The sequence below is a fragment of the Cupressus sempervirens genome, chromosome 7 (assembly GCF_028749045.1).
Source record: "Cupressus sempervirens isolate cs-2001-9-10 chromosome 7, ASM2874904v1, whole genome shotgun sequence".
Taxonomy (NCBI): domain Eukaryota; kingdom Viridiplantae; phylum Streptophyta; class Pinopsida; order Cupressales; family Cupressaceae; genus Cupressus; species Cupressus sempervirens.
In genome coordinates, this window is record NC_143124.1 from 411,826,574 (window position 1) to 412,114,931 (window position 288,358).

A 288,358-nucleotide genomic window follows, 5' to 3' on the forward strand; every position below is an offset into this window, starting at 1 on the left:
ATCATGGAAACTATGACTCAAGCTTTATGTCAAACAGTTTGCGAGTAACTGTGCGCAAAAGCTTTAATGAGAAACCCAAACTTGATTTGGAAAAATAAACATATTTAGGTGTGGAGAAACAAACCTTCAATTTGGATTTGAGATATTGGATCTTAACAACACATATAAGTTTTTGATTAGCGAGAAAAGCATACAGTGTATCGAACTATCTTTTGGAATCTAAAACACAGACAAGGTTTTGAATCATTATTGGAAAATCATAGCAACGTCGTAAGTTTTTAAATATGTCAATGAATTTGAAGAGAATTTCATATAAAAATAGATGACATCTGCTATTATTTAATATGGTTCAATCAATCTTTAATTGTATAGGTATTTCTTAGGATATGTGGAAATTCAATTTGTTGTTGTTATTCGATACCAATGACATTTTGTTAATCAGTTTGCATAAAACTATTATCAAAGTTATAATAACTAACATCAACTGATTCCCTATTTGTATTGAATACTCTTATAACTTCAAAGGGGATATTTAGATTGACGAGTTTAGAGTTATCATATGCTGTGATGGAAAAGAACTATAGTATTCTATCAACAGTTTCTTGTGATAGCAAAATTAAGATGCCAGCTATTACAGTATGAAACATTAAAGTATTGGTGAGTTAAATAATGGTGTTTTCTTTAGTTAAAATGGGTTATTCATCTTAATGCTAAGACATGATTTCATTTGTTTGTGATCAAGTATTTGAATTATGATTGAAAGGTTTTAAATAGGCTGAAACTTGACTATGGGTAGAGATTAGAATTTTGCAAAATTAAAATAAGTAGATAGTATCATTGTAAATGATCTTCTGTTAAATCGTTGATTGAACATGGAAATAGGGAAATCTTTCAATTATGTTTTATTTTGCTATGATTATTTCACTAGCATTTTAATTATGATTTTGAAATAAAAATAACATGATATAGAATTCTTTTATTATTAAGATGTATTTTGTTATTTTTATCAATTCAAAATTATTTCAAATGGAAAAGAGGTACTTATGATATATGAATGATGAAACTTCATTCTAGGCAAATATATCATAGGCATTTGAATTTTGTAATCTTAGTCATTCTAAAAGATAAATTTGGTTGATTATGGTAGCCGAAATATATTTTATCATATTAAGATATGTAAGTATTATTAAGCTAATATAACAGTTTAATTATATTTATGTAATCTTAATATTATCGATTCTGTTCCTATTGTTATAATGACCTAAAATTTACCTTTGAAATTGGCAGAATAAGATGAGTTACAATTAGATGAAGAATATAGTATCATATTGTTAACTGATTTGATATCCATTGCATTTACATTCTTAGAATATCTATTTGATGTGAACTATAAGAATAGTTGTGATGAACATATATCAGGGTGGTTGAATTTGGTTAATCCTATTTAGTTATTTAATACAGTGAAAACATTAAAATGAACTAGGTGGGTTAAATACATAAGTAAAGATAAATGGCCTTACCTATGACTTGAACCTTAACAGTTGAGTACGAAGAATAGGGAAAAACTCTATTACATTGTTTGATGAGTATATAGAGAATTCCGCTATGAGCTAACTATGAGCATACCATTCATGGATGCAGAACCTTAGCACCATAGTGATGACATCTCGTTATATATATGAATCATTTATAGGTTATTCTTAGTGCGAGTTTAATTATGTATTGTTAAGTAAATGTTTACTTCTTGTATATTAGTTTTAGAGTTGCACTATGTTAAATGAAATAGACATCTGCATTATGGTTATGTATATGTTTATCCTAACATTTATGAAGGTGGATTATGCTTTTTAACTCAGTGTGTATTGATCCCTCTTTATGTTGTGTTGCAACATTGTGTGTTTTCAGGTGCTTCAAGGTGATTAACAAGTAGCTAAAGGATTACTATTGAAGTTGTATCTTGAAATAGAATTTGTTCTTATAAGGTCCATATATTGGACATAGGCATTAAGAATGATATCATTTTTCATTATTGTATTATACTCAATATGTATAAAAGTTATGGTAGAAATTTATATGGATGATATCATCTTCTATTTTGAGGTTTACGAATTGAGAGTGGCTCATTCATTGTTCTTGTACTTGGATTATGTGGCATTATATTAAAAAAAAAATTACTTGTTCTTTGTTGCTTAATTTATTTCTTGTGTTTAGTGTGGTATTACACGGAGGAAGCTATCTCTTTTCCCTACAAGGTTCCTAGTGCATTTAAAATTATTTCTTTGGATTCTAGAAAGTCCAATGTTGAACATAGCATGGTAACCTCTCTGATTAAGATGGGCACACTAGATAGCCAAGCCTTGGTGGAAAGCATAGGGGGTGAATAGGAGGATAGTGATGAGCATGGGGGTGATCAAACTTAGTAAAAAGACAACATTTCCAAAAATGAGAGCACTAATCAAGGAAACTAGCTAGTGGAGAAAACTAAAATATCAATTCTGGAGTTAGTTAAAAGAAATGAGGATCTTGAGGAGAAGGTTGATAGGGTAGAAAATTTCTCGGCTCCTGTCATGCACTAGGTAGCCACCATGCTCCATCTAATGCAAACTATAAAAGACTAAGGTACCAATGATAAGGAGGTGGACACAAATTGTGCCCTCTATGGCTTTTTGGCTGATGACTAGCTTTGATTTCTGCTAGAAAATCCAAGGAATCGCCGATGGTTCCACTGTTACTTTGGTTAGTTTTTTGTTTTTATTTTATGATGCTCATTTATACTCTATGCCCTCAAGTCACTTTTAGTTTTTATCTCTCGATAGATAGTAAGAACAATATTTATCTGATGGCCATGATTTTCTATATTGATAAGACTCTCAATGCTTATGGTAGTATTTACTTTTCAGCTATGAGTATGAGAAGTTTTTTGAAATTTTGAAAGGGGGTGGAGTAATCTTGCAATAATTATTTAATTTTCTTTTTTATCTGATTTCTTCTAAAGTCCCTCTATGCTTCATCAAATTTTTTTATACAAAGGATTAGAATTCTCTCCCAACTATACCAAATTAAAACACAAAAAAATAAAATGGATATGATGTAAGGAAACTTGGGTGTGGAAATGGCTTCCTACACTACTCCCTTAAGGAAAGTATTGTGAAAATTATTTAAAATTCTTACATTTTCAAATTTAATATAATGTAAATAATAATATTCCACTGAATCATGAATATAGAAAATAGATAGAGAAATAATAACACATAAATATAAAGATATGCAAGTGGTGAAAAATCTTTTAGTAAACCAACCGCACCCCTCCAAAACCTACACAATGTATTATCTTCAACTCAAAGGTTACAACATGCTTGTAGTGTAAGCTCTATGAGGACATAGAAGACATATCTAGTAGCAACCAACAATTCAGTTTTCAGACACACTCTAGTATCTGCAGCCCTCAAAGTGCTAATATAATGTGTTTCCCATTTTTTAAGGGCATCTTCCAAAGATAGTTCTTACATGTCATAGGAATCTATCATAACCATTTTAGTTATGATTTCCTTACACATAATTAAATCCTCCAAAGATAGCTCTTAGGCATCATAGAAATATATCATAACCATTTTAGTCATGATTTCCTTGCACACAATTAAATATTGCAAAGATTGCTCTTACGCGTCATAGGAATCCATCATAGGAATTTGTCATAGGAATCCATCATAGGATTCATACATAGGATTCATTCATAGGAATTAGTCATACAAATCCTTCATAGGAATCCATCATAATTCAAGATGCCAACACATACAAGTGGAGTGACACATCAACATGCAAACTAGACATGTACACTCACACTCAATTACATTATTTACAAAAAATACATTTACAAAAGAAATAATAAGAATAGGAATTATCCAAGGTTGAAACACCTTATTCCTAACATTCTCTAACTTTTCAAACACCTTGTAAGAGCAGCAAGAACATAACTATAGCTAACCGCTATAGGTCAAAAAACCCAGACTCTAAACACCATCTCAAGTTCTCTGTGCCCAAACTTCTTTGTGCCCACTAGTTTCGTCAATGCATCTAAAAAATTCTTTATAGTATCTACCTTCTCCAAATCTACCTTTCCATCTTCCACCATATCTCTCATAAAGTGAAACTACACATCAATGTGCCTTGTTCTGGCATGGAAAGTTGGATTCTTTGGAAGGAAAATAGTACTCTAACTATCACAACAAATAGTAATTTTTCCTACATCAACACCAATATCAAAACACAATCTCCTAAGCCAAATTAATTCCTTACAAGAATGAGTAGCAGCTAGGTACTCAACTTCTATAGTGGAGTAAGCAACCACAGGTTATTGCTTATTCATCTAACTGATGGCACTACCAAACATAGTGAACACATAAGCACCGATCGATCTCCTACTATCAATAGCACTTGCCCAATCTGAATCTGCAAACCATTAATTACAAACTAAATGTAGAGCTCTAAAAGAGTTACCATGATAAAAAATGGAGTAATCTGATGTACCCCTCAAATATCTGAATACTTGCTAAACTACATCCCAATGTACTTGAGCAAGAATAGCCATAAATTGACTCAGAACTCCCACTACTTGGGAAATTTTTGGTCTAATACAAACCATAGCATACATAAGATTGCCAACTACACTAGCATAGGGTACTCTACTCATGTCCTCTACTTCACTAGGAGATTTTCGACAATCATCTATAGATAACTTTATTCCCATAGAAACAAGAACACACAATGGTCTACAATTTGCCATGTTCAACCTTTCCAACATAAAATTAACATACTTACTCTTACTCAACCAAATTTTTTTATTAGACCTATCTCTACTAATTTCCATACCCAAGATGTACCTTGCTACCCCAAGATCTTTCATCTCAAACTGTACTGACAACTGAGATTTAAAATTAGAAATCATACCCTTACCCTTCCCAAATAACAACATAACATCAACATATAATGCAACAGTAAGAAGGAAATCATTTTCAAATTTGAAATAAACACAATGATCTAATTTTGATCTTACAAATACAATTAATGGCATAGAGGCATCAAACTTAAGGTACCACATCCTAGGATATTGTTTCAAACCATACAGAGAAATCTTTAATCGGCAAACCAAAGATACTTTTCCTTTAACAATGTAGTGCTCAGGCTGCAAGATATAAATCTCTTGCTCCAAATCACCATGGAAGAAAGTTATCTTCACATCCATTTGTTCTATCTCTAGATCATATGATGCAGCAAGAGATAATAAAAATCTAATGGGTGTCAACATTGCAATAAAAGAGAATATTTAACCATAATCTATTTCCTCTTCTTGTGAGTACCCCTTCACAACCAATCTATCTTTGTACCTTTCAAGATTGCTATTTGAATAGAATTTCTTCTTGAACAACCATTTGCTACCAATAGGTTTTCGTCCTTTAGGCAAAGGTAAAAGGTCCCAAGTTTCTTTTTATCCAATGAAGCCATCTCATCATTCATGGCCTCAATCTAGGAATCTGCATCTTCTATATCCAAAGCCTCTTTCATAGATCTAGGCTCATCTATATTAGTAATCAAAGTAAAGGCACAACTAGAATCTAACATAGAATAGCCAAATATTTCTCATTTCTTTATTACTCTCATGAATCTCCTCAAGGCATAAGGTTGATGTTTTTCTTCCTCTTCTTTTGAACTATTAGAGCTACTATATCTCTCCTCATCATTAGACCCAACATGGTCTTTCTATTTAGTCTTCTTAAGGGTAGAAGGCAACTGAACAATATCTTCCTTCTTTTCTTTTTCATAGATAGTTGTAGAACAATAGGAGAAGATATTAGCTCTCTAAAAATAACATTTTTTCTATACAACACATTACTAGTCACAAGGTCCCAAAGCTTGTATCCTTTCATACCAACACTATATCTAATAAAAATACATTTGACAGCTTTGTTTTCCAACTTAGATATTTTCTCCTTTGGAACATGTACATAAGATTTAAAACCAAAAACATGAAGATTTCTAATTGAAGGATTCTTATGAGACCATACCTCCATGGGTTTCATACCAAAAATACTTGATGTGGGAGATCTATTAACTAGAGAGCGAGTAGTGGCCATAGCTTCAGCTCAAAACCTTTGTTCAAGACCAACTCCACTAAGAAAACTCCTAGCCTTCTCCATTAGTGTCCTATTCATTCTTTCTACAACTCCATTTCTCTCATGGGTATAAGGAGTTTTCTTATGCCTCTGGATACCTCATTCTTTATAGAACTATTCAAACTCTACTAAGAAAAACTCACCATCATTTTTAGTTCTCACACAATTAATATTCTTACTAGTCAAATTCTCTACAAGTGCTTTAAATTCCTTGAACTAACTAAATACTTGTGTCTTACTTTTTAGGAAATAAATCCATGTCCTTCTACTATAATCATCTATGAAAGATACAAGAAATACATACTTGGAGATTGAAGAAACTCTTATAGGACCAAATATATTAGAATGAATAAGATCGAAAACATCAGAAGATTTATGAGAACTAGAGTAAAACTAAACATGATTTTTTTTACTATAGACACAATGTTCATAGAATTCAAACTCAATATTACAATCATTTAATCCCTCAACGAGGTTCTTGTTCTTTAGGGTTCTGAGACCCTTCTCACCAATGTGGCTAAATCTCATATGCCATAACATTGTCTTTTCTATATGAATCTTTCCTTACAATGTTTTTGCACACTTAAGTACACATGTTGCACTATAATCAAAACCAATAACCATAGTCTTCTTTACTACTTTTTTAGATGGTAGGGATGAAATGATAGTTTCTATCTTTTTTGAAATAGAAGAACTATTGGACTAAGAAATACATGCATCAAGTTAAAATAGAGTACCTCTCCTAGTACCCTTAGCAAGCACCATAGCTCCTCTCGTCATCTTTCATCCATCTTCTGAGAAAAAAATTTTGCACACCTACATCATTTAGCATACTTATAGATAATAAGTTTCATGCCAAACTAGGGATGTACATTACCTCATTAATCCCCCTTACTTGTCCATTAGGGAATATGATGGTGACCCATCCTCATCCAACTATCTTTAGGTGAGAATCATCACCCAAATACATCTTTCCACCACCAAAAACTTCATACTTTGAGAACTAGATTTGATGAGAGTTCATGTGGAAAGAAGCACTCATGTCTATCAACCATGCATCATCAGATGCATGCATTGCCAAGGCTTTAATGAAAGCATCATCATCTTCTTGAGATTTTTCTCAACCTAAATCTGAGGCTTTCTTCTTCTTTGTTGGCCCTTATATTCTTTACGAAAGTGCCCAATCTTATCATAGTTCCAACATTTTTCCTTGAACTTTCTAGGAGTCTTTGATTTTCCATGGCATTTGGATGTACACTTTCTAGACATGTTGTCATTTTTATTTCCTCTATCATTGGATCTGTTGTGAACAACAAGAGCTTCTTTAGTCAAAACTGATGACTTTGTCCTCATCACCTAAGATAATAATGAAGACACCACATCATCCATTCTAAAAGTGACTAAAGTAGATGAGCCATCACAAGATGGTCCCATGAATTTGACAAGGACCATAATAGGGTCATACATCAATCCTCCTCCTCTGCCTTGACTCTCGATGATGTCAACTATACAATCAAAAAATTAAAATAATTTAGATGATCTATAATAGATCTTCCTTCCTCCATTATTATAGAATATAACTTGTTCCTCAAGAAAAAAAGTTTCACTAGAGATTTGGCCTGATAAATAGACCGAATCTATTGTTGGTCAAATAAAAAGTATTGACAAATGAGTGTCAAAACACTTAGCCATTTTCATCATACATGCTGAGTACACAATAGATGTCGAGCTAGAATTTTAATTTGTGTCAAGTCATAGTTAGTACCAAGTAGATTATAGTATAGTATGTGTCGAGTGATCTAGGAATTATTCATGTGTCGATTAATAGAATCATTCAGATGCCAAGAAACTTAGAACAATATAAGCCTAGTAATACAGGTTATAATAGGTGCCAAGGAAACCAAGAAACATACTTGATCCACCAATCCAAAAATAGTGTGTGCCGAGCATCAGTAATACTTCATGTGTTGAGCAATGTAGAATCAGCATAAGAGTTTGTACTTGCACAAGCTAAGATGTAAACTATTTTTGGAGCTAACTTAGAGAAATTTTGAAGGAGAAAAAGGATAAGGATGAGTCATTTGCATTCCCTATGAAACCTGCATGCAACCAATTATAAAAATGGTGAAGGCATGCAACCAATAAGAAAAATGTAAAGTATGAGTGGGAATTTGAGATTCAATTTGTATCATAGATCCATACCTAATCCTAAGTCTTCACATTCTTTATAAGGAGAATGAATGCACCATTGTAATCATGGAAGAAAAGTAACAAAATGGGAGACTATAGTGAAATTTCAATGTGAAGAGAAAAGACTTAGTGAAAGGGATAGCATTTATGTATCTAGTTGATTAGAATAGAAAAGGGGACATATTTAGAGATCAAAATCTAGTAGATATCACAAGAGAAAGAGCAGATCAAGTGCCTAAACCCAACAATTCAAGATTTCATTCAATTAGGTCAAATGTTCTAATACTCTTTCACAATTGTATTATAGGATGAAATCCTATGGTGATAGGTTGGCTTAACAGCTAGGTAGGAGAGGCTTTGGAGAAGGTCAAGAAAATTATATGTATTAGGTGGGTTTAACAACCTTTATGTAAATCCTTTAACAAGGTGAGACTACTTGTAAAGTGTTTGTAAATCTTGTCAACAGGTCACTATTAACATAGTGTAAAGCCTTTCACAGGGCAGGTCTTTAATAGGGAAAACCATCAGAAGTGGTTGAACTCATTGCTACAATAAATTTTTTTGGGTGTTATCCCCACCCCCATTTTACCTTCTTATTCATGGAGGGCTTTTGGGTCACCAAAATCTCTTGTGTTATGTGTTGATGCATGCTTTCATTTTATGCTTGTTTACTTGCATGCATGTTAATTTTAGTTAAATTTTATTAAGGGTTTGAAAAAATAAATTGGTTACTTCTAATTCACCCCCCCCCCCCCCCCCCCCCCACCCTCTCAGAAGTACTCTTCCCATTTTAGCATTCCAACAATTGGTATTAGAGCCTTCAGCTCTCACAAGGAGAAGCCTAAAAACTTGGAGAAAATGGTCAGAAGATGGAAGTTTTCAAACTTGGGAAGATCATTGACAATTAGGTGATTGATTTGCAACTAGCTCTACACAAAGTAGAGGAAGCCAGGGAGGAAGTGAGAAAATATTTGAAAAGAAGAAAGGAGATAGCCATAACTAAAAATGACATACACTACAAGGAGATTGACACCACACATCTATTTTCCAAAGGAGATTCCAAGGAATTTGATGTAGCAATATTAGAATTAATGGAGAAAAATAGAGCACAAGCTGAAGAAATTATATTACTCAAGCTTGAATAAGAATCACAAGCCATATTGCTTTGTGAAGTGACTGAACAAAAGAAAAGAGCTATTGAAGACAAGGCCATGGTAGAAGATGGAAAGAAAAATCTCATCAATAATCTAGAAGAGAAGACAATTGAATTTGAAAAGATTTCAAACATGTAGTTAGACACCTTAATGATGAATGCTCATCATGAGCTAAACATGATAGATATTGAGATATCCACCTTGAAGATACAAAATTAACAATTGCAAAATGAATTGAATAGAGAAAAGGAAATAGCAAAAAGTTACAACAAACCCAATGAGGCCATCAGGTACTTTGAGCAATTTCTGAAATCACCAAGGGCTAGTAATGACACTATAGGACTTGGCTACATCAGCATTGAACAAGGAGAATCATCCAAGGCTGCAGAAGAAAGAAGTAACAAAGGGAAGAACACTAAATCTACTTGTCATTTCTATGGTAAAAGGGACATACCTCTAATGTTTGTAGAAGCAGGAGTAGTCATAAGCATGATAAGCCTATAGATGCAAATTTCTATCACAAGGCTATAGAACCAAGACCATGAGAACACAAAGATTTGAGGGTCACTACTACAACTGCAAAAATTATGGACATAGAGCATGTAAATGTAGATCAAGGACTATGTAGACACCTAATCAGCCTACAAGGAAAAACAACTATGCACATCACTACAATTAGGACTATAATACAAGGAAAAGTTGCCACTACTATTAGCAATATGGTCATGTACCTCAAAATTACATAATAACACACTTCAAGGGGAACTATAGCAGATGGTTGAGTCAAATTACTTGTTTTAGTTACTTAAAGACTAGAAATGTTAGTAGGAACTATCCAATGAATGCCAAGGCACCCAAGATTGAAGTTAACAAGGGCAAAGAAAAAGTTGATGCAGAACACATTAAGAAAGATATGAAGAAGACATGGTAGAAGAAAGGTGAATGCAGCATATCAAATGGAGAGATCACTTCACCCAAGAGGTCAAATGATCACACCTCAACAAATTCAGCACTAGAAAGGCACATAGGGATGATACATATAAAGATGTATCATACATCAGCCCAAAAGGAACATAGGAACATTGCAAAGAATAGGTTTGCATAAGTTAAGATGTCAGGATAAAAGTTGAAAGATGATGTTGAGTTACCTTTGGTTTCCTCGTAAAACTATAGTACATGCTGAGTTGAACAGTCTAGTAGCTACCAACTAAGACTTGCTAGTGGCTACTGAGAAATTAACAAAATTAGTAGATGCCAAGTGAAACAATATAGTAGCTTCTAAATGAATGAAATATAGTTGATGCCGAGTTGGAAAATCCTATAGAAGTTGAGTGATAGCTATAAGCACAAAAGCAATAAATGTTAGGTTTTAAGCCTAGTAAAAAGTAAAAATCATTTATTTTTTATGATACGAACAAAGAGAAAAGAAAAATAGAGTGATTAAGTGATTTCCCAATGATCAAAAGGTGATTTATAACAATTCAATAGCAACCCAACTCAGTTTCATCGATTTACCAGGTATTTCATTCTAGAGCTGAGTTACACAGTTTGAAAAGTTAGTTTAAATTGTAAACCCTAGTTTGGTTAAAGATGGCATCTAGTTCTAAATCTACAAAGTAAAATGAAGGATTGGAAATTCAACTAGTTAGTAATGAAGTTAAACAACCAGAGTTCAGACCCATCCCTGAATTTTCTTACAAAAATGATCCCACTAGTGCCCTATCTATGATTCTTGATAAAGTAGTAATGGTTCAGGATGTACGCAAATGCTATAACTATAAGATAGGTGCAATAGGAGATTTGGAGATTTTCAATGCATTGATAATCTTTGTGAAAATGGGATACTTAAAGACAAATTCTCCATAGTTGAGAAGAAGGGCCTGACCAAAACCCTAGTTTTCGCCATTGTCTTTAAAACAAAATGGGCATGCATTGTGCTAAGCAGAATCTATGATGGAGATTTTTGGTTAGAAACTAGGCTAGTAAAGTTCACAAGGAAGACTATACTTAGGGTTATTGGTATTTTGACCCTAGATCGGCCCAAAACCCTAAGGAGTGATAAGAGGGAGGCAATTGAGAAAAACACTAGTGCCAAGTTGAACAACAGGGGCATGACAATTGACACCCTCAAAAACCCCCTACTAGATTTTTCTCCAAGGATTACATCTCACAAATTTTATCAATTCAATAGGTTAAACATTGTACCCTGAATAGTTGTAGATGTTTCCTACAAGCTAGTGAAAAAGGATCACACTTATGATCTTGCAGAATTGATGATGCAACAAATAAATGAGAACTTGGGAGCCATAAGGAAATCCAAGGGGGCTCAATTCAAATTTGGGGCAATATTGATTTGCATATTTTTCTACATTATGAAAAAATTCCCCTCTACAGGGAAGGTGAGATGGGATCCAAATAAGATAATTTTTGATCAGATAAATGGATTCATTAATCAAATGGCTGAAAATTTTGAAGCCCAAATGAATAGTTATTTTGAGGATTTCAAACAATCCATGAAATAGAGAACAAGAATTCCAATCTCATTAGTGGAGCAACATAAAAAGGACATTTATTTTCTAGTAGATATTGACTATACTTACATACAAGTAGTGATCCCTAGAGTAAGATGGCTTAGACCACTGGGCTATGAACTTGATGTGGATTAGGCATCAATAGCTATTACAACATTGCTTGCAAAGGAAATTGATAAAACTGCAAAGCACTTTGGAACCCATGATGTTGTCAAATCAAGGGTGGTAATAGACCTCAAAATAGCCACAGTAGTAAAGAAGTTAAATAAATTGGTTAAGAAGATCAAAAAAAAATTGGGGCAATGATTGGAGAGATAGGTACTACAAAAGAAGCAAAAGAAATAAGTGATGATAAAGAAGAAGATGACAATGAAGAGATGAGCTTGAACAAGAGTCTCTACAACTGACTCGAGGCTTAGGAGAAGATGAATATGAAGATGCAAAGAAAGAAGAAGCCGAGGAAACATCCATCAAACCCAAGGCCACCAAGAGAAAGGAAAAAGCACCACCTGCTCCTTACCCTAAGCCAAAGAAAGTGACAAAGCTTGCACCCAAAAAGCCTACAACTAGAGCTACTACAAGGGCTACTACACAAAAGGGAAATAAAGAGGCAACCAAGAGGAAGGAATTCACTAAGAAGACTGAAGAAGAGCCAAAGAAAAGAAGAAAATTTGTGGCTCAACTTGATTTAGGGGAAGGAAAGATAGAATTAGAAGATCACAATCAATTTAAAGTGGTAAGTCATTTGCCAAAGTCTTCTATTGATAAATTATGTGCTAAGATTAGGAATGGAGACTTAAATGATTTGAAGAATGTAAATTTTAATAAGATCACAAAAGATGATCAAAATAAAATAGAGATATCTGTCTATAATATGATGGCAGAAAATAAACATACACCTCTTCAACTGAATACTTCATTGCCAAAGGAATTATATAAGATTGTAGAGGGAAAATGACATTTTTGTCTACAAATTGAGAAAGAAATAAGGGAGTCTACCTTAGCAAGGATGTTGCCTGATTTGACTAAAAGGAAAATAAAAAATAAAGTCAAAAAGCACAATAGTAGATTTACTCCAAAATACAGGGCATTTAGTATTTTATAAAATAAAATTGAAGAGGTTGTGAGAAAAACCACAAAAGTATGGAAAATTATTTACGAAAAAATTGATGATGTGTTTGATGAAGAATACAAGACAGAAGAAAGTTCCAAAGAAAAGGAAATAAAAGAAGCAAGAAGAAAGAAGGTAGAGGAGAAGGAAGTGGAGGAAGAAAAGAAGGATGAAGAAGAAAAGGAGAAAATTGGTAAAGAAGAAGAAAAGGGGATAGGTGAGCAACAAGAATAGAGTGTGCAGGACACACAACTGCCACCTACTAGCCCTCCTTATTCTAACATCACACCTACAAAGACAATCAAGATAAAAGATGTCATTGACACTTCTGGTCAAAACATCAATCCTTTATCTATAGAGGATCTAGAAAAGATCCTTGACCAATCAACACAAGTAGCTAGGTTATGTTTAAGCCCAATATTGGTTAGTGTTGATGAACTCCAAAAGGCAGTAGCAAAATTAAAAGAAAACAAGGTATAAACACAAGAACCACCTATGACCATACAATCTACTGGACTTCGACTTCTTCCACCACTGTCTACACCAAAAGAAGACGTAGTTGCACTTCAAGAGCTGAGTGTAGTAGTAGGGGATGACAAAGAAAAATTAGTACAGTTAACAGCTACACCCCCAACTAGAATGATAGAAGAAGAGAAACAAACTGAAGATAAGAAGAAATAAGAGATAAGGGGGAATTTTCAATACAAACTTTGGTTTAATTACCAAAAATAGGTACTCCAACAAAAAATCTTTAGCAGCCAAGCACTGGAACACTAGAACTACAAATTAGAACACCAAGCTCGAGCTCCACTAGTGTAGCTAGGACAATTCATTATGGAATTCTTGAGCTTGATGAAGAAATAAAGATACCCTATTATGAATCCAGTACTCTCACGGAGGAAAAGATGAATGAAAATTAGAGTGCATTGGATAGAAGAAGGAGACAAGAGGCACTTTGAAAGGACTACAAATACAAGTAAGAATTGAATTAAATCAAGGATATCTTCATGGATGCCTTCAGCCTATAGTCTCTAGATGAATCAAGACCAATTATAGAGAAACTATCAAATATAGTTGATCAGCTAACAAATGAGGACCATGACACCAATGCCAAACTAATGGAATGGTCAGAGAAGAAATTCCAAGGAAAGGTCAATGAGAAGATAGTAAATACTATCATCTTGGGACAAGTTGACCTGGGTATGAAAATAGATAGAGTTAAAATTGTATTAGAGAATATATTCTCCCTTTACAATAAACTGTGTGATTTTTCAAACTTCACACATGAGACTAGCTAGAAAATAATGAGCTTGAAGAGAAATCTAAATATTTCTAGTACTCTTCTCCCAATCAATCTAGCTCAGAGTGAGAAGCATTTTCCTCAGACACTTCATACTCAAAGGGAACTAGCTTTATTATTAGTAGAAGAGGCTAATATAAAAGCTAAGTTAATGCAAATTCAATCCTCCATCACCCGTCACCTAGAAGTACTTCACAAGGAGCAAATGTATGTAGACATAGTCCTGAAGAAAGATCCCAATCTTTCTACACATGAAGGATTTGTAGACCTAGTAGCAGAGCTTGCAATCCAACACAAGTCATTGGATATTACATTAAATAACTAGGATGCAACTCTAAAGATACTCCTTGAAGTCGAAAGCTCATTTTTGGCAAAACATGGTATTAATCCATAAAACTCTTTGACATTAGTGTAAAAAATGGGGAGAATGAACAAAGAGGGAGATATATATTATAGGGGGAGTAATAAGAAAAGGAGGAGATATGTAAATACTATGGGTAATTACCAAATTTTGACAAATTTTGATCATTCTTTCATTTTGAGAATAAAGTGGAATGATTGTAAATAGCCAAAAAAGGGGAGACAAGGAATAAAGAAGTGAAGAAGAAATGTAAAATTTTGGTAATCACATGGAATATAGGCACATCACATAGATCAAATATAGTATACAGGGTTAGAAAAGAGAAACAGGTCAAAGGACAAAGAAGATCAAGCACATTGGCACAAAATTTCAATTTCAAAGGCATAATCAACTAAGGGGAGTTATAAGGTATATTGCTACTCACAATTTTTCAAATTTTACATGTAAGGCAAGCAAGTAAAGAATGTACAAGGCTAAGTTAATAAATTCTTAGTTAAGTGTTTTTGACACTCATGTCAAAGGAGGAGATTTTTAGTCAAATAAAAAGTATTGACAAATGAGTGTCAACACACTTAACCATTTTCATCATACATGTCGAGTACACAATAGATGTTGAGCTAGAATTTTATTAGGTGTCAAGTCATAGTTAGTGCCAAGAAGATTATAGTATAGTATGTGCTGAGTAATCCAAGAATTATTCATGTGTCAAGTAATAGAATCATTCAGATGCCGAGCAACTCAGAACAACATATGCCGAGTAATATAGGTTATAATAGGTGTCGAGCAAACCAAAAAACATAGTTGATGTTGAGCAATCCAAAAATAATGTGTGACAAGCATTAGTAATACTTCATGTGCTGAGCAACACAAAATTAGCATAAGAGTTTGTACTTGCACAAACTAAGATGTAAACCATTTTTGGAGCTGACTTAGAGAAATTTTGAGTTAGAAAAAGGATAAGGATAAGTCATTTGCATTCCCTATGAAATCTACATGCAACCAATTAGAAAAATGGTGAAGGCATCCAACCAATAAGAAAAATGCAAAGTATGAGTGGGAATTTGAGATTCAATTTGGATCATAGATCCATACCGAATCCTAAGTCTTCACATTCTTTATAAGGAGAATGAATGCACCATTGTAATCATAGAAGAAAAGCAACAAAATGGGAAACTATAATGAAATTTTAGTGTGAAGAGAAAAGACTTAGTGAAAGGGATAGCACTTATGTATCTAGTTGATTAGAATAGATCAAGGGACATATTCAGAGATCAGAAGAGAAAGAGTAGATCAAGTGTCTGAACCCAACAATTCAAGATTGCATTTGTTTAGGTAAAATGTTCTAATACTCTTTCACAATTGTATTAGAGGATGAAATCCTATGGTGATAGGTTAGCTTAAGAGTTATGTAGGAGAGCCTTTGGAGAAGGTCAAAAAAATCCTATGTATTAGGTGGGTTTAATAGCCTCAATGTAAATCCTTTAATAGGGTGATAGTTCTTGTCAAGTGTTTTTAAATCCTTTCAATAGGTCATATTAACATAGTGTAAAGCCTTTCACAAGGTAGGCCTTTAATAGAGAAAACAATCAAAAGTGGCTAAACTCATTGCTACAATAAATTTGTGTGGTGTCATTCCCACCCTAGTTTTACTTTCTTATGCTTGGAGGGTTTCTGGGTCACCAAATTCTCTTGTGTTATGTGTTGATACATGCTCTCATTTTATGCTTGTTTACTTGCATGCATGTTGATTTAAGTTAAATTTTATTAAGGGTTTGAAAATATAAATTGGTTACTTCTAATTCACCCACACCCCCCCCACCCCCCCCCCCCCTCCCCCCCCCCTCCCTCTCAAAAGTACTCTTCCCATTTGAACATTCCAATAGCCATGTCCACAAACTTTTTGTTGTCTTGTCATCAAGAATTTTTAAGAGAACATAATCGACTAGACAGAGTCTAATGAGACCCTTAGCTTTATAATCCTTGAGATCCCAATCTTCTTGAGATATTGTGGTGGGTCTCACATCAAATGAAGTCACTTCACATAGATCATAATCTTCAAGAAAGTCTTCTATATTGAGTTTCAACAACTCAAAATTACTATCATTAATTTTTTCCACCTCCATTTTTTTGTATGATGAACTAGCCATCTCAATCCACAAATAAGATTCAGAATGCTCTACACAAAACTCCCACTCAACTTGAGATTAGCAAAAAATACCAACCCAACAACTAGGATCAAAAGTTGATCAAGCTCTGATACCACTTGTAAGGAAACTTAGGTGTAGAAACAACCTCCTACAATAATCTGTTTAGGAAAGTATTGTGAAAATTCTTTCAAATCCTTACAATTTTAGTGTCAATATTATGTGAATAATAATATAGCTGTCAATCATGAATATAGAAAATAGATAGAGAAATAATAACACATAAATACAAAGATATGCCAGTGGTGAAAATCCTTTTGGCAAAATAACCCCACCCCTTCAAAACCTGCACAATGTATTATCTTCAACTTAAAGGTTACAACACACTTGTAGTGCAACCTCTTTTAGGACATGGAAGGCTTATCCAGTAACAACCAATAGTACACTAGTCACACACACTCTGCTATCTATAGCCCTCAAAGTGCTTATATTATGTGCTTTCCATTTTTTAGGGCATCTTCCAAAGATAGCTCTTACACATCATATGAATCTGTCATAATCATTTAAGTTATGATTTCCTTACACATAATTAAATCCTCCAAAGATAGCTCTTATGCATCATAGGAATTTTTCATAACCTTTTGAGTTATGATTTCCTTACACATAATTATATCTTCCAAAGATAGTTGTTACGTCTCATAGGAATCTATCATAATTTGTTTAGTCATGATTTCCTTACACATAATTAAATATTCCAAAGATAGATCTTACATGTCATAGGAATCCATCATATTCATAGGAATCCATCATAGGAATAGTCATAGGAATCCATCATAATTCAAGATCTTAACACATGCAAGTGGAATGAGAAATAAACATGCCAACTAGACATGCACACTCACATTTAATTACATTATTTGCAAAAAATACATTTATAGAACAAATGGTAAGAATAGAAATTATCCAAGGTTGAGACACCTTATTCCTAACATATGTATACAAATTGTATTGAAGAAAAATAGTACAAACATTGAATATACACATATATTATTTCTCTTAAAGAGATGATCTTAAATTTTTTTAATGAATCAATGTTTTAAGGTATAAATATTTATGAAAGTTTCTATTTTAAATATATACAAACTTTAGATCTTCTATTCATTTTCTAAGACTAGTGTATATATATAATAGTCTTAAAAATCACAGTAGTCAAAAATTAGGTGGTGATAAACATAATATTAGGCCTAATGAGAATATTATATATTATTTGATCAAAATATTCTTATCTATCCTTGATAGGTGTTAGTGAACAGATTGTCCTTCAAGAGAATATGTGGAAATTTGACCCTAAATGCCCAAGTGAAAGGACAAACTAGCACCAACAGTTGGATAGGTTATCATGGATTGATAACCTTCCTCTAAATTTTTATCAAGTACAGCTCACCGTGCAAGATTTAAAGTGAATTAAATGTGAGTGCTTTTACCAAAAAGCATGAAAGGATATCTAACATCTACCTATAAACACAGAGTAGATGCAAAACCTAAGAACCGAAAAAAAAAGAAAGGAGACAGAATAAAATAGATTACACAAAGTTAACCTATTGTATACTATATTTTAAAGGATAAAAGTTAAAGAACAATTTCCATTCTCCTGAGGAAAAACAAATCAAAGCTTCCAGAAGATTTTGATATCAAATGCATATAGAAAATAGCAAATCTGATGCACTTAAAGAAAATTGAAAGTTACAGCAACATAACCATCAGTGGAAAGAAGAACTACATGGACTCAAAGTTCCAATTTGCAGATATCTTTTAGACCTCCCTTCTTTAAGATGTAAAAGACTACAAAGATCCTATTACACATGCATCAAAAAATGAAAACCATCTCCCCTACATTACATTTCAAAATCAAAATCCTCTTTAATCACTAACACAAAGTCTAGCAAATAAAACTCTATTCTGCTACAACTTCAAAGTCTATATTCCTTTCCCCAGAACTAAAAAATATCCCTCTGCTAATAGCACACAGTCTGTAGCTACTGGAAGAAATAATGGAATCTTCCTAACACTGTATTCACAGCCTCTTTCCTACTATAGCCCAAAGTCTCCCAGCCAGAATTCAGAAAACTAGAACCCCCTGCACTCCTTTGTTGTCACCTTTTATCCTTTCTGATGTCGGTTCTCATTCTGTTTCGAGTAATTGATTCTTGGGAGAAAAAATCCTCCTTTTAACTTCCCTTAGGTTTTCATCAGCCTTCTCTATCTTCATATGATATTTAAATATCATTTCCCACTAATGATTATATAATATTGAATGAAACATTATAATGTAATTTGCTTCCTTCCAAGTCTCTATCCACAACACCTGTTATTATGCATCATTAGGTAACTTTGAATGGGAATTGTTAATTTAATTATATGAATTGCTTGATGGGAACACTTAGATGACCGAAACATCCTTTAATTTGCACATAGTATTCTTTTTAGAATTCTCTAAATTGATATGTAATCCCATCTAACAGGTTCTCATGCAACAAATTCTTTGTATAACAATGATGGCTTCCCCAATTCTTTATCCCTTTGGCTATCAATAAACCCGTGAGCATTAGGCAGAGATGTATAAGATATAGTATCTGGCTGGCTCATATCTAACCTATCAACTTTGACGATGTGGCTTCTATTCTCAATATGCACAGACCATAGGCTATATCGATCCTGCATGAATTCTTTTGGAATTGCGGGTCTTCATATCTTTACTACGGGTTCCTTGGGGAAACTTGAGATTTTTTTTTGACAACTTAAACATTAAAAAGTATTTCCATAACCAAAATCCACGTATTTAAATCTAAATGCTACGGTTTCATGAGAACTCCCATAATAGATTGGAGTAGCTAGTCGAGCGTTATGGTGTCTAATAACTCATAAAAGTTCCCCAAAGAATTACTTTCTTGATGCAAAGATATTCCTCCATATGTCGGGTGTTCACAAAGCAAGACACCATAATCATTAAAGCTTATTTCTCTAGATTTATTTCAACCAAATAACTCACTCGGTCTGAGGATCATAAGTAAACCATTCCAACCACAAGGATCCCGATCTCTTTTTTTATTTAACAAGAACGTGGTCAAAATTAGTGACTTACAACTTGAAAAGCAAGTAGAACTTCACCATACAGATTTATTGTGTGCCTACTGCTTGTAAAAGCTAAGCACATTAAAGCAAAAATGATAATCAACTGCATCTACTTGTCATCAGCGCAGATGTCCATTGAAGATTTGTATTCATTATGTCATAAATTCCATTACTACAACCAAGGGAGGTCATTCTTAGTTCAAACATTGGAGACTAGTAAGCCTTGATCTATCAGGGAGGTGTATCTATCAATATTTGAAATGAGATTAAATGAGATAGAGCCACAATCATCATCAAATCACTATTTCTTGTATCTGCACGGGCTGTCGGTGAGAGTCTGGTTTAATAATATGGTTTTTTGTGATGAATTCCAGCTCAAAGACTGATGTGCACAACCATTGAGCTTATGTTTACAAATAAGTCAACTCCTTTAATTAAAGAACATGCTTATGCCAATTTGTCCATCATGTTCATCTTTAGCTGGGAAGGATAAAGGATTTTATAGTTGATAGCAATAGTTGTAACCAATTAATGGTGTCCTCAACCTTAAGTCTCAAAAACAGTGAAATAATCACTCCTTGTGAGTTGTTTAATGGTGTTACCAAATGTCACTTGTGCATAACCGATCATCATATTCCTTCAAAAGTTTATTCCCTACTCATAATCTTTACAAATTTTGTGCAGCCTCCCAAATTATGACCTCTAAACCTCTGTACTAGCCTTGAATCGTGGACTAGGGTCGAGCTTTGAACTTTTCTGAATTATGAATCTGCATCTTGAACCTAGAGTCTTAACTTCGATTGTATTGAGCCTAAAGGATTGGTTATCTGAACCATTGAACTGCTTTGAACCACTTTGAACTACTGCACTTGAACTTCATCTTAATCTGCACCTCTACACTTTCTTGAAGTCATGGAACTAACAAACTAAACCTCATGAATGCATTGGGATAGAAGTCTGAACTTTCTAACCAATCTACATTTTGAACCCATTTGAACTGCTTTGAGGCACTTTGAACTACTTCGAACTTCAGCTTGAAGTGGTTCAAGAACTATGAACTTGAAGTTTTGAAATTGTAACCATATCAGGTACTAACAGGGGCTTTGACTGCGGGACTGATTTTGATGCAAAATTAGAGAACTCCAGCAATCTCTGTGACATAATAGTGCCTTATCCATTGGGCAAATAGAGTCAGCAAAAGAAGATTGGGAGCTACTTGTAGAGAGGGTGGAGAGGAGCAGGGAAAAATGAGCAAACAAAACCAAAAACTAATGGCTAAACTATCAGCAAGCACGAGGCTTGCACATTATTTCAACTACTGCTACACACACCAAAAACTTATTTACAATATTTACAAAGGTAGGTAAAGAACCTACCAAGAGAACTAGAAGAAAGAATAAATTATGCAAATTCATTTACCGATTGGGAGAAGTAGGAGCCCTTCCGTATCAGCAAATCATACCTTAAGGCAACAACTTCAAACCATCACTTGTTGATGACCCTTTCAATGCCAAACTTTGAACTGGCAATGTACATACACATGCTGATCGAACATTCCTTTCCAAGTAGCCATAGCTCATCATAATATTCTCTTTCATTCAAGAAATGATACTCAACATGCATTCGGCTGGGTTTACTTCAGACTAAAATTTTTGAAAAGAAGAAACCTTTTCAAGAAAAGACACACAAAATTTGGAAATGCTATCATAAAAACTCACCATTTGTGTATGGCATTGGATATTATTGTTAACTTGTAAGCAAAGAGAAGCTTTTTCCAGCATAGGAACTTCTATTCTATACTTCTCATAGAATGCTGAAGCTTATTTCCCAACTCATCAATCAGCATATTATGACCAACTTTAAGATCAAATAAGCAGATATCTACATTATTAGTTGCAGAAATCACAGCTACCAGGTTGGAACTATGTTTTACCTTAGCCAAACTGATATGGTTTTCATCATGTATCTTTATAGTCTCTTGGAAACCACTAACCATCCTTTCTTCAATCTCCTTGGATAGCCAAGAGTCATTTATGAGGAAAGATTTTGATGGACTATCATTATTTGAACATAGTTCCTTGCTGAAACCTTCCACATTTTCTGTAGGTGAGCATAATATACTTTCTCTATCCTACATACCTCCATCATTTACATCTTTTAACTGATTCCCTACCACTACAATGATGTCCACATTTTCATTTTGGCACATAAGAAGGAAATCAGATCTTTACTCACTTCTTGGGCATCAAGAGATGAACTATCCTCATGACATGAAATCATAGGCAAAGACTTGATAAAACTATCCATAGCCAATGAAGCCAAATGAAAAGAAGCATCATCCTTTTTTTGAATACACTCAAAATTTTCATCAGCTGAAAATGGTGATGGGCAATCTAAAGTCTTTACCTCAACTTCTGGACTTACTAGAGATGATGTGGAGATGGGAATCACATGCAACTGAAAAGCATTAAGATCTTCATCATCTTGTCAACTTCTTATTCCTTTTTTACTAGGATCTTCTTCTTGCTTGTCTTCCACTTCAACTATTTCTTCTTTCTCACATGCATGTCTTTCTTTTTCTAGATCTTGCACTTGGGGTTTCTTCTTTATGAGGATGGCACCGTAAAAGGATTTTAGCCAGTCTACTTGTTTTGCAACCTCTTCAGTTAGCTCTCTGATAGGATTATCTTTGAAAGATGGGATAAAGATGAAGATGTTTGAGGTATCTTCATTTCTTGCTGGAACCCAATCCTTTAAGATTTTATCATGTATAATGAAGGTTACTGGGTATTCTTCTTCCATAAAGCCACCAATCTCCCGCATATAGAGATAACCATAAAACTAAGGAAACAATATTAGGCAATGATCTTTGTTTCCTCCCCAATGGAGTCACCAAAAATCTGTTAGTGAACAGATTGTCCTTCAAGAGAATATGTGGAAATCCAACCCTGAATGCCCAAGTGAAAGGACAAACCAGCACCAACAGTTGGATAGGTTATCATGGATTGATAACCTTCCTCTAAATTTTTATTGGGTACAGCCCCCCGTGTAAGATTTACAGTGAATTAAATGTGAGTGCTTTTACCAGAAAGCACGAAAGGATATCTAACATCTACCTGTAAACATAGAGTAGATGCGGAACCTAAGAACCAAAAAAAAAGAAACGAGACAGAATAAAACAGATTACACAAAGTTAACCTACTATATACTACATTTCAAAGGATAAAAGTTAAAGAACAATTTCCATTCTCCTGAGAAAAATTGAATCAAAGCTTCCAGAAGATCTTGATATCAAATGCATATAGAAAATAGCAAATCTGATGCACTTAAAGAAAACTGAAAGTTACAGCAACATAACCATCAGTGGAAAGAAGAACTACATCGACTCAAAGTTCCAATTTGCAGATATCTTTCAGACCTCCCTTCTTTAAGATGTAAAAGACTAAAAAGATCCTATTACAGATGCATCAGAAAATAAAAACCATCTCCCCTACATTACATTTCAAAATCAAAATCTTCTTTAATCACTAACACAAAGTCTAGCAAATAAAACTCTATTATGCTACAGCTTCAAAGTCTGTATTCCTTCCCCCAGAACTAAAAAATCTCCCTCTGCTGACAACACATAGTCTATAGCTGCTGGAAGAAATAGTGGAATCTTCCTAACACTGTATTCATAGCTTCTATCCTACTGTAGCCCAAAGTCCCCCAGCTAGAATTCAGAAAACTAGAACCCCCTGCACTCCTTTGTTGTCACCTTTTATCCTTTCTGATGTTGGTTCTCACTTTGTTTCGAGTAACTAATTCTTGGGAGAAAAACTCCTCCTTTTAACTTCCCTCAGGTTTTCATCAGCCTTTTCTATGTTCATATGATATTTAAATATCATTTCCCACTAATGATTATATAATATTGAATGAAACATTATAATGTAATTTGCTTCCTTCCAAGTCTCTATCCATGACACCTGTCCTTATGCATCATTAGGTAACTTTGAATGGGAATTTTTAATTTAATTATATGAATTTCTTGATGGGAACACTTAGATGATCGACACATCCTTTAATTTGCACATAGTATTCGTTTTAGAATTCTCTAAACTGATATGTAATCCCATCTAACAGGTTCTCATGCAGCAAATTCTTTGTGTAACAGTGATGGCTTCCCCAATCCTTTATCCCTTTCGCTGTCAATAAACCCATGAGTATTAGGTAGAGATGTATAAGATATAGTATCTGGCTGGCTCATATCTAACTTATCAACTTTGACGCTGGCTTCTATTCTCAATATGCACAGACCATAGGCTATATCGATCCTGCATGAATTCTTTTGGAATCACGGGTCATCATATCTTTACTACAGGTTCCTTGGGGAAACTTGAGATTTTGTTTTGACAAATTAAACATTAAAAATTATTTCAATAAATGAAAACTGTGTATTTAAATTCAAATGCTACGGTTTCATGAGAACTCCCATAACAGATTGGAGTAGCTAGTCGAGTGTTATGGTGTCTGATAACTCATAAAAGTTCCCCAAAGAATTACTTGCAAAGATATTCCTCCATATGTCAGGTGTTCACAAAGCAAGACACCATAATCATTAAAGCTTATTTCTCTGGATTTGTTTCAACCAAATAACTCACTCGGTCTAAGGATCAAAAGTAAACCATTCCAACCACAAGGACCCCGATCTCTTTTTTTATTTAACAAGAACGTGGTCAGAACCAATGACTTACAACTTGAAAAGCAAGTAGAACTTCACCATCCAAATTTATTGTGTGGCTACTGCTTGTAAAAGCTAATCACATTAAAGTAAAAATGATAATCAACTGCGTCTACTTGTCATTAGCGCAGATGTCCATTGAAGATTTGTATTCATTATGTCATAAATTCCATTACTGCAACCAAGGGAGGTTGTTCTTAGTTCAAACATTGGAGACTAGTAAGCCTTGATCTATCAGGGAGGTGTATCTATCAATATTTGAAAGGAGATTAAATGAGATAGAGCCACAATCATCATCAAATCACTATTTCTTGTATCTGCACGGGCTGTCGGTAGGAGTCTGGTTTAATAATATGGTTTTGTGTGATGAATTCCAGCTCAAAGACTGATGTGCACAACCATTGAGCTTATGTTTACAAATAAGTCAACTCCTTTAATTAAACAACATGCTTATTGCAATTTGTCCATCATGTTCATCATTAGCTGGGAATGATAAAGGATTTTATAGTTGATAGCAATAGTTGTAACCAATTAATGGTGTCCTCAACCTTAAGTCTCAAAAACAGTGAAATAATCACTCCTTGTGAGTTGTTTAATGATGTTACCAAATGTCACTTGTGCATAACCGATCATCATATTCCTTCAAAAGTTTGTCCCCTACTCACAATCTTTACAACTTTTGTGCAGCCTCCCAAATTATGACCTCTAAACCTCTGTACTAGCCTTGAATCGTGGACTGGGGTTGGGCTTTGAACTTTTTTGAATTATGAATCTGCATCTTGAACCTAGAGTCTTAACTTTGATTGTATTGAGCCTAAAGGATTGGTTATCTGAACCATTGAACTGCTTTGAACCACTTTGAACTACTACACTTGAACTTCATCTTAATCTGCAGCTCTACACTTTCTTGAAGTCATGGAACTAACAAACTAAACCTCATGAATACATTGGGATAGAATTCTAAACTTTCTAAGCAATCTACATTTTGAACCCATTTGAACTACTTTGAAGCACTTTGAACTACTTCGAACTTCAGCTCAAAGTGGTTCAAGAACTATGAACTTGAAGTTTTGAAATTGTAACCATATCAGGTACTAACAATAGGTTTACTCTTATTCATATGTATTGAATTAATGGTTTTTCCTTCTATTAAGAAAGGGATGTAAGAAAGCATATTTTATCTCACTTCCATACATATTATTTTATTAATATTTATCTATGATAAGATTTGATTAGAAAAGAAAATATAAAGCTTTTTATTTTTAAACTAAAAAGTATAACAATTATATTAATTAGACAAAGAAGATACGATGGCACACACACTTACAGGTGTAGGTGCAAGTGCAAGTGCAAAATTCTTAGGTGCAATTAGAGTTTGCACAAATTCAATTTCAGGCATACAAATAGGTCTAGTTCTTCAACCAAGATTTAAAGTTTAAAACCAACCTAGAGTTTTGTATCTTGATGCCCTTTCTAGCATTTTTTCTTCAAATCCTGCTATGTAGCCAGCTACAAAGGAACACGATTCTTTACAATTCCAACGCTATCATTTTTGGGAAACTCACTTATTTTGAGGGAAAGCAATGGTCCAGCTAGCTAAACCCTTTTGTGTGAACCCTCGATTTCATGATGATCGTTAGCAAGAATATAGGGAAATACTCCATTTAGGGCATGGGTCGAGCCTTGGAAAAGGAGAAACTTCAATGTAGGCCTCAAAATGAATCTAGCAATAATTAGCACTAGATAGATCCAAGAACAAGTAGGCTTCAAGAAGTATCCAACTTCAATCAGCACCAAATGGATTCAAGACCAAGCCCTCAAAGTAGGCCACAAAACAAGCTCAGTAATAGTTGTCACAATATGGGCACATGACTAAGAAGTAATCAAAGAAAAACCAAAAGAATAGATCTAATCACAAATAACTGATTTTTGATATTTTCTAGGGGTTTTCCTCATAATCAACATTTCAATCATGGCCAGATACAACCCAAGACATGGATTCAGGTTAGGAACCACTACTAAGCCACCCCATATATTTCTAGATGTATCTCATGGTATTGAAGGCTCTATGTCCACTCAAGTTGATATGGTCCACAAAGATATGTAGGATCCTCCTAGGGATGCCTTCATACCAACCAAGAAATGCAAAACTTGTAGAAAGAAGTGAGTGGTGGCCGAACCCATCTCAATAGACACACATGTTGATGCTAGGTTGATGATCACACTGCCTAGCCATATGTTTCAAAACTCTATTGGGATGCTTTAGAAAATTGCTCTAATTCATAAATTTTCATCTAATTCTTTTTCATTTCTGACTATTAAAAGTTGGGCTCATGTGTCATGGCCAGAGTGAAGGGATATCTTCTATATTGATTTAGAATCAAAAAAATTTATAGCCATTTTTGAATCAAAAGTTGCTAGAGATTTGGTGCATAAATAGAAAGGTTTGTTTTGATGTGGTCCTAGTTTATATACTTTCATTTGGATTCCAAATTTCAAACCACAACCTTTACAAATTCCTTTTGTGCCCTATAGGATATCCTTCCCCTCTTTACCTCTTGAGTATAAGGATCCTCAAATCATTCAAATCCTTGCAAACAAATTGGGAATTTTCCTATTTCATGATCTTATTCCATATGATCATCCACATTTGGATGCTAGATTTTTTTTACTACTAGATATGTTGTAGCCTCTCCCCTCTCATTTGGTTATAAATTCTCAATGGGGTTCATGGGACCAATCAATCGTAATCCAAAATGAGCAAATAGTTCAAAATTTTCAAGACAAACTGGGTCATTTCAATACTCAATGTTAAGATTCAACCAATGAGGTTCAAGAAGTATGTCTAGATTATAGTACTAATCCCAATTTATGTGCCCATAATACCCCCTCATGTCCAATCAATGATAAGGCACCTATTGCTTCTTCTCAGTGTGCCTACACTCTAGCAGGTAACCAAAGCTTGGTCCATTCTTCTACATCCAAACTATCTACACTTTTACAGTTGCTTTTGCCATATATATAAGTTTTGATAGCTAAAAAGAAAAATTCCCATGATCTACTAGCATTAAAGTCTTCTAGGCATATTCTGGATCTGGATAAGAGCCACCCACTTTTATATCTTCCATTAGTTTATTTCAAAGCTAAGGATCTCATCAAAAGCCAATATGTAGAGTGGAAATCTCTTTAAATTAGAGATCAAATTGCTTTTATAATTGCTAACAATATAGTATTTGGTATTGCTCAGGAAGAAGTATTTAATAGTATAAACTAGGAAAATAGTGACCTAGATGTATTACTCAAAGAATTTCAATATTGGAATAGTCGAATCGTCTAGAAGAAAGTGTCTACATGCATGAATGTTGATGCTATTGAAACTCCAAACCAAGAAAACAAAATGGATTCGATATTAGATTCATGCTTTGACCTAGATCCATTAGGTGTGGGGAAGAGTATTTTTCAACATATGGCAAATAACTCAAATCTTCATTCTGAAGAGACAAATTTGAGGGAACTTGAGATTGACAAGGATCAAATTGAGTGTAATTCTCAAAACATCCCAAGCAATGTGGAGGACACTAACTTTCCATAGCTAGGTGATCAATTGGAATTTCAATTTCAAGAGGTCACTTTGAAGGAGCCTGAGGTTTGTAAGGATCAACCTAAACCTAGTCTTCAAAGTAGCTTTTAAGGATCAACAGACTTTCTCCATTGTTTAGTCTCCTTCTCTTTGTCCTCAAACCTCCAAGGCACCCAAATCTAGAGGGCAGCCAAAGGTTTCTAAGACCAAGAATGAGATTGCCTCAAGTATTCAAACTGCACTAGATGACAACTTTATTTTTAAGAGAATGATGAGGAGAACAACCAGTTCTCCTTATCAGCAATTAAAATTGTATCATGGAATCTTAGAGGCTTAAATGCCTCTGACAAGAGAGGTAGGATTCATAAGTTTTTAGAATCCTCAAAAGCTAACATTGTGTTGCTACAAGAGACAAAATTATCACAAGAAACATTTCAGAAATCCTTGTCCAAATGGCCAAGGTGGTCTTCAATACATTCTCCTAGCATGGGTGCCTCTAGGGGCCTAGCTATCCTTTGGAACCCATTAACAATTAAGGGTCACCTTATTCAACAACAAGCTAATTGGCAAATGCTACATATGCTTGACTTTGATCTCTCTTTTACTTTGTTTAATGTGTATGGTCCTACTTCCTCTCAAGAAAAGTTGAAAACATGGGATCAAATAGCAACATTAATTCAATCTCAAAACTCTCACCAAGTCATCCTTGGGGGTGATTTTAATGTGATCTTGAATTGAAATGAAAAAGTTGGTTGTATTTTATGACCCATTAAAATCATTCAAAATTTTGCTCAATTTGTTAAGAATAATGATTTAATGGATATTCAACCATCTAATGTAAATTTTACATGGAAAAATAGGCAATATGGTTTTGCTCAAGTTGTAGTTAGATTGGATAGAATTTTTCTTTCTCATGATTGGAAATTAGGTAACTTTTGCCTTCACTCAAAGATTTTTTCTGTACCAAAATCTGATCATTTTCTAATCTCCATAGACATTGATCAATCAGCATCTATAGATCATAATCAACATGATTCATCATTTAAATTTGAAATTATGTGGTTTTACCACCCACATTTTCTTACACTACTAAAACAATGGTGGATCACTACTCCTTTTGCTCCAAGATCTAGAATACATCAATTTGCTAGTAAATTGAAACAGGTCAAGAAGCAGATCAAAATTTGGAACATATAAGTTTTAAAGAAAGTTTTTAAATAGAAAGAGATTGTTAAGCTACAACTAGAGGAGATTCATTGCTCAATTATCAAGTTTAGGATGGATAGTGACACTGATGTAAAGCAAAAAGAGTTACAGGCTAAATGGGAGGAACTATGTAATAAGGAGGAAGATTACTAGAGACAAAAGTCTAAGGAAGTTTGGTTACAACAAGGAGATAGAAACACAAATTTTTTCATATCTCTGCCCAACAAAAATGTGTGGCTAATTCAAATTTTCAAATTTTGGATGTAAAAATAGGTAATATTCTAACCAATGATCTTCAAATCAGAGATGAGGGTGTCAAGCTCTTTTAGAATCTTCTTTCACCTACAGAGAATCCCTCACCTCTACCTTCACAAGTTGAGGATTTCATTTAGCATATCCCTATAATGATCTCTCCCATAGAGAATTCCAAGCTCTTGGTCCCTTCTACCATTCAAGAAATTAGAGGAGTAGTATTCTCCTTCCCACCAAATAAAGCTCCTAGCTATGATGGCTTTACAAAAATATTCCTATAGATTTGTTGGGAGTTTATTGGGTGGGTTCTTCTAGCACCTATGCAAGAATCCAAAAAGTTCAAATCTATGTTTAAATATTTCATTTCTACAAATATGGCAATTATTCCAAAAAACAAGGAGCCCAAAAAATTTACAGATTTTTGTCCAATTTCACTCTACAACCTGACTTACAAAATTATTACTAAAGCCATTTATTTGGGACTTCAAAAGCTTCTTCCATTCATAATTTCTCCTGAACAAGGTGGTTTTGTTCCTGGTAGAGAAACAATGGAAGGTGCAATGGTATCTCATGAAGTACATCACTCCATCAATAGTAATCAATCTTCTAATTTTGTTATCAAGTTAGATATGCAAAAGACATATGAAAGAATTTTTTGGAACTTCCTTTTTCAAGTCCTTCAAAAAATGGGTTTTGATAAGAAATGGTGTAAGTGGATTAAAACTTGCATTTAAGGGCTTGGTAATTAGTCATTATTAATGGGTCAGCATCTAGTTTCTTTTCTTCCATGCACGGCCTCCGACAAGGTGATCCTATTTCACCAACTTTATTTATCATCATGGTTGAAGCCCCTAGTAGGAATATCAAACACCATCATCTATCTGATAAGTGGAAATGAGCAAAAATTTAGGGTACATCAATTTTAGTCATGCACTCTGTATTTTCTAATGACACATTACTATTTGGTGCCTCAACAGTCTTTGAGGCTAAACAGATTAAGAAATTTTATTGCTATATTCAGAAGTTTTAGGGTAGAAAATCAATCCTCAAAAGTCAAAAATCTTCTTATTTTACACAAACAAAATCATCTCAAACAAGATTGTGAATATCTTGGGGTTTTCTAAGGATTTTCTACCCTTCACTTATTCTTGGGATCCATTTTTTTATTGTATCAAATAAGAAAAGTTTTTGGGAGAGTGTCTTTCAAAGAATTAAGAGTGAAATTGCCTCCTAGAAAGTTAGATGGTTGTCACTATCTAGTAGAATATTTCTTATTAAGTTTGTCCTTTCTTCAATACCAAATTATTATATGGATATAATGCAAGCACCATCTCCTATTGTTTCACAAATTTAGAAAATTATTAAGGGTTTTCTATGGTCTGTAAATTTGACTAATGAAAAGAAACTTCAACTTAATTCTCTCCAAAATATGGCATATCATCCTACTTTAGGTGGAGCAAGAATTCATGATTTTTCAACAAGGAACAAAGTATTTGGTGGTAAGTTGGCTTGGAAGATGTATACTAAATCACAATCAATTTGGTGTCAAATAATGCAAGAGAAATATCTAGACAAAAACAAGCCACACAAAATATTCTCTATGTTGGATCCTATTAAGGGATCAGTCATTTGGGACTTCATGATTGCATCCAGAGATATTATTCTTAAGTAAATTTCTTAGGAATTAAATTTTGGGTACAAGATCGACTTCTGGGGTGACTCATGGAATGGACATCCTCCATTAAACACAATGCCAAATATACAAAATATCATCTCAGTTATAGAAGCAGAATGGGGTAACCATGTTGTTCACTTTATGGATGCAATTTTCATTTTATCAAGGAAAGTAATATGGAAAGATCCAAATCAACTCCCTTTAGATTCTCAATGAAAATTGCAACTTCAATCTATCTTCTTAGATAGACAAGCTTTTGTGTCAAAGGTTGAGGATCGATTACTATGGATTCCAACTAAAAATGGAAACTACTCAATCAAGGAAGGTTACAAACTTATCCAACAATTAAAGTAAAAAAAACACCTTCTCGAGCATTCATGTTCTACTAGAATAAAGTAGTGTTACCCAAGGTTGGGTGCTTCAATCAAGCATAGAACTCCAAAAAGTGATAGATTGGCTAGGTTGAGTATTACCTCTCCTTTCAAGTGTGTTTTATGTGGTGAGGAAGATGAATCAATTGATTATTTGTTTTTAAGTTGTCAATTTTCATACCAATGCTCGATGTTTTTATTAAACAAATTAAATTTTTATACTTCACTACAAAATAATATCTAAGACATAATTTAGGATTGGCCAATTCTTTACCCCAATGCTTTTTTTGTAGGAATTTGGAAATGTACACCTATATTATAAATTTGGGCTATCTGGTGGGAAAGAAATAAGAGGATCTTTAGTAAAGAAGTTTCATCCTTAGAGAAAGTGTTCCAAATCATTGGATGATTGATCTCAGAAGTTACTAATGCAAGTGTCAATAGATGCAAATCTAATCCAGTGATCACTTCCTAGGATGGAAGTATCATTCAAGAGTGGAACAATTTTTATTCCATTTGGAACTTGCACTTCTTCAAAGCTGCATACTCCTACAGATAGATCTATAGTCAAATGGTAACCACCTATGCCTAGATTTGTCAAACTCAACTTTGATGGAGCTTCTAGAGGTAATCCAGTGCAATCAGGCTTGGGCACTTGCATTAGAGACTAAATTGGTAATGTCTTGGCAATTACAATGACACCCTTTCCTATAGGAACTAACAGTATGGCTAAAGCTCAATCATTGTTCTTAGGACTAATTCTAGCAAAGATAGGAAACTTCCATCAGGTGTAGATTGAAAGTGACTCTCAGGTTATCATCTCAGCTTATATTAGGAGACAATCGTCATCTTGGAAACTCAAATATGTGCTCCAACAAATTTGGAATATCATTGATCAATTTCAAGAGGTTAGAATTTCACATACATATAGAGAGGGTAATAGAATGGCAGATTATCTCTCCAACTTAGGTTGTAATGGGATTACAACTTTTGACATTAAATCCTTCTACATTCATTGAGCATTATAAAGATTTGCAAAAATGAATGGCTAATGACCTATAGAAGCCGAATACAATGTATACGTCAAGCCTGAATTCTTATAGGTGCCATGTGATTTTAGGTGTCGAGATTTTTATAGGTGCCAAGTTACTCATATGTGCCAAGTCATTGTTGGTACCAAGAAAACATGTGACTCTAGGTGTCGAGTGTGTTACATGTGCCAAGTGATCTATATATGTTGACTCATAGTTGATGCCTTGTATGCTAGAATACAACATGTGCCAAGAAATTTTGAGCTAGCCAGTGACTTTAGGTGTTGAGTCATAGTTGATGTTGAGTATGCCAAAATGCCACATGTGCCAATCAATGCCAAGATAGCTAGTGACTTCAAGTGCTGAGTCATACTTGATGCTGAGTGTGCCAGAATACCACATGTACCAAGGAATGTTGAGCTAGCTAGTGACTTCAGGTGCCAAGTGTGATACATGTGTCAAGTGATCTATATACCAAGCAAGCCAATGACTTTAGGTGCCAAATGTGTTACATTTGCTGAGTGATTTATATATGTTGAGTCTTAGTTGATGTCGTGCAAGCTAAAATGCCTTATGTGTTGAGCAATGTCAAGCTAACTACTAACTATAGGTGCCAAGTTTGTTTCATGTCTTGAGTGGTCTATATATGTTGAGTCATAGAAAGAAGATATTTGTGTTGAGCTACTCAGCAATAGTTATTATTGAGTACTCATAGGTATACTGACCAATTCATCTGAGTGATTACCTACTTAAGTACAAATAGACTCATGCTGAGCTACATGACCATAGTTATAACTAAGCACTCATGGGCATTATGACATCACTCAATCATCACTAAGCATTATCCAAATTGGGTACTAAACATTAAATGGTGTCTTTAGAAATTAGACTACCATGTGTGAGATTATGGTGAAATTGTGCTAAATCTTCTTCATTAAGAAGAATCTTGTTGGCTGACATCATTTGAAGTATAATTTTGCTTCAATTTGGATGTGTGGTACTTTGTACATGACAAGATTAAATTCAAAATACATATAGCAATAGAAAAATTTACTTATTCATCAATTTTTCAGACATCATTTTTGTAATTTTCCCTTCACAAATTGCAATTGGATTCTAATTTAATGATAGGACCTCTCTTCAAGTCTTCATCTTCCTAGTTTCTATTCTTGCCATCTAAATTGCTTCCAAAATGTCACTTCCACATGAAGCTTGCGTGAAATGTGATTCTTGTCACCAATTTCTTCACTGCATGCTCCCTAAGAATTTTAGAATCAAACTTCAACTGGCATTGGATGAAGATGCAATTTCTCACCCTCTAGACGATGCAGCCCTAGACACTATGTTTATTTTGCACTCCTATAACATTCATCGAGCAATTCGAATCATAATTGGGGAGGATCTCTTTTTTGCATCTGCAAGAAATGTGTGATCTCCTTCAACTTTGGTTTCTATATTCCTATCTAATGTCATGGATCTCCTACAGTTAATGTCAAGATTGGAAATTATTTCTATCAAGGTGGTCTGATTGGAATACTACACTGTAAACAAGTTGAAAAGGGCGATGCAGAGCTATGATCTGTGGTCCAAAAATGTCCTAGTAGGTGGATTATTTTCAATAACCATGCTTGTGAATAATCATGAGGCTATGATGGCATTTGAGTGCTGCAAAAATCCTTTGAAAATCATAATCCTCAATTCTTGACTAAGATCCTGCAATTCATGGCACATGCTCTGGGTTATCAGCTAATAGACGAGGTGAAGAAAGTAGGATTCTCTTTGATTGATATTTTGGGTATCCCAATTTTTGAAACATGAGTAGAATTAGTGAAGACACCTTTGGCTTCCCCAACTAAGTCAGTTATTGAACCAGGTGGTTGGTCAACACCAACTCTTAATGTTCCTAGTTTTGTCCACCATGTCTCACAAGAAACTTCTTGGCTACCTCACTCAGATGTCACCAAAGAAAATCTCTAGGGCGTTTCATCTTTCACTGGTATTTCCACTAGCATTTCAGATGCTACTACTAAGGGCTCGAGCTCAAGATGGGAGGTCACTCCTTTAACATGCTCAAATGTTGGACGGGGCTTCTTTGTAAATCCTAGTTTGGCATCCACTCCTGCTATGGGCACCTCAAGTGAGGATATGGTAGAAAGATAGCATAAAGGTTTCATTTTGTTTTCTTTTGGGTTATTTTCCATATTTTACACATGTTATACAAATTTTTTAATTCCTAATTAAATTTGAGTCCTTCATGCCTACTGTGTGATGAAAATGTAAAATTTGACAAATTTTAAATTTTTGTTGGTATTAGTTTTGTTCATTGATATAATAAGGTTGTATATATTGATGCTAGTTTCCTAGTTGAGCTCTTGAACTAGTTTTATTTCATATATATATATATATATATATATATATATATATATCTACTTCCTTGTCCACTTTTGTCAAAAAAAACAATTATATTAATTAGAGTTATAGTCAATTTTAGTGTGTATTGAGTAGTATATAAGTTTAAATTGTTGGTCCTTAATTTTATTACAAGAATATATTAAATCTTAATAAATTACAAAGATAATCATTCTTTAATTGTATAATAGAAAAGATAGATATGCATATCAATATATATATATATATATATATATATATCCACATATTTTATGTTGACATTATAGTCGAGTTTTTTTATTAGTGACATAGACACATAATTAGATAGTTAGCAACTAGCAAGCTTATCTTGTAGTCTACAGTATTAACCAAGTAATTTAGGCTATACTGAGTTCTATAGTTGCTACCATGTTTTAGGCACAATATTCAATTTTCACTAAGCAGTATCTACCAAGTTGATGATTATCAGTGTAAACCAAGTTTCATAGTGTTTACTGAATTTCTTAGTGCAAACTAAGTTTTCTAGTGCTTACCAAGTTCACAGCTTCAACAATGTCAATCTAGTGTTGACCGAGATATATAGTGTTAACCAAGTAATTTAATTTATACCAAGCTATATAGTGTCAACCAAGTGATTCATTTTATACTAAGATCACAATGATAGTGTTGATCAAGCTATACAGTGCAACCAAGTTATTTAGCTTATAAGTTGAGTTTTATAGTGTTCATTGAGTCACCAATGCAAACTGATTTTAGATACTTGGAAGTGATTAGTATGAGTTGAGTTTCTATGTCTACCAAGTCCATGGTGATGCCAACCATTGAAAATGGTTGTTAAGTGTCAAAACCTCATCGAGTTTATCTTTAGAACTCAAGTACCTGCAATTGGGCTGACTTTGTGTATTTTACTGAAACTCATATTGTAGCTGACATAGATGAATTATAATTTGGATTATATATATTTAATGTATTATATCATATCCAAATTATGAATAATGGAATAAAAAATATATGAGAGACACTAAGAATAAAAGTACAAATCAAGCAAGTTACAAGTAGTATAAAGAGTAGCAAAGATTTATCTATCACATTAAGGTGATCATTACACTCCAAAAGAATCTCATTTAGAAAATCAAAGTTGTAGATCAGAGATTAGCCACTAGTTCATCCTAAAGGGTGGAATAGTTAAATCCTTTCTCAAGGTAGAATTAATAGTCTTTTGTAAATCTCTTTACCAATTTCATACTTCATTGTATGTTTGTAAATCCTTTTACAAGGTGGACCTAGTAGTCCGTATTGCTCCTAATAGGGTAGATCATTAGAAGTGATCATTGTAAGCCTTAATAGGCCAAATTTATACTACAGTACTAAAGCCTTTTGGTATCATCCCCACCCTAGTTTTACTTTCTATCTGAAAGGTTTCTGGGTTACCATATTGTTTGTCAAAGTGTTATGAATGTTTTAATGCTTTCATTTTTTCATGCATGCAACTAGATTAGAATACATATGAAGGATTGATTGGTGAATTAAGATTAATTTTTATTAGTTACTGATTCACCCCTCACCTCTCTGTAACTTAAGCTATCTTATAATTTAAACAATTGGTATCAGAGCTTTGTGGTTCTCAATGAAGAAGTTTAATAGCTTGAGCAAAGATCATAGGAAATGGTAGTATTTAGACATGATAATTTTATTGATTTGAAAAGATGGATTTGGAATTGGCAATTTGGAAACTTAAGAAAGAAAAAGGGCAATTCTTTCAATCCCTAAAAAGAGGAAAAGATCTTGCAATATAGATGAATGAAAAACTCTACACTAAAGAAATAATTGAAGATATCCATTCATAAAGTAATTCAGATGAAGCTAATGAAGCAATCAGAGAACTATTAGAAAAGAATGGTATACTTCAAGAAGAAGTAAGGAAGTTGAAAAGAGAATAAGAAATTTAGTCAATAATATTGTGTGAAGTCATTGAAGAGAAAAACAAGATAAAAGAAGAATTAGAAGGAAAGAATAACATGAAATTCAACATCTATCCCTTCAATAGGTAGACTTCATTGATCAACTTATGAATGCAAATTAAGAAATCATGAATCTAAGATCAAAAAATAAAATATTACAAAATGATCTAAACACTGAAAAGAAACCAATGAGAGGATAATTAAATCTCAAGCAGACATAGATCAATTAAATGAGAAAATCCAATACATATAGAAAGGAAAACCAAGAATTGGATATACAAAAGAAGGTGAATCATCAAAGAAAGGAGTTCAAAAGAATCAAATACCTACTTGTAATCACTATGGTAAGCTAGGTCATACATCAAACAAATGTTGAAGTAATGGTCAAACTAAATTCAATATAAAATGCTACAACTACAATAAGCATGGTCATAGAACTAATGAATGGAAAGAGAAACCTAAATCAGAAGGAAAATGTCACAAGTGCAAGGAGGATGGGCATAAATATTCTAAATGAAAATTTAAGATATTGAACCTACCAAAAAAGATTGTAAATTCTATATTTGGTTGTGACTACAACATATTATGTAGATATCATTGCTGTAGAGAATTTGGACACATTGGAATAATTTTGTAAAACGTCACATGAGGACAAGAGACTAAACTACAAGATGTTTCATTTTACCAAACTTGGACAAGTCACCAAGAACTGTATGAACACTAGAAGAATTGAAGATGAAGAGAAAGCCAAGGCTGATAACATTAGAAAGTAGATGAGACAATAGTGGATTCTAAAATATTCTAAAAATAAAAGTCCAAGCAATGAAGTACATGTCACTCAAGAATTGGGTGACTCAAACATTTGTACTTGATCTCCCACAAGGATAACTAGAACTAAGATTCTAAAGCACACATCTCACATTAGTTCTAGTCAACAAAAAAAAAAGATCCATATCGGCATTCAAGATGCAAAGGGATCACCAAGTGGCTAAGGAAATTTTGGACCTTACTAAGCTAGGTTGGGTTGTAAGACCCTACCAAGCAAGGTTGGAAGTAACTAGGTCATTGTGTGTACATCAAGTCATGAAGAGCTCCACTAAGAAATTAGTTCAAACTATGCAGAAAAGAGTTTATCATGGAGCAAGTGAACATACTAAGCATTTATGGTGATTGGAAAGTGGAATTTATTAAAAAGGGTAAAATTGAATTCATTTATTGTTGAAGTTTTTCATGTTTCCATAAGCCCTACCAAGCATGCCATCCTCCAGCAATAATACCAAGAATGGATCTAAAATGTTAGTTCAAGGAGTTGAATGGAAAGTACTTGACTTCAAGTTGAGTCTGCCAACTATGAGAAAACTTGATCTTACTAGAGCTTAGTCACAGATTCCACCTAAGGTATTATTAGTTAATGATATTCACTTGCATTTTCATTGTTCAATTAAAGACATAAGAACCCTAGAAATGGATTAAACTTTGGAAAAATTGTGTTTGAATGGTGAGTTGAAACCCAGGCATCATTACTTGGAAACCAATGGTTTAACCCACATTCCACATATGCCCTAAGAATTTTAGATAAAATGGATAAGGTTTATTGTTATCCATGTGCACAATGAGTAGTTATGGTTGGAGCAGCCTATTCTTATAATAAATAAAATGATTTATCAGATTATAGGGCTCTCAATGTTGACCAAGGTAAAGACCACCAAAACCTTAAGTTGAGTAGAACTAGAAAAGAAAACCCTTGTTGAATGGGATGGAAGAGGTATGAAGATTAGTTGTGTAGTTGATGTGGAGCTAAAGCTTGTAATCCATGTAATATAAGATAAAATATATAACTCCAATCATCTCAACAGCATGTCATGTGAGGCACTTGATCTCACTTTCAAAGTGGTGAAGAAAAACATGTCCTCTGATCTTGCTGAGTTGATGTTGAACCAACTCAACAAAAACATTCAAAGCATTAGAACTTCAAAGAGTAACCTGTGTAAGTTTAGTTCACTTTTAACCTATAATTTCTTCTTTATACAAATTTTTCTCCCTTCAAGAGTTACAATTCTATGAAGAAAGGATGTAGTTGCACTCTATCAAATCAACGATTATATAGCAAAGATGGGTGAAAATTATGTTAGTATCACGAAAAATTATTTTGATTCATTCAAGGATAAGATGAATAATAGATTTAGAATTCCAAAGAAACTTGTAGAATATTGCAAGGTTGATGCTTGTTTTATTGTAGATTGTGAAAAAATGTAAATACAAGCAATCAAACCTAGAGTGGTATGGGATAAGCCTCTAGGCTATGAGGTTAATATTGATGAAACCAAGGATATCATTGAGGAATTTTTGAACAAAGTTTTAGATCCCAAGGCCACATATCTTGGTACATATGATGAAGCCAAATCCATAATTAAACTAGAGATAAAGCTTCCTCGGGCTATTAGTCAAGGAAAGAAAATAATAGAAAAAATGAGAAAAATTGGTTCTACTCTCTTATTAATAGAAGGTAAAGCAGAAGATGTGATTGAAGATGATGTAAAGGATGAGGAAAATGAAAAAAAATAAAAAGAAGAATGGCTAATCAAGAAGAAAAGTAAGGTTATCATAACCAAACCTATCGATTCATCCATTATAGTATTTACAAGAAGAAAATCTAGAAAGAAATTGAAATTAGGTGAAGTAGTTTAGGATGTAATTTTCAAATGACCTCCACCTACATTTCAAGAGAAACTAAAAGAGGTTGATTCTAGAACCTACATGGAAAATTTCAAATTATTAAGATATGAAACCAAAAATGCAGAAGAGAAGAAGCAAGTTTAAGAAAATATTATGTCTAAGCTAGGTAAATTGAAATATTCACCTAATCAACTTATACAGTAGATTCCCAAGGAACTAATCGAGAGAATCAAGCCAAGATGGGAACATGCCATGAAAATTGCAAAGGAAATATATGAGTAGACACTGAGGCAACACATGTTGAGCTTTAATGAAAGAGAAATAAAATAGTAGATGAAGCAAAATGAAGAAAAAATCACCTTGAAATTTAACACTTGCTTAATACAGATCAATCGAATTGAACATGTGGTGAGGAATGTCACTAATACATAGAAGAATATTTTCAATCTTCATCAATAGAGAAATTTTCTTGTTCATGTCAAAGATGATGGTGAAGATGATAAGGAAGAAGAGGAAAATGATTATGATAAAGATGATGAGGAGAATGAACAAGGATACATAGAGGAGAATCTCCATGAGATTCAGAGAATTGAGGAAATAAACCATGAAAATATTGTTGCATTGGTTATGGCCTCATTTCCTTCCTCTCCAAGTAAAACTTTAATACCATCAAGCTCAAAGAAAGCTATTGCCAAATTGGTTGTGACAAACACTACAAATCCAAGCACTCAACCAATCTTTGCACCTGTTCAACTTAATACTTCATTAATTGAAGTGATCAGCACTTCATCTACCAATCAATCAACACTTCCACCTTCATCAATTTTGGCTACTCAGTAATAAGGTATTTCTTCAATCATTGTAATATCTAATTTTGTTACTAGTTCTTCCATTTTCACCATTTTTACTATTCAAAGTATGAAAATAATTAGTACAAAGATAGTTAAGAGAAAGCCTATATTGAGTACTAAATTTTTTAGCAAAGAAAAAGAAAAAGAAGAAGACATTGATCTTGATGAGGATATAGTTATTCTAAATTGGTATATCTCTACTCTAAATCTCAATCAAATGCATATAGTAGGTGATCTTTTACAAAAGAAAGCTAAGAAATGGAGGCTTAAAGAGGAGATAAATAGAGAAAATCAAGTGCTCAAAGATGCAAAGGACATTATTGTAGATGCACTCAACACCAAGGTTGATAATTCTCAACATATTTTGGCTCAATTAGTAGAAGTGGTTTAGAAATTTAATGAAGGACTAAATGGGAAAGAGAAATTTTTGTAATGAGTAGAGAAGAAATTTTAAAATAAAGTACTAGAGCTAGTTGCACAAAATATTGCACTATACCAAGTAGACTTGTCTACTATTGTCAGCTCATTGGAAACCTCTGCCAACAATGTCACTTCTCTATTTAGTAAGCTATGCGATACACCTATCTTTATAGGGGAAATCAAAGATAAACTCTCCAAGATACATGAAGATCTAAAGGTGAGTGCCCACTAGTTATCACTTGACTTGAGTTACAGTTTTACTCATTATAGAAAGATCAGTTGTATGATTGATATGCAAGCATAATTACTAAGGGAAGAAGCTAGGATAAGGGCCACACTTGTAGATATAAAAGGAATGATTCTTACTAACATGGATGCATTGCACAAACACATTGCACATGCCAAAACTTTCATCCATGATAACAACTTCCCAATAGCTGATCACATGATGGAATTATTAGAAGAAGTTTAGATTGCATTGCATGCAAGAAAGGTGTTCCAAGAAAATTAGGACAAGAAAATGTCACTAATTTTAGAGATACATTCTAAATTCTTGTCACATTTTGGAATAATCATATAGCATACACCTTTTGCATTTATGTCAAAAGGGGACAGAATATTTAAAAAGGGGAAAATATGCGATGATGCAATAAAAGGGGAGAAGATGACAAGATGTATAACATGTAAAGTATGTTCAATATATATGTACGGGGGAGCATCATAATACTATGCATATACATGTAAAAATATTTAGATAAACATCTATTACAAAAGCAAGTTTGAAAAATTTCAAAAAAAAATAGAGTATGTTATCAAGTTGAAGACACAAGATGGACACTTAAATTATTTTTTAACTTTTGAATTCAGTTTTGATTGATAAGTGCTTTTGTCGCTAATGCCAAAGGGGAGATTGTTGACATTACAACCAAGTTTGTTTATTAGTGTCACACACACTTAATCAGATAGTTAGCAGCTACCAAGCTTATCTTCTAGTCTATAGTGTTAACCAAGTAATTCAGGATATACCAAGTTCTATGAACAATATTTAGTTCACACTAAGTAGTATCTACCAAGTTGTTGATTATTAGTGTAAACCATGTTTCATACTATCTACTAATTTTATTAGTGAAAACTAAGTTTTGTAGTGCCTATTGAGTTCACAGGTCCAACAATGTGAATCTAGTGTTGACCAAGCTATACAGTGCCAACTGCTTGATATAAGTTATATCAAGCTCACAGTGATAGTGTTGATTGAGATATATAGTTTCAACTAAGTGATTTAATTTATATTGAGCTCACTATGATAGTGTTGACTAAACTATATAGTGTCAACCAAGTGATTTAGTTTATATGTAGAGTTTCATAGTGTTCACCAAGTCACTAGTGTAGACCAAGTTCAAAGTACTTGGAAGTGATTAGTATGAGATGATCTTCTACATTTACCAAGTTCATGATGATGCCAAGCATTGACAATGGTTGCCGAGTGTGAGAACCTCATCGAGTTTGTCTTAAGAACCCAAGTACTTGTAATGGGGCTAACTTTATGTATTTTGGTGAAACTCATATTGTAGGTAACTTAGATGAATTGTAATTTGGATTGGTATATATGTAATGTATTAAATCACATCCAAAGTATGAATAATGGAATTAAAAAAATGAGACACACTAAGAGTAGAAGTGCAAGGTAAGGAGGCTACAGGTAGTATAAGGAGAAACAAAGATTTCTCTATCATAGCAAGGTCATCATTACACTACAAAAGAATCTCATTTACCAAATAAAAATTATAGATTAGAGATTAGCCACTAGTTCATCTTAATAGGCGGAATAGTTAAATCCTTTTACAAGATCAACTTAAAAGTCTTTTGTAAATCTATTTAACAAGTTCATACTTCATTGTATGTTTGTAAATTCTTTCCTTATTTATCCTAATAAGGCTGATCATCAAAAGTGATTTTTGTAAACCTTAATAGCCCAACCTTATATTGCAATACTAAAGCTTGTGGGTATCATCCCCACCCCAATTTTACTTTATGTTTGGAAGGTTTCTAGGTTACCATATTGTGTGTCAAAGTGCTATGAATATTTTAATGATTTTATTTTTCATATATGCAAATAGATTAGAATACATATGAAGGATTAATTAATGAGTTAACATTAAGTTTTATTTGTTACTATTTCACCTTTCCCCTCTCACTAGCTTAGGCTATCTTATATTTCCAACAATTTTATAAACATGATTTTCATATATATGTGATTATCAATAGTTGAATAGTGAATATATGGAAAAAGAACTTAGAATAATCAACCTTATCAATAAAGATAAATATTGATAAATTGAAATGCTATTTTCTTTATTGTAATCAATCCATGATATAGTTATCATTTACATATTTAATTATTTCTATATTCTGAAATTAAATGACAAATGGTAATGTACTCTTAGAAGGTATTGTATAACATATTACTTTAATAAATTATAATTGTAGTATTTTTTTCATTTTGAACATGTTCTTTGACGATGTTAATTCCCATGTATCTACATATGGTGCCACAAAAATAAAATTACATCATTTTAGAGAAATTACTAATGTTTGTATAAACAAATAATTTATAATACAAGTGATAAGGAAACTACCTTCCAAGCATCATAGTACTTGCTTGTGGATTTGTCCTTGGACTATCCTTGATTATAAAATTTTCAATGTAGCTATTAGAGTATCCTCCCATTTCATGAGATACCTTTTATCATTAAAATTTTCAATATGACATCCTTCATAAGAGTGTTGTAGTGATGCTAGTGTATCCTTGAAAAACTTGACTAGGACAAAATTGTCTTATGGATTTTGTTGGAATGTTCATCTATTATATTGCAAATTCTTGGATAGATGATGTCATTCAAATATAAGATAATTTCTTTACACAAATAATACGTTCTTCTAGATAGAGAGGATGCGAAAAATAGTTATATCTCATAGAAGTATTGTCTAGAGGGTTCTTTCTCTTAAGACACTTTCTTGTTGATAAGGAATAGGCTAGATTACTAAATATTAGTTACATGTGGAATTTTTTTCCATGGCATACCTCATAGGGTCATTATAAATGTTTAAATTATCTATTATACCTCAAACCTGTATGTTTGTATACTTGAGTGATTTTTGGGATTCAATGACAATGGTTTATCAGGGTCGATCTTGAACCTCTTTTCCTACTAGTTTTGAATCTAACAAGAGTGTAATATTCAAATTTTGTAATTATTCTAATGGGGCTTATATAATTAATAGAAGAATTTGAGGGCTACATATGCTTCCCTCTAACAAAATAATCTCACTCAAATATGATGATTCATTGGTTGATACTTGATATGACCTGTCATTGCTACTACTAATGAATTCCACATTTCTAGCCTTCAATTTTCCTACAATATTATTCAAAATCTAACAATTCGATAGACTCTCTAGAGGAAGACTTATAAAATGGTTAAAATGGGATGACCCTTGGAACCACATTAAACTTGATTCAACTTGGTTTCATAAATTCATTAAAAATAACTTTTATTTAAAATATTTTGAGGATTGGGAAAGTAGAACTAAAGAAGCTAAAAAAAATAGGAAAACTAAATGGGGAGAATTTTTTTTTAATATGGTAGATAAAATAAATTCAAAATATGCTGCCTAATTAAAATAATAAAATTTAGTTGACCTAGGACCCACAAGGAGGGACTCTATTTGAATCCATCTTAGGGGAGCCACCCTTGAGCATCATTCAATAATTTGGAGGGAAATTGCAGCAATGCAATATGCCTAAATCTAACCTAAAAGTTTGATAATCAATTAGGCCCCATATAATAATAATAGTTAATAATGGTTGCTAGGGATGTGTACTTTGGTCCATGATATTCCTCAATACTGAAATATTCACTAGGATTTCATAGAATTTTCATACGATTGAAAAAAAAATTATGACTAAAATTAAATCTTTTTTGTTGAAATTATGTAGGATTTGCAAAAATTTGACACCATTTTCTAAAGGGTATTTTTTAAAAGATAGCATTCATGTACCTCTTGTTGATAGAAAATCTAGGTGCCTAGTTTGTAGTACGATATTATTGTCATTAAATACAAACATAAAAAAACATGTCTAGTATCATGGGCTATAAAAAGGTGCTTTCCTTTCCTTTCTCATAAAAAATTAAATAAATTTTAATAATGTTCTCTCAATATAAGAAGGCCACAACATATAATTTCTTCTTAATAATTGAACTTTTTCTCTCTTTTTTTCCTCCATGATTGTGTCTAGGTTTGACTCTCTTTTCTCTTCTTTCAAATTTAGTTACAATTGTTAGCCAGTTTACATGTCTTGGTTATGGATATTTCTTAGTCTCTTTTTTGGATAATTTGAGCTTTATCTAAGGAGTCTATGCAAATATATGTCTCTTGTTCAATTCTATATTGTTATTTTAAGGTTGTATCATGTTACATATGATCTATTCCTATGCTCATATTAGTTATTTGAGTTCCCTTACAAGGATAACTTTAAGAAACCCCTTTTTAGGGTAAAAAAAAAAAGTATAAAATTTTGGTGAATTTAACATTAGTTCAAGGGGGAAAAAAAAATCTATTGGCAAATTTTTATTTTTAAGTGGCAAAGAATTTAATTTTATTGGCAATTTTTTTCAATAGTATGAATATTCTATAAAATCTTGGTGAATATTTCATTATTGATGAAAATTGTAGATATAAGTACACATACCTATAAACTATGATTTTATTATTAGTAGAAGTATTATACATGGGACCTAATTAATTATCAAAGTTTAAGGTTAAATTTAACCCACTCTTATTGTTAGAATTCCACTCCAAATTATTGATATCACTAAGGGGGCAATACCCTTCTTATTTATAGCCAATAGAACATCCTAAAAAAATGGTGTGTATCCTATTTCAAGCTGAACTTTTAAAAGGATACCAAATTTTAAAGAAAGACCACAACATAAAGATATGTATCCCAAATCAAATCTATTGTGGAGTAAACCGATAAACAATAAAATGATTCATGAAAAGTCTTTGAAATTGTGATACTCGTTAAATCTATAGACTTGATCTTTAAGCAAACTTAAAGTTTTACCAAATATTGGTGAGTGTGACCATTGATTAAGACAATAAAGATGGACATAGATAAACCAAAATGCTAATTTTTTATTGTGATGAATCCATGATATAGTTATAAATTGCATCATCAATTATTTATGTAATCTAAAATTAAATGGAAAATGTTAGTGTACTTCTCAAAGATATTATTTAACATATTATTAAATAATAAATTTCAATTGTAGTATTTTTTATATTTTTGCACATGTTATTTGAGGGTGTGAATTCCCATGTACCTACATATGGTGCCACAAAAATAAAAGTACATGATTTTATAGAAGCAGATTAATGTTTATATAAACAAATAACTTATAATATAAGTGGGAAGAAAACTAAATACCAAGCATCATAGTAGTTGGTTGTAGATTTGTCCCTAGACTATCCTTGAATAGAGAATTGTAACAGCCCTTACACTATCAACCCGTTTCATGAGATACCATTTATCAATAACAAGGTCAACCTAACATCCTTCATAATAGTGTTGTGTTAATGCTAGTGTATCCTTGAAAAAATTGGCTAGAGAATAATTATCAGATAGATTTTGTAGCAATATCAATCCATTACAATGTAAACTCTTGGATAGATGATGCCATGATGATATAAGATAATATCTTCATGCGAGGAATACATTCTTCTAGATTGAGAGGATGATAAAAATAGTTACATCCTAAGCCACAACTCACTTGTTGGTAACGGATAGGCCACCTTGTTGGAATCACTGCTACCATAACACCAAATGCTTGAGTTGTCAGTGAAAATTACATCAACCATCGACAAGGATATTGAGAGAGTTGCCCCTTTTCTTATTTTTAGGGATTGATAGAGGCAATTAAGAACATGTCACAAATTTTTTTATAGAAGCACCACCCTAGAGGGGGTGGAGGTACTGACCTCCCAGAAATTCCCCTCTTTGCATGAACCATCAGATTTGAACCCATAATCTAGTGCTCTGTTGCCACTTTTTGGAATCATTATTGTCATTACACCAAAAGCTCAAGTTGTCAATGAATGCTACAACAACTAGAGACAAGGATCCACAAGAGGTGGTTAAGAACATGTTGAAAAAATCCATCAATCTACACTTTGCAAAAGCACCAAGCTAGAGGGGATGGAGACACTGACCTCCCAAAACACCTTACTAAATGTTGCACCTAAATATTGGTTAAATGTGGTATTTGTTTCCTTGATATAGCTCATAGGTTCAATGTAAATTTTTGAATTATCTATTATGTACCTAAGACCTATATGTTTTAATACTCTAGTGGTTTTTAGGATTCAATGACAATGATTGAACAAGCTATATCTTTAACCTCCTTTCCTACTAGTTTTGAATCTAACGAGAGTGTAATATTCAACTTTTCTTATTATTCTAATGGGCCTATTACAATTAATAGAAGAAGTTGAGAACTATGTATGTTTCCTTCTAATAAAATAACCTCACTCAAATATGATGATTTATTTATTGATACATGATATTACTTTTCACTATTGCAACTAATTATTTCCACATTCCTAGCTTTCAATTTTCTTGCAACATTATTCACAATCTAAAAATTTGATAGATGTTCTAGAGGAGGACATAGAAAATAGTTAAATTGGGATGCACATTTGAACCACATTGAACCACATTAAACTCGGTTCAACGTAGTTGAACAAACTCAATAAAAATAACTTTTACTTAGAACATTTAGAGGATTGGTAAAGTATAAGGGTTCCAAGGAAGTTGAAAAAAATAGGGAAAGTAAATATGGGTCAATGAGTTATTGATCTCATATTGATTTTGAATAGTGAGTGTCAACACACTTAAGTTATTTACTTAGTTCATGTCGAACAATTAACATATGCCAAGCAAATCATAGACCAAGCCAAGTCACAGTGAGCATCAAGCCACTCATATGTACATCCACACAATTGATTAGTAGATAGTATATGTCAAGTGACACATGAGCTGAGTAAATAGTGGAAGTCGAGAAATGCAAGTGTTGAGTCATAGAGAAATATTAGTGCATGCTGAGCACCAGAAACTTCAAATGCCAAGTGATAATGTTTTGACATACTTGTTTGTAATCACACAAATCACTATGTAAATCATTTTTGAGCCGACTTAAGATTGAATTTTGATATTTTGGAGATAAGGAAAATCTCTAGTTGGATTCCCTATGCAATTACATGTAACCAAATAAAAAATGGGAAGGATTAAGTAGTAAAATGGATGAATCTCAGCAATAGGTTCATACCTAACCCTAAGTCACTAAGTCTTCTTAAGGAGAAAAAAACCCTAACCTATCAATGAATGTGTAAGGGAATTGAAGGAGTGAAGAGAGAAGTTTGCATGTGCAAACAGAACATTCATGGTGGCTTAGAAGTTATGAAGTGAGATTGAATTGCAAAATCAGTTAGAGTAGAACATAGGATAGAAAAGAGTATACAACATAGTGACATCTGATTGAGAAGGATCAAAAAGAAAAATGTTTAGAGGTGATATGTTATCAAGAAAGCAAGTGCTAACTAGAGGATCAAAGCTAAGACATTCTAATAGGTGATTTCAGTCAAAATCTCTTAATAGAGTAGTCCTAATAGGTTGTATGAAATCCTTTAATAGGGTGCTTAGTTAATTGTGAGTTAAAGTCCTTTAACAAGGCATATGTATAATAGGGTGTTAAAATTCTCTAAAAAGGTGAGACCTAATAGTCTTGATAAGCCTTCAACAGGAAAAATCTTTCACATTGTAGATCAAGACTTATGATCAAAACATTGTAACCTTTATTGCATACACATTATTACTAAAATAGTGAGGATTTGTGGGTGTCATCCCCACCCTATTTTTACCTTTTGACTTGGAGGGTTTCTAGGTAATCATATCTAGTGTTATGTGTGTGAATGCTTACATGTTTACATGATTTAGATGTATATGCTTTGCATATTATTTTAGTTTACTTATTGAATGCATGAGATGGATGTGTGGTGAAAATTTTATGGGTCCAAGTTTAAAGTACCAATTCACACCTCCCCTACTCAGTAGTTTACATTTCTTATTGTAATTCCAAAAATTAGTATCCAAGCCTTGTTCTCTCAAAGAAAAGATTTAAAACTTTGAGTAAAGATCTTGAAATAGAAGTCTAGAAGTTGGGAAAGACTGTTGAGAACCAAGAGGTTGAAATACATCTCATACTACATCAATTGAATCAAGAAAGAGAAGACCTAAAGAATTCTTTGAAGAGAAGGAAAGAAACTACCATTGAGGAGAATGACAAACAATACAAAGAGATAGACACTACTAAGATATTTTTAGATGGACACTCAAGTGAATTTGATGTAGTAGTTGAAAATCTAATGGAAAATAATAGACTACAAGTAGAGGAATAGAAATCTCAGATTAGAGAAAGAATCACAAGCTATCCTGCTATGTGAAGTGGTTGAACAAAAGAAGAAAGCCTTAGAAGAAAAAGCCATGATTGAAGAAGACAAAAGGGTTTTGGAAAATAGACTGGAAGAGATCATCATCAAAACTAACCAAGATTTCCAACATGCAATTGGATACTATAAGGAAAATTATGAATGCCAACTATGAATTGAATGACAAGGAGATTGAGATAACTACATTGAAGTTGAAGAATGAATAATTGTAAAGTGACCAAAAGAGGGAAAATGAATTTTCTAAAAGTTTCAACAAACCAAACGAAGCCACCTAATAGTTTGATAAATTATTGAGATACCCTAGATCCAATTATGCTACATTAGGACTAGGTTATACAAGCACTGAAGAAGGAGAATCATCAAAAAGTGTAGAAGAAAGGAGCAACAAAGTTAAGAACTCCAAACCTACTTGTCATAATTGTGGTAAGAAAGGACATACTACTAATGTGTGCAAGAGCAAGATTACAAATCAAAATGTCAATCATAAGAGCATTACTCACTACCATAAGTGCAACAAGAAAGGTCATCAAGTACATGAAAGTAGAACTAAGACCATGCATAGACAAGGATTTGAAGGATATTTCTACAGCTATAAGAATTATGGACATAGAGATTTTGAATGCAGATCAAAATCCATGCGGTAATCAAATAAGAAAACAAAGGTAAGGAACAATGACAACTCTTTAAATTGGGATTATAATACAAGATATAGTAGTCATTATTATCAAGAATATGGACATGTTCCTAAGAATTGTATTAGGACACTTCAGTGGTAACTATCAAAGGCGATTAAGTCTAACTACATGTTTTAGCTATTTAAGACTAGTCACATTAGTAGATATTGTCCAACTAGGTCAAAAGCGCCAAGTTGTGAATTTGATAAAGGAAAAGGAAAGGTAGATGTTGAACACATTAGAAATTAGATGAATAAGACATGGGAAAAAAAATATGATTATAGCACATCAAATGGAGAAGGGATCACTTCACCTCATGGGTCAAGTGATCACACCTCATCAAACTAGGTAGTCAAAAGGTATGTGGGAATGATATTTAAAAGAAATGCCATAAATCAGCTCCAAAGGAAGCTAGTAATGAAAGGACTACATTAGCATGAATAAAGATCTAGGACGTTGTTAGGAATTCAAGATAAATCTTTAAGTTTTTCATGTTCTTGTTGAGCATGAAATATTTCATGTGTGCCAAGTGAAATACTAGAAGATGTCAAGCTAGTAGTCTGGCTAGTTGATGTGAAGCTCATAGTGGTTTCCAAGTGATGCAAATATTAATCAATGCTAAGTGAGTCTAAAATTGGTTGATGCCAAGCTTACAGTTGTGTAAGCACTCAACATTAATTGTAGGGTTTTTAAAAGGTATTTGATCAATTTTAACTCATTTATCATCATTTCAATTTTGAGAAAGAATGACTATATTAGAAGGCAATCTAAAAATACATCCAAGTAGTTGCAAAAAGATCTAAGCAGTGATTCTATGCTAGTTGTCACATTTCACAAGGTATTTATTAAGAGTCGAGCTACGCAGTTTAAAATTTTGTAAATCCTAGTTTCTCATTATGGCATCTAGTTCAAAGAATTTATAAGGGAAGTTTTGAATGTTTAGTTAGTAAGAAATTAGGTCAAGCAACCTATTTTCAAAGGTATTTTTGATATTGTGTATAAGCAAGACCCTTCTAGTAAATTATCAATGATTCTGCCAAATGTAATAATGGTGCAAGGTGTAAGAAAATGCTATAACTACAAGACTAGTAGCATTGGTGACATGGAGATTAGGGAGGCATATAAAAAAAAAACTAACAATGGTCTTTTGAAGGAAGAGTTCAAGATTGTTCAGAGAAAGGTATTAACATGAGACCTAGATTTTCCCAAATGTATTGAAAATAGAGTGGATTAGGATAGTTATTAGCCAAATCCTTGATAGTTCATTATGGTTAGAGAATGGACCTATTAAAATAAGTAAGAAAATAATCCATAGGGTTATTGATTACCCAACCCTAGATCAGTCTAAGACACTAAGAAGTGATTCTAAGGAAGTGATTGAGAAGAAGATTGGGGCAATGTGGAACAAAAGAGGCATGACAATAGATACAATCACTAATCCTCTTATTAACTTTATTTTAACCATAATTTCACACAAGTTCTATCAATATAGTATATTAAAAAATTGTATAGATTAAGTTGAACATTAGTTCAAGAAAACATAATAAAAATCTATTGACTACTTTTTATTTCTAAGTAGCAAAAAACTTAATTTTATTGGCAATTTTGTTTTCAATAGTATGAAAATTCTATCAAATCTTGGTGAATCTTTCATTATTGATGAAAATTATAGATATAAGTTCACATACCTAGAAAATATAATTTTATTATTATTAGTAGCATTATATGGATCCTAATTAATTATCAAACTTTAAGATTGAATTTAGCACACTTTTATTCTTATATTTTCAATCCAAATTATTTATATTACTAGGAGGGAACATCCTTCTCATTTATAGGCATTAGATGATCCTAAATCAATGGCCTATATCCTATTTCAAGCTTGATTTTTAAAAGGATAACAAATTTTAAAGAAAGATCCCAAAATAAAGATGTGTATCCCCAATCAAATCCATAATGGACTAAACTATCAAAAAATAAAATGCTTGATGAAAAGTATTTGAAATTTAGACATTTGTTAAATCTATACATTTGAACTCTAAGATAACTTAAATTTTTAGCAAATATTGGAAAATATGACCATTGGTTAAGATAATCTTTTGAAATTGTAGGTGGAAAATTTTAATTACCACACTGAGAAATTAGATTCTATTGGTGAAGTCATCACTAAATTATAGATAGTTGTATAATATTATTCATGATTTTCATAACCATAGGACCCAATTTTTGTAAACCATAGGTGATAGAGACATTCCAAAAGTGTGAAAAAAATAGCTAAATTTGGTGTCCTTAATCAGTGAGATTAGCTAATTCATAAATATTAGCCACTAAATTTATCCTTGTTCCCTTGTCATCTCATTCCATGAGAGATCCCTATATGCTACATTTAGAATTTATATGTAAAAGGTTATAACCTTCTCCCAACTTTACCAAATCAAAATAAAAAATAAAAAATAAAGAAATAGAGGTATATACACAATGAATTAAACAAAAAACTACGAATAATGAATACATGCATATATAGCTTTATTTTTGAAGTATTAGATAGTAAGCAATAAAGATGGGGGGTTGAACCCAAAGAGAAAAAAGGTTGAACAATTAGTCAGAGGTTACCTCCCAGTTATCTACCCTATGCCATCTTCAAACTTCAAAATCAAGATATGTCCATAGCATAATTAATAGTACTATCAATCCTTAAGCTAATATGTAGAAAAGACTATAAAATAGACCACCATCACCTAAAAAAAATATTTCTATTAATCAACATAAGCATAAAAATAAAACCTTGTAGGGTACCAAGTTCATAGTTATGAATATAAAAATAACACACAAAAATAATAGAACTAGGGCTAGCTACCCTCTTCCTGCCCATATTTATCCTCCTTCTTTTCCTTAGGAACATCCTTTTCTACATCCTCCCCCTCCACCTTTATCGTTTGTCCAAGATGGTCTTTAGCCAGTCCTCCACCAAAAACCCATAGATTGATTAGGTTATCTTGGTAGCTTTTTCCAAGTCCTTCTCCTCATTGACCTACAAGAAGTATAGGGTTATTGCTACAGAGTGCACAACCTATTGGAAAACTCAACCAAATTTTTAAATCTCTAGTAGATACGAGTTTAGTTGTCATCCAGGTCCTTCATAGACTACTCTAGACTTTCTGATTGAGCCTTACTATGGTTGTGCTTGCCTTTCTTCCCAACATATTTGGTGGTATCTTTCCTTGAGGATGTGATATCATCCCCTCCCCCTCACTTCTATTCTAGGTCACCTCTAGAGTGTTAGATATATGGGAAGTGCTAAAAGCATTAGGGGAAGGCTTGGTGTCTTAAGGAATTCTCTTCTTTCTTGCAAGCTTGACATCACTATCAGAAGAATTAGAGGTGGAATCATGGTTGGAAGGGGGACTTAATTTTTTCTAGCTAGAGATGTTTACTAGTTCCCCTAGTACTTTGCATACCCTTCCTAGTATCCAAATCTAACTCTATGAGTCTGATTTAACCCTCTGGATCAATTTTGACTTATGGGCCAAGGATTTTCTTGAATTTCTTGTGGCTAGGGCTAGGGCCTAGGTCCAAGGAGACTTAAGGGGTGATAGAGGCTAGAGGATTAACTAGGAGAGGTAGCTTTTGGGTTAGATATTGGATAAATAGTTTGTTAATAAGCTCTTAATGGATAAGGTTGAAATTTTTACCCTCCTCATGCTTCCTTTAGGCCTTATAAATACAATCTTCAAGTAAATGCAATAATAGAAATGGGAAGGAAATGTGGTCAAGATTCCTAAAGTTATTCAATATATGGAAGTGGTGATAATAGATTACCTAAAAGCTGTCCTCCAAGGTGATATACCACATAATTTCATAGTAGGTGACACCCCAAGGCTTAGGAAGGGCTTAACATGAAAACTCTCCATGCATTTGTGCCAATTCCTCCTTGAGTTTGAAATATTTTGGAAATGTAGCTTCCTCATCAACCTTAGCCTAGCTGAACTAGTTCTTTCCTTCCATACTAAATTCTTTGACCCTTGCAATGGTTTCCTCATAGATTTCAAACCCCACACCATTGATAGTAACCTTTATATCCTTTCAAGTCTAGAATAAATACATGTCAATCTTATTGCGCTTCACCGTACCCTCCATATATGGTAAGATATCACCCTCCTACAAGTAAACCATCACTGCCTCATTGGTATGGATTAATTCCTCCACACCCACTAGTTTGATGTGATCACTAGTGTCCATGCCTTCTGCCAATTCAACCACCAACTCTTTAGACAACATAGCCTTGTTGTAGGTTTGGAAGTTAACAATATAAAATGAAGAGGTAGCCCATAATCATCATAACTCTGCAAGGTTTCCCAAAAACAAAAATTCACCCTCTGTGGCATGTGTGAGTGATCTCTTTCCATCCATAAATGACTAACACCAACTATAGTTTGTGCAACAATTTATAAACCTATCATTTTGATCATTAGTCAATCATTCTCTATATCTCGCTAAATCCGCCTTCTATGTCCTTTTTTGACAGTAGTCAATAATGACAATAGTTGAAACATTAATGCATATCATCATACAATATTTCCAAAAAAAGCCTTTATGGAGTGCCTTGTCATCACACCCACATGAAAAAATGAATGCTTGCCACCTATTTTTCTTATTCATGTGGCATTATTGAAAGTATGCTCCCTTTCCATCATCACTTGCATTGATGATGCAAACAATCTGATGTCCTCTTATTCAACTAATCTCATGATATCTTGGCCAAATTTGGCTAGCTCATTTGTCATGTTATTCCCTTCCTGATATATGTAAGCTACTTAGATCTCATCGTAATCTTCCATCAACCTTCAAATTTCATCAATTATGACTTTAATTGATCAGTTTCTTTAGCCCTCACCCTTAGCATCTTTAATGATAAGCATGGATTCCCCCTCAATGGCTAGCTTTTTTATTTTCTGAGCTCTCATAATTCTCAACCTTCGTAGGAGCACCAGAACTTTAGCTTCATTATTAGAGCCTCTTCCACAGTTTCTAGCATATGTGAGCATCATATTTCCCATAGTGTTACAATGGACACCTCCTGTCAAGGTGCTACCCTTCATGGTTGAACCAATGAAATTTATTTTGAACCAAGACACAAGGGGTGGGTAACACACCATCTTATTTCTAGCCAAGACTTCTGAATTGTCAAATTGTGCCATGATTGAGTAAACATTACAATCCAAAGCCCATTTCATATCTAGTCCTCTTAGGGGGTTGTGAAGGGTGTTTCCAATTCCATATCTTACTATATTATTTTAGGAGCCTAATAATCTATTGAGCAGTCCCCACACTAGTAGTGGCTTGTTGCTTGAAAATCCTATTGTTCCTTTCCTTCTAGATATGCCAAGTAGCATATGGGGGAATAATTGACCATAATTTTCTGAGATATGGATGACTAGTTAGACTATTCTGATGAATAAATTGCTTCAATTCACTCTTCGTTCACCACTAGACCTCCGATAGTGAAAGAACTTCCCTCCACACATTCAATGAAAAAGGTCAATGGATAAGCAAGTGTGGAATAGATTTCACATCTTGGAGACATAAAATACTACATTTAGTAAGTTAACACCCTCTACTATAGAGGTTATCAATAGTGAGGATTAACCCATGCAAATTTGTCCACTGAAGGAAATTTATCTTTGGTGGGATCCCAGGGTGTCAGAGTTTTCTCCAATCATCCTTAGCCACCTTCCCCTGCATACAACAAAGATAAGAAGAATTGACTATAAAATCCCTCAGGGCTATGAGCTCCCAAAATAAGGAGTCCTTAACCAGAGTGAGGGGGATCTTATGGGTGTGGAGAACGTCCTTTAGCCCTTGAGAAATCCCCAACTCCATTGGCTTAGGCTTCTATAAAGTAATATATTATCTTTAAGGGGTAATAATCTTTCCAGTCTGAGGGCCATACAATCTAGTACACATCTCACACAAAGGTAACAATTTAGTATGCACGAGGTGGTTATCATCAATCCATTGATCCTCCCAGAAGTCAATAGAATTATCATTCTCCATAATCTAGTAACACCACTTTTTCAGGATCTTTAAGGTGTTAACCACATTGTTCTAGATCTTGGAGCCCTGGGGGAGATCATGTGCCAAAGGAAATTGGTGAGGGGGGCAATCTTCTAAGCCATTGATAGTGCTAAACCAGCTATCTTGGGAGCTTACTAATTTCCAACTAATTTTGGTTAATATAGCCTTATTCAAGTGTCTTATTCTTCTTGAATTTAGACCTCTAAGAGCTTTCAATTGATGAACTTTCTTCCATATCAGCAAGTTCATTCTTAACTTCTCTTCAGTGCTAGGCCATAAGAAGTTCCACTAGATTTTTTCAATAATGTCTCTGAACCTTCTTGAGATTTTGAAAATGGAGAGAAAATACACCAAGATGCCCCATAGGGGGGCAGAGAAAAGTTGGAGTTTCCTAGCATTACTTGAGAATTTTCCTTTCTAGCCCACCAACTTCTTTTGGAAGCATTCAACCAAACAATGTAAAAAATGACTAGGGAATTTCTTTATTATAAGTGGTGGTCCAAGATAGGTATCTAGGAGGGATGCCTCCTAGAATCTAAGAATTCATACATCACACTTTCTCTCAAATTGTTAATGGTGTTAAAGAAAAAGTCTTTTCTTTTCTAGTAATTTATGCATTGACTAGAGACTAACACATATTGATTCAAGGTGTGTTTCCATTCTCTGGCTTCATGGATGGAACAAATGTCAAATACGAAGGTATCATCCACAAACTACTATATGATTTGTGGGTGGCACCAAGAGGTAGGTTTAATACCCTTAATTCTTTTAGAGTTAGTGAAAGAAACTAATTTTTTTTTAGCACTTCCACTAAAATAATAAAAAAGTAGGGATGTAGAGGGTCACCTTGGTGAAGACCTTGGGAGGAAGAGAAGAAATTGGTTGGGGCTCCATTAATGATCACTGAGAAAGTAACATTATTCTTTATAATATTATTATCCTTATTATTAAATCCATGTTTGGCAAGAATAACGAAGAGGAATTCATTCCTAACTTTATCATAAGCTTTGAAAATATCTAGTTTAAGTTCCATACCTAGGTTCCTAGACCTTTCCTTAAGAGTGTATTACCTCATAGGTGGTTATAATTGTGTCAACAATCTACCTCCTAGGCACAAAGCCATTTTGAAAGGGGCCAGTGAATTTTTCTAGGAGGGGCTTGATACAATTCACCATAACCTTAGCAAGAACCTTATAAATTATGTTACAAAGGTTATTGGATCTAAATTCTTCCAATATCTAAGGTTCCCCCATCTTAGGAATGAGAACAATGAAGGTTTGGTTAATCTCCTTCAATAGCTTTCATATTTTAACAAAGTCATGAGTACCATGGATGATGTCATACTTAACAATGTCCTATAATTCCTTGAAGAAAGTAGGAGGAACCCATCGAGACTAGGGTGCTTTATACTAATCCATACTAAAGACAACCATTCTGACTTCCTCTTCTTTGACCGTGCACATCATCTTCTCATTCATCTAGTCTTTAATCACCAATTGAAATGACCTCAGGATATCACTTTGTAAGTTGCTACTAACCTAGGTAGTTGGGGGTTGTACATTTCCTAGAAATAGGAATTGACTTTATCTTCTATCTATTCCATCTAAATGACCTCAGGGTCATTATCATCCATCAACTTGTTGATAGGGTTCCTCTTTTTCCTTCTCCAAGTCAAACTATGAAGAAATTGTATGTTTCTATCTCCCTCTTTCAACCATTAGACCCTACATCTCTATTTTTAGCTTATTTTCAATAACCTTCTTTTCCTTGGATAAAATCACAAATGAGGATTTTCTCCATTCTCTCACCTCCTTTCTAATTTTTTCAATCTTTCTAGCAATACAAAACATGGCCAAGCCTTCCATCAAATCCTTCCATCGCCATGCAATATAGTCTTTGAATTCATTATGCAAGTCCCACATAATCTCATACTTAAAATACTTTCGTCTAGTAGCCCTTTGTGTCCAATAGAGAAGTACCATAGAATGATCTATGATGGCCCTCCAATACACGTTTAGAGATGTGTGTTGGAGAATGTCCCATCTAGAAGAGGTTAGAGCCATGCCAAGCCTAACTTGAAATCAATTTTTTTTCTAGTCTCTTATTAGACTAGGTAAAAGAAGAACCCTAGAGATCAATATGTATCAAATTGTTTCTTCTCAAAAAATTGTCTAAGTCCTACATGCTATCTAAAAAATCTTCCAATCCCCTCAATCTCTCAAAAAGGTAGAATGGGGTGTTAAAGTCACCCATACACAAAAAATTTCCTTGTCTCATAGAATCAGCCATAGTGGTAGCCTCATTCTAGACAACAAGCCTACCATTATGAGTGCTAGGGGCATAGAAATTTAAAATGGTAGAGCTGCAAGTTTGGGTGCTGAAATTTTTGGCAATAAAATGTGTATTGATATAAATATCCTTTCCCACATCCTTGTTGGGATCCTGTATCATAGCAATGCCACCAGAAGATCTATTAGCATCACTATAGGTATATTTAGCACCTAGCCAAATACAATTAGCCACTCTCTAAAATAATTGCGTAGTCATTTTTACTTCTTGCAAAAGAATCATATTAGTTTTAAGTTCATTGATCTTCTATTTGATTTTGTATTGCTTGTTGCGGCTATTGAGCCCTCTCACATTCCAAGATTTGATCTTCATCTTTTATGCCTCTAGGTTTCCTTCAGGATATGATATAGTTTTGTTAGATATGATGTTAAAATATATAAATGAATTCATATATTAAGATGGAGAAATTCATATAATTTATACTTTAAATATATGAAAACATTAGATGTTCTATTCATTTCCTAAGTGTAGTGAAAATATTATATGTTTGGAAAATAGAGACTTGGTGAAAATTACGTGGTGATAAACTTAAATAATAGTGTCAATAACATGATTATATAGTATTTATATACATTCATTTGTATTCTTGATAGATTTCCTATTATCTATCTCTATTGAGTTAATATTTATTGTTTCAATTGCAATAAGGATGAAAAATGCCTATTTAATTTAGTTTCTTTATATATTTTTAATTAATATTTATCTATGATAAGAGTTAATTATTAAAGACAAGATTGAGATAGTTTTTGTTTTAAACTAGAAAACTATAATAATTAAATTAATTAGAATCAATGTCAACTTTAGTTTACATTGTGCAATATATGATTTTAAATATGTGATCTTTTTTTTTTTTTGGAAGATTACAAATTAATTAATATTGATATCTATCCACATATTTGGGATACATGAATTTCTTATATATGTGAATCACGATAATTAAATATTGAATATGACAAAAGAAATTGAAAATGATCAAACTTATCACTAAAGATGGACATTGATAATTATTCATAGAGCTAAAAATATTATTATCATGAATCCTTGATATAGTTATCAATTATATCATCATTTATTTATGTAATCTAAGATTACATGACAAATGAAATATATTCTAAATAATATACACAATAAAATCTAAAATATAACACATTATTTTGTAGAAATTTTAATTTGTAGTAATTTTAGTTTGCATGCATTCCTTGATGAGTTGAATTCCTATGTACCTACATACATGACAAAATACAATTACATCATTAAAAAAAGAAAAAAAAAACTTTAAATATTGTAGAAAAAAAATTATATTGAATGAAGGTTGAAAACTACCTTCCCGACATCATAATAGTTGCTTGTGGATTTGTCCCTTGGCTATCCTTGAAAATGGAGATGTCAACAACCCTTAGACAATCAACCCCTTTTACATAGTACCATTGATCAATAACAAGGTCAAGTTGAAATCCTCCATGATAGTGCCATATTGTTGTAAGTGTATCCTTGAAAAAACCCAGAAGTGTAGCGTTGTCTGATGGGTTTTATGGCAATGGCAATCCACTGAATTTGAGTGTCTTTGATTTTCAACTAACATTAAATGTAAATTCTTTGATAGATGATGTCATGCTGATATAAGATGATGTCTTCACACCAAGCATACACTTTTCTACATCTGAAGGATTAGAAAAATAGTTATATTTTACAGATTGAATCTCTAAAATGTCTTTTCTATTAAGCCACAACTCACCTCTTCATAAGGGAATGGCCACATTACTAACTGTTACACATAAATATTGGTTATGTGTGGCATTTATTTCATTCCTAGGTTTTTGACATGTTTAAAATTGTTACTATAGAATTTGGAAAGTCTAAGACTGTGAGCATGGCACACTAACCACTCTGGTTAAGATGGGAACACTAGATAGCCAAGCCTATTTAGAAGGAACAGGGGGAAAACATGAGGTGAGGGATTAGCATCAAGTAGATCACATTTAGTAGAAAGGTGCCACTACCAAAAATGAGAGCACTAATCAAGACAACTAGGTGGTGGAGAAACTTGAAAAATCAATTGTGGGGTTATTTAAAAGGAATGACAACCTTGAGGAGAAGTTTGATAGGGTGGAAAATTTATTGGTTTGAGTCATGCACTTGGTGGCCACCATGCTCTATCTAATGCAAACTAATCAAGACTAGAGGATCCATGATAAGAGGGTAGAGATAAATTGTAGCCTATATGGCTTTCAAGTTGACAACTAGCTCCAATTGCTACTTGAAAATTTGAGGAACCACTAATGGTTTCCAATGGCAAATTTATTGGTGGCCAAGCTACTGTATGTGTTGAGCCAGAATTCCAATAGGTGCAGAGTGACTTCAGTTGTTGAGCATGATACAGGTGCTTAGTGACTTCAGGTGCCGAGTGAAGAGCCCAGTAATAAATAGGTGTCGAGTCATAGTTGATGTCAAGAAAGCCAGAATATAATAGGTTTTGAGCAAACCAAAATCATGTATATGTCGAGGACCAGTAATCTAATATGTGTTGAGTAACATAGAATCAACATTTGAGTTTGTGCCTTCACAAACTTAGATGTAAACCATTTTTTGGGTAGACATAGAAAGATCTTGAGGGATATTAAAGATAAGAATGAACCTTATATATTTCCTATGCAATCAACATGTAGCTAATAAGAAAAATGGAGAAGGCATGCAGCCAATAAGAAAAGTGCAAGGAATGAGTAGGAAATAAGGATTTAATATGGATCATAGATCCATACCTAACCCTAAGACTTCATATGGGTAAACTATACTGAAATTCAAAGGGAAGTGTGAAAAGACTTAGAGGAATAGAGTAGCATTGCAGTATTCAGTTGATTAGAACAAAGCAAGGGCATCAAAATAGACATCAGATCTCAGAGGATCAAGAATAGAGAGTGTAGATCAAGTGTCTGAATTTAGCAATCAAGGATTGTAAGCTATCAGGTCTATTAGTCTAATACTCTCTAGCAATTATATTAGAAGAAAAATCCTATGTTAATAGGTTAGCTTAATAGCTAGGTTGTAGATCCGTTAAAAAGGTGATAAAATCCTTTAATAGGGTGACACCTCAAGTAAAGTGTTTGTAAATCCTTTAAATAGGTCACTATTGGTACATTGTAAAGCCTTTAATAGGGTAGGCCTTTCATAGGGCAAAGCATTAGAAGTGGTCAAACATTATTGTTGCAGTCATTTTGTGGGTATCATCCCTACCCCAGTTTTACCCTCTCATTTTGGAGGATTTATGGGTTACCAAATTTGGTGTTATGTGTTGTGATGCATGTGTTTATTATATGATTTTTTGATATGTTTACATGCATGAATTTTACTTTCAGTTAAAATTTTTTAAGGTTAAAGTGTGATAGTTCTAATTCACACCCACCCTCTCTCAAAAGTATTCTTCCCATTTGATTATTCTAACAATTGGTATCAGAGCTAGTTCTCACAAGGAGAAGCCTAAAAAATTAGAGAAAATATATAAAGATGGAAGTCTTCAAACTTGGGAAGATTGTAGAGAATTAGGTGATTGATGGGAACCTTGCTCTACACAACTTGGAGGAAGCCAAAGAAGAATTGAGAAAATCCTTGATAAGAAGGAAGGATATAGCCATAGCTGAAAATGACACACACACTACAAGGAGATTGATACCATAAAAGTTTTTTCCAATGGAGATTCCAAATATTTTGATGCAGCAATAGTAGAATTGATGGAGAAGAATAGAGCTCAAGCATAACAAATTAGAATACTCAAGCTTGAACAAGAATCACAAACCATGATGCTTTGTGAGGTAACTAAACAAAAGAAGAACCATTGAAGACAAGGAAATGATAGAAGATGACAAGAGAAGTCTTACCGATAGACTAGAGGAAAAACAATTGAGTTTGAAAGAATCTCAAACATGCAGCTAGACACCTTAAGTTAGATGATGAATGCACATCATGAGCTGAATATGAAGGACATTGAGGTCTCTAAATTGAAGATACATAATGAACAACTACAAAATTATTTGAAAAGAGAAAAGGAAGTTGCAGAAAGTTTTAACAAACCCAATGAGGCTATCAAATACTTTAGGACTTGGTTACACCAGCACTGAACAAGAAGAATCATCCAAGACTGTAGAAGAAAGGGGTAACAAAGGTAAGAAAACTAAACCTACTTGTCATTTCTATGGTAAAAAGGGACACACTACTAATATATGTAGGTGTAAGAAGACCAATCACCATGATAAGCCTAAGAATGCAAGCTACTATTAGAAGTGCAAAAAGTAAGGACATCAAGCACATGAATGCAGGACACCAAAATTTGAAGGTCACTTCTACAATTGCAAGAAGTATGGACGTATAAGAGCTTTTGAGTGCAAGTCAAAGCCTATGTGGACATCAAATTAGGCAAAAAAAGAAGGTAACCATGGTCATCACTGCAATTGGAACTATAACACCAGATATAACTATGATTACTGTTAGGAATATAGACACATTCTTGAAAACTACATAAGAACACATTTTAGAGGGAACTATAGTAGATAGTTAAGTCAAACTACTTGTTTCAGTTTCCTAAAGAGTGGTCATATTAGCAAGAATTGCCCAATTAAAAGTCAATAAAGGAAAAGAGAAGGTAGATGTTGAGTACATCAAAGAACAAATGAATAAGTCATGGAAGAAGAAAGATGGATATACCTCATCAAGTGAAGGGATCACTTCACCTAAGAGGTCAAGTGGTCACAATTCATATAACTAAGCATGAATTGGTGTATGGGACTAATATAAAAAGCTACATCATGCATCAGTTTGAAGACAAACAAGCACTGCAAAGAAGAAAATAGCATGAGAAAAGAGGCAAAGTTAAAAGTTAAAATTTCTGCAAGAGTTGTCAAGCTATCCTTAGATGCTGAGTAAATGTTAGTGGATGCTGAGTAGTTAATTGTAACCAAGTTGACAGTTGATGCCAAGTTAGGGAATTTCAATGGAAGTTGAGGGAAGAACAAATCTAGTTGGTGCTAAGTAATGGAAAACTAATGGAAGCCGAGTTATGTTGAAATCTTAAGGAGCTAAGTGTACAACTATATGCACTGAGCATTTATGTAAGGTTCAAAAAAATTATAAGGTCAAATTTTTTATCATTTCTTATCATTTCAAACATAGAGCAAGAATGAGAAGATCGTAGAAGTTATTGAAGAGTAGCATTGAGTTCTTTTGCATAGATTTTCACAAGATTCAACATCATTTTCATCAATCCAAGGTATTCTTGAAGTGCCAAGTTGTACAATCATAAAGTTTTATATCTTTTAAATCTATAGATTTACAAAATGGCATCCAGTTCTAAGAACATCCAGGAAAAGGAATGTCATGAGGTTCAATTGGTTAGTAATGAGGTCAGACAACTAGAGTTTAGGCCAATTCTAGAGGTAGCCTATAAGAACAACCCTACTGACACACTCTCCATTATTCCACCCAAAGTTGTGATGGTGCAGGATGTGAGGAAGTGTTACAACTATAAGATGGGTGCAATAGGAGACATTGAGATTTTTCAAGCATATGATAAACTATGTGAAAACTAAGTGCTTAAGGATAAATTCCAAATAGTTGAGAAAATTTTTTAACCCATGCCCTAGTTTTTCGCACGGTCTTTAAAGTAGAGTGGATAAGAATTGTTCTAAGGAGAATACACAATGGTTTTTTATGGCTGGAAGGAGGACCTATCAAAATAATGAAGAGGATAGTGCATAGGGTTACATGTTTTCCAACCTTAGAACAACACAAGACCTTGCGTAGTGATTCAAAAGAAGCTATTGAAAAGAAGACCAGGGCTACAATTGAATAAGAGGGGCATGACCATTGATACAATCATAGATCTACTTCTAGATTTTTCAATGAGAATCATTTCTCACAAGTTCTATCAATCAAATAGATTTAATAGTGTAACATGTATTGTTGTGGATGCGGCATATAAACTTGTAAAATAAGATCATACATATGATCTAGCAAAATTGTTATTCCAGAAAATCATGGAGAATATAGGAGAAATTTGAAGATCTAAAGGTGCTCAATGTAAGTTTGGATCAGTTCTTGTTTACATATTCTTATATGTTTTGGAAGAATTCCTTGCTTTTGGCAAGGTTAACTGGAAATTAGATAAGTCAGCCATTAATCAAATTAAAGAGTATATTGAGCAAATGGGAGACAACTTTGACTCTCTTATGACTAGTTATTTTGAGGATTTTAAGAAATCCATGAAAAAAAGATTGGAGATACCAGTTTCCCTAGTGGAACAACACATCAATGATATTTGCTTCTTAGTTGATATTGATTATACTTATATCCAAGTAGGAGTTTCAAGGGTTAGATGGCTAAGACCATTAGGATATGAGATAGACATTGATGAAGCATTAGTAGCAATCACAACATTTCTTGTAGAGGAGATTGATAAGGAGGCACCTCATTTTGAGACATAGTATGTTGTGCATTCCAAGGTAGATATGGAGCTCAAAACTACTTCTACCTTAAAGAAGAAGGATAAATTGGTAAGGAAACTGAAGAAGAAATCTAGAGAAGGTATTGAAGTGGTAGTTGAGGAAGAAGAAGAAGAAGATAATACTGAAGAAGATGAACAGGGGCAAGGCCCATTGGAATTGGCATAAGGCTTGGATAAGGATAAAGAAAAGGAAGAAGGTGCAGAGGAAGAAGAAGCCAAGGAAGCACTAGCTCAAGCTATGCACAAGAAAAGCTAAAACTCAACCTATAGCCCAACCCAAAGCCAAGAAGGTTGCAGAGACAAGCCAAGCCAAGCCAAGCCAGCACTAGTGACAAGAGCCACTACAAGGGCCTCAATTCAAAAGGCCAAGGGACAAGTCAAAGAAAAGAAGAAGGCTACTAAGAAGACTGGTCAAGTACAAAAGAAACCAAGAAGAAAATACATTGCACAACCAGAGTTTGATGATCAGGAAAGAACACAATAAGAGGACATCAACCATTTTAGAGTGGTAAGTCATCCTCCTAGGTCACATATTGATAAAATTTCTGAAAATTTTAAGAATGTAGACTTCTCTGATTTGAAAAGTATTAATTTCAATAAATTAAATAGAGAAGATCAGAATAAAGTAGAAGAAGTAGTATATCCCATGATGGTAGAATTCAAGAACACACCTCTTGAATTAGATAACACTATGACCAAATATTTGTATGAAACTATTGAAAATAAGTGGTATTATTGCTTGAAAATGGAAAAAGAAATAAGAGAATCCACATTGGCACAAGTGATGCCAGAATTGACTAGAGGTCAAATTGCTAAGGCTAACAAGAAGCATGGGGGCCATTTTGCACCAAAATATAGAGCCTTTGGAATTTTACAAAATAAAATTGAAGAAGTTGTCTAGAAATCAATGAGATTGTGGAAATCAATATATAACTTGACAAATGACAAGGATGGAGAAAAAGAGAAGGATGCAAAAGAAAATAAGGTTGAGGATTGTGAGAAGGAGAAGGAAGAGAAAACAAAGGAGGAAAAGGAAATAAAGAAAGTAGAAGAGGAGAAGAATGAAGAAGAAAAAGGAGAAGAAGATAAGAAGAGAAGAAAAAGGAGACAGAGAAACAAGATGAAATGGCAATAGCTAATGAGCAGCAAATAGGTCAGAGTGTGCAAGACACACAATTGCCATCCCCTAGCCCTCCTCATGTTATCACCAAATCTGTAGATAATATAATTGTGAAGGATGTTCCTAACAAATCTTGACAAAACATAAATCCACTAACTATAGAGGATCTCAAGAAGATCCTTCACCAATCAATGCTACAAGCACAATTATGCACAAATCCAATATTGGTGAGTATGGATGAGTTACAAAAAGTGGTAGTAGATCCAATTAGAGACAAAATGAAGCCACAAGAACAACCTTCTAAAATCTCCATAGCTACAAGAGTTCCACTTCTCATGCCTCCAATAGTTGACATAGTTGATGCCATGCAAAAGAAGCCAAGTGGAGAAGAAAAGAAAGAAACATCAATAGAGAAAATAGGATAGATTGCTACATCTAATCCTATAGTACAAACAACAAGTATACCATTGATAGTTGTAATTGATCAGGGGAGATTAGATGAGGAAAATGACACATCAAAAGAAGAGGAGCAAGCCACCATATAGACATTGGTTAATCTACCAGCTACTAGCACCCCTACAAAAGTCCTTCAGAAGTCAACCACTGATGCAATGCCATTGTAAATATCTATACTAGGCTCGAGCTCAAAAAAGGTGACAAGGGTACTTCATTATGGAGACCCTGAGCTAGATGAAGAGATAGTCATACCTAGTTATGACTCAAAAAAAATTAGCATTGAGAAAATAACTAAGATGTAGGAAGCCTTGAATAGGACAAGGCAAGAGATACTTAGGAAGGAGTCTAAAAAAAATCAAGCATTATATGAGATCAAGGACATATTTTTGGATGCCTTCAACTTGCAGTCACTTGATGAGACTAATGTAAAACTTTTGGAATGGTTCGACAAGAAATTTCAAGGGAAAGTCAATGAGAAAATAGCCAAAGAAATAACACTATCACAAGTAGCATTGGCTAAAAAGATTGAAAAGATAAAGACTATGCTTGAGAATTTATTCTCATTGTATAAAAAGTTGTGTGGTTTTTCCTATTTCACACAAGAGACAAGCCAAAGAATATTGAGCCTAGAGAGAAATTTAAAGATTTCTAGCACTTAACTCCAAAATGATCCAGCTCAGAGTGAGAAGTATTTTCTCAAACGCTTTGTACTTTGAAAGAACTAGCTATGTTGACAACTAAAGAGGCCAACATTAAGGATAGATTGATGCAAATACAATCTTTCGTAACCCAACACTTGGAATTACTCTATAAAGAAAAAGCCTATGCTAAGAATGTTGTATAGAAGGATCCTAATCTTTCTACGATGGAGGGATTTGTACATATTGCTACAGACACTACCATCCAACACAAGTCATTGGAAATTGCTTTAGCAAATTGGGATGCAACTCTTAAGATGATTATGGAAGTAAATAGTACATTTTTGGCAAAATATAGTCTTAACCATTAGCACCCTTTGACATAAGTGTCAAAAAGGGGGAGATATAAAACAAAAGGGGAGATTAATAACTAAGGGAAAAGAATACTAAGTAATTACATTCTTTCATTCTTTTGAAGAATAAAGGGGGAGATATGAAATAAATGGGAGACATATAAAAGGGGGTGATACGAATCAAAATTTGCAAGTGCAGAACAAATGAAAATAGAATAGAAAAAACAAGTCAGCAAGTAGGCACAAGAAATAAAAATAGGGCAAAGGCAAAGAGCATCAAATACATCAGCATGAGATAAATTCAGCACAAGAATTTTGGTTATAGGAATAGAAATGGCACATCAGCTAAAGGGCAGTCACAAAGATTTTGAGGAATATTGTTCTTTACAAAATTTTGAACAAGTTTTTGAAATTTTGTATATTTACTGAATAGATTGAATAATGTACTCATAAGATCAAGCATAATGCTTAGTTAAGTGTTTTTGGCACTCATGTCAAAGGGAGATTTGATTGGTCTCAGATTGGTTTTGACAATTGAGTGTCAACACACTTAACCAATTTTCACATAGAAGTTGAGTACAATATAAATGCCAAGCTACTGTATGTGCCAAGGTAGAATTCCAATAGGTGCTGAGTGACTTTAGGTGCCAAGCATGATATAGGTGATGAGTGAACCATATGAGCTGAGTGATATATAGGTGCCAAGTCATAGTTCATGCTGAGAAAGCTAGAATGCAATAGGTCCTAAGAAAACTAGAATCATATATGTGTCGAGCACTAGTAATCCGGTATGTGATGAGTAACATAGAATTAGCATATGAGTTTGTGCCTTCACAAACTCTGATGTAAACCATTTTTTGGGCTGACATAGAAGAATCTCAAGGTATATTAAAGATAAGAATGAATCTATTATATTTCCTATGCAATCAACATGTAGCCAATAAGAAAAATGGAGAAGGCATGCAACCAATAAGAAAAGTGTAAGGAATGAGCAAGAAATAAGGATTTAATATGGATTGTAGATCCATACCTAACCCTAAGTCTTCATAATCCTTAGAAGGAGGATGAAACCCCAATTGTATGTGTGGAAGAGAGAAGTGTATGGGTAAACTATAGAAAAATTCAAAGGGAAGTGTGAAAAGACTTAGAGGAGCAAAGCAGCATTGTAGTATTTAGTTGATCAAAATAGAGGAAGGGCATCGAATAGATATCAGATCTCAAAGGATCAAGAATAGAGAGAGTAGATCAAGTGCCTAAACTCAACAATAAAGGATTATAAGCTATAAGGTCTATTAGTCTAATACTCTCTAGCAATTGTATTAGAAGGAAAATCCTATGTTGATAGGTTATCTTAATAGCTAGGTTGTAGATCCTTTAAAAAGGTGATAAAATCCTTTAACAGGGTGACAATTCATGTAAAGTGTTTGTAAATACTTTAAATAGGTCACTATTGATATAGTGTAAAGCCTTTAATAGGGTAGGCCTTTCATAGGGAAAACTGTCAGAAGTGGTCGAACATTATTGTTGCAGTGATTTTGTGGGTACCAACCCCACCCCAGTTTTACCTTCTCATTTTAGAGGGGTTTTGTGTTACCAAATTTTGTGTTATGTGTTGTGATGCATGTATTTACTTTATGGCTATTTGATATGTCTGCAAGCATGAAGTTTACTTTCAATTAAAAGTTTTTAAGGTTAAAGTGTGATACTTCTAATTCACCCCTATCTCCTCTCTCAAAAGTATTCTTCCCATTTGATTATTCCAACATAACAAAGATAATCATTCATTTATTGTATAATAGAAAAGATAGATATGCACACCAATTAACTAATCTCCCTCTCTCTCTCTCTCTCTCTCTCTCTCTCTCTCTCTCTCTCTCTCTCTCTCTCTCTCTCTCTCTTTGTGTTTGTGTGTGTGTGTGTGTGTTTGTGTGTGTGTGTGTGTGTGTGTGTGTGTGTGTGTGTGTGTGTGTGTGTGTGTGTGTGTGTGTGTGTGTGTGTGTGTGTGTGTGTGTGTGATTATCAATAGTTGAATAGCGAATATGGCCAAAGAATTTAAAATAATCATTCTTGTTAATAAAGATGGAGATTGATCAATCACAATGCAATTTTTTTTCTTGTAATCAATCCATGATATAGTTCTCACTCAGATCATCAATTATTTATGTAATCTATAATAAAATGACAAATGGTAATGTACTAGAATATATTATATGACATATTACTTCAATAAATTTCAATTGTAGTATTTTTATATTTTTGGACATGTTCGTTGAGGTTGTGAATTCCCATTTACCTACATATGGTTTCACAAAAATGAAAGTACATTCTTTTAGAGAAATAGATTAATTCTTGTATAAACAAACAACTTATAATAAAAGTGGGAAGAAAACTACCTTCCAAGCATCATAGTAGTTGCTTGTGGATTGTTCCTTGGACTATCCTTGAATATGGAATTGTCAACAACCCTTAGACTATTGACCCCTTTCATGAGATATCATTTATCAATAAGATGGTCAACTTGACATCCTCCATAAGAGTTGTATTGATGCTAGTGTATCCTTGAAAAACTTGGCCAAAGTAGAATTCTCTAATGGATTATGTGGTAATGTCAATCCATTCTAATTCAAAATCTTTGATAGATGATGTCATGCTGATACAAGATAATATTTTCACTCCAAGAATACATTCTTCTAGATTGGGAGGATGAGAAAAATAGTTACATCTCATAGAAGTATTGTCCAAAGGGTCCTTACTCTTAGGCCACAATGCACTTGTTGATAAGGGATAGGTCAACTAGTTGGAATCACTGCTTCCATCACACCAAAAGCTTGAGCTATCAATGAATGTTACAACAGCCAGAGAAAAGGATCCTTGGGAGGTGGTTAACAACATGTCACAAATTGATTGGTCTATGTTGGAAAGAGGCAGCAACCTATTGGGGATGGAGGCACTGACCTTCCATCAATCCCCACCTTTGTATGACCCAAGGGATTTGAGCTTGTAACCCAAAGCTCTGTTGCCACTTGTTTGAATCATTGTCACTATTATATCAAAAGCTTTAGCTATCAATGAATGTTATAACAACCAAAGACAAGGATCCATGGGAGAAGGTTAAGCACATATCAAAATCCATTGGTCTATGCTGGGGAGAGGCCCCAACCTAGAGGGCATAGACTGACCTTCCAACACACCTTACTAAATGTTGCACCTAAATATTTTTAACAAGTGGCATTTTTTCCTTGATATAGCTTATAGGCTCAATGTAAATATTTTAATTATCTATTATACCTAGGACATGTATGTTCATATACTCTAGTGATTTGTAGGATTCAATGACAATGGTTGAACAAGGTGGACCTTAAACCTCCTTTCCTACTTGTTTTGAATCAAACAAGAGATTAATATTCAACTTTTCTAATTATTCAAATGGGCCTATTAAAATAATTAGAAGAATTTGAGGGATATTTATTCTTCCTTCTAATAAAATTTAACCTCACTCAAATATGATGATTTACTAGTTGATACTTAATATGACTTCTCACTACTACTAGTGATGGATTCCACATTGCTAGCCTTCAACTTTCTAACAAAATTATTCAAAATTTGACAATTCAATAGACTCTTTAGAGGATGACTTAGAAAATTGTTAAATATGGATGATCCTTGGAACCACATTGAATGACATTAAACTTAGTTCAACTTGGTTGCAGAAATTATTTTAAAATAACTTTTAATTAGAATTTTTTGAGGATCAGTAAAATAGAACCAAGGAAGTTGAACAAAAATAGGAAAACTAAATAGGTGGCAAAAAATTGCTATATGTGAGAAAAAATAAATTCAAATTAGGGTGCCTAAATAAAATAATAAAATTTAGTTGAGCTAGGACCCTAGAAGGTGGGTTTCTCTTTGAATGCATCTTGGCAGACCTATCATTGAACCCCATTCAATAATTTGAAGGGAATCCATAGCATTACAATATGGCTAAAATTAACTTGAAAGTTTGATGATCACTTAGCCTCCATATAATAATAATAGCGAATGATGATTGTTAGTGATGTGTACTTTGGTCCATGGTTTTCTTCAATACAAAAATAAGTGCCAATAAAATTAATTTTTTTCCCTTGAAATTATGTAAGATTTTCAAAAATTTGACACCATTTTTTCAAGGTGTTTTTTTAAGGATATCACTAATGTACCTCTTGGTTATAGAAAATTTAGGTGCCTAGTTTGTAGTCCCATATTATTGTCATCATATGCAAATCAAAAAACATGTCTATTATCATGGGCTATAAAAGGACCTTTCCTTTCCTTTCCTCTCCTTTCTCATAAAAAATTAAATGAAGGTTAATATTGTTCTCTCAATATAAGAAGGTCTAAGCATATGATTTCTTCTAAATAATTGAAATTTGTCTCTCTTATTTTCCTCCAAGATTGTGTCTAGGCTTGAACCTATTTTTTCTTTTTTCAATTTACTTACAATTATCAACTAGTTTATATGTCTTGGTTTTGGATGTCTCTTATTCCTTTCCTTGGATAATTCAAGTTTTATCTAAGGAGTCTAAGAAATTATTTGAATCTTAATTATAATAGATTTTCACAATCCATGATATTCTATTTTTGCTTCCAGGTGAGATTGTGTGCAAGTTTATCAACATCAATGTTTTAGATCATACTCAATGATCCATCATGAGGATGAGAGAGCTCAAAAATTGACTAATAGGTTGCAGACCCAAACTAAATAAAAAGAAAAGGAGAGGGGGCCAATGAGGGCAACATGCAAGCCAAGGAGACAAGTCTATAATTACCTTTTTACTTTTTATTAACATTAACTTAATTTATTGTAATTATATACTTGTTTCCTTGGCTTGTGTGCTTCCCTTCTTGGCCCCCTCTCCTTTTTTTATTTATTTTATGTCTACAACCTATTATTCACTTTCTAAGCTCTCTCATTGTGATGATGGATCATTGAGTATGATCTAAAAATGTGATGCTAATAAACTCACACACAAACTCACCCAGAAGCACAAATAGAATATTTGTCTCTTGTTTAATCCTATATTGTTGATTTAAGGTTGTATCATGTTATTTGTGATCTATTCCTATGCTCACATTAGTTATTTGAGTTACCTTGTAGAGATAACTTTAAGAAACCCCCTTTGGAAAAAAAGTATAAAATTTTAGCAAATCAAACATTAGTTAAGGGGGTAAAAACTATTTTCTATTCACTAATTCTTATTTTTAAGTAGAAAAAAATGTAATTTATTGGCCATTTTTTTTCAATAGTATGAAAATTCTATAAAATCTTGGTGAATCTTTCATTGTTGATGAAAATCACAAATAAAAGTACGCATACCTAGAAACTATAATTTTATTATTATTATATTATTATTATATTATTATTATTAGTAGTATTATATGGATCCTAATTAGTCACCAAACTTTAAGGTTAAATTTAGCCAACTTTTATTGTTACAATTTACTTCCAAATTATTGATATCCCTAAGGTGCAACATCCTTCTTATTTATAGCCATTAGATGATTCTAACTATATCCTATTTCAATCTCGACTTTTAAAAGGACACCATATTTTAAAGAAAGACCCCAAAATAAAGACATCTATCACCAATCAAATCTATTTTGGACAAAACATATAAATGATAAAATGTTTCATGAAAAGTCTTTGAAATTGAGACACGTTTTAAATATATAGACTTGATCTTTAAGTGATCTTAAAGCTTTACCAAATATTGGTGAATATGACCATTGATTAAGAAAATCTTTGGAAATTTTAGGTAGAAATATTAATTTACCACACCAAAAAATTAGATTCTATTGGCAAACTCATCTCTAAAGTATAGATATATATGTAATAGTTTTGGTGATTTTCCTAAGCATGGGACACAATTTTTTTAAAGTGTAGGCAACATAGACATCCCTAAAGTTTTTAAAAATAAGGTAAATTTGGTGTCCTTGATGAGTGAGAGTAGCTAATTGGTGAATATTAGCCATTAAAGTTATCCTTGTTCCCTTGTCATCTCATTCCATCCAAGATCCCTATTTGCTACATTCGGAATTTTTGTTTAACAGGTTAGAACCCTCTCCCAACTTTACCAAATCAAAACACAAAAAGATGAAATAAAGGTGTATTCACATTGAATTAAAAAAAAAAATACTATGAATAAGGAATACATGCATATATAGTTTTGATAGATATGGTGTTAAAAATATAAATGAATTCCTATCTTAGAATGGAGAAATTGATACAATTTCTACTTTAAATATAATCAAACTTTATATATTTCATTCACTTTGTAAGTGTAGTGGAAATATTATACCTTTGGAAAGTAGAGACTTGATGAAAATTGGATAGTGATAAACTTATTAATAGGGTCAATAAGATAATTATATACTATTTATCAACACATTCTTATCTATTCTTGATATATTTACTATTATCTATCTTCACTGAGTTAATATTTATCATTTCAATTATAATAAATATGAAAAAAAACTCAATTCAATGTAATTTCTTAATATATTTTTTAATTGGTTTTTATCTATGATAAGATTTAATTATGAAAGACAAGATTGGGATTTGTTTTTTTTTAAACTAGAAAACTATAATAATGATATTAATTAGAATTAATGTCAACATTAGTTTGCATTGTGTAATATATGATTTTAAATATGTGATCTTTATTTTTATTGGAAGATTAAAAATTAATTAATATTGCTATCTATCCACATATTTGAGACATGTGAATTTGATAAATATGTCATTAACAATAATTGAATATTGAATATGGAAAAGGAACTTGAAAATGATTAAACTTGTCACTAAAGATGGAAATTGATAATTATTCATAGTACTAAAAGAATTATTATCATCAATCCTTGATACAGTTATCAATTAAATCTTCATTTATGTATGTAATCTGAGATTAGATGACAAATGGTATTATTTTAAAGAATGTAAAAAATAAAAGATAAAATAGAACTCATTATTTTTTAGAAATTTTAATTTATAGTATTTTTAATTTGCATGCTTTCCTTGATGACCCGAATTCCCATATACCTACATACATGATGAAATGCAAGTACATCATTAACACATGAAAACAAAAAGGTTTAAATATTCTACAACAAATAAATTCTATTGAATGAAAGTAGAAAATTCCCTTCCCAACATCATAGTAGTGGCTAGTATATTTGTCCCTAGGCTATCCTTGGAAATGAAGATGTCAACAACTCATAGACTATCAACCCCTTTTACATGATACCATTGATCAATGACAAGGTCATCTTGACATCCACCATGGTAGTGCCATATTGTTGCAAGTGTACCCTTAAAAAAGTACATGAGGGCAGCATTATCTAATGGGTTTTGTGGAAATTGTTATCCACTAAATAATAGCATGTTTTGGTTTCCACTAACATTCAATGCAACCTCTTGGATAGATGATGTCATGTTAATATAAGATAATGTCTTCACACCAAGCATACATTATTCTAGATCTAAAGGATAGGAAAAATAGTTATATTTCATAGAAGGACTCTCTAGAGGGTCTTTTCTTTTAAGTCACAACCCACCTCTTAATAAGGGATAGGACACATTACTAACTATTATAACTAAATATTTGTTATGTGTGGCATTTATTTCCTTGATAGAGCTAGTGGGCTCAATCTAAATGCTTGAATTGTCTATTATACCTATGACCTCTATGTTTCTATACTCTAGTGGTTTTGGGGATTCAATGACAATAGTTGAATGAGGCAGGTCTTTAAAATATTAAGTTTATTATTTTCAAACTAAAAAGTATAACAAATATATAATGTAGAGTTATATTTAATTTTAGTATGCATTGAGTAGTATATATAATTTTGAATTGTTGGTCTTTAATTTTATTGGAAGAATATATATTAAAACTTGATCATTTACAAAGATAACCATTATTTTATTGTATAATAGAAAATATTGATACACATAGTAATTAATTAATATTGATATCTATGAACATATTCTATACATAGAATACATATTAAAATTTGATAAATTACAAAGGTAACCATTCTTTTATTGTATAATAGAAAAGATAGATACTCATATAAATTAATTAATATTGATATCTATCCACATATTTTATATACATGATTTTCATATATACGTGATTATTAATAGTTGAATAGTGAATATATGGACAAAGAACTTAAAATAATCAACCTTGTTAATAAAGATGGACATTGATAAATCACAATGCCATTTTTTTCTTGTAATCAATCCATGATATAGTTATCAATTACATCTTCAATTATTTATGTAATCTGAAATTAAATGAAAAATGGTAATGTACTCCTAGAAGATACTATATAATATATTACTTTAATAAATTTTTATTGTAGTTTTTTTTTTTTTTTTCACATGTCCTTTGAGGATGTTAATTTCCATGTACCTAGCACCACAAAAAAAAAGTACAAGTACATCATTTTAGAGAAATAGATTAATGTTTGTATAAAAAAATAACTTATAATAAAACCAAGAAGAAAACTACATTCCAAGCATCATAGTAGTTGCTTGTGGATTTTTCCTTGGACTATCCTTGAATATAGAATTGTCAATGTAACCATTAGAGTATTGACCACTTTCATGAGATACCTTTTATCAATAACATGTTGATTCGAACATCCTCCATAAGAGTGTTGTATTGATGCTAGTGTATTCTTGAAAAACTTGACCAAGGAAGAAGTGTTTGATGGATTTTGTGGCAAAGTCCATTCATTATAATGAAAACTCTTGGATAAATGATGTCATGCTGATATAAGATAATGTCTTCACACCAATGTTACATTCTTCTAGATTGAGAGGATGAGAAAATTAGTTACATCTCACATAAATACTATCTAGAGGGTCCATGGTCTTAAGCCAATCACCTGTCGATATGGGATAGGCCACTTTACTTAATATTACACCTAAATATTGGTTACATGTGTTAGGATTAAACCACAGATAGAAATAGAATTTACATGAAAATATAACTAATAACAAAAAATAATAAATCGCACAAAAAAGAACACAAGACACCAAGATTTAATGTGGTTTAAACAATCCCTAGGCTATTTCCACTAAATAGAAAGTCTGATATTATTACAATCTAGTGATTATAACATGATTACAATCTGTAATCCCTTACAACTCAATACTACCACAAGAACCAATTTCGCACAACAACTATAAAACAATCCCTAACACTGAGCTCTTTTATACAAGTATTTTTACCACTTTAGGGTAATAATTAATAATTAAATGTTGGCCCAAAATCTTGATAAAATAGGGCCCCAAAAAATTTATGAAGTATGTACAGTAATTTCTTGATTAGTCACCACAATCTAACAATCTCCCACTTGGGGACTAATTACCTAGCTCCACACTAAACAACAATCTCCCACTTGGAGACTAATCCTATAGCTCAGCCACTACTCCATGAAGCTCTCACTAGATCAAACCACCCTAGACTCTGTTATTATTTTATTCATGTTCAGTCTAGAAGATCAACCAAAGTTGAAGAGGAGTTCAGCTTCTCCCTTGTTACTACCTTTGTCAAAATATTTGTTGGATTGTCATTTGTATGTATCTTTTCTAGCTTTAACTATCCATCCTCCAAAACTGACCGAATGAAATAGTACTACAACTATATTTGTTTGGTCTTTGAATGTAGAGTTGAATTCTTTGCAAGATGAATGGAACTTTGACTATCTATAAACAAATAATTATCCTTCTAAGGGTGTCCCAATTCTTCCAAGAAGAATTGAAGCCATATCATCTCCTTGGCTGCCTTTGTGGCAACTACATACTCTACCTCTGTAGTGGATAAAGCATTAACCTTTTGTAACCTAGAAACCCAGCTCAGGGCTGCACCACCAATAGTAAAGACATAACCTATAGTACTCTACCTAATATCAATATCCCCTACTAAATCTAAGTCAAGATAGCCTTGTAAATTAGCAGTAGAGCCCCCAAAGTGAAAACACTTATTAGATGTTCCCCTCAAATATCTAAGAATCCATTTAACTTCATTCTAATGCTCAATTCTTGGATGATTCATATACTGGCTAACAACTCCCACTACACGTGCAATATCTAGCCTAGTACATACCATAGCATAGATCAAGCTTCCTATAGAATAGGGCACCTTGGACATCTTATCCTCATCTTCTTGTGTTGTGGGATACATCTCCTTAGTCAATTTCAAATGACCAGGTAAAGGTGTGCTAACAGCTTTAACATTTTCCATAAAGAAATGTTGCAACACCTTCTCCAAATAATCAGCCTGAGATAGCATCAATGTTATATTCTTCCTATCTCTAGAAATCTTCATACCCAAGATTTTTTTTGTTGCCTCCAAATCCTTCATAATAAATGCATGTGCTAACTGGCATTTTATCCCCTTAATATGATCCATGTTAGACCCAACTACAAGCGTATGATCAACATATAAACATAAAATAATGTAACTATCATCATTCAACCTCTTAAAATAAACACAATGATCTAAATGACACCTGTGATATCCATGCTCATGCATAAAATTGTCAAATTTCAAATACCATTTTTGAGGTGCCTATTTTAAGCCATATAAACTTTTCTTCAATTTGCACACTAAGTTCTCCTTACCTTTGACCTTGAAACCTTGTGGCTGAGCCATATATATCTTTTCATTCAAATCACCATACAGGAAGGTTGTTTTAACATCAAGCTACTCTAAATACAAATCTTTAGTAGCCACAAGACTTAAAATAGTACAGATAGAAGTCATCTTAACAACAAGAGAAAATATCTAATCAAAATCAATGCCTTTTTGCTATTCAAATCCTTGCACAACTAACCTAGCTTTAAATCTTTTCTTACTTGCATCTTCTTCTTTTAACCTGTAATCCCACTTATTATGTAAAGCCTTTTTGCCTACAGGAAATTTGTATAAATCTCAAGTCTTATTTTTTACCAAAGTGTCTATTTCTTGTTTCATTGCAAACTTTCACTGAATCTTAGTATCCACCTGCACAGCTTCATCATAACATTCAGGTTTAGCATTATCTATTAATAAAATAGAATACAAAGAATGAGAAAATCTTTCTGGAGGTCTAATTTTCCTTGTTGACCATCTAACTTTAACCAGTGTGTATGGTATTTTTTGTTTTAGTTGTTGCACACCATGAGGAATAGATGGAACATTAGCTTTTGTAGGATCATCCAGCACTACATAATCATCTTCTTTCTTCTCATGTTGCTATAATACATCTTTGTACAACACTTTCTCATTGAATATGACATCCCTGCTTCTTGCAATTTTATGATTTTCAAAATCCCACAACCTATAACCAAATTCATTAATGCCATATCCAACAAATACACATTTCCTTGACTTAGCTTCTAGCTTGGTTTTATTTTCAAAATCTCTATGAGAAAAAGCTTCACAAACGAAGGTCTTAAAAAAAGAATAACTCACCTTCTTACCAGTCTATGCTTCCTCTAGAATACCACAACCCAAAGGAGTAGAGGGACCTCTATTAATCAAATATACAATAGTATTGATAGCCTCTATCCACATGTATAAGGGCAACCCAACATGCAACCTCATGCTCCTTGCATGCTCCATTATAGTCCTGTTCATGCATTCAACTACTCCATTCTCCTGTGGAGTCCTTGGCATAGTTTTCTATCTATGAATACCATTAGTAGAGCAATGATCTTCAAATCCATGACTACAATACTCACCACCATTATCAGATCTAAGACATTTTAATTTCTTACCAGTCTCATTTTACACCAAGCATTTCCATTTCTTAAAAGTTTGAAGTACATGAGATTTATGTCTAAGGAAATAAATCCATACCTTTCTAGTTGCATCATCAATAAATGTAACATAATAATGAGAGCCTCCAAGGGAAGATACTTGAGCCAGTCCCCATACATTGGTATGCACAAGCTCTAATTTCTCCTTTTTGTTTTCCTTCATAGTCTTTGCAAAACTCACTCTCTCTTTTTTTTTTTTCCACAGACACAACTTTCACAAAAATCCATATTAAAACATTTTAGACCTAGTAAAACTTTCTTTGAATGAAGTATCTTTATACCTTTCTCACTCATGTGCCCAAGTCTGTTGTGCCACAGTGTTGTATCAGAATTTATAGTAGCTATTTTTTCTCCCTGCTCAACTTCAGCAAATGTTCCTGAACATTCATTTTTCTCTTAAACAATTAAAGTAGAAGGAACAATATGACCTATACAAAGATATAAGTTGCTTATTTTCACACCTATTGCTACTACAAGGGAACCTTTTGAAACCTTCCATTTTTTATCATTAAAAGTAACTATGCAACCCTCATCATCAAGTTGCCCTGGTGAAATTAAATTCCTACTCAGCCTTGGAACATGTCTTACCTGATGTAGTAGCCAATGATTCCCATTCTGCAACTTAATCTTAACTTTTCCCTTTCCAACAATCCAATAGGGTTCATTATCCCCTGTTGTGGTGTCCACAACACATGCTCCATTCCTTACTTGGAATGGGGACCCCCTACTTTTCTTCAACTCCCAGACTTATAGGTTGAGAGTTAGGACAAGAAAGTTTTGTTAGAGTTAGAATTTTAGAGTCAAAAATCAGAAAAAAAATAAAAAAAACAAAAAAATACAAAAGATAGAAAAGTCAAAACACTAAAAACATTTAAACTAATAATAATATTAAAATAAAATAAATTTTAAATTTTAAATTTTAAATAAAAATTTTTAAGAAATCTAAAAAAAATTCACCACTGCACATACCACAAAGAGGCCACACGTGCGCCACCAAAGGGCCGTGCACATGCCACCAAGGGAAATGCATGCCCAAAACCCCCGCATGTGCCACCAAGGGTTGCATGCACCCAAAGGGCATGCATACTCTCCTAAGGGTGTGCACATGCCCAAAGGCTACACTCATCCTCCTAAGTGGAGTGCATGCACACCAAAGCACTGCACATGTTGGAAAGGGTCGCGCATGCCATAACGCATCAGATGCTCACCTATGCACACAACGTGTGCGCCACGCTACCCATTCACCTCTAGTTTTTCTTGAGTAACTAATTTTTGGGAATTTTTGTTGTAGTGTCATTAGGGTATGTCGTATTTAAATATTTTTTATCTCAATGGACTAATATGTGCTTCATTGTGTAGGCAAAAATGGCATCAACTTTTCAGGGTCATAACTTTTGACTTGGAGCTTGGAATTCAGAACCATTTACACCGTTGGAAAGAGGAACTAAAGATCTAATTTCAATCCCTAAAATTGTGAGCCTTTTGCTTCCCAATTTTAAGGACTGACAAAGGTTTTGACTTGAAATTTTGAGAAGAAGACCTCCGAAAAAGCCATTTAAAAATGCCTAGAAAATATTGTGAAAAAATATGAAAAACTCTCAAACATTTGAACATTTATCACTTGGTTTCTCATCGAGAAGGATAGGGAAATTGGAGAGAAGACAAAGGTCAAAGATACAGAGGTTAGACACATGAAGCAGAATAGGTTCCTCATCTTATGTAGCTATTAATGACAAGATTCAATGCAGGTGCCTTGGGATTTTAGATCAAAGAAGCAGAAGGAGTTCAAGTTAAAGAAAGTGATTGGCTATAAAGAGGGTATAAATCATCAAAAATGGACAAACAATGTATACAAAAAGTGATCTAAAACCCCATTTGAGAAAAACCAAGAAATTGTTTTCAAAATTAACAACTTTGATTTTTTGGCAATTTGAGCTATCGAGGTGCATCACTCTGTAGCTCCACATTTTCATGCAAGTCCATAGCTCTATAGGACCATAGCTCCACAATTTAGAGGTGCCCCGATAATTAACTGCTAGTTCCAAAAATAGCACTTTCCATGCATCGAGAGCACATTTTGACGGCAGTTTAACTTTGACACATGCCTAGTAAAAGACTAGCTTCTATTTTTGGCACTTCCAGACACTTCCACTTTGACTCAGAGCTTCCTCCTACTTTCTCTCTCTTATTTTCTCTATTTTAGACATGTAAAGGGATCATGCATCCAATTAATGAATAAAATATGGATGGAGTCCCTCTATGCACCAAATTAATTGTTAGTCTATATATATTTAGTTTGTTTTATATTTTAAAAGAATTTTATTGCATGAAGATATCTCTCACTCTCAACACAAACTGAGGAGATGATTTCTTATAAATATCCCATTGTAAAATGTAACAAAGGTTGTCATTATTATGCAATAAAATTATGCTTTTGGTCCTTGCATTTGGAGTGTAGTTATTCTTGCATGAATGTGTCATATTTTTGTGAATTTTATTCATGAGATTGTGATTGAGCCAAAGGTTTATTGTGTTGTTTCTAGTTGTGTGCTCTTTTAGTTCTGGAATTTGTTATAGATATACAAATTCTACTGATGTAATGAGCATGAGAAGAGATCACCCGATTGTTTGTACATAGCTTTTGTCTCGCCTAAGTGCACTTTATGTGGCCTTGTGATTTGATGAAGAGTGAAACATCATTTGATTTGTTAAAGATTCTCACCAACGATTGCATTAATGGATTCTAGGAAGTGCTACTCCTATATTTATTGGTTTTCTACTAATTTCTTCGAAGGTTTAACTCACATCATGTTGTGTTCTATAGCTTATGTCCATTTAGGAATTTCAATTTCAAGTCATTTGATTTCATGTTATTTGCTTTTAGTTTCCTTATTTTCTTTGCTAACCCCTTGTTAAAATAGGGCATCATATTAGCTGCATTGTTAGAGTTGCATTCATTGAAAAATAGAAAATACAAAAATATTGTTCTCTTTTGGTGTGATACTCTGAGACAATGAACAAATTTACTTCGATTTTGAGATAAAAGAGTTTTTAGAACCAGCAAAGGCCTCCTTGTGAACACTCACATTTATCTTCTACTAAGCAAATTTTGGTACGTCACAAGACAAATACTGAACCTTGGAGTGGATCCTTAATCAATTCCTACTGTTGACCTCATGCAAAATGAATGCCCAATAGAAGTTGTGCTAGAGGGAAGGCCACAAATTGAACATACTCCCAAAAATGAAGAAAATTTGACAAAGTTTCAAAATTTTGGACCCTTGCAATAATCTGCACTTTGTACGAGTTTAGAAAATACTTCTAATTTTTTTAGAAATTTAGCTCCATAGGTACGTAGCTCTATAAGTTCAAAAATTTGCAACTACATAGGTCTGCAGATCTACAGCTATGCAGGTCCACAACTTTGCAGATGCGCAAAACTCTGTGGTGCACAAAATTCAGAGAGCTAAGGAAGTGTACTTCTACAAAGGTGCACTTTTTCCAAGAGTTGATGCAAGCTGGAGGATATTAATCAAAAATCCCCATTTCAGGAAGCATTAAGGTCCATGCCAAGTGCACACAAGTTTCTTAAGCTTACCCACTTACACAAACCACACAGTGATAAAGGGATACCAAGAACTCCACTTGTTCACATTATACATCCTAGCATCATCATTCACTTTACATTCTACTTCACACATTCCAATCATTATTTTCTTTGCTAACCCCTTGTTAAAATAGGACCTCATATTAGCTGAATTGTTAGAGTTGCATTCATTGAAAAATAGAAACTACAAAAATATTGTTCTCTTTAGGTGTGATATTCTGAGACAACGAATAGATTTACTTCGAACTTGAGATAAAAGAGTTTTTGGAACCAGCAAAGGCCTCGTCATGAACACTCACATTTATCTTCTACTGAGTGGATTTTGGTACGTCAGAAGACACATACTGAACCTTGGAGTGGATCCTTAAAATATATGCTTTCCAAGAGAGGAATTATGCAATGGATTCCTGTTGTTGACCTCATAGAAAATGAACACCCAACATCCCCAAAATAAACAAGTCCAAAATCCCCTTGGACATAATAAATGAAATAACCTCTATGAGGTGTAGCATGAAATGAAGCAATAGAATCTAAAACCCATGAATCATCAACACTTTCTAAAGATAGAAGCAAAGCATCCTCTTTGGATTTGTTACTCACCACATTTGCCTCCTTATCTCTATCTGATTTATCTCCTTAATTTTTCTTTTGATTCACACAATCTTTCTTTTTATGTGTTGGTTTTCCATAGTACTAGCAGTCATTTGGTCCTCTCAATTGAGATCTCCTCTGCTTTGAATTTCCTCTTTATTTCTCCTGATTTATAGAATTACTGCCTCTCTTAGTCATTATGCCCCTACTTTGTGCATTCAAAGCACTTCTTGATGTAGATCCACCTAAGGTTTTCCTATGAGGTTCCTAACTCAAAACAACACTGTTCAAATCATCATATTTTAGGGTACTAGATCCAAGAATAGAATTATTCACAACCATTACCAATCCATTCCAGCGTTCAGGCAAAGAACACAAAATCAAGAGAAACCTAATTTCCTCCTCAAAATTGATACCCACAGAAGATAGCTGACTAGTAATAGTATTAAACTTAATTAAATGATCTACAATAGATCCACCTTGTACCATTTTCATATTAAATAAATGCTTCATGTGAAATACCTTGTTTGAAGCAAAGGGCTTTTCATATAGTTTCACCAGGGTTTGCATCAATTTTTCTATCATCTTTACTTTTGTAATATTAAATGCCATTGATGGTGCCAAGCATAATTAAACACTTCCAAGTGCCTTTTTATCTAAAATATCCTATTCATCATTTGACATAGATCTCTGATTCTTGGCTTTACCTTGCAATAGCTTCCATAAATCCTTCTGAAAAAGATAGTATTCCATTTGCATCTTCCATAACTGAAAGTTCTACCCATTAAACCTGTCAACTCTTAGCTTACCCTTGTCTACCATCACTCTTACTCAACCAAGAGACTTTCCTATAGAGGATAACTGAAAAATAACTAGGCTTTGATACTACTTGTTAGGATTAAACCATAGACAAAAATAACAATAAAATGCAACTATAACAAATAATAGAAAATAATAAATCACTCAAAAAAGAACATAAGACACCAAGATTTAACGTGGTCCACCCAATCCCTAGGCTAGGTCCACCAAATAGCAAGGCTAATATTATTACGATCTAGTGATTATAACCTGATTACAATCTGTAATCCCTTAAATCTCAATACCGCCATAAGAACCAATTTTGCATCACAACTATAAAATAATCCCTAACCCTAAGCTCTTTTATATAAGTATGTTTAATGCTTTAGGGTTATAATTAATAATTACATGTCAGCCCAAAATCTCAATAAAATAGGGCCCAATTTTATTTTTTGGCCCAATGCCCTAAGCCCCAAAGAATTTATGAAGTATGTATAGTACTTTCCTGATTAGTCACAACAATCTAACAATCTCCTACTTGAGGACTGATTAGGGTCCACACTAAACAATAACATGTGGCATTCTTTTCCTTGATATAGCTCATAGGCTTATTGTAAATGTTTAAATTACTTATTATACCTAGGACCTATATTTTTGTATACTTGAGTGGTTTTCTGGATTCAATGACAATGGTTGAACAAGTGGATCTTGAACCCCTTTTCCTACTAGTTTTGAATCTAGCAAGAGTGTAATATTCAATTTTTATAATTATTAAAATGGGCCTATTATAATTAATAGAAGAAGTTAAGGGATATGTATACTTCCTTCTAACAAAATAATATCACTCAAATATGATGATTTATTGGTTGATACTTGATTTGACTTGTTATTGCTGCTACTAATGAATTCCACATTTCTAGCCTTCAACTTTTGTACAACATTATTCACAATCTGACAATCCAATATACTCTCTAGAGGAAGACTTGGAAACTGGTTCAAATGGGATCAAAATTGGAACCACATTAAACTCATTTCAACCTAGTTTAACAAATTTAGTAAAAATAACTTTTACTTTGAATACTTTGAGGATTGGGAAAGTAGAACCAAAGAAGTTGAAAAAAAATATGGAAACTAAATAGGGGAAAATAGGTTTCTCTATGTTAGATAAAATAAATTCAAATTAGGTTACCTAAATAAAATAATAAAATTTAGTTGAGCATGGACCCCAAAAGGGGGGCTTCTCTTTGAACCAATCTTGAGGGAGCTTCTATTGAGCCCCATTCAATAATTTGGAGGGAAATTGTAGAAATACAATATGGCTAAATTTAACTTGAAAGTTTGATATTTAGTTAGGATCCATATGATAATAATAGTGAAAAATAGTTGTTAGGGATGTGTAGTTTGGTCCATGGTATTCTTCAATATTGAAATATTCACTAGGATTTTATAGAATTTTCATACGATTAAAAGATATTGCCAATAAAATTAAATTTTATGCCTTGAAATTATGTAGGATTTGCAAAAATTTGACATCATTTCTTAAATGGTATTTTCTTAAAGATATGAGTCATGTACTTCTTGTTTATAGAAAATTTAGGTGTTTAGTTTGTAGTAACATATTATTGTCATCATATGCAAAACCAAAAAGACATGTCTACTATCATGGGCTATAAAAGGACATTTCCTTTCCTTTTCCATCAAAAATTAAATGAAGGTTAATAATGTTATCTCAAGATAAGAATGTCCCAACATATAATTTCTTCTAAATAATTGAAATTTGTGTCTCTTATTTTCCTCCAAGATTATGTCTACACTTGACTCTCTTTTCTCTTCTTTCAAATTTACTTACAATTGTTAGCTAGTTTATATGTCTTGTTTTTGGATGTTTCTTAGTCCCTTCCTTAGATAATTCAAGTTTTACCTAAGGAGTCTATGCAAACATTAGTCTCTTGTTCAATACTATATTGTTAATTTAAGGTTGTATCACGTTAGTTATGATCTATTCTTATGCTCACATTAGTTATTTGTGTTCCCTTGCAGGGATAACTTGAAGAAAGCTCCCTTTGGAAAATAGTTATAAAATTTTGTTTAGTCAAAAATTTGTTAAAGGGAAAAAAATTATTTTCTATTGGTGAATTTTTTTTTTGGTAGTAAAAATAATAATTTTATTGGCGATCCTTTTTCAATAGTATGAAAATTCTATAAAATCTTGGCCAATTTTTCACTATTGCTGAAAATCATAGATATAAGTGCACATACCTAGAAACTATAATTTGTTTTATTATTATTAGTATTATATGGGTCCTAATTGAATATCAAACTTGAAGGTTAAATTTAGCACACTTTTATTGTTATAGTTTCCCTCCAAATTATTGATATCACTAATGGGGCAACACGCTTCTTATTTCTAGCCATTAAATGATCCTAAATCAATGGCCTATATCCTATTTCAAGGTATACTTTTAAAAGGATACTAAATTTTGAAGGAAGACCCCAAAGTAAAGACATCTATCACCAATCAAATCTATTCTAGACAAAACTAATAAATGATAAAATGTTTCATGAAAATTCCTTGAAATAGAGGCACTTGTTAAATCTATGGACTTCATCTTTAAGTGAACTTAAAGTTTTACAAAATATTGAAAAACATGACCATTCATTAAGACAATCTTTGGAAATTATAGGGCGAAATATTTAATTTACCACATAGAAAAATTAGATTCTATTGGTGAAGTCATCACTAAAGTATATATACTTATGTAATATTATTGGTGATCTTCATAACCATGGGACCTAGTTTTTGTAAAGTGTAGGAGATGTAGACATCACAAAAGCGTAAAAAAAAAAGCCAAATATGGTGTCCTTGAGGAGTGACATTAGCCAATTAGTGAACATTAACCACTCAAATTATCCTTTTCCCTTGTCATCTCATTCCATGACAAATCCCTATATCATGCATTTAGAAATTTTATTTAAAAGGTTAGAACGGTCTCCCAACTTTACCAAATCAACACACAAAAAGGTGAAATAGAGGTGTATACACATTAAATTAAACAAAAATACTAGGAATAATGAATACACGCATATATAGTTTTGTTAGATATGGTGTTAAAAAATATAAATGAATTCATATCTTAAGATGGAGAAATTTATACAATTTCTACTTTAAATATATGCAAACTTTAGATGTTCTATTCATTTTCTAAGTCTAGTGAAAATAGTATACCTTTAATAAAAAAAGACTTGATGAAAATTACGTGGTAATAAACTTAACAATAGGGTCCATAAGATGATTATATAGTATTTATGAATACATTCTTATGAATTCTTGATAGATTTACTATTATCTATCTCTATTCTATTAATTGTTTCAATTATAATAAGATGAAAAGTGCCTATTTAATATATTTTCTTTATTTTTTTAAATTAATATTTATCTATAATAAGATTTAGTTAGTAAAGATAATATTGAGATTTTTTTTTTTAAACTAGAAAACAATAATAATTAAATTAAATACAATTAATGTCAACTTTAGTTTGTATTGTGTAATATATGATTTAAATACACAATCTTTATTTTTATTGGAAGATTACAAATTAATTAATATTGATATCTATTTACATATTTGAGACACATGGATTTCATATATATGTGATTAACAATAATTGAATATTGAATATGAAAAAAGAAATTGAAAATGATCAAACTTGTCACTAAGAATGGACATTGATAATTATTCATAGTGCTAAAATATTTATTATCATCAATCCTTGATATAGTTATCAATTACATCATCATTTATTTATGTAATCTGAGATTACATGACAAATGATATTATTCTAAAGAATGCAAACTATAAAAGACAAAATATAACACATTATTTTGTAGAAATTTTAATTTGTAGTAATTTTAGTTTGCTTGTGTTCCTTGATGACCTGCATTCCCATGTACCTACATATACGATAAAAAGCAAGCACATCATTAAAACAAGAAGAAGAAAAGTAGAAAGATTGTACAACAAATAAATTATATTGAAAGACAGCAAAAAGCTACCTTCCCAGCATCATAATAGTGGCTTGTGGATTTGTCCCTGGGCTAGCCTTGAAAATGGAGATGTCAACTACCCTTAGACTATCAACCCCTTTTACACAACACCATTGATCAATAATGAGGTCAAGTTGACATCCTCCATGATAATGCCATATTGTTCCAAGTGTATCCTCGCAAACATCCGTGAGGGCAGCATTGTCTGATGGGTTTTGTGGCAATGACGATCCACTGAATTTGAGCATCTTTGAATTTCCACTAAGATTAAATGCAAACTCTTGGATAGATGAGGTCATGCTGATATAAGATAATCTCTGCACACCAAGCATAAATTTTTCTAGATCGGAAGGATGAGAAAAATAGTTACATCTCACTGAAGTACTCTCTAAAGGGTCTTTGCTATTAAGCCACAACTCACCCCTTGATAAGGGATAGGCCACCTTACTAACTATTACACCTAAATATTGGTTATGTGTGGCATTTATTTCCTTGATATAGCTAGGGGGCTCAATGTAAATGTTTGAATTGTCTATTATACCTACGACCTGTATGTTCCCATACTCCAGCGGTTTGGGGGATTCAATGAAAACGGTTGAACGAGGTGGCTCTCGAACCTCTTTCCCTACTAGTTTCGAATCCAACTGGACAGTAATATTCAACTTTTCTAGTTCTTCTGATAAGCCTATTCCACTCAATAGCAGAAGCTGGGGACTACCTATGCTTCCTGCCGACAAAATAACCTCACTCAAATCTGATGACTTGTTGGTTAATACTTGATGAGACTTGCCAGTACTGCTACTGATGAATTCCGCACCGCTAGCCTTCAGCTTTCCTGCAACATTATTCACAAGCTCATGACCTTCAAACTCTATAGAGAATAGAAATATTACTTTATTAGAACAAAACACAAAGATTTGTACTTAAATACAATTTATGCTTGCAACAGAAACAGAAATAAGGAGGATATAGATATAAAAAAGGATATAGAGATATATAACAAGTAGGTACCTGAAGAGGAATCAAGGAGGATTCTGGTGGCTGTCGTATTTAGGAGAACTACAATGTTGTCTGGATTTGCGTACTGCAGAAGATCCGCAGCCGTGTGTCTAGTCCCATTCTTGTCAAAAATGGTACCACTAATCTTGGTGCCCTCCAAATAATCAAGAGTAAACCCATTGTAACGAAGCACTCCAGCTTCCAAAAGGCCATCCCGGACAGCAGAGCTCCAAACAAAAAGGTGATCAGGTTTGAAGGCATTCAATCTCTCCACCCATTCATATGACTCGTTCACGAGCTTCTCGTCCCAACCCATGTTTCGAATGAATTGAAGGTTTGCCCTGCTGTAGAACCCCGCATTGACTGACGTTCCACCTCCCAAAACCCTCGCCCTCGCCGTCTGCACTCCATCCTCTGTCATAAACCCCTCCAGGACACACGGATATTCGCTGGGGTCGCCAAATGCCTTGAAAAACCCTCTGTTGTCTGCAGTGTCGGGATTTCCATAGGGAGAGTCTCCCCTCTCCAACACCAAAACAGAATGACTCTGTGACAGCGTTGCAGGCAGGGGACATCCCGCTGTTCCTCCTCCAACCACGATGTAATCGTACGTTCTCGCAGCCACCTTTTCTGCATCAAATGTCATGAACGAATATGGATAGTCTGCAAACATCACGAACATGCATGTTAGGAATCAATTGTTTTATCAAGGTAAGGCAAATAAATCTAAAGGAGAATACTTAAAGATATACACTGACCTAATGCCTCCACTGGACCGAGCAAGTCATGATGATTTATAAATATAAGCAGTCATGAAATTAAAAAGAAATATAGGATCTTCATTCTCGTTTTAATCTAACTCTAAGTATACCCTCGAATTAGAAATCAATCGAACTGATGAATGTTATTAAATTGAGAGGAAATACGTCCGAATTTATAGAGATTCTCCGTCCACGATGGCCGTCGTTATGCTTTTCGTGTCAATTTACAACACTATTCCTATTGGAGAAGGGAATCAATTACTCACGTGTACTTTTAAATGTTATCCTAGTTAATAGTCAAAGATAATAATACCAATTAATCTTAACGTCGCTAATGTGCTTCTCGCATAGAATACGGTATTCATTTCGAACAGTGCTGTAACTGACGTGACGTCTTTGACGAGTTAACTCAGCAAATACTATTCAATTCTTCTACAACTGTACACGTTCCTTGAATTTCACCCAGAAGACTTACAAGATATTGTCAACCGATATCAGTCAATCAATGTCTATGATTGTTTCTGACGATATTTCATTTCCTCGTATACTAGAGTTCCTGTTGTCACGAAATGATTTTTTTGAATGAAAAAGTTGGTGGGTATGGCTGATATGCATTGCTTTTGTCTGTCTTTGCTTGCAAAATTTTACTTTTCTTCTGCTAAGAAGAATGAAATATCAAATGGATGATCAGGAACTTTTTTTTATTAATGTTTGTAAATTTAGTTTACTAATACTTATATCTTTGGAGGATGGAAGGGTTAAGTCAATAGTTTTGTATAAATTAAATGATGTAAAAATATTGGTCAAATAGTAGTAATAGTTTTAAAAAATGTGAGAGTTAGCATTTAATATGAAATGATGTGTGTGTGTGTGTGTGTGTGGTTTTTAATTATTTTCATAGAAGTTTTGACACTAAACACTTGATAGTAGTAGAGGAAACTCTTTCTTTCATGGGAATAAACTTTGAATGAATGATTTTTGCCTTCTATTTATGACTAAGACAACAATCAATTGTACATTATGTCACATTTATGCCAATGTCAAATCCTTTTTACTCACACGCATAGCCATTCATTTCTCTATTCCTATATGCATCTTATCTTATCCCTCACTTTACCTTTCACATCTTCTATCTCTCCATTGATCTACTATCCATCTATCACCCTATAGATCTTTATAATTTTATCTCTTTACTTCAACTCCATACCTCCCAGTTAGTCTTATTCATCCACCTCTCTTTATTTATTTTTCCACCTCTTTGTTACTAATTGAATACCAACATATCTATTTATATTAGACTTTAAATTAAAAGGATATTATAGTATTATATAAAGTTCTTTTTTTACAAAAATTTTATTTTCTTTAACTCATTAGGTATATATATATATATATAACATGTGATTTCCATCGTTGGATGTGACGTGGTCCTTATTCATGATAAGTGACTATATATATATATATATATATATATATATATATATATATATATATATATATATATATATATATATATATATATATATATATATATAGTGGGGAGAGGTAGGACATACCTTTTCTACCCACTCCCTAAACTAGGCAGCCTTTCGTCTAAGGGAAGCATTTATGTATTAAGTACCTTGTAAGGAACGCCTCCCACTTCCTTCCTCTTTCCCATGTGGGAAGAGAGAGGTAAGAGTGGGGGCATTGGGAAAAGTGGAGGGTAAATAGTTAGGGGTAGTTAAGAAATAAGTTAGTTTTAAATTTAAATTTTTTTTTTTTTGAATTTTTTTTCTTTTGTATTGCTGAAGTAGAAAGGGGTAATATGGGATTAGGGAGTTTAATATTTTATGGAAGAATTATATTTAAATATTTAAATGTTTATTTTATTAGATAGTTTATTTTATTAGAATTAGATGTTAATTAGGAACTTAATTGAGTAGTAATTGATGGGTGCTTAGGAAATAGTTTTGGAAAGAATTGTTAGTTGTTTGTTTTTATTTTTTTAAGAAAATAGATATATATATATAAATTGTATTAAATTAGGAAAAGATAGTTAGATTGAAGTGATGTTTTAAAAAGAAAAATATATAAATATAAATTATATTAAATAAGGAAATATGAATTTAAGTGATTTTATTTATGTGCTTGTTATGAAATGGTCAAGCTAGATAAAGAAAGACATAGGAGTAGTTAATTTATTAATTTAAGATTACCAAGGTTGGAATGATGGAGGGTGAATTTATTAGGTATTTATTATTATTATTTTATTTAATTAAAGGAGGATCCCTATTTTTTTTTAAAGATAGTGAAATTGAGTTGGTAGCATTGAGTCGGAATTGGAAAATGTCATAGCAAACCTAGGTTAATGGATTTTTGTGGATAGATATGGTGTGGTTTAATTTAATAACTGAAAGTGAATAAATAATTAAACAAGCAATTAAGAATAAAAGAAATAATATAAACAAATATAGCAAACCAATAACTGATTAATAACTAGAACATAGTTGTAACACCTAATTAGTAGATTTGCAAAATGGTCAAAGTGGATTAAGGACATTTGATAAATTGTTTTGTAAAAAAAAAAATTAGCTGTGTTTTTGTCGAGTAAAATTTAGGGCATGACAAGATGAACTTTGGACCTACATCTTGACATTGAAATGCACTCACGAACTTCTAAATTTAACCAAATGGACTAAGAAAACCATCTTAACCATTTTAACTACTTGAACTAGTTGAACCATTTAAACCTCTGAATAATTGAATTAAATAAAATGGTACGAAGTTTACAAAGGAAAGCCATGAACCCTTGGCTTTTGAGCATTTTGATTCTTTTTCATGAAACTTCATTTGAAACCTTCTTCACACAACATTTTAAACATGGACTAGAGAAGATTTCAAGGGAACCAAGGAGAAGGTCATTAGGAGGATGAGGTTTCCAAGTTAAAAAAATTGGGGAGTATGTGCATGATAGGCACATAAAGAATCCAACATTTCTAGTCAAAAGATCAATAACTAGTTTATTGGGCAGTAGAGTCAAAGAACAAAAGAAGAAAGAAAGGGCTTTTTGCGGGGACAACGGGACAACAACCAAACAACACAGAGAGAAAAAAAAAAAACTACCCAAAACACCTAAACTAACAACAAAGTGACACAAACCAAAGAAAGGGAAACTAGACTACACACCACAAAAAATTGCAAAGTAAGAGGATATTTACAAGCATATGCATAGGCAAGACCATCCCACCATTTTACTTAGAAACATGAAATACTTACATGAAGCCATAAATGGGCTAAAAAAAATAAGATCCTTTTTGGGTCAGTCGTTTGCATTTGAATGTTGAATCTCCATACCATCTTTGTTTGGTGAGCTCCAAGTGGCAAGAGTTCTAATTAATATTCTTCAATTTCTAAACTTGGTGAAATGATAGTCATATCCAAACAACCATGAGTTATTATAATTTTTAGGCTGCAATATCTCATCATCATTTTGTGTGAATAAATTTGTATCACAAACAACTGCATCTTTCCTTTGGGAACAACAAGATAAACCATTGATGAAGTAGGCATTGGGGAAGAGCCAAGTAGAAGAATTTAAACTAGATCTTGGGATAGGCCTATTGAAAATCTATCTCCCATAAGTTTATCATCAACTTCACTTTTAAAATAGAATGGTTGGACAACTTTTGGGGTTGGGACCACTTCTCTTGAGTTGGAGTGAGATCAAATAAGAAAGCTTCATATTCAATCTTCTCATCAAGTGTATGAATTTTAAATTTTGGTTCATCAATTGTCATATTATTTCATAGTATTGGACTCAATAAAGGAACCACCAAGATCTTTACATTTTAAAATTGAAGGCATTAAATTTAAGGTATCATTTACCTCAGCCATACATACGTCATCTTCACCATGCACCTCAACAATCCTTTGGACATCACCCTCCAAATCATCTTTAGCTATCTCAAGAAGCCATGTATCATTCATTGAAGGAGCTTCTAACTAGCAGCCATGTTTTGGATTGGATGTAGCTTCATTGCTTTGCTGATGTATATTTGTATGTCAAAAAGTCCAATATGATCTCCTTCTTCCTTACTATCACACAGAGTGCAAGGGATAAAGAGATGATAATTCCTAATTTCAAATTCCCCAATATGTTTAGCAAGAGAGTATAATATATTCACGTAGCTACAAATAATCTTATCATTGAGATTCTTTGATTGATTCTCTACTACTATTATATTAGCTACACTCTTGCTTTGACTTGTGAAAGAAAAATCAGAATTCACAGTTTCCTTATGCATTTTACAAACTATGTACTATCCTTAGGAAAAAAAGTTAAAAGTGGTTTTTCAAAACTACTTTCAATGACCATAGGATAAAATTCAGTTTTATAACTTCCTTTTATAATGGGATAAAAATCTTCATCGAGTGGAAATACAGGGTGAAAATCATGAGTATTCACTTATTTATTATCACTTACCAACCTTCTCTCTATTACACAAGGTTATTTTTACTCTTCTTGATGAGATGGTTGTTGACTTTCATTTTGTTGTTGATTGCGATTGCAAATCATGGATGATACTACAACTAAACCTATTTGGAGGAATTCCTCTGATTGAAGAGATGATAGAAAGCTGAATACAATTTCTTCCTCTACTAAAGGCAAAACATTTTTCAACATCTGCACTATGGTTGATATAGGATGAATGTTCACTTCAAAAATTCCTTTTTCAAAAAGAATTTTTGCATGCAAAGAAACTTGATCAGGACATATTTTCTATTTGCAAGATTCATTCTCAAAATGAAAGGATTTCTCCATGGGTTGGTCATGAATTTTTATGTATTCAGAATCCTCTTTATTTACATTTTCAGCATACGCCAAACTTTTAGCTTTCAACTGAACATTAATTTGCAATTCTTTATGGTCAACCAAAGTGGAACAATTATCACCATTTAATTTTCCATATCAAAAGATGCTAAAGTTTCAAGCAAAATTTTATCCTCTTTATCTAAAGCTTCTTAGGGGTGGGTTTGATCATTACAGATTGAGTAGATGTGAGAGATGGTTATGACTAGATGTTTGTCATCATCAACCATCAACTCTTCTTTCATATTTATTGCCCCTTTTACACATTCTTGTAAGTCTTTTAATTTGTAAAATCTCACACAAAGACTTTTCCACAAAAGCCAAGAAATGGAGTCCTCTCCCATGCTCATGTTGTTCCTGACAATTTGAGAGATGCTTTCTTTGTAACTATCCATGAATTTGTGCAACACTTTATCATCGATCAAATAAAGTTCCATGAGAGAAGGATTTGGCTTTGGCCTTCTCACAGATTTCATTTTTGGCATGGTCTTTACATAGAGTCACCAATCTCATGCACATGGAGATAACCATAAAAACTGAGTAAACAAATATTTAGATAGTGATCTTTATTTCCGATCCCTAGTGGAGTCACCAAAAATATGTCTAGTAAACATATTTTCCTTCACATAAAACTTCCAAAATAATCCTTACTTACCCAAGAATGAAGACACAAATATTACCAATAGTTGGTTCGCTTTGCCATTGAATTGTGCAAGTGCCCTCTAAATTTTATAGGGTACAACTCCCTGATTAGATATACAATGAATAAGATTTGAGAAATGCTTTGAACTTGAAAGTGAAGACTACCCACACTATTCTTGGATAAAGGGCAAATTATTATTGCTGAAATAGAAAGAAAGGACTCCACCTACAACGTTGGAAGCATATAATCTTCTTACCCATATATGCACTCAAGAAAGAAACAGGAAGATTAAACAAACAAGAATAGTATTTATAATAAATGAATACATTAGTAGAATTTAATTCCATTACTCAGTCTTGATTCACAACTAAATCAAGAATGGGAACAATCTGAACAACCTAATATTCAAAATGATAGAATCATCATTAAACCCAAAAGTAATACTATTTCTAAATTCTATTGACAATCAAATGACTTGCAGAAATATAGAAAAGAAAACTAAATTAAAAGGACATCTTTGATCACCATCAAAAACTACTTCCTACCTATACATTCTACTTTTCCCTTCAAATGCAACACATGATTTGCTTGTTTCAAAAAAAGCTAAAACAAAAGTAGCCCCCCTCTTCTCTAGCACAAAGTCCGAGAAAAGAAAAGGTCTAAAAGTTGAAACCCCTCCTTTACCATTCGCTGGCCTCTTTAATCTTTTCATGAATTGGTTTCTACAAGCTTCATTTAGTTTCCATAACTAAATCTTGAAAATGGTATTTAAATGATATCTATTCTGTAAAAATAATAATGTTTGGTACCCATAAATTGGTATAACAAATCAATAATTAAATACTATTGACTTTTCCAATGTAACCGTGTCTAAGAATATGTTTGTCCTTGTAAAACTTTATTGTCGTGAGATGACTGACCACCTAAAAGATGACTATATGCCTGATGAATGATCTCTATCCACTGTGCTATTTCACACTGAAATTTCCACAAAGCTGGGAGTAGCCTCTTCTGTATTCATAATCTATTTTTGGTAACACCATTCAATCTTAGACTAAGCATTCTGAGCTTTTGATGGGTCAATTTCCACTTCATACGTTAGTTTTTGGTTTTAAACATGGTCGATGAGCTACGTGTACTCCCAGTTTACATCCTCAGAAAATTCTCACTTGAAGACATATGTTTGGGCCTCAGTCCTAGTGAGAATTTAGACTATATTTTCTCCCGGTCGTCGGCTTGGACTATCATGGACGTGGGTAACAGTGAATGTGACTGGTGTATAGTTATTTAATGTTTATTCACTTTCACAGTTCAAAATTTCTCATGGAAACTCGACCGCTTGTCTATATAGTCAACGAGATTCCCACATCAATCATGCATTCAAATGATTGAGGTGTTCTTCAAAGGGTATTCTTTGACATAAAGGGTATTCTTTGACATTATGTCAAAGATCACACGCATTGCCAATGTATTCCCGATCACAAAATAACATGAGGATAGGCTCCGACGTCTCTCCTCATTCTTTTTTCCTTCTCGTTGATGTGAGATGAGACTCAGGTGCATGATGTTCATAATCTTTTACATCACCATTCTCATAACGTGAGACTTCATTATGCTCAGGCTATGGATATTTTGATCAGTAACTCATACGTTTCGAATGCACATTATGTCAACTTGGCACTTGACACATTTATCCCGAGCGCACGTTGAGCCATGTACATCTACATTTCGTTAAACCTTCATCTGCGCCCATCCCGAATATATTGAACGTGCCCTTGTAAGAATATTATAGATACCATTGCATGCCATGGCTTATAACCAGACGTAGACGATATTTCTCCTTTGGCACAATTCATTAAGCTCTACTTTTGATGGCGTGTGGGAATTGGAAATGAACACGTTTCGCCTTGGAATTATCTAGCGTTACTAACGTGGTAGTTTAACAAATATCAAGCACTGACTATATATGTCAACAATTATCATGTGTAGTCAATAGTCTATATGGTGAAAACGAGTGCGACACCTTTCATACCACCCATGTTTTACCAAACATCTGGGGTTTTCGGGCCTTCTATTAAATGGTCGGTATGAGTCCTCCATAACCGAATGCACTGGATTTGATCGTTTTATCACACTGTCTACAACCATTCCTCCATTCCAAACTCAACACAAAATGTGCTCGGGTAGGAAACCTATAAAAAATTTCATGCGCTTTGCCGACTCGAATCTCCATTCCATTCATGACAGTCAAACTACTTCCATAGGTGCCCTGTAATTGGAATCTTTCATATTTGTCAAAAATGAACTGAATATAGCTTATTTAGTTCTTTGCTTCTTTGATGATGCTCTATTGGTATATGGCGGTGGAAATAAGGAATCATCATTTTTGTATGCCAAACATTTGATACTATTGTGCACATCTGTGAAAGCATTTTTCTATCTATTGCTGACAATTCGAGCTCATACTTCCAAAAAAATCAAATGATTGATGTTCATTATGATCCTTTTATCTTTGTGGTTAATGAATTCCTGATGATGCAGTTCGGAAAAGGAGTAAGCTAATTTTCCCAAATGATGTATTCACTCTTAATCCTACACGTATCAAACCAATCTAAATCTTCTGGACTTTGAGGATTAGGGTCACAGAGTGCCCATTTGAAACATTTGATTGATCATAAACACAATCTTTGAATCTACACTTTAGATTTGCACACCCCGAAATTAAATTTTGAGTCAACCAACCTTTGTACTAAGCTAGTAGACTTCAAATTTGAACCATGCATTTTGTTCTTTCAAACCTTGAACTTATGAATCAATCAAACTTGAAGAACTTGTGAATAATTTGTGTTCTGAAACCTTCACCTTGAACTTCTAACTCGAGAATTTCAAAAATGAACTTTGGGTCTACATCTTGACTTTGAACTCCACTCATTAACTTCTAAATTTAACCAATTCAGCTAAGAGAACCATCTAAACCATTCGAACTACCTGAACCATTTGAACTAGTTGAACATGTTCAAATGGTACAAAGTTTACAAAGGAAAGCCTTGAACCTTGGGATTTTGGGCATTTTGATTCTTTATCATAAAACTTCATCCAAAACCTTTTTAACACAACATTTTCAACATAGACCAAAAGAGATTTCAAGAGAACCAAGGAGAAGATCATCAGGAGGATGACATTTTCAAGTTCAAAAAATTGGGGTCAAAACACCAACTAACAGCTATCTCGGGAATAGCTCAGAAGGGTAGTAGTTTAATCTCATTTCTTATCAATTGAACATTGAAAACTTCTTTTCCATCCTTCCTAACAATAGTATAAGAACTAGATGCCTTTCCAAATAACCATGGTTTGTGATAATTTAGACAGTGTAACTCGACACATAATAAATACCTTATGAATATGATGATTGGTGATGAGTAGCAACTAAATCTAGTTCAAAAATGCTTGAATTATTTTCTTTAGTTTTTCTTAATTTCTTTTTGTTCTATTTTATCTTGATTGAATGCAAATGAGTTGAAAATTGACCATATAGCCCTTAAAACTTGGCAACAAATTCTCAGTACTTACACAACTACAAGCTCAGCTATCACAACAATTTCAACTCACTCAGCTTACACATAATTTCTTCCATTCTACAATCCACAATGAGCTCAACCAATACCATCACCTTTAATAGCTTGACATCAACTAAAATTTCATTTCCACTTAGTAGCAACTGTGACTTTTCAAGCTTGGCAAGAACATGTAAATTAAAACAACTTATAGATTTCTTCCAAGTTCTAACCAATATATTGCATCTTTGGTTATGCATATTTGGTCTTTGTAGAACTAAATTCTTGGAACTAATGTAAAGCATATCATTGAAATATTAGTCCCACATACCTTTTGATTGCCTAGTTGGGGGTGATGTGGTCAACTAACCATTGGATGAAGTGATCTCATCTAAACTTGATGTATTGTAATCTTCTATTTTCTTCCCTATGTTGTTCATTTGCACTTTGACTTTCTCAATGTTATCAATATTCTCTTTTCCTTTTTTCAATTCACTGCTAGGTGCTTTTGACCTCTTTGGACATTTCCTATTGGTGTGACAAGTCTTCAAATAGCTAAAGCATGTAGTTTGACTCAACCATTTACTGTAATCACTTCTGACATGTGTTTTGATGCAATCCTCAGCAACATGTCCATACTCTTGACAATAGTGACAACTAAACCTTGTATTATAATCCTAATCATAGGAATTTCAATTGTGTTGTCCCTTTGTCTTCTTGTTAGATGTCCTTTTGCCATTAGATCTACATTCATATGCTTTAAGATTGGTTAGTTGATGCAGCATTGACAAGGGCATATTGTAAATGAATTAGTACATAAGGTACATAAATATTCACTAGATATCATCTTTTGCATGAGATTTCAAAGAGGGAGAGTTTGGTTTTCATATCAAAAGAAATTTTGTTTGATGATTTCAACAAGGAAGAACTTTGTCTAATACTAAAGAGGCAGAGTTTTGCAAGGCTAAGTGAGTTCACATCAATAAAGGGAGTTCTCATGGATGAGAAGTAGAATGAGGCTAACGATATACTCCATATTTTATTCTTTCTCTAAATTTTCATTGTATTATGAAATTTCGTGTTGCCATCAATGCCAAAGAGATTGTTGGAAACAATTGACTAATTGTGTATTATCTTTGATGTTACAAAAAATGTCATATCATTGCCAGTCAATGTATGTCGAGCTCACTTGGGCATTGAAAAAAGTTTCTTGTTTCTGTCGAGCATTCCAAAGTTTACCTAGTTCACAAGACAATATCTAGCAAGTTCACCTAGGTGACAAAGCAAAGTTTGCAAAAGTTGACAAATAACATTGGTCCATAAATGGGCCCTCTAATGGGTTAACTAGTCGGTTACCACCCTATTAAACCATTTCAATAATAGGGTGAAAGCACAAACCTATGTCACACATTTGTGAGGCAAATGGTTAAAAAAAAGAACAACTGTTCACCTTCAATGATATAAAACTAGTATTGTTATTTAAAATTTGAAAATGAAGTAAATGGATGAAATGTCTAGAAATTGGTCAAGTTATAATTTATCATTTTTAACAAATATTTGGATAAAGAATTGATATATTTTCATAATTTTTATAGATAAATTTTTAGTTTCTGAAAATGCTAAAAATTAGGGGTCTAGTTCCCATCACAAAACTATATGGAAATTAACTTATTTCTCTTTGATCTCATACTATGTTATAGATAGCATATATATCTAGAACATTAAAAAATAAAAATTGTCTTTAGACTTATATTTTCACTTTTATAATCATTCAAAGTTCAACTCACCTGAAATTGATAGTTTTTATCTCCCACCACATTTTTCAAAAAAAACCTATTCTAACCATAATAAAAATTATACATTCTAGAAGAGGACTCTCTTCTCTAGAACATCATATAAGTTTTAAATTTTTTTGATATGATTTACTATTTTATTTTTTCTCAAAATTGACATCTTTTCGAGTGCTAAAATGCATGCTTGAATTTTTTTAAAATTATAATATACTATATCCAATTAAAACACTATAAACATATGAGAATATTCTTGACTTTGGGATCTATAAAATGGTGTTTATAAGTTAATAAAAAATATATCATAAATTTTTTTAAGAGTTATTGTAATGTCAGTTTTCTGAAATAATTATATTTCTTTAGCAATTGGATACAGACTAGTATAAAACATTAATTTCATAGACATTTTCAATTTAGAAAGTGTGATACCATATATAACTTAGCTAGAATGAATTTATCTAGATCATATCTTTGAACAAAATTGACTTTTAGATAGAAATACTCAAAATCAGTCATTTTGATTAGTCAACCCAAAAGGGGACACAACTTTGTACTTTTACCCACCATCCTTTTTATTAAAGCTTTTAGTGATTCATAGTAGGGTGGAAACTCTTCTAGGAGACATAATCACTCCTCTTCTCCTTTTCTATTTAGTTTTTGATTTCTCTCTCACTATGATCTAGGAGTTAGAAAAGACTCAAAACATTGGGGACTTGATGAATTATTTGTCTTCTTGATTATAATGAGAGTATCATATGTTTTTTGCCCCACTTTACCAAGAGTTTGGATTGAGTCCATGCTCTCTCTAAAGTAGGGGCTAAATGTACCCTCTTAAATTAGAAGCACTCCAATTTAATAAAGTTTTAGCACATATTTAATGTGAGGTCATCATTGCTATGCATATTTCCTCCTTTCTTTTATTTAATTCTCTTTCTACTATGTGTAATTAGGGTAAAATCTAATAGATTCTCTTTAAGCTCTTCTATTTTTATGGTGTACAGATCAAGGAATGGTATATCCTCTTAGGTCCCTCCTTCCCTTCATTTAATCACTTAAAATCTACTCTCTACAATAAATTAGCTATATCATAGACTCTAAATTCAGTGATCTAGGGTCTTTTTTTGAATCCCAAAGGGATTGTGTAGATCTTGGGCCTTGGTTATTAGGAACATAGTGTGTCCCTAACTAATTTAGGATAAAGTGCACACCTCTTGGGACAATAAAGAATGTAGTGTGTTCTTGATGGGCCAATCAAGAACACAATGTGTCCTTGATTCGGTCCTATTTTATGTATTTTGTTTGAATCTCATATCTCGATAGCATTAGGGTCTTGATTCGTAGGTTGTTTGGCTTGCATGAGTTAGTTAATTTAGAGCCCTTTATAAATCCGTCCATTTCCTCATTTTTATATCATGCATTCACAAGATCAAGAACTCACACTCAAGCACTTAAACACTCAATAATTCAAAAATAATTCAAGTAATTCCTTCATTGAAGATGAAATATTCATGTATTCAAGAATTTGAATGAGTTAGTCTAGCAAGATCTTCTTCAAGATCATTTTTTACATCTTCCATCTCCATTCATGTTCATCTTCTTGATTTGAATGAATTGGTGAAGTAAGCAGACTACATACAATTAAAGAGATCCTACTATTGTAAGGTGAATTCATACATTTAATTTATATTTCTACAATTTAATTATTTCAATTCAGGGTTACTTCCTAAAATCAAGTTTCACAAAGAAAAACCCCCTATCAACAACAAAACAACTTTTTTATTGTAGGTTATGGGCTTTGGATTGGAAAACATACTACAAATCTAAGTACCCTTTTCAGGTTTTTATAGAACTACAAAATCAAAATTAGTGTCACATCTATTACTCCCAATTCTCTAGTTTGGTCCCAATTGTCTAGTTTGACCATGTCATTTTCGCTCTTATTAAGGAGTTTAGCTTTGACATATCACCAAATGATTTCTGGGTTTTCTATATCTCACATTTTTCAATCCAAAGCATCATGAACTTACACTTTTAGAGGTCATTTTATAATTAGGTTATGGGTTTTTGTTTTAAAAGGTGAATTTCCTTTCTCTCTCTATTTTAATACATATTTGAATTTATTTACCTTCAACTCTTGTATTTTGTATCCACTTATTTTTTCTTTCTAACTCTTGCTATATTAGGGTTTCAATGAATTTTGCATTCTTTCTCCAATCCTATATCCATGAGATTTATATTTGCATTATAACCCACTTATCACTTGGTTGATACTAATATTCCTAGATCTAGCTACCTTAGAGTTGGTATTAAAAGGATTAATCTTCCTAACTTCCCTTTGAGGTACAAGGTTCACCAACCACCCCTTGATGTGGGGGCTAGTTGAGACCTATTCCTATTGCTTCACATTTCACCTTGTACATTAGGTGCAAGAGGATATTGAGTTTTAAAATATAAATATTAAACCTAAAATATTTATCACATATAATTTTGATTTTATAAAATATAAACATAAAAAAGAGTAAATTTCTACTTACAAAATATCATTCATTGGCTTTTAGAATATATATGGAATTCAACACCATGACTTCTTTAAGCCTTGATTTCACTTTTTATTTATTTGATATCAAAATTACATGATTATAACATTATTAAATACCATATCCTCTATTTATACCTATTCTTGAATAAGAATATCAACCTTCCCAAATGCCCTAATGTCGAATGCTTGTGATTCTAATGATATAGTTCTCTTTCTAATGTGTCGACTCCTCCTTGTCATACATTTAAATCTTATATGCTATAGAAAAGAAATGAATACGAATAAAATGAAAACACTTTATAATAGTGTGATGGTCAATGAATCCATTCTCTTGGCTAATCAAAATGGTGATGGAGTTGCTACCATTAAATTTAGAACATGACCTAGTACTTGATTATAATCAACATATTTAATCAAGAAACCATGAGTGATAGATAGGAAGAAGATAATCTTATGTTATTCTCCTTCTCTTTTAAGTAAAAATAATTACTTCCATGTGTACATATGGTGCCTCAATAAATGAGTTTATTATTCACTCAATAGAAGCATAGTTCAAAGGGAGTATCGTTGTCTAAGGTTAGTTTGTCACATCATAGTTTAGTAAAATAATAGCTAATTTTTATACTAAAAGTGTTAAATAGTTAATGTTGCCTTTTTCTTTAAATATTAATTAATTTCTTAGTGTGTGATGTTTAAGGATTTCCTTTAAGAGTGGTTACATAGGCATAGTTATATATATGTTATAAATAGACAGAACAAACAATAAGTCTACTAGCACCTTATATGTAATTTGAGTCTCATATTACAACTATCCTTTGATCATTGGTAATTCAACTTATTTTTCCATTGTTATCTTTTTTTTTTTTAATACAATTCAACTCTTTTTAATATTCTATATCAAATGTCACTAATTAAGAAAATGAATTATTCTTATCCATGAGCATTGTCTTAATATGAAGTTTTGAGTGATCATAGTGGTTCACCTATCTTATTGGTACATTGTATAAAAACATGAGGTTTTAATTTTAGACTTAATAGGTTGAACAACTAATTACTTGAGAATAGATCCCTAGAAACTGCATCAAATAGTGAGTATGCTAATGACAAAATCCTTGTGATTTAAAAGAAATCTCACCAAAATTTTATATTCCACAATAATAGTAGAAAACTAGTATTATATTTATTTAATCTATAATTGCCATTGTAGTTTTTAACAATGAAGAACCATTCAACAATAAAACAATCATTATTGGAAGCACTAACAATGCATCAGGATCAATACATATTTTAAATATTTATTATAAGAAGAGGATTTGGATTTATGGTTTCCATTTTTTGTTTTAACTATATTAACAATAATGTTTATGCATAAAAATTAAATTTATTTTAAGTTGCCAATTTTTTTTTTGAATGCTAGAATATTGTAGTGTTTTGATTAGATAAATAACCATAGGACCCAAAGCCTTGAACCAAAAGTGACATTATGTCTAGCTAGCATAAAGACTAGATTTGACAAGATGTGACACACAACCAAAAACCAAAACCAACAAAAGGAAACTGACTTATCAACTAAACCAAACCAAAAAGGACAAATCGATTGAATAAAACATCAAAAAACCCAAAAATTCTATACTTGTACTCAGGACCAAATAGACATAGTCTAGGACAACTATTTTCTCTACTTCTTGAGCTTTTCTAGGAAGGAGCCCAACTTGAAAGGCCTAAATGACTAGAGACGCTCATCTTTGTCTTAGCTTTCCTCTCCCTATTTCCTCTTTTGCTTCCTTTCTTCTAACTCAACCTGAATCCAAATGGATTTCACAACCTTATTATAGTATTTCTTTTGTTGAGTTTCTCGATGCTAGAAATGTTCACCCAATTAAATCTAAGACTATTTGATAGAGGCTAAGGTAGTCATAATCTCATTTTTCTTTTCCTACCAAGGAAAGCATGCTCTAGGTTCCATAATCTTCTCCTCTACTATTTCCTAATTATGAAGTTTCTCTATGCAATGTCTCCTAACATTCCAAAGTTCATCATCTATGTTTTGATTAATAAAATGTTTTTCATTTTTTCTTGTGCAAGAAAATAATTCTATCTTATTTATATAACTTCTTGTAATTTGAAGATAGAAGAGAAGCCATTTAGAAACGACTTTAAGTTTTCTTCCTGAAATATGCATAATTAATTAAATTTGAAGGAAATAGTGTCTAGATCAATATCACCACCTTCCAACTTAGGATTCAAGGTAGGAGAGGAAGAACTAGGAATTTGAGGGTCTTCAAGGTAATTGAGTCTAGTTTTAGGGGAGGGTCAAAAGAAGGTGGTTGAGGTTGTATGAGGATAAAGTGTAGAGTAGAACTTTTAGGGCTCTAAGAAGATTTGGTGGACCAAGAAGAAGCCAAAGCTGAGTCATCTAAAACATCTATAGTCTTCTTTTGTTGAGAAGTACTTTTAAACTGTTTTTTGTGGGAAGGGTTAATCTATATTCAAGAAATAGAATTTTTTTTTGGGGGTGATGGAAGGGATTGATTCACGGAATAAATAGCGGTGAAAATAAAGTTATTTAGTGCCATAGATAGGGTAGGGGATGACTTAGCCCTATGGTGAAAATTATAGAGTAAAAAAAGAAATCTCTAGTGAAGAGGTGATCCACCTTTGACTTTTTCTTTTATAGAAGAAAGTACATAGAGGAAAACATAAAGAAAGGATAAAAAATTCACATTCCTTCTAAAATGTTTTAACATAGGGAAGTGGTGGGACTAAAAGTTCTTGTAACTTCCCTCAATGATAATGAACTTGAAGAGAATCTCCTCCACAAATTTTTAATTACTCAAGAGATGCTCAAAATTGAACCCACTTTAAATCTTTCAAAGAAACTTTGGTCTTTTGAAAAATTTTAGTACCAACCATGCTTATCTCTCTAACAACCACAATGTTTTCCATTGTAATGGAAAATGAAATATCACTAATAGTAAATTTTTCTTTGTCCCAAGACTCAAGAAAATGTAGAGATAGCTCTTGTTTAAAGTCTTACATTCTATTAACATACTTCACCATTTGATCATATTAATCGCACTTATCGATCATAGTTTGGTTCAACTCCCCACCTATAACTTTAGAGAACCAAATATCATTGTCATCAATTCTATTCTTAATTAAAAAAATCCAACAAATAGGGAGAACAAAGTCGTGCACATGCAAATTATATTTCAATAGGACAAGCCACCTATAGAGACCTCGAATAGAAACTTCTAAAAAAATTTAAAATATGGAACAATGCCCTAATTCCCAACTAATTTTTAAACTAATCAACCTCCATTAAAATATTGAGTATTTCACAATAAATGCACATTATAGTGGTTTGTGTCAGATTTGCACATAATGCTCCATAGGGATAGATTCAAAATCTTCCCATTTTTATTTTCTTATAGTGTACATTCCTTGTCCCATGAACTTATATGAAACATTAAATTTCCTTTGGAACATAATATGTTTTGGAAAATCTCTCCATCTCTCATGTCAAGAAGACTCAATGTTTTGTTGATAACATGTCTTCCTTACCAACCCACATCACCCTATCCATTAAAAATGTTAGTAACATTCAGAGGATCACCTTCAAAAATAATTTTATCATAACCCTTTGAAGGAGATAATGTGACCCCATGGAAAAGAGAAAAAATCTCTACAACGTGGATTTTATGAATTAAATGTGCATAACATAACTGACCAAAACTCTGCCTCTAGAATCCATTATGAGACAAACCCTTCCACTTGACTAGGATATGATAGTGTTAGAATCTAAATAGAAGAAGTATTTTTTAAATTTTAGCAATTAAATCATTATTTTTAAATTTGTTTCAAAATATTACATTTACTCTATAATATAGGATTACTCATATATAAGTTAAATAAAGTATTTTGTGAAGGATATAGTCATTGACCATATGTAGAGGTACCAATGATATACATTAAATAGTGTTTGGGTTACCTTATCATCTATCCCAATATTCATAAGTGATTTAATGCACAATTGAAAAAATTTGACAATTATTATTGATAATGTGAAGTTGCACTAGGCTTCAACTAGCAAGCTATTTTAGTCATAGCAAAACAATTGCTAAATTCACACATTAAATAAAAGGTACAACTTATTCTTATCTTAAATTGCCTATCTCAATATCACAATATTAATTGGTGGCTTGCTTAGGATGATTGACATTGTAGTCTAGCAAGAGAGAATATTGGACTATAAAAAATGTGTGCATGTATACCTATTTGTATACAATGTTTGAGACACTAGTGGATATCACACACTCTTTATAGAAAGTAAATGAGTCATTTGACAAGAGCCAAGCATAGATATAGGTAGGACAAAGCCACACCTCGAACCTTAGATCACACTCCCTTGGAAAATAGAATAAAATTTGTTAACCTCATCAATAATCATATGCTCAATATAACCTCACAAGTGGATGATTAATGTTTATAGCTGAATGAATCTTAAATGCATTATGTGGACTTGAAGCTAACTTATCGATACTTATTACTTATCACTCTCATTTTATTAAAAATGCTACAGTCATAGATTACCATGTCATCAAGACCATTACAAAGTTATCTTTATCTTTGTGTCAAGAACTATGAATTCAAAAATTGAAATCTCATATAACAAAAATTGAAAGAACACATGTAGTGCTACACAAAAAAATAATAATAAATAGGAAATCAAGAACAAGCATAATGAACGAAAGAAATTATTTTTTTATTTAATCAACTTTTACAAGAATAAGAACAATGATTGAGTCACTCTCAATTCGTAAACCTCAAAATAGAAGAAGATATCATCCAAATAAATTTCCATAATGATGTTAATACATAAAGAGTTCAGTACAATAATGAAGTATAATATCATTCTTAAATGCCTATGTCCAACATATGGACCCTACAAGTAACAAATTTTGTTTCAAGAAGTAAATTCAATAGTCATCCTTAGCTACTTGTTAATCAAATTGAAACACCTAAAACACACACAAAAATGCAACACAACACAAAGAGGGCTCAGTACATACTGAGTTGAAAAGCATAGTCCACCTGCATACATGTTAGAATAAATATATACAAATCCATAATGCAAATATCTGAATCACATAACATAGTGCAATTCTAAAATTAATATGCAAGAAGTAACTATCTTCTTAACAATGCAAAATTAAACTCCCACTAAGAATAACCAATAAATGAATCATATATATACTGAGGTGTCATCACTATGGTGCTAAGATACTACATCCATATATGGTAAGCTCATAGACAACACATAGTGGAATTCTCTATGGTACTCGTGAAATGACGTAATAGAGACTTGCCTTGTTCTTTGTACTTAACCTTACTGGTTTAAGTCATAGGTAAGGCCAATTATCTTTTTGTATGTAATTAACCCACCCAATTCATCTTAAAATTATGATTGAATTAATTAACTGAATAGGATAAATCGATATACAGCCACCTAAATATACGATCATTATAGCTATCCTTAAAATACACATCAAATAGATATTCTAAGAATGCACATGCAATGAATAACAAAATAGTTTTCACATGATATTACATTCTTCATCTTTTGAAAATCTCATCTTCTACTGCCAAATTCAAAATTAAACTTAGATTATTTTAACAATAGAAATAAATACTACAATATTACGTTCTCGTAAATATAACTAAACTGATACATTAGTTTAATGATATTTACTAATTGTAGTACTATACTACTTATTCCTACTATTATAATAAACTAAACTTATCCTTCAAAATGATCTAAGATAATAAAACAATGCACATATGATATTCTTGCTTTAAATGACATATCATCAAACATATATCATAAATCTGCCTCATACATGAAATGACTTTCCATTTCAATTATGAACTGAAATACATCTGTATAAACAAAAGGATTCTGTTTCAAACATCTTATCTCAAAAAAATCCATAAATGCTATTAAGATACTTCATAGCAAAATTAAACATTATTGAATCCAAGTGCAGCCAATGCTTAACAAATGATCATTAACAACGTTATTGAATATATACAAGTGTCAATTGAAGTCATACCACTATTTGACAATAAGCCACCACCCATTTATAACAACAATATCTGAAATTAATTCACAATGTGATTCACAAATATGTAGTATAACTTTCTTCAAGCCAATGACCAAAAGTAATTAGGATGCAAATCCCTAAGCTATAAGATGCACACAAACTATTCACATAATGACCCTGTCAATATTGAAATAACAACATCTATCTATGTCTTTGTTTATAAAATAATGTCTTATTCAGTTATGAACAATTTCACAAGAAACAGTTAAATACGACTCAATTTCCATCATGTATTAATGGGTAATTTATGTTGTCGCAGAGAATTTTCTACTTGAATCGAGCTTCCTTTTAACTATTTGATAGAATGTCATTACCATCAGTTATCATGTACTATTAACTATATTACTATTTTTAATTTAAAATAACCGAGCTATAGAATTCAAGCATACTGTTTATTATAATGACTTAACCCTCATTTCAAATTATTTATTTTTTAAAACAAAGTGATTGTGCCCTTAATCAGTCATGAGTCTGCAACCTAATGTGAGCTCATGACTATGGCCGAACCACACATCTATGAACTCTAAGATATGGGTTCCCTCAGAGCTCGGCCCTATTAACGCCAAATACCCATAAGTATAACACAATCTCATGCATACTTACTATCGCATGCATGAGGCTCCAACCGGGTACAATTCGAAGAAGAGAAAGTATGTTTAGGGAAAAGCCCAAATATATATACATATAGAAACACCCAAAATGATATCTCCATAACTCCACATTCAAATGTGGATATATATCCAGGGCTAAGCATTGCACACAGTGTCATGCTCTGCATATATCCATCCTTGAGTGTAAATTCACATCATGAAAAACTGATAACCATTTGCAACATGCTTATCGAAATAACAATGCAATTGTAAACAGAGAGAGAGTATGGTAAGAAATTGCCCCTACATGTAATACAGAAGATGGAAAATGCTCAATACAATGCTCTACAATGAAGCTCGATGCCAAAACTCCAAAAGCCAAGTCAAAACTGGTAAACAATCTCTGCAATGCTTACACACATAGCTCGCAAAGGACTTCACAAGGGAATGAACCAGAATAACCCAACAATAACAATAGACAACTTCTGATGAGTAACTCCATTGTGCTAAGCCACATATGCAAGTTTTCCCTTCCAACAAAACCCTTCATCATGTTGATACCTCAGCAGCAAGATCATAGATGTTAAGAAAAACATAGCAATGCGGCCAAGTTTTCGGCCCAAATTCTGCAAGAAACTCAACTCACAACAAGAAATGGCCAACCAAACCTTAAGTTCTATAATTCCTCATTGACAAGCATTCAATACACATCATGTATCACAGAGCGGTGTATTCGACAGTGCCAAAACCACTGCCATGAATTTGGCTTTCAAAAACAATGAATATGTTCCCTCTTTCATGGCATTCGATACCCAGTTAGGTTGCATGCCATTTAAGAATATATTAAACCCCTCTTTCATAACATATGCATAATCTATACCAACTATGGGTTATTAAACCTTTAAAAACAAAATGCATATAAATTATGTAATCAAAACCAACATAAGGTTTTATGAAATAAAGAGTATCTAAACCCTTCACATCATATGTCTATATGCTATATGGAAAACAAATCTAATGCAATAATTTCATCCCTTCTCAATCATGCATATGAAAATACAATGACAAGTTCCAAATTCATACAGCATATTAACATACAAATGTATTTGCAATGTCAAGATAACATACTATATATAACTTTCTTTCCATTACATAATAACACAGAATGTAGTTTACAATGAGTTTGAAACATAATAAACATAATCGATACCCAATCAACATGCAATTATTTATATGCCAGTTTCAAATCATAAAATCCTAAATTTCCTTTAATGCTAATGAAATAGTTCTAAACAGAAAATACGTTCAGCTTAAGTCTTGTGTTCCAAAAGACAGTAATATAACCAAGTTCTACAAAAATAAAAACATAACAACTGAAAGGAACTTATAACAACAAAGTCCTAATATACAGAAAAACTGAAGTAGTGGTCAGGCATGACACCACACATTCTTAAATAAAAAAGATAAATTAATTGCTTTAAAAAACATAAATTTCAAACACATATATTAAACTAAATTTCGTGGCCTAAACATGATTGAAATTGAACTTAAATGATTTAATAAGTTAGTAAGCTTTTCTCGTGGGAAGACATTGGCCGGATTGTTAGGAAAATCTGGCAATCTTATACTGAGAAACAACAAAAAGATACTGTTAAATTCGTAAGTTGGATATCTTGCAGGAAAATTCGAGAATTATGCAGATCAGATATAGCATGCTTAGATCTACTTGTGTGGACCGCGTGGTAGTCTTATGCCAGGAAGTGTACAAAACGGTTTAGAAAAAGTGTCAATGTGCATAGAAATTTGGTGCAATTTTGAACTCTGCAGCACATGAAAAGAATGGAAACACTCTGACCCTTGGAGGCATACACACTTTTCAGGTTGCAGAAAACATGGTGGATTCATGCAACTTCCAACTGTTATCATGTAGAACTTAGGTTGATGAATGAACAGAGGTGCCATTAATGATGTGACAAAAAATTTGTAGAATTCAAGGTTGATGAAAATATAAAGTTGAGATAATAGGTCTACCATAGTTTACAATAGCTTTCTCATTTATTGGATCCATTGCACCCAGTGCAAACATTTCCAGATATAGAATAACATTGTGGGCATCACAACTTGTCAATGTAAATGGTTTATAATCAAACGAACCACCACTTCATCTCACTATAATGTCCTTCCTTGCTTTACAACTGTGGTTGACTGCGAACCAACCAAATTTGTTTGATAACTCATGCATTATACATCATTTCATACGGATTATACACATAAAATTGAGTCTATGATATTAAGGTCTTGGTTTTTTTTTGTTTATTCCAAACTGTAATAATTTGTTATGACCCATAAACATTTTAATTTGATAGGTAATTCTAAAAGAGCATGAAAGGAAATAAGAAGAATGCCCTCACCTATACCTGAGCCAAATGAGTGGATGTAAGTTGTTCAAAATGAGCGGTACACACAGAAGTTTAAAGATGAAAAGTCCAGAATGAAAATGCTGCTCCATTTTGATGTAATCTATTTTCTTCAACTTGATTAGAATGGCCAAATCAATATTAACAGTGATACTGTATTATTTTAGTTATTTATATACAATTCACATGTAAACATTAATAATATGAAATTACACTATTTTATTTGTGAAGAGGATTTTAATAGACATTTAGGATTATAATATATTTATTCATCTCCATTTTATGAAGATGAAGGGTGATTTAATACTTGTTCATGTTTGATGTGTAGGACATGATTTTATATTTTTCATTTATTTTTAAATATGTGAAATTATTTCAACTACATTTCTATTAGTCAATATAGAATATATCAAATTAGTAGTATATTGTTGCAAAACAAATTAACTATAAACCACATACACATAAAAAGATTAAACATTATTTCATATAGACTACTAATCATATAAAAAAACTCATGATAAGTTGTTATGCAGTGTTTTATCTTTAAATTTTATACAAATGTTTAAATGGGATTATATTTAAGATTATTAATGGGTTTTTAATTTATTAATTTTATATTTATATGTCATGCCGGTTGGCACAGGGGGCTTAAGTCTAGGGCTCTGAGTGAAGTCCTTACGGCCACGACTTCAAATGAAACCCTAGGGGGGGCTTCATTCGAAGCCCTAGATAATAATTTTATGAATTTTCATTCAATTTCTTTGTGATGAAAATTGGGAACCATTATTATCACCTCACCCATTAATGATATGATATTTTTAAAGTAAATTATATACAAAAGAATTAAAATAGTTATATTTTAAAGTTTATTTAGATTGTTTTTTTAAGTGTAGTCATTGAAGATAAAAGTTAAGTGACAACTTTAGAAGTATAGAACTAGTAGTAGGTGAACTCTAAAATCATTTGGTTTAGCACATATATGTGTTCTTACAATTAAAAAATATGCTTCTATATAGATAGGACATGTCAAGTAAAAATTTATTAGTTTGGACTCTATTATAAACTTGATAGACATATATTTTAAGAGAAATTTCCCTAATCTAAATATCATATAGAGTGGCACTAAGAACAAAGTGAATGTGATTCCAACTATCATATAAGGGGTATTTCTCCACTAGTAAAGTAGAATCTACAAATAACGTATATAATGTACAAATTCATTGGCTTTCCTAAGTGTAAGATTATGTTAACACAATAGAATATATCATTTAGATTGATAGTACATTCAGAAATGTGTTTCAATATTAAATCCATAGAAAAGATAACATGTTTCCCTTTTGAAATTGTGTCAAACCCATTGCTTTTTAATATGAATAAGGGGACAATCCTTATAAGAATCATACACCATAAAAAAAACTAGGCCTAACGGGTTAAAGAAATTCATGAATTGAAAGCTATAATATTTGAAATTTTAGGCAAGATAAGAAAAGGTGGTTAAGAGTTTTCCAAAGACAAAGAAAGTTCATTTTTTTAGTAAATGTACTTGTAAATGAAGTTATGATTATAAATTTAAAATAGCTTTATTTGATTATAAGAATTGGTATTATTAAATTTTAAGTCAGAATAAACAATTATCTTTGGATTTATATTTTTGCTAATATTTTTAATGATCATTATTTTATGTTAATATCTTCAATATTTGAACCATCTTTCAATTTTTTACTATTAAGTGATGTAAGGATTTTAAAATTATTGAAAACCATTTAAATGAATACGGGTCAAATTAATCTGAATTATTAAATCAAGAACTAATTAAGATAAAAGTCACATTACAATTTTTATTTAAATCCATGATGTTTTTTTTTTTTGAAAATAGAATGTTCCTAACATAACAACCATTTAAAATTTGACTAAATGAATAAAGAAAAATTAATTAACATTAATTAATAGTTTAACATTTACTAAAATAATAACCGAGACACTCGCTAGTTTACTATCACTTTAAAACTATTCATAATTTTTTTACTAATTTCCAAATAAATTTACAATCTATACACTTTCAATTAATACCAAATAATAATTTAAACTTCCTTAAATTTTAAAGGAAACTTTATATTAATAAAACATGTTGATCTTAATAGTTACAAACATCTAAATTAACTACATATTAATGCTAATAAGATTTTAAAATATTCTTAAATTTTACTAACTTAATTTAAATATTATCTAAAAACAATTCTTATCTAAAATTTAAATACTAACAAAATAGAATGATTTAAATTAAGGTTAAACAAATATAATTATAACACTAAACTAAAAATTTACCAAAACTAAATTTAATAAAAATAAAAATAATACTAATCTAAACTAAACTTAAAATTAAAACTAAACTAAAGAAAAAACTTTTAACAATATAAACTAACTGCATTAATTAAAATAAAACACTATACATACTACCCACCATGTCATAATTTATGGCACTAAAGCAAACTATGGCATTAATATGCCATCCCCACCCACCATAAAACAAGCACTGAATTAAAAATCAAGTGGGAAGTCATAGTCAAGAACGAATCCTCCCTACTATGCACCATCCTAGGGTATTTATTACCCTCAAACACCTTTTTGAAACATGGTAACACCCCCCCCCCCCCCCCAAGTTAATGCTCTTCAGATGGGGAGAAAAAAATGGATTGCGCTAGGAAAAAGAGGTGGAGGGTAGTTATAGTTAAAAGTTTATTTGGTAAGACATAGGATATTTAGGATATTATAAAGTATTGGTTTTATTCATTTATTTTTATTTAAATTTTTAAAACAAAGTATCAATAGAGAATATTCTATGTTTTCACATGAGAATTCAATTTTGCTTGCCCATAGAAAAACTAGAGAGTTTTTGCTCTCTTGGGACAATTTTTTTTTTTTGTCTTAATTTTTCTAAGTGTTGTAAATTTTAAGAACAAAAGACATAAAGGTAAATATTTGTCTAAGTATGAAAACCAATTTTATCCATTATTCAAAGGAGGGTATATATATATTCTTTAATGCTATTGAATTTTGCTAAAACATAGTTAAGTCAAGAATTGAATAACTTCTTTAAACAACATTGCAAGATTGATTTTTGGTTTTCAATAATCATGAAACTGAACCTACATTCATAACATAATTTTCATTTTCAACATATATGAAACTTGAGATTTTTGCCTAATTTAACACCATCATTTCATCTTATTTTTTATGTGCATCCATATAACTGAAAATTACAAAGAAGACTCATGAGAAGCAATAATACTCACTCACTATTTTATTGGCAACCTGATTCAAAGGCTTAGCCAGGAAAGAACCAGGAAGAAAACTTGGCATCGTTGCCATTACAACAAATTTTTTAAAATACAATTTTCATAGGATTCCAATCCCAAAATTACAACAATCAAATAAATTTCTTTCATGACCCTTATCAAGGGATCCATATCATTTTCTGCAATACATTGCTAAGATCGTGAAGGGAATGAAATCTGACCAGGTGACAAACAAGCATAACAAGAAGACAAAAACCAATATTCACATTCATACTAGAATTTCACAACAGGATTCGAAATTGAATCAAAACTAGGGAAAGGTGGATTTTTCTAACAAGAGATGTCAGACACAACACCAACCAGGTGCCCAAACGGGGCTATAATTCAAGAACTTTCGCTCTTCCATTCTTACATGCCAAAACTCATACATGGTTTGTGCTGATAGGTAGGGGCCTATAACACCCTACCCTCTCTCCCTGTTCTCATCCTAAGAAGACACTCTACACTGTTGGAGTCCAACTAAAAAGACCTTTCCCAAAATTGGCCACTTCTGCCCTATCCAAGGGTGAGTAGTGCCAAAATACCCATACAAGAAAACTTCAAAATTCAAACAAAAACATGAGAGAAAATTATTTAAGAAAACATGGTTTCAATCCTTCCCAAGCATACCCAACATACATACAAGCATACAAAGAAACAACACAATAGCATAAGCATGAAACAACATGAAAAAAGCATGATAAACATGAACAAGGAGATGAAGAACTCCTACCTTCACAAAGAGGTTATGGTAAAATGAACAAGTTGAGAGGAGCTTTTTCTTCCTTCCTTCAATCTTCCAAGACTCCTCTCTAAAAGTAGAGATTGGGTAACAAGCAAAAATACTCCAAAAAGAGCCTCTAACTAAGATCCAAACTCAACCACCAAAAAGAGCAATAACTTTCCCCCACTTGTATAACATTCTAGAGGCTTCTAACTCATCCACACATAAGGTTAACCTCTAAGTGGAGTTGAGGTTATTCAACTCATCATAACAACTTTTAATTTTCGCACAAAGGCAAAAATAGACTTTTTGAGTGACCTTAAAAGTCAACAAAAGGGGCTTAGGGTGTGGAAAATGCCCCCAACCCATGCCCATACCCCTTGGGTATAAAGATTTCATGTTTTAAGGCCTTAACTTATTTGGGACCAAACAAAACCTAGGAATATTTATGACCATCTAACAACTCCAAAATGCAGATTAAGCACTAATCCAGATTAGGGGTGACTAAACTCGATTAAAAAAAAAAAATTAATGAAAAAGGTTACTAAATTAGTCTAACTTCGGTCCAAAGGTCATACAGATAATCCTAACTAGCATGTGCAATTCACAAGTTTCAAGTGACACTATAAGAGCACAATTACAAAACATTAACATTTATTGATCACGAAAAGATACATTCATACATCTCACAAAATGATTAAGTTACAAACAACAAGGTTTCCAAAAATAGCACATAGGGATCAGTTTCATTCCTCCATTGGGTTTCTTGGCTAAAATACCCTGCACACTCATTGCACACATCCGTAGCTCAAGAAATCACATGCATATATGTATATAACATATCAGGGAAATCACATAACTAAAACATCCACCTTTAAATAATCAGTTGTTTATCTCGTTTTACTCATATTCCTAATCATTAAAATTGCGTAATCAAAGTGTTAATTCTACATTCACTTACTTCATTAGTAAAAATGTTCATTAAGCATTAAATGACGAAAATAAATATCTGAAAGTAAAACATCACACAACATGAAATGACATAATATTTTGAAAGCATTAGGTAGTGTTTCGACATATCGAGTCATAAGTATCAAAATAATAAGGCATCAACTATGATACGATGGGTCAGGGCGGGGCCTCACATCGTCTCCCACTAGGCATGAACTTCCTCCTAGAATTCATCAAAAGATATGGGTACTAAGATTGCATTTGTCTAGCATCTTTCCATGAAGTTGTGACCTCATCATAACAATCCCACTAGACTCTAACCTAGTCTAGCTCTCAACCTTGAAGTGCTAGGGTCCGTTAGGCAATAATATGGATAGGCTCTAGCACCAACTAGCCATTTGACTCCATCTATAGCCTCAATAATTGTAGCTTGATGCTCAACCTAGCAGTTATCAACTACTACAAAAACTCTGTGGGACCTGCCCATGTCTCTAACTATTGGCTCTGAAAAAGCCCCTCTCTAACCACTGGATGACTGTCCCTATGGACACTCTCTAGCTATATGACCCATGCTATCACAAGTGTAGCATAGTCCTAAGGTATAAGATTGTGCACCCTGTGATCCAGACTGCTATGGGCCTCTTGACCTGCTAGACTCACTGTATCCACCCCTGAAAGACTGTTGAGTCTTCTCTGACTATGGTTGTGGGAAATGTACCTTCTAATCCTTCTGTGATTGCCACTGCTTAGGCTTGGAGCCCCAATAATCCTGTGAGGGTTCCTACTACTATTGCTACTGAGATTGTTGGCCCTTAGAGGATCCTGGTGTATAGTTCTGATTCCCTTTCCAAGGGGGTTTCTACCAGGTAGAGTTTTCGTTCTAAAACCAATCCCGTGACTCCTGTCTACCTCGAGTATCCTCTACAACTAGTGCTATCTCCACTACCTATCTGAAGGTGGTAGGGAAAGCTATACAAAGTGAACCCTGAAGTGAGAAATTCAAACCCATGATGAAGTGATGCACTCACAATTTCTCATCCTTCATGTATTCAACGTAAGGAAGGAGCTCGAGAAACCTTCTCTCATACTGAGCTACCATAAGACCTCTCTGATATAGAGAATGAAACTCCTCTATCTACTTCTATCTAAAATGCTCTGACAGGTACCTCTCTCAGAATCTCTCTAAGAATGACTCCCATGTGAGGGTATCCATCCTCACTCCTCCTATAGTCTCCTCCTGATGCCACCAATTAGAGGCATCTCATCTCAACTGATGGACTGGTAGTCATGCGTTTAGATTACTCCCATAAGGACATAATCCAAAGCACCGTTGTAGGCTCTACAACCATGCCTCTGCTACTGTACCCTCAGTGGAATTGGTAAATAATGGTGGCCCGAGTTGAACCAATTCCCTGATATCATCTCCTATATGCCTAGGAGGTTTGTCAAGTAGGGGTCCTCTTTGGTTTATTGACTCACCCTCATGTTCACCCTGACCCTCTATTCTATTCCTTCGTCAAGTTTCTCAGCTAAAATATCCTGCACACTCATTGCACACATTAGTAGCTCAAGAAATCACATGCATATATGTATATAACGTATCAAGGAATCACATAACTAAAACATCCACCTTTAAATAATTAGTTGTTTATCTCATTTTACTCATATTCCTAATCATTAAAATCGCATAATCAAAGTGTTAATTCTGCATTCACTTACTTCACTAGTAAACATGTTCATAAAGCATTAAATGATGAAAACAAATATCTAAAAGTAAAACATCACACAACATGAAAAGACATAATATTTTCAAAGAATTAGGTAGTGTTTCAATGTATTGAGTCATAAGTATCAAAATAGTAAGGTATCAACTATGCTATGATGGGTCAGGGCGGGGCCTCACACAAGATCAATGAAAATCGTGAAGTTTCAAGAAACAAGGAAAGACTAGTCTATAAATGATATGAAAAAAAAGGAGATGACTATGGAGAAAGTTTTTCTTCTATGTCAAATCTTAAAGGATTCAAAACTCTAGTTGCATTTTTAGCCTACAAATTTTTAAGGTATATCAAATGGATGTCAAATAAGAAATTTTTAATGGTATGCTTGAGGAAGAAGTTTACATTAAACAACTTGAACGATTTGTAGATACAAATGAGAAGAACATGGTATGTAAACTGAAAAAAGCCCTTTATGGATTGAAACAAGTTTCAAGAGCATGGCATGAAAGATTGCATAATTATTTGATAAAGATTGATTTTGGAAGGACAAATGATAATAGTAATCTATAATTGAAGAATGGTTATAACAAAATCCTATCTAAAAGATTTGTTGATGATATTATATTTGGAGGAAGAGAAGCATTATGTAAATCACTTTCTCATGAAATGAAGAAGGAATGTGAACTGTCTATGTTTGGTGAAACCAAATTCTTTGTTGGACTACAAGTATGTCAAATGAAGTTTGGAATTTTTATTACATAGTCCAAATACATCAAGGAGATACTAAATACTTTTGGTATGGAAGAATCACAGATAGTAAGCATGCCTATGTCTGTAGGACATAAGATATCTATGAATAATGATTCTACTAATGAGAACCAAACATTATATAGATCCATGATTAGAAAATTTCAATATGTTTGTCATAGTGGAGCTAATATTTCATTAGCAATTGGTATAGTTTCTATATTTTCAACAAAAAATAAAGAGAATTACATGATGCAAGTGAAAAGAATAATGAGTTATCTAAAAGGAAAAAAAGACTATAGATTATATTACAAGACAAGTGTTATATTTGAACTAAAGGTATTCACTGAAATAGATTGGGCACACAATATTGATGATCTAGAGAAAGCACTAGTGGAGCTGCATTCTTTCTAGGAAAGAGATTGATGTCATAGACAAGCAAGAAACAAAATTTTATTTCCAATTTATAGTTCAAGTTGAGTATTTGGCACCTACAGTTAAATGCTCAAATATTATGTGGATAAAGAAATTGCTAAAAGGTATGAAAGAAGAAATTATAGATCAATAAGTTATCTATTGTGATAATACAAGTGCTATTAATATTTGAAAGAATCTAGTGATGACCACAAAGAGAAAAAAAATTTATATCAAGTATCACTACTTGAGGGAACTATTTCAAGACAAAGAAGTGAAGTTAGAATATGTGCATAAAAAAGAAAAAAGTTCTAGCATATTCACTAAAGCCTTACCTAAAGATGCTCATAAATATCTTAGAGATAAACTAGAGGTGATTCTCCTAAAAAAAACTATTTAAGGAGACAAGGTGCATTTCATCAAATGTGCTAATCGTAATATCTTACACACTGATGGAAAAAAAAATCTACTTTGAGAAATGCCCAAGGTAGATAGTTAAGTACATCATAATAGATTAGTCATAGACAAATGACAAAAATCAGCTAGACATGTAAATATCTACCTAATTGAGATGTATGAAGGATATTGAAGGTAGGAAAGCTAAGTGTCTTTGGTATTGTTGTCAAAGAGGGAGAATATACAAAAGAAGAAATATAAAAAGAGGAAGATATGCACAAAAATTAGAGAGGGAGAATATGAAAAAGTGGAGAATATAAATAGAGGGAGAGATATATCCTACAGGGAGATCTATTATTTTAGAGGGAGAAAATCACTAAAGTGAATTAGAATGAAAGCAAGTATATTGACCACTCATGATAGTGAAATCTTTTGGATTGTATGGTAACAAAGTTAGCTACATTAAGATATTGGTAATATTGAGATATTATCATCAATACCAAAGAGGGATATTGTTGGAAATATACAATTGGAACAATTACTAATTTATCATTGATGTCAAATCTATTGATAAGAAATATTTCTACCTAATCGAAATGTCATATCTATTTGATTGATGAAGAGGATTTGAGAAATTATGCTTAATAATAACACTTAGAGGAAAGGTTGAGTTATGAAAAGGAAGCTAAAAATACACATTTGATTAGATAGACTTTGATAAAGAAAAGTGATTTTTTATATCAAGAAAGTTAAGATAAGTCGAGCAATAAAGTAAAAGGTTAAGGAATGTTGAGTGAAGCTAGTGTACACCAAGCCATAGTAAGGGCTGAGAAAAGCTAGTGTTGATAGAGCATTAGTAATGACTGGGAAAGATAGTTGATGTCAAGATAGATGTTTTATAGTGAATTAGTAATTCATTGATGACTGAGTGTCTGATTAAGTAGTGATTATTGCATAACAATTTTAAGGATGAATTCACATATTCATAGAATATCAAATATATATTTTAATAACTATATTAGCATCAATATATTATGTACTCTAAAAATATGATGATGATCAATATAGATGTAGACATATGCATTTCACAATCATAATATATAATATACATATAAATTAATTAAAGAAATAAATTAAAATTTATATATCTTAAAAAAATTTGCACCCCTTTATGTCTTTTGGTTAAAAATCATTTTTCCTTGACTTACTAATATTCCCCATCTATAGAGTTATAAGAGAGATTCATCCTCAAGACTTTATATTCCATTTCTTTTTGATACAAAAGAGATATATTGATACATCCTTTTTATTTGCTAAAAACTCTATTATTTTGTAAAAAAAATTGTGCTTCCTATGTTCATGCTCTTGCCTTATTTAAAGGTTTTGGTGTTAAACCAGGACTTGGTCACTAAAATTATTTTAATTGATTTCATTCTGAATAATGACCTAGTTAATCTTAATTGTAATTCTTTAAATAATAGATATTTTGATATATTCCTTATTATATTAGTAATCCGAATTATATAGAAAATATTTAGTTCATAATTAGATCCTTTTCTTGAATAATGATATATGGATATGAATAATATTAACAAAATACTTAATTTTCTTACCAATGTTATTATTTATTCAAAACATTAATAAATAGAGATAAGTATTTACGATATATAAGAGATAAAAAAGATACTGACAATAAATAGCTTTGACTATATAAAATATTTATTTATTTATTTGTTGACGTATTTTAAAAATATTTCCTTTATATTTTAACTTTTTTATTATTATTATTTATTAAAATATTATAGACTGAATACGCTAAGTTGTGGTTCCAAAAAGATGACACACAACTCAAATTTCAAATTTTCTAGAAGAGTGCACCCACTATAGTGTGCACACACTTTGGCTTGGGCTCCAAAAGCCCTAGGCTTGTGGAGCCCAAGCCAAAGTGCATGTGCACTTTTTAAGAACTCTATAAATGGGTGGCAAACCTACAACCCATTCCATTTTCCTTTAGCTCTTTGTGATGGTTTCTTCTTTCCCCTCAACAACATGCATGTGTTTTGTGGAATTTAAAGAGCTTTCTCATTCTCATTCTCAAAATGGCTCCTTGTTGCCAGAGATCAAGATCAAGATCGTCAAGTATGTTTTCGACTCTTCTTTTTGCATTTTTTTGTATGTTTTTGCATTTTTTATATGTCTTTTGTATTGTATTGTATATTTTCTTCTCTTTTGCATCAAATTTGTTTATTTATTTAAAATTTAATTGGCTTCTTATTAGTAAATATGAATAATCAACCACCAAATCCCCAATTTGATCAACAAAATCAAAATGAAAACCCTTCACAAGAAGAGGAAGAAATTCTGCAACCTTCACTAATTGAAAGACCTCCTCTTGGCACCCAAGACAATATAATGAATGAAATAGAAAGAGGAAAAAATGAATTAGATGAAGTCATTGGTAGGTTGAAATTTTGCAGGAAAACTATTCCTATGAGAGCACAATTGGCATCCTCCCTTCAGTTCATTATGAGCCATGTAGCTTTTGTTAGTAGTCAGTTGGATATTTTACATGTTAAGATAGAAGAAAAAAGAAGATATTATTCAAATAAATTGTCCTATAAAGATGTAAGAAAAAGGATAGTGATAAATTATAATTATAATAAACTAATTTGATCATATTTCATATTTTTAATAAATGACTATTTAATTAGCATGTCATGACATTGTTCAAAATTTAGGGTAAGAGTGTTGTTGGCACTAGTATAGATTTGCCAACCCCATTTTATGTCATATTGACGAGTTTAGAGGTATGTATCAATTTAATCATCTAAATTAATACATATATTTATTAAGTAATCATATAAAGTATTGACAAAATTTTTTATCCATGTGCATTAGTTCTCTACTGGACCATCAACATTCACAAGGGACTCTAAACTTAGCCATGATATGGGCTTCATAGAGGTACATTTTTTTCATTTTAATTGAATTCATTTGATTATATGTGTTTCATGTTTCATGTTACATGTATTTTGTATTATATGATTTGTAGTTGTTGATGTCTGAGATTCCTCATCATCTTCACTAGTCCATCGATCGTGGAGTTGTTGTTGCAATGGCTAGTTCAAAGCATTGACCAAGGTATGAAAGAGTTTTCATAGTTTTTGTCATTATTTATAATAGTTAGTATTGAAATTTTAAATGGTATTTATAAGTATGATTGAGTGATTATATTTATTGAATTATTTTAGAACCTTGTTACTTTTAATCATTTATGAGCATTTGAGGTGGTTGTAAAAAGTGACTATTTGATTGCACTAAGAAAATAATTAATTTTATGTGTACATATATTTGATTTCATTGTATAATAATTATTGATTCATATCTACTTTCTTTTTTATCAATTCTACTTAGAGAGGAGCCTAAACAAGAGGATGAGCGAGCATGTGAGGAAGATTCCATCATCCCCATCACCTCCCTTCATGCAATGACCAAAGACCTCTACTATTTTGTTTCCTTCTTCTCATGAGAAGGAGAAGATATAGGGATAAACACACATGTATAGGCATTAGTGAACATATATCTTGGATTTTATGTTAACTTGGACATATTCGACATACATTTGATGTATATAGGACATTTAATATTTGATATATGACATATATTTGATGCATGACATTATTAGACTTATGAAATTATTGGTTATCATAGTATATGATATGTTTGTTCATGTATGAAATTATTGGTTATTATAATATATGTCTTATTTTTCTTGTTTAAATTTTAAGTACATTTCATGTATTTCATTTTAATGCAATTTACATCCAAAATGATGCAAAGTGCTCACACCAAAAGCTAGTGGATTCCAAACAAGAACACTTTTAAGGAAAACTACCTCTCAGACCTTCCTAAGTGTCTTTAAAGACTCTTTCCAACTTGGTTAGAGCAGTGAACAAACTTCTACCCAATTTCACAAAACTACTTGATCACTTTCCCTATTCAAGACTTGGGAAGTAGTAAGGAAAAAATGATAAAATTTGAGAAAAATATCCTAATCAACATCTTTCTTCAAACTAAAACCTTAGAAACTTCAATGAATGCCTAATGATGTGTTTTTCACAATTGGTTTACTCTCCTAACATGTATTTTGAAAAATTTCTCTCAATAGACCTAATTGCCCTTGTAGCCCTTTCTGTGGTTTTCAGACAACAGCTTTGTTTTTCTCTACTAAACTTTGACAAGAAAAATTGATATTTGGATACAAATACAAGAAGAAGGTGGTGATACAAGATACCAAAAGTAGTTATCGGTTAATCTACCCAATACTAAGCTCGACTAAATTCCAAAATCATAGACTCCCAACTATTCAATAAAACATATAACTTGCAGGCCTAAATCTAGACAAATAAGCCTAAAACACACCTTCTAACTCCCAAATCATTAAACTTTCAAATAAATATAACAAGTGAATTTGTTTATAGTTTTACCTTATCAATAGCTTACAAAATTTTGACTTTCAAAGTCCTAATTGTTGAGGAGATACACAAAACTCCAAATCCTTGTTATAATGAGGGTTTCCTTGCTAAATAAGATAACTATCTCACAAACTTTAGTCTCTCATCTATTCCATGCTTACAAGATATTATTCAACATTCTATGAGTGAAAACAATCTTCCAACATTCATGTAGATCACACACCAACCTATGCCACATTCTTATTGTTAGTTCACTATATTTTCTTTGTAATAGCATGTAATTTGTTGATTTTTGGCCAACTCTTCACAAAGGGAAGTGATTATGTTTCAAAACCTTGAGATGAATATTAAGAAAATGAAGAAGATCCTTAAGATCTTCCACTAACTCCATTTAGTGATAATGTGTAGCTAAAGTGGTGTTTCATTCTGACAAAGTACAGGTTTGTTGTTCTACAATAGGGAGTAATGATATTTGATAATAACTCAATGATCCTATATACAATTTTAACATCAATAGTGATTCCTTCCCATATGAAAATAACTTAATATTCACCAATAATAATCACCAATACTAGTATACACTAATTTTCACAAAAATAAGACAAAGTTGTATTATACAAAGTTATACATCATAATCTACACTTTTCTACTCCACCTCTCTTCTTCTATATCTTCTACTTAACAATGGATTTTTCTTATACAAAAACATTCTCTTTCACCTCCTCTAAGAGGTCGACCAAGATGGATGACTATTTAGATTCCAAAACTTGTCATTTTTTTGCACACGATTGCATTTTACAATTTCTCATGCTTTCTAGATAACCTAAATAGGTCCAACATCTCAACATGACATTTTAACGCTACATTTATGGCCTTGTATGTCATTTTTCCACTTTTGACTTACTTTGACCAACATTGCTTAACACGTGACCTCAATTAAACACTAAATACATGAATTTAAAAACTAATTCCCTAGCCTATCATGACACAAAAACCTACTAATTATGACTCCAAAAATCCAAGGAGATGGTCAGGGTGATCCTACACCATACTCCCCTTGTTGAAAAAAAACTCAAGTTACTTGGGTTTTCTATTGGGACATTGTCTAGTGTTGATGTTGCCTCCTTGTTCACTTGCTTTCCACCTTGTCCAATCATTTTCCTACCTATCCTTCATCTTGTTCCAAATTGTTTTGATCTTTGTTATCTCTCTTGGAGGCCTAATTGTGATATCCAATTCTTCAACTCTACCTTGGACTAAAGGAATGATCAATATTGTGCCAATCTCTAGTGGCTTCCTTATTTGAGGTGCCTTGACACCACATGAGCCAATAAATTTCATCTTCATCCAAGGTTTTCCTTGCCTCGATGACACAAACACAATATATATTGATTACTCATCATGCTATTTACCAAAAATGATGGCTTGGTCAACAAATTTATTCTTACTATTTTCACAATTTCAGTGCCCTAATTACCAAGAAAGTATGTGAAAGTATAAAATACAAAATATTCAAAAAATGTAAAATTGTCAAAAAAAGTTGTTGTCAGTAATTTTCTGTAAAAGTGACAAATTGTGGAAAATGGAAGTTTATCCATCTTGGAAAAGCTCTTAAAGGAGGTGAAAGGTCATGTTATGGTATAAACAATGTAATGTCATGTAGAAGATAAGGGGAAAGAGCTGTGAAGAAGAAAAGTGCAGAGTATGGTGTGAATTTGTATAATAAATCATTCATATATTTTTTCGAGTTTTCATGTGTATTTGAAGGCTTGCATGCATTTATAGAATGCTAAGGAACCTCTTGGATGAGTGGAATAGATGAGATAATTTAGTTTGGGATACAACTCCCATAATTAACAATAAATCCCTCATGGAGACAAGGGTTTAAAGAATCTTTGTTCTACTTAACGACTAGGAGCCTAGAAGTCACTAGCTAGAAAGATTTTGATAAGGTAACTGAGTATTGAAGTTTTTTTTCTTGACTTCTTTGAGAGTTTTGAGAGTTTTTAGTTTATAGTTTAGTATTTATAGGTGATTGGGAGATTTTGATTTCTTACCTAAATTCTAAGCTAGGGCTACAACAAAGAGCCCTCAATAGGTATGTTTACTTCTAATGGTGTTTGGAGCCTACTAAGGTGTACAAAACCTTAATAATGTTTCAAAATCAATTTATTGGTATTGAGTTAAGTATTTGGAATTCATTTGGAGTATGGTGTTGTGAACGATCCTAGAGGGTGTAAGGTAGTGGAGTTATTGTGAGTTATGTGAGATAGTTGTTGAGTTTGTGAAGGTTAAGGTAGAGATATTTGGAATAGGTGGGTGTGGCATGAAGAATAGGCCAACCACTTGTACTCTAGCCTTGGAAGAGTCCTAAGGGACTAAGAGAAATATTTTTGGAAGGCTTGATAGAAGCCTAGTTATAGAGTTTGGTAAGAAAAACAAGATTAACACCTCCTACTTGCATCACCAACTCCAAGCCATGTCCACAAAATCAACATTTAGCGAGTCTTAGGGTCAATTTGGTTTAGCATGCCTAAGAATTTTTGAGTGGCCAATGGGATGGGAAAATATTAGAATTAGTGTTTACCTTGCCATATGGAGATAACAAAATGGAAAATTTGATCCCACGATGAATGGTTGGAGAGATTTTACAGTTGGTAACTTTGTACTAGCCAACACTACAAGTTTCAGCATCACCCAAGATAGAGCCACAAAATTAAAATAGAATACAATTTACCAAAGTAGAGAGAGGCTATTACAGGTATTAGAAACACAATCCTATAGCACCCAAAATTGCATCCATACCTTGCACAAGCTATGAGATATGCTTGTTAACCTCATAATGGTTTTTGACACTTGAGTGCCAATACACTTAACCTACTTTCTATATTGGAGCTGAGTACACCATGCATGCCGAGAAACAAAAAATGCCAAGTTAGGAAAGACTTCAGGTGCCGAGTGATCTTCATGTGCCGAGTAGTTTTCAGATGCTGAGTGAAGTGTAAGTGTTGAGTAACATAAGGTGCTGAGTGCTAACAAGTGCCGAGTAACATAAGGTGTCGAGTGCTAACAAATGCCGAGTAACATAAGGTGCCAAGTGTTAACAAGTGTCGAGTAACATAAGGTACCAAGCTATCTAGGAAATAGCATGCGCTGAGTATCAAAAATACTTCAGGAGCTGAGTAACTCAAAATATCAGCATAAGAGTTTGTAATTACACAAACTATGATGCAAATAGTTTTTGCAGCCGACATAAGGTAAATCTCGAAGGATTTAATGATAAGATCGAATCTTTTATTTTTCCTATGTAATCTACATGCAACCAATAAGAAAAATGATGAAGGCATGCAACCAATAGAAGAAGTGCAAATAATAAGCAGAAAATGAAGATTGAATATGGATCGTAGATCCATGCCTAACCCTAAATTCTCGAATGTCTTTATAAGGAAGACAAAATTTCATTGTAAATGAGAAGAGTGGACATACAAGGGTGCAAAAGAAAATCTATTTTTAGAAGCTAGAGTTATCAGATCACAAAAGGATCAAGATCAAAGAAAGCGGAACAGGTGCCTGCATTCAGCAATCAAGGATTGTAATCTATCAGGTTCATTATACCTAATATTTTCTAGCAATTGTATTAGAATGAAAATCCTATGGTGATAGGTTAGCTTAAGAGCTACTTCATAGATCCTTTAATTAGGTAATTAAATCCTTTAATAGGGTGACACTTCATGTAAAGTGTTTGTAAAGCCTTTAGCCAGGTCACTATTAATATAGTGTAAAGCCTTTAACAGGGCATGCCTTTAACAGGGCAAACCATCAGAAGTGGTTGAACAATATTGCTGTAGTAATTATTGTGGGTATCATTTCCACCCCAGTTTTACCTTCTTATTCCTGGAGGGTTTCTGGGTTACCAAATTCTACTGTTATGAGTTGTTGATGCATGTCTTAGTTTCATGTTTACTTGATGTATTTGCATGCATGCAATTTACTTTCAGTTAACAGTTTTACTGGTTAAAGTGTGATACTTCTGATTCACCCCCCCTCATAAGTATTCTTTCCATATTTGAATATTGCAACAATTGGTATCAGAGCATCCAGATTCTCACAAGGAAAAGCCTAACAGCTTGGAGGAAAAGATCTAAAGATGGAAGCTTTCAAACTTGGAAAGATCATTGAAAATTAGGTGATAGATGTGCAACTTTCTCTACTTAGCCTGGAGGAATTTAGAAACAAGTTGAGAAACTCATTAAAAAAAGGGAAGGATCTAGCCATAGCTGAAAATAATATACACTACAAGGAGATTGATACCACCAACATATTTTCCAACGGAGATACTAAAGAGTCTGATGCAGCAATAGCATAACTAATGGAGAAAAATAAAGTTCAAGCAGATGAGATAAGATCTATCAAGATTGAACATTAGTCACAAGCCATAATGATATGTGAAATCACTAAACACAAGAAAAGAGCAATTGAAGATAAAGTTATGATGGAAAATGACAAAAGAAACCTTGCAAACAGACTTGAAGAAAAATGTACTGAATTGACAAGGATCTCAAACATGCAAATGGATACACTTGCCCAAATGATGAACCTTCATCGTGAACTCAATGTGAAAGATATTGACATCTCTACTTTAAAGATGTAGAATGAACAAATGCAAAATGAATTGAACAGAGAAAAAGAGGTGGCAGAGAATCTCAACAAGTCAAGTGAAGCTATCAAGTATTTTGAATAGTTGCTGAAATCCCCAAAATCTACCCATGATACATCAGGAGTAGGATACAATAGCACTAAAGTTGGAGAATCATCAAAGAGTGTTGAACAAAGAAGTGACAAAGGTAAGAATTCAAAACCCACTTGTCATCACTGTAATAAGAAGGGGCATACAAAAAATGTGTGCAGGAGTAGAAGATTCAATCAATCAAACACACCCAAAAATAAGAGTTTCTGTCACAAGTGCAACATGCAAGGACATATGACACAAAATTGCAGATGCAATGCCACAAGGACTTAGAGATTTGATGGACATTGTTATAATTGCAAAAAGTATGGACATAGGGCATTTGAGTGCAGATCAAAACCTATGTGGACATCAAATCAACCAGTAAAAATAGAAGGGAATGAAAGTCATTATCATTGGGATTACAATACTAGGTATAGTTGTCATTATTTTCAAGAATATGGACATATATCACAGAACTGCATTACAACACATTTCAGAGGGAACTACAAAAGATGGTTGAATCAAACTACATGTTTCAGTTGTTTGAAAATTGGTCATATTAGCAGAAACTGTCCTACAAGATCAAAGGCACCCAAAACTAAAGAAAACAAGGGAAAAGGAAAAATTGATGTTGAAAAGATAAGAAGGCAAATGAATAAGACTTGGAAAAAGAAAGATGAGTGCAACAGATCAAGTGGAGGGATCACTTCACCCAATGGGTCAAGTGATCACACCTCATCAAACTAAGCATAAGAAGTATATTGGAATGATATACAAAGCTATATCTCACATCAGTCCCAAGAAAAAGAAGCCATGCTAAGTATAAATATGCATGAAATAAGATGTGAAGACAAAATCTAAATGTTGTTGCCAGAATATCTTTGCATGCCGAGTTAAACTCCAACACATGCCGAGCTCCTAACAGCGACCGAGCTGAGAATTGATGCCGAGTTGGTTAACTCTAATGGAAGCCAAGTAAAAGTGGAAATATAGTGCAAGCTGAGTTAGATTAAAATTTCTTCAGAAGCTGAGTTGGCAGTTGAGCATTTAATGCGATGGAAATAGGGTATATTATCGCGATTTCAATTAGTTTTACACATCGCGATCAAAGAGAAAAGAAGAAGAAAGAGAGCTGAGAAACTTCATAGCAAGAATCTAGTGTTTCAAGTAGATTACAACCTCATTCAACACATTTTTCATCGATCTCAAGGTATTTTCATTTGTGTCGAGCTATGAAGTTTTGTATCTTTTTATTGTAAAAACCCTAGTTTTCATAAATGGCGTCAAGTTCGAAGAAAACTGGGGATAAAGAAATGTTTGAACTTTAGTTAGTTTCAAATGAGATCAAGCAACCCAATTTTTGACCCATTCCCGAAGTTGCCTACAAAAATGACCCAGCTGGTGCTCTCTCCCAAATTGCCCCAAAAGTTGTAATGGTCTAAGACGTGAGAAAATGTTACAACTGTAAGATAGGTGCCCTAGGAGACATTGAAATAAGACAAGTTTATGAGAAATTGTGTATAGATGGAGTCTTAAAAGATGAATTCAAAATCATTGAAAGAAAGGGTTTAACCCAAGTTTTGAGCCTTCCTATTGTATTCAAAACATAATGGGTTAGACTTGTGCTGAGCAGAATTCATGGAGGAAATTTGTGGTTAGAAGATACTCCCATCAAATTGACAAAAGAAATCATACATAGAGTAATAGGGTACCCAACCCTAGATCGTTTCAAAAATTTGAGAAGTGAATCAAAGGAAGATATTGAAAAGAACACTAGTGCCCAGTGGAACAAAAGAGGAATGACAATTCACACCATTCAAGATCCTCTAGTTGAGTTTTCTATTAGAGTCATCGCCCATAAATTCTACCAATCCAGTAGACTCAACAGTGTACCATGTATTGCAGTAGATGTAGGCTACAAATTGGTGAAAAAGGACCATACTTATGATCTTGCAAAACTGCAACTACAACAGATCAATGAAAACCTAGCTGCCATAAGAAGAACAAAAGGCACTCAATGAAAATTTGGAACTATCCTAGTTTGCATATTCTTTTATGTTCAGAATGAGTTTCCTTCTTTTGGAAAAGTGGCATGGAGGAATGATAGAACCATCATTGCCCATATCAATGAATACATAGAGAAAATGGGAGAAAATTTTGATACCTTGATGACAAGCTATTTTGAGGATTTCAAGAAATCCATGAAGCAAAGATCAAGGATACTAGTATCCTTAGTAGAAAAAAATACTAATGATATATGTTTCTTAGTTGACATTGATTTTACTTATATTCAAGAAGTAATACCAAGGGTAAGATGGCTAAGGCCATTTGGATATGAAATTAATATTGATGAGGCATCTGTAGCAATAACTGCATTATTGGCAGAAGAAATAGATAAAAGTGCTCCACATTTTGGCACTTATGATGTGGTAAGATGAAAGATAAACATGGAATTAAAAACTGCTTCTAGATTGAAGAAGAAAGACAAATTATTAAAGAAGATTAAGAAAAAATTTGCTAAAGAAATTGAGGCTAAAGAAAAAGAAGAAGAAGATGACAGTGATGATGAAGATGATCAAGAACAAGGGCCAATAGAATTAAGTCAATGTCTTGGAGAAGACAAGGAGGAAGGTGCAGAGGAAGAAGAAGCCAAGGAAGCACCAACTGAAGCTGAGCCACAGAAAAGAAAGGCAATAGAACAGCCTCCAGCTAAGCCCAGATCAAAGAAAGCTGCGATGCCATTACCTCAAAAGCCAACAACATGAGCTACAACAAGGGCCTCCAATCAAAAGGCCAAAGAGGAAGTTACAAAGAAGAAACAAATCAAGGAAACACAGGAAGAGCCGAGGAAAAGAAGAAGATATGTGGCTCAACCTGACACTGATGAAGAAGACCAATTTGAAAAGGTAAGCCACTCTTCAGTTGATACCTTATGTAAAAAGATTGGAAATGGTGACTTAAGTAATTTAAATAAAGTTGATTTCAATAAATTTACTAAAGAAGAATACAATAAGATAGAAGAAACAGTTTATGGACTGATGGCACAGTTCAAGTAAACTCCACTTGAATTAGATGGACAATTGCCAAAAGAACTGTCAAAAATTGTAGAAGATAGATGACATTTCTGTTTGAAAATGGAGAAGGAGATGAGGGAATCAACCCTAGCAAGTCTATTGCCAGATTTGACTAAGGAACAAGTAAACAATGCAGTCAAAATGCACAATAATAGATTTACACCTAAATACAAGGCATTCTTCATACTCCAAAATAGGATGGAAGGAATTTTCAAAGAACAATGAAATCATGGAAAAACTTGTACAAAAATATTGAAGATATTTTTGAACAAGAATACAAGGAAGAAGCTGCTGTACCAATAAAGGAGAGGAGAAAAAGGAAAGAAGATGAAGAAAAGAAAAGAGAAGAAGAAAGGAAAGAAGAAGGACAAAAGAAAGGAGAAGAAGAGAAGAAGGAAGAAGAAAAGAAAGATGGAGAGGAGGAAGAGACACAAAAACAAAATATAATGGGAACAACTAAGCAAGAGTAGCAACCAGATCAGAGTGTGCAAGACACAAAATTGCCACCTCCTAGCCCTCCTCAAGCATCCATCTCACTTGCAGACACTATAACTATTACTGATGTTCCTGATACTTCTGGTCACAATATCAATCCATTAACTGCAGGAGATCTTAAAAGAATTCTTGACCAATCTACACAACAAGCAATATTATGTGCAGATCCAGTATTGGTTAGTATGGATGAACTACAAAAACTATTAGAAAGTACAGTCAAAGATAAGGTGAATACACAAGAACCACCTTCTATCATCTCTACAACTACTAGTAGTCAATTTCAAATGCCAACAAGCATAGTTGATGCTACAACACAGAAGCCAAGTGCAACTATAGAAAAAGGAATAGAACAAATAGGATAGACTATTACATCTGATCCTACAACACAAACACAAGGTGCACTTCCCAAGATTACAATAATTGATCATGGTAGACAGAAGGAGGAGGAAATTGTGAAAACCCCTAAAGAACAGGAGGCAATACAAACATTAATAGATTTTCCTACCTCGGGAACTCCTTCACACCAGCCATTGCAAATATCTGTACCAACATCTAGTACTACTAGAGTTGTAAGGGTACTTCACTATGGAGACCCTGAATTAGATGAGGAGATAGTCATACCAAGCTATGACTCAAAAACAATAACCATTGATCAAATCAATGAGGTGCAGGAAGTACTAAATAGGAGGAAAAGATAGGAGATACTCAGGAAGGAGTATAAACAAAAGAAAACACTATATGAAATTAAGGACATCTTTATGGATGCCTTTAGTTTGCAATCACTAGATGAGTCAAAGAATATCACGAAGCAATTATCAGATATTATTGACCAGGTGATAAATGAAGACCTAGAAACAAATGCAAAACTTATGGAATGGTCAAAGAGAAAATTCCAAGGAAAAGTAAATGAACAAATATCAAGTCAAATTTCACTTTCACAGGTTGAATTAGCAAAGCTCATTGACAAAGTGAAAAAGGTACTTGAGAATATATTCTCATTGTACAAAAAGCTATGTGATTTTTCATACTTCACATAAGAGACAAGCCAAAAGATACTGAGCCTAGAAAGAAATTTAAACATTTCAAGCATGCAACTACCAAATGATCTAGCTCAAAGTGAGAAGCATTTTGCTCAATCACTTCACACTCACAAAGAAATAGTTGTATTAACAGCAGATGAGGCTAATATAGGGGCCAAACTAATACAGCTCCAATTGTCCATTACCCCACATTTAGAATTACTCCATAAAGAGCAAGTATATGTTGAAACTATTCTCAAGAAAGACCCAAATATTTCTACTTCAAAAGGACTTATTCATCTTGCTGTCGAGACTGCCATCCAACACAAGTCACTAGAAATTGCTTTGAACAATTAGGATGCAGCTCTTAGGATGATTATGGAAGTAAACAACATATTTTTGGCTAAATATGGTCTTAACCCTTAAACATTCTTTGACATAAGTATCAAAAAGGGGGAGAAAAGAGACATAATAGGGGGAGATATAGATATTATGAGATGAATTAATGGGGGAGAAAAGATACAAAGGAGAAACTTGATATACAGATGAGGCATAATCAACTCAGGGGGAGTTACAAAATTTTTGAGGTATATATTGTAAAATTGTAAGTTACAAATTTTGATCAAGTTTTCTTTAAACTTTGTATATACCAATTAGATTAGTAAATGTACTCATAAGGTTAGTTAAGTGTTTTTGTCACTCATGTCAAAGGGGGAGATTGTTAACCTCATAATGGTTTTTGACACTTGAGTGCCAATACACTTACCTACTTTCTATATTGGAGCTGAGTACACCATGCATGCTGAGCCACAAAAAATGTCAAGTTAGGAAAGACTTTAGGTGTTGAGTGATCTTCATGTGCCAAGTAGTTTTCAGATGCCAAGTGAAGATTAGATACCAAGTGAAGTGTAAGTGCTGAGTAGCATAAGGTGTCGAGTGATAAATGCTGAGTAACATAAGGTGCCAAGTGTTAACAAGTGCCGAGTAACATAAGGTGCTGAGTTATATAGTTTTGATTAGGTGTCGAGCTATCCAGGAAACAACATGTGTCGAGTATCAGTAATACTTCAGGAGCCGAGTAACTCAAAATATTAGCATAAGAGTTTGTAATTGCACAAACTATGATGCAAACAGTTTTTGCAGCCAACATAAGGTAAATCTTGAAGGATTTAATGATAAGATCGAATCTTTTATTTTTCCTATGCAATCTACATGCAGCCAATAAGAAAAATGATGAAGGCATGCAACCAATAGAAGAAGTGCAAATAATAAGCGGAAAATGAAGATTGAATAGGGATTGTAGATCCATACCCAACCCTAAATTCTCAAATGTCTTTATAAGGAAGATGAAATTTCATTGTAAATGAGAAGAGTGGACAAACAAGGGTGCAAAAGGAAATCTATTTTTAGAAGTGAGGGTTATTAGATCACAAAAGGATCAAGATCAGAGAAAGTAGAATAGGTGTCTACATTCAGCAATCAAGGATTGTAATCTATCAAGTTCATTATACCTAATACTTTCTAGCAATTGTATTAGAATGAAAAATCCTATGGTGATAGGTTAGCTTAACAGCTACTTCGTAGATCCTTTAATTAGGTGATTAAATCATTTAACAGGGTGACACTTCATGTAAAGTGTTTGTAAAGCCTCTAACCAGGTCACTATTAATACAATGTAAAGCCTTTAACAGGGCTGGCCTTTAACAAGGCAAACCATCAGAATTGGTTGAACAATATTATTGCAGTAATTTTTGTGGGTATCATCCCCACCCCAATTTTACCTTCTTATTCCTGGAGGGTTTCTGGGTTACCAAATTCTAGTGTTATGAGTTGTTAATGCATGTCTTAGTTTCATGTTTACTTGATGTATTTACATGCATGCAATTTACTTTCAATTAAAAGTTTTATTGGTTAAAATGTGATAGTTCTGATTCACCCCCCCCACACACCCCCCCCCCCCCCCCCCCTCTCATAAGTATTCTTTCCATATTTGAATATTCCAACAATGCCTTGTCAAAGATTGTTGCCCTATGATATTTATTAACTATTAGGGTCTATTCAATTTAGTGTACCCAAGAATGTTCAAGCGATCAATGAGATAGGAAATTTTTTGAACTAGGGTTTACCTGATCACATAGAGCTAATAGAATAGATAGTTTAATCATGCAATGAATGGTCAGAAAGATTCAACAATTGTTGATTTTGTACTACTTGATACTAAATGTTTTAGCATCACCCGAGATGGGGTCATAAAATCAAAATTAAATCCAATCTCCTCAAAAAGAGAGAGGGTATGTGCAGGATCATAGTTGCCAAAAAGTGGTGATCTGGAAAATTTGTAGTTCTAAAATATCTCAAACCATTTTAAAACCTATTCCAACTTTTTTCCCACTCACCTTGATACTAAATGAGAATAATTAATATCTTTATAAGGTCTACTACATCTTTTGATACCAAATCTATATGGTCAACTTTAAAAGCATCCTAAAAATGTGCTTTTGGCCTATTTTTATGTGATTTTTACTTCAAACATATGGTTGATGACTTTTTTTCACCCAAATTTGATAAAATGAAAAGTGTTTCTTAAGAATGTTCTTATATTTCCATAAATGTAAGGTTTTTCAAATTATTAGATTAGTAAGTAATTATTAGTTATTTCCTAATAGAGTTACATATAAAGTCCTAACTGACACACTACTTGAAAAAACAACTATAACTTTCAAATGGTACAATATTTTTTAAATCCAAAAGATGCACAACATTTTATGTTTCTTCTACTATAAGGAAAGAAAAATGAAAAATTGAATTTTGCAGAGTTTTGAATTAGTTAAGGTGGTCAAACACGAGATTTTTTTAATTCTGAAAATACTAAAGTCAAAAATTAATTATTAATTATTAATTATTTATTTAGAATAAAAATACCCAAAAATATATGTGACATCTAGGCATGAGTCGACTACTTATATCTAGAATATTATTAAAAAATATTATCATTTCATTTTGATTAAGGTGGTCAAACATACGTCTACTTCTTAGTTTTGTTTTGAAATTTTTGTAATATTACATTAAAATTCAAAATTTTGACCAATCAATTTTTTCTTTTTTGAGATAAGTCCTAGTAATTTAGAAACTAAATTCCATTTGCTAGAGATTCTTTTCTCTCAACTTCTTGATATAAAGTTAATAGCAAGTAGAAAATTGCACGTCAAGTTAACATAACTCTAATTTTCTAATTTTTTATTGCCACTTAAGACTATAGTTTGGTTTACCATGATCCTATACATACCCAAGAGGTTTTTGTAGGTGCCAAAAAAAAAATCTTGTAGCACTCAAAATTGCATTCATACCAAACATGAGCTCCAAGATATGCCCTATCCAAAATCACTTCCCTATGGCATTTAGTAGTTATTAAGGTTAATTTAGTTTGGTATGCTTGAGAACATGCATATATTCAATGAGATGGGACAAGGTTGGAAATAGGTTTTACCTAGCTATCTAGAGCTAACAAAACAAATAATTTGATCCCACGATGAACGGTTAGAGAGATTCAATAGTTTGTGACTTTGTAATGGCCAACACTACAAGTTTCAGGGTCAGCCAAGATGGGGCCACAAAATCAAAATAGAATTTAATAAAAAAAAAGAGATAATTTATTTTATATGCTAGAAATATGATCCTAAAGTATCTAGAATTGCATCCCTACCTCACACAAGCTCCAAGATACGCCCCTTCAAGGATCACTACCCCATGTCATTTAGTGGCTCTTAGGGTGAATTCAGTTTGGCATGCCCAAAAATGTTCAAACATTCAATGTGATCAGAAAAGTTTAGAACTATAGTTTTCCCAACCATTGGGAGCTAACTAAACAAAAAATTCAATCCCACAATGAATGGTTAGAGAGACTCAATAGTTGACAACTTTGTATTGGGCAACACTACAAGTTTTGGCATCACCTGAGACGGGGCCGCAAAATTGAAATACAATCTAAGATCCAAAAGTAGAGAGAGGCTATTGTAGGTATTGGAAACAAGATCATGTAGCACCCAAAATTGAATCCATACCTTACACAAGCTATGAGATATACCCCATCAAAGATCACTGCCCTATGACATTTAATGACTCTTAGGGTCAATTTGATTTAGCATGACAAAGAATGTTTGAGTAGTCAATAAGTTAGGACAAGCTTGAAACTAGGGTTTATCCAACCTAATTTATGGGAAGAGTTTATAGCCATCATGGGAGAATGGCAAAGGAATGGTGGTAGTATGGAGACTCAGCATGAAGAAGTTTCCAAAGAAGAGGTATCAGATGATGTTATGGACAAAGAAGATGAGGCTGAATATATTTATGGCAAGGCAACAAATTATTTTCGGGACATAAAATTCAGAATAAAAATTCAAGTGTATGCAACAATAATAAAAATTCAGAATGTGATGAAGTTACAAGTGTATGTAGTAGCAATACAAATTCAAAATATGATGAAGTGGATACATAGTGAGCAGCAAATAATGTTTATCTTACCAATAGAAAACAAACCAAAGGTAAAGATGAAGGAGAAAGAGAAAATTCAAATGATACAAGTTCAAGAAAGGCCAAGTTTTCTAATGGAGGAAAAGTACAAACCAAAAGTCAAGATGAAGGGATCCATATGTTTTTCTAATACTTTGTTTTGCAGGTGTTTCCAAGGGACTTGGAAACTTTTAAAATTTGGGAGTATGGTGTAGGAGCATGTCTGCAACAAGAAGACAACCTACAATATGACTAAAATGTAGGGCACAAAGCAAATATCAAAAAGTTTTGAGTTTAAAATGTGAAATTTGAAATGTTTGTGTGTGAATTTAGAGTTTTATGTTTTAAAATAAATGTCCTTTTTTTTGTGGTGGAAATGTTTATGTGGCATTCTTATAAGCCTACCCAACATTATCCACTTAGGAGTATGAGTTTATTTTAGATTATTTTGGGTGTGTTAAAGGTTTCTAATTTTCGAAAATGTTTATGCGAAAAATCAAAAGGAAAAAAATGATGAATATTCCTAAAGCACCATGTGTAGGCATTCAAAATGTAACTGCCACAAGAAAGATATGATGGATTTTTGGGAGTTACATTAGAAGGTGAATATTTCTAAAGCACCATGTGTAGGCATTCAAAATGTAACCGCCACAAGAAAGCTATGATGGATTTTTGGGAGTTACATTAGAAATTTTTTCAAAAAGAGAAAGAGTGAATATTGTAAGGGAGATTTTTGAAGAGAGATTTTTTGGAGAGAGATTATCTGGGAGAAAGTGAATAAAATGAAGTTCTTGAGTTTTCCTATAATTTTCTTAAGTTTCTAGTGTTGTACAGATGTGATTGTGTAGTATTCTACATACATTTTTCTATTTGTATTTAGATCAACATCTTGTAAGAAATCTGAAAATTAGATCTTAATAGTTTAATATTTTCTTATTTTTCATTTCCTATCAGCCGGATCTCTCTTTTGTTTTGAGAGTGGTCTTTGCATAGTGATTTTGTAAAGATTTTGAAATCCTCTGCATCATTTTTGGTATCAGAGCCCAGAAAAAGATTTGGGTAGGGAAAGGTGATTTGGTATTTGATTTTGAAGTTATATGGGGTTCCATGGAGGAAAGAATCAAATCACATATTTGTTTATGAATGTTGAAAGAGAAGGGATCCAAAATATTTTTGGATTGATTTGTTATTAAATCACTTGGATGAATCAAAGGAAGTTAATCACTATCATTTGAAAGAGAAATATCCGAAGTTGAAACTATTGCATGCATGTCAAGATTCCTTAAATCTGAAGCTTCCTGATTTCGGGCAGTGTGGTGGAAATCTTTTTCTTATTTTTTAATGAAGTGTTTCCTTGTTATGCATGATATATTTTTGGAAATATCATTGAATATACTCTCATCTGGTTCAAGTTTGGTTCATTTTCATTTAGAAATGAGCAAGTTATGCACAATTCTGTGAAGCTAGTCTGTTCAGATTTTAGATTTATAGTCCAAAGAAAAATTTATAGCAATCATGTATGGTTTCATAGAGACCCAAAAATTGGTGCGATGATAGTTCATTATGTTTTGAATAACTTTCATTCTTTCCAAAAAATTTATCTCATGATTTGAGGGGTCTAGCAAACCCATTTCTAAAAATTGTCCTATTTACTGTCACTGTTGCTACAGGAAGGTAGCAATTTAGAAAGTCTTTTCTTTCTTGATTTTCATGGTTTCAGGAAGGAATTGGTCGAAAGAAATTCAATTTTAATATTTGGAAATAAATCCCTAGCTCTAAAATCAGCAGCATTGGGTTGAAAAATTTTTTTTGGTCATGGTAAAAGTATTGTTAGTTTTCTTTAGTTGAGGGGATAAGTGTTTGACAAAATTCCTGTCATTGTGAAGACACAATTACCACTACTAGGAGTCAATGAGTGAAAGAACAAGACTGATTTTTCGGATGGAAAAAGATTTTTTTTCTTAAGTTTCCTATGTTGCTGAAGCATTCTATGTTCATGTAGCAGATTATGTTACTATGGCAAAATACAATGTGCAGATTGTGAAGGTTTCCAGATTGATGAGTTTGAGCCTTTGAAGCAACCCTTCGAGTTTAGTATATCCATGAAAGGTTTCCAAAGTGTAGCTCAAAATCATAATGGAAGAATAAGAAGCAAAAAGACAAAGCTATAGCCAAAGACATTCTATATTCTGAACAAAGTGTAGGTGCAAGAATAAGGTATGCAATGTTATAGTTGACAGTGGTTCCTTTGATAATATAATCTCAGTAGAAATGGTTGAGAAATTGAATTTTCCAAGAGTACCTCATGATTTACCTTATAGAGCATATGGGTTAGGAGATGAATAGTGGATTGATGTGTTTGAAAACTCATATGTTTCTTTTAATATTGGACCATATTTTGATACCATAGAATGTGATATTATGCATTTAAAAGATTGTCAATTGATTTTGGGAAGAGCATGAAAATATGATAGGTCAACCATATATGATTGTAGAGAGAACACATATACTGTCAATAAAGATGGGAAGAAGATGGTTTTGCTTCCATTGGAGGATGATGAAACATGGAAGGAATCAAGAAGTATAGGTCTTATTGATAGGATCGCATTTCCAATGCATGATAAAGTGGAAGAGGAAGTGAAAGAAGTTTTGGTAGAGGCAAATGAAACTATAGACAAGGCAGCTATAAAGAGTGCAAATGTATGTGAAGTTGGTACAAAAATCTCAACAATGATATATGTAAGTTGTTCTTTGGAAGGGAAAGAACATGAAGAGCAGAAAGAAGATAAATTGCAGCAAGAAGTAGTGCATACGTAAATGTTGATGAGAAGAATAAAGAGGAAAGTCCTATGGGATTTGATTGTGATAAAGGTATGGTTGGAACAGTAATGTGTCCTTTGAAAATAGAGATGAGTACGATGCTGAAAGGTACTCCTATGAAAGAGAGTTTGGAGGAAAATAATGAAGCCTTCAAAATGCATGGTGTAGTGAAATGTCAAGAGCAACGGCATGGGGATGGAGATAAAGATTGTGTAGCAGCAAGTTCTAAAGAAGAATCTGATTTACGGGAAGAGTTTACAACCATCATGGGAGAATGGCAAAGGAATGGTTGTAGTATGGAGACTCAGCATGAAGAAGTTTCCAAAGAAGAGGTATCAGATGATGTTATGGACAAAGAAGATGAGGCTGAATATATTTATGACAAGGCAAAAAATTATTTTTGGGACATAAAATTCAGAATAAAAATTCAAGTGTATGCAGCAATAATAAAAATTCAGAATGTGATGAAGTTACAAGTGTATGTAGCAGCAATAAAAATTCAAAATATGATGAAGTGGATGCATAGTGAGCAGCAAATAATTTTTATCTTACCAATAGAAAAAAAACCAAAGGTAAACATGAAGGAGAAAGGGAAAATTCAAATGATACGAGTTCAAGGAAGGCCAAGTTTTCTAATGGAGGAAAAGTACAAACCAAAAGTCAAGATGAAGGGATCCATATGTTTTTCTAATACTTTGTTTTGCAGGTGTTTCCAAGGGACTTGGAAACTTTTGAAATTTGGGAGTATGGTTCAGGAGCATGTCTGCAACAGGAAGACAACCTACAATATGATTAAAATGTAGGGCACAAAGAAAATATCAAAAAATTTTGAGTTTAAAATCTGAAATTTGAAATGTTTGTGTGTGAGTTTAGAGTTTTATGTTTTAAAATAAATGTCCTTTTTTTTGTGGTGGAAATGTTTAGGTGGCATTCTTATAAGCCTACCCAACATTATCCACTTAGGACTTAGTATGAGTTTATTTTAGATTATTTTGTGTGTGTTAAAGGTTTCTAATTTTTCAAAATGTTTATGGAAAAAATCAAAAGGAAGAAAATGATGAATATTCCTAAAGCACCATGTGTAGGCATTCAAAATGTAACTGCCGCAAGAAAGCTATGATGGATTTTTGGGAGTTACATTAGAAGGTGAATATTCCTAAAGCACCATGTGTAGGCATTCAAAAAGCTATGATGGATTTTTGGCAGTTACATTAGAAGGTTTTTGAAAAAGAGAAAGAGTGAATATTGTAAGGGAGATTTTTGAAGAGAGATTTTTTGGAGAGAGATTATTCGGGAGAAAGTGAATACAATGAAGTTCTTGAGTTTTTCTGTAATTTTTTTAAGTTTCTAGTATTGTACAGATGTGATTGTGTAGTATTCTACAAACATTTTTCTATTTGTATTTAGATCAACATCTTGGAAGAAATCTGAAAATTAGATCTTAATAGTTTAATATTTTCTTATTTTTCATTTCCTCTCAGTCGGATCACTGTTTTGTCTTGAGAGTGGTCTTTGCATGGTGATTTTCTAAATATTTTCAAATCCTCTGCATCATTTTTGGTATCAGAGCCCAAAAAAAGATTTGGGTAGGGAAAGGTGATTTGGTATTTGATTTTGAAGTTATATGGGGTTCCATGGAGGAAAGAATCAAATCACATATTTGTTTATGAATGCTGAAAGAGAAGGGATCCAAAATATTTTTGGATTGATTTGTTATTAAATCACTTGGATGAATCAAAGGAATTTAATCACTATCATTTGAAAGAGAAATATCTGAAGTTGAAACTATTCCATGCATGTCAAGAGTCCTTAAATCTGAAGCTTCCTGATTTCGGGCAGTGTGGTGGAAATATTTTTCTTATTTTTTCATAAAGTATTTCCTTGTTATGCATGATATATTTTTGGAAATATCATTGAATATACTCTCATCTGGTTCAAGTTTGGTTCATTTTCATTTAGAAATGAGCATGTTATGCACAATTCTGTGAAGCTGGTCTGTTCAGATTTTAGATTTACAGTCCAAAGAAAAATTTATAGCAGTCATGTATGGTTTCATAGAGACCCAAAAATTGGTGGGATGATAGCTAATTATGTTTTGAACAACTTTCATTCTTTCTAGAAAAATTTATCTCATGATTTGAGGGGTCAAACAAACCCGTTTCTGAAAACTGTCCTATTTACTGTCACTGTTGCTATAGGAAGGCAGCAGTTTGGAAAGTCTTTTTTTTCTTGAATTTCATGGTGTCAGGAAGGAATTGGTTGAAAGAAATTCAATTTTAATATTTGGAAATAAGTCCCTAGCTCTAAAATCAGTAGCATTGAGTTGGAAAATTTGTTTTGGTCATGGTTAAAGTATGGTTAGTTTTCTTTAGTTGAGGGGATAAGTGTTTGAAAAAATTCCTGTCATTGTGAAGACACAATTACCACTATTTGGAGTCAATGAGTGAAAGAAAAAAACTGATTTTTTGGGTGGAAAAAGATTTTTTTTTTTTAAGTTTCCTATGTTGCTGAAGCATTCTATGTTCATGTAGCAGATTATGTTACTGTAGCAAAATACAATGTGCAGATTGTGAAGGTTTCCAAATTGATGAGTTTGAGCCTTTGAAGAAACCCTTCGAGTTGAGTATATCCATGAAAGGTTTCCAAAGTGTAGCTCTAAATCATAATGGAAGAATAAGAAGCAAAAAGACAAAGCTATAGCCAAAGACATTCTATATTCTGAACAAAGTGCAGGTGCAAGAATAAGGTATGCAAAGTTATAGTTGATAGTGGTTCCTTTGAAAATATAATCTCAGTAGAAATGGTTGAGAAATTGAATCCTCCAAGAGTACCTCATGATTTACCTTACAGAGCATATGGGTTAGGAGATGAGCAGTGGATTGATGTGTTTGAAAAGTCATATGTTTCTTTTAATATTGGACCATATTTTGATACCATTGAATCTGATATTATGCCTTTAAAAGATTGTCACTTGATTTTGGGAACAACATGGAAATATGACAGGTCAACCATATATGATTGTAGAGAGAACACATATACTATCAACAAAGATGGGAAGAAGATGGTTTTTCTTCCATTGAAGGATGATGAAACATGGAAGGAATCAAGAAGTATAGGTCTTATTGATAGGATAGCATTTCCAATGCATGATAAAGTGAAAGAGGAAGTGAAAGAAGTTTTGGTAGAAGCAAATGAAACTATAGAGAAGGCAGTCATAAAGAGTGCAAATGTATGTGAAGTTGGTACAGAAATCTCAACAATGATAGATGTAATTTTTCCTTTGGAAGGGAAAGAACATGAAGAGCAGAAAGAAGATAAATTGCAACAAGAAGTAGTGCAGCAAGTAAATGTTGATGAGAAGAATAAAGGGGAATGTCCTATGGGATTTGAGTGTGATAAACTTATGGTTGGAACAGTAATGTGTCCTTTGAAAATAGAGATGAGTACAATGCTGAAAGGTACTCCTATGAAAGAGAGTTTGGAGGAAAATAATGAAGCCTTCAAAATGCATGGTGTAGTGAAATGTCAAGAGCAACGGCATGAGGATCTAGATAAAGATTGTGTAGCAGCAAGTTCTGAAGAAGAATCTGATTTATGGGAAGAGTTTACAGCCATCATGGGAGAATGGCAAAGGAATGGTTGTAGTATGGAGACTCAGCATGAAGAAGTTTCCAAAGAAGAGGTATCAGATGATGTTATGGACAAAGAAGATGAGGCTGAATATATTTATGAGAAGGCAAAAAATTATTTTTCGGACATAAAATTTAGAATAAAAATTCAAGTGTATGCAGCAATAATAAAAATTCAGAATGTGATGAAGTTACAAGTGTATGTAGCAGCAATACAAATTCAGAATATGACGAAGTGGATGCATAGTGAGTAGCAAATAATTTTTATCTTACCAATAGAAAACAAACCAAAGGTAAACATGAAGGAGAAAGAGAAAATTCAAATAATACAAGTTGAAGAAAGGCCAAGTTTTCTAATGGAGGAAAACTACAAACCAAAAGTCAAGATGATGGGATCCATATGTTTTTCTAATACTTTGTTTTGCAGGTGTTTCCAAGGGACTTGGAAACTTTTGAAATTTGGGAGTATGGTGCAGGAGCATGTCTGCAATAGGAAGACAACCTACAATATGACTAAAATGTAGGGCACAAAGCAAATAGCAAAAAGTTTTGAGTTTAAAATTTGAAATTTGAAATGTTTGTGTGTGAGTTTAGAGCTTTATGTTTTAAAATAAATGTCCTTTTTTTTTGTGGTGAAAATTTTTAGGTGGCATTCTTATAAGCTTACCCAACATTATCCACATAGGACTTAGTATGAGTTTATTTTAGATTATTTTGGGTGTGTTAAAGGTTTCTAATTTTTGAAAATGTTTATGGGAAAAATCAAAAGGAGGAAAATGACGAATATTCCTAAAGCACCATGTGTAGGCATTCAAAATGTAACCGCCACAAGAAAGCTATGATGGATTTCTGGGAGTTACATTAGAAGGTGAATATTCCTAAAGAACCATGTGTAGGCATTCAAAATGTAACCGCCACAAGAAAGCTATGATGGATTTTTGGGAGTTACATTAGAAGGTTTTTCAAAAAGAGAAAGAGTGAATATTTTAAGGGAGATTTTTGAAGAGGGATTTTTTGGAGAGAGATTATTTGGGAGAAAGTGAATAGAATGAAGTTCTTGAGTTTTCATGTAATTTTTTTAAGTTTCTAGTGTTGTAAAGATGTGATTGTGTAGTATTCTACATACATTTTTCTATTTGTATTTTGATCAACATCTTGGAAGAAATCTGAAAATCAGATCTTAATAGATTAATATTTTCTTATTTTTCATTTCCTATCAGCCGGATCTCTTTGTTGTTTTGAGAGTGGTCTTTGCATGGTGATTTTTGAAAGATTTTGAAATCCTCTGCATCATTTTTGGTATCAAAGCCCAGAAAATGATTTGGGTAGGGAAAGGTGATTTGGTATTTGATTTTGAAGTTATATGGGTTTCCATGGAGGAAAGAATCAAATCACATATTTGTTTATGAATGTTGAAAGAGAAGGGATCCAAAATATTTTTGGATTGATTTGTTATTAAATAACTTGGATGAATCAAAGGAATTTAATCACTATTATTTGAAAGAGAAATATCTGAAGTTGAAACTATTGCATGCATGTCAAGATTCCTTAAATCTGAAGCTTCCTGATTTTGGGCAGTGCGGTGGAAATCTTTTCCTTATTTTTTCATGAAGTATTTTCTTGTTATGCATGATATATTTTTTGAAATATCATTGAATATACTCTCATATAGTTGAATTTTATTTCATTTTCATTTAGAAATGAGCAAGTTATGCACAATTCTGTGATGCTGGTCTGTTCATATTTTAGATTTACATTCCAAAGAAAAATTTATAGAAGTCACGTATGGTTTCATAGAGACTCAAAAATTGGTGGGAGGATAGTACATTATGTTTTGAACAACTTTCATTCTTTCTAGAAAAAATTATCTCGTGATTTGAGGGGCCAAACAAACCCGCTTCTAAAAACTGTCCTATTTACTGTCATTGTTGCTACAGGAAGGCAACAGTTTGGAAAGTCTGTTGTTTCTTGATTTTCATGGTATCAGGAAGGAATTGGTTGAAAGAAATTCAATTTTAATATTTGGAAATAAATCCCTAGCTCTAAAATCAGCAGCATTGAGTTGGAAAATTTGTTTTGGTCATGGTTAAAGTATGGTTAGTTTTCTTTAGTTGAGGGGATAAGTTTTTGACAAAATTCTTGTCATTGTGAAGACACAATTACCACTACTTGGAGTCAATGAGTGAAAGAAAAAGACTGATTTTTTGGGTGGAAAAATATTTTTTCTTTTTAAGTTTCCTATGTTGTTGAAGCATTCTATGTTCATGTAGCAGATTATGTTACTATAGCAAAATACAATGTGCAGATTGTGAAGGTTTCCATATTGATGAGTTTGAGCCTTTGAAGCAACCCTTTGAGTTGAATATATCCATGAAAGGTTTCCAAAGTGTAGCTCTGCAACATAATGGAAGAAGAAGAAGCAGAAAGACAAAGCTATAGCCAAAGACATTCTGTATTCCGAACAAAGTGCAGGTGCAAGAATAAGGTATGCAAAGTTATAGTTGACAATGGTTCCTTTAAAAATACAATCTCAGTAGAAATGGTTGAAAAATTGAATCTTCCAAGAGTACCTCATGATTTACCTTACAGAGCATATGGGTTAGGAGATGAACAGTGGATTGATGTGTTTGAAAACTCATATGTTTCTTTTAATATTGGACCATATTTTGATACCATTGAATGTGATATTATGCCTTAAAAAGATTGTCACTTGATTTTGGGAAGAGCATGGCAATATGACAGGTCAACCATATATGATTGTAGAGAGAACACATATACTGTCAACAAAGATGGGAAGAAGATGGTTTTGCATCCATTGAAGGATGATGAAACATGGAAGGATTCAAGAAGTATAGGTCTTATTTATAGGATAGCATTTCCAATGCATGATAAAGTGAAAGAGGAAGTGAAAGAAGTTTTGGTAGAGGCAAATGAAACTACAGAGAAGGCAGCCATAAAGAGTGCAAATGTATGTGAAGTTGGTACAAAAATCTCAACAATGATAGATGTAAGTTGTCCTTTGGAAGGGAAAGAACATGAAGAGCAGAAAGAAGATACATTGCAACAAGAAGTAGTGTAACAAGTAAATGTTGATGAGAAGAATAAAGAGGAAATTCCTATGGGATTTGAGTGTGATAAAGTTATGGTTGGAATAGTAATGTGTCCTTAGAAAATAGAGATGAGTACAATGCTGAAAGGTACTCCTATGAAAGAGAGTTTGGAGGAAAATAATGAAGCCTTCAAAATGCACGGTGTAGTGAAACGTCAAGAGCAAGAGCATGAGGATGGAGATAAAGATTGTGTAGCAGCAAGTTCTGAAGAAGAATCTTATTTATGGGAAGAGTTTACAGCCATCATGGGAGAATGGCAAAGGAATGATGTTAGTATGGAGACTCAGCATGAAGAAGTTTTCAAAGAAGAGGTATCAGATGATGTTATGGACAAAGAAGATGAGGCTGAATATATTTATGACAAGGAAACAAATTATTTTTGGGATATAAAATTTAGAATAAAAATTCAAGTGTATGCAGCAATAATAAAACTTCGGAATGTGATGAAGTTACAAGTGTATGTAGGAGCAATACAAATTCAGAATATGATGAAGTGGATGCATAGTGAGCGGAAAATAATTTTTATCTTACCAATAGAAAACAAACCAAAGGTAAACATGAAGGAGAAAGAGAAAATTCAAATGATACAAGTTCAAGAAAGGCCAAGTTTTCTAATGGAGGAAAAGTACAAACCAAAAGTCAAGATGAAGGGATCCATATGTTTTTCTAATACTTTGTTTTGCAGGTGTTTCCAAGGGACTTGGAAACTTTTGAAATTTGGGAGTATGGTGCAGGAGCATGTCTACAACAGGAAGACAACCTACAATATGACTAAAATGTAGGGCACAAAGCAAATATCAAAAAGTTTTGAGTTTAAAATCTGAAATTTGAAATGTTTGTGTGTGAGTTTAGAGTTTTATGTTTTAAAATAAATGTACTTTTTTTGTGGTGGAAATGTTTAGGTGGCCTTCTTATAAGCCTACCCAACATTATCCACATAGGACTTAGTATGAGTTTATTTTAGATTATTTTGGGTGTGTTAAAGGTTTCTAATTTTTGAAAATGTTTATGGGAAAAATCAAAAGGAGGAAAATGATGAATATTCCTAAAGCACCATGTGTAGGCATTCAAACTGTAACCACCGGAAGAAAGCTATGATAGATTTTTGGGAGTTACATTAGAAGGTGAATATTCCTAAAGCACAATGTGTAGGCATTCAAAATGTAACTGCCACAAGAAAGCTATGATGGATTTTTGGGAGTTACATTAGAAGGTTTTTCAAAAAGAGAAAGAGTGAATATTGTAAGGGAGATTTTTGAAGAGGGATTTTTTGGAGAGAGATTATTTGGGAGAAAGTGAATAGAATGAAGTTCTTGAGTTTTCCTACAATTTTTTTAAGTTTCTAGTGTTGTAAAGATGTGATTGTGTAGTATTCTACATACATTTTTCTATTTGTGTTTAGATCAACATCTTGGAAGAAATCTGAAAATCAGATCTTAATAGTTTAATATTTTCTTATTTTTGATTTCCTATCAACCGGATCTCTCTGTTGTTTTGAGAGTGGTCTTTGCATGGTGATTTTGTAAATATTTTGAAATCCTCTGCATGATTTTTGGTATCAGAGCCCAGAAAAAGATTTGGGTAGGGAAAGGTGATTTGGTATTTGATTTTGAAGTTATATGGGGTTCCATGGAGGAAAGAATCAAATCACATATTTGTTTATGAATGCTTGAAGAGAAGGGATCCAAAATATTTTTGGATTGATTTGTTATTAAATCACTTGGATGAATCAAAGGAAGTTAATCACTATCATTTGAAAGAGAAATATCTGAAGTTGAAACTATTGCATGCATGTCAAGATTCCTTAAATCTGAAGCTTCCTAATTTTGGGCAGTGTGGTGGAAATATTTTCCTTATTTTTTCATGAAGTATTTTCTTATTATGCATGATATATTGTTTGAAATATCATTTAATATACTCTAATCTGGTTCAAGTTTGGTTCATTTTCATTTAGAAATGAGCAAGTTATGCACAATTCTGTGAAGCTGGTCTGTTCAGATTTTAGATTTATAGTCCAAAGAAAAATTTATAGCAGTCACGTATGGTTTCATAGAGACCCAAAAATTGGTGGGAGGATAGTTCATTATGTTTTGAACAACTTTCATTGTTTCCAAAAAAATTTATCTCGTGATTTGAGGGGTCAAAAAAACCCATTTCTAAAAACTCTCCTATTTACTGTCACTGTTGCTACCGGAAGGCAGCAGTTTGGAAAGTCTTTTCTTTCTTGATTTTCATGGTGTCAGGAAGGAATTGGTTGAAATAAATTCAATTTTGATATTTGGAAATAAATCCCTAGCTCTAAAATCAGCAGGATTGAGTTGGAAAATTTGTTTTGGTCATGGTTAAAGTATGGTTAGTTTTCTTTAGTTGAGGGGATAAGTGTTTGACAAAATTCTTGTCATTGTGAAGACACAATTACCACTACTTGGAGTCAATGAATGAAAGAATAAGACTGATTTTTTGGGTGGAAAAAGATTTTTTTTGTTTAAGTTTCCTATGTTGCTGAAGCATTCTATGTTCATGTAGCAGATTATGTTACTGTAGCAAAATACAATGTGCAGATTGTGAAGGTTTCTAGATTGATGGTTTGAGCCTTTGATGCAACCCTTCAAGTTGAGTATATCCATGAAAGGTTTCCAAAGTGTATCTCTACATCATAATAGAAGAAGAAGAAGCAGAAAGATAAAGCTATAGCCAAAGACATTCTATATTCCGAACAAAGTGCAGGTGCAAGAATAAGGTATGCAAAGTTATAGTTGACAGTGGTTCCTTTGAAAATATAATCTTAGAAGAAATGGTTGACAAATTGAATCTTCCAAGAGTACGTCATGATTTACCTTATAGAGCATATGAGTTAGGAGATGAACAGTGCATTGATGTGTTTGAAAAGTCATATGTTTCTTTTAATATTGGACCATATTTTGATACCATTGAATGTGATATTATGCATTTAAAAGATTGTCACTTGATTTTGGGAAGAGCATGGAAAAATGACAGGTCAACCATATATGATTGTAGAGAGAACACATATACTGTCAACAAAGATTGTTCAATCTCACTACCAATTGTGAGAGAGATTAAGAATTTGGCAATTTTGTATTGGCTAACACTATAGATTTCAGCATCACCCATGATGGGGCCACAAAATCAAAATGGAATGCAATCACCAAAAAGAGACATAAGTTATTTTAGGTGTTGAAAACATGATCTTTAGCACCTATAATTGCATCCATACCTTGTATGAGCTCATAGATATGCCCCATGAAAGATCATTGTCCTATGGCATTTAATGGGTCTTAGGGTCAATAAAGTTTAGTGTGCTTGAGAACATTCAAGTAGTCAATAGAATGGGACAATCTTGGAAATAGCATGCACTCAACCACTTGGAGCTGATGGAAATGACAATTTTATCCCATGATGAATAGTTAGAGAGATTCAATAGTTGGCAACTTTGTACTAGTAAACACTACAAGTTTCAACAATGGCCAAGATGGCCACATAATCAAAATAGAATCCAACATCCAAAAAGAGAGTGAGGTTATTATATATGTTGGTAACATGATCCTTTAGCATCCAAAATCACATCCATACCTCATATGAGCTCCAAGATATGCCCCACCAAAGATCACTATGCTATGATATTTAGTGGATTTTAGGGTCAATTCAGTTTGGCATGCTTGAGAACATTTGAATGGTTAAGGTGATGGGATGAGCCAAGAACTAGGGTTTTCCAAGCCACCTAGAGCTAACAAAAAAAATTGATCTCATAATGAATGGTTAGAGAGATTTAGCAATCACTGACTTTATATTGGTGAACACTACAAGTTTTATCATCACCCAATATGGGGCTGCAAAATCTAAATGGAATCCAATCTCTAAAAAGAGAGATTTTATTTTAGGTGTTAGCAACATGATCCTAGAGCACCTAGAATTACATTCATATCTTGAACAAGCTCCGAGATATGCCTCATTGAACATCACTACCCTATGACTTTTTATAACTCTTATGGTCAATTTGGTTCAGCATGCCCCAAAATGTTTGATCATTCAATAGGATGGGATGAGCTTGGAACTAGGGTTTACCTAGCTACCTAAAGTTAATGGAATAGACAATTCAATCCCATGATGAATAGTGAGAGAGATTCAATAGCTAGTGACTTTGTACTAGCAAACACTTTAAGTTTCAACATCACCTAAGATGGGGCTACAAAATCAAAATGGAATCCAATCTCCAAAAAGAGAGAGTGGTTATTATAGGTTTTGACAACATGATCTTGTAGCACAAAAAATTGTATCCATACCTTGCATGATCTCTGAGGTATTCCCCGTCAAAGATCATTGCCTTATGTCATTTAGTGGCTCTTAGGGTCAATTCAGTATGGCATTCTTGAGAACGTTTGAGTGGCCAGTATGACACAAAAAGCTTGGAAATAGGGTTTACCTATCCACCTAGAGCTAATGAAATATACAGTTTGATCTCACGATGAATGGTGAGAGAGATATGATCAAGATATATATGCTTAGGCCACTTTGTGCAAGATATGAGAAAAAGTTGTTAATTAGGAAAAATTGGGTCTTTTAGAGTTTTTGGTCAAGATAGCCTAGGATTAGATTTTTATAGTGTTTTTAATAATTTGGAACCTTTTCCAAGTCCTAGAAGTGAAATCTAGTGAACTTTGCAAAAGTTGCACATTTTGTGCAAAATTGCAAAAGTTGCTAAAAAATACAACTTGGTTGGAAAGGAGTGTCAAATCTGAAAGGAAACCTTCCAACCTTCCAAAATATGTTTCCCATACTCATATACCCAAACATGGATAGTTACAACCTCCCAAACCTCCATTTACAACCTTTCACAAAAATTGTAAAAGTTGCACAAGGAACTTTTGGACCAACTTTGCAACTTTTGTGCATTTTTTTCTCTTTACATCTTTTGGTCAAATTGGGTCCATCTAAGACTATTCTAGGACAATAGTTAAGATTATTACAACCTATAAGGTAACCAAATACCTTAGTTGCCCATCCCTAACAAGTTTTAACCTATTGAGAAACTTTTGACCAACCTAGGAATTTGTGTGCTTCCCCATGTTGAAAATCTTCTAACCTTCCAAAATATGATTCCCTGTGCTCAAATACACAACCATGGGTAGTTAAAACTTCTAAAAGTATTATTTGTAACCTTTTTCAAAAATTGCAGAATTTTCTCAAGCAACATTTTGACCAACTTTGTAACTTTTAAACATTTTTTGCTCTTTACATATTTTGATCAAATGGGTCCATCTAGGACCATTCTAGGACACTAGTTATGATTCCTAGGAGCTATTAGGTAACCAAATACCTTAGGTTCCCAAAACTAACAAAAACTTATCTTAGGATTCCATGTTCTTATAATTATATTCAATTTAATAAACTAACTAGATCTACTCTACATTTTAATGTCTCAAGTATTGCCTCATGGTCTAACTCAAAAACCTTCCAAGGAGTCTTATTATATGGTTTTCTACCATATTTCATCATGTGGACATTTGACATGACAACAATTTTTAAATAATGAAGAATCTTCCTATCTATTTTTCAATCTTCGAATATCCACAAGTTAGGGTTCTTCATAGAATATCGTCTATGCCATGTGTCAGTTACAACCATCACTCCTATATGGTACACTAAACATTCACCATATATAATTGAGTAATCCAAAAAAAAATTGGCCTAGACACAATGATATAAATAATAATCTATCCCTTCTTCATTGTCTTTAGGTGCAATAACAACAACAACATGGACTATAGTGATAAATGTACAAAATGTAGTCATTAGTTCAACAAATACTTGGGTAAAAGTTATCAAGTTACATATTGAATTTACAAATATGAATATATATATATATATATATATATATATATATATATATATATATATATATATATATATATATATATATATATATATATATATATATATAAAACTAGGTTATACTAGATCAAACAAGTGGTCAAAGTCAATGGATGAATTCACATTTACCTTTTCCAATGCTTATGGGGAACAATAGGTGTGAATTGGGTCCAAAACTCTTATATATCATTTGTCCACCCATTTAGTCAACTTACACTCATCTCAATTTTCCTCTGCATTTGATAGATAATAGCATGCCATTTTTTGTGTGTGGATACTCCATAAATCGGCATCAGAGATTCTAAAAGAGTGCAACTCACTTGATCCTTTTAGTGTGCAAAAATCCTCATATGGTGCAATGTTAGTATTATCTATCAACCAAAAACATCTACAAATTGTAGATTCGCCTTTCTTACCTTGACCCATTATAGGGATACACCACTAGATGATGGATTTTACATTTGTTAATATTGCTCCATCTTTGTACTTTAAATCTTTATGAGCTAAGGCTATTTTCATGCATTTTCCTTCACCATCATGCTCTCTGTTTCCATGACCAACATCTATAAACTTACACATATATTGAATTCTAGACAACATGTGCATCCTGCTCAACCAATAGAACATCTATGCATTCTTGAATTGATATGCACAAATGTCTAACCGAATAACGTTCTAGCAATATGGTATGCCCCTTTTAGTGAAATATCCATAAAATAGTTAAAAACAACCATGTACAAACTCTACGGAATGTTATTGATCATCATTGATGTAAAATGGTACTCACTCAATATCTTCCTATTATTGCTTCTAGTCGTAGGTGAATGCATGAATGTTATGTGAACACATATGGAAACCTATTGAAAAGTATAATTCTTTGCTTGCTCTTTATTTTATGGTTGTATTATGAATTTATTTATGAATTATACAACCAAAAAAATTGTATCCAATGGAAATGTATCCTTGCACAGCTTGAATTATAAATCCCACCATCGAGCTCTATGTGCATTCCTTGCATGCTCATAAATAATCTTTTCATGAATAATCTTCATGAACTCATACACTAGAACCTTTTCAATGAATAAATCACATCATTTACCTTATTTCCCATCTTTTAGAGCATATGTCATTGTCTTATATTTTCTGTAATCTACTATTTCATTTCCAATTGCATGTGTACTATCCATATGGTCACAAGTTGATCATAGAAGCTGCAAAGAACCATAAAATAAACATCACATCTTCTAAAATTGTTGATCGTCCCCTATTTCAAATAAAATGTTGGATATGAATTCCCTTGAAGATCTAGGTGGTTCATTCATGTCACAAACCTGCGAAACAAACTTAGAATGCAAACATACACATATATGCCTACAAACATCAAAATTGTTAGAAAATTCAATATGTATCCTACGACAACAAGTTATGTATGTGTGATTTATCTTCACATAAAAAGGTTTACCCATCTCAAAACATCTTTAACTTGTTCAAATTTGAGGATAAATAACAATAAATTTTATAAAAAATTGTGTTTGAGTTGAGTCAAAAAAATGTTTTCAATGTGTGTCAAGAATTTGGCTACCAATCCTCCTTACAATACCTCTTTGATTAGGGGAAACACCCATGTTATTTACCAAAAATCTTCAATCAATGATTTCAAAGCTTCACTAGTTTCTTTATCCTTTCATAATAGTCTACTACAAAATGTCCATAACTCAGATCTTCCACTCTCTCATGCCTTACCATGGCTCTCCTTAAAGTACCTATACCAATTTTCAATGTTTTTCTTTTCCTTCTCATGAGTTGAAATTTCTTCATTTTTGTACTTACTATTGTCAACGTAAGTATGTGTCTTGTGATATTACTATCTTTGGTCCATGATTTAGAACCCACTTTTTCATTGCACTCATTAGATTCTTTACAAAAAAAATCATTTCAATTGTCCATCATTCTTAGCCCAAGAATCTTCATGATGGGCCTAAATTTTAAATTTCTCATCATTTCAACAAATAATTTGGATTGACCTGTAATATATAATTCTTCAAAGAATAATCTCTACATACAATTAAATTTTTATTCACAAGTATGCTTTTGAATCTTCTTAGGCATTGATTTCAAAATGTTAGTATCAATATCAATCAAATATTTTAGTCTTCTAAAACAAATTCTAGAAGGTGTTATAATCTCTTTGATTCCCTCAACATTTTGAACATAAACATAAGGTTTAGCATTTCGCATACCTTGAACCGATGATGATGTGCCTTCACATTAAGATGAAATAGATGGAATATCATGTACTTGATATGTTGATGTTGTGCCTTCAACATTAAATAATGGAGTCTGTACATCATCGGATGTAGAAACTAGTTTCTCTTCAACATGAGATGATGATATGACTCCAACATTGGAAGATGGTGTAGCTTCACAATTCAATTGTCTTCTTGAGCATAAGAGTCTCATTCATTCTCTTTGTCTTTCCAATTCTTCCTCCTCGTTTCTTTGTATTGGTGGTTCTTGTTCCTCTTTGAAAGATAATTTTTCATTATTGTATTGTTATTTTCTTTGTTCCAGTAGTAGTTTCATTATATCTCTATTAATTGTCAAATCTCTCTCCCTCTCTTCTATTGTTTGAGTTTTTGGTTTCTTCCTTGGCATGATGACAATTTCTATATGTAAAATTATTCAAACATTTGAAGTACTTACAAGTTGTAAATTATAAATCATTCAAATCCATATACAAATTGTAATTATTTCAATAAATACACTATATATATATATATATATATATATATATATATAAACATGTCAATTTTCTAACCATATCCAAATAACAATTCATTCAAACTTGTCAAATTTTAATGAAATTTGTCTTTATAGTAACAAAGAATATTTAAAAAGGGATGCACTAACCTTTTCTATAGAAAGAATGTTAAAAAGCCTTCAAATAGTGTATCCAATGATTGAATTTGGTTTTTTCTAGCTTCTAATAGAATGAAAGAATGTTCAAAAAGCCTTCAAATAGTGTATCCAATGATTGAATTTGGTGTTTGCTAGCTTCCAATAGAATGAAAGAATGGTCAAAAATCCTTCAAATAGTGTATTCAATAACTGAATTCGGTGTTTGCTAACTTGCAAAAACATGAAACCAGTGTTTTCTATTGAAATAGTAGAACAAGCAACAGACAAAAAATAGAATATGGGTCAGTGTGGACCCAAATTTTTGTTATAACTATTTTTTGATGTTTTCATATAGTGAATATGCACTATGAAGCATGCACACACTATAGTTCATATGCACTATTTGATAAATCTATCTCTCCCTATCTCACCCTCTCCCATCCCCAACTCTCTCTCTCTCTCTCTCTCTCTCTCTCTCTCTCTCTCTCTCTCTCTCTCTCTCTCTCTCTCTCTCTCTCTCTCTCTGTGTGTGTGTATATACAGATATTCCTGTATCTATATTGATCTTCATATTTTTATTTTTGTAGCTAAATCTCTCTCCCACTCCTCTCGTTCACTATATATTTCTCACACAAATCTCTCTCTCTCTCTCTCTCTCTCTCTCTCTCTCTCACACACACACACACACACACACACACACACACACACACATCCCCTACTCTCCCTCTCTCTTACTCTCTCCCTTTCCCAACCCCTACTCTCCCATTCTCTCTCATTCTCTCCCTATCCTACCTTCTCCCATCCCCTACTCTCTCTATTTTTTCCTCCCTCTCTCCCTATCCCACCCTCTCCCATCTCTTACTCTCTCCCCATCCACTACTCTCTCTCATTCTCTACCCTCTCTCACTCTTTCCTTCCCTCTCTATTGAAATTCAAGCTTATAGGGTGCATGCACACTATAGCGTGTGTGTGCTATGTAAGCCTAAATTAAAAAATCCTTTAAATATTGTGTATGTACTAAGGCTTTGGTTTTTCCTTGGGTATCCAGTCCAAATGTTTAGAGTCTCTATACTGGTCTGTGACACGTTTTGCAACAAACATAAAAAAAAATGATTGATTTTGTTGTGTGTTATCCTTCAAGTTTCCTTATGGTTGAGCATCGATAAAATTAGGTTACATAACATTGTAGATTTCTGTGTTAGCTACAAAACCATATAATTTATTTAGAATTTAATCTATTTCAATCCTTTAAACTATAATTTACTTTGAATTTATGTCTATTAATCTATTTCAAAACTAATATATACTAATTGGTGTGTAGATTTTAGCTCATTCATCAAATTTCTCAACAAAATAATTTTTTTAAAAGTAGACTCCATTCTACACATTTTCAAAAAAAGAAGTTTTGATTTTAGATTAGTTTTAAATCATTTAGATTAGTTTTGTTTTTGTGATATCTTTAGATTCTTGTCAAAGTTTAGAAATTGTTGATTTGAGAAAAAGAAAAAAAAACAGAAAAAAGTTGCCACTTATATCCCCATTTGGCACCACACCTTGCTGCACTTATCCTATATTATATTTATTACTATTATTATGAGTAATATTTATATGGGTGAAAGCACAAACCTGTGTCACCGATTTGTAAAGGAAAAGGCTAACAAAAGTATAAATGTTCACTTTCAATGGCATAAAATTGGTATTATTATTGTGAATTTGGAAATGAAGTAAACTAATGAAATGTGTAGAAATGGATAAAGTTTAGGATTATAATTTTTAAAAATTATTTGGAATAAGAATTGATATATATTCCTAATTTTTAAAGACAATTTTTTAGCTATTGAAAAATGCTTAAAATCGGGGGTCTAGTTCCCACCACAAAACTATAGTGAAATAGATTTATTTCTTTTTGATCTCAGACTATGTTATAGATAACATATATAGCTAGAACAATCATAAATAAAAATCATCTTTAGACCTATATTGTCTCATTTATAAAGATTCAAATTTCAACTAACCTGAAATCGATAGTTTGAATCTCCCACCACATTTTTTTTAAAACAAATATATTCTAACCAAGAGAAAAAGTATACATTCTAGAAGAGGACTCTCTCCTCTAGAACATCATCTAATTTTTAGAATTTTTTGATATGATTTACTATTTTTTTTCTCAAAACTGACATGTTTTCAAGTGTTAAAATATGTGCTTATAGCATATTTTAATTACAATATGCTATATCTAATTAAAACACTATAAACTCTATATGAGAATATTCTTGACTCTGAGCTTGATAAAATGGTGTTTATATGTTATTAAGAAATATCATAAAAAATAGTAAGCATTATTGAAATACCACTTTTCTGAAATAATTTTATTTCTTTAGTAATTGGATACAAACTAGTATAAAACATGCATTTAATAGCCATTTCCAATTGGATAAGTGTGAGACCAGATATAACTTAGCTAGAATAAAATTATCTAGATCATATGTTTTAACAAAATTGACTTTTAGATAGAAATACTCAAATTTTGTCATTTTGATAAGTTAGCCTGAAAGATGACATAGCTTTGTACTTCTACCCACATATTTATTTAAAATATATGATTACTAATATTAATTAATATTTTCAGATGTAAAGAATTAAGTACATATAATGGAGATAAATATAATATATAAATATATTAAAGATATGTCAATATATGGTTCTAAAAATAAGTCCCTCCAATATGCATGAGACTAATTTACCACAAATTCCCCTCATTTATTAGAGATTAAACAAAAAATATAATTGTCTCTTTGACATTTAAAGTCACTTTGATAGAATACATCCACAAATCTCAAACATATTTAATCCAAGTTGGTTGACAACCTAATTTGGTCTAGTGGTGGAGAACTTGTTCCCTTGAAATAGAGGCCATGAGTTAAAATCTCTTCTATCAATATAATAATGTTCCCACTTATGATTTTTTTTTCATTAATTAATTTTTTTTTTCCTTATTTTCCTATGAGATTGCGTCTAGGCTCAAGTATCTATTCTCTTCTTTCAAGTTGTTACTATTGTAAGCTAGTTTATGAGTGTGTAACTTACAGATCTTGATTGATCCTTTCCTTGTATGATTAAGGTTTTATCTAAGGTTTCTATACATATTTTCATCTATTTTTCAATGGTAGATTGCTAGTATAAGCTTGAATCATTTTATTTATGATCTAGACCTTTGTTAACATTAGTTGTGTAAGACTCAAATAGAGTAAAAGAATAAGTTAAGTCCAATTAGCTAGAACAAAGTTTCTACACCTAAATGTAAAGGATGTCTGAACCTAAGAAGAATTAGAGATATTAATAAAATCCTCATAGTTAAGGTTGAATGGAGCTTGACAAAAAATTCCACCCCTTAGTGCCATATTATGAGTGCTAAATATTTGAACTCTTGACCTTTATCCTTGACTCTATCTAATATGAATCTACCTATTAGTTCAAAGATATAGAATAAAACCACTACTTAATAAGGAAAGACTTGGAAGGGGTATGAGATGGAACCTAGGAGATGGTAACTAGATCAAATTCTTGAAGAATAAATGATGGGAAGAGGGTCGTTTGGAAGGAGCTAAGTTCATAGTGCTAAAAGGACATGGGAGATAGGGATAGGAGAAATGGTGAAACACTACATCCAAAATATTCAGTGAAATACTTTCACTTTGGATAACTTAGATGGATGGAACAAAGCTTTATTTGAATAACTAAACACCAGGTTTAGGGAACAAGCATCCCTTCCTTCCCGAAGGAGGAGAAGATTATATGGGACAAAAAATTAAATGAGGATTTTATTTTGAAATCCACCTATAATTCCCTACTAGGTGATGTGGGGAATCCAAGGTAGAAGTATGTCTAGAACCCTTACTTTATACCCAAAATCAAATTGTCTAGAACCCTTACTCTATACCCTTACTTTATATTCAATATGTGTGGCTTCTAGATGTGCAATACATGTGTGTTATTCTATAAGGAGGAAGAGTCCATCCTTCACCTCTTCATTCAATGTCCTTACTCTACCTATGTTTGGCAAAGTATAATGGTGTGAATTAGAGTTTCATGGATTCCACCATTCAATCTCCCAATTTATTATCAGGTGGTAGCACCCTCTACAACAACCCTTTATTATAATGATATAGAAATATACTCACCCATATGTAAGTTAGAACTTATGGAAAGAGTGAGACAACTACATACTTAGAGATACAAGTAAACCTCTAGGAGTGGTCATTCGCAAGTATATGAAGAACCAAGTGGCAGATAACCTAATAGGTTACACATATGAAATCACTAATCATCAAGTTCAGTAGGATGAGAAAGATCTCCTTGTGCTAATAAAATCACTTTATGATAAAAGAGGAATTTAAAATATGATGCACAACCTACCATATGATAAGTGTTGTCCTTTCATGATGGGTTTAGCTAAGATTATTAGCTGTCCTACCATTCTTTTTGGGTGTACAAGGATGGCAATACTTTTACAAGTGGCCTCTATTTTTTACATTACTTCTAATGAGAAGTTTAAGGCCCAAAATAGTACCCAATTATAGACCTTGATGAAATAAATATGATTATGAGTTAATTAGGTTATGTTAACATTTTTGTTACTAATAATGATTTATGAGACCCTAATAGAGACTGATGTAGATTTTGATTATTATAAGTCTAACACCCATACAAAACATTAGGTTGAATAGATAAGATCATAAGAAAATGAAACTCTATATGTTCAATCTAAGGATCAAGGAATTTATAGAATGAATCACTAACCAAAATTAGGAAAGATGAATTAACATTTTCTCTCCTAAGAAATAACAATGGATGTAGCTTATAACATCAACAAAACATAATGATTTCACTCATAGATTGATTTTAAAATATTATGACATAATTTGGAAACATTCAATGGCATGAGAAATTAATCTCAGGGGTGCACACAACTTGTCATGAGATAAAAAGGACATTGTTAGAAATATTACCTTGGTTAGCTGGTTTGGAAGGATACTAGCTAACAAGTCTACACAATAGGGATTTTCACTTATGACATATATACTAAGATCCATTTTACATGTTTTTATGATATGATTTCAGTGCTTCATGGTTATGATCGATAGGGATTGTGATAGTATTTAGAACAATAATTTTGTTATGACTGGAAAGATTAATGTTATACATATCTTGATATTTCAATGTTTTGAATATTTTATGGAAACAATTAGATGGATGTAACTGAATATGTTAATGCAATTAAGTGATATAGGATTATTTTGCACTTATCTACATATATTTCTATATTATTTCATTGGGCTACTGACATTCTGTTGAGTGTGCAGGAAAGTTGAACCATGGAGATTATTCAGGGAAACAAGGTTCAATCTTATGTTAACACGGTTAAGCCAAGGTGAATCTTTGGAAGATTCAAAACCTCATTGTATTTTGTTTATTTTGTAATGTGATTGAGCATGGGTATTGTAAGTTAAAGATCATAATTAATTAGAGACATTTCATTGTGATGTGTAAGTGTTTTAATGTGTGTGTGTCATTTGACACTTGTGTTGTCTATGTGTAAATGACATGTCATATAGGATTTTAGGCATTGAGTCACTTAAACTAAATTTAACCCCCATTATGAAATTAAGTTAATCTATCTTGGAGAGTGTTAGGATGAGTCACTTCCATGATGGAATTCAAATTAAAACTTGAAATGGACCTTAGAGAGCATAAAAGTGGTTCCCAAGTTTTATTTTTTGTGAAAATAAGTCACCCACATGGTAGTAGTATAGGGTGGGGGTCTAAATATAACCATAAGTTGGCCTAGGGGACTAAGGAAACCCTCTAAACTAGTCATTTTAAAGCCAAACCCTCTAAATCAGAGTGTCACATGACTTCTTCCATCATTCTACCACTTGGTTAAGTTCCTATTTGTAGAAAGGTACCAGGGTGTAAGAGGGGTAGGTGGGGACGGAAGTGGGGGTCTTTTTAGAGAGCTTGTGCCAAACTTAGTGGTTGTTCACCCACTCTCTAATTGTAGAGACAAATAGGGTTGGAAGGAGAAGCTTGGAAGCCAAGGAAGGAAAGGTCTTCATCACCATTTCATAGCCATAGCTTGAAAGAAGGTTAGTGCTTCATGTCATGTTTCCTTGCATTTCATGAAAATTGAAGATGGAAGTTGTAAGAGTGTTTCTCGTGGGATCTATGTGTTTTCATATGGTGCATGTTGTAAATATTTGTGTATGTGAGTGAGCATGCTGAATCTAATAGAATTTGGTTTTGTTTTCTTGGTTGTAGTTGTGGATTGAATGTTGTGTTGAGTGTGGAGGCTTCACTCACCCTTGGGAGGGAAGAGAAGCCTTCGGGTGAAAGGGTTAGTTGGGCTCATCATTGAAGTTGAGAAATCCTTCTCTTGGAGAGGGGATAGTTTTCATGGAGTATGGGCACCATTGAAGCCATATGCCTTTCTATTGTTCTATGGGAGGTATAAGTGAGGATGTGTGAAGATGAGTAAGTGTTGATAGCCTTGTTGAGGCATGTGTTCTTGATAGCTTGTTCTATGGGAGGTATAAGTGAGGATGTGTGAAGAGGAGTAAGTGTTGATAGCCTTGTTGAGGCATGTGTTATTGATAGCCTTGTTATGGCATGCTTCTTGGAAGCCTTATTGGAACATTGCAATTGCAAGATTTGTTTTTTCACAAGGATATGGCATTCTACTCCTTGAAGAGACCACCTTTGCCCAATGTTTATGATTCCATCTGTGAATCATTGTGTAAGCCTTAGTTGGGATTCATAAATATGTTGTTAAACTGTGGTATTCATGTTGGTTCTAGTTATTATAATGTTGTTTGAATGTATCCCAGTTGAGCCTTGTTTCCCCTAGCGTGGGGGTGGCCTCCTTGAGGCCTAGGTTGGGAGGTGAGCCTCCATGGTTATCCATTTTTGTTTCTCATTTGTAGGTTCTCAATGAATGGTCTGGGAAATTTGGATTTCTTGTTACCCCTTCTATGTGCATAGGAGATGAAGACATTTTTATTTTATTTTTGTATTTGAGTTGATATAGTGAGAAAACTCCATCTTGTTGTGTGCATTTAGATGTATTGCAAGAGTAGTTTTATTGCTTCTCATTGACAAGGAGATTTGGTAAAACATCTATGTTTAGTGAATAACATTTCCATTATGTTGTGATACTATGAAGATTTCACCACCTTTTGTGCATTGTAAGAATTATTGGATGAAGCATGTTTTGTGTATAGGTAGATAAGTTATCGTGGTTCTTAAAATTATTGAGCTCCTATACTTCTATGTAGATTTCAAGATTGAATTTAATTATCATGGACGAATAGCCTTATTAGGAGAATTATTTTCATGGAATGATGCCATTATTTTAACTCTCTTAAATTAGTGTATATGCATCATTGAAATGAATCCTTGCATGTGAATACAATGTTAGATCTAGAGAAAATGGTTTACCAAATTTCATTATTTGCAAGATAAGAATAATCATTTTGTTCATATAAGACTTCTGTCATGTTTTCTATATGTGCTTTTGTATGGAAATATTGGCCAAATGAATCAATAAGTTCATTGATATAGACTATCATAACATATCTAGTAACCCCTAAAGTATCATTGCAAAAACTTATTATGAGTACCCTAGACTATAGAAGAAGAGAACCAAATAGATGTTATTGGATGTATAATATGTAAAATATTAATGGTTGTAGGTGCACATTTTATTCTCTGGAATTTGTATGAGAACAAGAAATTTAGAACTCTTCCTATTACAGACCAATATAAAAATAGAAGGAATATACCTAAGTCCATTTGGTATAAGACACTAATAGAATATTCATTTCTATCTAATGAATAGCATCAACTAAAATGAATAACTACCAAAAAATATAGCTACTCACATAAAAAACTCTATACAATAGGATGTCCTAAGTGTAGGCCTATAAGTATAAAAAGGTTACCAATCACAATTATAAAACAAATTTAAAAAAAATACGGGCATATGTATAGGCACCTATTTCCAAGGCAACTAGCCATGAGACAAGTGGGGAAAGGGACATGGCCCCCACGCAGACTGGGCACATTTACTCCCTATAGTGCATGAGAAGGAGAAGAAAGCAGTTTGACCAAAAAGTGTTATGATGGTTTAGTTGACAAATGTCAAAAATTTCCTCCCTAAAGTGCCTCCACTCATTTAATAGAGAGAATGCGCTTCCCTGGGTTGAGCAACATGGGAATGAGTACAATTGATGCCTTAGGAGAGAATGTGACCCATGGGATGGGATAGGTCATTGGAAATAGCACTTTCTTGTAGTGGAAAGAGGGTTAGTTGTGTTATAGTGTCAGAATAAATGTTGGGGGAATTAGAGGTATAAGCATTTTAGTTAGGTGTTAGTAAGTCATAAGTTAGCCTAGGGATGAGTTAGCAATCTATTCAATGTTTAGTAATAGTAATTTATTAAATATTAATGTATGATTAGTTATTAAATAGTGACCATATAGATATCAACTATAGTGTAATATAAATTTTGACCTTCCCTATATATGTTGAATAGTGTTGTTAGTTGCATAAATATGTTAGTAATAATATTATTATATTTTCTTAGTATAAATATATTTGAATATAGTAAATACTACATACTCTCGAGTCAAATTGCAACTATGCCTGACAATAAACTTATAAGCTATACTTTGAGTATATATTAATATAGCCTTAGTATAAAATTCAAGCTACTCCCATTAGCAAATTAGTAGAAGTCCATTCGAATTGAAATAAATTTTGTAAGTTAGTTAACTATGTAATTAAAATACTCATTAAAAAATTAAATTTGAAACTAGATATAAATCATGTTCTTAAGTCATAGGATTTAAGTCATCTACATTGTTCTGCTACCAAAACTATAATGTACAATTATAATCGATTATGGATACAAACCCTATTGACAAGCATTGGAGAACAAATGACTAACCTAATGTTACCAAGTATTGGTTATGGTGGAAATTAGTAATTATGATGGGTCTATTGTGACAAAGATGTAATGATAAAGTGCTAGAAGGGTTGCACCCCTCATAGGATCGCTTGGTGTTAGTTGTTATACTAAAATGTAAGCTGAAATATTGAAACATAATGAACCCATTATCTCTACGAGTAGATGCGAAAAGAACTATGCGAGAGTGATCCTGACATCAAGGTCATACGTGATGAAAGAATTAGGTTGTTTGGGATGTAGGGGTAAGGTTACATACCACCAAGATGGTAATTGTGAATCTTAGAAGATGGTTGATCAGTAACCGGTGTGCCTTCAATTTTGATACTCACACACTAAGTTTTAAATATTATACCTTTAAGATAATCGTTACATTGTAACTAATCATCACATCATTTGGTATCTCTGATGTATAATTTAAATGTCAAAAAACAAATTGTAGTTGTGTTTTGCCCTATATGTTGGGCATGACAAGAAGATTAAAATAACTATTCATAATTGACAATGGAAATTTGATATTCTAAACCTAATTTGGGGATATTTCACATGCCATCCAAGATAGGCTTCCAAATATTGAGATGGACAATAAAGAGATGTCATGAAGATTTAGTGTGTTGAAAAAAATTATTCAATTTTATGTTGTCTTTGATGTTACGCAAAATGTTAAGCCTTATGGAGAAAGTTAGTGATTATTGAGCTCACTCAGGCAATGAAGATAGTTTCCTTTGTATGATAAGCATTCTACTTATAACCAAGTTCAGAGTTAGTTCTTGTTGACCTCACTACGACATCAAATGTAGATCCTATTTTAACCAAGTTTACTTAGTTACCAAATGAAAGTTAGCATGGATCTTGTGTTGAATGAGTTCACTTGGTTACCAATGGAATGTTATCTCAAAATTAGTATTGACAAAGTTGGGTCAGTTAACAAAGAGTTTCTTTGAATTGACTGACTACTAAATCTTGTATTAGCTGACTGACAACATATTGACTATAATAAATTTATTGGATAATGCTAGTTGACTTAAGGAATGAAAATTGTATGATTATAAGTTTATTCAAGCTGACTTGACAAGATTCTTCATATAAGTATAAGGTCAAGTTGAAGATTGAAGAGAAGAAGCATGGAATTAAAGAAGATGAATTAAGGAAGTGAATTAGAATGATATCTACAAGATACCAGAGTATCTGAGCTAGCCAAGTTGAAAAGAATATCCTAATCAAAGAGGATTAAGTAATCAAGATAGAGCAAAGATCTAAAATTATTAAAAATAGATGCATCAGTAATCAGGTCAAGTCATTGTTACTCACTAATAATTGTAATAGTGAATTAGATCTCCTAATTGATTTAGCCTAACAAATATTTTGTAAATCCTCTAGCAAGGTGACATTTCTAGACTGAAGTGTCTAAAAACCTATAACAAGGCCACTGCTAATAGGATGAATTAAATCCTCTAACAAGGTCACACTTAATAGTGTGTTTTGTAGCCTTTAACACTGTTGGCTCTTAATAGGGATCACTTCAAAAGAGTGAAAAATAGTAACTAGTTACAACTGGTGGTTTTCCCAAATTGGATTTCCATGTTAAATCTTTGTGTCTCTTGTGTTCATGTTATTTCCTTTATGTTTCTACAACTAAGCTAATAAAGGATAATCACATTAATATCTTAAGACCTCTGTGCTAACCAAGTGATAGTATATATTTAGTGTTAATTGAGTTACAACATAATATTCAGTGTTAATTGAGTTACAACAAGTTATTGGTTTTATATTATGTTGATATCTTAAAGGGACTTCTGGTTTTTTTTTAAAGTAATAGATTCACCCCTACCCTCTTAGTTACTCATTTCCATTGCCAACATGGTGATCTGTCCTATTCATTTTAACTTAATTTCTATGATTCCTTAAAAAATATTATTTATTTAGTGTCCCCTTAGCTATATAAATGCTACTACATATTTTTTAAGGATTTATCTCTAGCTTTATTGAAAATCTTATCAATTAGGTGGAGGAAATGGTGCCTAAGATTAATGAGAGAGACAAAGAGTTGGTGGTTGACTTTAATGATGATGAGGTTATGGAAGGTGCAAATTCAAGATTGGAACCATTGAGAATTGAAAATATTGTTAGGGATGAAAAGGTGACATGATCCTCTTTGAAAGAGGGAGGATTTATCCTTTTCATGGAGTGTATAGAAGGCGATGATGAGATGGTCACTTGGAAATTTGTTGATTCCTAGAAGAAGTGTTGGGTCACCATTGACTTGGTTACTTTTATGGTCATGGAAGAATTGATAGACAATGCCACTAGCCTATTGATGGAAGGAAAATTATGGAGGAAGCAACCTAGAGTTAAAGATGAAGTGAGCCTCAGAAGTTTCTTCTACTTTGATGAACCCCATGTTCATTTCCATAGAGGGTATTCCCATGAGAAGCTTCTAGAGAAATTGAATATGGTCTCCTACATTATCATGTGCTTTTTCAACATTGAAGATAAAGTTAGGATTTTTTATTACTATCATTTCCCTATCCTGAATCATTTTTAAAAAAAGAATGCATTTATTTTCCTTTTCTTCTTGTCCATTCTATCGAGGACTATGTGAGCACTATCGATCCTTGTTTGAAAATTATTGCCCAAATCTCAAAACTGCCCCTGCGCCCAATTCCCCCCCCCATGGTCCCCCACAGGAAATAAAAAATTAAAAAAACCCACATCCAAAGAGGACCTCATGGCAAAGACTAGGAAAATTAAAGAAGAAAATTTTGAAGTTCTAGATGTTGAAAAAAATAGAACCATGAGTAAGGGCACTAATTGGGTGAGAAAGTGGGTGAGATAGAAAATTTCCTCCACCAACCCTACCATACATAAACTAGAAACCTATAGGAAAAATTGTGGGCCTCATCCCAAACATAAGGCTACCAGAAGGAACTATGGTGAATACAAAGAAGAAGAAATAGAAAGTGAGGAGAAAAATAAGAATATAGAGGAAGCTAGCTCTTTTCCCTCCTAGGTTTCTGGCACGTTCAAAACTATTACTCTAGATTTTGGAAAGTTTGAGAATGTCAAGAATGGCATGGTAACATCTCTTATTAAGATGGGCATACTATTGGAATTTACAAGTGGGAAGAATACTTTTGAGAGGGGAGGGTTTGAATTAGAAGTACCCAACTTTAAGCTATAAAACATTTAACTAGAATCAATAAATGTATGAAACTTTTCTAATTATAGTGAAAGTAAAGGCATGCATGAAAATAAACAACACAATATTTGATCACCCAAAAACCCTCCAAAATGAGAAGGTAAAATTGGGTTGAGGGAGACACCCACAACTTATCATTACAAAAATATGTAACTTGTCAAGGTTATAAAGCTTTACCATCATCAATGATCTGCCCTATGACAGGTCTACCTTGTTAAAGGCTCCAACACCCTATTAATGGTGTACCTATCTAAAGAATTTTACAAACATTGAGTTGGAATGTCACCCTATTAAAGGATTTACAATATGGCTATTAAACCAACCTATCTTCATAGGATTTTCATTCTCCTAATACAATGGCTAGAAAGTATAGTAGAATGTGTTGACCTGATAACTTACAATCTTCAATTGCTGATATCATATTGATGTTCAATCTATTTTGATCTAATTTGCTGTGATCTAATTTGATTCTATTTAGAGTATTGATGCTCTATTTTGATGTTCACTAGTCTGCTAACTGATACTAAAATGTTATCCTTCTTCTAAGTCTCTTCACCCCTTTCACTTCCTTCAAACTTTGCTAGTATTCTCTCCTTGCACGCATTCTCTTTTTGCATACTCTCTCATAGTCATTGAATTATGGTGTTTCAACCTCCTTAAAAAGGTTTCATGACTTAGGGTTAGGTATGAATCTACGATTGAGATTCATCCATCTTTCCTGCTCAAATCTTTCCATTTTTCTAATTGGTTGCATGTAGATTTCATAGAGAATCAAATAGATTTGATCTTATCTCTTAATCCTTCGAGATTCATCATATGTAGGCTCAAAAATGGTTTACATCTTAGTTTGTGATGGCACAAACTCTTATGTTCATTCTATGTTACTCAACACTTAACTAATTATTGATGCTCAACACATATAGAAATTCTATTTTTCTTGACACCTATAGAAATGCTATCATGCTTGGAACCTATAGAAATTATATCTTTCTCGGAACCTATAGTTTACTTGGCACATATACTGGCTCAGAACTATCTATTAGTCACTCAATAATTGAAACTTGCTCAGCATCTAAATAACTTAGCACTTGATGAATTTCTAACTCGGCACATACTATAACTTGGCATCAACTAAAAAAATTTCTTATGGGTGTTGACACTCAATTTTCAAAACCATTCTGAGATCAACACATACTAGATAGCCAATCCTAGGTAGAAAGAATAGGGGGAGAATAGGAGGCTAGGGATGAGTATGGGGGAGATCATATTAAGTAGAAAGACACCACTACCAAAAATGAGAGCAATAATCAAGGGAACTAGATGCTGGAAAAACTTGAAAATTAAATTGCTGAGTTAGTTAAAAGGAATGAGGACCTTGAGGAGATGTTTGATAGGGTGGAAAATTTCTTGGTTTGAGTCATCCACTCAATGGCCACATGCTCCATTTAATGCAAATTAATTGAGATTAGGGGACCAATAATAAAGAGGTGGACATAAATTGCAGCATGTATGGCTTTCTGTTTGATTACTGGCTCTGATTGCTGATAGAAAATCTAAGGAATCACTAATGGTTCTCCTATTTCTTAGGTTAAATTTTTTTTATGATTCTCAAATATACTCTATGCCCTCGAGCTAGTTTTAGTTTTATCTCTCAATTGATAGTAGGGCCAATATTTATCAGATGGTCCTAATTTTGTATATTTATAAGACTCTCGATGCTTATGGTAGTATTTACTTTTTGGTTATGGGTATGGGTAGTTTTCTAAAATTTTGAAAGGGGTAGGGTAATCTTGTGGTCATTGTTACCCACAAATATCTAAATAATTTTCCTATTATTTTTGAATCAACCCCCATTTTGGTAACTTCTTACTTTCAAAAATATTAGTTATTTAATTTTTTTTGTTGTCTCATTTCTTGTGAGATACCTCTATGCTTCCTTGAATATTCTTATGTAAAGGGGTAGAACTCTCCCCTAATATAAATAAATTAAAAAACAAAAAGATGAAATGGATATGTATATACATTGTCTTGATGAAATATTGTATGAATATTGAATACATACATGTATTATTTTTCTTAAAGAGGTGGTCTTCAAAAAAATTATTGAATCCATATTTTAAGGTATAAATATTTACTCAAGTTTCTACTTTAAATATATACAAACTTTAGAACTTCTATTCATTTTTTGAGTGTGGTGAAAATATAATACTTTTAAAAATCACAATAGATTTAAATTAGGTGGTTATAAATATACAATAGGCTTGATATATTATATATTATTTGGTCAAAACATACTTATCTATCCTTGATAGGTTTACTCTTATTTATATATATTGAATTAATGATTTTTCTTTCTATTAAAATAGGGATGTCAGAAAACATATTTTATCTAATTTCTGTACATATTATTTTATTAATATTTAGTTATGATATAGGCAAGAGCCCACAGTACAACAATAAATTGTGAGCCTCTCATCGAGGAAGTCTTGTGTTCAAATCTATGCCTCTTTGTCCATCGACCACTAGCAAGAAAGCACTTTCTCTTAGTAAACAATATGATATGCCCTAGCCCCATACAATTTTAGGTTGTTCCCTTAAAATGGTAGCCTTCTTTTCTTGATTGGCACTTTTCTAACAGTATGAGATGAAGTACTACATGGTATGACGTATAGATTAATGAATCATTCACATTCTGATGGTCTCTCTATTTCTCTTTCCTCATGTAGCACCCAAAATAATCTCCCTACCCCATACCATAAAAGCGCCCATCAAATCTCAAGATTAACACATAATAATAATTGATCTTACAATAATACTAAAAAAGACTGATAAATAATCTAGGCTTCGACTAATTAGCCATCAAAAAAAAAGTTATGATATGATTTTATTTTCAAACTAAAAAGTATAGAAATTACATTAATTAGAGTTATAGTCAATTTTAGCGTGCATTGAGTAGTATATAATTTTGAATTCTTGGTATTCAATTTTATTGGAAGAATATATATAAATGAAAACTTGATAAATTATAAAGATAACCATTCTTTTATTATATAATAGAAAAGATAGATATGCATATAAATTAATTAATATTGATATCTATCCACATATTTTATACACATGAATTTCATATTTATGTGATTATCAATAGTTGAATAGTGAATATGGCCAAAGAACTTAAAATAATCAGCCTTATTAATAAAGTTGGAGATTGATAAATCACATTGCTATTTATTTTTATTGTAATAAATCCATGATATAGTTATCAATTACATCATCAATTATTCATGTAATCTGAAATTAAATGACAAATGGTAAATGTAGTCCTAGAAGATATTATATAACATATTACTTTAATAAATTTTAATTGTTGAATTTTTATATATTTTTGCACATTTTTTCCAAGGAGGTGAATTCCTATGTACCTAGATAAGTTGCCACAAAAACAAAAGTACATCATTTTAGAGAAATAGATTAATGTTTGTATAAACAAATAACTTAAAATAAAAGTAGGAGGAAAGCTACCTTCTAAGAATCATAGTAGTTGCTTTTAGATATTTCCTTGGACTATCCTTGAATGTAGAATTGTCAAAAATACTTAGACCATCGAGTCTCCCTCTGAAGAGATAACATTTATCAACAAAAAGGTCAACTTGACATCCTCCATAAGAGTCTCATATTTATGCTAGTGTATCATTGAAAAACTCGGCTAGGGAAGAATTGTCTGATAGATTTTTTGGCAATGTCAATCCATTATAATGCAAACTCTTGGATAGATTATGTCATGCTGATATAAAATAATGTCCTTAAACCAAGAATACATTCTTCTAGATTAGGAGGATGAGAAAAATAGTTATATCTCACACAAGTATTGTCTAGAGGGTCCTTACTCTTAAGCCACAACTCACCTATTGATAAGGGAAAGACCACCTTGTTGGAATCTTTCTTGCCATGGTTAAGCACATGTCACAAATCCATCAATCACCAACCTCCCAAAAAACCCCTACTCTGCATGACTTGACTGATTTGAACCTGTAACCCAATGCTCTGATACCACTTGTTGGAATCATTATCATTGTTACACCAAAATCTTGAGCTATAAATGAATGTTACAACAACCAAAGACAATGATCTACAAGAGGAAATTAAGGATGTGTAACAAATCCATCAATCTATGTTGGTTAGAGGTACCAACCTAGAGGGCATAAATCCACCGACCTTCCAGCACACCTTACTGAATGTTGCATCTAAATATTTATTACAAGTGGCATTTTTTTCCTTGATATAGATCATAGGATGAGCGTAAATCTATGAATTATCTATCATACCTAGGACATGTATATTCATATACTCCATTGGCTTTGAGGATTCAATGATAATGGTTGAACAAGGTGGATCTTGAACCTCTTTTCCTACTAGTTTTAAATCAAACAATAGTGTAATATTCAACTTTTCTCATTATTCTAATGGGCCTATTACAATTAATAGAAGAAGTTGAGGGATACACATGCTTCCTTCTAACAAAATAACCTCACTCACATAAGATGATTTAATGGTTGATACTTGATATGACTTGTCATTACTGCTACTAATAAATTCCACATTGCTAACCTTCAACTTTCCTAAAAAATTATTCACAATCTAATAATTCTATAGACTTTCTAGAGGAGGACTTAGAAAATGGTTAAATTGTGATTAACCTTAGAACCACATTCAACCACATTAAACTCAATTCAATCAGGTCGAAAAAATTCATTAAAAACAAATTTTACTTGGAATATTTTGAGGATTGATAATGTAGAACCAAAGAAGTTGAACAAAAATAGGGAAACTAAATAGGTGGCAAAAAGTTTCTATATGTGAGATAAAATAAATTCAAATTAAGGTTCCTAAATAAAATAATAAAATTCAATTGAGCTAGGACCTCATGTGGGGGGCATTTCTTTGAACCCATCTTTGGGGAGCTTTCCTTGAGCTCCATTCAATAATTTGGAGGGAAATTACAGCAATACAATATGGCTAAATGTAATTGGAAAGTTTGATAATCAATTGCACTCCATATAATTTAAAAGTAGTGAATGATGGTTGTTAGGGATGTGTACTTTGGTCCATAGTTTTCTTCAGTACTGAAATATTCACTAGGATTTCATAGAATTTTCATATGATTGAAAAAAAAATCACAAATAAAATAAAAAAAATTTCTCTTCAAATTATGTAGGATTTCTGAAAATTTGACATCTTTTTCTAAAGTTTATTTTTCAAAGATATCATTTATGTACCTCTTGGTTATAGAAAATTTAGGTGTCTGATTTGTAGTCCCATATTATTGTCATCATATGAAAATCAAAAAATCATGTCTTGTACCATGGGCTATAAAGGGACCTTTCCTTTCCTTTCCTTTCCTTTCTCATAAAAAATAAAATGAAGGTTGATAATGTTATCTTATTTTCCTCCAAGATTGTGTCTAGCTTTGAATATCATTTCTCTTCTTTCCATAAGATGATTATATAGTATTTATATGGTTGATACATATTATTTATGATATATTCCTTTTTTAACATTAGTTATTTATGTCCCAAACAAAGGAGAAGAAGAAGTTAAGCCTGGTTAGCTAGGACGATGTTTCTATGCCTAAATCTAAAGGACACTTGAGCTTGAGAAGAATTAGAGATCTTAATAAAGTCCTCATGATGAAGGTTGGCTGGGGAATGACACAATTTTTTTTTTCCTTGGAGCCATATTATTAGTATTATATATTTGAACTCCTTACCTTTTTGTTGGACTCTATCTGATGGGATGTCTACTGGTTCAAAGACATGGAATAACATCTCTAAGATAAGGAAATAGTTGAAAGTGGGTATGAGATGGAATATGGGAGATGGTAGCCAAATCATATTCTTGAAGAAGAGATGGTGGGAAGAAGTTCCTTGAAAAAGAACTAAGTTCATGATGATAAAAGGATGAGGGGAGATAGCAATATGAGAATTGGTGAAACACTACATCCAAAATAATTAATGGAAGACTTTCAACTTGGATAACTTACATGGGAGGAATAAAGCTTTAGTTAAGGAACTTAACACTAGGCTAAGGGGGACATGGATCCTTTCCTTCTCAGATGAAGATAGGATTATACGGGACAAATACTCAAATGGTATTTTTAGTGTGAAATTTGCCTATGATCTTCTACTAGGAAATGGTGGGAATCCAAAGTTGAAATATGTCTTGAACCCTTACTTTATATCCAAAACCAATTGCTTCTAGTGGTTTTTCATGCATAATAGTGTTTTCACCATTGATAACCTAAAAAGGTGTGGCTTCTAGATATACAATATATGTGTTCTATGTTATAAGGACGAAAACTCCATGCCTCACCTCTTCATCCACTTCCCTTACTCTAGCCATGTTTGGCAAAGTGTTATGGAACAAATTGGAGTTTCATGGATTTTCCACCATTCAATCTCCCAATTTATTCTTAGGTTGTAGTTCCCTCTACAAAATCCCCTTATTAGAATGGTCTAGAAAGATACTACCCCATATGTAAGTTGGAACTTATGGAAAGAATGAAACAACTACATATTCAGAGATACCAGTCCACCTCTGGGGGTGGTCATTCACAAGTGTATGTGAGGAGTAAGTGAGGGGGGCCTAATATTAAAGTGGAAACCTCCCTTCTATCCCTGACCTACATTGACCAGGGCTAGCAGAGAGTGTAGGGAATTAATTGAATTATAGACATAATGGAAAATTCAAAGAGAATTGAGAGGATGCAAACTAAACGACAATCACCCCCTAGAACTGGTTGAATCTAAACTTTCATGAATCTAAGAATGTAGAGGGAGATATTGTAGGAGGAATATTTTGAAATTATCTAGGTGGACATATTAGAGAATACTCTAGGAAATGTGACAATATCTCGAGCAATGAGGTTGATGCTCTTGGATTTTTGTGGAGTGTTGAGTTAGCTACGAGCATGGGAATTCAAGATTTGATTATGCAGGGAGACTCCATGATATTCATTAAAGAGACTAAGGGGGAGAATAATATGAGTTTTAAGTCCGAATAGATTATTAGGGACACCCAATGTATGATGAATAGTCTTAATGATCTCAGAATATAATAGGTTTATAAGAAAAGGAAGCAAGTGGGGGATAACCTGACTAGTTACAAACATGAAATCATAAATGATCAAGTTTAGCAGGAAAAGCAAGATCTCTCGGTGATCTCAAGAGGTATTTAAACTATTATGCATAACCTAGCATATGATAAGGGTTGTCTTTTCATGATGGGTTTAGCTAAGATTATTAGCTATCCTACTAATCTTGTTGGGTGTAGCATAATGGTGATAATTTTAGAAGCGACCTTTATTTTTGGCACTACTTCTAATGAGAAGATGGAAATCATTATTCATAATGTACAAGGGAATGTTGATATTCTAAACTTAATCTAGGGAGATTTCTCATGCCACCCAAGATGGGCTTCTAAATATTGAGATAGGGAGATAAGGAGATGTCGCAAGGATTTGCTGATCTGGCCACATGATTTTAACAAAATTATTACAATTCCCAAAAGAAATTTATCCATTTAGGGTCTCTTTAGCTATAAATGCTATTGCATATTTTGTAAGGGTTTGTCTCTAGCTTTTTCTAAAAATCTAATCAGTTGGGTGGAGGAAATGACACTCAAGATTAATGAGGGAGATGAAGAGTTAGTGGTTGACCTAGATGATTATGAGGTTATGGAATGTGAGAATCAAAGACTAGAACCATTAATAATTGAGAAGATTTTTTAAGACAAAAACCAACATGATACTATCTAAAAGAGGGAAGATTTATCCATGTTCATGGAGAGTATAGAACACCAAGATGAGATGGTCACCTAGCAATTTGTTTATTCCTAGAAGAAGTGTTGGGTCCACATTGACAAGGTTACTTTTGAAGTCATTGAATAACTGATAGAAAAGGCCACTAGCCTATCAATGGAAGGAAAATCATGAAGGAATCATTATAGAGTTAAAGATGAAGTGAGCCTCAATAGTTTCTTCTACTCTGATGAAGCCCATATTCATTTCCATAGAGGGTTTTCCTATGAGAAGCTTCAAGAGCTATGGAATATGGTCTGATACATTATCATGTGCTATGTCACCCTTGAAGACAAAGTTAAGGTTTTTCATTATTATCATTTCCCTATCTTGAACCATTTTCAAAACAAAGAGTTCATTTCTTTTTCTTTTCTCTTGCTTCATTCTATGGAGGACTATATTTGGGATATTAAGAAAAAATGTGAATAGGGAAGAAATTACATTGTCTATCACCAAGCCTTGATGTTCTATTTTCTTAAATTATATAAAGGCCTACACTCTCAAATATTGAGCATTATCTCTCCTCCTCTAAAAATTACTTCTCTAAGCTCGACCCCCCCTTCTAAAGCCACATCCAAAGAGAACCTCATGGCCATGTCTAGGAAAATTAAGGAAGATAAATTTGACGTTCTAGATGTTGAAAAAATTGGAACCATGAGTAATAGCTCTAATTGGGCAAGCAAGTGGTTGAGAGAGAAAATTCCCTCTATAAACCCTACCATGCCCAAACTAGACACCTCAAAAAAAAAAATCCTAGGCCTCATCCCAAATGTAAGGCTACTAGAAGGAACTATGGTGAATAGCTTATGGTAGATGTTGCAGCATACAAAATTAGTGGGATAAAATACACCAATTGAAATAGTGTAAGACACAACCATGGTGAGCAACATTGAGTTAGCCAAGAAGGTTGACAAACAAGAACAAGATAACAAGTTTCGAAGGGAAAGACTAGCACAAATGGAGCAACTCTTGTGTGAAATCCAAGTTGAAGATAATAAGGTCAAAAACAAAATTTATCAATAGGAAGAGAAAGAGGAAAGAGAAAATAAATTGAAATTTGAAGAGGAAGCACCAACACTTAACATTGTTCTTTCTGATGAGCCATTCTCAAAAGCATTGAATGCATTGAGTGGCTAGGATTTAGAAGGTGTGGCACTAATTAGTGGACAAACAGATCCAAATTTAGTTGTGGATTAGATTTATAGCATTGAGTACCATTTTGAATGTGATGGTATCTTTAAGGAACAAAAGGTATGGTAGCCAGGTCTAAGCTAAGGGGTTCAACTCTTACTTGGTGGAGATTTGTGCAAACTAAGAGAGAAAAGGATTGAAAAGGTCCCATAGTTACATGGAAAGGCATGGTAACCAAAGTGAAGAAGACCTACCTTCCTAATGACCATAAGTTCAGCTTCATAGGAGGAAACAAAATCTTAGATGTAAAAATATTTAGATTTCCAAGCATACATTGAGTTTTAGAAGCTACTTTTGAGATCTAAGGTCGTCAAAGAGGAAAGAATCAAACTTCCAATGTACTTGAATGACCTTAAGTGGTCTATTCAAGAAGAAATGTGTCCAGTGAACTTCAAAACCATTCACCAATGCTATAAAATGGCCTTGAAGATAGAAGAGAAAAGTAAAATGAAAAAAAAAAATTCCAAAGGTAAAGGTAAGAAAAGAATAATAGAGGTCAAAGAGGTTGCTATGGTGGGAGAAGTTTTGAAATAAAAACTCAAGGAGGCATGAAATTCAGTGAACAATAAGAAGGAAGCTCAAATAGAGGTGGTAGAGGAATAAACACTAGTTTTAGAGGAAGAAATGGTGGACAAGGAGGAAGGGGCAATTAATTTGCCAATATGAAGTACTACCACTACAATCAAATGGGGCACCCTACCTATAGATGCCCAGAGAAAGGTAGTTCATCAGAAGGAATTTACAATAGAACTAACCTAGTCAAAGATGAGAATAATATAGTAGAGAAGCATCCTAAGATACCATTGAATTTAGAAGAAGGGGAGAACCTCATGATGAGCAGAAATTTGATCAAGGAGCCAGTGAAAGAAGAGCCAAGCCAAAGAAGGTCCTTGTTTAGGATAAAGTGCAAGATGATGGGTAAAGTGTATAGAGTCATCATTGAGTCAGGGTCTACTAACAATATTGTGTTAGAGGAAGTAGTTAGCTATCTAAAATAAACAAGAATAACTCACAATAATCCTTACAAGGTAACATGGTTCAATAAAGGCCAACATGTATTCGTAAATGAACAATCATGGGTGGAGCTCTCAATTTGAAGGTAAAAGGATAGAGTTTTATGTGATGTGTTACCTATGGATGCATGTAATTTTCTCCTAGGTAGACCATGGAAATTTCATCACCAAGAAATCCATGATGGAGGAAAGAACTCCTATACTTTTAACAAAGGCAATGTGACTTTTAAAATTTAGTCATTGTTCGAGGATACTGAAGTAAATACAATACGTCCAAATTTTCTTACAGTGGGTGAAAAAGAGTTATTACAAACCATTGAAGAGAGTGAAGGTGTAGGCTTTGCATTGCTACTGAGACCAAGAGAGGGAGATGAATGAAAGGAGACCAAGAAAGAAGAGTTACTAAAGGAGGTTAAAGGTATACTGAAGACTTATCAAGGTATTGTAAGTGATGGACAACCATCAACCTTACCCCCTAAAACAACCATAAGCCATAGGATAGACCTTATCCAAGGAGCTACCCTACCTAACAAAGTAGCCTACAAGATGAACTCTCAACAAAATGAGGAAATAGCTAGACAAATACAAGAACTCCTAAACTAAGGTTTGATTAGAAAGAGTCTTATTCCATGTGTCATATCGACTATACTTGCACCTAAGAAAGGAGGAACTTGGAGGATTTTAACTTATTCAAGGGCTATAAATAGGATAGCCATGAGGTATAGGGTCCCTAACCATAGGATTGAAGACCTAATGGATTACTTAATTGAGGCTAAATACTATAGCAAGATAGACTTGAAGAGTGACTATCATCAAATAAGAAAGCATGAAGGAGATGAGTGGAAAACAACCTTCAACCCCAATAAAGGGTTGTATGAATGGCTTGTCATGCCATTATGGTTATCCAATGCCCCCTCCACATTCATGAGGCTCATGATTGAATTTCTCAAATACTACATAGGAAAGTTTGTATATGCATATCTATATGATATACTAATATATAGAAAGACAAGGAGTGAGCACCTAGATCATCTTCACATTGTTTCCAAGAAGCTACATTATGAGAAGTTGATGATCAACTTGGAGAAGTGTGAGGTCATCAAAATAGAGTTATTGTGCCTTGGGTTTGTCTTATCATGTGGAAAGCTAAAAATGGACAAGAGAAAAGTAGATGCTATTATGAATTCACCTACTCCAAGGAAAACAACAGAGGTAAGAATTTTTCATGGCCTTGCATAATACTATAGGAAATTCATAAGGCAGTTTAGTGTAATTTGTGATCCTATGTTAGATACTATCAAGGGGGGAATGAAAACTAAGTTTCTATGGAGTGAGCATGCTAACAAGAGCTTTGAGTTACTAAAGGAGAAGATAGCCACCCAACCTATTTTAGTGTTTCCAAGCTTTGAGAAGCTTTTCACGATTGAGTGTGATGCTATCAATATAGGAATTACGGTTATTCTAAGCCAAGAGGGAAAACTAGTTGCTTTTCATTCAAAAAAGTTGAGTGAAGCCAAGAAGAAGTACTCTTACTATGACCTTGAGATGTGTGCATTGGTGCAAGATCTAAGGAAATTGAGGCACTATGTTCTCCCAAAGGAATTTATTGTGTATTCAGACAATCAAACACTTATTTTTTAGAATTCAATGAAAGAAGTTGAGTAACAGGTAGAGAAAGTGGGTTGATTACCTACAAGCTTATACTTTTAATATCAAACACAAGAAAGGTATCTAAAATAAAGTTCCAGATGCATTGTATAGAAGGGCTCTCACAATCCAAGAAATTCAGTTGAAGAGCATGGAGATAGATGATTACAAGGATCTATACGGTGACAATGAAGATTTTGGAGACATTTATAGGGTATGTATTGAATACATGAATCATTTTCATAGTAAATTTGTTGAATATAGTTTGCAAAGTGATCTTTTGTTTAAATAGAATCAATATGTCCCAAGAGGCTCTATTAGAGTGAATTTGGTAGAAGAAAAGCATAATTTAGTACTTTGAGTGATCATTTTGGGATCACTAAGACCCAAGAACTTGTTTCAAAGTTCTACTATTGGCCAAGGATGAATCTTGAAATTTGGAGGTATGTGGAAAAATGTGTTATATGTCAAAAATCCAAGGGAACTTCTTCAAGTGTAGGCCTTTATCAAACACTACCTATTCCTACTAGGCCATGGAAATGTTTAAGTATGGATTTTGTACTTGGGTTACCCAAGACAAGGCAAGGTATGGGCAATGTCTATGTGGTTGTAGATAGATTCAGCAAGATGGCTCACTTTGTACCATGTAAGACCACCAATGATGCTAGTTAAATAGCCTATCTTTTCTTCAAAGAATTAGTGAGAATCCATGGGTTACCTATCAAAATTGTGTCAGAAAGAGATAGTAAGCTTATGAGTCATTTTTGGAAGACTCTTTGGCAAAGGTTAGGCACTAACTTATTCTTTGGATCAGCCTACCATCCCCAAACTAATGGTTAGACTAAGGTTGTCAATAGAAGCCCTAGAAATCTACTAAGATGCTTAACTAAGGAATATGGTCAACAATGGGATTAGTTTATTAGGAAAGTTGAATATGCCTACAATGATATTACCAATAGATCAATAGGGAAAATTCCATTTGAAATAGTGTATGGAATGCATCTTAGTGGTGTTTACGAATTGAGAGATTTGAAAGATGGAGTGGAAGAAAGTGGATATGTTGATGACATTGCATATGTTATGCAAGAGATACATGAAATGGTGAGGAAAACCTTGACTGAGAATACATTGAAACACAAGGCCAAGATGGATGAAAGTAGAAGGACAATTAAACTTAATGTGGGTGAATTGGTTATGGTACATCTTAACAAGTCATGATGCAGGAGCATCCTAGGTGTAAGAGCAATCTTGCATCACTCAAAAATATTTTTATTTTCAGCCTTTCTATTTTAATAAGGACTAGTAGATGGGGGGGTTTCTATTTATGGGAGCTTAGTATTTTTAGTAAGTTTTTCATATGAGCTCAGAATGCTCTCATTTTCTACTAGGATGTTCATTTTAGAGTTATAAGGCTACCATAAAAATCTTATTGCTCGAACTTAATCATCAGATAAGTTATTGTGGATTTTCGGTGGAAAAATTGGAGAAAAAACTTTAGGCTCATGGTTGTAGGCCTTAGAGTGCCTAGATGAGGTCCACAAACTCAACAAAAGGGTACTAGTGTAGCAATCAACTTGTAGATCATGAGTTGGTGTTTCTAAAAAGTGGTTATACTAGCCAATCAGAGAAATGGTTTGAGAGTTATAGCCTTTCAAAGTTGGCCTACCTTAAATTTCTAAAATAAATGTCAAAAATGTATTTGGCCAACTCTATACATATTTTTAGGGTCTATTGGCTCTAGGTATTAAGTTTGAGCATCTAGAACCTTCCTAGGAGACATAAAATTGCCTATTAAAGAAAAACCTAAGCATTGTCTAGGATAGCTCTAGGTGGTAGTTCATAGCATAGTCTTGGAGATTACTATAATGAAGGTACCCATGTGGGTTAGTATATTATACTTGTGAATTTTATAATTCTGCATATGCAGTGCAAATAAGAAGTTCATATTTTGTTCTCACATTTGTTGTTGTTTCTTTCTTTCTATTATGGTTTATGGTATTAAGGGAAGCACCCTTCATCAAGTCAAGACTTCAAAAAGTAGTCCCTCACAAGTTGTAGATGGGGAGGATACATTCCAGTCCTATTTTGGCTAAGTATTGTGATAATGCATTTAGAGTCAAGCTACTAGAAGACAATGGTTTATCTCCTATTTTTGATAATGTAGAATTAGTCTACTACAAAGGAGCCTAGAAAGATATGGATCAAATTCTTCATGAAGTGATCAAAGATGTGGAAGATCTACAATTACTTACTACTACAATGATAGGAGCTCACATTGTATTGGATACTAGAGTCTACAAATTGACTAGACATAGATCATACAAGGAACACTTAATAAAGTATCATGGATAGGTGGGTGTTGATGCCATATGGATAAAGGAGTTAGAATTCAAGGAGATGGGATTTGATCCAAATATTCTCAATCCAAAGGTGGATTGATCTTTTCATTTTAGGGAGGATAGTGTAGGAGCACATCCAGGCTAACATCTTCATGTCTTGTATTTTGGCTTGTTTCTTACTCTAGCCAAATCAAGTAGAGTAGATTATGTTTTTTGAAGACCTTAGAAGGTCATTTTTTATGCGGGCTAAGTGAGTTAGTCACTAATACTAAGGTCACACAAATATCCAATGTTAGTTGCTGATTCATTTTCTTAGTGTTAGAAGGTTAAGGTGAGGTTTGAGTCTTAAATGTGTTCTAAACACATTATGATGTTCTAAAGATGCCATAGGGTCATTAATGGTTTTGGATCCTTAAAAAATTTGAGGTTAGTAGTCCTAAGAAATAGGATGATGAAAATTAAGAAAGATGCCAAATGTTATCATGACAACTTTTGCAATTATTGCAAATGTTGCATGCAACTAGGTTAAGTTGGATTCCCTTATGGATAGGGAGTGAGACATTGATCAACATTCCCTATAATGATGGAGATGGAATCTACTATTATAAAATACTCGAGTCTTGTAGAAGGGAAGAAGCATTGTAATAGTTTTAAGTGTGGAATATAGCTCTGCAATAGTATTACAAAAAATTCTGAAGTTTAAGTAGTGATAGTGCCTTGAAATGAATTGAAAGACTCAATGTGATGATCGGATAGTGTTATTTGATTAGTTTAGATAATTTCTCATTTGATAGGAAAGTTGATTTGAGTAGTTATAGAGTGTTGAATAAATTGTTCTTGTTTTAGAGACCTTACTAGTTCTATGCTGATCAGTCTATATAGTTATGGCTCCCCCACGAAATCTACCCATGCACAAAAAGTAAGTGTAGATGGAAATTCTAGGGGAGTTATTAGTGTATATATGTTTAGCATTAGGAGTCATGGAAGTTTGTGGAGCTATTCTTATTACTAATTCCTAGGTGAGCAGACAAAGCCCAATTAGAGTTTTAAAATAGAAGAAACAGAAGATTTTTGAATAGAGAGGTACTATATAGTAAAAGTGTAGTTCCATTTAGTATTTTATCATTTCCCAATACACTAAGAGGATTGAGCTTATACCAATCTTTTAGTCTAGGTTTTGAAGTAGTTTTCCACAAGATTGCAGTCAGTCATAAAAACTAGTTCTATTAGCTCTATTTGCCCTAGTTCATAGGAAGCTAGTGTATAGAGGTTATCAAACCCTAAAACCTACAAATTCTTCTAGGAAATATAGAAGGGTACTTAATTTTGGGGTTAGTTTTCCAAGTTCTTTGGGAAGTGTTGGCAAGAAAGTGGAAAAAGTCATTGTTAAGGGCTAACTGGAACTAGGCATAATTGGGATTCATACAGCCTAAATCTTGAAATCAATTGGAAAAATATTTGAAGATCTTTCCAAATGGATCCAGGAGGAGGAAAGTGGATTTTTTTCATGATGATGGATACCCCTATACTGAAGAGTAGAGTTTGTGAAAAAATAGCACTTAGAGCTTTCTAAGTAAAGGTGAAGGATTGCACTATCTAAAGGTGTTAAGGTTAAGAACTTTTTGTGAAGAGTTGGAATTGGACTTTGTTAATCACCTAAGAAAATTAGAACCTAGAGGATACTAGGTTCTGAGAAGAGACAAGATAGATCTCTTTGTAGTAGTGCAAGCAAGCCTTGGAACACATACATTATATAGCTAGGATAAAGCCACAACTGGGACCATAGATAACATTCCCTTAGAATTTTTTTATTTTTTTTAACCTCATCAAAACACATATGCTCAATAGAACCTCACAAGTGGATGATTAGCCTTCATAGTTGAATGAATCTTCAATGCATTATGTTTGAGTTGAAACCAACCAATCAATCCTTATTACCTATCCATCTCATTCTATCAAATATTATATTCATGGATTACCATGTCATCAAGACCATTACAAAGTTACATTTATCTTTGTATCAACCACTTTGAATTGAAAAATTGAATTCTCATATAACAAATATCGAAAGAAGAAAAATTCTTAAATCAAAAAAGATAAATTAATTTCTTTGAAAAAAATAAATTTGAAACACATATATTTAACTAAATTTGATTTCATAAAAATTATTCAAATTGAATTAAAAATATTATTAAGTTAGCAAGTTTCTCTCATGGGAAGACACTGCCTAGATTGTTAGCTAAATTTGGTAATCTTATGCCAAGAAACAAAGAAACGATCATAAAGACTATCCCTACAAAACCAATGCCGCATCAACAATCTCCATAAGATGTGGAAAATTGAATGAGAGTAAAAATCTTTTGAGTATTGAAAAATCAATATTAGTTGATTAACTATCATTAACTTTAACAAAAATGATACATATACATATGTGCTCATATCTAAAAGAAACCATAATTTTGTTACTAGAATACCAAGTTGTATCGGTTATGTCAACCATGTTGATAGAAGCTCAAAAACCTAATTAAAAACACAAGGGAAATAATATTGTAGGAGTGCTTTACCACCCTACCACAAAGCAGTTAAGCTTCACCAGAATCTTTCCTGACATGAAAGATATCCAGCCTGACAACATGGGAGTCTAAACATGTAAAACTCATAGTAGTAATGGAATGTGTGGTTAAGTAAAACCATGTTCTAAAAACCATTCACTAACAATGTAGATAGTCAAATCAATATATGAACATTAGCATTCCCTGATCAACATGTATAGATCTCATTTTCTAAAGATCTAGTTTTCTCTTACATTCAAATTTCCATTATGCACTACCAACATATACGCATTAATTAAATATACTTTCTAGAAACATAAACACTTAATGGATACTTTCTATTTATGCCAATAAGTATGGTGTCATTTCTAACATACCAATAAAATATATTGTTTATAAATCAAGAAAGATAAAGAATGATTAACAAATTAAGCCACATTTTAAATAGTTCATTGAAACTCAACTATCCAAAAGAGAGAAAAATTACCATTATATTTACATGTGGATTTATGACACTATATCAGACACACATCTATTCATTTGATCTACCCTTCCTTTATTTACCAATAATCACCACCCTTCTAAAATTCATCTTCCCCACAAAGAAACCTTAATCACATATATTTAGCTTTTGAAAGAATAAAGTAAAAATAACTCTCTAATGTATAAGGAAATATAACTCTTTCATTCAATATTTCATTAATGATCACAATCTTTCTCCTAAAAAGAAATAGAAGAAAATGAAACATTAAGAACAATGGAACACAATTCCCAAGACAATAATCTTATTCACCACAAACAATTCAATTCAACATTTTTTTAGAAGATGACAATCTTATTCACCACAAACACTTCACAAGTGTAGAGATTCTTCCCCTTTCATCATTTCATTCGATTATCACATTGATTTACAAAGAAATTGGTGTTCAAAATAAGAAACAACACTTATTCAAGACAAAGATAGGAAGAGTTCAGCTTTATTCCTCAGCATGCAATATAAATTCTCATTTATAAAACTCATTCTTGAGGAATTAGATGATTGTAATATAATGAGGTGATTCCTGGTTATACAATCAACAATAGTATTAACTGTCATGCTAAACATGATGGTGGTATAGTAACAACCACCCAACTTCACTGTATAAGAAATGTTCTCATAAAAGAATAAGAAAACATAAGATATTAAGCACATCTTAGGCCATGGTTGCCTTGGAACCCATCTCTTTTGAAAACACAAAGAATCATAACCACAACAATACAACTCATATGTTCAAATACGGTATTACTAAGAGAAAACTCTGTTCATATAGAAAATAATAATGCATTTGGACTCTAGAATAACCCGACTACAATTCTGGAACACTGCATGGATTTTGGAATAGACTTTGTATCACCTAGACCATCATAAGGTACACATGAGGTGATGCCTCTTTGATTTTCGGCTTCAGTAATGTCAACATAGAAGCATTTAAGCTAATAGGTTTGTTTCGAAGTAATCAGTATATCATTGTTTGGATATCATTTATTATTAGGTGCTTATGGTTGTAAAACAATCCTTAATTTAGTTACAGCACATAGCATCATGCAAAGAAGTTCCTATTGGAAAGAAATTAAAATAACTAATGGAGTGTTGAATGGTTCAACAGAGTTTTCAAGAGGCATATCACAATATATAAAAACATTGATTCGCATATAATCCTCCCTCTACCGCGTCATTGAAATTTCATTTGATGGAGTATGTGGCTTCTATGGGTGAAATTCTTGCAGATCAATCCAAGAAGAGTTCCCATTGTTCCTATTGGGTCCTGGCCCCTTTGTTTATTTAACTCAACAATACTATTATATTTCTGTTGAGTTCAATCGGATATTGTACGATAAGGTTTTTCAATTTGGACATATTCTTATTACATTGTTTTTAATGGTAATGGCCGACTCTAGGCATGGATTGGCAGTTCACCCAAATAGTTTTAAAACTAATTATATAAGGTGTCGTCTCTTCCATAAATACATTCAACTGATTACCTAGACTTTTATGCAACATGCGTAAAGATAGTTTTGGTCATTATTGAGATTTAAACTACATTCACTATGTTAAAATGCTGTTGAGGTATAGTTAATTCCCAGAATATATAGGTATAGTGGTGACATCAGTTATAGATGTTTTAAGGGCATATCCGCAACGAAGCCAACCTTTTTTCTGAGATGAGTAGAGATGAAGAAGTGAAGAGATGCCCTCACTTGAGATGAAGACAAACAAAATAACAGCCGGACAGAGTTTCCCTTCAAGCTGAGGTTTTAGGATTCGGGCGGGGAGCAACTGCATCGATGACAGGTTCGCAAGTAGGATTTTCCTCCACACGAGGATTATGGCTAACAAATTCAATGTTATCTGCAGGAGCTCGAAATCTCCACCCGTTAACGCTGTAAATAGTATATATCGATATCTCTCCTCACACTGACGATGAAGCCGAGATGTTCAAGCTTTCTTCCTGCCTACATGTATGAGCAACGTGGAATGAAAAAGTAATGTGAACCTCCTTTCCACATTAACACCTCCTAATTATGGACGCATTGTTTTTCAATCTAACGACATGTGTTTCTCTGTCAAAAGTGTAATGAACCCGCTATTCTTTTGATTCCTCACTCCCTTTTGCAACCGTCGTACATTATTATATTGCAAATTAATTAGGTTAAAAATTTGCACGGCACAACACCCCTTCTATTTCGAGGTAGGAAAAATGGGTTGTGACAAAATACCATTAAATTTGTAAGTTAGATATCTTGCTGGAAAATTCAGGAATGATGTAGATCAGATATGGCATGCTTAGATCTACTTGTGTGGACTGTGTGGTAGTCTTATACTAGAAATTCTACAAAACGGTTCAAGAAAACTGTCAATGTGCATAGAAATTTGGTGCAATTTTGAACTCTGCAGCACATGAAAAGAATGGAAACACTCTGACCGTTGGAGGCGTATGCACTTTTCAGGTTGTAGAAAACATGGTGGATTCATGAAACTTCTAACTGTTATCGCGTAGAACTTAGGTTGATGAATAAACAGAGGCGCCGTTAATGACATGACAACAAAAATTGTAGAATTCAAGGTTGATGACAATATAAAGTTGAGATGATAGGTCTACCATAGTATACAATAGGTTTCTCATTTACTGGATCCATTACAACTGGTGCCAACATTTGCAGATATAGAATAAAATTGTGGGCATCACAACTTGTGAACGTAAATGGTTTATAATGAAACGAACCACCACTTTGTCTCACTATAATGTCCTTCCTTGCTTTACAACTGTGGTTGACTGCAAACCAACCAAATTTGTTTGATAATTCATGCATTATACATCATTTCATGCGGATTATACACATAAAATTGACACAATGATATTAAGGTCTTCATTTATTTGGTTTATTCCAAACCTTAATAATTTTTATAACCCATAAATATTTTAATTTGACAAGTAATTCTAAAAGAGCGTGAAAGGAGACAAGAAGAATGTGCTCACCTATGTCTGAGCCAATATGAGTGGATGTAAGTTGTTCAAAATGAGCGGTACAAACAGAAATTTAAAGATGGAAAGTCCAAAATGAAAATGCTGCTCCATTTTGAAGTAATAGGTTTTCTCCAACTTCATTAGAATGACATAATCAATATTAGTATTGATACTGGATTATTTTAGTAATTTATATATAATTTATATGTAAAAATCAATAATATGAAATTACACTATTTTATTTGTGAAGAAGATTTTAAAAGATATTTAGGATTATAAAATATTTATTCATCTTCATTTTATGAAGATGAAGTGTGATTTTATATTTGTTCATGTTCTATGTGTAGAACATGATTTTATATTCTTTAGTTATTTTTAAATATGTATTTATGATTAGTCAAAATAGAATATATCAAATTAGTAGTATATTGCTGCTAAAAAGGTTAAATATAAGCAACATAGACATAAGAAGATTAAACATTAATTCATATAGACTATTGATAATATAGAAAAACTCATTATCAATTGTTATGGAGTGTTTTATCTATAAATTTTATAGTAATATTTAAATGGGATTATATTTAAGATTATTAATGAGTTTTTAATTTATTAATTTTATATTTATATGTCATGCTGATTGGCACAAGGGGCTTCAAATGAAGTCTAGGGCTCTGAATGAAGTCCTTAGGATGATGACTTCATATGAAGCCCTAGGGGGCCTTCATTCAAAGCCCCTAGAAAACGATTCTCTCAATTATCATTAGATTTCTTTGTGATGAAAAGTGGGAACCATTAATATAGCCTCACCCATTAATTATAAGAGATTCTTAAAGTAAATTATTTTTAAAAAAAATATTGAAACAATTATATTTTGAAGTTTATTTAATTTTTTTTAAGTCTAGTCATTTAGCTAAAAGTTAAGTGATGACTTTAGAAGCATAGAATTAGTAGTAGGTAAGATCTACAATCATTTGGTTTAGCACACATATCTATTCTTATGATTAAAAAATATGCTTCTATCTAGATAGGACATGTCAAGTACATATTTATTAGTTCAGACTCTATTATGAACTTGATAGACATATCTTGTAAGAGAAATTTCCCTGATCTAAATATCATATAGAGTGGTATTAAGAACAAAGGGAATGTGATTCCAACTATCATATAAGGGTTATTCCTCCACTAATAAAGTAGAATCTACAAATAACACATATTAAGTACAAATTCATTGGCTTGGTTAAGTGTAACATTATGTTAACAAAATATAATATATCATTTAGATTTATAATACATTCGGAAATGTGTTTCAATATTAATCCATAGAAAAGATAACATGTTTCCCTTTTGAAACTATGTTGAACCCATTGATTTTAAATATGAATAAGGTGACAATCCTTATAAGGATCACACACCATAAAAAAAAAAAAAGGGTCTAAAGGGCTAAATAAATTCATAAATTCAAAGCTTTAATAATTATTTTATGTTAATATCTTCAATATTTGAACCATCTTTTAATTTTTTACTATTAATTGATGTAAGGATAACATTGAATATGTGTGTCAATCAAAGTGGTGAATATTTACTAAGAGAGAGGCAAAGTAGAAGGTTGTGGGGCTGAAAATAATTGAAAGAGGAGAGAGGAGAGAGGCAATGGGAGAGATGAGGAGATATATTGATAAAGATATATGAGGTGATAGAGGGACAATAGATAGGTAGAAATATGTGTTGGTAAGTACATAGATGAAGAGAGTAGATCAAAGAGAAATAAAGAAGATGGAGTATTCTTCATCAAGGTCATAGAAAATGATGATGGTCATTGTTCAATGACTTTGCAGATTTCATTATAGATTTATTTATTTATGCAAAGCAATATTTATGATACAAAGCACAACATATTATTAAAGTAGCATACTCTCAACCATTACAAAATAAAAAATATTAAAACCTTGTGTTTTTCTACTCAAGGAGAAGATATAGAATGAATTTGTTGAGTAGATGAACCATTTGTTCATAATGGAGACCTGTGAATTCTTGTGCAAGGTGATTGAAAATAAATAATTGCTATGTAATTTAAAGCAATAAAAAGAAAAAATAAGAGCTAAAACTATGTATGCATCCCAAAGTTATGTGGCGATGCATATCTCTAAAAAATTCCAAGGGAACGAACACCAAGGTGGTTGTTTAAGGATGCATCCTTGTTGTTTCATGAAATAAAATACCTAGAAATTTATTTTACATACTCTTTTGCATAATCACAATTTAATAACTATGATTCATAATAAATAAAATTGTATATGTGATGTTTAAGAAAAATTCTAAATGAAAAAATAACAAGATAGACTTTAATAATTTAGCTCATTAGGTGAATGAGTTAAAGAAAATACAAATTTTGTAGAATAAAAGCCTTTATATAAAATATCATACCCTTTTAATTTTATGTCTAATATAAGTGGATATGCTGGTATTCAATTAGTGACAAAGAGGTAGAGAAGTAAATAGAGGTGGAGGAATAAGTCTAACTGGGAGGTATGGAGTAGAAGTAAAGAGATAAAATTAGAAAGATCTATAGGGTGATAGATGGATAGTAGATCAATGGAAAGATAGAAGACATGAAAGGTAAGCGAGAGATAACATAAGATGCATATAGGAATAGAGAAATGAGTGGCAATGTGTGTGCGTAAAAATGATTTGACATTGGCATAAATGTGACATAATGTACAAGTGATTGTTGTCATAAATAGAAGGTAAAAATCATTCATTAAAAGTTTATTTCCATGGAAGAAAGAGTTTCCTCTACTGCTATCAAGTGTTTAGTGTCAAAATTTCTACGAAAAAAAAAACCATGCTATATATATATATATATATATATATATATAATATTTCATTTCATATAAATGCTAACTCCCATATTTTTCAAAATCATTACTACTATTTGATCAATATTTTTACATCACTTAATATATGTAAAAGTATTGACTTAACCTTCGCACCCTCCAAAGATATAAGTACTAGTTAAACTAAATTTACAAACATTAATCATTCTTTTTAGCAGAAGAAAAGTAAAATTTTGCAACCAAAGACGGACAAAAGCAATGCATATCAGCCATACCCACCAACTTTTTCTTTCAAAAAGATCATTCCTGACGACAACTGGAACTCGAGTATACGAGGAAATGAAACATTGTCCGAAACAATCATAGACATTTATTCACTGATATCGGTCGACAATATCTTGTCAGTCTTCTGCGTGAAGTTCAAGGAACGTGTACAGTTGTAGAAGAATTGAATAGTATTTGCTGAGTTTTCAAATTTAACTGGTCAAATACGTCACGTCAGTTACAGCACTCTTCGAAATGAATACGGTATTCTATGTGAAAAGCACTTTAGCGACGTTAAATCGGATAACATTTAAAAGTACACGTGAGTAATCGGTTGCCTTCTCCAATCGGAATAGTGTTGCAAATTGACACGAAAAGCAGAACGACGGCCATCGTGGACGGAGAATCTCTATAAATTTGGACGTATTTCCCCTTAATTTAATAACATTCATCAGTTCTATCGATTTCTAATTCGGGAGTATACGAACGGTTAGACTAAAATGAGAATGAAGATCCTATATTTCTTTTTAATTTCATGCGCGCTTATATTTACAAATCATCATGACTTGCTCGGTCCAGTGGAGGCATTAGGTCAGTGTATATGTATAAATATTCTCCTTCAGATTTATTTGCCTTACCTTGATAAAACAATTGATTCCTAACATGAATGTTCGTGATGTTTGCAGACTATCCATATTCGTTCATGACATTTGATGCAGAAAAGACGGCTGCGAGAACGTACGATTACATTGTGGTTGGAGGAGGAACAGCGGGATGTCCCCTGGCTGCAACGCTGTCACAGAGTCATTCTGTTTTGGTGTTGGAGAGGGGAGACTCTCCCTATGGAAATCCCGACATTTTAGACAACAGAGGTTTTTTCAAGGCATTTGGCGACCCCAGCGAATATCCGTATGTCCTGGAGGGGTTTGTGACATAGGATGGAGTGCAGACGGCGAGGGCGAGGGTTTTGGGAGGTGGAACGTCAGTCAATGCGGGGTTCTACAGCCGGGCAAGCCTTCAATTCATTCGAAACATGGGTTGGGACGAGAAGCTTGTGAACGAGTCATATGAATGGGTGGAGAGATTGAATGCCTTCAAACCTGACCACCTTTTTGTTTGGAGCTCTGCTGTCCGGGATGGCCTTTTGGAAGCTGGAGTGCTTCCTTACAATGGGTTTACTCTTGATAATTTGGAGGGCCCCAAGATTAGTGGTACCATTTTTGACAAGAATGGGACCAGACACACGGCTGCGGATCTTCTGCAGTACGCAAATCCAGACAACATTGTAGTTCTCCTGAATACGACAGCCAGCAGAATCCTCTTTGATTCCTCTTCAGGTACCTACTTATTATATATCTCTATATCCTTTTTATATCTATATCCTCCTTATTTCTGTCTCTGTTGCAAGCATAACTTGTATTTAAGTACAAGTCTTTGTGATTTGTTCTAATAAAGTAATATTTCTATTCTCCATAGAGTTTGAAGGTCATGAGCTTGTGAATAATGTTGCAGGAAAGCTTAAGGCTAGCGGTGTGGAATTCATCAGTAGCAGTAGTGGCAAGTCTCATCAAGTATTAACCAACAAGTCATCAGATCTGAGTGAGGTTATTTTGTCGGCAGGAAGCATAGGTAGTCCCCAGCTTCTGCTATTGAGTGGAATAGGCCCATCAGAAGAACTAGAAAAGTTGATTATTACTGTCCAGTTGGATTCGCAACTAGTAGGGAAAGAGGTTCGAGATCCACCTCGTTCAACCGTTGTCATTGAATCCCCCAAACCACTGGAGTATGGGAACATACAGGTCGTAGGTATAATAGATAATTCAAACATTTATATTGAGCCCACTAGCTATATCAAGGAAATAAATGCCACACATAACCAATATTTAGGTGTAATAGTTAGTAAGGTGGCCTATCCCTCATCAAGGGGTGAGTTGTGGCTTAATAGCAAGGACCCTTTAGAGAGTCCTTTTGTGAGATATAACTATTTTTCTCATCCTTCCGATCTAGAAGAATGTATGCTTGGTGTAAAGATGTTATCTTATATGAGCATGACCTCATCTATCCAAGAGTTTGCATTTAATGTTAGTGGAAACTCAAAGACACTCAAATTCTGTGGATTGCCATTGCCACAAAACCCATCAGACAATGCTGCCCTTGCGGGTTTTTGCAAGGATACACTAGGAACAATATGGCATTATCATGGAGGATGTCAACTTGACCTCGTTATTGATCAATGGTATCGTGTAAAAGGGGTTGATAGTCTAAGGGTTGTTGACATCTCCATTTTCAAGGATAGCCCAAGAACAAATCCACAAGCCACTATTATGATGCTGGGAAGGTAGTTTTCTGCTTTCTTTCAATTTAATTTATTTGTTGTACAATCTTTATACTTTTACTTCTTCTTGTTTTAATGACTTGCTTGTTTTTTGTTGTGTATGTAGGTACGTGGGAATGCAGGTCATCAAGGAACGCACAACTAAAATTACTACAAATTAAAATTTCTACAAAATAATGTGTTATATTTTATCTTTTATTGTTTGCATTCTTTAGAATAATATCATTTGTCGTGTAATCTCAAATTACATAAATAAATGATGATGTAATTGATAACTATATCAAGGATTGATGATAACAAACATTTTAGCACTATGAATAATTATCAATGTTCATCTTTAGTGGCAAGTTTGATCATTTTCAATTTCTTTTTTCATATTCAATATTCAATTATTGTTAATCACATATATATGAAATCCATGTGTCTCAAATATGTGGATAGATATCAATATTAATTAATTTGTAATCTTCCAATAAAAATAAAGATCACATATTTAAAATCATATACTACACGATGCAAACTAAAGTTGACATTAATTGTAATTAATTTACTTATTATTATAGCTTTCTAGTTTAAAACAAAAAATATCTCAATCTTATCTTTAATAATTAAATCTTATCATAGATAAATATTAATTAAAAAAATATAAAGAAACTATATTAAATAGATGCTTTTCATCCTTATTGGAATTGAAACAATAAATATTAATTGAATAGAGATACATAATAGTAAATCTATCAAGAATATATAAGAATCTATTGATAAATACTATATAATTGTCTTATGGACCTTATTATTAAGTTTATTAGCACGCAATTTTCATCAAGTCTCTTTTTTCGAAAGGCATAATATTTTCACTAGACATAGGAAATGAATAGAATGTCTAAAGTTTGCATATATTTAAAGTGGAAATTGTATAAATTTCTCCATCATAAGATATGAATTCTTTTTTTTTTTAAACACCATATCTAAAAGAACTATATATGCGTGTATTTGTTATTCTTAGTATTTTTGTTTAATTTAATGTGTACACACCTCTACTTCACCTTTTTGCATTTTAATTTGGTAAAGTTGGGAGAGGGTTCTAACCATTTACATAAAAATTCTAAATTTAGGATATGGGGATCTCTCATGAAATGAGATGACAAGGGAAAATGATAAATTTTAGTGGCTAATATTCACCAATAGGCTAATCTCACTCCTCAGGACACCATATTTGGCTAATTTTTTTACACTTTTGGGATGTCTATGTCACCTACACTTTAAAAAAACTAGGTCCCATCGTTAGGAAAATCACCAATAATATTACATAAGTATCTATACTTTAGTGATGACATCATCAATAGAATCTAATTTTTTTGTGTGGTAAATTAACTATTCCCCCCTAAAATTTCCAAAGATTGTCTTAATCAATGGTCATCTTCACCAATATGTTGTATGTGCTCCAAGGCTTGCTTGCACTACTACTAAGAGACCTAGCTTGTCTCTTCTAGGAACCTAGTCTCCTGTAGGTTCTAATTAGCTTAGGTGATTAACTAAGTCCAATTCTAACTCTTCTCAAAGAGTTCTTAACCATTGTGCTTAAACTTGAAAGACTACAGCTTAAGATAATACAATCCTTCACCTTAACTTATCAAGCTCTAAGTGCTACTTTCTAACACACTTCACTCTTCATTGGAGGGGTATCCATTATCATGAAAACATTCCATTTTCCTTCTCTTGGATCCATTTGGAAAGACCTTCAATTTTTTTCCCTATCAATTTCAAGATTTAATCTCTATGAAGCCTAATTAGGCCTTCTTCCAGTTAGCCCTTAATGATGACCTTTTCCACTTTCTTTCCAACACTTCCCAAACAACACAAAAAATTAATCCCAATCACAAGTACCATTTTGCATTTCCTAAAAGATTTTGTTGTTTTTAGGGTTTGACAAAGCTCTTTACATTGGCTTCCTATGAACTTGGACAAATAGAGCTAATAGGCCTAGTGTTTAGGACCAACTATAATCTTGTCGAAAACTTGTTCAAAACTTGGTCTAATAGATTGGTATGGGGTCAATCCTCTCATTATAGTGGGAAATGATTAAATCCCTCTTGGAATTGTACTTTTACCATAAAATACCTCTCTACCCTACGAGAAATCTTCTCTTTCTTCTTTCCTAAACCTCTAACTAGGCTCCATCTACTCACTTAGGGCTTAGTAATAAAAATATCTCCCCTAACTTCCATGACTCCTAATCCCAACCATATATTTACTAATGAATTCCCTAGCATTTTCATCCACCTTTAGGCATTTCTTATGACTAGATTTCATGGGGGAGCCATAACTATACAGACTGGCCAACACAAAACTAGTAAGGTCTCTAAAACAAGAGCAATTTATTCAACACTCTATAACTACTCAAATAAACTTGCCTATAAAATGAGAAACTCTCTAAAGTAATCAAATAACACTATCCAATCATTATATCATGTCTTTCAATCCATTTCAAGGCATTTTCACTACTAAAGCTCGAGAATTTGTTGTAATACTATTACAGAGCTATATTTGACACTCAAAACAATTACAATGCTTCTTCCTTTCTACAGTGTTTGAGTGTTTTCTAATAGTAGATGTCATCTCCATCATTCTAGGGCTTGTTGGTCGATCTCCCACACCCTATCCATAAGGGAATCCAAGGTAACTAAGTTGCATGCAACATTTACAATAATTAAAAAAGTTGTCATGACAACTTCTTGACAACATTTGGGATCTTTCTTAATTGCCATTATCCTATTTTTGAGGACCTCCAACATTTTGAGAATCCAAATACATTAATACCCTATGGCATCTTTACAACATTATAATGTCTTTAGAAAACATTTAAGACTCTAATCCCACATTAAGCTTCTAACACTAAGAAAATTAATCAACAACTAACATTGGCTATTTGTGTGACCTTAGTCTTAGTGACTAGCTCACTTAGATCACATAGAAAATGACCTTCTAACTTCTTAAAACAACCTAATCTACTCTACTTAACTTTACTAGAGTAAGAAACAAGCCAAAATACTAGACATGGAGAGGTTAGCTTAGGTATTCTCTTGCACCACTATATCTATGCTTGGCTCTTGTCAAGTGACTCATTTACTTCCTATGAAGAGTGTCGGATACCTACTAGCATCTCAAACATTATATAAAACTAGGTTTACATGCACAAAAATTACTTAGTCCAATACTCTCTCTTGCTAGAATACAATTCCAATCATCCTAAGCATGCCACCAATAAATATTGTGATATTGAGATATGCAATTTAAGATAAGAATAAGTTGCACCTTTTATTGAATGGGTGAATTTTGCAATTATTTTTCTAGACAACTAAAATAGCTCGGTAGTTGCCTATTGAAATTTCACATTATCAATAATACTTGTCAAGTTTTTTTAGTTGTGCTCCAATCACTTATGAATATTGGGACAAACGATAAAGTAACCCAAACACTATTTAATGTATACCATTGGTACCTCAAGATATGGTTGATGACTATATCCTCCAAAAAATATTTTATTTAAGTCATATATGAGTAATTCTATATTATAGAGTTAAGGTAATGTTTTGAAACAAATTAAAAGCTAATAATTAAATTCCTAAAATTTCAAAAATACTTCTTCTATTTAGATTTTAACACTATCATATCCTAGTCAAGCATGTGGGTTGGTCTCATAGGGGATTCTAGAGGCAGAGTTTTGGCCAGTTATGTTATCCACATTTAGTTCATAAAATCTATGTGGTAGATATTTTTGCTCTTTTCCATGGGGTCACATTATCTCATACAAAAAGTTATGAGGAAATGAATTTTGAAGGCAATGTTCTCAATGTTACTAATATTTGTAATGCATAGGGTGAGGTGGGTTGGAAAGGAAGACATGTTATCTACAAAGAAATTTTTCTTCTTGACATGAGAGATGAAGTGACTTTCCAACACATATTATGTTCCAATGGCCATATATAGTTGCAGAAAAGCTCATGGGACACAAAAAGTACACTAATTATTTCTAAAAAATTGGGAAGATTTTTAATCTATCCCTATGGAGCATTGTGTGCAAATATCTCACGAAATCACTATAACGTACATTTACTGTGAATTACATAATGCTTTTAATGAGGTTAATTAGTTTAAAATTTAGTTGGGAATTAGGCTATTGTTCCATTTAAATTTTTTTTAATAGAAGTTTCTATTCTAGGTCTCTATCTACGTGGCTTCTCCTCTCCAAAGATAATTCTCATATGTGTTATTTTGTTCTCACTATTTGTTGGATTTTTGGTATCAAGAATAGAATTGATGAGGGTCGAGTTTGGCCCTCTTAATATATAGGTGTAGAGTTGAGCCAAATTATGCTCAGTTAGTGTGATGAATATGGTCACATGGTGAAGTATGTTAAGAGAATGTGAGACTTTAAACAAGAGCTATCTCTAAATTTTCTTGAGTCTTAGGACAAAGGAAAATTTATTATTAGTGGTATTTCATTTTTGGTTACACTAGAAACTATTATTGTTGTTCGAGAGATGAGCATGGATGGTACAAAAATATTTCAAAAGACCAAAGTTTATTTGAAAGATTTAAAGTGGGTTGAATCATGAGCATCTCTTGAGTAATTGAAAATTTGTGGAGGAGATTCTCTTCAAGCTCATTATCCTTAAGGGAAGTTAAAAGAACTTTTAGTCCCACCTCTTCCCTATGGTAAAATATTTAAGAAGGAATGCTAATTTTCTTTTATCCTTTTAAAATTTTTTCCTTTACACATATTCTTCTATAAAATAAAAAGCCAAAATTGGATCACCTCTTCACTAGAGATTTATGTTTTAACTCTATAATTTTCATCATAATTTGACCAATAGGGCTAGGTCATCCCCTCCCATATCTATTGATCTAAACAACTTACTTGTTTCCACTATTTATTTCTTTATTCAACTCCTTCCAACTCCCCAAAATATTTTTTCTATTTCTAGAACAAGGATTAACCCTTCCCACATAGACAAGTTTAAAAATTATTCTCAACAAGAGGATACTATAGAGGTTTTAGATGACTCAAATTTTTCTCCTTCTTGGTCTACTAAGTCTTCTTAGAGTTCTAAAAATTCTATTCCTATGTTGGAGTATGGTTATATCGATCTAGACACCATTTATTCCAAAGTTGATTAATTATGCATCTTTCAGGAAGAAAACTTAAAACCATTTCTAAGTGGCTCCTCTTCTAGATTCAAATTGTAAAAAGGAATATGAATAATATATCCTTTTCTCACACAGAGAAAAATAAAAAATATTTGATTAACAAGAATAGAGATGAAGAACTTTGGGATGTCAAGAGATATTCTAGAGAGAAACTTCATAATTGGGAAATGGTAGAGGGGAAGATTATGGAACTTATATCATATTTTCCTTAGGTAGAAAAGATTAATGAGATTATGAATACCTTAGCTTTTATCAAATCATATCAGATTTAACTAGGTGAACATTTCTAGCATCATAAAACTCAACAAAAGAGAGCCCATAATAAGGTTCTGAAATCGAATGGTGCTATTCAGGTTGAATTAGAGGAAATGAAGAAGAAGGGTAAATAGAGAGAGGAAATCTAGGACAAAGATGAGGGTCTCTAGTCATTTAGGCCTTTCAAGTTGGGCTCCTTCCTAGAGAACCTCAAGAAGTAGAGAAAATAGTTGTCCTACACTATGTTGATTTAGTCCTCAATACAGGTATGCAATTAATGGATTTTTTGATGTTTCATGCAATTTATTAGTTCATTTTGGTTTGGTTTAATAGATTTATTTCTATTTAGTTGATAATTTGGTTTCTTTTTGCTAGTTTTGGTTTTTGGCTGGGTGTCACATCTTATGAAATCCAGTGTCAACACTATTGTTAATATAGTAAAAAAAACAACGGAAACCATAAATCAATTTTTTTTATTATAATCAATATTTAAAATATATTTTATCCTAATGCCTTAGCATTTTTAATAGTGATTGGATTATTGTTGAATGGTTCTACAATATTAAAAACTACAATGCCAATTATAGATTAAATAAATATAATACTAGTTTTGTATTATTATTGTGGAATATAAAATTTTGGTGAGATTTTTTTTAAATCACAAGGATTTATCTTAGCATACCCTTTACTTGATGTAATTTCTAATGGTGGATTGTAAAGTAATTATTTGTCCTACCTATGTAGTTCTCTAAAATTAAAACCTCATGCTTTTATATCATGTACCAATAAGATAGGTGAACCACTGCAATCAATCAAAACTTCATATTGGCACAATGCTCATGGATAAGAATAATTAATTTTCTTAATTAGTGAAATTTAATATATAATATTAATAAGAGTTTAATTTTATTAAAAAAAATATGATAAGAATAAAAACATAGGTTGAATTATCAATGATCAGGGGAAAGTTGTAATATGAGACTCAAATTACATATAAGGTTCTAGTATATTTATTGTTATTTTTGTCTATTTCTAACCTATGTAACTATGCCTATGTAACTACTCTCAAAGGAAATCCTTAAACATCACACACTAAGAAAGTACCTAATATTTAAAGAAAAAGTCAACATTGACTATTTAACATTTTTAGTATAAGAATTAGCCATTATTTTGTTGAATTGTGATGTGACATACTAACTTTAGATAATGATACTCCCTTTGAACTATGGTTCTGTTGACTGAACAATGAACTCATCTATTGATGGAATATCTATACACATGGAAGAAATAATTTTAACATAACATTAGAAGGAGAATAATATAAGCTTATCTTATTCCTATCTATCACTCATGTGTTTCTTGGTTAAATATGTTGATTATGATTGATTACTATGTCATATTATAAATTTAATGGTAGCAACTCCATCACCATTTTGACTAACCAAGATAATGCATTGATTGATTGTCACACTATGATAAAATAATTTTATTCGATTGGTATCATAGATTTTCTATAGCCTATAAGAGTTAAATAGATAACAAGGGGGAGTGGACAAATTAGAGAGAGCACTATATCATTAGAATCATGAGCATTCAACATTAGTGCTTTCGGAGAGGTCGATGATCTTATGCAAGAATAGTTAAAAATAAAGCATATGATATTTAACAATGCTAAAATCATCTAATTTCAATGTCAGATAAATAAAAAGACAAATTAAGGCTTGAAGAAGTTATGATGTTCAATTCCATACATATTCTAAAAAAAAAATTGGTATTTTATAAGGAGAAATTTATTGTTTTATACGTTTGTATTTTATAAAATGGAAATTCTATTTGATAAATATTTTAGGTTTCATATTTATATTTTGAAAATCAATATCCCCATGTAGCTAATGTACAAGATGAAATGTGAAGGAATAGGAATAGGTCTCAACTAATTCACACATCAAGGGGTGGTTGATGAAGCTTGTAACTCAAATGGAGGTTATGGAGATTAATCCTATTAATCCAAACTCCAAGGTAATAAGATATAGGAATATTAATAGGAAATCAGTCATAAGTGGATGTTAACAAAAATAAAGATCTAATGGATATGGGATTGGAGAAAGAATGCAAAAGTCCTAAGGAATTAAGTGGACATAGAATACAAGATTTTAAGGTAAAGAAATTGAGATGTGTACTAAAATAGAGAGAGAAAGGAAACTCACCTTTTAAAACACAAAACCATAAACAAGCTATAAAATGACCTCTAAAAGGCTCGATTCATGATGCTTTGGATTGAAAAGTGTGAGACATAGAAAACCCATAAATCATTCAATGATATGTTAGGGATAAACTCCTTAATAAGGGACAAAATGACATGGTCAAACTAGACAATTAGGGAAAAATTAGAGCCTTAGAAGCGGTGAGTGTGACAATAATCATAATTTTGCAATTTGTTAAAAAGAAAAAAAGGGTACATTGATTTGTAACATGTTTGCCAATCAAAAGTCAATAAACTAGAATAAAAAAAGATTTTTTTTTTTTGTTGATAGGAGGTTTCCTTGGTGAAACCCAATTTTAGGAATTAGCAATGAATTAAAATAATTAAATTGTAGAAATGTAAAGTAAATGTACGAATTCACCTTACAATAATAGGATCTCTTAAATTGTATGTAGTGTGCTTACTTTACCAATTCGTTCACATCAAGAATATGAATATGAATAGATATGGAAGATGTAAAAAATGATCTTGTAGAAAATCTTGCTAGATAAAATCCTTCAAATTCTTGAATGTTTAAATCCTTGATATTCAATGAAGGAATTACTTGAATTATTTTTGAAGGATTGAGTGTTTGAGTGCTTGAGTGTGAGTGCTTGATCTTGTGAATGCATGATATAAAAATGAAGAAATGGATGGGTTTATAAAGGGGTCAAAATTAACTAACTCCTATAGGCCAACCAACCTAGGAATCAAGACCGCAATGTTGTCTAGATCTGATATTTGAATAGAGGACAAAAAATAGGTCCTAATCAGTGACACACTATGTTTCTAATTTGCCAACTAAGGACACATTGTGTCCTTGATTGGCCGATTAGGGATACACTACATGCTTCATTGTCCCATTAGGTATGCACTATATCCCTAATTAGTCATGGATGCATTATGTTCCTAATAACTAGGGCCTAAGATCCCCATGATCCATTCAAGATTCGAAAAAAGTCCTAGATTACTAAATTTAGAGTTAGAGATATAGAAAATTTATTGTAGAGAGTAGATTTTAAGTGATTAAATGAAATAAAGTGAGGAATTAAGGGGATATATCCTACCTTGATATTTACACCATAAAAATAGGAGATTTTAAAGAGAATCTTTTACATTTTACCCTAATTACACATAGTATAAAGGGAAGAAAATGGAACAAATGAGGAAAGATGCATAGGAATGATGACCTCACATTAAATTGGTGCTAAAACTTCATTAAATTTGAGTGCTTCTAATTTACCAAGGTACCTTTAGCCCCCACTTTAGTGAGAGTATGGACCCAATCGAAACTCTTGGTCAAGAGACAAAAAATTTATCAAGCCCCCAAGGGATCAAGTCTTTTCTAACTCCAAGATCATAGTGACAAAGAAATCACAAACTCAATAGAAAAGGAGAAGAGGAGTGATTATCTCTCCCAATAGATTTTCCACCCTACTGTGAATCACTAAAAGTGTGAATAAAAAAGATGGCATTGAAATCATTTAATATGGTGTTAACCCACTAGTGAACCCATTAGAGAGGTCATTCATAGATCAACATTATTTGTATCACCACTGCATGGTCCTTTAATAATGTATTACCCATGTATGGGACTTTGGTTGATGTAGTTGAATGCATTACCTATACATGAGATTTAGCAAATCCTCATGTGTTACCCATTATAAGATTTTGTCTCTATGTGTGTGTGTGTGTGTGTGTGTGTGTGTGTGTGTGTGTGTGTGTGTGAGAGAGAGAGAGAGAGAGAGAGAGAGAGAGAGAGAGAGAGAGAGAGAGAATGATTGTCTCTTCCTACAAATAGTCCATACTTTATGATAATATGCCTAATCCATAAAGTGAAAACATGTGAGAAAAGAAGGGATGAAGTAGCAATGTATAGATTTGAGGATAACCTAGGAATCATACCAACCCCACAAGGATAAAGTATGTTAATGCATACTCAAAATCCATATTTACTACTTTGAGAAAAGGATTTTAGAATGTGTAAGGGAAGGTCAAATGGTCTAGCAAGTGTCTATATTGTGGTAGTCAACCAAATCAAAGACATATGAAATTAAGAAGACCATTTATGCCCCTCTTAAGATGGGAAAATAATTTCTTATTTTGGCATCTTAAAGAAGTGTTGAAGAAGGATACACATATCAAGATAGTATATATACATGTAACACCTAGTTCAAACTACAGAGATCACATCTCCTATGAGTTCATGGAAGGATAGGGTGAAATGAGACACCATGCAAGAAGTTAAAAAATAAATCCTTGAAAAGGATAATGCAATATTATGATTCACCAAGGTAAGTGATCTAGACAGCATGAAAAACCACTTGTTGATATTATAAGATTGGTTGTGACATAGAAAAAAAAAAAATCACCCAAAGAAAATAGTGGATCCTAGAAAGAATGGAAAATGTGGATAAAGTTCCCTTGCCCCACAATTGTATGAATAAAGAGAAAAGATGACCTATTATGTTACTCATAAAAAAAACCATCTATGATAATGAACCCACAAGAGAGAGGCTAACAATGTGAAATGGCATGGAGAAACGTCATAGGGACCTAGATATTATTTAAATAAATGTTGATTAACATAGATATCATTATAAAGAGATGTGAAAATAAGATTATTATTAATGAGTTTCAGAATCTTAAAATTCAAGGCCCATATGTACCACTTGAACAATTAAATAATAAAAATTTCATTGTTCTTTGTATCATGTTGTTGCTCGGCCTATACTATAAAATTGTCATAATCATAACTTGAGTTACATAATGAAAATATTATCAAATCTAAACACACATAAATCATTCATCACAATTTTGACACTAGGAATTTTTTATGTGGAAACCCAAGTTAGGAAAAACCACCAACAACATGTCACTCTTTTTCACTCTTTCGAAATGAGCTTTGTTAGGAGCCAACTTTGTTAAAGGCTACAAAATACACTATTAAATGTGACCTAGTTAGAGATTTGGTCACTCTATAAGGAGTGGCCCTATAGGAGGAGTTTGATCATTCCATTTAAAATGTCACCCAATTAAAGGATTTACACCAGTTGTTAAGTATTCAAATGACTGTTTCTCAGTCGATGATAATGCTTAGTCAACACTAGATATTCTCAACACTAACTATAGCTTGTTTGATAATAGAATTACTTGACACTAAGTGTATTTTATACTTTTTCTCATCTTGGCTTAGCTTTCTTGATGTAAACAATCACTTTTCTTTATCAAAGTCTATCTAATAAAATGTCCATTGTAACTTCCTTTTCATAACTCAACACTTGATGTAGGTGCTATTTCTATGAGAAACTTTTCAAATCCTCTTCATCAATTAAATAGATATGAAATTTAGATTAGGTAGCAATATATCTCATTAATATATTTGACACGAATGACAAAACAAAAATTGTTCTAATTGTAAGTTTCCAAAAATCTCCCTCTTTGGCATTAATGGAAACATCTCAAACATCCTAATACTCATTATAGCTTAATTACCATACAATCCAAAATATTTTGTTACTAATAGTCTAATTCTTCTTTTCTGAATTTATCTCTCTAAAAAATTTCTCAGAAGTAATTTCTCCCTTTTTATAATCTCTCCTTCTATAAATTTCTAAATTTCTCTCTATAGTAAGTTTTCCCTCTTTAGTAAATTCTCCCTCTTAAGTAATCTCTTCCTCTTTGAAAAAATGAAAAAGATTTGTATCTATCTTAGCTTCAAAGCCTTCATACATTTGAATTATGTAGATTTATCATGTTTCACTAATATTTACCAACTGTCTATTACCGATCTATTATGTTGTACTGAACTATCTACCTTAGGAACTTCTCACAGTAGAGTTGTATTGCATCATTGTGTAGGATATTTTGATTAGTATATGTGATGCAATTCAATTTTCCTACTTAAGTAGATTTTTTTAGTGTAATCACCATATTTTACCTCTAAGATATTCATGAGAATCTTTAGGTAAGGGTTGTGTGAATATGCCAACAATATGTTCCTTGGTATTCACATATTCTAGCTTCACTTCTTTGTCTTTAACTAATTCCCTCAAGTAGTGATACTCAACCAATGTTATTTGTCTTAGTGAGCATCACTAGATTCTTTCAAATCTTAATGGGATTCGTGTTATCACAATAGATAACCATTGGATCTATGATTTCTTCTTTCATACCTTTTAGTAACTATTTGATCCACATAATATTTGAATAGTTTACATCAACTCCCACATACTCTGCTTCGGCTATAGATTGGGAAACATAATTAGCTTTCATTCTTGTCCATGAAACCAATCTCTTTCCATGAAAGAGTGCACCTCCACTTATTCTTTTCCTATCATCAATACTTCTTTCCCAATTTGAGTCAATTTCTTTGTTCATTGCCTAGATCTAATCTTCATTGTCTAAAGCATCCTTTATTTACTTGGTTCAAACTCGTAAAGTAAGCATGTATTGTCTTTTATTTTTCTTCTTGTCATAACACTTGATTCAACATCATCAATGATTATTTTAGGTTTATGATGTCTTCTCACATATTTTTCTAACATAGGTTGTTTCCTTCTCTAATCTTTTATAGGTTCATCTTGAAAATTAATCTCAAGTTCATTTTCTCTTCCTTTCTCTGGTTCTGGTTTAGGTTCTACATGCTTGGAATTTTCCATCTAATGGTTGAGATTGCTTGTTTATAAATCAACATCTTCAGTTTGTTTCTTTACACCCACTTTGTATTGTTTGACAATTTGCATAATTTGTTTTCTATCATTTCTTGTCTAATGGGAACTTGCAACTTGATTTGTCTATTCACATTGAGAGATGGAAGCATCATCATCCATATAGATGAATGTAGTCATCAACTCTTAGATTTGGACTTTCCACAACTTTGTTAGTGTTAGAACTTAAACACTTATAAGCTTTGATTTTCATGGAATAACCTTGGAATATGTCTTCATCATGTCATGCATCAAGCTTTCCATTTGTATTATCTTTTAGTATATAGCATCTACTACCAAATATTTTTGAAATATTTAACATTAGGAGCATAACCATACCATAGTTCAAAAGGTGTTGTATTTGTACCTTTCTTGACTTATACTCTATTTAGGGTATAAACACTAGTACTAAGCCCTTCTCTCCAATATTTTTATGATATATTCTTCTCCATCATTAATGTTCTATCATAGTCCATTATTGATCTATTTCTCATTTTAGCTATCCATTATGAGGATTGGTCCTTGGTGTTGACATCTATCTATTGATTCCTCTATTATTGAAAAATGTATTCAACTCATATCAAATGAATTCGCCGCCTCTGTCAGATCTCAAACACTTGAGTGTCTTTCCTGTTTCTTTTTCAACTCTGGTTAAATAACACTTTAAAAACTAAAAAGCACCATATTTAGCTTTAAGAAACATCATGTAGTCATCATTCTAGAGTAGTCAGCCACAAATACAATGAAAAATTGATTCCTATTTTAACTTTCAATACAAATGGGTACACATAGGTCAGTATGAACAAATTCCAAAATATCATTAGCAATATATGTTTTTCTTTTAAAACTAGACTTTGTCATCTTTCCAAATGACACTATTTACACATAGCATTGTCAGACTTCTTTGGTTTAGGAAACCTTCTTACTTTCTTCATCTTACTTATATTCACCAAATTGTCAAAGTTCATATGACATAATCTCTTGTTCCATAACCAAACATCTTCTTATTGTGTAAACAAACATGTCTCATTTGATAGGTCCAAATAGAATAAGTTACCTCTTGTCCTTTCACCAGTTCCAATTATCTTATCATTACCATAATGTATCTTTGAATTTCTATTTTTAAATTCAACTCTGTAGCCTTAATTTTTCAGCTATGAAACACTCAACAAATTGTAGTTAACTCCTTCAACCTAGTAAACATCGCCACATGTTATCTTGTCAATTAGTTTGATAGTACCTTTACCCTTTATAACACATGAGATATCGCTACCAAATTTAAGACATCCACCATTATATGGAAAAATATGTTCAAATTTATCTTTATCATAGGTCATGTGATTCAAACATCCACTATCGATTATCCATTTATCGCTTTTGTTTACAATAGAAATTAATGTAGTTTTCTCATCTTCATCAAAATCTTCTTTCATAGAAACATTGATAACATAATCATCATTACTCTTAGATTCATTATTACTATTTACTTCAACAATATATAAATATTTCTTACGTTTTTCATCCTTTTTTCTCTTGTAGTCTTTTCCATCTCTTCTTCCTATGTACTTGATTTCCTTCTTTTAATCCTTCTCATCTCTGTGAGAACATCTAGTAGTAATAGGACTAAATTTGTTTTTGACATTAAGGTCAAGTTTGTTTATTAGTGACTTACACTCAGTCAATTGGTTAAGATTCTACTTAGTAATATAGTCGTTACCGAGTTTTAGAATCTACATTTAGTTCACATAGAGCTGTATCTATTGAATTGATTAGTAAAAGTGAAAACTGAGCTTCACATTATTAACTGAGTTACACAGTGTCAACTATGGTATCTAATGTCTATCGAGCTCATACTATCAGTGATGTGAATCTGGTATTGACCAAACCAAGGAGTGTCAACCAAGTGAATTAGTTTATACTGAGCTCATAGTGTTAGTGCTGACTGAGCCATTCAGCATCAACCAAGTGATTTAGTTTATGTGTTGAGTTTTACAATGTTCACTAAGGTAGAAAAGTGTTGACAAAGTTCAAGATACTTAGAAGTGATTAGTATGAATCAAAATTATACGTCTACTGAGAGCATCATAATGCTGAGTGTTGACAATGGTTTTTGAGTATCAGAACCTCATTAAGGTTTTCTTCAAAACTCAAGTTCTAGCAGTTCAGCCAACTTTATGATCTTTGATGAAAATCTATGTTGTAGCCAGCTTTGATGAATTGTGTTTTGGATTGGTATATATGTAATGTATTGTATCATATCCAAATATATGTAAGAAGTAATGAAACAAATATAAAGAGAAAAAGTGCAAATTAAGAAGGCTACAAGTAGTATAAGGGACAACAAAGATTTTCTGTATCATAGCAAGCTGATGTTCACATTTCAAAGGAATCTCAACCAACAAATCAAAGTTGTAGATCAGAGATTAGCAACTGGTTCATCCTAAAAGGTGGAAGACTTAACAATCTTTTGAAAATCTCTTTACTGAGTGCATACTTCATTATATGTTTTGTAAATTCTTTAACAAGGTGGACCTAGCAGCACTTATTACTCCTAATAGGGAATATTATCATAAGTGATCAATTGTTAGCCTTAACAAGACAACTTTATATTGTAGTACTAAATCTTAAGGGTATCATCCCCATCCTAGTTTTAATTTCTATTTGGAAGGTTTCTGGGTCACCATATCTTGTGTCAAACTATTATGAATGTTTTACTACTTTCATTCTTTCATGCATGCAATTAGATCAGAATATATATGAAGGATTAATTGGTGAAATAAGATTAAATTTTATTGTTTCCTGATTCACCCCTCCCCTCTAAATAACCTTTCCTATCTAATATTTCCAACAATTGGTATTAGAGCATTTGTGGTTCTTAGAGAAGTTTAATAGCTTGAGAAAAGATTAGAAGCAATGGAGTTATATTGGCTAGACAAGGCTATTGACAATGAAAACCTGGATTTGGAATTGGCAATTGGGCAACTAAAGAAAGAAAATGAGCAACTCTCTCAATCATTGAAAAGAAAGAAAGATATTGTAGTACAAATGATGACAATCTCTACACTAAAGAAAGAATTAAAGATATCTATCTAGAAAGAAATTTAGATGAAGCTGATGAAGCATTCAAAGATCTATTTGAAAAGTATTCCAATCTTCAAGAAGAAGTTAGAAAGCTAAAAAGGGAATAAGATATTCAGTTAGTAAGATTCTGTGAAGTCATGGAAGAAAAAGAAAAAGCCAAATAAGATATAGAAGAAAAGAACAATGAAATTCAACATCTAGCCCTTAAGGAAGTAGACTTCATTAATCAGCTGAGTAATGTAAATGGAGAAATCATGAATCTAAAATTAGAGAATGAAAGACTGTAAAATGGTCTAAATACTGAAAAGAAAACAAATGAAAGAATGTTGAAATCTCAAGAAGACATGAATCAATTGAATGAGAAAACTCAGTATGAACACAAAGGTAAAGAAGGAATAGGATACATTGAAGAAGGTGAATCATCTAAGAAAGGATTTGAAAAGGGTCAAAGATCTACGTGGAATAATTGTAATAAGTTAGGTTGTACATCAAACAAATGGCGGAGTAATAGTAAAGTAAAATTCAATGGAAAGTGTTACAATTGCAATAAGCATGGTCATAGAGAAAATGAATGCAAGGAGAAACCTAAGTTTGAAGGTAAATGTCACAAGTTCAAGAAACAAGGACACAAATCTTAAGAATGCAAAACAAAGATATTGAGCTTAGCAAAAAAAATTGTGAAAGTTATATTTGGATGGGACTACAACACATGGTGTAGATGCCACTACTATGGATAAATAGGGCACAATGGAGTAAATTGTATGAAACATCACATGAGGAAAAGAGACACCACTAAAAAATATTTCATTTCTATAGAACTTGGACATCATGCTAAGAATTGTATGAACACTAAAGAATTGAAGATGAAAAGAAAGCTAGAGATGATAATATTAGAAGAAAGATGAAGTAGCAGTGGATTCCAAAATCTTCTAAGAATGCAAATCTGAATCATGAAGAAAATGTCACTTGAGAATTGGGTGACTCAATCATTTCAACTTGATCTCCCATAGGAATAACTAAAACTAAGATTCTAAAATAGACATATTTCATTTTTTATAGCTAGTGTCTTGAAGGAAAGATCCATATCAACATTCATGATGGAAAGCAATCACCAAGTGATTGTAAAAAATCAAGACCTTATCGAGCTAGGTCAAGTTGCAAGATGTTATTGAATAAGGTTGGGATACATTGAAACATTATGTAGAAACTAAGTAATGATAAGTTAATTGAGAAATGAATGAATTTCCTAAGCCTTAAGGTTCAACTGAGTGGAAGATAGTATTTCACAAAATAAGTGAACATACCAAGCATTTATGGTGATTGAAAAGTGAAAATTTGTTAAAAGGAAGGAAATCAAATTCATTTTAAAAGGAAGGAAGGAAAGTAATTTTTGTGCTTTCAAGTAATCTATGTGTTTTTTGTTGAATATTTTGGTGTTTTCATAAACCCTACCAATCATGGCATCTTCCAACAACAAATCTAGGAAAGGATCTGAGATATTGGTTTGAGGAGTTGATTGTACGGCACTACACTTCAAATTGAGTCTGACAATTGTAGAAGTGCTTGACCCAACTTTAGCTCAATCATAGATTCTACCAAAGGTATTACTCATTTTCACTATTTGATAGAAGAAATTGGAACTTTAGAGATGGATGAGACTTTGGAAAAGTTATGTGTGAATGATGTGTTGAAACCCAAGTATCAACATTTGGAGACCAAGGGTTTAACACACAGTTTGCATATGCCTTGAGTCTTTCACATAAAATGGATAAGATTTATCCCCATTTGTGTACACAATGGGATATTACGGTAGGAGAAGCGTATTAAAATAATAAATAAGTGATTCATAGAATCACTTGGCTCCCAATGTTGAACAAAGAAAAGAATACAAAAACCCTACGTTGGGTAAAACTAGAAAGCAAGACTCTTTCTGAGTGGGATGGAAGAGGAATGAAGATCAGAAATGTAATTGACATGGAATTAAAATTTGGAACTCATGTGATAGCTCATAAGATTGAAAAATCCATTCATCTCAATAGTGTTTCATGTGAGGTAGATGATTTGGCTCTCAAGGTAGTGAAGAACAACCTGTCCTTCGACCTTGCCGAGTTAATGCTAAATTAGTTAAACAAGAACCTAGAGAGCATCAAAACTTCAAAGAACAATTTGTATAAATTTGGTTCACTTTTAACTTGTTTATTCTTCCCTTCTAAAGGTTTGGTCATATGGAGAAAGATGTATCAGTGTTATACCATATTAATGAATATAAAGCAGAGATGGGTGAGAACTTTGTCAGTAGCATGGACAACTATTTTGATTGATTCAAGGAAAAGATGAATAATAGATGTAGAATGACTAAGAAACTTTTAGAAGACTACAAAGATGATATTTTTTTCATAGTAGACTATGAAAAAGTGTACATTCAAGTAGTTAAACCTAGAGTGGTGTGGGTTAAGCCTCTAAGCTATGAGGTTAACATTGATGACACCAAGGATATTATTGAAGCACTACTGAATGAATCTATGGATTTCAAGGTCACATATTTTGGTACGTATGAAGAAGATAAAGAAAGAATAAAACTTGAAATTAAGCTTCCTCAAGAAATTAATAAAGGAAAGGAGAGGATAGAAAAATTGAGGCAAGCAAGTTCTACTATCCTATTAACTGAAGCAAAATGAGATGATGTGGAAGAAGATGAAGTAGAGGATGAAGCAGAAGAAAGAAAGTCTGAGAAGAAGAGCCTATACAAAAGAAAGGTAACTTGGTAATCATAACCATGCCTACTAAGTCATATACAACAATATTTACAAGGAGGACATCAAGATCAAGGAATAAACTGAAGTTAGGTGAGGAGGATGCCAAGGAAAACATTTTCAAAAGGCCTTTGCCTATATTTCAAGAAAAATTAAAGGAAATTGAAGCAGAAGCTAGAATAGAAAACTTCAAATCTCTCTACTATGAAATGAAGAATGTAGATGAGAAAAAGCAAGTTGAAGACATGATGATGTCAAAATTAGATAAATGGAAATACTCTCCTGATGAACTTGCGCAGAAAATTCCCAATGAGCTTATGAAAGGAATGAAGTGAAGATGGAAAAAATGCTAAGATAACTATAAAAGATATATTTGAATAGGCTCTAAGGAATCTCATGTTGAGTCTTAGTGAAAAAGAGGTGAAAGAATCAATGAAGAAAAATGAGGAAAAACTCATTCTAAAATTCAACACATGCATGATATTGGTAAATCACATTGAACATGTGGTGAAGATAGCTACAACTACATGGAAGAATGTTTACAAACTTCATCAACTAGGTCATTTTTTTGTTCATGTTAGTGACATAGATGATGAAGATGACAAGGAAGATAATGAAAATAATGATGAAGAAGATATAGCAATAGAAGATATAAATCTAGATGATAAGGAGGTAGAATAGGTAGCTAAAGAGGAGAATCTCCTTGAGATTCAAAGTATCAAGGAAATTGACCTAGAAAATATTGTAGTAGCAGTGATGGCTTCATTTCTTCATTCTCTAAGAAAATATTTAATTCCATCAAAGTTTGAGAAAGCTTTTTTCGAGTTGGTTGTGGAAACCATTATAACACCAAGCACACAACAAAACACTACACCTATTCAATTGAGTACCATATTAACTGAAGTGATTAACACCTCATCTATAAACCAACAAGTGCCACCACCATTAGATTTGGCCATACAACAATAAGGTATTTATAATGTTATTGTAATATCCGCTCTTGTGAATAAAGCTTCTATTTCTACTATTATTACAATTCCAAATGTAAGTACACGAACAATTGAGAACGAGTCTCAACCAAGTACTAAAGTATAAAATAAGGTTAAAGGAAAGGAAGAAGACATTGATCTAGATGAGGAAATAATTATCCCAAATTGGGATATCTCTACTTTGAATCCTAATGAAATGTGAATTATGGGTGAATTATTGCAAAAGAGAGGAAAGCAAAAAAAGCTTAGAGAATAGAAAAGTAGAGAAAACCAAGTTCTTGAAGATATATTGAGGTTGATAGTACACAACCTATTTTGGTTCAATTAGTAGAAGTTGTCCATAAATTCAATGAAGATCAGAATGGACAAGACAAGTTACTATAAAAAGACCAAAGAGGAAATTTGAGAACAAGGTATTGGAATAAGTAGCTCATAAAGTTGCTATACATCAAGTAGAATTGTCTACTACTCTTAGTTCATTGGAAACATTTGCAAATAATCTAACTTCATTATCTAGCAAGTTTTGTGATACATCTATCTTCACTTAGGGAATCAAAGATAAACTATGTAAGATAGATGAATACTTGAAGAAAAATACACACCAGTTGTCACTTGACCCAAGCTATAGTTCTATTCACTATTCAAAGATCAAATATCTAACAAATTTGTCAGAAGAATTATTAAGGGAAGAAGCAAGGATTAGGGCCACACTTGTAGAAATCCATGACATGATTCTTCCAAACATGGATGCATTGTAGAAACACATTCATGACAATAACTTCTCCATAGGTGATCACATGATGGAGTTATTAACATAAGTATAGATTATATTACATACAAGTGAGGTGTTACAGGAAAATTGGGAGAAAATTATGCCATTAATTTTGAAGGTACATTATGGTTTTTTGTCACACTTTTGGATTAACCTGTAGTATACACCTTTGGCATTAATGTCAAAAAGGGGTAGAATATGTTATATATATATATATATATATATATATATATATAGACATTTTTATATATTTAAGAGAAGTATAATATGTGATATATGTATGGGGGAGCAACATAATATTATACAAATACATGTATAGGTAATAAAAAAGCATCTTTAATGAAAACAATTTTGAAAAATCTCAAAAATAGAGAATGTTACCAAGTTGAAGACATGTGATGAAGACAAAAGAATGTTTTGGACTTGAAATTTTCAGCATTTAATTTTGGATTGATCAGTCTTTTTGTCACTAATGCCAGAGGGGGAGATTGTTGACATTAAGGTCAAGTTTGATTATTAGTGACTCACACTTAGTCAATTAGTTAAGCTTCTACCAAGCTTATCCTTCATTTTATAGTCACTATCGAGTAATATAGTTGTTACCAAGTTCTACATTTGCTACTGAGTTTTAGAATCTACATTTAGTTCACACTAAGTAGTATCTACTTAGTTTCTTAGTGAGAGTGCAAAGCAAGCTTCACAGTATTAGCTAAGTTGCACAGTGTTAACCATTGTCTCCAGTGTCTACTGAGCTCACATTATCAATGATGTGAATCTAGTTTTGACCGAGCTAAGGAGTGTCAACCAAGTGATTTAGTTTATATTATGAGTTTCATAGTGTTAATTGAGTCACACATGTGTTGATGGAGTTTAAGCTACTTGGAAATGATTAGTATAAACTAATATGTCTACAGAGAGCATGATGATGTTGAGTGTTGACAATGGTTGCCAAGTATCAAAACCTCATTTTTTTTCTTTAGAACTTGATTACCAGCAGTTGAGCCAACTTTGACAAATTTTATTTTAGATTGGTATAAATGTAATGTATTTTATCATATCCAAATATATGTAAGAATTAATGAATCAAATATAGTGCAAATTAAGAAGGCTACAAGCAGTATAAGGGAGAACAAAAATTTATCTATCATAGCCACTAGTTCATCCTAATAGGCATTTTAGTTAAATCCTTTAATAGTGTAGACTTAAAAATCTTTTCCAAATCCCTTAACAAGGTGGACCTAGCAGTCCTTATTGCTCCTAATAGGGAAAATCATCATAAGTGATCAATTGTAAACCTTAATCAACCAACTTTATATTGAAGTACTAAAGCTTGTGGGTATCATCATCACCCAGTTTTACTTTTTATTTGGGAGGTTTTTGGGTAACCATATCTTTTGTCAAACTATTATGAATGTTTTACATCTTTAATTCTTTCATGCATGCAATTAGATTAGAATATATATGAAGGATTAATTGGTGAAATAAGATTAAGTTTTATTGGTTCCTAATTCGCCCCTCCCCTCTCAGTAACCTTGCCTATCTAATATTTCCAACACTTTGTTGCATGAATAATAAATGATAGATAATTTACCTCTTCCTCTTCCAAACCTTTTTATAATGAGATCTTCAAGCTCATTAATTTTATCATCAAAACTATCACTTTAACTCTTCACATGTTTTCCTTTCTTCTTACTCAAAAGTAGTTGGGACTTGAAAGAAGATTCAATAGCATCAAATGTTGAAAGGAGATTATTAAAATGAAGTAGATTGATGAAAATTATCATGGAACAATCATTATTTTCTCATTGATGAAAAAACTAATACTTATTGGTAAGATGATTTCTTAATTTGGTATGAATGTTATCAATTGATTGATTGATGAAGAGGATTTGAAAAGAAAGGTTAACAAGAGAACCTAGAGAAAGCTTGAGTTATATGGTATATAAATGGAGCATCAAGACCAAGCAAGACATTGATGATATAGTGTAGTTTTTATCTACTTAAGGCTATAATAAAAGGATATTGGAGAAAAGACTAGAAAAAGCCCAAGTAAAGAAATTAGTGTTTTCCAAGCCTGATCAAGTAAACAGTGGAAGTAGAGAAAAGTTAGTACTAGCTGAAAGGAAAATTAGTTGAAGCCAAGAAATAAGTTTAGTAAGAGTTGAAAAAGAGAAATATAATTGGTATCGAGTGAAGAAAGTTAGTATGTAGTGTGCACTAGTGTAGACTTATTGGATGCTAAGCAACCTAGTTTTGGTCGAGCATCAGAAGACAATGTTTGTTGATAAAATCTAGAGTGTTATTTCTGAGTGCCAGTAAAATGAGTTAGATCAAAGATTTAATGAATCTGAGTTGAAAAAGTTTATTTCTTGAATTTTGTGAAGCATGTGAAGATTTTTATGATGATTTGGTGACACATAATTCAAGATAAACCATTTTGAGGCAAATTCAAAGAGGATTGTAGAGGAAGTTTCTAGAAGAGAATGAAATGGAGAGATGGGTAGATTCATTGAATCTCACCTAACCTTCAAATGGACAATTGTGGTTAAGAGTCAAAAGACCTAAATTATCTATTTATAGAGATAATAGGCGAAAAGAATTGTTGTCATATGCAAGAACCTAAGGAGGAGGAGAAGTCTAGGGTATTGCTTCATATGGTGGCTGAATAGAAGAGTCTGCAATTGGCATACAAATAAATATGGCTTAAGGTGCTAAAATATTTAAGAGTGAACAAGCTCTTAGAGATGAAGATGATTAATGCCAAGTATAATGGAAGACTGAATGTGAGATCTTCAATATGAAAGTTAGTTTTTATTATTATCAAATCAAGTCCTGCTATTACTTTCTAACAATTGTATTAGTCTAGATAAATCCTCTAACTAGGCTCGCTCCTAATAGGATGATTCAAATCCTTTAACTAGGTCACATTTAACAATGTGTATTGTTACTTTTAATAGGGTTTTCTCCTAATAGGGTTCACTTTAGAAGAGAGGAAATTTTGTAGCAAAGTATTGAGAACCTTGTTGCCTATCTATGATATTAGAGTCTCTATTATATAGGAATTGAGGTGTACCCCTTGTAGTAATGTAACCCTTGAAGGACTAGTTAGTAAACTCACTAATTTTGAACTTTCAAATTTGAGAATATTGAACCTTCTTTCAAAGCTAAACTGACATTAAGAGAACCTAAAGATAAGAAAAAGAGAAAGGTCAAACCTACTATTAGTGACAGCAATACAGATGATGAAGAGCTAGAAGAAATAGCAGCATTGTTGGCTATGAAATTTCACAAAGGTAAAGGAAAATACAAAGGTAAGTTACCCATTATATGCTTTAATTGTCACAAGGTTGGTCATATTGTAGTAGATGTCCTAATAAGTTGGACAACAAGAATGAAGATAGATTTTGAGGTAGAAAAGATGATAGTAACAAAGGCTACAAGAACAAGGGCAAGAAGGTTTATTACATTGCTGAAGAAGAATTGAATGACAAATTTAAAAATCAGGATGATGAAGTTTTCTATGTTGCTATGAAGGATGATTCTGGTGATGATGAGGCAACTGCATTGATATCTTATGTAAACAAAAGTGATAGATGGATTATTGATAGTGAATGTTCACAGCACATGACTGGAGATAAAAATAAGCTCATTACCCTTGAGTATTATAATGGAAATATTGAACAACTTTGGTAATGATGCACCCTGTATGATTAAAGGAAAAGGATCAATAACATTGATAGATAAGATTATGTGTGACAATGCTTACTATGAGGAAGGACTTAACTATAATCTATTGAGTGTGTCACTATTTAATAGTTCTAGTTGTAAAGTTGAATTTGATAACATAAAGTCTAAGATCTATGACACTGATGGAAAATAAATTAGAAGTAGAGGTCAAACTAGAGGTAATCTATTTTATCTTGATATGAATGATGCTACTTGTCTTGTTGTGCAATTTGATGATGTGTGGATATGGAGCAAGAGGTTATGTCATGTAATTTTTTCCAATTTGGTTAGTATCTATAAGATGAAAAGAGTTAGAGGTTTCCCAAAATTGAAGAAACTTGATAATGTGATTTGCAAAAAATGTCAATTATGGAAGATGATAAAGTCTAGTTTTAAAAGTAAGACTTATACTTCAAAAGAAATTCTATAATTAGTTCATACTAATTTATGTGGATCGATCATTGTGGAGAGCTATAAAGGTGACAAGTACACTATCCTATTTCTTGATGATTACTCGAGAATGATGATAGTAATGTTCTTAAAAGAAAAATATGATGCTTTTAAAATGTCTATGTGGTATGTACCAGGAGTTGGAAAGGAAACTCATAAAATCTTGAAATTTTTGAGATCTGATAGAGGTGGAGAGTTTACATCAAATGAGTTTTAAAACTTTTGTAATTATAGAGGAATCCAAAGACAAGCTTCTGCACCTAGGACCACCTCCACAAAATGAGATTGCTAAAAGGAGGAACACATCTATAATGGATTGTGCTAGAATACTAATGATGGAGAAGAATATTTCTCTAAAATAATGGAGTGAAGCTATTAGTACAACTATCTGTACATTGAACCAGTTACAAGTCAAAAAGGATACAAATTCCACACCTTTTAAATTATGATATGGATACTCACCCAATGTCAAATGTTTTAAGATATTTTGAAGAAAGTGCTTCATTCTAAAGGAAAATAGAAATGGTAAACTTGATGCTAAAATTAAATAAGGTATATTCTTGAGCTATTCCACAGGAAGTAAAGCTTATAAGTGTAAATACTATCACTAACAATGTTTTGGAAAGTACAAATGTAAAGTTTAATGAATAAATAGAAGTGCATGAAGATGAATCATAGGAAGAACCTAAAAATTATAGAACCTTTATGTACTACTATGAAGGAATGTCCATTGATGCCGATAATTTTGTAAACCAAGTTGTTTATCAACAAGAATCAGTAACTATTGAGTCACATACAATGGATGTCAAGTTGCATTCAGGAGTCAAGATGCACTCAAGAGCTAAGTTGTAGTCAATAGCCAAGTTGTAGTGAGAAGATGAGGTACATTTTGATATTGAGAATAGTTTACATGAAATGAATGTCAACTTACCTAATAGATAAGTACATAGTGAATCTAAAATTGAACTTCATAAAAGACCTAATGTCAAAGTATGTTCAAAGAAATCATCCTAGTGGACAAATTATTGGAGATAAAGAAGAAAGACCAATGACAAGAAATAGGTTGAGAAATGAAACATGTTTGTTAAGCATGCATATGCCTAAGTCAGTGAAGGATGCATTAAAAAATGAAGAATCAAGTAAAGCCATGAAAGAAGAGATTGATAAAATTGAGAAAAAAAAAATGGACTCTAGTAGCTAGACCAAAGAACAAGAACGTTATTAGAACAAATTTAGTGTACAAAAATAAACTAGATGAGAATGGTGAAGTTACAAGGAACAACGAAAGATTAGTTGGGTGAATGCACAAAGCTAGGTTGTAGTTCTATGGAAGTCAATTCCATAGAATGAGACATCTTCAGAAATGGGTACACATTTTCAAAAAATGAGCACTCGTATTAGGCTCGGGTACCCAATCCTAAATTTTAAAAATGGGCACCCATTTTTTTAAAAATTTGGTGCTTGTTTTTATTGCAGATAATAAAAATGGGTACCATTTTTGAAAAAAAAAAAAAAAAAAAAAAAAAAGAATTTTTTAGAAATGGGTACCCATTTTTTTAAAAGTAAAAAACTGGTATCTATTTTTTACTTTTAAAAAATCGGTACCCATTTCTAAAAAAATCAAAACTTTTTTTTTTTGGAGTGAGGGGCGGGGGGGGGGGGAGAGGGGGCACATATTTTAAATGTTGCTTTTAATTTTTCAAAATGGGCACCCAGTTTTTGAATTTTAAATAATGGGTGCCTGATTCTTATAACATGGGGTAGGATTTTTTTTTCCTGCCTCAGATTTTGATTCGAGGTAGGCCTAGTGAGACTAAGCCTATGCCATGACCTCTCAAGATTTGGCTAAGGAATTGAACAGACAAATTCATGCCTTGCCATAATTTTAAGAGGGCCTTCTCAATCATATTGTTTTACTAAATTAAAGAAAAAAAAAAGCCCATTAGAGATCTCACTATCCTAATTTCAGAAATATAAATTTTATAGTATTATGATTTTATTTAATATTTTGTACTATTTTTAATCAAAGGTGGTACCTAAATGTAAAATAGAGAAGTTCACTAAGACTTTAATAATTTTTTCATTTGATGATTTTTCTTAAATTAATTTATATGTCATCAATTTACATGTAGAATGCTTTTGAAGTTAAAAAACAACTTTTTTTTAAAGTAAAATTTTGATCAAATTATGGTGTCCGCAAATGAGAGGTTTTAAAATTTACTTTTATAGCCAATTAATAATTAATAATTAAAAAATTAAGAAAAAAATATTATCATTGATCTTTGGTGTGTTAGGTAACTTTTTTTAAAAGGATTTATAAAAAATCATTTATTTATGTCAAATTATAGTATCCGTACACGAGTGTGGTATGGTCCTGAAATAAGCATTTTGAAAAAGTGATTTTTAAAGATCCATACCAAAAAAATCTATCATATGGGTACACAAATAAATTACATATTCAAAAGGTAGATTCTAAACACTACAAGTTTTATTTTAGAAGTATGTTTATATTCAATCTCTAAATGCATTGAATTTTGACATCAATTGACAATAAATTTTAAAGCTAGGAAAAACACCTACCACTTTTTGCCCAAAAGTGAGACCCAACTTCTTGCACTTATACATTTTCCAAAGGATATGCACAAGAACAAGGAATTGACTATGGAGAGACATTTTCCCTAGTTGCAAGATTGGAATCAATAAGAACTTTGCTTTCTTACTCTATATAAAAAGGATTCAAAGTTTATCAAAAGGATGCTAAGTCAACATTTATGAATGATATACTAGAAGAGGAGGTTTATATAGAACAACATGAAGGATTTGTTGATCCAAACAACAAGAACATGGTGTGTAGATTACAAATATTTATATTGTTTGAAGCAAGATCACAGAGCATGGTATGAAAGGCTTCACAACTTTCTTGTGAACATTACTTTTGAGAAGATCGATGACAACAAACATCTGTACTTGAAGGAAAAATAAGGTAAATGAATTTTACCACTTGAAATATTTTTTGACATGATATCATATTTAGAGGAAAAAATGCATTGTGTAAGGCATTTTCAAATGAAATGAAGAAAGAGTTTGAGATGTCTATGTTTGGAGAGATAAACTCTTTGTTGGATTGTAAGTATATCAAATGAAATATTGTATTTACATCACTTGGTCCAAGTATGTAAAGGAAATCTTGAAAACTTTAAGTATGGAGGATTCAAAACCTGTTAGTACACCTATTGTGATAGGACAAAAACTATCCAAAATTGATGATTTTGTTGAAGTAACTCAAACTTTATACAAGTCTATGATTGGAAAATTGCAATATATAGTTCATATAAGACCTGGCATTCCATTAGCTATTGGGATTGTTACAAGGATTTCTCCAAATCCTAAGGAGAATCATTTAATGGTTATTAAAAGGATCATGAGTTACCTAAAAGGAACAAAAGACTATGGTCTATACTACAAGAAAAATGACAAGTTTGAATTGAGAGCCTATATAGATGCTGATTGGAATCAAAACATTGGTCACCTTGACTAGTAAGAAATAAAATTATATATCACAATCTGCTATTAAAGCTAAATATGTGGCTACTGCAGTGAATTGCACAAATGTGTTACAGATTAAAAAATTACTCGAAGTAATGAAGGTGGAAATTACTCAACCTTGATAAACAAGTACTATAAACATACCAAAGAACTCTATGATGCATACAAAGACAAAGAACATTGCACTAAATTAGTATTACTTGAGACAATTGGTTCAAGACAAAGAAGTGAGAATGAAATAAGTGAATACAAAAGAATAGATAGATAATATATAAGCAAAGGCTTTACCTAAGGATGCACATGAATATCTTAGAGGTAAACTAGGGGTGATATCCTATACAAAGCTAGTTAAGAAGAAAGAGTAATGCCCTACATCAACTAAGTTACATGACATATTTCACAGATTGATGCAATGGATCTTATCTTAGGAACTATCTGAAGTAAAGAAGAAGCTGAAAATAGAAGATTTATAGTCAAATGGAAGGTCACAAAGGGAGAACCTAAATTGATTATATCTTCATATATAGATGAAAACTCTTTGGCATTGTTGTCACAGAGGGAGATATAAGATAAATAGGGATATAAGTGAAAGAGGGTGAATCTAATAGAGAGTTGTACCTAAAACCTAAATAATGTATTAAGGGATATATTAGAGAGATCATATCAGAGAAGGAAGGATGAAAATTATCAAAGAGGAACAAGATTAGATGAAGGAGAAATTTTAGATCAAAATATACAAAGGAAGGCACACATTCTTATAGAGGGAGAGATTGCAGTAAAATATATTAAGTTTATTTTTGGTATTATTATGTTGGTATTAGTTTTCCATCAATGCCAAAGAGGGAGATTGTTGAAAGGATATTGTTGAAGTGAAGAACATGTTGGAAATGTGAGGTAGGAAAGGTTATTGAGAGGGGAGAGGTGAATCAAGAACCACTAAAACTTAATCTTATTTCACTAATTAAGCCTTCATATAATATTCTGATATAATTGCGTACATGAAAGAATTAAAGAAATAACCATTTATTGCAATTTGATACAAGATATGGTGACCCAAAAGCCTTCCAAATAGAAAGTAAAAATGGGGTGGGGATGATACCCACAAGCTTTAGTACTACAGTATAAAGTTGGCTTGTTAAGGCTTGGAATTGATCACTTCTAATGATCTTCCTTGTTAGGAGCAATAAGGAATTTGAGCTCTACCTTGTCAAATGATTTATAAAACAAACCATGAAGTATGCAGTTGGAAATGAGATTTATCAAAGACTATGAAGTCTGCCATGTTAAAGGATTTGATTGATGCACCTATTAGGATAAACCAATGGTTGATCTCTAATTTACTGGTTGAGATTCCTTGAATTGTAATGATTACCTTGTTGTGAGAGATAATACTTTATTGTCCCTTATACTTCTTATAGCCTTCTTTAATTTGCACTTCTACTCATCATAGGCTTGCATAGGTTATTTGGATATGATATAATGCATTACATATATACTAATCCAAATCATAACTTACTTGAATCATCTATAATACAAGTTTTACCAAAATCCACAAAGTTGGCCCAACTACTATAAATTAGGTTTTGAAGACAAAATTAGTGATGTTCTTGTTAGTGTAAATAACTAATTATTATTACACATTACTTAAGTTTACATAGGTTAATACATTATTTTATTATTTATTAGTTAGACACCTAGGAGTATGCATACTCATATGAGTTGTCTTGTTGATAATACAGGAGTTAGCAACTCTATTTTAGCACATGGTGTCTACAACATCCTTTTACATGACACACCTATGTAAGCTTATCCTCTCATTATCACACTAACTTCTGTGTTCAATGGAGGATAATCCACTCTTGGTACACATGTGCTTAGTTGTGAGTCTTATCATTTTGCTAACTCATAGTCATTCTAGAGGCCTTTATGAATAGACACTCTTAGTGTGTATGTACATAAAGTTAATTTCATATTGTTATTCTAATCATACTTTATTGGTCCATTTTGTGCTAGTGCTTGAGCTTCTCGATCCTAGGTGATTTTTCCCTAAGGCAAATTCTTACAATTTTGATATTTAGCAACCATTGTCAACACTTAGCATGGTCTAACACTCATTTGATAAAGAGGCTCAATTCATACTGATCACTTCCAAGTAGCTTGAACTTGGTCAAGACTATGTGACTTAGTGAACACTACAAAACTCTACATATATTGAATCACTCAGTTGACACTCTATGGCTTGTTCAACACTAGATGCACATAGCTAATATTGGTTTCTCTATAGACAATAGAGAACATGGTTAACACTAAGTAACTCATTTAATACTATGGAGGTTAGTTAACTCTAGATTTTCCATCACTTTCACTGAACAACTCGGTAAACACTACTACACTTGGCATAAACTGTACATAGGTTCTGAAGCTCAATAGGAACTAAGAAACTTGGTAGCAACTATATATTGACTAAGTGTAAGCCACTAATAGAAAAATTTTCCTTAATGTAAACAATCTCCTCCTTTTACATTAGTGACAAAAACACTTAACATCCAAAAAATTGAATACTCAAAATTACAATTCAAAACACTCTTTTATCTCCATTCTATGTTTACAACTCGGTAAAATACTCTATTGTTTAGATTTTTCAAAATTGATTTTTGTAAAAGATGTTTTTTGCTTATCTATTCATGTATCTATATAATACTATATTTCTCACCCATGCATATACCTTATATATCTAGAGTACTGCTCCTCCATACATATATTTTTTACATGTCTTTACAAATACCTCTCCTTCGTTATACATATATACATTCATCTATACCGCTCCCCTTTTTTGACACAAATTCTAAAGGTGTATACTATATATTAATGCCAAAATGTGACAAGATTCAGAGTGTACCTTCAAGATTAATACTATTTTCTTGTCCCAATTTTCTTGTAACACCTTACTTGAATGCAATGCAATTTGAACTTCTACTGATAACTCTATCATGCGATCAGCTATGGAGAAGTTATTGTCATGGATTAGTGTCTTAGCACATGCAATGTGTGTCTACAATGCATACATGTTTGGAAGAATGATGCCTTGGATTTCTACAAGTATAGCCCTGACCTTACCTTCTTCCTTTAGTAATTATGCTTGTAAATTTGTTAGAAATATGATCTTTCAATAATGAGAAGAACTACAACTTGGGTCAAGTGAAAAATAGTGTGCACTTGCCTTTAATTTCTTGTGTGAAGATGGATGTATCACACAACTTAACAAATAATGAAGTGACATTATTTACAAATGTCTCCAATGAAATGAGAGTAGTAGACAACTCTACTTGGTTTATTGCAATTTTATGTTCCACTTGTTCCAATACCATGTTCTCAATTTTTCTTTTTTTTCTCTTTATAGAAACTTATCTTGTCCATTCAGGTCTTCATTGAATTTCTAGACAACTTCTACTAACTAGTTGAAAATAGGTTGTGTACTATCAACCTCAATACTTAGTATATTTATGAATTTATGTCCTTTATATCTTCAAGCACTTGGGTTTTCTTTCTCTTCTCTTCTCCAAGCTTCTATTTCTTAGATCTATTTTGCAATAATTCACCCATGGTGTTCATTTGATTAGGAGTGAGGGTAGAGATATCCCAATTTGAGATAACTATATCCTCATCTAGATCAAATTTTTCTACTTTTTCCTTACACTCATTTGAAACTTTAGTACTTGGTTACGACTTGTTCTCAACTTTCATTGTACTATTTGTATTTGGAATATAAACAATAGTAGAAGTAGAGGGTCTAGAAATAAATCTAGATATGGAATTGATAGTAGAAATACCTTGTTGCTACATGATAAAACTTGTTGATGGAAGCACTTGGTACTCGGTAAATGAAGTACTAGCCACTTTAGTTAATGGAATACCTAGTTGAACAGCTCCAAAGCTTGCTTGGATGGTTGGTGTTGTAGTGGTAATCACAACCAACTCAGTAGAAGCTTTCTTAGAGCCAAATTGCAATAAGGATTTTCTTAGGGAATGAATAAATGAAGCCATTGCTATTGTTTCAATCTTTTCTACATCATTTTCCTCAATTCTTTGAATCTCTAGAAGACTTTCTCTAGTAGCTTCTTGTTCTTCCTCCTCATCATCTAGATTTACATCATCTATTTCATCATCTTTTATTTCTGTTGGTGTTTGAAAACATTGGAGGGTTTTCAATTATCCCCATGAGAATATGACATATCTAGGGGTAGCTAACTCCCATTCTCAACATATCATTTCAGACATAGGGCCAACTATAAGGCTTGACCCTTCTTCTACTTTAGGCTCTACTAAACCTAGGCAGGTAGACCTCAAATTCAAATGATATCATACTAATGCAAAAACATATCCCTAAATCTATTAAGCAAATGAAAACCCCTTATATCTCCTGATAACTCATGAAATGACATAGATCTACAGTAGCTAGATGCAAATCTATGAAATTCATAAGTTGAGTCAGGGTTAATTGCTTTAAGCCCACTACAAAACATGAAGAACTGAATTTATTTGATTAATAAAGATTGATTTCAAAAAACCCTCAGATATGTAGCAATAAGACTTTAATGATCCTATAGCTGACCAGTTTCTAAACCATTGGAAAAATCCATGAATCAAATGCATACATATAGATATCTGATACTTATTTATATATTCAGATATACACTCTATCTATTCAACTTATAAATAGACATCACTGCTCAATCTGAACCTCATTCTTACATGATATCCCCATCAACAAACTTGCAACCCTATTGATTTCCTTGAAGCATTTACATAACCCCTTGGGTTATAGGCAATAATGAAACAACATACAACCTTAAGGGACTGCAATTACAACCCAAGCTCTATGTTGAAGATCATAAAACATTGAAGCTCATTGATAAAGGAGACAAGATTCAAGATGAAACTCAACTTGCAGTTCTTTGTATTTATTTCCTTGAAATAATACATTCATATGCATGAAATGAAAAACATGAAAACACCTGACAGATCTAAACTATTTGTATATTCCTTCCTATTGTTGTTGATAGAAGAGAATTATGCCAAAAATATGTGGTATCACAGTATGGGAATACATCAAAACTAGATCCAAACATGGTATCACAGGAGTGAGTGGTTTTTTCTCCAAAAACTAGAACCAACTAGTTTCTCAGTGACAAAAACTAGAACACTTACAATGAGGAAAAGAAAAGAAGATATAGAAGAAGAGTTAATTCCTAGATCTGATCAAAACATGACATCTATCCACTTGGGAAACCTTCTCAACAAGTTAAAAAAAACTCTCTAATCTCTCCCCTAAACTAGTGAATTAAATCTTCATCATGAGGCCTCTACAAGCACAAAATATCTCAAAAATCTAATTTAACAAATAAGTGATTTCATGCTTGATCTTTACCCATGGTAAAATGAAAATCAGTTAAAAATGACTTCTAAAAGCTAAGGAAACACTCTAGAATTGATTGTCTTCACATACAAACTTCAAAAAGCCTTCATATCTACCTTTTATCTAATCCTGATGCTTCATGATGAATTATATTCATTCCACTGAGAATGCCTCAAAAATTACAAAGTGGCCTATAGACTGAATCAATGAACTACTATGCATATTTTGACCTCAAATCTAGAAAACTCAGCTTCTCTCGGATCCAACAGTATATGATAAGGCATATTTCAAACAAAAATTACCCCTGGTAGCATTTTAAAAAATTTCAGACTTGGCTTGTGTCTTTGCATTAAAAATGAAAATTTTTAAAATTTACATACTCTGAAATATGTAAAAATTCACAATATTTCAAATTTTCAATTTGTGCATTGATCTTCTAAATTTTTGTTTTAAACTCATTTTTACTCTATCCTCCTTATCTCTCAAATCTTGTGATGCCACATGGTCAGTCCCTATTTGCTGTGACTCCTTTTAAAATATTTGTAATTAATTAATTAATATTAATTAATTGCCCTTAATTCACTTATTTTTGTTTTGCGTATCACTATGAGCAATTGAAATTTCCTTTTTTTTCTTATGCACAATGAACATATTAATATTTTATTAATATCTTTCATATCACATAGCCCTGGGACCCTTTCAAATTTCCATTTACGCTCATATGGTGGCTTTGAAATGTAACACTAGGAGCTTTGGAAAATCCCTTTATGTTCTCATGCCTGGCCATCCTTTTACATTTTTATGACCTCAACATAAGACCGAGCCCTTTCAAATTTTCATTCATGATCATCCGATGAACACTACCCTTTACATTCTTATATCCCTGAACGTAGCACCGGAGAACTTAACAAATCAACTTTCCCTTATATGCATGAGTGTAACCTCGTAGAGCCTTGGATTTTTCTCTTCGGTCTTACATTGGCCTAAAACCAAAGAACTTTGAAACTTAACTTACATTCACACGCTATGCATTGCTTTGCCTTTACGAGTCAAAATAAGTCTAACTTCGAACCCCACGGGCCCCTCCACATCATAGCTCGGCTTTAAAAGTCATGAGTCTTCAAGACATTATAGGTTCTGCGTGGAGTTGTATTTAAATGCTTTGACATCCATTGCTTCCTCAATGTGGGATAACTGTTCTTGTGTTTCTTTATCATTGACCATGTGAGATCTTTCATTATTCTGCCCTTAGCCATGCCCAACACTGCTACCTTTCTGTAATGAAATGCAGATCCAACATGAAACACTCACTGTGGGCATTTTTGCCGTGAGATACTTAGCCCCTTTTCCCTATAGGTCTGTTCTCTTACCATGCTGTGGACTATTATTTTTTTTGTGTGGGATCTACTCTTTTGAAAATGTGCGACCTCCTTTTTGGCATGGTGGCTCTGTTCCTTCTTTTGGACCCTGCTCCATGTAACTGCCTACATGTGGTCTTGCAAGTCAGTTCGCAGGTCTTCTCCTTGTTTGGCACTTCTTTTTCACCTCCCCTTATTAGCAGTGTGGGCCTCTTACCTTGTTTGCAAAGTTTTACTTCAATCTTTGTGCGGTTCTGTTGGGCTTGGTCCTTTATTGGCGGTTATTTTGTTTTACTAGTCTCCTTAGCCATGGATTCCTCTTGGCTACCTCTTATTCTCCTTTGCATATGGAGTGTGTCTCTTAATGTGGCCTTTGATTTAAAGGTAAGATTCTTAAGCAGCAATGTATCCATCATGTTTCCCATAATCATTTACCCAAGGGTCTGATTCTTGTATAGATTTCCCCTTGCTTGACTTGAGTCTATTGATGATGATGGTATGCCTTCAGAATCCCCGAGGTTTGATCTGCCTTATTCATCTCACTCCCAAACTTCCCCAGCTTGATGATTTAGAACATCACTATTGTTGATGCTTTGGGGTTTATTGAAAAGTGAATTTCCATTCTCATGACTATTGGGGGTCTCTTCATCCAATCCTACACCATTGACAGTTGTTCTATCTTCTCTTCTATTTACATTGTTTGTTGCACTAGTATTTTGCCTTTGAATACTCAAATTTTTCCTCATGTAATCAAGGCCATGTGTGTTCAATAGTTTTAGGGGTTGTGTTGTATAAGATGCATCACGAATACTTGAGAGTAATGTTGTCCTGTCCTTCTCATTAAACTGGTTACCTCCAACCTCTATTAAATGCACCAAAGCACCACATGAAATAGAAGCCACTGCTTGGTCTGGCTTTTTAGCACAATCTAACAACAATCCCAGTAGGGAAGGTAGCAGAAATAAAACTTACTTATAAAAGCACCACCAGGATTAAGGCCCTTTGCAAGCCTATCTTCACACATATGAAGCATAGCAAGGCTCCTTCAAAATATTTTCAAGTCTCTAGAGTTAGATCAATCTAATGTAATTAGTCGGGCCTGAAAAGTGGGTCTGGCTAAAAAAAAATTCATTTTCAAACACCTAAACTGTCAAACTAATCCATTAACCATTTGGTACTAATTCAAAACAAATTTGACCACTGAAAGAAAATTTGAAGCTCACTTTACATCTTTTTGCAAATTGTCAATTTTGCGTCAGGAGGTCCTTTGATTGGCATTTAAAAACTTATCCAAACACCTGATCGAGCTCCAAAAATTGGCACACTGACTCTCTATTACACATACTTCCACCCTATCAAATATTGTCTCATGATGAATTTAGGGTCAAAAGATATTCATTGTCAAAGTTGACCCTTCAGAATTACCTGCAAGTAAACACGTCAGAAAACAAAAAACTGGGTTTGAATTTGGCTTTGAAAATTGGGCAAATAAGCACATGGGGAAATGAAAACTAGCGTGTTGGTTCTTTGTTATGAGGACAATATGAATCTATGATTTGGGATCATAACAAATAACAAGATGCATTTGGCGAGCGGTCAAAGTAGGCTACTTGGATTTTGCAGATTAAAAACAATGACAAGAAATCAATTTTTGCAAATGGATTGACCTAGAAAAGTGTGCAAACGGATTTATCATAAGCTAAAACTTGAAACATAACAACTCTTTGACATCTACAATGCAATTCAAAAGGAAATTCAAAATTTTGGTCAACTGGTCAAAAGTTATAACTCGTCAAAGAGGGCTTCCCAGAATTATGTGCAAAGTGCAAATGCATGAAAATGGTAATTGACCAACTTTGAGAGATTCAAAACCTAGTCAAATGGACTCAAAATGACTCAAAATCTAAAACATAGGTTCTTGGATATAGACACTAGACACTCCCAGAGTAATGAGTCTTGAAACATTTTGGGTGCAAGATATTCAATTGCAAACATAGCCTCTTGTCATTGTTTTACACTTAGGGTAAAATGCAGATTTGAAACTAGCTCAAAATGGAACTTCACAGAATGACTCAAAATATCAATTTACCACCATGAAACACATAGATGCATTGAATGAAAGGTGTTAGAAACATTAAACACCTCAAGGGCTCACAGGTACAGCCGGGTACAAATGCATTTATGGGGCTTAATTAGATTCAAAATTTTAAATAAATGCTCAAAATGAGAATGCAATTTTGAGCACCAACAGTGGATTTGTCTAGGGATGCATGCCCCTTGCAAGCATGGCAAGATTTCAGATCTCTAGGAGAAGCAGACCACACACCTAAACTTCAAAAGCTCTCTCGAACAACTTTATTGAAAGCAAACAACAACTAGCACTACTATGTACAAGCGATGGCCTCGGGCCATTGAAAAGTTTTAGAACTCCTTACTGTTGTCATACACTTGATTTTCATTTACATTCTCCTAAGGTAAACTAAAATTCTCATTTCCATTTGTTTCACTCAGCACATCAACATTTGCAATTAGCTCATTAGGCAAGACAAAACTATCATCATCTTCATAGTGCATATAAAAATCAAACATACTTTCTTCATCTTGCTCACTATGAAAATATGAATCAACATGATCATAGACACTAACAAAAAACTGAAACTAATCACTACTAACTGAATCATGGATTCCTTCAACTGGAAACACAAAAGCTTGGTACTCTATTTCATTCAATGAGTTACATCAATCAATTTGTAGCTCACCTTGTGCCTCTAGGTGTGAGGAGTATGAAAAATTGGATTTCTCCTTATCAGAAAAATTAGTACTCCATAAACCAAAATGAACATGTGCAACCTCTTCACACTCAAACAATTGATTAGATACCAAATCACCAGAATCATCATGAAATTGCATGTTCACAGTATGCTGATCCGTATCAAATTTTCCCTCCAATAACTCACTAGGATAAACCATTTGATTAGTATTTATTTTCTCAAAACATGAGCTATCTGAATTTATCTCGGCCTCATGAAAACAAAAAGACAATGAACCAGCAATAGACCTTATCCCTACATCTTCATTTTCAACATAGAAGTCATCATGTGTATTGATGCATGAATTACCATCACATACACCTCCCAAACCTGACAAAGCATATTCTGAAATTGTATCTTCTTCAGCATCAAATTTAGTGGAAATGACTTCACCACATGAATTTGCATAACATGTCAAAACACAAGCATCCTTAGATTAGTTAGCATACCTTTCAAATTCATGAGCCAACAAGTCAGAAATCTCATCAACACTTAACAAGATTTCACTACTAGTTTCTTCTCCTTGGCTGAGATCATTATCTGGATGGCTTGGCACATTTGTAACAACAGATTTGTTAGTAATAGAGCATGAAAAATTAGAATTATGATCATACCATAGATCTTCTTCTTTAGACAATACCTCAACAACTGGCATTGTAATACATTCACATTCATCACTAGAAGGAAGACTATTACTACTGTCACATTTATCCTCCTCTTGACAATCATCATCATAAAAAGATAAATCTACATTATGCATGTCATCAAATTGCTGATCTCTGTCCTCTGATTCATAAAATTAAGACCTTCATCCTTGACATCATTTTCAACAGAATCATTGCATTTGTTAACATCAAACTCATTAGCATTCAAAGCACTTTCAATTTCTATAATAAAATCTTGGATTTCACAAATCTTATCTAATCTTATCTTGGCTGGCCAATCAACTAAATGTGGCATAAAAAATTCTAAGAGTACCACTGGCCATGAATACTCCTTAGCTCTGAAAAACTCGTCAAGATTCATAACTACTAATTTGAACTTCATATAAATTTGAAATCCACTAAGACCCTCAGTATCACCAATTTTACTTCTTAACATTAAGACAGTCTTATCATGAATCTTTCTTTTCAATCTAGCAATATTTGCACGAACACTTTCAGGAGTTGGCACATCATTTTCAGACCTAGACTCAGAATCCATCTTATAAACTCTTAAAACTCCTACCTCTTTTTCTTAGTGTTGAAACCACTAGATGGAGGCAACCATTTCATTTATTCAATTTTCATGAGAAACAAATATGAAAATTGAAATACCTTTATGTGTTGCTGTCTAAAACTTCAAATTTGCTAATTGGCACAGGTGCACGCATGAAACCCTTCACACCATAGATAGAATATTTTTTAGAGCCGCCACCTCCTTGAAGAGGAAAATGGAATCACAACAGTGATTCACCTTTTGAAATTAATTATATCAGCAGATACAAACAACCACATAAACCATTAATCAAGAAACTTATAATTTCTCTTTCCCAAGAAACTAGATCTGCCCACAAATACTGAAAGCCTTTGATATTAAAACAAATCATGCACTGGTATAGAGATTTACTTCAGAGTTTCCACTCACACTTAGTGAGAAAAGATGTGAAACAATTTTACCACTTGTACTTTCTGAACCGGACTTTCAATATGAAAAACTTGCGAATCACTTAACACCTAGAAAAGAGAATACACTTCATAATTCAATTCTTGACTCTGAACTTTTCTCGATAGCATATGCAAAAACTCAACTAATTCAAGATAGACATAACCCTGCTGCTATAGCAAATTTTTTCTAATGTATTGAATCTTCTTCAAATTATCAAGGTTTGTCTATCCTATAGATTCAATACAATCCCCAGCAGAGTTGTCATCTTGTTGGTGTTTGAAAATGCTGGAGGTTTTCCAATTATCCCCAAGAGAATATGACATATCTAGAGGCAGCTAACTCCCATTCTCAACATATCATTTCAGACACATGGCCAACTATAAGGATTGACCCTTCTTCTACTTCAAGCTCTACTAAACCTGGGCGGGTAGACCTAAGATTCAAATGATACCATACCAGTGTAAAAACATATCCTTGAATCTATTAAGAAGATGAAAAACCCTTATATCTCCTAATAACTCATGAAATGACATAGATTTATAGTAGCTAGATGCAAATCTATGAAATTCATAAGTTGAGTGAGGGTTAATTCCTTTCAGCCCACTACAAAACATGAAGAACTGACTTTATTTGATTAATAAAGATTGATTTCAACAAACCATTAGATATGCAGCAATAAGACTTTAATGATTCTGTAGCTGACCAATGTCTAATCCATTGGGAAAATCCATGAATCAAATGCATACATATAGATATTTGATACTTATTTATAAATTCAGATATACGATCTATCTATTCAACTTGTAAATAGACATCAATGCTCAATCTAAACCTCATTCTTACAAGATATCCCCATCAGCAAACTTGCAACCCTATTGATTTCCCTGAATCATTTACATAATCCCTTGGGTTATGGGCAACAATGAAATAACATATAGCCTTAAAGGACTGCAACTACAACCCAAGCTCTATATCAAAGATCATGAAACATTGAAGCTCACTGATAAAGGAGACAAGATTCAAGATGAAACTCAACTAGAAGTTCTTTGTATTTATTTCCTTGAAATAATACATTCATATGCATGAAATGAAAAACATGAAAAAACCTAACAGACCTGAACTATTTGTTTATTCCTTGCTACTAGTGTTCATACAAGAGAATTATGTTGAAAATATGTGGTATCACAGTACGAGAATACATCAAAACTGGATTCAAACATGGTATCGCAGCAATGAGTGGTTTTTTCTCCAAAAATTGGAACCAACTGGTTTCCCAGTGACAAAAACTGAAACACTTACAATGAGGAAAAGAAAAGAAGATATAGGAGAAGAGTTAATTCTCGAATCTGATCAAAACATGACATCTATCCACTTGGAAAGCCTTCTCAACAGGTTAAAAACAACTCTCTAATCTCTCCCCTCAACTAGTGAATCAAATCTTCATCATTAGGCCTCTACAAGCACAAAATATGTCAAAAATCTGATTTAACAAGTAACTGATTTGATGCCTGATCTTTACCCATGGTAAAATGAAAATAAGTCTAAAAATGACTTCTAAAAGCTAAGGAAACCCTCTAGAATTGATTTTCTTCACATACAAACTTCAAAAAGCCTTCATATTTGTCTTTCATCTAATCCTGATGCTTCATGATGAATTATGTTCATTCCATTGAGAATGCCTCAGAAATTACAAATTGGCCTATAGACTAAACTAGTGAATTGTTGTGCATATTCTGACCTCAAATCTAGAAAATTCAGCTTCTCTTGGTTCCAACAGTATATGATAAGGCATATTTCCAACAAAAATTTCCCAACAGTATATGATAACGCATATTTCAGACAAAAATTGCCCAACGGTATATGATAAGGCATATTTCGAACAAAAATTGCCCCCTTGGTAGCATTTTGAAAATTTTAGACCTAGCCTATGTCTTTGCATTAAAAATGAAAATTTTAAAAAATTTACATACTCTAAACTATGTAAAAATTCACAATATTTCAGTTTTTCAATTTGTGCATTGATCTTCTAAATTTTCATTTTAAACTCATTTTTACTCTATCCTCCTTATCTCTCCAATCTTGCGAAGCTACATGGTCAGTCCCTATTTGTTGTGACCCCTTTTAAAATATTTGTAATTAATTAATTAATATTAATTAATTTCCCTTAATTCACTTATTTTCGTTTGGCTTATCATCGTGAGCAATTGAAATTTTCTTTTTGTTCTTACACACAATGAGGACAATAATATTTTATTAATATCTTTCATATCCCTTAGCCTTGGGACCCTTTCAAATTTTCATTTATGCTCATATGGTGGCTTTGAAATGTAACACCAGAAGCTTTGGAAAATCCCTTTACATTCTCACTCCTAGCCATCCTTTTATGTCTTTACGACCTCAGCGTAAGATCGATCCCTTTCAAATTTTCATTTGCGACCATCCAATGAACACTGCCCTTTATGTTCTTACGGCCCCGAATGTAGCACCGAAGAACTTAACAAATCAACTTTCGCTCATACGCATGAGTGTAACCTCATAGAGCCTTGGCTTTTTCTCTTCGGTCTTACGTTGGCGTAACACCAGAGAACTTTGAAACTTAACTTACATTCACACGCTATGCATTTCTTTGCCGTTACGAGTCAAAATAAGTTTGACTTTGAACCCCATGGGCCCCTCCACATCATAGCTGGACTTTAAAAGCCGTGAGTCTTCAAGACATTATAGCTTGTGTGTGTAGTTGTATTTAAAATTCTTTGACATCCATCCCTTCCCCAATGTGGGATAAATTTACTTGCATTTCTTTATCATTGATCACGTGAGCTCTTTTTGATTAGTCTTCCCTGTCTTCGTGTGGATGCTGGAACCTTTTCGTGGACCCTTAGCCATGCCCAACAGTGCTGCCTTTCTATTATGAAATGCAGATCCAACGTGAAACGATCATTGAGGGCATTTTTTTCATGAGATACTTTGCCACTTTTCCTTGCAGGTCTATTCTCTTACCATGCCATGTATTGTTGTTTCTGTTGCGTGGGATTTACTCTTTTGAAAATGCATGACCTCCTTTTTGGTGTGGTGGCTCTATTCCTTCTTTTGCACCCTGCTCCATGTAAATTCCTACGTGTGGTCTTCCAAGTCAGTTTGTAAGTCTTCTCCTTGTTTAGCACTTCTTTTTCACCTCCCCTTATTAGCAGCATGGGCCTCTTACCTTTTTCTCAATGTTTTACTTCAATCTTTGGGCGGTTATGTTGGGCCTAGTCTTTTATTGGTAGCTATTTTGTTTTACTAGCCTCCTTAGCCATGGATTCCTCCTCGTTGTCTCCTATTCTCCTTTGCACATGGAGTGTGTCTCTTAATGTGGCCTTTGATTTAAAGGTAAGACTCTTAAGTAGCAATGTATGCATCATGTTTTCCATAATCTTTTACCCAAGGGTTTGATTCCTGTACAGATTTCCCCTTGCTTGACTTGAGTCTATTGATGATGATGGTATGCCTTCAGAATCCCCAAGGTTTTATCTACATTGTTCATCTCGCTCCCAAACTTCCCCAGCTTGATGAATCTGAAAATCACTATTGCGGATGCTTTTGGGCGTACTGAAAAGTGAATTTCCATTCTCATGACTATTGGGGGTCTCCTCATCCAATCGTACACCATTGATAGTTGTTCTATCTTCTCTTCTATTTCCATTGCTTGTTGCACTAGTATTTTTCCTTCAAATACTCAAAATTTTCCTCATGTAATCAAGGCCACGTGTGTTCAGTAGTTCTAGGGTTTGTGTTGTATAAGATGCATCATGAATACTTGAGAGTAATGTGTTCCAGTCCTTCTCATTAAACTGTTGACCTCCAACCTCTATTAAATGCACCAAAGTGCCACACGAAATAGAAGCCACTGCTTGGTCTGGCTTTTCAGCATAATCTAACAATAGTCCCAGTAGGGAAGGTAGCAAAAATGAAACTTACTTATAAAAGCCCCACTAGGGGTAAGTCCCTCTGCAAGCCTATCTTCACATATATGAAGCAGAGAAAGGCTCCTTCAAAATATCTTCAAGTCTCTGGAGTTAGATCAATCTGGCCTAATTAGTTAGGCCCCAAAAGTGGGTCCGGCTAAAACCAAAACCATTTTTAAACACCAGAATTGTCAAATTGATCCATTAACCATCTGGTACTAATTTAGAACAAATTTGACCACTGAAAGAATATTTGAAGCTCACTTTACATCTTTTTGCAAATTGTCAATTTTGCGTCAGGAGGTCCTTTGACTTGCTTTAAAAAACTTATCAAAACACCTAATCGAGCTATAAAAATTGGCACACTAACTCTCTATTCCACATACTTCCACCTTGTCAAATCTCATTTCATGATGAATTCAAGGTCAAAAGATATTCGTTGTCAAAGTTGACCCTTCAGAATTACCTGCAAGTAAACACATCAGAAAACAATAAACTAGGTTTGGATTTGGCTTTGAAAACTAGGAAAATGAGCACATGGGGAAATGAAAACTAGGGTGTTGGTTATCTATCATGAGGACAATATGAATCTGCAATTTGGGCTCATGAAAAATAATAGGATGCATTTGGCAAGTGGTCGAAGTAGTCTACTTGGATTTTATAGATTGAAAACAATGACAAGTAATCATTTTTTGCAAATGGAATTGACCTGGAAAAGTGTGCAAACGTATTTTTCATAAGCTAAAACTTGAAACATAACAAGTCTTTGACATCTACAATGCAACACAAAAGGAAATTAAACATGTTGGTCAACTGGTCAAAACTTATAACTCATCAAACAGGGCTTCCCAGAATTATGTGCAAAGTGCAAATGCATGGAAACGGTAACTGACCAACTTTGAGGGCTTCAAAACCTAGCCAAACAGACTCAAAATGACTCAAAATCTGAAACATAGGTTCTTAGATATGGAAGTTAGACACTCCCAAAGCAGTGAGTCCTAAAACATTTTTTGGTGCAAGATATTCAATTGCAAACACAACCTCCTATCATTGTTTGACACTTAAAGTAAAATGCAAATTTGAAACTAGCTCAAAATGGAACTTCATGGAATGACTCAGAATATCAATTTATCACCATGAAAGACATAGACGTAATGAATGAAAGGTGTTAGAAACATTAAACACCTTAGGGGATGACAGGTACAACTAGGTACAAATGAATTTATGGGGCTTGATTAGATTCAAAATTTCAAATAAATGCTCAAAATGAGAATGCAAGTTTGAGCGCCAACAATCTCCACATCCTCTTCCTCCTCCTCATCATCATTCTCTTTATCATTAACACAAACAATAAAATCACTAGTTTGATGTAGTTTGTAAATATTCTTCATGATGTTATAGCAACCTTCACTGCATATTCAATGTTATTAAGAATAATCGTGCAAGTGTTCATCTTGAGAGTGAATTTCTATTGATTCTTCTTCAATGATTCTTTCACCTCTTTTTCACTAAGACTGAACATGAGTTGCCTTAGATTTTGTTAAAAGATGTCTTTTGCAATCTTCTTTGCATGCTCCCATCTAGGCTTAATTTCTTGCATAAGCTCATTAGAAATTTGTTGAGTAAGCCCATCAAGAGAATACTTCCATTTTCCCGATTTGGTCATAATGGTGTCTTCAATTTGTCTTTTCTCATTTCCATTCCTTGTTTCATGTTTGAGGAATTTGAAACATTCCATGCTAGTTCCTTCTTCCAATTTCTTTAACTTTTCCTAAAGAGTAGGTACAAGCCTTTTGAAGATAATTTGTTCAACATCCTCTTCTCCTAACCTCAATTTCTTCCTGGACTTTGGTGCCCTTTTTGTGAATACTATAGTGGATGACTTAGTAGATTTGGTTATGATAACCTTACTTTTCTTTCTTATAGGCTCTTCTTCCTTAGATTTGGATTCCTCATCTTCATCCTCCACATTATTTTCTTCCATGTTGTCACTTTTTCCTTCTATTAGCAAGAGAGGATAACTTTCTTATTTTAATTATTTTATCATATTTCTTCCTTTGAAAATTTCTTGAGGAAGCTTAATTTCAAGTTATATTCTTGGTTGGCACACACTGTAGCTCAGCTTCTACATTATACTCAACATCAACAATATGAGACCAACAATCTCCCCCTTTGACATGAGTGGCAAAAATGATTAACTAAGCATTATGAATCTGATCTCTATGAGTATAATACACATTCTATTCAACATATGTATAAAACTTCAAAAAAACTTGTTCAAAATTTTATATACCTCAAAAATTTTGTAACTCCCCCTAAGTTGATGTAACAATTTTGAAACCAAAATTCCACTTCTACAACCAAAGACTCTTGTGTTGAATTTGTCTCATGCTGATGTGTCTGATACACTTTGCCTTGTCTATACTCTATATCTATTTGTTTGTATTCTCCCTTTGTTTCTGCTCCCCATTTTCACATATTCTTGTAGTTTTTGCATCCTTTTAGCTGTATCTCCTTATTACTTCCTCAAAAGTTGTATATTCCCCTTTGGATATTCTTTATTACCTCCATAAAACAATGTATTATCTCCCCCATTCTTATTATATGAAATTATGAATATCTCCCCCTTCTTGACAGTTATGTCAAAGGGTCCTAAGAATGAATAGAATATTTAGCCAAAAATATTTTATTTACCTCCATTATCATCTTTAGAGAAGCATCCCAATTGTCTAAGGAAATTTCTAGTGATTTGTGTTGGATTGTTGTCTCTACTACAAGATGTACTAGGCCTTCTAGGGTAGAAAGATTGGGGTCTTTCTTTAAAACATTTTTGCATAGGCCATTTCCTAATGTAATACTTCCAAATGCGGGGTGATGGCAGATTGAATCTGTATTAATTTGGCCTTGACATTGGCCTCTTCTATTGTCAATAGAGCTAACTCCTTCTGGGTGTGAAGCATTGTTGTAAAATGCTTTTGACTTCGATCTAGATCTTTGGGTAGGTGTGTGCTAGAAATCTTAAGATTGTGTTCCAAGCTTAGTATTCTTTGGCTAGTTTCTTGTGTGAAATATGATGAGTCACACAATTTGGAGTACAATGAGAATATATTCTCAAGTACTATTTTCACTTTTTCAACTTTCTTACCCAATTCCACTTGTGAAAGTGCTATCTCACTAGATATTTTGTCATTAACTTTCATTTGAAATTTCTTTTTAGACCACTCTAATAACTTAACATTTGTATCAAGGTCTTCATTTTGTACCTAGTCCACTATGTTGGATGATTTCTTCATGAATGACTTTGTTTCATCAGGTACAGGCAAGCTAAATGCATCAAGGAATATATCTTTGATTTCCACTAATGCTTGCTTTTGTCTATACTCATTTTTGAGTATTTCCTCATTCTTCTTTCTCTCTAGTGCCTCTTGCACTTCATTTATCTATGCTAGGTTCATTGTTTTGTAGTAATAACTAGGTATGGCTATTTCCTCATCAAGTCTAGGGTCTCCATAGTGAAGTATGCTTACTACCTTGGTGGAGCTTGAGCCTGGTGCTAAGATTTGTAGTGGTGCTACATCAATGCTTGACTGGTTGGTAGGAGTCCCTGAGGTAGGCAAGTTCACCAATGTCTATATTGCTTCTTACTCTCTTTCTTGGGTGGTTTTCTCCTCTTCCTTCTCTTCTTCTATACTACCCTGATCAATAATAATGATTTTAGGAGGCGTACCTTGGCTTTGTGCTATAGGAACATCTTGTCTTGTCTGCTCCTTTGTTGGCTCCTCAACAGTTGTTATTGTTATGACTATGTGATCAACCTTAGTAGTTGTATCCTATATTGCATGCTCTTTTGGTTGATCTTTTGTAGCTATGGGAGGTTGTGAAGGTGGCTCTTGTTTGTTCACCTTCTCCTTAGTAATCTCTTCTATAGCCTTTTGCAATTCTTCCACACTCACCAAAATAGGATTTTTGCATAGTTGTGATTGCAATGTGGTTTGGTGAAAGATCTTTTTGAGATCATCTACAATTATTGGATTGATGTTCTGACTTGGGGTGTTAGGAACATCCTTAAAAATTATAGTTTCTATAGGTGTTGTATGTGGAGGACTTGGTGGTAGCAATGAGGTGTCTTGGACACTCTATTTTGGCTACTGCTCCTCAGCTATTGCCTCTTCACCTTGCTGTGTCTTCTCCACTATTTCCTATTCTTTTTATTTCTTTCCTTCCTCATCCTTTTTAGTCTCTTATTCTTCCTCATCATTTCTTCCCTCAAAGAGATCTTCCTACCCTTCCTTAATAGTAGTCAATCCATTAATCAATTTCCACATTTGTGTGGATTTTTGCACGACATCTTCAATTTGATTTTGCAAAATACAGAATGTTCTGTATTTGGGTGTAAATTTGCTCCCATGTTTCTTACTAGCCTTACTTATTTGACCCTTAGTTAGGTCAGGCATCACATGAGCTAATGTTGACTCCCTGATTTCCTTCTCCATTTAAAAAAATTAATGTCATTTATTCTCTGGAATGGAGCATAAACTTGTCTAGTTCAAGTGGGGTGGTCTTGAACTTGGCCATCATAGTGTAGATGGACTCTTCCACTATGTTTTATTCTTCTCTTGAAGATTTATTAAAAGTAATGGTTTTTAAACCAGTTAAATCTACATTATGTCTAATGTTATTACAAACATTTTCTAATTTAGACTTGGTAGAATGCCTTACCAATCTAAATTGATCATTATCAAACTCTGTCTTTTCTTTGTCTAACTTTAGATGTGCAACATATTTTCTTCTCTTCTTTTGTTCTGCAGGCCCTCCTTTCTCTATGGCTTTTTTCTTCTCCTTCTCCTTTGCCACTTGTGTAGTTGCCCTGGTATTTTCCCTTATAGTTGGCTTTCTTGGGCTTGGCTTTGTTTCTTTCTTCTTCCCCTTGGGTTGTGCAATTGGCTATTTTTGTATTTTTCTCTTCTTTGGCTCTAGCTTTGGTGCTTCTTGCTCAACACTTTCCTCATCTTTTGCATCCTCACCCATTCCTTGGGTCAATGTAAGTGTTTCCTATCCTTGTTCCTCTTCATCATCTTCTGCTTCTTCATCTTCTTCTTATTCTTCTACAGTGCCCTCACCAAATTTTGCCTTTAACTTCTTTACAAGTTTATCCTTCTTCTTTAGTGTGGAGGTAGTCTTCAACTCGATATCCACTTTTTACCTTACCACATCATAGGTTGCAAAATGTGGTGCTCTTTTGTCCACTTCCTCAACTAGTAGTGCAGTTATAGTTGTTGATGCTTCATCTATAATTATTTCATAGCCAAGAGGTCTTAACCATCTAACTCTTAGTATGGTATCTTGTATAAAAGTATAATTGATATCTACAAGAAAGCATACATCATTTACATGCTTCTCTACCAAAGAAAATAGTATTCTTAGCCTTTGGTTCATGGTCTTCTTGAAATCCTCAAAATAGCTAGTCATAAGGGTCTCAAAATTAGCTCCCATTTGTTCTATATATTCATTAACTTGAGCTATGATAAACCTATTTTCTTTCTATACTACTTTACCAAAAGAAGGAAACTCATTCTATACATAGAAGAATATAAAAATCAAAATAGCACCAAACTTGCATTGGGCTCCCTTGGTTCTTCTTATTGCTACTAAATTCTCATTAATTTGTTGCAAATTTAGTTCCGCAAGATCATAAGTATGATCCTTTTTCACCAATTTGTAACCCACATCCACTAAAATGCAAGGCACACAATCAAGTCTGTTGGATTGGTAGAACTTATGTGCAATGACTCTAACAAAAAAGTCAACAAGAGGGTTTTGGATAGTGTCTATTGTCATTCCTCTCTTGTTCCACTTAGCACTAGTGTTCTTTCCAATTGCTTCCTTAGAATCACTCCTAAGGGTCTTTGGCTGATCTAGGGTTGGGTACCCTATCACTCTATGTACAATCCTTTTTGTGATTTTTATTGAACCATCGTCCAACCATAAACTTTCATCATGTATTTTGCTAAGCACTACCCTGATCCATTCCTTTTTGAAAACTATAGGGAATTCTATAGCATGCATCAAACCCTTCTTCTCAACAATTTGATAATCTTCTTTCAAAACTCCATTTTCACATAATCTCTCATAGGCTTCCCTCATCTCCATGTCTCCTATGGCTCCAAGTTTATAGTTGTAACATCTTCTAACATCCTAAACCATAACCACCTTAGGGGGTATGATAGATAGGGCTTCAGCTAGGTCATTTTTATATGCCACTTTAGGGATTGGCCAAAAATTTGGTTGTTTTACTTCATTGGACACTAGCTAGACTTCAAACAACTATTTCTCTTGTGTTTTCCTAGAGCTAGAAGCCATTTGTGCAATCAGAGGTTTGAACATAAAGAAAATGTGAAACTGCATAGCTCAGCACAAATGTAAATACCTTGAATGTGATGAAATCTTGTTGAATCGATAAAGAAAAATGATTGAAAATGTGATAATATACTCTATTTTCATTGCATTTAATGCTTAGTGTTTTTATAGCTATCCACTTGGCTTCTTAAGCATTTCTGCATTACTCAACTTCCATTTCTTTTTCACCACTTGGAATCCATAGGAGTATCACTCACTTAGCTTCAACTAAGATTTCTCTTTACTGAACTTACACTACCAACTCAACTACAACTAATCATTTGACTTCTATTGATTTTGGCAATCAACTAGGCATGTACTAAAATTTTACTCGGCATTTGAGGGCAAGTTTTCTAACTTAGCAACACTGATGAAATCTTGAAGTTTTAACTTAGCATCTCTATTCATGTTTATCTCTTCCTTTTAGTACTTGCTTATTTAGAAACTAATGTATGATAAAGCTTTGTAAATCAATCCCTCATGCCTTCTTTTACTCAGTTTGATGAGGTATGACCAGTTGACCTTTTACATGAAGTGATCCCTTCATTTGATATGGTACTCCCATCTTTCTTCTTCCATGCCTTATTCATTTCTCCTTTGAAGTGTTCAACATCTACCTTCTCTTTACCTTTATTTTTCTTTGAATTGGGTGCCTCTAACCTTGTTGGGAAATTCTTACTAATATGACTAGTTGTAAAATAACTAAAACATGTGGTTTGACTCAACCATCTGCTACAATTACCACTAAAATGTGTTCTTATGCAATTTTTAAGAATCTGTCCATATTCCTAACAATAATAATAGCTATGCCTTGTGTTCTAGTCCCAATGATAGAGATGTCCATTGTTATTTCCCCTTGTTGGCTGATTAAGTGTCCACATAGGCTTTGATATGCACTCAAAAGCTCTATGTCTATACTTCTTGCAATTGTAGCAATGACCTTCAAATCTTTGTGTTCTAATAGTCCTAGTCCTATAGTTATGTGCTTGATGTCCTTGCTCTTTACACTTATGACAATGACTCACATTCTTAGGTTTATCATGTTGATTAGCATTCTTTCTCTTGCACACATTAGAGGTATGTCCTTTTTTACCATAGAAATGACAAGTAGGTTTAGTGTTCTTACCTTTGTTACTTCTTTCTTTTGCAGTCTTGGATGACTCTCCTTGTTCAATGCTACTGTATCCTAGTCTTGAAGTATCATTGCTAGCCCTTGGTGATTTTAGTAGCTACTCAAAGTACTTAATGGCCTCATTGGATTTGTTGAAGATCTCTACAATCTCCTTCTCTCTTTTTAAGACATTTTGCAGTTGTTTATTTTGCATCTTTGGTGTAAAGATCTCAATATCCTTGACATTCATTTCATGGTGTACATTCATCATCTAGCTTAGGGTGTCTAGCTACATGTTTGAAATTCTTACAAGTTCAATTGACTATTCTTCTAGTCTTTTTGCAAGATTTCTCTTGTCTTCTTCTAGCATAGCCTTATCTTCAATGGCTCTTTTCTCCTGTTCAGTCATGTCATAAAGCATCATGGCTTGTGATTCTTGTTCAAGCTTGACTGTTCTAATTTTTTTTGCTTGAGCTCTATTCTTCTCCATTAGGTCTATTATTGCTGCATCAAACTCTTTGGAATCTTTATTTATAAACAATTTTGAGGTGTCAATCTCCTTGTATTGTTTATCATTCTCATCTATAGCAATCTCTCTTCTTCTCTTTAAGGATTTTCTCAATTCCTCCCTAGCTTCATCCAAAGTGTGTAGAGCAAGTTGTATATCAATTGCTTGAATCTCTATGATCTTCCCAAGTTTGTAGACTTCCATTTCTATATCATTTCTCTAAGTTGTATGGCTCCTTCTTGTGAGAACTTGGCTCTGATACCAATTGTTGGAATTTACAAGTGGGAAGATTTACTTCTAAGAGGGGGGTGAATCAGAAGTAACTAACTTTAACCTTTTCAACACCTTTTAGCTGAAATCATTCGCATGCATCTCATTCATCTAATAAACATGAAAGTAAATACATGCATGAATATAGATAACACAAGAATTTGGTAACCTAGAAACCCTCCAAAATGAGATGGCTCCTTCTTGTGAGAACTTGGCTCTGATACCAATTGTTGGAATTTACAAGTGGGAAGATTTACTTCTAAGAGGGGGGTGAATCAGAAGTAACTAACTTTAACCTTTTCAACACCTTTTAGCTGAAATCATTCGCATGCATCTCATTCATCTAATAAACATGAAAGTAAATACATGCATGAATATAGATAACACAAGAATTTGGTAACCTAGAAACCCTCCAAAATGAGAAGGTAAAACTGGGGTGGGAATGACACCCACAAAGTATCACTATAGCAATATGTAACTGTTTAAGGTTACAAAGTTTGACCACTTCCAATGGTCTACCATATGAAAGGCTTGTCCTATTAAAGACTTTACACCCTATTAAAAGTGAACTGGTTAAAGGATTTACAAACACTCACTTGGAATGTTACCTTGTTAAAGGATTTAGCACCCTGTTTAAAGGCTTACAACATGGCTATTAAACCAACCTATCATTATAGGATTTTCATTCCTAATACAATGGCTAGAGAGTGTTAGAAAGTCTTGACCTGATGACTTGCAATCACTAATTGTTGATTCCAGATCCTCATTCTGCACTATCTATTTTGATCCTTGTTTGATCTAATATGTCTCTGTTCTAAACTCTGATACTCTATTCTTAATCAACTAAATTTCACAATACTTTTTTACTCTTTCTAAATCTTTACGCCCTTCTACACTTCACTATAATTCACCCATACACTCTTCCTCATGTGCACATACAATGGGGTTCCATCCTCCTTTTAAATTCTTTAAAGACTTAGGGTTAGGTATGAATCTATGATCAATATTCATTCTTCATTTCCCACTCAATTCTTTCACTTTTTCTATTGGTTGTATGCCTTCTCCATTTTTCTTATTGGCTACATGCTGACTACATAGGTAATGCAAAAGATTCGATCTTATCTTCAAGGTCCTTCAAGATTCATCCTAAGTTAGCTCAAAAATGGTTTACATCTAAGTTTTTGAAGACACTAACTCATATGCTAATTTTGTGTTACGCGACACTTACTAGTTGTTGATGCTCAACACGTATAGGAATTCTATTTCACTTGTCTCGTATAGTAATTCCATTTCACTCAGCATCTATACTTTTCTCGACACCTATAGTGACTTGGCATCACTTATCACTTGGCACTTGACCTTCACTCAGCACCTAGAGTTCACTTAGCACCTATTGAATCTTTGGCTTTGCACACACTATAGCTTGGCTTGTGTATTATACTCAGCATCAACTTAAGAATTAGTTAGGTGTGTTAACACTCAATTGTCAAAACCAATCTAAAGCCAACACTATATACTCATTTATTTGATATAAAATAGGAACTTATTTTCTCCATACTACTAATCCTTTAGAAGGGAAGAATTTTTGCACAAAGAAAAATAAACAAGTCAAGAGTGAACTAAACTTACACACATTGTTCTTGGAACATTTGATGCTCTCCATATTCTTATTGAACTGATTCAATAAAAATTCAGCAAGGTCAAATGACATGTTATTATTTACTACTTTGAAAGCTAGATCAACTACTTCACATGACATACTATTGAGATGACTAGAGTTGTAGAGCTTATGAGCAATAATATGGATGTCAAATTTCAATTGCATGTTAGTTACTTTGCTAATCTTTATTCCTCTACCATCCCACTTGACAAGAGTTTTATTTTCCAATTGCACCAGGCCTAATGGATTGGTCACTTTGGCTTTGTCCAACATTGGGAGACCAGTGATTGTGTGAATCATTTTCCTTGTGATCAAAATGGGATGGTCTAACCATAACTTTCCATTGTGAATTTGGCTTAGGATAAATCTTATCCACTTTGACTAAAATTTCCTTGGCATATGTGAAATATGCATCAAGCCCTTAGCTTCTAGATGTTGATGCTTAGGTTTTAGAATGGCATTCATACATAGCTCATTTAATTACCCATTCATCTCATGAGTGCCTAACTCTTGGATAGAACATTTATAATATGAATAGATATCATCTACGAGTAATACCTTGGTTAGAATTGGTGATTGTTCACCAGATGGGTCTAGCATTCCTAAAACTGTCACACTCAATTTGAAGTTTGGTGCCTTGTAATTGACTCCTTGAATCAACATTTTACACCCCTTTTGATTTTGCTACTAGAAGATGCCATGCTTGGTAGTGTTTTGGGAAACTCAAAAATTCTTCAACAACAAACACTCAAATCATTCTTGATCTTTGAAATCACTCTTCTTAAATAGCTCTAGAAATTTGTGATGAAATAATGAATTCACTTTATACCTTTTAACAAATTTCATCTTTACAATTAGCATTAATGTTTGGTATGTCTATTCTCTTAGTCACAGGTTGTCTTTCACTCGATTCAACATTTAATGCTTGACAAATATTCATAGCCTTGTAGAATCATTATTGCTCAGTATAATCTTTGACAACAAGGTGTCCACATACAATACTCAGTGTATCTTGACCTTTCTCGATAGGGTCTTGTGACTTGGCCTAGCTCAGTATGGTCTTGGATTTTCACAACCACTTAGTGGTCCTCATGTATCTTGAATGTTGATATGGATTTCTTCTTCTTGCTAGTTGGAACTAATTAGAGATTTATATTTCATATTCCTAGTTCCAATTATTCCCATAGGGATTCAAGTTGAGATTCTTGAGCCACCCAACTCTTAAGAAATATCAACTTCATGACTTAGGCTTTCATTCTTAAGAGATTTTAGTATCTAGTACTACTTCATCTACTTTTTGATATTGTCAGCATTGGCTTTCTTTTCATCTTCAATTCTTTCTATGTTTATTTAGATCTTTGCAAGATGTCCAAGTTCTGTACAAATAAAACATCTTTTAGTGCTATCTCTTTTCCTCATATGATGTTTTACAAAGTTTACTCCAGTGTGCCCAAATTCACCATAGTACTAGCTTCTACACCATGTGTTGTAATCCCATCCAAATATTGATTTTACAATCTATTCTACTAGATTTTGTATCTTAGTTTTTCATTCATAATATTTGTGTCCTTGTTTCTTGCAATTGTGACATTTTCCTTCAAAGTTAGGTTTCTCCTTGCATTCACTTTCTCTATGACCATGCTTATTGCAGCTATAACACTTTCCATTGAATTTTTCTTTACCATTACTCCAACATTTGTTTCATGTATGACCCATCTTTCCACAATGATTACATGTAGACCTTTGATTCTTTAGAGCTCCTTGCTTAGATGATTCACCTTCTTCCATATAACCTAATCTTTCTTTGTCTTTATGTCCATATTGATTTTTCTCATTCAACTAATTCATGCTTTCTTAACATTTCAACACCCTTTCATTGGTTTTATTTTTAGTGTTTAGATCATTCTACAGTCTTTCATTTTCTGACCTAAGATTCATAAGTTCTTGATTTTCATTTGTGAGTTGATCAATGAAGTGAGTTTGTTGAAGGGATAAATGTTGAATTTCATTGTTTTTTTTTCTTGTATGTCTTCTCTGGCTTTGTATTTTTCTTCCATGACTTCACATAATTTTAATGATTGGATTTCATTTTCTCTTTTCAACTTTCTAACTTCTTCTTAAAGATTGAATTTTTTTCCTAATAGGTATTTGATTTCTTCATCAGCTTCATCTGAGTTTCTTTCTAGATAGATATCTTCAATTATTTCTTCACTATAGATATTGTCATTCATTTACACAACAAAATATTTCCTTCTTTTCAATGATTGAGAGAGTTTCTCCTTTTCTTTCTTTAGTTTCCCAATCACCAATTCAAGGTCCAGCTTTTGATTGTTAATAACCTTATCTAGCTTGTATACTTCCATTGCCTGTGAACTTTTCTCAAGCTATTAAACTTCTTCTATGAGAACCACAATTCTCTAATACTCATTGCTAGAAATATGAGGTAGGAAAGGTTACTAAGAGGGGAGGGGTGAATTAGGAACTAATAAAACCTAATCTTTTTTCACCAATTAACCCTTCCTATAATATTCTGGTCTAATTGCATACATGAAAGAATGAAAGAAAGTAAGCATTCATAAAAATTTGATATAAGATATGGTGACCCAAAAACTTTGCAAATAGAAAGTAAAACTAAGGTGGGGATAATATCCACAAGCTTTAGTACTGTAGTAAAAATTTGTCTTGTTAAGGCTTAAAATTGATCACCTTTGATGATCTGCCCTATTAGGAGGAATAAGGATAGTGAGGTTCACCTTTTCAAATGATTTACAAAACATACAATAAAGTATGCACTCTATAAAGAGATTTATCAAAGATTGTTAAGTCTACCCTATTAAAGGATTTGAATGATACACCTATTAGGATGTACTAATGGTTGATCTCTGATCTGTAACTCTTATTTGCTAGTTTAGATTTCTTTAATTGTAATGACCCCCTTGTTGTGATAGATAATACTTTATTATCATTATACTGCTTGTAGCCTTCTTTAATTCACATGTTTTCTCATCATATGCTTCCATAACTTATTTGGATATGATACAATTTATTACATATATACCAATCTAAATTGCAACTTACTTGAGTTAGCTACGATACAAGTTTTACCAAAATCCACAAACTCAGCCCAATTATTGTAACTCAGGTTCTATAGACAAACTTGCTGATGTTTTGGTACTTGAGAACCACTATCAACACTCAGCATTGTCTAGCACTTAGTTCACAAAGAGGCTCAGTTCATATTGATCACTTCCAAGTACCTTGAACTCTATTAGCACTGTGTGACTCAGTAAACACTGCAAAACTTAGTATATACTGAATGACTTGGTTGTCAATTATGGCTTGGTCACCACTAGATTGAAATAGCTAACATTGCTAGCTGGGTAGACACTGGAGAACATGGTTAACATTGAGTAACTCAATTAACACTATGGAGCTTAGTTAACATTGGATTTTCTATCACTTGCATTGAACAACTTGATAAACATTGCTACACTTTGCATAAACTATACATAGGTTCTAGAGCTTGGTAGAAACTATATATTGACTAAGTGTGAGTCACTAATAGAAAATTTGATCTTAATGCCAATAGAGGATTGATCAAATATATCATGGAACAATCATTATTTTGTCACTAATGTCAAACCTACTACTTATTGGAGAGACAATTTCTTACTTTGGCTTGAATGCTATCATTTCATTGATTAATGAAGAGGATTTGGAAAGAAAAGTTAACAAGAGAACCTAGAGAAAGATTGAGTTATATGGTGTATAAAAGGATCACTAAGACCAAGAAATAGGTTGATGATCTAGTGTCTTGTTTATCTATTTAATTCTATAATGAAAGGATACCTGAGAAAAGAATAGAAGAAGGGAAACTAAAAAAATGTGTCTACCAAGCCTAATTGTGTAAAATGTGGAAGATGACCAAAGTTAGTATAGGGTGAACATAAAATTAGTTGAATTTGAGCAGTAAGTTTAGTATGAGCTGAGAAAGAGAACTAAAGTTTTTATTGAGTGAAGAAAGTTTGTATGTGTTAAACACTAGTATGGACTGAGTGGATGCTACGAAACCTAGTGTTGGCAGCACATAAGAAGATAATGTTTTCCAAGAAAATAGAGTGTTATTGCTGAGTGATAGTAAAATGAGTAAGATCAAAGATTTATTGAATTTGAGCCAACAAAGTTGATTACTTGAATTGTGTGAAGCATGTGGAAGATTACTATGATGAGTTAATGACATGAAATTTAGGATAAATCATTTTGAGGGGAATTTAAAGAGTATTCTAGAGGAAGTTTCTAGAAGGGAATAAAATGGAAAGATGGGTAGATTCATTGAATTCTACCTAACCCTAAAATGAATAGTTTTGGTTTAGTGGAAAAAGACCTAAATTCTCTATTTATATAGATAACAGGCCAGAAGCAATTTTTGTCATGTGTGTGATCCTAAGGAAAAAAAAAAAGCTAAATAGAAGAGTCTACATTTGGCATACAAAGAAAGAGGGCTTAAAGTGGTGAAGGATTGAAGGATGAACAAGCTATTAGAGATGAAGATGATTAATGCCAAGTACAATGGAGGACTGAATGTAAGATATGTAATCTACAAGTGAGTTGTTATTATTATCAAATCAAGTCCTAGTGTTACTCTCTAGAAATTGTATTAGATAAATTATTTGGACTAAGGTTGACCTAACAATTTTAGTAGTAGTTCTTCCCAAATTATGTTTCCATGTAAAATTCTTGTGTCAAAATGTGTGATTAATTTTTTGGTATTGTATGTTCACATTTGTGTCCAACTTTATTTTTACATAGGAAATCAATGCATATGTTTAAGATATTTAATGATCAATGCATGTATAAGAATAAGTTGTAGTACTAAAAAGTTTTATTTTTACATTTGGACCTTGGATATTTGATTCATCCCCTCTTAGTTAGTCTAAAGTATTCCAACAGCAATTGTGTAGTTGTCAAAGTTAGATATCTCAAAAGAAATAAGTATATGAATTGCGCATTCTAAGGTGAAATTGTTACCCATTGTGCATCTTAGTTCTTGGATTGTAGAGACTCTAATGGCATAGATAAGGATTAAAGTCCTAAATACCTTATTCATCATTGTTTCATCTTTTATTTCTCCATTTGCACCTTGAATAGTGTTAAAAACATTTATAACCCTTGTGTAGTATTGTACTATGTTCTCACCTTCCATTATTCACATGTCACCAAATTTACCTCTCAGCATTTCTAATTTTTCTCTTAAAAAATTGTCATCACTTCCATATATGGTTTTCAATCTATACCACATCTTCTTTCTATTATCATGATCTTTTAGGTCATCAAACTTGGTAGATCTTAGGGTTGAGGCAATCTCCAACATTGCTTTGTGTTTGTTTGAAATGCTTTAGAATAACTAAGAAGAAGGGGGGGTGGGTGGGGGAGTGAGAATCAGTTATTCAAGGTCCAAATGTCCTAATCAAACTTTCTCACTAAGTATAGTGACCCCATTCAACCATTCACTCATCCAAGCATTAACTTTTCTAATTAGCAAGTTATTGCAAATCAACATGCAAGAATAACACATAAGAAATCAACACATAACATAGTGATTTACACAGAAACCCAATTTGAAAAAAACCACCACTAACATGCTACTCAATTCTCACTCTTCTAAAGTGATGCCCTATGAAATCCCTTCCCTATTAAAGGCTTACAACACATTGTTAAATGTGACCTTGTTAGAGGATTTAACCACCCTGTTAGAAGTGGACCTATTAGAGGACTTTAGAACATTCACTTTGAATGCCAACCTAAGTCCATAGGATTTTCCTTCTATCCTAACTAATATAATTGCTAGAGAGTAACAATTAGGGATCTTGACATGATTGCAAAATACAACTTAACTTGTAGATTTTAGATCACTTCTTAGCTCATACCATTGCCTGGCCTTCAATCTCTACAACTCTAATAGCTTGCCCTCCTTTCAAGCTTAGTCTCCTTGAGTCTCCATGCTTAATGTACTAGTGTAATCATCTATTCTTGGCCACTTGTAGAAGTAGAGCCTCTGTGTTCTTCCTTCTCCTAGATTCCTGCTTCTTAACACCCTTCTAACCACTTCACAATTTGGCTCTTTAGCAGTAGTAGCATCAACAATATTTTCTTCCTATTCTATGAATCCTTAAATAGAAGTCTTGGAGTTCCTTTTCCCACTTGATTCTTCCATTCTTTAATTTAAATTCATATAGATTACATAGGATTCATTATATCTAACCCATATTTTGTTTCCTCTAGAAACTTCTTGAATAATCCTTTTGAATTCACCCAAAAATGGTTTACATAGAATTTTGTGCTACCAGCTCATCATCCTTATCCTTCATCTGGTTCACAAAATTCAAGGTGAAAACTATGTTGGCTCAAATTTGGCAAATCTTTGTCATTTAAAATAATGCAGTAGCTCGGCTATTGAAATACTGGTGCTCAGCACATATTGTGTTACTCAGCATCAACTATGATTTTTTGATGCTTGGCACCTAAACTTTACTTGGTACTTAAAGATCACTCGGCACACACTACAATTTCTAGTTTCTTAGCTCCAACTGAGAATTTTCTTGGCTTCAACTAGCTTGCTTGGCTCCCACTAATGAACTTAGTTTAACCTTTGCAGTCAACCTTGTTACAACTTCTTCCTCCAATGTTACTAAGTGTGACCAACCTTTGTATCTTTGAGTATGTTATTAGTACATCATTTAACCATTATCTTAACTTATCCTTGCACTTCATTACAACATCATAACTCAACTTATCCTACATCTTGTTGATCAAATCCTCTTTATCAATCAACTAAGTGATATTACTTGGATCTTATAAGAAAATATCATTTCTACAAATAGTAGGTTTGACATCAATGAAAAGAAAATGATTGAAAACATTCTTTTAACAAAAAAATTTCTTCTTTGCAATAATATCCCTCTTTAATATTCAAAAATGAGTTTTTTAATCAAATTTTCAACAATCTCCCTCTTTGGCATTGATGGCAAACCAAACTAATCAATCATCAAACTAAACTATTCAACCATAAGCTAACTAGGTTAGAACACTAAGTCAAATGCCAAAAGGAAAATTGTATTACCATTACCATCAATTTTCACATCTCCCTCTACTATCCTAATTGCCTCATCTCTGCTTCTCCCTCTTAGCTATTGTATCCTTTCTTTTCTTCTCTTCCTCTATATGCATTGCTTATCTTCTGCCATACTCTATTCTAATTAGGTTCTTCTTCTTTTCCTATCAATTGTTGAACATTTCTATCTACTTATCCTTCTTGCTTCATTTGACTAGCTTTTGCATTTTCTTGACATTTCTCCCTCATACTTTTGATTAAATCTAGTTGATTAGTTTCTCACTACTTCTCCCTCTTTGACAACAATGCCAAAGACATATTAGCATCTTAATATGTAAGTGTAGCTTTTGCAGATTCATTCAATTTGTCCCTTTGTCACCTTTCTTGTGACTGATTTGGAACTTTAGCACTTCAATTACTTTAGGCATGAATCCTCAAGTAAACGTCCTTTGCATCAATGTGTAAAATCTTCAACAATTAGCTCATTTGATGTAGGGTAGTCTTGCTTTTTCTTCAAGTAGACTTGGCTAGGGGTATCACCCCCAACTTACCTCTAAGATACTCAAAAGAATCTTTAGGCAATTCTTTTGTGAAGATGTTAGCAATTTGTTCCTTTGAGCTAACATATTCCATCTTCACTTATTTGTCTTCCACCAACTCTCTTACATAGTGATACTTGATTGCAATGTGCTTGGTTTTAGAATGAATTACAGGGTTCTTTGATATGTTGATAGTACTTGTATTATCACAATAAAGTATCATAGGTTCATTTACTTCTTCCTTCATACCTTGTAGCAAATGTTTGATCCATACAATATTGGTGCAATTGATAGCAGTTGCAACATATTCAGCTTCAACAATGGATTATGAGGTACAACTTTGTTTTTTGTTGGTCCGCGTAATCAATATTTTTCCCAAGAAAAGTGCTCCTCCACCAGTGCTTTTTCTAACATCAATGTTACCTCCCCAATCTGCATCAATGTAGGCTCTTAACTCAAACTTTTCACTTCTCTTGTAATACAAACCATAGTCATCAGTTCCTTTTAGATATCTTAGTATTCTCTTCACTTCCATTAAATGATTTTCTCTTAGATTTGTAGAAAACCTTGCCACTATTCCAATAGCTAATGCAATGTCTAGTCTACTATGTACAACATACTCCAACTTTCCAATCATTGATCTATACAATGTATGATTCACTTTAGAAGACTCTTCATTCTTGGATAGCTTATGTCCTATTGCCACTGGTGTGCTAACTAGTTTTGAGTCTTCTAACCCGAATGTCTTGAGTATTTCCTTGATGCATTTTGATTGGGTCACAAATATGCCATGCTTCAATTGATGTACTTGCAATCCAACAAAGAATTTGATTTCTTCAAACATTGACATCTCAAATTCATGCTTCATTTGATCAAAAAAATCTTTGCATAGAACATCTTTTCCTCCAAATATTATATCATCAACAAAGATTTCAAATATCAAAATGTCTTTACCTTTTTCAGCCTTGATATACAAGTTCTTATAATCATCTATTCTCTCAAATCCTATTTTCACAAGATATTTGTGTAGTCTCTCATACCATGCTCTAGGTGTTTGCTTTAATCCATAAAGTGCTTTGTGAAGTTTGCACACCATATCCTTGTTCTTTTCAACAACAAATCCCTTTGGTTGTTCGATGTAGACTTCCTCTTCTAGTATACCATTTAGAAAAGTAGACTTGACATCCATCTGGTAGACTTTGAAACCTTTGTATGTGGCATATGCAACCAGTGTTCTTACTCTTTCCATTTTTAAAAAAGGGGCAAATGTTTCTCCATAATCAAGTCCTTCTTGTGCATAGCCTTTGTAAACTAATCTAGCTTTTTTTCTTATTATCTCACCATTCTCATCAAGCTTGTTTCTAAACACCCATTTGGTACCAATCACATTCTTATTAGCTGGTCTAGGAACTAGGGTCCAAGTTTTTTTCTTTTCAATATGATCTATCTCCTCTTCCATATCTTTAAACCAATCATCATCTTGTAGTTCATCCTTCACTATTTTTGGCTCAACTTTTCTCAATAGACATGATTCATTTCTAGGTCAATTCCTTGTCATTGGTCTAGCATCCTTGTCACTAATGATTTGATCAATAGGGTGGTGTCTTCTTACATATTTGGCTAACCTTGGTTCTGTCCTTCTTTCCATGTTTGATCCTTCAGCTTCAAAGTCATCTTAATCTTCTCCATCTAGTACTTCATCATTCCTTTCATGTATACTATTTTTAGAATCAGAATGTGTATTTTCTACATTCTACAACTCAACTTTTGAATGTAGCTCGTTATTCACTAGCTGTGACTCGGTTGATACTAAATTTTTTTGTTGATTCCCAACTTAATTTGTAGCATTGTCTTCAATAGTCATTCCTTCATAGAAGTATACAAAAGATCTATAATCCTCTAATTGCTTAGTTCCATCAACCTGAACTTCTACATGCTCATCGAAATTTACATTTGCACTCTCAACAATTTTGTTAGTGTTAGTGTTCAAACACTTATATGCCTTACTTCTAGTGGAGTATCTAATGAATACACCTTCATCACTTTTTGCATCAAACTTTCCATTTCTAGTATCTTTAAGAATATAGCATTTACATTCAAAAAATTTGAAATGTTTAACATTAGGTGAGTGACCATACCATAGTTCAAAAGGTGTTGCATTTGTACCTTTCTTGACTTGAACTCTATTCAGGGTGTAAATAGTAGTACTTATAGCTTCTCTCCATCAACAAGGTTCTAGCACAATCAATCACTGATCTATTCCTTCTTTTAGCAATATCGTTCTGTGGTGGAGTCCTTGGTGCTGATTTTTTCCTTTTGATACTTTTGTCATTGCAAAATATTTCAAAATCCTTTGATGTAAGCTCACCTCCTCTATCTAATCTTAAGCATTTTAGATTCTTTCCTATTTCCTTCTTAACTCTAGCCAAATACCACTTAAACATTTGAAATGCATCAAATTTTTGCTTCAAGAACATAATGATCATCATCCTTGAATAGTCATATATCAATAGCATTATGTATCTATCTCCTAGGTAGCTTTGGACTTATATTGGACCACATAAGTATGTATGGACTAACTCTAGTACTTCTTTGGAAGTGTATGTTTTGCTTTTGAAATAAGACTTAGTCATCTTTCCTAGTTGACGTTGTTTGCATATTGTGTTTTCAGGTTTCTTCAATTTTGGTAAACCTTTAACCACCTTCTTTTTGTTGATGCTAATTAGATTATCAAAATTAACATGACACAACCTTTTGTGCCATAACCACACATCATCAACTCTAACAACAAGACAAGTTGCATCTTCCATATCTAGGTAAAATAGATTACTCTTAGTTTGTTCACCTTTTCTTATCAGATTTCCATCAATCTCATAGATCTTGGTAGTTTTGTTTCCAAATTCTACTTTGCAACCTACATTGCCTAACTATGACATAGTCAAGATGTAGTTCAATCCTTCAACATAGTATGCATTATCACATGAAATTTTCTCTATGATTTTAATAGAAAATTTTACTTTGATTTGACATGGAGCATCATTACCAAATCTAACACTATTTCCATCATATTGAGTAAAGGTAATGAACTTACTTTTATCTCCTGTCATGTGATGTGAGCATCCACTATCTACGATCCACTTGTCATTTTTGTTCACATAGGTAACCAATGTTGTTGCTTGATCTTCATCTTCATCTAATTCATCCTTAATGGCAACATAGACTACTTCATCATCATTTTCATCAGAGTCTTCTTCAACAATGTAGCATCTTTTGCCTTTTTCCTTGTAGTCTTTGCTATCATCCTCTCTCTTGTTCTTGTACTAATTTCATTCTTTGTAGTTCTTCTTTTGTGTACATCTTGTAGCAATATGACCTACTTCATTGCAATTGAAACATATGATAGGGAGTTTACCTTTGAATTTATCTTTGGCTCTATGGAATCTCCTAGCCAACAATGCTTCTAACTATTCCACATCTTCCTCATCTGTGCTACTATCACTAGATACATGTTTTTATTTTCTTTTCTTCTTTCTTGATGTCTCCTCCTTAATGTCTTTTATTGTCATCTTGGCCTTGAAAAAAAATGCATGGTTCTCAGGTCTATAGTTACCAAAATTGGATAACTCAAATGCAATAAGTCTTCCTACTATACCTTCAAAGGTTAGCGTGTTTCCTTGTACACACCTTTGCTCTTGGATGGTTGAAACACTAATAGCATAGATAGAGAGTAGAGTTCTTAAATATTTGTTGATGATAGTTTCTTTTCCCAATTGACCACCTAGACTTCTTATTGTACTTACCACTTCTTTTATTCTAGCAGCATATTGAGTAGCATTTTCACCTTCCTCCATTTTCATGTCATCAAACTTCCCTCTGAGGTTTTCTCTCTTTGCTCTCTAGAAATTTTGATCTCCTCCATAGTTATCTATTAGGGCTTTCCACATCTTGAATGTAGTATCACAATCTTTGATATCATCATATTTTGCATAGCTAAGTGTAGAGGCAATTTCTTGCATTGCTTGATTGTGCTCCTTCCTTTTGCTCAAATCATCTACAATAAGAGGTCCCACTAGATTTACATGTTCTGTTCCAATTGAGGTTTGTCCATAGTCTCTCTTAGAAATCTTTATCTTCTTGCTTCAAGTACCTTGAAACTAAATCAACAAATGGCTCTGATACCAATTGTTAGAAATTCTTTAGAATAACTAAAAGGGGGGGGGGGGGGGCATGAATTAGTTATTAAAGATTCAAATGCCCTATTCAAACTTTCTGACTAAGTGTAGTTAGCCCATTCAACCATTCATTGATCCAAGCATTAACTTTTCTAATCAACAAGTTATTGTAAATAAACATGCAAGGATAACACATAACAAATCAACACATAACACAATGATTTATGAGAAAATCCAATTTGGGAAAAATCACCAGTAACATGCTACTCAATTCTCACTCTTTTGAAGTGATGCCCTATGAAAGGCCTACCCTATTAAAGGCTTACAAAAAACTATTAAATGTGACCTTGTTAAAGGATTCAACCACCCTATTAGAAGTGGTCCTGGTTAGAGGACTTTAGAAGATTCACTTGGAATGCCACCTTGTTAAAGGATTTACAAATGGCTATTAGGCCAACCTAAGTCTGTAGGATTTTCCCTCTATCCCAACTAATACAATTGCTAGAGAGTAACAATTAGGGATTTTGACCTGATTATAGAATACAACTTAACTTGCAAATCTTACATCACTTCTTAGCTCATACCATTGCTTGGCCTTCAGTCTCTGCAGCTCTAATAGCTTGCCCTCCTTTCAAGCTTAGTCTCCTTGAGTCTCCATGCTTAATGTACTAGTGCAATCATCTCTTCTTGACCACTTGTAGAAGTAGAGCCTCTGTGCTCTTCCTTCTCCTAGATACCTTCTTCTTAACACCCTTCTAACCACTTTGTAATTTCACTCTTTAGCAGTAGCATCATCAGCAAGATTTTCTTCCTGATCTATAACTCCTTAAATAGAAGTCTTGGAGTTCCTTTTCTTGCTCAATTCTTCCATTCTTTAATTTCAATTCATATGTATTAGGTAGGATTCATTTTATCTAACCCATATTTTATTTTCTCTAGAAACTTCTTGAATAATCCTTTTGAATTCACCAAAAAATGATTTACATAGAATTTTGTGCCACCAACTCATCATCCTTATCCTTCATCTGGTTCACAAAATTCAACATAACAACTATGTCAGCTCAAATTTAGTGAATCTTTGTCATTTAAAATAATGCAATAGCTCAGCTATTGAAATACTAGTGCTTAGCACATACTGTGTTACTCAGCATCAACTAAGATTTTTTGATGCTCAGCACCTAAACTTCACTCAACACTTGAAGTTCACTTGGCACACACTAGAATATCTTGTTCCTTAGGTTCAACTAAAATTTTTCTGAGCTTCAACTAGCTTGCTCAGCTTCCACTAATGAACTTAGTTTAAGGTTTGCACTCAACCTTGTTACAACTTCTTCCTCTAAGGTTACTAATTGTGACCAACCTCTATATCTTTGAGTATGTTATCAGTACACCATTTAACCATTGTCTTAGCTGATCCTTGCACTTTATTACAACATCATAGCTCAACCTTTCCCTTAGGTGCTTTTGTTACATCTTGTTGATCAAATCCTCTTCATCAATAAACTAACTGATAGTACTTGGATCTTATAAGCAAATAGCATTCCTACAAATAGAAGGTTTGACATCAATGAAAAAACAATGATTGAAAACATTCTTTTAACAACAAACTTCCTTCTTTGCAATAATCTCCCTCTTTCATCTTCAATAATGAGCTTTTCAATTAGATTTCCAGCAGTGTTCTCACTTTTGTTTTAGTTGTTCAATAATAAGAGGAGTAATTTTTACCTTTACATATTTATTATCCAAAAATTTGACAACATTACTAATACTTCATATGTGGAACTTCATCATGGTCTACCATGTAGGAATGTTCTCCTCATTTAGCTTGGTTACATCTTTCTTATTAGTCATAATCATTGGCTTTATGTACACTCAAACTTTTCTCTATAAGCATTATGCTCTGATACCAATTGTTAGAAATATTTAGAATAACTAAGAGGGGGGTGTGGGTGAATCAGATACTAAAGGTCAATATGTAAAAATTGACCAATTAAACAATAAACACTTCAGTGTTATGCTTCTTCTATTGTTGCTTAGTCTATACTATAAAATTATCATAAATATACCTTGTATTGCATGATGAAGATATTATCAAGTCTAATTACATATTAAGAATTCATCACAATTTTTACAGTAGCATTTTATGTGGAAACACAATTTGTGAAAAACCAACAACAACATGTCACTCTTTTTGACTCTTTTAAAGTGAGCTCTATTAGGAGCCAAGCCTATTAAAGGTTATAAAACACATTGTTAAATGTGACCTGGTTAGAATAATCACCCTTGTAGGAGTGGCCTTGTAAGAGGACTTTGATCATTCCATTTAGAATGTCTTCTAGTTAAATAATTAACATAGAATATTAAGTCTTCAAATGACTATTAGATCAACCTCTATTAAAATTATTTAAATAAAAAACTATTTACAATTACTAGAAATAAAACACTAGGTTTTGATCTTTGTAATTACAACTCACTTTTGTATGCTCAGATCTATGTTCAGTCCTTATGCTAGTTTAATGAGAAGCCTTCCAGTGACATCTCTAATCTTGATTTTTTTGGGCATGCTCTTAAATAAATTATTTCATTCTTCTCATGAACCCCTAATCCTTCTTCTCTACTGTACTTATCAATAACAACATCATATCTACAAGATTTCTCTATTAGCTCCACATTCACTCACACTTTCATGTGCTTTTGATCATCTTTTCTTTGTGTATCCCTCTTCGCATACAAGTTTTACACATGCACACTCATAATCATGCACTCTTCCTCTTTTACCTATTGTTTGGCTCTATATCTCTTTAAATAGCCAATTTGTGCTTTATCATTTTTTGTATCCATCGTATATCTTAGGGTTTCTAATCAAATTCAATTTTATTCACTATATCTATTTATCTTCTTGATATTCTTCTAGAAAATTCTCTATAACTTGTCTGTTAGGTCTTCATCGAATCCTTTCATTGAATTTAATAATACAACTCATCAATATTATCTTCAACATGATTTACATCTCCAAAGAAATAAACTAAGTCATCTTGATCTCATGATTTCGTTGAATTCATTCTTATACTATCACAAAAAAATTGCTAGATTTTGGCACTCGGTCATTGTAAAGTTTTCTAGCTTAACTAAATTTTATTAATACTAACTATAGTGTAATTTACACTAGCATTACTAAACACTAACTATATTTTATACTTCTGCTCAACTTGGCTTAGCTTTCTTGACATAAACAATCACTTTACTTTATCAAAGTGTATCTAATCAAATGTCCATTGTAACTTCTTTTTCATAACTCAACCTTTCCTCTAGGTGCTATTGTAATGAGAAACTTTTCAAATCCTCTTCATCAATCAGATAGATATGACATTTCGATTAGGTAGAAATGTATGTCATCAATGAAAAAAAAACAATTATTCCAAATGTAAGTTTCCAACACAATAATTATGGTATCTTTCTTAGGAGGAAGATAATAGTCAATGTCATCATTTAGAGGCTCATCCCAAATGGTGATATTATGAATAAAAGGAATATCTTTATCAATAAAATGCACTACAGAGAAAGAATGGTCATGAGTGAAAGGAAGATCCATGAAGGAGGTGAAATTGAGAGTTAATATAGAACCCCATTAAGGAATCCATCACCATAGTCAAGAGAAGGAAAAATATCAATTTTACATGCATCATCAGAATGATTATAGGGTAAGGTCAAGGTGATAAGAGTATGATATTATACATCAAAGATAAGATACTTGAACGAAGTGTGAAATAAGTTTTGCAAAAGAAAGGACTGATAAACAAATATAGAAGAGATTCAACTAAACATTTTGTCATTGCAATGTGTGAAAAATCCATATTGAATAATAAAGCATGAAAGGAACATACCTAGTGTTTCAAAATCCATACAAAAGAGATATAGCTAAGAAGATCTAGATACACCAAGAAATATAACTAACAAATTTTACATAGGGTAAAATCCAATCAAATCAAAAGTCAAAATATCATGTGCAAGGTTAAAGGATCTCAAAGATAATTAGATCTTTTTAGATTAGTACCAAAAAAGTGATAAGGGGCCACTATTGAAAGAAAAGATCTAATGGATATACAATCAAAGAAAGAATGGAAAAGTCCTTGAAAACCAAATGTAGCAAGAGATATGCAAAACAATTATAGTTAATATGCAATGCAAGAGTTAAAGTTAAAGAAACTAAAATGTGTATTAAAATAGAAAGAGAAAGGAAACTCACCTTGTAAAATATAAACATGTAAAAAGGCTATCAAATGACATTTGAAAGGGCTAATTGCCACTACTTGGACAAAAAATTACGAGAAACAAAAAACCCTATAAAAAATTAGTGACTATTTCGGTCCAAAATTCTTAATCAAAGTCAATATTAAATAGTCCAACTAGAAAATCAAGGCTAACCTAGAGTAGTAGGTTCGATCTAGATGGCCCTAAAGGAATGTGTATGACACTAATTTTGATTTCATAGTTTCGTAAAAAGACAAAAAGGGTACTTAGTTCAACAACTTATTTTCCAATCTAAGATCTGTAAGCTATAATAAAAATGGATTTTTGTTCTTAATGGGGTTTTTTTCCTTGGTCAAACATTAGTTTTTGAATTAAGATTGAATTCAAATAATTAAATTAGAGAAAGGTAAAAGAAATGTATAAATTCACCTTACAATAGTAGGATCTCTTCAATCGTATGTAGTGTGCTTACTTCACCAATTGATTTAGATCAAGAAGATGAGGATGAATGGATATGGAAGATGTAACAAATAATCTTGAACAGGATCTTGCTAGATGAAGTTTTTCAAATACTTGAATGATGAAAGGTGCTCCCCTTAATACCATAAACACATAACAGAAACAAAGAAACAACATCAATTGTGAGAACAAAATATGGGCTTCTTGTTGCCATTGCAAATGTGGAATTACATAATCAAGAATTACAATATGTTAACTCACATGGGTGACTTCATTATAGTTGTCAACAAGACAAAGCTATGAACTATCACCCAGATCTAACCTAGACAATGTTCAAGCCTTTCTTCAATAGGTAATTCTATACCACCCTGGAACGGTTTAGACACTCAAACTCAATACCTAGGGTCAATAGACCCTAAGAATACATATAGAATTGGAAAAATATACTTTTGACATTTATTTTAGAAGTTTTGGGTAGCTCAACTTTGGAAGACTGTAACTCTCAAACCGTTGCTTAGATTGGCTATTATAACCACTTTTCAGAAAGCTTAGTTCCTAACCTATAGGCTTGGATCCAATTGAGTGCCCATTTGTCAAGTTTTTGTGACTCATCTAGGACTACTAACACCTTCAAAAATGAGCCTAAAGTTTTAATATCAAAATTACACACTAAAAGTTTTTAATAACTTTACTAATACATTTTATCTAGCCATGAAACTCCATTAACAAAATGATATAACTAAAGTGAACCATCACCACTAAAATTAGAACATTCCTAGCTTATATGGTTGACTTACTAAGTACCAAGCCTCCACAAATAACAACTCTATATAAAGACAACCTAGATTGAAACAAGTAAAAGGAAATATTTTTGGGTGATGCAAGATTTCTCTTACACCCATGGTAATTTGAGAGGTGACAACATCACGTCTCAAGTAATAAGATGAAAACTAAGATGGTTAACCTCCTCCTTTGCTAGCCATTATGAATCTTCTATTGGCTTCCCTTTCCATTTGACTAGGTATTCTTCATATGCTCTATTCCTTGTACTTTTTCCAACATGAGCATTTAATATCTCCTCAATCTTTTGTAGCTGAAGTAGTTGCTGAAATACTCCATCGCCCTTCTACAACTTCATCCTCATCACCTCCTCCATAGTAGTCTGTCAAATCTAAAATATTAAATACTGGTGCAATATTCAATTTAGCCAAAGACTCCACTTCATATGCATTTCTTAAATCATTCTTTTTCACTATCTTCCATGGTCCAAACTTCTTCATTTTTAGCTTATTATATGTACACATTGGAAAATGCTCCTTTCACAAATGAACTAGAACATCATCTCCAATTTGAAATTCCTCATACCTCTTTTTCATGTCTTTCTTATCCTTATACTATGTATTCATCTTGATAATGTGTTTCCTTAGCTCCTCATAGATATTTTTCAAATGTTCAGCAAATTCTCCTACTTCAACACTACTTATCTCTCCTTTATCCAACTACCTAAACTCAAAAGAATTTTTAGGACTAATTTGATATACAATCTAGAATGGTGATCTACCAATACTCTTGTTGATAGAATAATTATATGCAAATTATGCCTATGGTAAAATAAGATCCCAACCTTTTGGCTTGTCTCCAACCAAACATCTCAGAAAATTTCCCAAACTGCAATTCACAACTTCTATCTTCACATTAGTCTATGGATAATGTCATGAGCTAAACTTCAAATCTATCTTCAATTTCTTCTATAATGTATGTCAGTTATACCCAACAAACTTGGTGTCTCAATCTATAACTATACTCTTTATCAAACCACATAGTCTCCCCACTTTTCTGAAAAATATCTCTACCACATGAACAACATCACTAGTCTTCTTGCAAGGAACGAAATGTATCATCTTTGAAAACCTATCAACCACATCAAAAATAGAATCATATCCTCACTGAGTCCTTGGTAACCTAATAATAAAATCCATGCTGACATCCTCCCACGACCTCTTTGGTACAACCCTAGATATTATGCTTCACTTCTTTCACCATCTAATATACTCTACAACTTTGTATAAACTTCCTTACATCTTGTTGTAGCTGGGTGAAAGCATAAACCTATGTCACCATTTTGTAAAAGAAAAAGCTAACAAACATATAACTGTTCACCTTCAATGACATCAAAATTGGTATTATTATTTTGAATTTGAAAATGAAGTAAACTAATGAAATGTGTAATAATACATAAAGTTTAGGATTATAATTTTTAATAATTATTTGGAATGAGAATTGATATATTTTTCTAATATTTATAAAAAAAATTTTAATAGCTGAAAAATGATAAAAATTAGTGGTCTAGTTCCCACAACAAAACTATAGGGAAATAAATTTATTTCCTTTTGATCTCAAACCATGTTATAGATAACATATATATCTAGACTAATCAAAAATAAAAATCAGCTCTAGAACAATATTTCTCTTTTATAATGATTCAAATGTCAACTCACCTAAAATTGATAGTTTTAATCTCCCACCACATTTTTCAAAATAAATCTATTCTAAGCAAGAGAAAATGTATATATTCTAGAAGAGGGCTCTCTCCTCTATAATGCCATATAATTTTAAAAATTTTTATTTGATTTAATATTTTTTTATTTCTCAAAACTGACATTTATTTGAGTGTTAAAATACATGTTGTAGAATTTTTTAATTACAATATATTATGTCTAATTAAAACACTATAAACTCTATATGAGAATATTCTTGACTCTGACCTCTATAAAATGGTGTTTATATGTTATTAAAAAAAATCATAAAAAATAGTAAAATCCATTGAAAAACCACTTTACTTAAATAATTTTATTTCTTTAGTAATTGGATACAAACTAGTATAAAAAATGCATTTAATAGCCATTTCCAATTGGAAAAGTATGAGACCATATATAACTTAGCTAGAATATTTTTATTTAAATCATATGATTTTTAAAAAAATGATTTTTAGATAGAAATACTCAAATTCAATTGTTTTGATAAGCCGGCCGAAAGGGTGACACAACTTTGTACTTTTACCTTGTTGTGGTCAATAAAAGTTCTCAACAACCAAAGCAATGGTTTTATCTCTCCCAAAGCATCCAACCAATCCTCTAATATGATTCTCCTTGATAAAATTCTCTCTCATTAAACTCTAAGAAAAATACAAATTCATTCCTTTGAATAACATACCATCTTGGATTATGAAATCAAACCACTTCATGTTGTCAAGTGTAATAGGTTTTGTACAAGCCTTCAATGCTTCACCAAAATTAGGATCCTTTGCATACAATTTCTTGAGTTCCTTGAACTGAACCACCTCAATCTGCATCTATTTTAGCAAAAGTTTTATTCTAGTAAGAGCATTTGTAGCTCTACTATACTTCTTACTCCTTTATTTTAAAAAAATGTATAACTTTGCAAAAACTCAATCCACTTCAAATGCCTTTGGTTCAATTTTCCTTGACTATTAAAATATTGCAAAGCTTGATGATTAGTATATTTAAAAAAAAATCTTTAGAAAGAAGATTATGTCTCCACTTCATCAATGCTTGAACCATAGCATAAAATTCCTTATCATAAACAAAATATTTTCTTTCAAAATCATTCATTTTCTCATTAAAGTAAGAAATAGGTCTACCTTCTTGGCTCAAAACAACTCCTATTGTAGTGCCACTATCATCAAAATCTACATAAAAGATCTTGTTAAAATCTAGATGTACTAAAATAGTTTTTCTTGTAACTTTTAGTTTCAAGATATTAAAAATCTTGTGTGCTCTTATAGTCCACTTAAATTCTTTGCTATTCCCTCTCATTGTTTCAGCCAATGGTCCATAAATACTACTAAAACCTCTTATGAACTTTCTATAAAAGCTAGAAATTTCATGAAAAGATCTTACCTCTATAGTGCTCTTCAAAGTAGGCCATCCAAGGATAGCCTTCACTTCTTCAAGTCCATTTTTAAACCTTTTGTTGGGACTGCAAATCCAAGGTACACCAACTCCTTGTTCACTAAACTACACTTCTTTGGGTTAAGCAACAACTTCTCTCAGTCAACCTATCAATTTTTTTTGAATATGCATCAAATGCTCCTCCAAATTCTTACTAAAGTTCAAAATATCATCTAGATAAATAATGAAAAACTTACCTAGAAACTCCTTCAATACTTCATTCATGAGCCACATGAAAGTTCTTAGTACATTGGTTAGCCCAAAAGGTATGACTAACAAATCATGTAATGCCTCACCTAGAGATCCTTGGAAACAAGGATAAACAAGCCAAGAATTTTTTTAAAAAATAAGTATGAAAGCACAAGGAAACCATCATACATGGATCATAAAGATTGCAACAAAAGACTAACCAACAACCAAACACCAAAGATCTCCAAGTCTCACCACTGACAAAAACATAAACAAGAAAACATAAGTGATCAACCAAGCTTAGAGATAAAAGTTGACTCCTAAAAATTGGCGAAGTCTAAAATCTTAAAGCCTTAAAATTTCCTAGAATCTTTATCTTAGGTTAATCAACAACTTTTCTTGCCTCAACTTATCAAAAATTTTTTTTAATATGCATCAAATGCTCCTCCAATATCTTACTAAAGTTCAAAATATCATCTAGGTAAACAATAACAAACTTACCTAGAAACTCCTTCAATACTTCATTCATGAGCCACATGAAAGTTCTTAGTACATTGGTTAGCCCAAAAGGCATGACTAACAATTCATGTAATGCCCCACCCAAAGATCCTTGGAAAAAAAGGATAAATAAGCCAAGAATTTATTTTTAAACAAGTATGAAAGCACAAGACAATCATCATATGTGGATCATAAAGAGCACAATGGAAGATAAACCAACAACCAAACACCAAACATCTCCAAGCATCACCACTAACAAAAAAATAAACAAGAAAACATAACAGATCAACCAAGTTTAGAGACAAAAGCTTACTCCTAAAAATTGGCAAAGTCTAAAATCTTCAATCCCTAAAATTTTCTAGAATCTTTATCTTAGATCATAGAGGTCTGGAACCTATCTCAAAAGAATCATCACATTTATTAAAATATATCTTAAGCATAAGGAATTAAACTCAAATGATATATTTTAAGCCCCTTAGGAAATCTATTTTGAACTAGGAAGGTGTGAAACCTAGAAGGGTGTCCAAAATCAACTTCTGAACTTTTGTCAAATAACCCTAGATACCTCTTGTTTTTCATGTGAGGCCAGAAAAGACAAATTCTTATGTGAGGAAGTGCAACACACCTTGCAAGAAACTTCCATTTGTCTGAGAAAGTGCACCAAATGGTGCTAGAAAGTATGTAGCCCAATAGCTAAAACTGGTGTTGGGTTTTTGATGTAGGAGCATCTAGTGGTGTAAGGGCAATCTTGTATCACCCAAAAATATGCTTAGTGTTAATTTATGTTTAAATTTTTTTTCATTTATGGTTTACTCATTTGGTTCAAGTAAAGATTCCAACTCTCATAGTTCCATTATTGGTTTTTTTGGTTAGAGTTTTTGAGCATCTTGGGACACGTGTCAATGTAGAAAATGGGTTATTTTGTAATTGAGCTATTTTTATTATGAGTTAGAGGGTGTAAGTTGTATGGATGATTATATTTGTAATTAAAAACACTCCAAAAAAAGAATCAGGTCAAAAGGCTTTACGGTTTGAAAGTTATTACAATTTTAAGTTGCCTAAAAGCCTCCTAAGAGTGCTTTCAAGTCAAATTTGAGGCATTAAATGACCTCATAAGGGCCCAAAAAATGTAGGATGAGCATACCTGATCTATAGGGCTATAGAACACTTTGATAGTTTTTTCAAAATGTAAATGGTTAATCAATCAGAGTCCCAAATCAAAAGTTATGCCTCTTGATAGTTGGACTACCATTTCTAGATTCTTCTAATTTTACATTGACTTTTAACATGATTTCTAGAACCTTCTATTTTTGTAGTGGATTCCAAATGGAATATTAAGAACATTTATGGCATTGTAAAGGTATTTCTTGGTGGAGTTTAAGAGAAGGTACTATGATGAGGATTTTCTTTAGGATCTAACCATTGTAAGCCCGTAGGGCATGTCTTTGGGTCTGTTTACATGTACTAAATGTAGTAGCATATTTTACTAATAATAATATTCCCCTTTTCTCATATTTCATTCATTCTAGTTGTGGTTGTGTCTTCATCAAGTGATATGAAAGAAAGTTTTCCTAAGAGTGTAGACAGAGCATCAACTGTGAGGTAGTTTGCACCAAGACTATGTGGTTATGGGTTTGAGACAAGAAGATGCTTCCATGAAGGGAGTGTGGTGGAAGGGTCAAAGTTATCACTCCTAAGGTTAGAGACCTTAAGAGACAAGTCCAAGCATTGCAGGAGGAGATCAATAGAGGGATGAATGTTGTCATAGGCAATTAAAGTGAGGAAGAAAATGAAGAAGAAAATATTGGTCCAAAAGGCGAAGGAGATGGAGAAGTCCTAAAGTAGGTAGAGGAGAGGCTTTTTAGGGCCATTTATAAGATTGGAAAAAAACCTAAAATTGATGTGGGTATGTTTTCAGGAAGTCTAAACCTAGATGAGTTGATTAACTAGATCAATGAACTAGAGGAATATTTTGAATATGAGGATATCAGGAACCTAGATAGGGATAAGTTTGCGAAGGCAAAAAATGAAAGGCCATGCCAAAATCTACCGTCAAGAGGTTCATTTGGAAAGAAATAGAAGTGGAAAGGAGAAAATTACAACATGGGATTGCATGGTGAACAAAATAAAGAAGCAGTTCATTCCTGTTGATTATGAGTTTGATTTGTTCAAGAAAATGCAAGGGTTAAAGCAAGTAGGAAAATCTATCTAGGAATATATAGAGGAATTTAATTGAGTTCTTATCAAGGCATTTCATGTAAAAGCAAGCAAGGAGAAGGTTGCCCATTACCTTAGTGATTTAAGACCTAGCATTCAGGAAGAGTTAAGTTTGGTTAGAATGACTAGCATTGAAGAGGCATACTAGTTTTCCCTATGAGTTGAGGAGAAGCTAAAAGAAAGGTTTGATGGAAGGCAAAGAGCGTGCAGTCAAGGAGGAAGGGGTGTTGGTAGGTCATTTGGAGGCCAAAATGAGAACTAGAGGAAAAATGAAGATGCAAGTACTAGCTAAAACTAGAGGATCAAGGGTTTCAACCGCTCTTGTGATCAAAACTTTGGAGATTAGAGATGAGGAGGTAGAGGATGTGGACAAGGTTTTGAAAGAGGAGGCTTCCATTTTACCTCTTTTCATTTTAATGAAGAAGGTCATGATGTCTTTGAATGCCCACAATGCCAAGGAAGGAAAAATAGGAGAGTTGATGGACAAGCAAGGGTTGCTCATGTGGATGAGGATGTATAGTCATCACATTCAAAGGATGCAGAAAGAGGAGAGGTTCTAGTAAATGAAAGAGTCTTACTAAGTAGTGAGACTAAACCTATAAAAATGATTAGTTTGTTTTGTACCAAGTGCAAGTGCAAGGGTAAATGTTGTGATGTGATTGTTTATGGTGGAAACACTAACAACATGGTGTTAGAAGTGATGGTTTCAAAGCAAAAGCTCAAGAGGGAGAAACACCCTCAACCCTATTGGATTGCTTGAGTGAAGGATGATCATAAGGATCTAGTTAGTGAACAATGTCTAATGAAGTTCAAGATTGGGAGTTACCATGATGAGGTTCATTGTGACATCATTCCAATGGATGTCTACCATTTATTGTTGGGAAGGATATGGAAGTTTGATAGGCATGTTGTACATGATGGTCATGCAAATACATATTCTCTGACAAAGGATGGAGTTTTCAACAAACTAAAGCCCTTAATAAAGGAAGGTGAAAATGTATATAGTAGTTCTAGGGTATGTCTTGTTGATGGAAGAAAATTTTTGGATGGCATGAAACATCAACATATGTGTTATGCTTTGATTCCTAGAAAAGATAAGGAAGGAAGTAGTGAAATTCCACTTGAAGTTTCAGGCCTATTAAGTGAGTATGGAGATGTCATCTCTAATAATGTTCTAGAAGGGTTGCCACTAGTAAGGAAAATCATTCATCAAATAGATTTAATCCCTAGAGATAGTTTTCCTAACAAGACTGCTCATAGGATGACTTCTAGTGAAACTAAGGAGCTAAACAAACATGTTCAAGAGCTGTTGAGGAAAGGTTTGATTCAGGATAGCCTAAGTCCATGTGCAGTACCTATAGTGATAGCACCAAAGAAGGATGGAGAGTGGAGAATGTGTATAGACTTTAAGGCTATAAATAGAATAACCATCAAGTATTAGTTACCTTTGCCAAGAATAGATGATCTTATGGATTATTTGAGTGGAGCTCAGTACTTCACAAAGATAGATCTCAAGAGTGGCTAACATCAAATATAGATACGAGAGGGAAATTAGTGGAAGATTTCATTCAAGACCAAGGATGTTCTATATGAGTGGTTAGTCATGCGCTTTGGACTGACCAATGTGCCAAGCACATTCATGTGACTTATGAATGAGGTACTAAAGAAATTCTTGGGAAAACTTGTTCTTGTCTATCTAGATGATATTTTAATATTCAGAAAGTCTTTGGATAAAAATTTATTGCACATTTTTAATGTCCTTGAAAGGTTGAGGGAAGAGAAATTATTGATTAATTTGAAGAAGTGTAGCTTCGTCAAAAAGGAGTTAGTCTATTTGGGGTTTTTTGTATCAACTGATGGTCTCAAAATGGATCTAGAGAAGGTAAAATCCATCCTAGAATGGCCTACTCCAAGGTCTACTATTGAGGTAAGGCTATTCTATTGTCTAGTTAGTTTTTATAGGAGGTTCATTAGAAATTTCAATGACATATGTGCACCCTTGACTAAAACAATGAGGGGGGATAGAAAAGAGTTCAAGTGGACTATAGGAACTACAAGGAGTTTTGAATTGTTGAAGAAGAAGGTGAGAAAGAAACCTATGTTGGCACTTATTGATTTCAATAAAATGTTCTAGGTGGATTGTGATGCTAGTGGCAGTGCTATTGGGGCTATATTGAGCTAAGAAGATAAACCTATTGCCTATTTTAGTGAAAAATTAAATAATGCAAAGAAGAAGTATTATGTTTATGATCAGGAGTTCTATGCAATAGTTCAAGCCATAAAGAAATGGAGACATTATTTATTGCCAAGAGGATTTGTCTTGTATACTGATCACCAGGCATTACAATACCTAAATAGCCAAGGTAAATTGAATCAAAGACATTTGAAATGAGTAGAGTTCATGCAAAGCTATATATTTGTGTTGAAAGATAGAAGTGGAAGGTCTAATAGAGTAGTAGATGCATTGAGTAGGAGATAGTTATTGCTGATAGTAATGCGGTTTGAAGTGGTTGGGTTTGATGAACTCAAAAACTTGTACCCTAAGGATCATGATTTAGTTGAAGCATGGAAGGATTGTAAAGAACCTATTACTCTAGATAGGACTAGGTGGCTAGATTATTTGATTCAAGATGATATGTTGTTCAAGGGTAGTCAATTATGTATTCCAAGGAGTTATATGAGGGATAATTTGATCAAGGAGAAACATAGTGGAAGAATGGAAAGACACTTTAGTTAGGATAAGACTATTGCCATTATTAGAGAACATTATTTTTGGCCTCAAATGTCATAGGATGTGAAGTTTGTGCAAAGTTGTCAAATATGTCAAGCAGCCAAAGGATTTAGTCCCAATACTAGACTTTATCAGCCATTGCATATTCCATTGAAGCCTTGGGAGGACATAAGTATGGATTTTTTTCTTGAATTGTTGAGGACACAAAGGGATAATGATTTAGTATTTGTGGTTGTTGATAGGTTCTCCAAGATGGCGCATTTCATTCCATGCCATGAGACTCATGATATAGTTCATATTGCAGATTTTTTTTTTAGAGAAGTGGTGAGATTACATGGTCTCCCAAAGAGTATTGTTTCTAATAGAGATACTAAATTTGTGGGGTATTTCTAGAGGACTTTGTGGAAGAAGTTGAGGATGGAATTGAAGTTCAGTTCTACACATCATCCACAGACTGATGAATAAATAGAAGTGGTGAATAGAAGTTTGGGAAACTTGCTAAGGTGTTTAGTGGGAGATAAGCCCAAGGGATGGGATTTAATTCTACCACAAGAAGAATGCATTCCAAATTGTGTATGGGAATAGTCCAAAGACTACACCAGAGCTGAGAAAGATGAAGCAAGGGGAGAGGACAAGTGCTAAGGTAGAAGAATTTGCTAAGCATGTCAAGAATCTACATGAGGAGGTACATGCACATATTACTGAGATGAACCAATAGTATAAGGCAATGCCAAATCAAAAGAGGATACATAAGGAGTTCCAAGTAGGGGATATGGTAATGGTGTACTCGAGGAAGGAACATCTTTCTAGAGGGTACCTACAAAAAGATAAAGATGAAGAAATTGGTTCCTACAAAATTTTGAAGAAACATGACTCAGGAAATGCATATGAGGTGGAGTTACCAGACAAGATTCATGTTTCTCTTTGTTTTTGATTAAGTAAAATAGGTTTTACAAGGATCCTGAAACTTAAAAGTTTTAAAGCATATCAAAAATAGAAATATTCAAAAAAGTCCAACATCAGTAGAATTTCTTAACAAAAGCCAACCCTAAACAATAGGCCCATAGCTAGGAAACAAAAAACCAACTAAACAAGAACAAGAAAAAACTAGCTAAACAAGGAAAGTACGAGATAGCAAAAAAGCACTAACTATCAATTCTCTCTATCAAGAACCTACATGGTCTCTACAACTTCATTGGTCTTCCTATTTTCTGCATCCTCCTGGTCCTAGTTCTGAGCATCCACCTGGTCCTTGTTATCTTTTAGACTATCCTCAACCTTCCCAATTTCTAGGTTGGTTTTGTCCATCTTTTCCTCACCAAATCTAGTACTAATTAGTGATTCACTCAGACTGTTAATGTTCTCATTCAAAGTGTTCAAAGTGGTGATCACCTTATTTTCCAATTTTTGATGAGAGAACTCCATCCTTTGGACTCTTTGTTCAACCTTGGTGATTCTATCCTCCTGGTCTGCCTTGTGTTCCTAGACATTGAAGTGTCATTGGCTTCCATCCTAGCTTCTATCCTCTTCATTGTGCCCTTGGTCGCTGCCAATTTTTTGGTTTCCTTCCTGGCTCCTTCTCCCCTTAATTTCTTCAATTTCATGGAATAACCATTTGATAGACCAAAAGTTGTCTATCATGTTGTTCTTAGCATTTTTCAAAATTTTAAGCCCAATTTCCCTCACATTATCAAAGATCACGACTAGAGCAGGATGAATGAGATCATCATAGTGGGTTTTGCCATCAATGTCCTCCATCACTTGAATATTCAACGAGTCCCTAACAATCCCCAAATTGGTTGTATTCAATTTAAAATTCCTCCAAGACCTCCTCTAACCTTTCATTATCACCTCCCCACTCTCTTTTCCAAAAATATCTACAAATGGAGAGAAAATGGGGCCAGGGCCTAGAATCTCAAGAATCTGGTCATTGGTTTCAAAAGCCTCATCTGCTTTCCTTTTCTTGGGATTCCCTAACATGTAAGTTAGATCCTCCTCATCCTTTTCACTTTCCCTCCCCTTCTTCTCCTCCTTCTCATCATCCTTCCCCTTCTCCACTTCCTCTAAGTCAATATCCTCATCATCATCATTATCCTCCTCCTCCTCCTGAGGCTCTAGCTTAGGGGGAATGGGGGTAAACCTCTGGGGCTCTTTCTACTAGGAATGCAGGTAGAGGGTTTTCTTTCTTCCTTGGGAGCTTTAACTTTAGAGGAAACAATGTCCTCTTCTTTCGATTTTATACTCTACACATCCTTGGAGTCTAAGCTCTCAGTTTCCTCAAATGCAAACCCAATTTTGCGAAGGAATTTTCCCCTAGTTTGAGACTTTAGATAATCATAAACTAGGAGAAGTAATCCCTTGTAAAGAGTTGGGTGAGTAGTTGGTTTCCTCTTGAAACCCTTGATACCCTTGCTCATGGAGGTGAAGAGATAGAAAGGAAAAGATATTTTGATACCATGTCTAAAGTGAGTAAGCATGACAAAATGATGTGTTTTGATCCTATCAAATTTGGGGTCCAGGAAAATATATTTAATGATAATTTTTAAGACATATCTCCATAGATTTTTAATTGACTCCATCTCATAATACATCTCCACCTTGAAAAGCTTATCTAGCTCCTTTTCATCCTTCACAAAAACTTTGACAATGTTTGTTGACATTTTCTTGTCTCTAAAAAAATTACTCTCTTCTATAGGGATTTCTACTACCCAAGCTATCAAATCCACATTGACATGGTGGGTGACCCTATCAATTTTGACTCTCCCATTTTTTGAGGAGTCCACCATAATCTTGGTGATCCCCACATCAAATCCATGGAGCTTCTTTAGGAATCTAGTGATTCCACCCTTTTCCAATTTATGCCACACCTTTGATTTCTTCTTCCAGTTCTTTGCCTCTTCTGATGGCTCCCTCCTACTTCTTTCACCCACCATGGTTTCCTTTGATACAATAAGCCCCCACTTACTCACAAAAGGCTTATAGACCTTAGCCTCCTTCAAACTATAAAACTTGAAGATTTTTTTGAAAATACCAGTATTAATGGTAGTATTCAAAACAACCCTTAAAGCATGTAGTATGTACACGCTATCATATTTTGAAAAGAGTTTTGCATGATTTTTATTAACTCTCACTCTGACGTGAAATCTTGCAAATCTTCCCATAATTAATTTTGGATTTTTCTAGTACTTCCCTAGATGTGATCTTCCAGCTTTAAATTATTCACTACCTTTAGAAAGATGTCACTGACATGCCACATCATCTCTGCATTATTGACGACCACTTCATTAGCAAAACAGTTAGCTGTTGACTTGGCCTCCCTATACACGTGGTTGATGTGGGTCTTGTTGAACTTACCCAGGTCAGACTTTAATTCCTCAATCACATTCGCAATGGTCCAAGAAGGCATAGAGTTACTATTGAGACAATTTATGATGTTTAATGAGTCCCCCTCCAGCCATAGGTTCTCAATCCTAGAAGCCAAGGCGGATTTAACAATTTGACTAGCAACACTAGCTTTAGTGAAATGGTTTGTCCAATGTCCAAGTGGGCAAGAGAAACCTACAACTCCTCCACCATATCTATTTTTGATGATGCCTCCAATGCCGATGAGACCTGGGTTCCCTTTTGTAGCCCCATCAAAGTGGAACAAGAGAGGGATGACAATTGATACCATTCAAGACCCTCTTACTGATTTTGTTGTTAGGGTGATTGTACACAAGTTCTACCAATATAGTAGACTCAATAATGTGCCTCATGTTTCAGTGGATGTTGGTTATAAATTGGTGAAGAAGGATCATACTTATGATCTTGTCAAACTACAACTACAACAAATTAATGAGAATCTAGTAGTAATCAGAAGAACCAAGGAAGCCCAATACAAATTTGGTGCTATTTTGATTTTTATATTCTTTTACGTATACAATGAATTTCCTTCTTTTGGAAAAGTTTCATGGAAATCTAATAGGTCAATAATAGCTCAAGTTAATGAATACATTGAGCAAATGGGAGCTAATTTTGAGACCTTAATGACTAGCTATTTTGATGAGACATGTAAATGATGTATGTTTTATTGTAGATATAGATTATACATACATTCAAGATGTCATACCAAGAGTGAGATGGCTAACACCTCTTGGTTATGAAATAAATATAGATGAAGCATCAATAGCAATAACTGCAATATTAGCAAAGGAAATAGACAAGGATGCACCACATTTTGAAACCTATGACATGGTGAGATCAAAAGTGGATATGGAGTTGAAGACTGCCTCCATGTTGAAAAAGAAGGATAAACTTGTTAAGAAACTAAAAGCCAAATTTGGGGAAAGTACTACAGAAATAGAAGAAGTAGAAGGTCAAGAAGCCAAAGATGATGAGGAGGAACAAGGTCAGGGACCACTTGCCTCAACCCTAGGTATGGGAGAGGATGAAGATGAGGAGGAAGGTTTAGAACAAGAAGCACCCAAATTTGAGCCAAAGAAAAGGAAAGCTACAAAGCCTAGCCTAGCCAAGCCAACTACAAGGGCAGATACTAGAGCTACAACTCAAGTAGTAAAAGAATAGGAGAAACAAAAGGCTATCGAACAAGGAGGGCCTACAAAGTAGAAGATGAGAAGAAAATATGTTGCACCTCCTAAATTAGGTGAAGAAAGAATAGATTTTGATGAAGAGAAATTCATATTGGTAAGACATTCTACCAAATCTAAATTGGAAAGAATTTGCAATAATATTATAGACAATGCTGACCTAACTAGTCTAAAGACCAATGATTTCAATAAGTTGTCAAAGGAACAACAAAACATAGTGAAAGAGTCCATCTATACTATGATGGCTAAGTTCAAGACCGCCCCACTTGAACTAGAAAATTCAATTCCTAAGGAGCTAAGTTCATTAATTAAAAATAAATGCCATTATTATCTTGAATGGAGAAAGAAATAATATAGTCTAAATTGGCTTGAGTAATGCCAGACCTAGCTAAAGGTCAAATTACAAAGGCTAACAAGAAACATGGGAGGAAATTTGCACCCAAACACAGAGCCTTTAGAATTTTGCAGAATCAAATAGAAGATGTCATGCAAAAGTCTACACAAATGTGGAAATTAATATATGGATTGAAACTAGTCAAGGAAGGAAAATAAGACCTATTTGAAGGAAGAAATGATGAAGAAGAAGAAGAAAATGGGAAAGATGAAGAGGTAGAAAAAGAAAACGAAGATGAAATAATGGAGAAGACACATGGTGAATAGGCAACAACTGAAGAGCAGCAACTTGAATAGAGTGTTCAAGACACCCAACAGCCACCACCAAGTCCTCCACATATAGTACCTATAGATATGGTAATTGTAAAGCATTTTCCTAACACATTAGGTTAGAACATCAATCCTTTAACTACAAAGGATCTCAAAAAGATCCTTTGCCAAACTACAATGCAATCACAACTTTGTACAAATTCAGTTCCAATGAGTGTGGATGAACTGCAAAATTCTATAGTAGAAGTTACAAGGGAGAAGGAAAACACTCAAGAACCACCTACACAACCTCTCATAGCTACAATAGATCAAACTAAGGAGCAAGAAGCATACGATAAAATTGCTCAGGTTGATAATACAATTACATTCACAACAATTGCTGAGGAGCCTACAAAGGAACAAACAAGATAGAATGTTCCTACTACACAAAAGACAAGGTGCACCTCCTCAAATCATCATTATTGATCAAGGAAATAGAGAAGAGGAGAAAGAAGAGGAGGGAACCCCTAAAGAAAAGGAGTAGGAGGAAATACAAACATTGGAAAACTTGCCTACCTCAAGGACTCCTACAAAGAAACCAAGCACTGATGCAGTACCATTGCAAATTTCAGCAGTAAGTTTGAGCTCCACCAAGGTAGGGTACTTCACTATGGAGACCCTATACTTGATGAAAAAATAGTCATACCCAATTATGACTCAAGGACTATGAATTTAGCATAAATAAATGAAGTGCAAGAGGCACTTGACAGAAGGAAGAAACAAGAGATACCTAGAAATGAGTATAGACATAAGAAAGCACTTGTGGAAATCAAAAACATATTTCTTGATGCATTAAGCTTGCAAGTACCTAATGAAACCCAACCCATCATGGAGAAATTGTCCAACATTGTGGACTACGTACAAAATAAACACCTTGAAACTAATGTCAAATTATTAGAATGGTCTGAAAAGAAGTTTCAAATGAAAGTCAATGAGAAGATATCTAGTGAAATAGCACTTTCACAAGTTGAATTGGCTAAGAATATTGAAAATGCAAAAATAGTACTTGGGAATGTATTCTCATTGTACTCCAAGTTGTGTGATTCATCATATTTCACACAAGAAACTAGCCAAAGGATACTAAGCTTGGAACAAAATCTCAAGATTTCTAGCTCACAGCTACCCAAAGATCCAGGTTAGAGTGAGAAGCATTTTGCAACTACACTTCACACACAGAAAGAATTAGTTGTATTGATAGTAAAAGAGGCCAATATCAAGGCCAAATTGATGTGAATTCAATCATTCATTACCCCACATTTAGATGTACTCCATAAAGAAATGGCCTATGCAGAAAATGTTCTAAAGAAAGATCCTAATCTTTCTACTTTAAAAGGCCTTGTACATCTTGCAGAAGAGATAGCCATGTAGCACAAGTCATTGGAGATTGCTTTAGATAATTGGGATGCTTCTCTCAAGATGATTATGGAGGTAAATAATTTTTTTTTGGCAAAGTATTCTATTCATTCTTAGGACCCTTTGACATAAGTGTCAAAAAGGGGGAGATAATTTATTCTTGCATCTAATAAGAATGGGGAGATATAATGAGTAAATAGAAAGGGGGAGATATAATGTTTTGGGGGAGATGTTAATAAGAATGGGAGATAATACATTCTTTGATGGAAGTAATAAAGAATATCCAAAAGGAGAGATATTCAAATTCACATTTTGAGGAAGTAATAAGGGAATAAAGCCAAAAGGATACAAAACTACAAGATGTAAAAGGAGAATAGATATAGAGTACAAATAGAAATAGGGTACACAAAAATAGAAGAAAAATATTGATAAGGTAGACAAGGAAAAAAGTATCACATACATCAGCATGAGACAAATTCAGCACAAAAGTTTTGGTTACAAAAATGGCATATCAACTCAGGGGGAGTTACAAGATTTTAAGGTATACAAAATTTTGAACAAGTTTTTCAAGCCTTGTACATATGTGGAATAGAATATGTAGTATACCCATAGAGATCATATGCATAATGTTTAGTTAAGTTTTTTTGCCACTCATGTCAAAGGGGGAGATTCTTAGTCTTAGATTGGTTTTGACAATTGAGTGTCAACACACTTAACCAATTCTCAAGATGATGCCAAGTATAATATAGAAGTTGAGCTATACTACATGTTGAGTCAAAGGATTCAATAGGTTCTAAGTAATCTTTAGGTGCCAAGTGAAGTTCAAGTGTTGAGAAAAGTATAGATGTCAAATCATTATAGATGTTGAGTGAAATAGAATTACTATAGGATCCAAGTGAGCCAAAATTCCTATATGTGCTAAGCATCACCAATTAGTAAGTGTCGAGTAACATAGAATCAACATATGAGTTTGTGCCTTTGAAAACTTAGATGTAAACTATTTTTGAAGCCAACATAGGATGAATCTCAAAGCATCTTGAAGATAAGCTCAAATCTTTTGCATTACCCATGTAATCAGAATGTAGCCAATAAGAAAAATGTAGAAGGAATGCAACCAATAGGAAAAGTGCAAGAAATGAGTGGGAAATGAAGATTTAATATTGATTGTAGATTCATACCTAACCCTAAGTCTTCAAAATCTTTAAAAGGTGGAAGAAACCCCATTGTGTATGCACAAGAGAGAAGTGTAAGGGTGAATTATTGCAAATTGTAGAAGGGTGTAAAGACTTAGTGTTGAATAGAACAATATTCCAAAATCTAGTTGATCAAGAACAAAGTATTAGGATTACGAAGAGTGACATATCAGATCAAGCAAGGTTCAGAGAAGTTAGAGCAGAACAAGGATCTAGAATCAGCAATTGAGGATTGCAAGTCATCAAGTCAAAATCTTCTAATACTCTCTAGAAATTGTATTAGGAAAGAAAATCCTATGGACTTAGGTTGGCCTAGAAACAATTTGTAAATCCTTTAACAGGGTGTCATTCCAAGTGAATGTACTAAAGTCCCTTAACTAGGCATACTTTTAATAGGGTAGTTAAATCCTTTAACCAAGTCACTTTTAACAGGGTGTAAACTCTTTAATAGGATAGTCCTTTCATAGGAAAAACCATTGGAAGTGGTCAAACATTGTAACCTTGAATAGTTACATATTGTTGGAGTGATACTTTGTGGGTGTCATCTCCACCCCAATTTTACCTTCTCATTTTGGAGGGTTTTTGGGTTAGCAAATCTTGTGTTATCTATTTTCATGCATGTATTTTACTTTCATGTTTATTAGATGAATTAGATGCATGTGGATGATATTAGTTAAAAGGATTTGAAAAGGTTAGTTACTTCTAATTCACCCCCCACCCCCCCCCCCCCCCCCCCCCCCCCCCCCAACTCTCAAAAGTAAATCTTCCCACTTGTAAATTCCAACACATCTTCAATATTGCAGACTTAATAGAATATCATGATGATGGCGTAGATGAAGAGTTGATACCAGAGCCATGTCCAATTCCTACTTCATTGAAGGAAGAGATTGAAGACATTCTAGATAGTCGTGTGGACTAAAGTACCAAAAATAGGTAGTATAAAGAATACCTAGTGAAGTGGAAAGGATGAACAATAGAAGACTCAACTTGGATATCCACAATGGTGGTTGCCAATTTGGGTTTTCCTCTACTAGGTATAAAGTGACAAGGTCACTTTTCAATCTACCCTAGGCGTTTGATGTAGGAGCATCCAATGGTGTAAGGGAAATCCTATATCACCCAAAAATAAACTTAGTGTTAGTTTCTGCTTAAAGTGTTTTCACTTATCGATACCCATTTAAGTCAAATAAAGATTCCAACTCTCATAGTTCCACTATTGGTTCTCTAGGTTAGAGTTTTTGAGAACCTTGGGATATGTGTCAATGCAAAAAATGGATTATTTTGTAATTAAGACATAATTATGATGGGTTAGAGGGTGTAAGTTAGAGGGATAATTATATTTGTAATTTGAAACACTCTAATAATATAATCTAGTCATAAGGCTTTATAGTTTGAAATTTATTGTGGTTTTAAGTTGCCTAAAGACCTCCTAAGAGTGCTTCCTAGTTAGATTTGAGGCATTAAATGACCTTATATGGGCCAAAAAAATGCAAGACAAGAATAGCTCCTCCATAAGGCTATAGAACTCTTCGAGAGCTTTTAAAAAATGTAAATGGTTCGTCAATTAGAGTCCCGAATCAAAAGTTATGCCTTTTGGAAGTTGGACTACCATTTTTGGATTCTTCTAATTTTACACCAATTTCTAACATAATTTCTTGAACCTTCTATTTTGTGGTGGATTCCAAATGGCATATTCTAGAAAGTATTCCTAACCCTAAACCCAATTGGTGTTTGTTTAAGAACATTTATGGCATTGTAAAGGTAATTCTTGATGGAGTTTGAGAGAAGATACTATGAGGAGGATTTTCTCCAAGATCTGACCATTGTAAGCCTACAGGGCATGTCTTTGGGTTTTTTTACATGTAATGAATGTAGTAGCATATTTTACTGATAATAATATTCCCCTTTTTCCCTTTGCATTCATTCTAGTTGTAGTCTATGTCTTCATTAGTTTCACATGAGGAAGTGCAATGCTTTGTGAAAATACCCAACACACCACGCTAGGATTTGTATTCTCGCAGGAGAAATTACAAGTTCTACAAGAATCCAGAATAGTAGGCTAGAAAATAATAAAGGAAGAAAACTAGAAAATGCATTCATCCACACTAGGGAGTATCAAATCCACAATTTGAGGCATGAACACTCAGACACACTACTGAAAGATGTAAACTACATCTAACTATCTAAACAAGTAGTGAAGGGAAAGTATAGAAGGAAACATTGCAATGTATTGAAAACCATATCACAATGAATAGAACAACCAAACTAAGTATGCATTTCCTCCCAACCATAATGGCATCATAAGACCATCGTATGCCCCAGCCATCCCCCATGTGTAACATCCCAAGCTACCAAATAGATCATCAATAATATCATAAGAAGGATGTCACTACTAAAACATGCTACAACATAAGCATAAGAAAATCTAACATTCTAAAAGTAAAGCATAAGATAATCCTAAAAAATAGATAACATCATTTATCATATGCTAATCATCATCATAAGGTAATAAAAAAGTAACTAACATCATCTAAACATGATATACAAGCATCCCTATGAAAGGAAAATTCACAAGAAAGCATACTCTCGAACCTGAAGCACCAAGTGAAAACATCTACCAATGATCGCACTAGGACAAAAGACCATCTCTATACATCAATCCCTGGTAGTGGTATATGTAGCTATGCCTCCCAACCACGTGTAACCAATAGGTCCACACCGACCATGCTAATAGAGATAATGATCAAACCATAAACACATGCAAAGAAAGCATCCATGGCTAACACACATGACAGGTAGTATGATGACAAAAATCAAGACATAGACAATGCATAAACTATAGGTATTGGTCGGACACTCAATAGGCTACTAAGTAGGGGTTGACATCATGGAGAGTTGCTTGGCATTTACAAACCAAAGCATGGATTGTGCAGATTCAATGCCCTCAACAGAAGGCTCAAGCACAAAACATTTTTCATTATCTTAAGTTTTATTACGACCCAATTTTTTTGATGCAAGGAACTCTCCTTAATACTATAAACTCATGATTGAAACAAAGAAACAACAGAAAATTTGAGAACAAAATATAAACTTCTTATTATTGCCGCAAATGCAAAATTATAGAATTCTTAATTACAACATGCTAACCCAAATGGGTGCTTTCATTATAGTAATCTACAATACAATGTTACGAACTATCACCCAGAGCTTCCCTAGACAATCTTTGGGCCTTTCTTAAATAGGTAGTTTTATGCTACCTAGGAAGGCTTTAGATTCTTAAACTTAATACCTAGGATTGACACCCTAGAAGTCACATAGAGTCGGCCAATACATCTTTGAAAAATTATTTTAGAAATTTTGTTAGCCCAAATTCTAAAGGCCATAACTCACAAACCATTGCTCCAATTGGCTATTATAATGACTTTTGGAAATGTTAGCCTTGATCTACAAGCTTAGAATTGTGCTAGCACCCTTTCATCAAGTTTTTGGATTTTAGGCAGGCACTCTAAGGCTTCCAACGGTGAGACTAAAGATTTTTCTACAAATTTTTCCACTAAAAATCTATAATAACTTCTTTGTTACTTTCATTATAGTAATTTGCAATATAGTGTTGTGAACTATCACTTAGAGCTGCCCTAGACAATTTTTAGGCCTTTCTTAAATAGGTAGTTTTATGTCACCTGGGAAGGTTCTAGATGCTAAAACTTAATACCTAGGGCTGACACCCTAAAAATCACATAGAGTCGGCCAATACATCTTTGACAATTTATTTTAGAAATTTCGTTAGCCCAACTTCTAAAGGCCATAACTCATGAACCAATGCTCCAATTGGCTATTATAATGACCTTTTGGAAATGCCAACTCCTGATCTACAAGCTTGAAACTGCGCTAGCACCCTTCCATCAAGTTTTCAAACCCTATCTGGGCACTCTAAGACCTCTAATGGTGAGCATGAAGATTTTTCTACAATTTTTTTCATTGAAAGTCTATAATAACTTATCTATTACTAATGCTTGAGCAATGAGATTTCTATGGTAGTCTTACAACTCTAAAATGAACCTTCTTGTAGAAAATGAGAACATTCTAAGCTTGTAAGTTCCCATAAATAGTAACCAATCTATCTACTAGTCCTTATTTAAATAGAAAAGGATGAAAATAAAATATTTTTGGGTGATGCAAGATTGCCCTTACACCTAGGATGCTCCTACATCAGACACCTAGGGTAATTTGTGAAGTGACCCTGTCATGTCTCAAGTGTTTAGAGGAAAACCAAGATGGTTGACCTCCTCCTTGGCTAGCCATGATAAATCCTCAACTGATCTCCCTTTCCATTTGATCAAATATTTCTCATAAGTTTTGTTTCTGATACTTTTTTCAATATGACTATCTAGTATCTCCTCAATCTCCTTAGTAGCCGAGCTAGTTGCTAGAATGCTCAATGGTGCTTTTCCAACTTCATCTCCATCACCTCCTTCATAATACTCTATCAAATCTAAAATATTAAATACTAGTGAAATATTCAATTTAGTAGGCAACTCCACTTCAAATGCATTTCTAGAATCATGAAATATTCAATTTAGTAGGAAACTCCATTTCATATGCATTTCTAGAATCATGCCTCTTCACTATCTTGCACAGTCCAAACTTCTTCATCTTTAGCTTATTATATGTACCTACTAGAAAACACTCCATTCTCAAATGAACCATGACTTCATCTCCAATATGAAAGTCCTTATATCTCACTTTCACATCTACCTTAGCCTTATACTATGTATTCATCTTTATGTTGTGCTTCCTCACCTCCTCATGGATGTTCTTCAAATGTTCAGCAAAATCTTCTACTTCCACACTACTTATCTCTCCCTTATCCAACTTCCTCAATTCAAAAAAATTTCTAGGACTACTCCCATATATAATCTACAATGGTGATTTACTAGTATTCCCATTGAAAAAATTATTATATGAAAATTCTACGTATGCTAAAATCATATCCCATCCTTTTGTTTTATCTCCAACCAAGAATCTAAGCAAGTTTCCTAATCTGCGATTCACAGCTTCTGTCTATCCATCAGTCTATGAATGATGTAATGAGCTGAAATTCAAATTTGTCTTCAAATTCTTCCATAATTTATGCCAAAAATATAAAACAAATTTAGTATCTCTATTTGAAACTATACTCTTTGGCAAACCATGCAATCTCACCACTTCTTTGAAAATAACTCTACTACATGAACAACATCACTAGTCTTCTTGCAAGGAATGAAATGTGCCATCTTTGAAAACTTTTCAACCACCACAAAAATAGAATCATGCCCATGCTATGTCCTTGGTAATCCAAGAACAAAATCCATGCTGACATCCTCCCATGGATTCTCTGGTATAGGTAATGGTTGATACAACCCTGTATTCTATTTCACTCCTTTCTCCATCTAACATACTCAACAACTTTGTATAAACTTCGTCACATCTTGTTGTAACTATGGCTGGTAATAATTTTAAGAAACTAAAGCTATAGTTTTATCCCTACCAAAATTTCTAGCCAATCCTCCACTATGCTTCTCGTTGATGAGGTTCTCTCTCATTAAACTTCTTGGAATGCACAACTAGCTTCCTTTGAACAACATATTATCTTGGATCATGAAATCCAACCATTTTGTCTTGTCAAGTGTAACAGGTTTTGTACAAGCCTTCCAAGCT

The 288,358-nt window shown here is 33.0% G+C and overlaps 1 protein-coding gene and 1 pseudogene across 2 annotated transcripts; one reads left to right on the plus strand and one right to left on the minus strand.

Moving 5' to 3' along the window:
• Positions 1–88,480: 88,480 nt before the first annotated feature.
• LOC149547276 ((R)-mandelonitrile lyase-like) lies at positions 88,481–90,724 on the minus strand. The gene is made up of 4 exons (XM_089794723.1): positions 90,591–90,724; positions 89,845–90,495; positions 88,843–89,668; positions 88,481–88,740 (listed from the first exon to the last, which is right to left on the minus strand). The coding sequence occupies exons 2-4, from the start codon at positions 90,476–90,478 to the stop codon at positions 88,683–88,685; spliced, it is 1,518 nt and encodes a 505-aa protein (XP_089650849.1). The 5' UTR covers positions 90,479–90,495; positions 90,591–90,724; the 3' UTR covers positions 88,481–88,682.
• A 103,234-nt stretch (positions 90,725–193,958) lies between these two features.
• Positions 193,959–196,110, plus strand: LOC149547277 ((R)-mandelonitrile lyase-like; annotated as a pseudogene). The gene is made up of 4 exons (XR_016354393.1): positions 193,959–194,088; positions 194,184–194,834; positions 195,010–195,835; positions 195,939–196,110. The product of XR_016354393.1 is annotated as a (R)-mandelonitrile lyase-like (transcript).
• The last annotated feature ends 92,248 nt before the right edge of the window (positions 196,111–288,358 follow it).

Bases quoted from the DNA above. Each gene is read 5' to 3' on its own strand.
- LOC149547276 (XM_089794723.1), bottom strand. From the start codon at position 90,478: ATGACATTTGATGCAGAAAAGGTGGCTGCGAGAACGTACGATTACATC. The intron at 89,669-89,844 runs GTACCTACTTGT...ATAATGTTGCAG, and splicing joins CCTCCTTGATTCCTCTTCAG to GAAAGCTGAAGGCTAGCGGT. The intron at 88,741-88,842 runs GTAGCTTTTTGC...TCGTATATGTAG, and splicing joins ACTATTATGATGCTGGGAAG to GTACATGGGAATGCAGGTCA.